This window comes from Homalodisca vitripennis, chromosome 1 (genome assembly GCF_021130785.1).
Source record: "Homalodisca vitripennis isolate AUS2020 chromosome 1, UT_GWSS_2.1, whole genome shotgun sequence".
NCBI lineage: Eukaryota > Metazoa > Arthropoda > Insecta > Hemiptera > Cicadellidae > Homalodisca > Homalodisca vitripennis.
In genome coordinates, this window is record NC_060207.1 from 188277056 (window position 1) to 188565413 (window position 288358).

Here is a 288358-nt window from a genome sequence, read left to right on the forward strand (position 1 = left end):
CTCAAAAATCTGGACCTGAACCGCCAATCTCGGAAATGAGAGAAAGCGTTCTGGGGACGTTATAAAGTAGCCAATTATATTCCAACCTGATTAACAGTCTCACCCGAAAATTCCCAGAATGGTTGCTAATAACAGTATCTTATTATAACTACAAGAGCATCTGTCCATAAGCAAGGAAATCAACTATACATATTTTAATGAAACAATAATATAAATACAAACTATCTAAAAGATATCTGTATCGTTTGTAAAATCAAATAAAGACTTTTGGTGGTTTTCGCTAAAGAGAATACTTATCAAAGAGGTTTAGTCGAATAATATTAATTTTCTAATTACAATAATATCAAATCACTAACTAAATGGAATGTACGAGTTCCAGGATAATTAATTGGTTACCTTTTCGATGCTGTAACTAGAGGTATTTAGCAATGAAGGCATATTAACAAGATTATGAGTGTTTGAGTCTGTTAGTCTGTAGGTTAATTATTATACCATCATTAAGTCTTCAAGATGGTGCAATATTGTTTGGGCTGGAATAATTGTCTGTAATTTATAAACAAAATTTTAGTTACAGACCTTTAAAACCTTTTACTGGAGCCAGAACAATTTACACTATACCAGGTGGAATTGTGGGTATTTGATGCATAATTTAGGGTCATCTTATGATCAGTCCCAAAGAAAAAATTTGAAGATAAGTATATGACATTCTAAGTATAAAAATAAAACATAATGAAGAAATAGCTTTAATGACATGCTTTTTATTTAACATAAAAATGTTTCCGTAATAAGTATTCTATTAAAAACACACTTTGTTTTAAATCATTAAAAAACATAGCATACCTTGAAGTTATTATTCATCTTCATAATTTTAAAATGCATATTTTTCTTGAGCTGTGTTTATATGAGCCTAGTTACACACTTGCATAAATGTCCTACTTTAAATTGGTATGATTCCACTTGAAGTGATTTTAAACACGTTTTCAACTGGTTCTGTCTTTAAGTAAGCTGTCTTTAAAGGTTATGTCTTAATCCCAACCACAAGCGAATTTAACCACCACTACAATCCGAGTGTTATTATACTATATTAAAGTGATTACTTTCGTTTATCCTACTTTTTCTAATACATATAAACAACGACGTAATACGCCACACCATGTGTCGCGTAACAGGCTTCGCTCTTCAAAATTTCAAATCTGTAGCTCATTTAATTCTTGACAGATATGAGAAAGAAATATTAACATCCTCCCGGTAGAGAAAATTGAAATTTTTGTTTAATTAAATTACACATATTTTATAGCAGTGTTCAAATAACAAAGGTTGAGTAAGCTAGGGAGGGCACAACAACGCAAGAGTGCGCTGGAATAAAGTTTTGTTTCAGACTATTATAATAACATTCCACTTTATTATTTTTCTTTTTACCTCTTTAAATAAAAATGTTACATGTTGAAACCTCATATGAATATATTACTCAATTTGTTTACAAATTTATTTACGCTGATATTTTCTCGTTGTCTTATTACCCATAAGGCAATGCAGACATTCGTTAATGCTTAGCTAAATCCCATGAAGTGACATGTTGCATCATCGAATTCAATGTTCGTCATATAAAAATGAAGCTTCGTGCAAGTCTGTAGATCAGTTTGTTTTCGTGATATTCAGACAGATAGTAGACAGACAGAAATAGAATTTCCCAGCCTCTTAAATGACCAATAATTAAACAACTAACAAAAAAAGTTTCCCAGAGTTTTTGAATCTGGCTGAATTCAACCTTCCATTACCATTCATGGTAACTATTGACTTCAAAGCGGCCCTAAAACCGTTCGCAACGAGACCAACAACAGACCGACCATTTCCTGACTGCCAGTTACGGCAAATTAGCAGAAAACGGTGACTTCAGAGGAAAAAGTCCCGCTCGTCACGTCACCGGCGCGGTACAGTGATGCCGAGATAAAGCGCAAATACGTCCAACGCACGGAGCGCGTTCCTCGACGGATTTATTCCTTTTAAATGGCGGCACAGCGCAGCCAATTAGCGGAACATCCGATCAGTTGTAAATGGCGAGTCGCGCTTTGAGATAATGGCCGCCATAATGAGGAGTGAGGCAGCGTGCGGCGCATACAACACAGCTGGAGCCGCGGGACAGAATGGGCATGTGGTCATCTGGGACAGGCAGCACCTGTTGGGTTCATCCGAGGCCTCACTGGACCCAGAGCCTCGCTATTGTCAACAGAAGAAGGGAGCATTAAAATTTAAGATATTTTTAAAATTCCTTTGAAAAAACGAGGAAGATGACAACGAGCAGCACGTACAGACTGTGCCGGCACGATATATTATCGGTACAGTAGCGTACCGAGGATTAAGGTTTGGGGGGACCCAAACACCGGCGGATGTACTGTGCAAAGGGGGAAGTCGACTAACGAACATTAGGTCAGCCAGCCGAGAGTAGGAGACAGCCGTCTTAGTAGGAGTCATTCTGTGACTGTAAATAAAAATGCAGCAACTAAATTGTCTTGAAGAGATTTCGTGGAGGGGAAGTTACGTCTGAACTCGTAGTCTGGGAATCGTTGCCACTCCTGCTTTGCTAGAATGTTAATGATGAAAACGCTGTGTCAGTGCGTTGGACCCTGCCTTTCAGTGTGTCCAGCACGTTGAAACGTACGATTTAGCGTTCAAGATTGTATCATATGGTACAAACTCGTGATGGACCAGTCCTTTTATATATAAAACATAATTAGCATCGTCCTGATCCTGGACTCCTCGGAACTCTTCGATAATAATCTGACGCCTTTGTCATCAACCTTTTCTCGGCTTTACAAAATGACCTTCTACCATTGGGAAACGTAAAGATATGGTCTTCTTTAAAAGTTATCTTGATTATTGGAACAGTTATCCTCACAGCCTTGCCAAGCTGAATACGATACTTGATCACCATATTCTGACCCACCGTGACCTACATAATGGCTTGCACAGGTTCACTAAATTGCCTCTATGAATCCTGAGTGGTCTATTCGTTAGTTGCCTCCTTCTACCACTCCTAACCGATCAGAGCGGGCTCGGACGTACAGTAGCTTAGAAATAGTATTGCAATTACTTACCGGGCAAACCTTGTACATCAAGATGACATCATCATCTACGACCATAAGTTCTGTGTCAAGCGCAACTCCCTTCGATACTTAGAACTGGCATGTCACTAAACATCTAGTTTTTCGTTTTCTGTTACAGGTTAGTTCATTAGAACAAAACGAACTGACTTGAATACCGAATGAGCATTCCAGCCAAAAACGGGTCCTGCCATGCTATTAAGACATTAACATGTTCTCATTCTCTGAGTCTAAAGAAGGATTAAGGTTTTCAAAGGAAATTATCTCATTATCCTCAGTAAAGTAACCGTGGTTAGAATGTCGTTGAGTTCAACACTTTTTACTTGGCCAATCTTACTTTCATCAATTTATTTCAACCCATTCTCCCATTGTTAAATGCAGAGTTTAAACGAAAAATTATTATCATCAAGGATTTTTAGTTTAATCAGTGGCAAAAAATTACTAACAAAATTAAAATTTTAATATTTCGGCCTTGCTATGACCAAAAGAAGCTTTCAATATAAAATAATCAGTCTGACATATTCATAAAAAGAATCTAGCTTGATAAATCAGTAATTTGCGATCATGTAGATAAGTTTTTATGTTTAAAGACACACCAGTAGTATTTATATTTTTGAGTCAACTTAGCGGTTTTGCCACATTAGCTCTCATCGGACTATTTTGATAAATGGACGCAGTTTGTTTACAAAGTTGTCTATTCTGTGGTTTTTGCGTATCCATCATGCTTATCGAGAAAACCACGTATAAATGTTAACATTTTTGGTTTTATCTTTTTCCTGTTGGTGCCAAAATTCCTTGAGTCAAAAGGGACATATGCACAAAAATTCAATTCTACTCCGGATAATCTGAGTGGCCATCAAGCGTAACAGACGTCACGATTGTAACATGGTCCTTAATACAGTATTAACATACACGTAGAAAAATACATTTATATATGTCCCAGAACAACATTTTCCACATCCAACAATTCTGTTTCCTATCGGCGAGCGAGCAGGCTGTGAGCGCTGCGCCTGTGGGCGGAAGTGAACTCATCACCCTCGCCAACCGGCCGGCCGGACCTCGTTAACCGCATAAATAAACAGAGAAGGAATTAGATTTCATTAAAAGCCGCTTGAGAGCTGTTCTCCGGCCATAAAGCGACCTGGCCACACACTCGAGTGGGAAGGAAATTAGATTCAATTTAAAGGCTCATTATAAATCAGGATAAGAGTGTGGCCGAGGGAGCGGCTAAAATATCAATAATAGATGCAGGCCAATTAAGCGGTGTAAGGGGCTTAATGAACGAATAAAACAGTAGCGGTGTTCGGCTGGGTGCGGCCGATATCTTAATAGCCCGGCTACCGGTGTTGGAGCGGCCACCCGCAGACCACTCTGTACCGGTCCGGGCGGATCCCCGTCCTCCACGGCCGGCCTGCCTGACTTGGCTTCGTGGAGTGTTAATAGTCTCTTGATTGCTAGCAAGTCGAAGGGAAACGATGGGTTGGAGAATACAACCAGGACGTCTGTAACATTAGTGTAAGGAGTTCGTTTAAGAGGAACTAAATAAAAATAAAAGTTGTCTTTTCACAGATGAAGACAGGACTGCAGAGTCCTCTTCACCACCCTACTACAAGGTAGGAGTACACTACATTTCGCGTTACGGAAAAATGCAAAATTTAAAGTCTATAGCCCATTTCATTTCTGACTAATGGATCTGAAAGATGAAAAAGAAGTGTATATCCTTCGGCAAATAACAGAGAAATTGCGTCAGGCTTGTATTTGTTGCATTGTTGTACTGTTGTAGAGATCCGCAGTTTCACAAAATCCCTTTACAATTGTTTTATCATTTCAACTGCACTTAATTGTCTAGTTTAATAATTAATTAATTATATTTATTATGGTAGATAGACAGGAGAATAATTTCTAAAATCACTTTAAACATACTTAATTAACTAGCAGTTCATTAATTTGGACTTAAAATAACAATCCTTTTACTTATTTAATAATTATATTTTAATTACCAAAAGCTTGCACTACTATTTTTGTTGTAAAAGTTTCTCAAGAAAGGTTTTCTTCTTTAAAATGAAATTTATTTGTATTTGTAAATGTAAATGTATTTATTTTGCTGTTTTCTTACTGCCATTAAGGTTACCCGTTAGACCTACTATGTAAAATTATTGGCAAATGCTCAGCCAAATCACATGGAGTGACGTTTGTTTATACATCGATGGCACCATCATTAGTGTTCCTTATATAGAAATGAAGCTTCATGCCCAATTTCTATTCTATGGATCAGTTCGTTTTCAAAATGTCGTGCGGACAGACCGACAGACAGAAATGAAATTTTTTATCCTCTCGAGTCCTTTGCTAACGCTCAGCCAAAAAAATAAGCTCAATACCAACGAATCCATATAGTATTTATTTACACATTCTATATCGTCTTTAGATATAGTTTGGGGTTTTTTTGGGCAGGGTCGTGGTGGCAAATCTTGTGTTGCCAAGGATGTCGAGATCAAAAAGATTACGTGGTCACTAGCGTTTGTGGTCACCAGCATTCCTGGAGCCAAGATTTGTGATCGCCCACTTTAAGAAAAGCATTTTTATATCGAAATTTATGGAGGAAGTTTGAGATATCAGAAGGGAAGTGTTCAGGAATAGGATTATGTTTTCTATATGAGGTTGTTTAGAGGTGTGCCAGCTATTTAGTCAGTATCAGACATCAGAGTGTTACACACATCATTATTATCAACCCTGAAAAGTTAGATCTAAGTTAACTAGTGTAAACACTCTCTGTACTTCGGTTTACCTTACAGCTATGTAAAAGAATTAAGATGATGTTACAGGAGTTTCCATGTAAATAAACTGATATAACGGAATACCGAAGAACATCGCGTAACGAGTCTTTAACGAATTGACTGTAAACGTTTCCCCCGGATTATTAAACTTTGCTGCCATTTTTTGAATTTTTAGCTGAATATCAATAATTCATCTTAGGACCAATGGAACCCATATGTACCAAGTTTCATGTCTCTAGGTCCTTTCTATCACGGGATATCGCACACTAAGACACGACAACGACACGGTTTTAATATGGATCAGTCGGTTCAATTATCAATCAGACATTCATGCATCTCACCAATATTGCATCCCTCAGGTAACCCCTTAATTTGCAAAGTCCTACAGCTCACTCTTGGAACGAAGCAGTTGTTATGAATCAAATGCCATAACGTATATGTAGGGCCATTGAGCAGTTTTACTAAACTCCAGTTTAACAAACTTCCATTTTTTAACTTCGAAGGTACATAGTATCTTAATGCCCTTTCGTTAATCAACCATAATTGAACAGATATAACAATTATACCTGAATATAACAACCACAATATCGCAACCATATTTTAAACAAGGTAGAAATACGCCACACAACGTGTCGCGTAACAGGATTCGCTAAGGTTGCATGAAGAATTTCAAGATTATGCGTATTTTATTTGTGAAATGTCCTGTTGTGATATAGATAATCGTGCAAAATATAAATCTTTACATTCCCCTGCAGACAATAAAGAAATTCTGTAAGAGCACTAAGTGATAAAAGGACATGCACAATCATAGAACTCATTCTTGTTTATGTAGGAATGAAGTTTGATGCAAAATTTGAAATTTACAGATGATCTTTATCATGATATCTGGCTACATGATACATTTACATTTTTGATCATTGAGTTCAGTTATAGCAGTGTTTAAATAATAAACATTAATTATTAGGGAGGGTAATGCAACGCAAGAGTATGTTGAAATCAGACCTACTTTTATTAATTGACTTTCACTCTATTATTTTCTTTTTACTGTTGTAATAATCTACATGTTTAAATATGTGTAATTTTAAATCTCAAATGGTTCAACTCAGCTTGTACACAAATGTATGTACTATCCCCTTTGCCATAGTGGTTACCCATAAGACCAATGCAAAAAATATTGACCATCGCTCAGCCAAATTCCATGGAGCTCAATTATGGAATTTAGTGTTGCTAATACGTAAGTGAAGCTTCGTGCAAAATTTAAGTATATAGGTCAGTCGTTTTTGAGATTTCGAGAGGATAGACAGAAAAGAAATCTTCCCGGTTCCACGCGGTACTGGCTACTAAAAAGCTGCTCTGTTCTCTGTTCTCGAAGTGGGCTATATAACTAATGGACGAGGGGCGTGCCCTGGACTCACACCTTTTCAAATGCAATCATCATTACAGAAGATGATCTAACAGTTCCGTCATCGTTTTTTGGTGGGGAATGATGAATCAAGCATACCGGAATGATTCCCTCTTTGGCAAAAGGAAAAACAACATAAAGTTACAGATAGATCGTCGTAGCGTAGTAAAGTGGGTACGAAGTTGTGGGAAATTGTTGGCTACTAATTGTATTAATCGTTTGCTACGAAATGTTACAGAATACCTCTGGGATTGTGCTGAAGAAATAATAAACCATGTTGAAAAAGAAATACAACTAAACTATTTTGTTTATATTATATTTAACTTCAATGCCAAATTATACGCCGTGTCCGTGTGTGAAGTTCTCTTATCTGTGTATAATCAAAATTAGGCTTGCTCGTAATTGCTGATGGATCCAAAGAGAATTTGCGGTAGACGTATACGGTGTAGCTGCTCTAAGACTGTCTGTAGGTATGGTTCTAAGACAGTATGAGTACATATGTTGGGAATAATCCACAACCAACTAACTGTCCATGCATAGGCGATTTTAAACATAAAAATCAGCTGATAAAACCCAACACGAAATAGATAAAAATTGTTGTTTTAGGTTAAAGTAGCCATAAAATCAATACAAACACAATCGGGACCTAATTATAATATGCCATTGGCCGAATTATTAACATTGATTATATTATGTGAGGTAGTAAAATTATTTGAAATCCATAGTTTCGACTACTGTGATATAAAAGATTGCAAACCGAGAGATCACACTATGTGCAAATATCCCCCTCACAAACCGGATTGTGACTTGGAGCATTCTGGTCTGTCCACCAAGCATCGGAAGAAAATCCTGAATTTGCACAACAAGTTGAGACAGAAGGTCGCTCGCGGGGAGGAGGATGGCCAGCCTCCTGCCGCGGATATGATGAAGCTGTCGTGGAACAACGAGGCGGAGGATATCGCCCAGAGGTGGTCCGAGAGGTGCCAGAAAGGCCATGACTCTTGCAGAATTATGATGGACGGTACGAGCGCAGGCCAGAACGTGGCAGCTCTAACTTCAAACACATCCGACAGGACACTAACTGTCACCCGTTGCTTCAACTCGTGGTACGAGGAGGTAAAGTACGTTACGAACAGTACGATCCATAAATTCAACTCCAGTTATGTTGATAACGGTACCGCCATCGGAGACTACACCGCCCTTGTCAACTCCAAAACCAAGCAGATAGGGTGTGGCTACGTGGAAAGGTGCGCTGAAAAAGAGGTATTCCACGATGTTATCCTAGTCTGCAATTACGTGCCGTCCGGGAACGTGTTGAATGAGGCGGTCTACAAGGAGGGGGACCACTCCACCGCCTGTCCTGAAGGATCTGTGCGCAGTATGAGATATCCTGGACTCTGTACTGACGAAAAAGACGAGTATGAAGATGTACCCAAGCGATCATGGGCAATACGTCTTCATCCACCCTTTAACCCTTTTGTTCTCCCCTTGATATGCTTACATATTGTTTTAAAACGTTCCTAGGAAAATTAACGTAGAAAAATTGATAATCTCTTGGATTGAATCTGAAGATCTTATCCATTAAATAAAACCAGGATCTGTGGTGAAGCGTTATTTAGAGTTAATTTTATATAATCCTCTTTATCCCATCCAAAATGATGTAAATGTCCAATCTTAGAGTATCAAAAGCCGGCTGTACTGGAAGTCTTTTTCATTCAAGCTTCATAAGAACAATATTACCTCTCATGCACTTTTACAATCTTATTTCTAGTCGCAGAATTATGGGAGGTCTCACTCATTTTTAACACATTATTAATTAATACTATTCCAGACTTTTTAGGTTAAAAAAACTACTCATACAAAACTTAAAAAATTTTACTCGATCGTTTTAAATATTAGTTATATCTGTAAAATGAGATAACCCCCTTAACGCTACGTCCAATAATAATTGGTAAAAGAGAATCAGGGATAACATTGTTCTTATGGATAAAACTTCAAGGTCAATTCAGAACAGCCCAAGTATCAATAATACTAAAGTGTAAATACTAAACAAAAGTTTTGGACTAGGTGTATAATAGTACCGACTTTTAGTAGGCTGTAGGAAAATAGAAATGTTACTAAAACATTTCTGGGACTTGAAAGTAAGACCATCTTTTTACTGGGCGATTGTAGCATACGAAATAAACAGACATAGACCTTGTAAACTTATAAAGTTTTTAGAGCGGTTCTCTGCTTCATGTAGGTAAATTAGACCTCAGGCACTCTGATAATCTACTTCACCACAACACGTTGGTTATCTACATTTAACTAAATATACACCATGGAAACTATAGATATAATTCGATTCTTACAATGTTTATGTAATATACAGTATCACATAAACAATATTAAATATTAAAATTATTAAATGTAAAACAAATTAGAAATTTAACTTCTTTGTATAGTGAGATATGACTTTTTCACATCCTCATAATTAGTTATTACTAATTCACATTCCGTAAAAAATATCTGCATGAATTAGTCAAAACACAACGTCTCCAACAATCTCTCATCCATTAACAAACTTCCGTTACTAAAGAGGTTTTAGTATTTAAACAGTTCATAATACATAGTATATGATTACTTAATATCACTTGCAATATTATAATAAAGTAATATTGCAAGTTGAATATTTGTAAATCTGCATCATGCATTATTCTAAATTATTACATAATATTAAAATCCTAATCCCAACCATAATAATATTATAAAATGCGAAAGTAACTTTGATTGTTTGTTTTGATTTCACGCGAAAAATATTCAACCTATTGTACTGAAATTTTCCATCCACATTCTTACATTCCATGGCATTAGTATAGACCTATTAATTCTTATTTCGAAAATCCATAGGGCTACACTCCACTGATCTCTAAATTAGCGAAAAAAAACCTATCTTGGTCTCTAAAGTTGAGAAATAATAATTGATAGAGCCTGTAAAATGTAATCAACTGTTCTGTTCAAGCACTATTATATGACAGAAAAGCATATGTTTAATTAATTTAACCATTATTTTCAATTTGTTTACATTTATAGTGTGAAGGCATAGAGTAAGCTAATAGTAACAAAACTTCTTATTTCATACCTTTCTCCAACCGCTGATGAGCACGGAGTAAGAAAATTAAAAGTTGTAATACAAGACATATTAATATCAGTACACTTGTAGCAAAATATTAAGACGTATTAGATATACATCTTAACATTTACAAAGTCACTATGCAACGTTTACTATAATTTTAAAGGCTGTTTTAAAACTCATCCTAGTTTAAAACTGTTTTAATTTGCTGTTCATATAAGTTGGGTTCTCAGATATGTGTGTGTGTGTGTGTGTGTATATATATATATATATATATATATATATATATATATATATATATATATATATATATATATATATAAATCGAAAAGGAAGGTAAAATTAACTATGGAACAAAAAATACTGAGACAATAGTAAATTATTATAGTTATATACACTTTTGACAGATTTTAATGATCGTGGCTTCAAGGCATACTCAACATTGGCGTCGGAAATATAATTCACCCGAACCAGAAGTGATCATACACGTGCAAAGCTACTATTGATAGCCACTATTAACTATCTCACAAATTGTAAATCCACGGCCATCTGGAGAGCCAATGATCTAAAACGCCAGGCTTTGGAAGTGAGTTAGAGATAGCTCAGGTTCAAATTTTTGTCTGGGACCTTTCAGTTTTTATCAGTACCATCGACCTTGTACTGTACCCACTCTCCCCTTTTTCTGTTTGGTAAGATCCTTGCACAGGCCAGTGGTCTATGAGGAAGGGAAGAATACGGCTGAAAAGGGATCGGCCTCTTCATTATCAAAAGAAAATAGTACCGTAGTCTTCACTGGGTGCGAGGAATCCCATATCATAAGTAACTACTCGTGGTTAAATTCTACTAGTTTTAAATTCTTTTAAAACTGCTGAATGTGCAAAAAGAAAAGACATATAAATATTCACTAAATAACTGTCAGTATTTTTATCAATTCCAAATTATAGCGTTCAGTGTAAGAATTACTTTTATAAAATGTGAGAGTATCGTTGTTAAAGAACCAACTATGTATGACTATTGTGTTTTGGAAGGGTTTACCCAGAAATTTTAATAATATGTTTGTAATATATTTATTAGATATTCAATCAATTTAAATAAAATGCCGGACTGCAATTGGAAGTTTGCAAAATTTACATAATAAAATAATATAGTAGCCCTGTCAGAGGAGAAGGGTGTTAAAATAGTTACAGCCTGTTTGTAGCTGTTATAGGGTAATACGAACATTTCTTACGGAATCCTTCTCACAATGTAATTTATTTTAGAAATCTGAAAACCATCTATTTACCATTATTTTAAAATGATAACCTCTTCCAGACTCGGTTGACAATTTCAGCAAGAGCGTTTCGTCGTCGTCTTTTTAAGCACAGGCCGATTGCCGTGAGAATGGCAAGACTTTGTTATATTGGACATCATTTGTGCCGCTGGAAAGAATTGATGGATCGACATCGCAAGAACAACGGCGATGAGTAATTCATAAGGCGGGACACCGCCGCGCGCCGCCGCATCCGCCTGACGAGGCTCGGAGAAACACGCGTCAGCTTTCGACATGTGGTACTCGGGTACAAGGATCTTGTTACTGTAATGAACACGCGAAATAAGTTTAACTTGGATTGAGGACCGTATTAAATTACTGGATGGCCTGTTATCACCCTGTAAAACAAACTATTCCGACTACTGTAGGGACCTAATGTCTGGTGTAGTAATTGGTAAGGTGGAGCGGGATAGATTCGAGTGAATTTCTCTAACTAACCATTCCAAAAATATGCAGTTATACTTTCCCCCAAGGACGTAGCCAGCGAGGGAGTCAAAGGGGTCCGGACCCCCCCAAATTTTCAATTTTTTTAATTACTTCTTTTTAGTAAACGATTATTATTATTTAAATAGTTCAGTATTACTGGCATGTACTGCTGAAAGATCGTTCTCAACAAAGAAACGGGTCAAGAACTTTTTAAGGAACACAATGGGGCCTTACCCTCTGTCAACTACTGAAAAATATCAGTTGTCTGGGCCCCCCACATTTTTTCTTACTTTCCCTCCCTCTACAGCAGTGCATGCCTACCCCAGTGTCACCTAGTTGTCCACACTGTGTTCATGTGCCTTGTTGATCTTAAGAGTAGTATTTCAGACGTTTATAGTGCATTATTTAATCAGTACTCGTAATTTAGGAATCATCTAAATTTATTGACAACTATCGTACGTTTAACATATGTGTAGTAAATGTTAAAATATACTTATTATTAAACTATTTTTTTTAAATAATGGGAACTGTGCGCAATAAAAAAAATTGAATTTATTATATCCCTTGAAGTAGTTGAAAGACTATTTTCTTACAGCCTTCCTCTTACTAAATATCTCGAGGCAGAAAGCATTGATATAAAAAGTTCTGTTAATTATGCTCAACATACTCTTGATCAAATGAAAGAAACAAGAGAAATAGCAGATGAATTAGCTTCATCGTTGTACAAAAAAGTTGCCAAAATTTGTGAATTCAATTATATTGATATTTCCACTCCACGCTTTATCACAAAGAGAGACGGGGCGAGAGAACATGCCCAACGAAGGATCAGAATCGTATTATAGAAGGGCTCTTTTCATTCCTTTCATTGAACATATTATTGTCCAGTAAAATGAAAGAATCTTAGTTCAAAAGTATATTTTATCGTATCTCCACGGCCTTCTTAGCTATGACGAAGACACTTCTGATGCAGCTGCAAACGTGTCATTTTATGAATGCTGCTCAGACCTAACGGTTTATACTTATAATCGACTCTTTGGAGAGATAAACATATGACAACGAAGACTAAAAGAAATTTATTTAGAACGACAAGAAAATATCAAGTTATCTAAAAAAAATTGCATTAGAAGCTCTACTAGCTTGCAGTAAGTATATTAATGTACCCATCTGTACACAACTCCTGCACATTTTGGCAACGATGCCCGTAACTTCATGCTTAGCAGAGCGATCCTTCTCAACACTAAAATATTTAAAAATCTTATCTGAGGAACACATCTGAAACTAGAATTAACTGCCTGGCTTTACTGTATATGCATACCAGTAAATAACAAAAAAGTTTTAAACAGACTTGCAAAAATTGACGCCTATACATCAGGATTTAGTTTTTAAACTTAATTATTTCGTTCAGTATTTTGTTCTTTAATGTTATGATTACATTTTGTTACATTTAAATACACTTTATATACTTTGTATGTATATGTTACATATTTTATGTACTCCTGTAACTAATAGCTCAGAAGTATAATAAAGTAAGGATTTTAGGAACTAATATTTAAAGATTACTCCATACCTCCCAGACATCCTGTTGTTTGGACACCCCACAGACAAAATTCCTTGGTATGACACCGCTCCGTAAATTAACGTTTTCTTACTTTTCGTTACATCCTGTCATGTCCTTCTATACACCGTTGTATAGGTTTATTTAATTATATTCTTCGAAATGTTCACAAAAGTACACATAGTTAAGAGGAATATTTAATGAATTAAAATAAGCCTTTGTATTCGAAACTTCATTACGGTACTAAATAAACTTGTTGTAAAGTGACGATCGTTTTACAAGTAACCTTAAAAGATGAAAAAAATCATCATTATGATAATAATTGTGAGTTGTGAATTTTTCAATGTTTTAAGAACATTTTGGCGGGAGATAGGGTGGGAAATGCCCGCTAGAAGGCCTACTACACAGGGCAGTGGTAGGGTTTGTTACCCCAAGCCATCACGCGTGTCAGCTCACACACACATACACGCAACTGATAGGAATATCCTTCTACGAATTGAATGTTACGCTTCGTTTTTAAACAACACCATCAGTTTGGCGCGAAAATTTAAAACTATGTGAAATATTTAGAAATATTTTTCAAAGCATACATATTTTGCACTTATCAAAGTAATAATTTCATGAAATGTTTCCTTCGTACGGAACTTTCGGGAAAAACACACCTAACTGTGCAGAGGAAGAGTTGTGTCGTTTTGATGACGACATATTTTTAGAAGTAAAATATTTTTTATGTGTTTTATTTTTTCAAACATGGATTGTTTTACTGTTAGCAAACTTTGTTCAATTAGTGACGTGTAAATTTCTTAAATATTGGTGTAATTAGTCAAAATATTTAATATCAACAGAGAGCAGGATGATATTATTCATGTTAAGGAATAATTGCCAAAGGAAACATATATTATCAACACTTATATGACAAAATGAAGCAACATTGCCCTGGGTAGTCAGGCGTTTAACGCCTGTGCGTTCAGCGAGCATGTACTGGTTGCAGAAGAGAAACTTCGGTAACTCCCAGAGAGATTAAGCTCCGTTAAAGCCCAGCCTTGTCTGCAAATAATGCATGTAAACTATCTTGAGGCATACATTTGAGGAAAAACGAACGCATAATAAAAAATCAATCAATCAACCTAAGAGAATAAAATTTGGTTGATTTCCTCGTTTTATATCCGTAAACCACAGAGTATACACAAATAATATGTTATATCAGGTCTAATGCAAAACTGTTTATATGCAATTGAATGAGCTATTGGTCGAGAAATTAATCAAATTATAAACGAATACGTGTTAGTAACTGTTTAGCCTACATATTATACATAAGTTCTTCGTTGTCCGTGGTTATTTTAAACATTCGGCTAAATTGTCAACTATTGATGAACTCCTTCCAGAAACGTGATTGTAAATCAGCTAAGATACTTTTAAGAACATGCCTGTATCATTCCAAAATCATGAACAAGATGAAACTCACGAACAATCTAGTCATCAAAAACTGCAAGTAAACATTTGCACGTCAGAATTCAGCTGATTAAACCTGACGTGTTAATAAAACAGTTCTTTAGGTTAAAAGTTAATTTGTTCGCTGGAGCTGTTCCGGATCAAATCATACTGTTACGAACCTATTTTTGACAATGACGTTCATAAAATTCTTATTAATTGTAGTTTTGTGTAGACTAAAAGAAATAAAGGGTTTTAACTACTGTAAGGTAAGTGGGTGTAAACCGAGAGACCACACTATGTGCAAGTATCCCGCGAATAAGCCCGACTGTAAGTTAGTGCATGCAGGCCTGGACGACGAACAGCGGAAGGCGATTCTGAAAAAGCACAATCGGTTAAGACAGAAAGTAGCCGTGGGAAACGAGACCAAACAACCGGCGGCCGCGAATATGATGAAGCTCTCATGGAACTACGAGGCGGAGGACATCGCTCAGAGGTGGACAGAGAGATGTCCAACTGTTCATGATTCGTGCAGAAGGATGAAGGATGGAACGGCCGTAGGACAGAACATAATGAGTCTACTCCGAAACACCGGTACGACCAACAGATCAGGGGTTGCAAATCATTGTATCCAACATTGGTACAACGAGGTGGAATCCTTGGATACAGACCAGATCGAAGGCTTTACTTCTATATATAGTTATGACGATCTGATTGTAGGCCACTACACCGCCATCGTCAGTTCTGATACTAAACAGTTGGGATGTGGATACGTAGAAAAGGGTTTAGTTCAAACTGACATGATGGCAATCATACTAACGTGCAACTATGTACCCACCGGAAACGTGAAAAACAGGCCGATCTACAAAGTAGGAGCAGCTTGCAGCGCTTGCCCCAAAGGATCCAAGTGCAGCGTGAGGTATCCTGGCCTTTGTACGGATGAGGAGGACGAGTATAACGACATTCCCAAACATAGAGACAAACACAAACCCAGACGAGCCCAGGCGATAAGCATCCATCCCTCTTTATCCTCTTTGGTTGTACTCTTCGTTCACGTATACTTTAGAAACGCCCTGGTATAAATAATCATCTAAGATCATATAAAATTGATAAAAACACTATATGTATGTTTTATCATTGAAAACTTATCTTAGTTAATAATTAAAGGGGAATCACAGTATACCAGCCTGTACTGTTTTGGTTAAGAATAGGATCGTATGATATAATAGGTTTATCTGACTGAACTGACTGACATTCTGGATGGTTCATTAACAAAATATCTAACCTTGCAGCAACTATTTGAAACGCACTCTTGGCGAATAATTAATATAAATGATAATTAGAGATTTGACCAAGCACTTTACTTTTTTTAACTCAAAACCGTCACGGAATCAGCTCGTTTTGTAGCAAAGAATAATATTTACTTATCTTTACAGTTACTTACTTCATATGCATCTGATACGACTTACCACACTGTAAATTTAAACTTTTTACCAAACAAATTGTCGAGTAAAAGTGAAATGGATCGAATAAAGAACATAGAACATATGGTAAAGTATGATTTAAATTTTTACAACATTTATATATTATTTCTACAATAAAAACCAATAATGAATATTATTATTTTAAGGATGAGCTATCAAAGAGAACACAGATAATTAAAACTCTATTATTGCGATACATTACTTATGTAAATTCGTAAACAACATTTTATAAAAAAATCCATTACTCCGGAGTAAAGACCCTGTTTATATCTTGGATAAAAAATATTTGTAGTTAATAAAAAGATTATAAAGTTTAAAATTTGTATAAAATGTTGAAGATTTAAAATTTTGAAAGTAAATCTTACTTAGCTTGAGTCTTTTACAAGTCTAAAATAGTGAAATTAGTGAGAGAAAAAGTCCTTCTTACCAAAGGTGTTCTCTTAGTTTCACTGATGTTTTTATGGTAGAAAAGGACTAATCAAACTAATGTGGCAACTGTATATTTATAGAAATTCAAGTTATGTGTTAAAATGCAAATATTAGAGAAAATTTATGAGATGATGCCCAGAAAAACAAGGCTTCCTTTGCTAATCTTTATGGAATGTAGGATGGAAACTAAGTTCTTTAGAAGTTAGTCATGATTTAATATTCTCAACATTGTAAAGGCACCAGCTAAAAACATAACTGGTTACTTCTGGCTTATTTTCAGTGTATTAAAATGGTGTTATTAGAGAAAACAACTTGAGTCTAGTAATATTTATAAAATTAAAATTTAATATAATAATAATGCGTATTGTCTATGACCGGTGAGGTGAGATGTGTATGAGTGATGGCGTATTAAAATTACATTTGGGATAGAATTTTTAAATTATTTGACTAAATTATTAATGGGATATTTAACTACATGTATTATAGCTAGAAAGTTGTTTTATATGTGGACTGCGGGAGACGCCCTAGTGTCCTTGCTATCATATAAACTACCTGTCATCACTTAATGGGTAGGACAGGAAAAACAGTATAATACATATATGTTAACGATAATTATTGTAGTAAATTATGGTAAGAAACTAATTAAACGTTTCAAATATTTCTATGGATCAATGTTTTGTGAATAGCTATTAAAATTAAACCTGTATACTAAAAATTTTATTCTAAGTTTTTTTTTTAACAGATTATAACAAAAAAACAAATACACACAACACCTTGCAATTTGATTTATTGCTTGGTTTCTTTTTTTCTTTCTTTTATATTCTTTGGTTATCCTTATTGCGTAGAAAACTAATAATAATAAATTGTTAAACGCTTATTTGTTAAACATCAAGAGGTGCCCGGATGAAATGAAATTATTAGAGGCGAACTTAGGACTATAAAGTCTTCTCTACCACTTAACCTCCGGATGGCTATAATCAAGACATGCACAACAATTTAGCCTCCGGAGATTGTTAGGGGTGTTTCACTGCACAACGAGAGGATTCAGCTGATAAAACTAAACATATAAATAAGTCCTTTAGGTTAAAAGTAAGTTTCTTGACTGACTCTTTCTGATGACCGAAGACAAGTTTGATTGTGATGGTTGCATTATGGCATTCACAAAATTTCAAGTGATTATTGCTTTGTGTGGAGTATTAAACGAGACAAGAGGTTTTAACTACTGTAAGGTAAACGGGTGCAAACCGAGGGAACACACTATGTGCAAATATCCCGCAAACAAGCCCGACTGTAGAGTGTTAAGGGTGGGACTAGACGATGATCAGCGCGAGGCAATTTTGGAAACTCACAATAAATTAAGGCAGAAAGTAGCCCAAGGGAGAGAAGAAGACCAACCGGCGGCAGCGAATATGATGAAGCTCTCGTGGAACTACGAAGCGGAGAACATCGCTCAGAGGTGGACAGAGAGGTGCCCAACTGATGGTCATGATTCCTGCAGAAGGATGAAGGATGGAACGCCCGTAGGACAGAATGTACGGATTTTATCCAGATTCTTTGTAGGACCGAACAGGACAGTAGTTGTAGCCGATATCGTAAAACAGTGGTACGATGAGGTGGATTACATGGATTCAAGGAGTGTATACGATTTTACTTCTGTGTACGGTTTAAGAAATATGATTGTAGGCGACTATACTGCTATCGTCAATTCTGACACTAAGCAGGTTGGATGTGGCTACGTAGAAAAGGATTATTTTAGATTTGATAAGTTGGGATCCATACTAACATGCAACTATGTACCCTCCGGGAACGTGAAACACAGGCCGATCTACAAAGTAGGAGCAGCTTGCAGCGCTTGTCCTAATGGATCCAAGTGCAGCGTGAGGTATCCTGGCCTTTGTACGGATGAGGAGGACGAATATAACGACGTTCCCAAACATAGAGACAAACACAAACCCAGACTAGCCCAGGCGATAAGCATTCATCCCTGTTTATCTACTTTCGCTGTACTCTTCGTTCACGTGTACTTTTATGAAAATGGCCTGTCATAAATAATCATACCATTATATAAAAGTGATGAAAATCTATATGTATGCTTTATAGTTAAAAACTCATCTTAGTTATTAAATAAGGGGAATCACAATATACATGCCTGTACTGTTTTTGTTAAGAATAGGATCGTTTGATATAATAGGTTAATCTATAACAATGAGTATTTTCCATGACAGGTGAGGTGAGATGTGTATGAGTGATGAAATATTAAAACTAAATTTGGGATGGGATTGTTAATTATTTGCCTATTTATTATTGGGATATTTAAGTACCTACATGTAATGTAGGGAGAAAATTATGTTACACATGGACTGTGGCAGATGCCCTAGTGCACTTGCTGTCTTATACGAGTAAACTACTTATAATCACTCAATGAGTAGGATACGTCATTGATGATTTTATAGTAAGTTATGATAAGAAACGAATAAAAAATTTCAAATATTTCCATTTATTAATGTTTTGAGAATAGCTATTAAAAGTAAACCTGAATTCTCGAAATACTATTGTAAGTTTTTAAAACAGATCGTAACAAAAAAGAAACAAATGATGATTTGTATATAGCAAATTCACCACCTTCACAATTGATTTATTGCTTAAGTTTTTTTTTTCAATTTTTTGGTTGTCCTTATTGCGTACAAAACTAATATTAATAAATTATTGAACGCTCATTTGTTACACATCAAGAGGTGCTCGGAAGGCTATAATCAAGAGACGCACAACAATTTAGCCTCCGGAGATTGTAGGGGTACGTTTCACTGCACAACGAGAGGATTCAGCTGATAAAACAAAACATATAAATAAGTCCTTTAGATTAACGGAAAGTTTGATGACTGACTCTTTCTGATGACCGAAGATACGTTTGATTGTGACGGTTGAATTATGGCTTTCACGAAATTTCAAGTGATTATTGCTCTGTGTGGAGTATTAAACGAGACAAGGGGTTTTAACTACTGTAAGGTAAACGGGTGCAGACCGAGGGAACACACTATGTGCAAATATCCCGCAAACAAGCCCGACTGTAAAGTGGTGAAGGTGGGACTAGACGATGATCAGCGCGAGACAATTTTGGAAACTCACAATAAATTAAGGCAGAAAGTAGCCCAAGGGAGAGAAGAAGACCAACCGGCGGCAGCGAATATGATGAAGCTCTCGTGGAACTACGAAGCGGAGAACATCGCTCAGAGGTGGACAGAAAGGTGCCCAATTGATAATGATTCGTGCAGAAGGATGAAGGATGGAACGGCCGTAGGACAGAATGTACACGTTTTACACCGCTACGTTGAAGCAACGAATAGGACAAAAATTGTAGACAAAATCATAAAACATTGGTACGAAGAGGTGAGTTTCGTGCATCCTACGAGTGTATTCGATTTTACTTCTGTGCATGGTGTAAGCAATGAGATGATAGGCCACTACACCGCCATCGTCAATTCTAACACTAAACAGTTAGGGTGTGGCTACGTAGAAATGGATCATTTTAGAAATGATAGGGTTGGATCCATACTAACATGCAACTATGTACCCTCCGGGAACGTGAAACACAGGCCGATCTACAAAATGGGACCAGGTTGCAGTGCTTGCCCTAAGGGATCCAAGTGCAGCGTGAGGTATCCTGGCCTTTGTACGGATGAGAAAGACGAATATAAGGACATTCCCAAACACAAACCTAGAGGAGCTCAGTCGATAAGAATAAACCCCTCATTATCTTCTTTAGTTGTCCTCTTCGTTCACGTTTACTGCTATGAAAACGGTCTATCATAAATAATCATATCAACAATTAAAAGTTATGAAAACTATATGTATGCTTTATAGTTAAAATCTTACCTTAGCTATTAATTAAGGTGGATCACAATATACGTAGTCACTGCAGTGTTTTGGTGAAGAATAAGATCGTATGGTATAATAGGTTCATATGACTGAACTCTCGTTCTGGATCGTTCATACACAAAAGAAAGATCAAACCTTGGAGTAACTCTTTAAAACGCACCATTGGCGGATGGTTAATATGCATGATCATTACAGGTTTGGCCAAGCACTTTATTGTTTTATTAAAACTCAAAGCCGTCACGGTGTAAGCTAGTTTTGTAGCAAGGAATAATATTAGCTTATTTTTACTTAAAAACTCACTTGGAAATGCACCTGATACGATTTACTAAATAGTTAGTTAAACTTTTTCTCAAGCAAATTGTCGAGTAGAAGTTAAATTAATCGAATAAAACACATACTCTTACTCTGGTAAAGTAGATTTAAATTGTTACGATATTTACATATTATTCCTACAATGAAACACAATAACGAATAGTATTATTTTAATGATAAGCCATTAAGGAGAACACAGACAATTAAAACTCTATTATTGAAAAATACTATTTCTGTAAATTTGTAAGAAAAATATTATAAAAACTTCATTAATCTGGAGTAAAACTCCTGTTTATAGAAAACATTTTTTAGTTAATAAACAGATTATAGTGTTTAAAACGTATATAAACTTTTGAAGATTTAAAATTTTGGAAGTAAACTGTTCTCAACATTAGTATTTTAAAGTCTAAAATGGCGAAATAAGAGAAGGAAATATACCTTCTTACCTAAGATGTTCCCTAGCTTAGTGATGTTGCGACGTTGGCAAAGGAATAATAAAACTAACTGTATATTTATAGAAATTCAAGTTATATGTTGAAATACAAATATTAGAGAACGTTTTTGAGATAATACCCAGAAAACAAGCTAACGAAGGTTTCTTTTCTACTTTTGATGGAAATTGATATGTATATTATTGGAAAGGGAATGCAGTTTACATAATATACTCATGATTTAATTTTCTCAACATTTTAAAGATACCAGCTGAATCATAACTGGTTATTTCTGGCCCCTTTCCATTGTATTATAAATCGTGTTATTGAACAAAATAATTTGAATTTAGTAATATTTCTAAAGTTGAAATTTAGTTGATGATAACGCATGTTTTCTATGACTGGTGAGGAGGGATGTGTACGAGTGATGAAATATTAAAATTAAATTTGGGATGGGATTGTTAATTATTTGCCTATTTAATATTGCAATATTTAACTCGTATTGTAACGAGAAAGTTATGTTACACATGAACTGCGGTAGAGGCCGTAGTGCCCTTGCTGTCTTCTAAACTACTTATAATCACTCAATGAGTAGGATACGTCAACGATGATTTTATAGTAAATTATGATAAGAAACGAATAAAACATTTAAAATATTTCCATTTATTAATGTTTTGAGAATAGCTATTAAAAATAAACCTGAATTCTCGAAGTACTATTGTAACTTTTTATAACAGTTCGTAACAAAAAAAGAAACAAATAATGATGATTTGTAAATAGCAAAATCACCACCTTCACAATTGATTTATTGCTTAAGTTTTTTTTTTTTTAATTTTCCATTTTTTGGTTGTCTTTATTGCGTACAAAACTAATATTACTAAATTATTGAACGCTCATTTGTTACACATCAAGAGGTGCCCGGAAGGCTATAATCAAGAGACGCACAACAATTTAGCCTCCGGAGATTGTAAGGGTACGTTTCACTGCACAACGAGAAGATTCAGCTGATAAAACAAAAACATATAAATAAGTCCTTTAGATTAACGGAAAGTTTGATGACTGACTCTTTCTGATGACCGAAGATACGTTTGATTGTGACGGTTGAATTATGGCTTTCACAAAATTTCAAGTGATTATTGCTTTGTGTGGAGTATTAAACGAGACAAGGGGTTTTAACTACTGTAAGGTAAACGGGTGCAGACCGAGGGAACACACTATGTGCAAATATCCCGCAAACAAGCCCGACTGTAAAGTGGTGTATGTGGGACTGGACGATGATCAGCGCGAGACAATTTTGGAAACTCACAATAAATTGAGGCAGAAAGTAGCCCTGGGAAACGAGACCAAACAACCGGCAGCCGCGAACATGATGAAACTCACGTGGAACTACGAAGCGGAGAACATCGCTCAGAGGTGGACAGAGAGGTGCCCAATAGATCATGATTCGTGTAGAAGGTTGAAGGATGGAACGGCCGTAGGACAGAATATAGAGTTTTTACACCGATACTTTAAAATAACGAATAGGACAGAAATTTTAGACCGTAGCGTACATCAATGGTACAAAGAGGTGACTTACTTGCAACCAACGAGTGTATACGGTTTTACCTCCTTGCATGGTATAAGCAATGAGATTATAGGCCACTACACCGCCATCGTCAATTCTAACACTAAACAGTTGGGGTGTGGCTACGTAGAAAAGGATTTTTTTAGAAATGATAAGGTTGGATCCATACTAACATGCAACTATGTACCCTCCGGAAACGTGAAAAACAAGCCGATCTACAAAGTAGGAGCAGCTTGCAGTGCTTGCCCTAATGGATCCAAGTGCAGCGTGAGGTATCCTGGCCTTTGTACGGATGAGAAGGACGAGTATAACGACATTCCCAAACATAGAGACAAACACAAACCCAGAGGAGCCCAGGCGATAAGCATCCGTCCCTCATTATCATCTTTGGTTGTACTCTTCGTTCACGTGTACTCGTTTGGAAACGCCCTGTAAAAGATAATCGTCTAAGTTATTATAAAAGTGATGAAAAAATGTTTGTTTGTAGTACTTTATAAATTATCTTAATTAGTAATTAGAATGCACTATCTATGGTAATTATTTTCGATTTGTCCTATTAATTTACAGTATTTATATTTAAACCCAGTCATTTAGGAAATAGCTTGTTTCGAAGCAAACGTTAATGTTTAGTGAAATTTAGGTTGCTGTTAAATCCTGCTTCGAATTGCACCTGATCTGATTAATACTTTTCCTCAATTTTACCCGTGTAAATCGACGCGCTGTTCCGATACATTACAAGTTTTTAAACAAGCTTTAATTTAAGTTTTTATTATTATGTTTACAATGAAACATATTAATAATAATATAGTTGTTATTTAAGGACGAAATATTACATAGAACACAAGTAATAAATATTATACTGTATTCATACTGAAATCTTTGAATCGCCTTTTGTACAAAATATATATCACGATTACTCTAGAGTATAAAGTCTGTTTATGTCCTTCATAGACAATTTTTGCTTCCTTATAAGCAGAACACAATAAACTTGCAATTTGCTAAAAAAATATTGCAATTTTTATAACATACATTCATACAATATTTTACATTATTAACTATATTTTAAGGTATTGAACTTTTATTATTTCATCTCGTTTCAATAAACTAGAGGAGCTATTCTACGTTTTGTGCGGAGAAGAATATTTAACCTTCAAAATGCCCTGGTCATCGGTATAAAGAAATAACTAGCACATGTGTTATAGCAATGTACTTTTTATCGCTCTATATGGCAATGGACTACTTTTAAATACAGCTAAGACCTTAGAAAGACATCATTTCCCTCGTAGCTAACTCAGCTGACTTTCTCTCTCTCAATCGTTAATTTTCCTATGTCGTTCCCTACATAAACAATTAAAATTCCCAGTTTGGTCAACTTAGGAGCACTAATATTTTTCAGATAAACATTTCTTGTGCAAGGCATTGCATCGAAAACATTGTATCACGATGAAAAAAGTTTAGTACCCGTCTTGAAAGGCCGATAGCATTTCCCAGAATGCATTCTAAATGCAATTTCATTCCCGTAATTAGTCACTTTGGGGTTTTGAATTTGAATTTGTTTAACTACAAACTATTTATTTTCACACTACCATGCTAAAATTTTATAAACACAGCCAAGATTGATATCTTTCTTGTTAAAGTTCAATGTGAACACCATACGCTGCTCTCAGGAGGTCCAAACAGTATTCAATCTCCCGACAGATGTTTGTGAATATTTCTGGCATTTCTCTCAACTGCAGCCTTACTTCGATGATGTACATCCCGTAAACTTGTACTTTTACCTGGTACACCAAACCTTTGATGAATAAACATCCAAAGAATTCTGGGGTGGTGAGGTCTAGAAATCTTACTGACCCATACCCATCGAACGACCCAGAAAATCCTAAATATCAATATGGTGATGTGCTGGAGCACCGTTTTCTGGAATATGATTTCGTCAGGCATTCGACGAATTAAAAAATTTTCCAAATAAATGTGGCCTGTGCGTATATTTAGTGCATTACCGAAATATGGAGATTCTGTAATCCCTAAATACGACAGTTATGTGTGTTTACTATTTCATAGAAACGGATTGAAAAGTCAAAAGTGGCTCTGTAATCACCCGTCTTCTCAGAAAACATCATCATTTGGCTGATATTCACGTTAATGTAGCTAAGTTGTTATGGGCAGGGATGACTAAGTTCGTTGCTTGGAAAGACTGTATAGTTCTTAATTGGTAGTTTTAAGACATTTGTGGAAATAGGCCCGTTAAAATTTAAAAGCACAATAGATTTTTTTAGTTTTTGTGTGTAACTTAAATCGCTAAAACATATATTAAATACTCCTTATGGCTTTTTTTCTTAATATCTCTAGCACATACACCAAACTCATGTTTAGTAAATTTACAAAATGTTACCTAAGGCGTAAAAAGACCAAAAGTTTTCTTACCGTATCATTATATTATCTACAGCTTCATGTTACATTACTTTCTGCGCTTATAAGCGTGTCTCAATGCACTATATTTCTCAGGTAACTATATCTTGAATTACAGATACTGGACGAAAGATTTACCCTAAAAGTCTAACCTAATTTGTTACGTTGACACATTGTACTAGGACTATGTCTTTCTTTATTAAAGGTCCATGGTGGTTTAAGGAAATCCAATCCTAGTACCTGCCTTTGCCCCAATCATTATAACATATAACAACACATGTATAATACGTTATTCACAACAACGTTTTTGCGAATATCGAATAGGCAAGTCCGATAGATGGACACGCATCATCATTGAACGCGGAAAATTATAACTCAATTATTTCTCTAGAAGACAGACAGACGAGAGATTTGGTTTTGCTCCTCTGGTGGAAAGGAATCGCTAACGCTTAGCTAAAATGTCACCTAGCTCACTTAACACAAATAATGAGTACTGGAAATTTCCAGCTTAACAAGCTATCCCATAAATTTACTCTACTTGATGTTCCAATAACACACCATGTTCCTAATGCACACCATAACATAGACCCAGGCCATGACGAGAATAACGGCTTATTTCTCAAAGATATTCCTCTCAAGTAATGCTAATTTGGAGAAACACCAATATGTGTTCCTAATACTGTCCAGATATTTGAGAACCTTGTTGCATATGAACTTCAAAAAAAAAAAAAAAAAAAAAAAAAAAAAAAAAAAAAAAAAAAAAAAAAAAAAAAAAAAAAAAAAAAAAAAAATGTTCGTAGTATTAATTATGTAAATTACAGGAATTAATTAAAGAAAGGCACATTTTCGCAGTCCATCGTCACTACATGACTTTCCTGAAACGCAGCGGTTGCAATTTTTCAAACGGGGTTCACTTAAAAGTTGGCAGGAATTTAAAAATATGACGTATCATCACTGAAATCAATTAAAACAAAAATTTTTACTTTTCCTGCCTCATTGATACAGAACAGATTCCACACAGATTTTCTGTAGGAAGCAAGGCTGTAACTACAAATACTTCTTGGCAGCGCCGTACCTGGCCACTTTGATCCCGAATATGTTCCAAAAGACTCCGAATCGAGCTTAGCCACAAACCCAAAATTATTATTGTGGTTTCAAAAGTTTCACTAACGAACTTCCTTAATCCTGTCATTTAGAAGCATTGTTTACACAACTTTCCGGTACATATATATTTTTTCTATATTACCGAATAATATAGTATTAAAGGCAGGTATGGTGTTATAAATATATTCAGAATTTTGTGCATATGTCGTGTTAAGAAAAAATACATTAGGCCTTAAAAAGGCTGATTGTTTCGAGTTCCTGCATCAATCACTTACAACACACAGTGTTTTCAACAAGGAGCTATGTTCAAATTCTTCCAAAATAATAATAGTTTTTAAAGTACAATTTAAAGTAGTTAATTTTTTTACGTGCATTACATAATAAATACAATTACAATACCTAATTGTACAGGGCACGTTCAATACAAATAAGTAACATACTGCATTTTGCAGGTTCTAAGAACCTCGCAATAATAAAGTCCCATATTCATATTAAGAAGTAGAGCCTTGTTTTATAGTTTTGTATGTTTTATATGTGAACACGCACACAGACTAGCATTTTCCACTTCAATCCACATGCTTTGTTAAACCTATCATAAAAAAACTAACTAATTTAAAAGACAAATTATTACATAGAACATAAATCAAAATAATTGGATCAAAAAACATATTAATGTTGTACTTTTGATATTAACGTTGTATTGTTGATGAATCTTCATGTCATACTTGAATGTTGCTTGCACATTTCATAAACCGTTTCTTATGAACTTAAAGCAGGGTTAGTGAAAAGACTTGATTCTTTGACTGGATCTGAATTGGTCAGAGTAGGATAAACCATCAAACAAAGTAGACTGTTAAAGGGTAAAGGTTTCTCCTCTACTTGCAAGGATGCAAGTTCGTCCTAAGCATAATCTGCGTCATGGCCACTCGAGTACCCTATTTGTGTTCTAGTAAAAATTGGTTTCTAAGCTTATGGTTTCAATATTTCTAAGTATTTAGCTCTCATTTGGTTTTAGCCTTTTTTTAAATATAATAACCTCCTGGCTTTTGGTAGCTCTCTGTTTTTGATATTTTCTAAGCTCTAGAAGCTCCTTGTCTCTGAAAGATCACGGCGTCTGGGAGTTCTCAAACATTGGTTGTTACCGGTCTCTGGATTCTACCGGCCTGTAGAACTCCCGAGAAGTGTCGAAGTGCTGCCTACCTGGGAGGGGGAGGGGGTTGTAAGATATCTGGGACGTTCCGACCCTGGGAGTTTCCAGCCCCTAACAGTTCCCACCATCGGAACACTGGTAGTTCTTGGCTACTGAGAGATCTTGGTATTTGGTATCTTCCTGCCTTTAGAATCCCCTTAACTGTGGTATCAGGAAAATTCCTACTCTAAAAAATTAAAAACAATGAGATCAAATCATTGCATTCATAAGTCTTGTAAGTTAGTATAGAAAACCCCGTTCATAGCACTGAACTCTCTTGGCTCGGGCGATAACACATCCTGGCTTTAATCATTTAATCATAAAAATTTAATAATTTTGCTTGCATTTTATCCAAACACAGGTCGTCTAGAGTAATTGTTTACCAAATGGTTTTGATGCTAAAGGTCTACTCCCTTGTCTTAAAGGGTGTTAAAAAACCATTCAGGATTATAATCACATAGAACATGCGTGCAAAGTTTGGATACAATCTATTCAGCCACAAAGGGGGATAGTGGTTGTGTGAACAATGAAATCAGATATTGGCCCTGGAACTCCACTACCTTATGTTTTATTGTCGCAAAAACTTTTTAGATGGTAATAATAAGTAGAGATCATTTTTCCTTTAAACAACATACCCAGTAATTTAAATAGCAATGTTGCAAAAAGTAGAAGTAAATTTAAAACATTCAAAAACACGAGATGCGGTTAGTTGTAACAGTTGATCCATCCAACAGCCTCTAGTCCTAGTAGCTAGTACTTTAGCCTCAGGAGTTCCGTCAAATTACAGATGGCCAAGTGAATGACTTTATAACAGCTCAGCCAAACGCCGCGAGGGCCGGGCTCTAATTGATGATCAGTTGATTGCCAGCCAGTCGGTGATTGCCGCGGAAATGACAACTTTCTCCCGCCATGCCGCACTGAGCGAAGCTGCGTGACGCGCGCCTACTGAAGCCGGTCTGCTAATTTATAATAAGCCCGATTCGTTCCAAGTACTCCCCGTTTTGCAAACATCGAGCCACTGCGATGTAATCGTGTTTTTATATTGTCTATTATAGATGAAAGTTACAACAACGGTTCCCATGGCTGTAAACCAGCGAATCCCACATTATATGGCCACCATGCTTGAATACAATACTAAAGCTGAACAATGTTAAACAATTTACAGATATTCGTTCTTTTCTTTTTTACGTTAATTTTTCAGCTATCCGCATTTGGTGTTCACAACGGTTTAAAATTGGCATACTCTGTTTTCAACACTCCATGGGGAAAGTGGAAAGGGGTGTGTGTGCTACTAAATCAATGTTAAAAATGAATAAACTTCATTATACATTTCAGTGCCCATCTCAAGTTCTAAAATTAAAATGCAAATGATCAAATACGCATTGAAAGCATATTTGGCGCTAATCCACACTGACAGAGATAAAAGATTAATATCACTCGAGATATTACCTATCTCGTAATAGAATAATAATAATATTCTAAAGGATCTGAACACAAATACCTGAAAGAGCTATAAAGTATTATAAAGTTTGAATAAATGTATTTCTATAGAACAAGTTGGTGTTCCAAGCACGACTAACCAGTCTTTAGTCCGTTATCTTTCCAGCGGATTAAGCTTTATCTCGGATGGTTTTACCGGTAAATCAGATAACCTTATTGAAGTAGTGATAACTATGTTGAATGAAGTAAAGAATTTTTTACCGTTGAAAAATATTTGAAGATTTAGGAACTAAATAAATTTGACTCAAAATCGTAACGTATTTTTTTCCAAAATGACATTTTTATTGTTGCGTTTTAAAGAAACTCAACCCTCTTGAAAACTAAAATACATAATAACGAAATAAATTTGGAAACTAAGATAAAACTGTAATTTTATCTAACACCCATTAAACAATGCAAACATAACTTAGTATATTTGCTCATTAATAAAGAAATATCTGACTTAAAGTAACTCATACAATTACTGAATGAGTCCTTTCACACTCGATTACTCAGAAGCGGCTGGCGGAGGGTGTGGCCAGACAGGGTTAGCGAAGTTATGTGTGGACGAGAACACGGTACACGGACTGTACACGGGACACGGCGTGTTGTGGCGACAGGTTTCGAGTCCTGTGTGGCCAGCACCATTAAGCGATAACCTCCCACGTATGTAAATTAGATCAACGTGTTAATGAGATTGGCTCCCGGCCAACCACCAATTAGACAAATACCTACAAGCTATCTGGGCTATTACAGCTGCTCTGCTGCGTTCCGCTCCGGTCCGCAGTTCGCCGTTCCTGTTCTTATAATGGTAATTGGTGGGCCCCACTCGGCCCGTCTGTTTTGTTCGGTTATGGATCAGTCTATTATCAATTAAAGACTATAAAATACGAATATATTTTATTAATGAACCAACAGTCTTCTTGAAATCGTTGTCTGTCCATATGTATGTCCATCTGTACTAAGTTCGTTTAGTAGTTTGTTTGTCTTATGATTTTCTCGTAGCCATAATGGTTAAGCAAATTTAAAATGTTATGATTTTATTTTTACCTTTAATTTTGACTTCAAATTCAGTAGAGTTCGTCTTTGGATTAGGAGGAACACATGTACAAATTTCTAAGCTCTTCCCATTACGTGCTCTTAAGCTTGTGATATAGCTCTTAATGGAAAGAGCTTAGAAATGTGTACATTCATTCATACAATTTGTCGTATTCATCAAGGAAAGATAACGACGCAGCAAGTCTTTGTTTTTGGTAATCTTCCGTAAGGATTTTGGAACCCACCTGGCACAAAGTTTGTGGTATCCAAGCTTCCCTACAACAATTTCATTAAGTATACTTGTGAAATTTGTGGGAAATGTTCCGAGAGTTTAGTCATTGTGAAAAAGAGATTTTCAGGAACTTTGTCATTTATTTTCAACATGAAATCTTCAGTCACTAGGCTAGCCCGACCGCTACGACTATCGTCATGAACATTGGTGCGGCTAATTCTTGATTCAATACACCACTGCCTTGCTCTGCTTTCACTCATTATTCCATTTCCATAAACTTCACACAGTTAGCGATAGATTTCAATTGGTTTATGGTTTTTGCAACAAAAACCATATCACTGAACGCACTTCACAAGTGGTGGGATTTTCAATTGTAGCACACATTTTAGTCTAATTAATCACAGTGAGAAAAGTAAAAGGGATACAAACCACGCGCTGCTACAGCTCGATGCGTACTGACCGTAGTGATGGGAGAGTTGATACAGAATCGAATAGTATTCTAATACAACCCGGGTATTCACATATTCGAATAACTCAAAATTATTGTTAATACTTTTAAAATTAATACAATTTCTCTGGAAGAATCGAATTCAGATCTGCAGTATTCATTCGTTTGGATTAATAGTATTCAAATAAAATATTCATGAGGTGTATTCATATCCATATAGGCTACATTTATTAATTGGAGGTTTATATATATATATATATATATATATATATATATATATATATATATATATATATATATATATATATATAATTGTTCAAACTTGACAAAATGAATAATTGTACAAATATCCAATTAATAAAAACATTTGTAAGTAAAAAAATGAACGATTATTTCATGTTGTTGTATGAAAACGAAATATGATTGGGGGTTTTGGCTTCAATCTATTTTTATGATCATTGGTAACAAAACTTGCAGTAGAAAATAATCTTTCAGACGAGACTGAAGTAGCAGGTAAACAAATATATTTTTTCTGAAGTTTATACATCATGGGTATGGCATGTTTACAGAAGGCACAAAAAAGCAAAGGATTTTCCCACCTTTTTTCAGGTTAATTCCTAATAACCAAGAAACAGTGGATTACGGGAAGTAATAAATCTAGACTTGTCTGTTAGAAATAGTCAACGCAGATATAGTATTCGAACACGTATTCTAATACAAGAATACTTTTTAATACACTGTATTCGATTATTTTAAGTGTTAGAGTCTCCAATCACTCACTGAACGCCAGTGTTTTGACACCAAGATGGCGACTGGAGCCCCGCCCACTGCCGCACCATTGGAAAAACGTCTGTTACTTTCTGGATAGCTCTCGTACTCGTAGTAAAAACTTTTTTATTTCTATCACTCCACGAAGCCAAATTTATAAGCATTTAAATTAAGAGCATTCGGATATGTTATAATCAGGCACAAGGGCATTAACTATGAAAAATGAGAACATAATTGATGATATTATGCTTTTGACATCGGAAAATCAAATATTTTTAAACAATTTTCAATCATTTTTGTGGCTATGGTTACAAAATATACCCACATATTACTTTAAATGGACCTAATTGCAATTTTTTTAACTTAAAAAGAGGATACTAAAAAAATTCAACAAAAAATAGATAATAAAGTATTATTAACCGGAAGTCGATTACATCAGCATAACAAGAGACCTGCCAACACAAGTTTCTGGTGATGGTAGTTCTTAGTTATGGACGTCATATTTCACTCTGAACAGTGTTCCATAGAGAATTTTGTGTTATAAGTTTTAAACTGTTACCTAAGTGCTAGCAGATAATACAGCTATGGTGGAAAGGAGGTTAAGTCCATTCGAGTGTTGAGTTTAGCCCATTACCACCTTTCGCTTAGTGCATAATCAGGATTTTAACACTGTTACAGACTTGACTCCTGGAATCTAAAGTCCACGTCTGTTTAAAAGATCCAAAAAAGTCAGTGGTGATGACGTTCAAAACCCAACTCCTTGCATCGTTTCGACATTAGTGACACCTACCCCAAAAGCCATACAGAGTAATCCACATGAAAAAGTGTTCTCATTGTCTAACTTGCATCAGCAATCGTAAAACATTGTTCTTCTAGCAAACTTTATAAAGTACCTCAGATGTGTTCTAAACGAGAATATTCAAAGGATAGCAAATACATTATATCAAAGGGTGACAAATACGGATGTAAGGCTTCCTGATTGTAAAATGTAAGTGCCTCGAACTTTTCTCCATATGAGTTTGTTTTTCACATATTCAATACGAAAACGTTTGAAATGCCTTTTTTACATTTCAAAAACAATGTTAATAATTTATTTTTCCAAGGTATCCTTGATAAAATATTGAGAACTAAACTGGTTCACCTCGATTACACTGGTTAGCTGCAGTTTAAACCAGGCAGAGAACTTGTGTAGTCTAGGCATAACGATGCAAAGAGTTCATTTTGGACGTCTTTGTCGACATTTTTGGACTTCTTCAGATTCCAGGAGTCAAGTCTGTGACAGTGTCATATTTTAGACTCTGCACCGAGCGGAAGGTGAAATTGAGCTAAACTCAACACTAGAATATTTACACGTTATCACAATTAGTAATTGATATGAATTCACTGGTGTTGAGTGCTAATTACCGTAGTTTCATACAAATTGTTAAAATATATCCTTTTATAATGAACGTTTCCTATCAAGGCTAGTGAAACAGATTGCCGTAGAGATTATCTACTTAAGTGCTGTCAGTTCTTGTAAAACCAATTATTTCCATCCGTGAGAACAAAAATCCTGTTCACCTTCAAACCTCAAAAGTAGAGCAATTTTATTGATAATACTAATACTTTTACATTTATTGAGATCTAACAATATTGAGATCTAAAAGTATGTCACAAAAAGTGGAATTTAAAAATATATGAGACGATCATATTTGATAGAGCTTAGTATGTTTGTATGAAGAACAGGACAACTAGAAGAGACCAAGATGGATGCAGGCTTATCGCTTGGGCTCGTTTGGGTCGTTTGGGTATATCTTCATATTCGTTTTTCTCGTTAGTACAAAGCCCTGGGTACCTTTCGCTGCACCTGGATCCACTGGGGCATTCGCTGCAAGCCGGCCCCTCTTTGTAGAGGGGCATGTATAACAAATTCCCTGTAGGCACGTAGTTGCAAACTAAGAAAATGTCCTGGAATTTATTGGAATAAATTTCTTTTTTTTGTACGAAGCCACAGCCCACTTGCGTGGTGTTGGAACTGACGAGAGCAGTGTAGTGCCCGATGTCCTTGCCATCTTTACCAGTAGTGCCTTGGAAGCTGGCGACAACGGCGGGATCCATAAACTCCACTTCACTGTAAAAACTTCCGATGCACTTCACTACAATCTTTGAAATGGTGTCTACTTCTGAGTTTATGGATGCTTTTGCTAAGTTCTGTCCTGCGCGCGTTCCATCCTTCATAGTTCTACACTTGTCATGGGCAAATGTGCACCGCTCAGCCCACCTCTGAGCGATGTCCTCCGCTTCGTTGTTCCAGCTCAGCTTCATCATATTAGCGGCCGGTGGCTGGCCTTCTTCCTTCCCTTGGGCCACTTTCTGCCTCAACTCATTGTGTACTTTCAGAAGCTCCTTCCGATGTTCGACGTCCAGCCCCAACCTCGCCACCTTGCAGTCGGGCTTATTAGCGGGATACTTGCACATAGTGTGTTCTCTCGGTTGGCAACCTTTCACCGTACAGTAGTCGTAACCCTCTGTTTCCTTAAGGATTCCACATAAAGTCATAATCACTAAGAATTTTGTGATTGTCATAATTCAAAAGAGGTTTTCAATCATGTGTGAGTTTAAGAAATTGTTAGTCGTTGTAAATTTACTTTTAACCTAAATAATTGTTTTATTTTTATTATAGTTGTTGTCAGATGAACGTTTGTTGTGGAAACGTTTGTTTGCTGACTCTGGTGGCTAGATTGTATATGTGTGATTAAATAATAGCTTTCCAGGTAGCCAATAACTTTGTGCATGTAACAATTGTCGCCGTTAAGTTGGTTCAGCAAATAGGTTTATATAAATAACAAATTTTATTCAAAAAAAAACAAATCCATTTTAAAAGTGCAAGTTTGGTATTGAAAAATAATAATTTGTTTCACAGTTACATTCATTTTCAACTCGTCAGCTTATATCAATGTTTTACCAAAACTGAATAGCCATCTCGAAAATCGCGTATTCCTAGAAACATTTTGTTACGACGTGGTTTGTTTCAATTTTAATTTTATGAAATATTTACCATAGCTTAAACAGTAGCACAACTAACAAAACATACAAAATTTCAGATGATATTAACTGTAAATCAAAGAATGCAATTTGTCAGTTGTCTTGCAAATTTTGCACCAAGATATATGATTTTTTTGTATATTGGTCTAACTATAGACCCCGTACATATTAGGATGAATAAACATCGGTCTTCATTCAATAGACATGACGAAAAACTGTTTCACAGCTTGTACTGGCTCACAACGAAACATTTAAATATTGCTACTCGTTAAAACGGGATCTGTACAGTAGGTCCAAAGTAGGTGTAAAGATTCTTCCAAAATTCAATTAGATAATTTAAAATCGGCGTATCAATTGGTCACTGTATCAAAATTATCTTTTGGTCTAAATAAGGGATAAGCTGTTCATAACTGTCTCAGTTACCAAAAACAAATTGTATAGTCTGTATACTTGGTCAAAATTTCAAGTATTTTTAGGGATTTGCAGAACATTGTTTTTAGTGTACCAAGGAGTATAGAATTACAGTTTAAAGTTTTGTTTAAATTGCCGTTAGGATAATTCAGCTGATAAAAAATATATGTTTACAATATTAAAGGGTTGTATAGAAGTCGTTCTGTTGCGTCCTTCGATACTACTCCCATATATTTATTGACTTTATTGATTTAATTACGGTTCGATAACTAAGTCACTTTGTTCCTGAATACATATTAAACTAAAAATTATGAGGATGTTATAAGATTTTGTTTATATATATATATATATATATATATATATATATATATATATATATATATTCTCTGCTATGTAATAGAATAAAGGGAAGATAAAACTTATTTTACATATTAAATCCCCCCGTATTCAAGAAATTTTAACTCAATAAATTAACCTATTGGAAAAAAAGAAAGAAAAACCACGTTATTACCGATTAATCTTATAAATTATCAATAATGACTGTTACGTATCCGGGGGTAGAGAGAGAAAGATATGGTCTAAAAAGATCGAACAGTGCTTGCTTACATTTATAGTTTGTTTTACAGCGTCGCGTCTCCTACTCCCGCCAATACAACAGCTGTGAAGTTTAGCATTGAGCGCTGTCTAGCGGAGTGAGTCAGTATTAAGCGTCAGAGGTGCCTCTAGCGGAATTAGCCAGCACTAACTTCAGTAAACAGATAGCGAAAATGAATAACATATAGAAAACAAATTTATAATTGTTAAATTTTAATTCTACTGCTCCTTTGTTATCAAGAAAACATTTTCTACTCATAGGAGCCTAAACAGATTCGGCGTGGAGGACCATTTTATGTTGGATGTAAAAAAATGGAAACGGTATGTATTACCTATGGTTACCGGTGGTCTATAAGAAGATATGTCAACCAACGTTAAAATTTGTTTCTACTTGAAAAATTTTATTGCGCTCTATAAAACAGCAGATAAGCGCATTAAACTTCTTATTATAACAATAGTAAAAAGATATACAAATGTTAAATATAACTCTTGTAAATGAGGTCATCACTTGAAGATCCAAATATAGAATACAATTCTACATCAAAGATATAGTGTTCTACACCATGGTAGTTCTATCTAAAAAAATATCACCGCACAACTAATTTTTAGCTCCCAAATTTCTGCCGCAAAATCCTCATTTATCGTATGATCTATTGTTTTTCAAAGTCACAGATCTAGCTTGCCATAGTAATTGTTTATTCCAGCGCACTAAGTATTGAACAATCCATCTCACTTCGTAATTCGTTAGCACTGGAAATTGGCTCAATTTAACATTTGTCGTTTCACAATTTAATTAGTGAGACATAGTCATTTTGTTGTATGTAATTTATCCAAAATTGACTTAAACGTTCCGTGGAACAAATTTTTACAGGGACGATTCTAGAGTTCTTGTGAAACCAACGAGCGGAGTCCTGCTACTCAATAATAATTTTCGACATGCTAGTCCTATAGATCTATTGATTTTAAACGAAAGTGCCATGACGTTCTGTAGGTTAATTAATTATTCTAGATTTTAGTCATTTAGTTATTAAGGCCAGTAAGCTCAAAGTCTTAATACTCTTCCCACAACTAAATTGCACTTCATTAAAGTTGCATTAGGCCTAATATTGACAATTAATAGCATAAAGTTGTATTTCTAAGATTTCAGCCTGGGATTAGTTCTATTATTCTTTTGGAGTAAAGGGAGTGCAGATATAGATATAGGGCTAAAATCAGCTGTCATACAACTACCACAGATTACTTATAAAACCATGGAATATTCAATCAAAATTGTATGGCGACTAAGATCGTTTATTCAGTTCTTTTCAGGCAAAAAATTTCCAGTGGATTGGTCACTTTTTGGCAAACACATAAGACACACAATAACATCCAGGCTTTATTAATTATTATACTGTGGAAGATATATTGAATAATATAAGAAATATTTAAATCACATTTCAGTCAACAGGCACAAAAACTGAATGCTTGTCATTTCTCCATTTGGATACCAAAAACTCTGCCCTACTCTGGAAAACTCTTGATATGGTAGGTAGGACTTTTGAAGCAAGATATGTACGCCGTATTTTATTAAATATCTTCCATATCCTATAAAACAATTGGAATGGTTATAGTATTAACCATACACGGGTATAGGTATAGTAAGTAGTATATACAACACATCTTTTTCTGATGATCCCGGCAGCTGAATGAGGTAAAACATAGAGGTATTAATTTAGAAAGAAATTTGACTTCCTAGTGCCGGCAGTTTTTTGGTCTTTAAATTTGGGAAACGTTCATTGGTAGGTAAATTAAGTTGGTTAATAAAATTAAATATCTCTTCTTGCCAAAAATAAGGGTAATTTTCACTTACCGAAATTTGTTTTACTTTGACGAAAAGCTTTTTTTCCCCCAAAAGGTTAGTACAAGTAGAAGGTCGTTCTAATACAAATAATTTAGATTCTGAAGTTAGATTTAAATTTCACAATAACTTGATCTCTTCCCCAAAGATTTTCTAATTAATTCATTGGAAATGCTCATTGGTATGTAAATTAACCAGATTAATAAAATTAAATCTCTCTTCTTGAATAAATTTAGGTAATTTTCACTAACCAAAGATTTTTTTACAATATTGGTAGCCAGTAAGACTTGTTACAGACGCATAATAGATATTTTTAAATAAAACATGTAGTTTAATTATTTTAGGACTATTTTACTTTAAGGTTGATATTAAATTTAGCTAAAATTAGCGAAGGTTTTCCGCAAATTATATCGAAAACGGTTTGTCGTAGAGAGGAATTTGAACTAAAGTTGTTCTACTGAATAGTAAATCACAGACGGAAATTGAAATTTTCATTTCACCCCTTGGAGCTTTTCGACCGAAATAGATGTCTAGACTATCAACGCGTGTATACATTTTCCTTATCGAGAATAAAGGCTAACTCAAATATAGTACCAGAAAGATAGTTCATTGAAACTAGAAGTGCTCATATAAGAGAAAACCTTTAAACAATTTGTAGAAATTGCCAGAAGCGAGTCGCCTAGCTTCGAAAAGTCTGTGGTACGAATGCTGAGCGTACTCCTAGTAATCATAAAGTAGATTGTCGATTTAAGTAATATAAATTGGCATAGATAAGTAGTAATAATTAATGATGTCAGCAAATGAGTAGACAATTATTTTAATTAGTCTGTACAAATATTTATACTAAATTTAATCAACGAACACTTTATGAAATGTCCCAATCTTTTAATGGAGACATTTCAGCGTCCACAGTGTTAGAGTTTATAATGCGCCATTGTCGATATCTTGACTGAAAGAAATATCCGTCCAGTAGTGCAATCGCTGTTATATTCAGTTAGGGTTTATTAATTTCCACATAATTTTCCTTGAGACGGTATTGATCCTTCCACAAGAATTTGTAAGCGTTTAATGTAGAGATTTTGGATAATTTTGTAATTAAACCCAAGGAAAAGCGGTTGAATAAATTAATGTGATTTTTAAATTATGTACACCAGTCAGAGAATAATGTGTTTTTTTATAAAATAGTTCTGAGGAGACATCTCTGTGTTATAATTTGAAATGAAAGTATGGAAGTGAAATGTTACAAGTTTATCCTTGGGTATGTGTTTAAGGGACAAAACCCAAGGTCGTTCTGGTACATCCTGATTTTAAGTGCCTAATACCTGAGGATAATTTGGAGAAAACTTCGGTACTTTCATTCGCCATGTATTTTAAAAACTAGTTCCTTCTCATGTATGGTTTATGTTTATTATGGTTTCATATCGCACTATTTTCCACGATGAAGATGTAACATATATTTGGAAGCAAACTTTAACTATTGGGTATCTGATAACTTCTACTACCGAAGTATTTACACCAAAATAAAACCAACGTAGGTTGCCTAACTCAATTATTGTTATCTAACTTTACGTTTCTGGTTGACAGAGCTGTCGCCACGATGCTACCCTACCTACCGGTGTTATTGGCAGTGTAACATAACAGTTGCACTCAGTGAGTATGAGTAGGCTAATGGCCAATATAACCGATCCATCGGTGCATGCTCTGTCTGGAATCGACATATCCCAATTAATCAAACCCCAATCCGATGTACCGGTGTGCGTGCGTGTGCGCGTGTGCGGGAGCAATGAGGCGAGGCGCTGAGGGTGTACACAACTGTCCCTCCTCACCCCGAACAATCACATTCAACCACTAATTAATGCTGCCAGATTATTGACTTCAACCCTAATGGGATTCAATATTTCAGCTCGTCCGTGATGCGTCAATACCGACTAGCGAATGTCACCAAAGTACGCCATTAACTGCACGGACTCCAGTTCGCGTATCCGGTCAATGTGGCGGTGGTGAAACCTCATTGGGTGTAATAAAATGCTTTTATACTAATATTGTACTGTATGTATTCGCATAAATAATTATACACATATGCGTATTGATTAGACTTATACAGATTTGAAAGTACAAAGATTATATGGATTTTAATCAAAATTAGATATAAACCCTCAAACCATATAAATAGATTAAGTTTACTGTAATTATTAGACCAGGAGGTACCGACGACAGAAGGTCGTAAAGGAAGAGAGCCTCCAGAGAACATCAGGATTCTCCAACATTTTGGAACATCCACAGATATGGAACCACTCATGAGCCGAAAATTGCCATAGGCTGCAAGTTTTAAAATGCCAGAATCTTGCAGAGACTAAGAAACCCTAGAGGTTATGAGCTTTACAGGCTGGGAGCTCTTCTTGAGCGGTTGCTTTAAGAGGCCAAGACCGCACGATAGTCTTAGAGATTCCATAAATCTAGAAATCTGGTAATTCCGGAGCCCAGAGAGTGAGAAAACCCCTTGAACATAAGCTGCTAGTGGTAAAAGTTGAAAGATCCGAAATTTTAAAAGATCGGGAGCTCCTAGAGACGAGCAAGTCTTATAAACCGAAACATATAAGCTTCTATAACCTGGGTTAGCTAAACATTGGGATTCTACGAACCGGAAGGTTTCATTGGTCTAAGTTCTCAAAAGCCTGAAAATCCGGAAGGCTACTAAATCTCCTAGATCGGATACTCTGTAGGATCGGAACCATAATACACCAAATATTTTTAGAAACTGAAACTCTTCAGATGGTGAGAGTTCCTTTAGGTCCATTGGCCGTAATTCTAAGGTTCGGGAGATAATTTATATTGAGATTTATGAAGTTCAGATTAGCTAGAGGTTCACTGTTTGAAATGGATATGAATTTCCATAATGTAGGAACTGTAACAGGTTGCCTCTTACAGGCGGCCTCAGGTGGCTCCTTGAGGCCATTAGCAGCTATAGTAAAGTGGCTTAGCTAAGCTGAAAGTTTCTATAGACTGGGAGGAACAGCAACCTTCATGTATCACTTTGAGGAATCTTGAGTTCCTATAGCTTCCGCAAACCAGATATCTTCAGAAAACAGGCTAAGAGCATCTAGTGGCTGGAAGTTTCCAGACCCTGAGAGCCTTCAGAGGCCGAAAGCTTCCATTGACTATGAAGGACTGATTATTTCATACACAATACCCTTTAAAGTGCAGGAATTTTTTAGAGCTCGTTTTATCCTAAATATAGCACTCGACATATAGTTTAACTAAGCAAGGTCTTCAGAAGTGAAATATACAAGAGTCCTATCATTTATGCTGCTGCGTTAAAGACCCCACTAGTTCTAAAGTGTTGAATAGATGCTCTGCTAAGTTGGACAGCCCGGGGCGGCGCGGCGAGGTTCCGCGGCTATATTAGGCAGACGGATCATTACAACAGACACCTCTAATGGTATAATAACAGATCGCACTACATAACATTACACGGGCGGCACGACGCGGCGGGGCGGCGAGTTAAAAACTCATCAGCGGCCATAACGAGCAGTGTAATGACGCTTATATATCGTCTGTCACGTCAGCTGACCGGAGCCTGCTGATCACTCACTCTGCAGTCGGGATGTCCCAGACATGTCCCGTCTTGCCAAATCAAGGTGGATCCGGAAGTTAATGAGGGAGTAGGACCGTTAAAGAAAATCTGGCAATATGAAATTACACCCACTCCAGCAAGATCTTCAGCCACTTGGCTTGCACACATTTAGAAATTATGGGACTAAAAGAGAGAAAAAAAATGGGAATCATTAATTTGACGGCAAATGAAGGTATATTTTTCCATTCCATAATATTCGCACAAGCAAATTTCCTTCTAATACTATGATATCAGAATTATTTATCAGCAGATCTTAATAGTTTATTGTCTCTACGTTCTTGAGACTTATCAAGTACTATAACTGTTGTCTATAACAACATGGAACAATTTTAACAGCTGCTTTATGACCCAGAGGTTGAACCCTTGCACTAGCATCTCTCCTCTCCCCTCTCTCTCTCTCTCTCTCTCTCTCTCTCCTCTCTCTCTCTCTCTCTCTCTCTCTCATATATCATATATATTTCATTAGTACGTCGTTTGAGAATAGTTACGTCTGTCATATATGGTCTTCTTGGTTGTAAGACAACATTTAATTGTATAGTATTACAATAACCATCACTGTTGATGCGTGCAATTCAGCTAGCTGACTGTCGGCGACATGCCGGATGCTTACGTTCAAGGAACACATTTCTGTCACGGCAGGGAAGGCGAGAGAATTGCCACATATGTGAGCTGTTTAATGAAAACCGATAGTCAACTTGAGCGAGCAACCGGCGCTTTCTCCTGTCTGCCCTTGCAACCGTACTAGTGCAAGATATAGGCGGGCACGTTACACGAAGCCTTGTCCCTAGCCTTTGACCTAGCCATATCCTAGGGATAAGGCTATGGCTCTCTAACCGAGAAATCACGATTTCAATTTTCTGAGAGTAACAAAATATTTTACTGATGGATTTGGACCGTTTGTCCTTACAAATATGTAGTGTAATTTAAAATTCCTAAAAGAATGCTCTCTGGACAGAAGTTAAACCTTTTAGCCAATCCAGTTCCGGTGGTTTACGGAGACTCGGAGCATGACGATCCTTATCGACGAAAATTTCCCATAACCTTTTCTCCTACATAAGGTAAATTAGAGCTTCGAGATAACCAAAGAGCAGCCCACACTGGACTACTTTGTCCGGAGAGGAATATCTGAGTAGAATCTCTGATTCAATGTCTCTTTGTATGTACATAATGTGCTGAAACCAAGATATGTTTTGCGGTATTGCGCTTCCCATGGTGATGGAATAAACAATATGAGTTGTCCTCTAGAGACTTTGTTAGAAGGCACCTTTTTAGATTAGCGGTGTTCAATGAGTATTTATTAGGTAACAGCCTCTCATGCATATCTATATTATTGTTATGTGAATAATCTGTGGATACAATTTTAATCCATACTAAGAGGGGTAGCGGTCTAATACGTTAGAGAGGCTTCCATAAGCTATTGATCTCATAGCCTTAACCGTATAGAGTTAGAAGCATTCAGAATTTTCGTAGCTATTAGAATGCACAAGTTTACAGTTGATTTAGAGACAGGAAGTTTCTAGAAACACATTGTGTCACAGACAATCTTACAGGTAAATGGTTAGCGTAGGTTAGGGAATCTTAACATGTACTTAAGGCTACAAGTTCCTTTCCCACATCGTTCTCATGCCCATGAGTAACTACAGGATATGTGCACACATACGATTGGTTTTTAGTTTGTGCCTAACCAGAAACTAGGAACTAAAACAAGGACATATGGTTTCCTGCCAGAGGATTCATGCATTCCGAGTTTGACCGTACTATGAATATCAGGTGAGACCTAAGTTCGAGAGGTATCAACAGTGGTTTATGTAAGATTTAAAAGTGTTGTTGAGCAGAGTTAGAGTTTGGAGCCATAGCATATAAGTGAATCATGCCATCAATATTGACACAAGTAAGAAAGAGTTAATTAACAAGTAAGTCAGATTTGAGTCTACAAAAAACATTTGTCTCCAAAATCTAGTAGTCCTGAAAAGACTAAAATGTTCCGTATTTGAGCTTAATGAATGTGATGCCTAAAAGCAAAGTGGTGACCAAGAGAAGACTTCTTTGGTTTTGAGATGCCATACATACAACCAGGCAAGTAGTGAGTGATATGCGTTCTATACGTAATTACGCACGTGTACGATCAAAGTGAAGAAGGATATGACACGGCATTCATGGCACAATAAACATAGTGCTTTATACTTTATGCTTTTGGATTGGCATTGCTTGAGGTCAATTTATCAAGACAATATATTCAACGTTGGCTTACTTTCCGTATTTGATAGTATTCTTGAGGAGAGTGACCAAATACACGTGGTTGAACATACCTTGGTCTAAATACCTTTTTGTTGACAAGCGGAGCAGAAGGGAATATTTGAGGATAAGCTTGTATGAACTAACGCAGAGAGTTAGGCCAAATGAAATTTTCGTGAGATATGACCTTTATTTATTTAACATACATAATCCTTATCCATAATCCCAGTAAGTTGAGTGCTATCAGTTGCTTGATAATTTTAGAATTTTTGAGTTGGTGATTTTAGGACCTAAAGTCCTAAAGTTTAGTAACTCTTAAGGAGGTCTAGTGCGATTATTATTGAGGACAAACGTTTGCAGAATTTGAGAGGCTTGGATAGCCAGAGACATATTTGTTTCTTGATTAAGAGCTCGCTATATTTGTACTAACTAAAGAAATAATCCTGTCTTAAGGGGTATTCACACCAAATTATTGTCAAGTACAATGATGACTAATCATTGAGGCTTGTTTTTGATACGTACAGTATTGGAACCGTTGTCTATACATCATGCACCAGCGAGGAATCAGAACGTAGGCTATGACTTTTAATACATTTGGGTCTACCGTCTCAGCTCCCAGGTTGACTCAAGTAGGACTCTCTGGGACAGCTACTCGTATACGAATTATGAACTAACTCTAAGTATTGGTAGAACATGATGCCATTTGACGAAGTTACGGGAACCGATCAAAATTTGGTAATCCGTGCATCAGCACCTTTCTAGTCTTTCCTTTTCTTTCATACTTCTTTTTCTATTTTCGATTGTTTTTTTCCCTGAGACAAAGAAGCTGAGGAAATCTCTACTGTTATGAAACGTAAAATTAAAACGTAAATCTTCAAGAGTAACAGATTATATGGTATGACCTGCATGAATATTAACTGAGCCATGCCACCCACCTTAAAAGAAGTGGTAGACTTGTTGGAGTCTAGCCTCTAACGTTAAAGCAGGTAGAGTAGGAGTATCCCTTGCTTGCTGAAGTCTTAACATCCGAGAACCCCACCCACTCCATTTATAATTGTCCGGTTAGACCTATCGATCAACTTAGTCATTTACTCCCAAATCTCATCATTTGTGGTTAGTTCATTGGTAACCATGGGGTTGCTTTCAAATTTTTATTGGTACATCCGATCAAACTTTTTGAATAATTTTGATATTCTATTAATCGGTGCTTACAAAGTTGCTTGTAATTCTTGGGCGTTTTACGAGTATACTTCGATACTGTATTGATCTTGGCTTTATCAGTATTGTTGTGCCCTTTCTAAGTTAGCACGATCTGGCTCTACCAGAGGTTGAATCTTGTTAGATCTATTTACCCTTCCAAAAGTATACAACCTCATCTTCTCAACAGTGACGAAGAAATTAAACAGTATGTGTTAAAACATATCCTATAAATTTAATGGTTTTACCTCCGATTTAAAGCGAGCTTTTATTAATCTGGTGGTTTTATTATCTTTTAATTTTGGATGACATTATCAAAATTCCACTCATACATACAGCAGGACATTGGCATTAGTACTCCTGCTTTCTCTTACACCGGGTGGTCAGGCAACAGTGCCTCCACACCGAACCAGCCGCCAGCGCTCTCAGTGGTTACACCGCGAACTACCGCCAATTAAGGCCTAATCGCGGACCTCTCATTACTTCGTCCGTGCTTGTTCACGTTTTATGGGTTTGGTTTATTTGAATAGCCTCCGCTTTGATTAGCCTTTCTGCTCCTGTTTGTTGGCCGCATTCGTTTGTTTTTACACTGTTCAGCTTCTTGAAGTGTAGGTATTCTTGACTAATTTAATGTAGTTCGTGCAGAATACATAAGGACGTTACGTTATTCGCTTACTTTATATGTCCAGTCAGTAAGTTCTGCCTTTAATTGTTTTGTGAAGTTCACTACGTCCTATAGTCACTGCCCTGTTTGTAGTTCTATACAAAGCCGCATTGTGTCAACTAGTGATGAAATTAGCAAATAAAACAAGTCAAAACAGGATGGTAGTCAAACGTTGTATTTCGTTTAATCTCATCAGATTGTGAAGGAAACATGATTTTCCGGACATTTGCCATCGTTTAGTGAAACAAAAAATCAGTAACACTACGTTTCAGGTCACCATATGTCTGCATTCGTCAATCAACCACCTACGACTGACCAAAGGCCAATAGGAAATGGCGATCGTCATGGCAGAAACAAGATTTTCGGCAATGAAAAGGAAGGGGGACAGGAATGGGCCCTTTTATTTTTATTATTGGTTCATGCTAGATGAACTTCTTAAAACCATACAGTGACTCCTAATTGATTGATAGAACAATGGTTGATGTATCTTTGAAGGCGAAGGGTCAACCTCCTAGCCAAACCCTTCTGTTTTTAAAACAAATATGGTACACACCCCTCTTCTAAGAATTTAATAGTACTTAGATGGAGTAGTACTAATAAAGATATTTTAGATAGCGAACTTCTGATTGAAGATTTCAGTCTAGATTAGGGTTAACAGCTAGGCTTAAATACCTAAAATATATATTAGCCTAAAATAATAATAAACACCACGACTTCAGAAATAACAAGATCAGATTTATTATTTACCAATTTATGCTTACAATATTCTTGACCTGTTTTCATATTTGTCAACAGGTTATGCTATAATATGTTTTTTCCAACAGTTCTTGGGATTTTTAATACTAGAGCTAGTACCCTATATTTATCACGAACAAGCTTCACCCAACTTATCTAAATTATGAACAAGGTTACCTACACAATTTAATTACGTTTATGAAGTTAGCATTCACTCTTCTGTTTTAATAATGGGGACTAATTTGCGAGAATGTTTTAAAACAAAGCACTCGCCGCATGCAATCACACTGTAGGGGTAGGTGGAGGAAGGGGAAAGGGTGGAGAGGGGTAGTATTGTGTTTAATACACAGGTCATCCTGTAATTGATTTATTGTACTGTAGTGTAGTCAGACTGTGTGAGGAGGAGGGAGGGGAAGGGTTATCCGCTATCAAACGGTAACAATTCGACGGTGCTGCTATCTAGTTAGGCGACAACGAATTAAATCAATCAATCCTATTGTTCCAACCATCACTCCTCCTCCCTCCTACCCTCTCGCATTCTCTCTCTCTCTCTTTCCTCTCTCAATGCCTTACTTTGTGTAATCCCTCTTTGTGTCCGGGAGCTCTGTTGTCAATTCCTAGTCGTTTACCATCAGTTTGGTTCTGTTGATTAAGACCAAAATTTAGATGGTTGGCAATGATCGAAAATTTGAAAAATATCTTTAGCCACTTTCATTAATTAATTATTATAAAAATTAATTTCAGCATCTACCTGGGTTTAAAGAAACGTGTGGTTGCTCACGGAGACGATAACGATTTTGTTATGATACTTGTTCTCTCGCTAGACACGTAATAAAATTGTCCCTGTGAAAAAAAACTGTTATGTTCATTTGAAAAATTAACATAAATAACAATGATTTGTTTATTATATAGTAAATTTTACGATAATCCATCAAGAGAGCTACGGTCTAGGTTGTATTAAAGTCCAAAAATTCTGTCTTTACCAACCCCTAAATGCCTTCAATAGTATCCAAGGCTTTTAGTTTGGTGGCAGAAATATTGATTCCAAACATTTAATAACAACCAATAACACATAATCACACTTAACCTATCATTGTTGTAGTTTCGATTCCACGAATCTATCGCTCATTTGGAAATTATATTCCAGATTGCTATTATCCCTCTTCAAAAGAACTTTCAACGTTACCCTACAGAAGAAGCCAGACAGACGTAAAGAACTTTTTAAAATTGGAAAGAAAGTTCGCCAGAATAAATAATTCCCGATCCAAATGGCGGCGAAATATTAATAGAGGGGGAAATTATTCAAGAAGGGGAATTAATCACGGAAAACAAAGTGCTGAGATATTCTGCCGTGTTTTGTGCGATTAACTGGACGATGTTTCCAGTCTGGCTGGTGCTTAAATATTTAGCGACAGAAAGAAATAATTTCCGCTCGAAGCGGAGAGCGCCGTGGGCAGGGGGAGGAAGATGAGCGGATGAATAATAGGGTTGGGGGAGAAACGATCAATTTTGCCGCCAAGCTGAAGAAATTACTGGCAGCCCCTCTTTCAGGTTGTGTATTTACTGCAGATTTGAATACTCTATGCTTCAACATCAAGAGCTCTTTGTTCGCTCTTGTTTGTCTTTGTTCAAAACAGACGGTTTGTTTTTTTCCTTTGCAGATACTTATCTGTTTGGTAACTTCTGTTGGGAGCATTGATATGGAAGTGTTTTATTATGTTTTATAACCCGATAAAATGTAACCATACATTTCCCGTGTCCTTAAATACAGCATAAGTATGTTACCGTAATATCGTAACAATTTTCAACTAATATCCGTTCGAATAAACCCTTTTTAACCCGATGTTCGTAATCGTTATTTACCTAACTCCCAGTTTCTGTGTTTTCTTGATGTCAGTTATAAAACTGTGTAGCGTCTGCCACTTTTACTCTGATAGCCGTACCCAGCATTCTTGCTGATCTTGGTTACTGATAATGTCATCTGCCAATCCAGGAAACTACCCTCGTTTCTGGATGTTCAGAATGTTATCTTCGCTTTATCATTAGTTTCGGTGTTTAGGAACCAACGTCGTCTATTTTTACGGGATAAGTTTCTCTTTTGGTTTCCAGACTTTTTAGAGTGAACTTGTGCAGCGCAATTTAGTGGGCAGAGTGACTGTCCCGCTCCCTCAACGTCCCAGCACGGTGTAGAGGTTCAGCCTCCATTAAGGTCCACGTACCTCTGAAATCAATCAATTAGTGCTCAGTAATCCTCCAGATTTGGTAAAACAACACTCAATTTTTCAACCTTGATATTTGAACAGAATAAGAACTCCATGTTGTCACACAGCTATATGAGTATCTACCTATCCATCTATATCTATATATATATATACTCTTGTATTAGGGTAGGTGAAACATACCCCGTAGGCTATACAAAAAAATTCGATTCATGTTTGATCTTGTTTGAACACGATGACTAAAGAACAAAATCACATAAATCTTGTATTTTGTGTGAATTTGTCTTTTAATACAATAAAGGTACTAATCCATTCCGATAACTGTCGCTCCAAATAAAGCTCACTGTTTACGCCCAAACATGAGTAAAATGGCAAGTCCTACATTCGAATGCATAGAATGTTCAGTTGAAAATAACAGTGAATATCACGTATGGAGTTAAAATAACAATACTATCTATTTATATCGGTTCATCAGTTTGTACTCAGACAATCAAAATTTTGGGAAAAATTTTCCGAAATAATGTATCCTAAACCTAAAAAGATAGACTTGCAGAAGTGTAACATTCTGAAAAACAGATATTACTCTAGAACAATCACGTAGAATGGTGCCGAAACAAGGTCAAAAGAACTTCACTTTTAAGAGTCTAGAATAACACTTCAATTAATCAATATTAGTTATATTTTATTGCGGATTTAACAAAATAAGAAAATTAACACTATCTAAACACATTATTAGAAAATTTGAAAATTTTTTGTAGAAGTACTGTGGTTATTAATCGTATTTACAGTTATTTTATATAACTGAAACCTTACAAAACAATGTAAAGATAAATAAGAGAAAAGAACATTGGTGTATTAATTTAAAATTCCTGCCAGTGAATATGTATTTATTTCAGGATCAAGTATGCCGAAGATGATCAGAAAAATATAACTCCCGGCACACAGCTAGATCAAACGCTCCAGAAGGACTTCCAGACTTTTTGGGACTTAACGACTTCCTGACCTTTACCTTGTTCAGAAATGGATTACAAAGGACATTCGTTCACGTTTTGGGTCTCACCAGATCTGCAGCACTGTTTTTGGTCCTTCCCCATTACAATTTAAAATTTTTGCATTGAAACCAACAATACAAAAGCTTAAGATCCAATCAAAAGATATGTTTATTATATAAAACTGGAATGCCCCACATGGACCTAATAAGTGTCCAAGAGGTAATAACCTTGGTTATAGACTTGCTACTACAAGTACAGGTAATAGAAACGATGGTCATCAGCGATGTGTCTATAAGCCATGAAAGCTGAGTACGCGACATTTATACGGCTGTTAAACTTTGTGAAACCGTCGAATAAAATGTTTACAATCCTTTCCAAGTCCATTCCATGACAATCTTATTGTATACTTTAGTGAGTCCAATGGCAATCACAGCCAGTAGGGGCAATCGACTGGCGGTGAAAATGGAACATTTCTAGCGTGCAAGCTGCAAATTACAGCTGTTCATATATACAGGTGCGGAAGATAGGACTCTCAGCCGATGGCTTCGTACCTGATTTACGTTTTCCGTGATCGGCCACTAGAGTCACTATCGGTTAGGTTAGAAGGGATATCCTTGGAGCTTTCTCACGTATTCGCCATAGTCCTGCACTCAGATGTACAATTCAGCACTGATTTCTTTGTCAGGCTGTTTCTGGAATCCAGATAGAATTACATAAACGCGACTGGAAACATTTTAGTACTAGATTTAACATATAAACAACGTTTATTCTCTGTACCACATATGCTTTGATATTCTCAGGACTGATTAGTACAACTAAGAAGACTAACAAGGTCTGGAAGTTGCAGAAAGCCTTACGTCTCTGGATGAAGTCAGTAATGCTAGGATTTTACCCGCAGCACTCGGAAAGAATTGGTTGTTTTACAGAGAACTCTCCTTTGGTGCACTACAGATACACCTATAGATTACTCCGATTTTGTAAAATAAATTGCCTTTTAAATATGAAGTCACCAACCACATAGTATGAAACTGGACAAAGATATGCCATAACACCTCCTTGGAAGTCTTTCAGGCGTTTTCCTCACGGTTTTAATATCACCCTAGAAAAGCTGCTATTCTCAAATGGCGTTTTTGAGAATTCAACAAACTCGCATATCTAAACCCTGGTTATAAAACATCCTTTTTAACAACATCCTATCGAATTGGCTTTGTAAAGAAACTTTAACATTTCTAAAAAATATCCTTATTTTCTAGCCCAGAAACCGTCAGAATCCTCGCTTAATGCCCACGAGCACCATCAAGTGTACATTATATATAGGTTGACCAGGAACTAATAATAAGCCGAATTTACATAATGCTACTGAACGAACTGGTTTTAAGTGTTGCAGTGACTATGTTGTAAAGTTAACACATTTTATTGTGCCTTTGATTATACTAGTTGTGCAATTAGTATAATCTAAGATTGTACGTTTTTATCACACAAAGCACAATTTACATCAGTCTCAATTGCCTTTCAAGGGTATTACAATACCTTAGTATAATCAAATTCTTTCAAAACTATCTTTCTATCTCTAAGCATGATGGCCAAATTTAATTTAAACCGTACTATTGGATTTTTACAAAATTCCGTGTAATTCTTCTTCATTAACTCCTATAATCAAGTAACCCCCATTTCAATTTGAATTAAGTATTGTTCAAATGTGGTAAATTAATAATGTGTTTTAGTGGGAGATAAAGAGCTGTTAGCGATGTGGTGTATGAGAAAAAACTCGGTGATATAGTCACTGACGAGCAATTTAGTAATTAATTATATAATTCTAGATTAAACAAATGCGTGCTAATTCCATTATTCTGGGAACAATATTCATTCTCAGTTGCATCGGAAATATTGTTAATTATTTATCGGAATTAGTGGCATAACTAACTACGGTTGGAAAAATAAATGTGTAAAATAGGGTATGAGTAAATAAACGATTTGCGGAGTAAACATATTTACAATATTGAATGTTAAAGCCCATTACATGACAAAGCGGCAGGTGAGGGTAGTCGTGTGGGCGGGGGGGTGGAGGGTGTAATTGAGTGGCGGTCGATGTTTTCAGCCCGGCGAGTACAGGTCGTAATTTAGCTCGAGCCATTATAGCCTATCAACAAGCATAGCATAGGATGATGATGTGTTACAGAGCTTCCTAGCGGCCATTTAGTGAAACACTGCGGGAAGCAATCACTTCTGTTCAGTGCCCGTCTGTCTGTCGCGGCGTGAACGTCGTGCGCGCGCACCGCAGAGCTAACCTCACTTCACGTTGTTGTTGTTTGTAGCGAAGTGGATGCGACCGCCTCCGACGCGAGTGCTGTGAAGTGCCAATGTTGGTGATGGACGCCCCTCCGCGGGAGGATGACTCGCTGTCCTCGGCCATGAACAACAACCACCACGCCAAGGAGGTTTACCAGTCGTGGCACCCCCATGTGTACGCGAACCCCCCCAAAACTCCGACCCCCCACATGATCTCGGACATTCTGGGGTGGTCAGGGACTCCCTCGGACCCCCCGGTGGACCGGGACGAACCTCTCAACCTCACTGTCAGGAGCAGATCCCCACAGCGGCCCTTCAGGGAGCCCGCCACTAACGGGGTAGACAAGGCTGTTAACGGCAGACTCGAATTTCACCCGAAGGCGGTAAGAAGGGCGGCATCCGGAGTTAACAAGGGTGAGTACAATCGATGTTTTAGTGCAATTACATTTTTAAATGCTCTTAAAGCTTTGTAGTTAATGGCAGTGTTAAATGCTCCTAACACACTCAAAAAGTATCGTAACCTGTAGTTGCACTATAGAAAAGTTAATTTTGAATGTTACAAAACACTTAAGTGATTAAATACCAATCAATCATAAATCTAATCCGAATGATAATGAAAAATAAAATTTCATTCGAAATAACAGAAGAGGCCCAATAAAATGATTTACTACATTAGCTCTCAACTCGGAGAATATAAAAAGTATGTTTGAAGAAAGGGAAGAGATCAGATGAAGAAAACAAAGCGATTTCACGCGATTAATATACAATGCTGTAAACATATCAATTATGTAAACTCAAGGAAAGTCAGCGACGTTGTAAAGTTAGTCTGACTTTGTTGGAGAGCTGAAACATTGAAAATACTGTTTTTCACTAATTTCAATCTAGTGGCACGGAGCGATGCTACTAAGAGAACGCGTGATCAGCTAACAATGACAACGCTCGATACCATGATTACCAAGGGAAGCCCTGTTAAAAAAATATTTTCTCTTCGATTTCCAAAGTCGTTTGCTCGGCTTTAATGACGCTTTAAACGATTATTGATACGCCTCGAACAAACATGTAACTCAAAGACACAGAGGTAGCTGAACGATTTCCGTTGTGGAAATTAACATTTCAAAGCGCTTCTACAACCCTGATGGAAGCGGTAGTAAGCGGTTGATGCACTCATTAACGGGTGATTGGCAAGCCGGCGTTTCCGTTTATGAGCTGCGCAATTATAGCCGGCGACGAGCGACAACGCCTATAATGGGTTTATGGCTTTTGGCGGCGTGAAGTGTGGTGGTAACCTTCATTTTAGACAGACGTGATAGATCTTCTGGGGTCTGACACGACTTTTGGGTTTCATAACGAGGCCCCTTATTAAGTTACCCGCTAATTAAATACCTGTAACAGACCTTTCCACTGGAATTTAAGAAGTCATCTCAAGGGATGAAAGGGATTCAATGTAGTTGCTAGAAACTATGATTGATGCAATTGGATTGTTTGATACGCCAAGTGCGTCAATCAGTGACGCGGAAGTAAAAATTTAATTTTAAAGAAAAAGTAGGGAAACAATTGACCATTGGTTAAAATGGGCTTAGTATGTTTCTCAGGAAGAAACCCCATTTCTATGAACACTCCCGTTATTGGCATGTTTCTGAAAAAGGATCAGAAGGAATAAGGTATAACTTACGTCATAAGGAGAAAACAAATATGGTAGCTCATCAATTGTTCATGGGGTAACAGGAAAATCAATTTTTCAAAAAGAATTTTGGATTTGTTTATTTAAATGTCTATTAAAGGACGTTCCGGTTCCTATCCCTTTGAATTGAACTGCTTCAACTACTGTATTTGTTTTACGTTCTTTAATATAGATTGCGTGTGTTTTTGATCACCCAAAATTCAGTCAACCATAAGGCAATTGGTTCATCAAGACTAACTGGGTGGTCATTATATTTTTAGTTCCGGCATTCTCGACCGCAGACTGTTGGGTGTGAACCTTAATATGGAGTGTGTTGACAGCCAAACACGAAACGGATGTTAATCACAGTTTGAGTGAAACCGGAAGTTGGGCTACGGTAATAATGGTACCGGTGTGACAGAACGTACTCAGAGAAAAACGACGGTCTGCACGCCAGACCTCTACGGCTGCCGGAACCCCAACCTAATGTAACAGTCCACTTCCGACGTCATTTCATTCCGAGTCTAAGGAGTAATGACATTTTAATGGTTCGCATTTCACCGACCGAGTCCACTAAAGCATATCGCTGCCCTCATCTGCGCCTGATTGGGCACTAATCCTTCCCTGCTCTCTCGCTCGCTCGCGCCGCGCCCTGTCGTTGAGAGAGCTGTTTACTTAACGATGGTTACAAATTCCCTCATTAGCAGCCAAGTCATCGTTTGTGGCTACTGTGGACCTGGATTATTATTTAGAGCAATAAAATGCACGTTTAAAAATTTAATTTTTAACTTCTATCCATTAAACCTGAATGTACAGTAGAGGAATATAGCTAATGCTATAGTAGATTAATGTATAATAATGTTTTATACTTATATTTTAACTTTTAATCAAGTAATCAAGTTTTAACAAAATCACAATCATTATTAAATGTTGACAGTTACAAGTGCATACAACTTACTTTCTTAGGACGTACATACGTCTTAAGTTGAAATATTTATTACTTATATTAAGGTTATCTCTAGCTTTATCACCCGTTCTTTCTTATGCTGGTAAAAAGTCAATAATATTATCATTTTATGTATAGCCTATATATATATATTTCTTTATTTCTCATGCTGGTAAAAAGTTTATAATATTATCATTATTAGATATATATTATTTATTTGTTTATTTATTGATTTATAACTTATATTTTTTTTGGTAACGCCGTTAGTTCAAATAATGGAATTCGACTCAAAACTACAAATTTTACCAGATCATATTACCAGAAAAGTATTTAAAACGAATAGTATACGAATTTAAATTACGCATTGAAATATGTGTGGGAGGGAATAAAGAGTGGAACTTAAAAATAATAGTGTTTACAATAATATTATATTTAGTTTTTTAATAGTTCTACTTTTTGAATATTTAAAATGAAGTCTTTCTTTTTTAATATGTAAATTTATGATGCAGTGGCAAACACATGTATTGCATTTATATACATAGTATATGTATATTATATTATATTACATATAAATTGTAATATGTATTACAATATTAATGTCACCAGGTTAAAAACTTTATATTTTCAAAAGACAGGATATAAAAATTTGCATGTACTACAAATTCCAAATTGATTGTGTTAGTTAAAGAATGGCGTGAGCGCAAAGTTTTCTTATCGTTAATTTGCTATTTTCGTATGTTCTGGCTCCGTATGAATTTTACGCGAAATTTGTGTCATTCACTTTTGTTCGTGGTTAACGGTGGGTGAAGTGTTATCTTAACGTCTCCTTTTATAATGCCAGCAATGAAATACTCCATAAACTGCAAAACAACAAGACTACTATATAAATGTTTACAGTAATGCTAGAATCACAATAGGTACTCTGCATAGGTTTTATTGCGTGTTTGTTCAGTAAATTTAAAACTTTTTAAATAGCTGTTTGGACATATTCCACTATAATTAAAACTTTACATAAAGTATATTTCTATTTAATTAAAATATAAATAAAATATATTACTATTTAATTAAAAATCCAACCTTTTAAATAGCTATTTGGACATATTATTCCACTGCAATTAAAATGTGAAAAAGTGTATTTATATTTAATTAAAACTTTAACTAGTAAAGCACTAGTTCCTTGAAGCACCAGTTGAAATAAAAATTGCCTTACTTATCTTACAACTTAAACTTTGTGCTATTTGTAAACTTTTAAAAATGTTTAGATATATTTCACGGGGATTTTCCGATTGTGCGGGGAAATATTTATGAAATAAGTCGACTGACATTAAGTTGGAAATGTACAAAATGGTGAAATAATATCTATTTATATTTAATGTATTTCTAAAAACTAAATTAATTTGAGCTGTTTTATTTCATTGAACTGTATTAAGATAGGCCTATTAAATAAATGTTACTATTTTATTCTACCTATAGTTAAAATAAATATTTTACACAATTCATTAATTCAGACCACCTTAAAATAATAATTCATTATAGTCTAGAGATTGGCAGCCAATTTGTATTGTATAGCCACAAAATATGGTTTTATTGAAATTTGTAAAGGAATTTTCTCTAAGAAAGAAATCGTTCGTTAGCCGCACTGGTTGTGGATATGAGAGGGTGCAGAAAGGGTTAAAACATAAACAATAATTTTTCTGAATTTATGTTTTTCCTAACTTAGTAAACTTAACAACATTGAGCGTCAGACATACAAATTACTTTTTCCCAGATCATATTTTTTTGGCTTGGTACACTAAAACCAACCGCTAGACTTGGTTTTCAAAAATCTAAAAAAATATCTTTCATAGTTGTAACCCTTTCGATGCGCTAAATTAACTCTTACGGTAAATATAAACTAAGAAAAAAATATCGTTTATAATTTTAACCTTTTCGATACGCATTCATATTGATCTCCACCAATAGTGATGATCAATTTCCTTTTTAAGAAGTATTCCTACTTCAAGAAAAATCAGGTCGTGTGCTTTTGCAATGGAAATGGGGTCTCTGCTCTTACACTATTTGTGTGCTCGTACATTCAAACTTTAAGAAGTATTCCTACTTCATGAAAAATCAGGTCGTGTGCTTTTGCAATGGAAATGGGGTCTCTGCTCTTACACTATTTGTGTACTCGTACATCCAAACTTTAAGAAGTATTCCTACTTCATGAAAAATCAGGTCGTGTGCTTTTGCAATGGAAATGGGGTCTCTGCTCTTACACTATTTGTGTGCTCGTACATCCAAACTTTAAGAAGTATTCCTACTTCAAGAAAATTCAGGTCGTGTGCTTTTGCAATGGAAATGGGGTCTCTGCTCTTACACTATTTGTGTGCTCGTACATTCAAACTTTAAGAAGTATTCCTACTTCAAGAAAATTCAGGTCGTGTGCTTTTGCAATGGAAATGGGGTCTCTGCTCTTACACTATTTGTGTGCTCGTACATCCAAACATCAATCGTAAAAATCAAATAAACAAAATTCGCAAATCGTGGAGTTAAGATTGAATTCGCTCATCACACATGCAATGTCGAGTACGACAAAGTTGGTCTGGTACTTGAATAATATGTTTAGTTAGAGAACATCTCGCCGCGGCTGTAGGGGTGGTCGGGAAGAAGGGTGGCGGAGGGAGGGGTAATGTTTGTGATGGCGAATACTAATTAGGATTAGCTGCATTGTTGAATTAATTTGGCCACTCACGCTCCCGGGGGTTACACCAGAGCGCTGGGACGAGATTGTTCAAACACAAATACTCTAGTCTCACGAGCGCAGTGCTCTCTATATGTGTATTACATCCGCTCGACCAATCTCTGACGTGTGGGCTTTAAACTGCGATTGGTTTCGATTTATACACAGCAGTCGGGCGCGTATTAAGGTCGTCAAATCATATTTTTGTGTTTACATTCATAGCGTTTTGAAACGGCTCCCTTGAAGACAGAAAAAGTAGAATGAACATGTTTGGCAATCAAGAGGAATTACAAGCTTTTAAAACTGTAAATTTAGGACATTTTGTAGTCAATCCCCTACCCTCCCCCCAAATAATAGGTTAAAATGAAAATATAAAATTGTCACAGTATTTACACGAGTTTATAGTTTTTGGTTGTTTTATTTTCATGTTTTCAAATTAATTTTTGACTTTTATACATTATTTCCTTAAATTAAATATAATTAAAAAATTACTTTTTTTAGTGATTTTTATTAAGGATATGAATTTATCAAAAACACGTCACTCCTTACAGACATCTCTTATGTACATATCGAAAAAAAAACACATCCTTATCTTCAAAAGTTTCCTATAGACCTGATTATAAGATATTACGAAATCTACTTCAGATTCGCCCAAACCGCGTCGAACAGTAAAAAATGTTTTTTTTTATTTTTCAGAAATGGGTGGTGATAAAATGTTTTTTCAAAAAGAATATGTTTCTACCGAAACCAACTCAAATCTTTTTGTGAAGAAAATAATACATTTGTTGGATCCATAAACTACAAAATAACAATGTCTTATGACTTTGACGTGGTTCAGTTCTTTCATCGTCATAATAATAAATGTAAACTGTGTTTTAAATTTTCTTGGTCTAAAATATGTCTAGAAAATACCAATGTCACATACAAGCCATCATAAATACAATTTAGAAATTCCACAACAAACTTGCATTGAATTTCTTCACTGAGATAATCTAATTTTAAAAATATTTATTAATAATGATAGTTTAAACCACTTGTATAAAATGAAATAAAAATGCTGGCAGTTCAAACGAAATTACAAACTACATTCGTTTTATGGTTGTGGATATGAGAGGGTGCAGAAAGGGTTAAAACATAAACAATAATTTTTCTGAATTTATGTTTTTCCTAACTTAGTAAACTTAACAACATTGAGCCCATATTCTCGTATTTATGTGCGAATCTAAAACGGATAACCTTTTATTGAGTGTAATTGTTCCCGTGGGGAATTTGCCCTTTTTACCTGTGTAATGTGTGTTTATAACTACCACGAAGAAATTATGTACAATACGTGACCTTCATTTGGGGCTTTTCTAGTTTGGCAACACACAGGGTTTGCTGTCGTGTTCTGTATAGGTAATAACAAAACGTTCCGTGGAAACTAACCTCTTCCTTCAAAACTGATTAAAATGTATGTACTATTTTGATTATTAAAGGGGGTGTCATAAATTTACAAAAAAGCAATAGCCTTGAAAATATTTATAAGCCATACGGTTAAAGTAAATTAAATACAAAAAAGAACTTAAAAATGGTACAGTTTATTATTTAAAAAAAATTATAACTAGGAGAGTAAGAAGAGCCATGTTATATACTTTTTTTATCTGAAATTTGTTGAGAAAAATTTAAATTTAATTCAGGATTTGAGTTTGTTACGTGGGATGCGGTTGACGATATTATTCTAAATTTAATCTCAGATAACGCAAGTACCGAAACCCCAGCAAGTAGGTCCCATAAAATCTCTCAATTTATGTATTTTTAAAGATATTGTTACACAGGTTGTATCACACAAAAGCAAAATTAAAATTTGCACGTTATAGTTATTTTTTCCATATTTATACTCAACACAGTTATACTGCCACGTTTACGTATCAAAACCAGTTATTATTTTTGCAGTATGATGAAAATTAGTTTATTTTAGAGCCAACTAAAACTGGGTAGGGTAATTTCTTAGGTTCAAAGCATGACCTACATACCTAACCGTCCATAGCTCATGATTAAATTAGCATCCCAACTTTTCATCGTAGGGACTCGGGTTCGAATCCTAGTTTGGTCATGATATTTTCACACGCCAATAAAAAATCATCTGGAACTAACCTGAAGCAATGTGATAAACAGTACCAGTATAAAGCTACAAATCACTCACAAACTAATATGATCTACATATGCAATACAGCAAAATATCCAGAGTGATAAGCTTGCATATGTTTATTTTTTTCTGCATAAGCATTTGTAATGTGTTACTTTAGTCCCACGACCATTTACATGTGCTAGTAAAGTTGTGAAGTACTTGTTAGGCTTCATTGATAAACGCAATTACCGCGTGTTTACGGCATTGTCTAAAAAACAATAAAACCCGTTGTCTTCCATTCTGATAAGAAATTAGCATTTTCAATCTTAAATGCAGTACTTTTACTAGTTTCATTATGTCTAACTGTAAATAAATATTAATTTCGAAAAAGTAAAAACGTAAATATTTTAACTGGAATTAACAATACAAATTACTTAATAAAGATAAAAAGTAGTTCATACAATATTGTTTTTTACAATTTTAATAATGTCTGGTACAGAATCGATAGATCACTAAACAATTATCAATAATATTTTATCAACAATCTATATTTCACTAAATTATAATGTTGTATCAGCTATAATTCACAAACACTTTTGTGAACAGAGTATTTTTGGTTTTTATATTTGAAAACAAAAATCTGAAAATGGAGTAAGATAGTAATAATTTTTATAAGCACATCCGTATAATTTTGGTGTTTTAAAAGATGCCAACTGACGAAAACCATCTATGCATCCCCAAGATTACATGAAAAAGCTTAGTAATCATACTAACAAAATAAACAAAAATTTATTTAAAGTTGGATTAACAGTATAGCCTAACATTATTTAAACTGAAATGATAAAATAATTGATTACATTCATTTATTCGACAATTTACAATACAATTGAAACTCATTAATATAAATGTTTCTATATATTCACGCAGAAAATGGAGTATGCCATACCACGGGACGCAAAACAATAGACGCGGAGGTTCAGTCTATTTATGTCAAGTCTATAACGCATTTCATTAGTGACGGGTAGAACGATAGACAATCATACTGCAAAGAATTTTTTACATTCCCGGAAAATAAATGAGAATTGACTCAGCCTACCGAATGATACGCTTCAACGACGTTCAGCCAAATTCCATTATTGGACATGCTAACGTCATAGAATTCATCTTGCCTATTTAGTAATTAGGTTTCATGCAAAATTTAAATTCTACATATAATATTTTTGTCATTAAATTGGGCTTCATATCAGTGTTTAAATAATAAAAGACTATAGACCAAATCACATGGTTACCCATAAGACTAATGTAAAAATATTCTTTAACGCTCAGCCAAACTCCATGGAGTGACATGCAACTTAATCTAACAAATATGTATAAAATAAGCTTCATGAACAATTTCAAGTCTGTAGGCCAGTTTGTTTTTGAGATATCGTGCGGACAGACGGACAGAGAGACAGAAATGAAATTCTTCCAGCCCTACTAGTGATAAGTATCACTAACGCTCAGCCAATCAAAGACAACTGTGAGCGTGTGTTAAAAATTAATCTGATAAAGAATCAATGTGGAACGAGCGATGTGTAAAGAATGTAAAAGAGCCAGATGAATGTAAAGGGGACAGATAAAAGAGTTCATTTTATAACTCAATCACCGTTCAATTTACTTTATTAAATCTCTTCATCTTTGAGAAACACGTTTTTGTTCCGACGATTGAATATCCGCTCATTTTGTTTGTTAACCTTTGCCCATTAGATATAAATAAAATACTTAGCGCTAATGTTTGTTAATTTCTGGAATCGTTAAAGGATCAATTAAAATTATCGGAAAGCGCATCATATTAGTGGTGCACTAATGGCATAGGTTATATGTGGTTTTAGGTGAACTGCATATACATCTTCCTATCCCAATCACCTTAACGATAGCATTTCCGGGAGATAATTTGCATTTCGCTAATTATGGCTCCCAGAACCCAACACATTCCAAATTTATGGATTTACGCAATATAACGCGTGCTCGTGGACACGATAACTGCCGTGTATCTTTAATACCTTCATACGTAATTTCGTACACAGTTGATACTTACACAAAGAACCGTAAGTCACTTCTATACTATTGTAAATGGTGGTTTATCAGTTTCAGGTTGAAATGTATTTAAAATCTTAAACCCAGTTTTAGCCACAGTCCTTTAATATATCCTTTTAGTGACATCAAACCTACAAACATTTTTACAATTCATTGAGAATTGTAGGCATTTGAAGGGGAATTTATCATATTATAATCAGATCTAACGAAAAATTGTTGAAGCAAGGACGAAGGCAGTGAGCCATAAATTATGTAAAAGAAATTAAATTCCGAAGCTATAACTAATAAAGGTACTCTAAAATACTCGTAGTCGGTTTTCTACGGATCTTGTTATAAAATGTCCCACATATAGTAATTTAAAGGCCTGTAATTTCCTCGCAAATTACCTGTCTTTTACTGTTTACTTTTTCAGGTAACAAGCCACGTGTCGTGTAGGCTTCGCTGAGGTTCAATGCAGAGTTTCAAGTCTACAGATGAAATTTTTCTCTAGATGTCTTACTTACATGAAACATTCACATATTAGTGTTTAAATAAAAGTCTACGCATCAATTCACCATTAAATGATGGATTTGATTTGGGATAATTAGGCTATATGTGTTATAGTCACATGTTAAAATCTCTTATGAGCTGTCTGAAGAAATTTATTTATTCTGTTTTTTTTTCTCTTTTCCATCTCGGTTACCCATAAGATAAATTGTAAACATATTCGTTAATGCCCAGCCAAAATCTATGGAGTTACATGCACCTCAGTGATCCTCCTATATACATTAAGCTTTATGTTTAATGAAGTCTATAGGCCAGTTTGTTTTTGAGAATTCGTGTGGACAAATAGACAGAAGAAGAAATGAAACCTTTCCAGACCCACGAGTGATAGATAGGCTTCGTTAACGTTCAGCCAATGAATATGTCAAACAGTTGCTCTTCTAAATTAAACAGTAAACAAAAAGCACTGAGAAAAATTTAATCCTGCTTGCCAATGGTTACAGATCTTGGACATTACATAATGCAGGTAAATGAGTACCGAGCATTAAATATGCCGAATCCAACCAGAATACACTTTGTTGAGTCAAATAAAAAACGTACTTGCTCTTGATAAATCTCCCCTAGCCCCTTAGTCGTACTTGAACAAATCTCTATATAAATGTAGGAAAAATAACAAGCACCACTATACACTAGATATTCTCCGAATCTCGTATGGATGTAGTTGGTAAGTTGACGTGCAAATTTGGGTTGTCTCAAAATACTCGATCAAATGACAAAATGACGGTGACAATGCTTGGATAAGAACGGTAGAACAATATCCGGCATTGATTGTGGACCAGGGCCCGGGGCCAAGCCAATAACACTGCAAAACAGGGCGGAGATTCATAGCTACCGATTGAGTTGATCTGTCAAAAAAAATGTTGTCATCTTATAAAAAAATTTTTGAACAATTCAGCAATTGGAAATAGACTTGTAAATTACATTTTATATTAATAATCTAGCAATCCAACATTTCCAACTGTTGTTAGGAATAATTATTGGGTGAAAAATCATGGAAAGCGCCAACCACTTTGTTTTATCAGTTTTCATGATCTTACCAACAAACACGTTTTAAGTGATGTAATTAGTAGAGGTTTATTAGACTGCATACCGGATCGTCAACCATCACATTAGTAGTGATTTAACTGAAAAATGAACGTTTAGTTAATGGATTTTTAAAGATCTTGCAGCATCATGGGGAGGATGTCTCTTCCAACTATGGCCCAGCCATCATTTCCTCCACAGCTGATGTAGCTCATCACCCGACTAACCTAACCTCTCCACTCCATCTGTCTTTGTGAGGCCCGCGCCCAGCCGCTTACCGCTGCCTTGCCGCCCCGCGCAGCGTCAATTACCCAGCACCCCTCTAATTAGCAGCCCTCGCCCTTTATTAGGCTACCCATCATGGCTTCCCAACCCCTCTCATTTCTATAGTCAGCAAAATCATTGAGTCGCCGAAAGTCGTTTCTGGAGTTTTAATGAAATACGGTGGACCCTTCTCGGAAGCCTTAGGAGAACCTATATTTCTATAGTGGTTTGCAGGATAGAGCATGCATAAAGACAATGAAAAGATTTTGTGGTGAGGTAAATTGTATTACGGGATGATCTATATACAAAAGTTTCTCGATAGAGAGCCGGTTGAAGAGATATGACCTGTGTTTTACCCCCTAAGAACAATGTTGAACCTCAAGCACTATTTGGTCGTACAAGAATGGGACATGTCTAATTTTAAAAATATAATGGCTTTTTAAGTATATACTTTTTATAGTTAACGATTCATTACAAAAAGTTAGTTTTTTCTGCGTAACTAATAAAAGTTATTGAAAACACTGAATGCAATTTGGATGGTTATTAGTGTATCTTTAAAATAAGACATCTTGGCCAATTCTACGATAAAATATGATGGCGTAAAATTGTTTTCAGTTTATAAAGATGGTTCTGAAATGGGTAGAAAGAAAATATCCGCCATCACAACCGAGTCTTCACAATAAATTGGTATAATAGTCTTTATGATGTGTTATAATGTGGAAATATTAAATTATATTTCGGGCATATTTAGGTTACATAACGTCATGCGTCAAGGTAAGTTACTTTTAGGTAAGATTTCTACTTATTGACTTCTCAAAAATTCCATTTATTGTCTGCATAACGGAACGAATCATTTGGTGTATAGTCAATCTTTTTATTTATTATGTCATGCATAAAATCGTTGCTTACCAATATAGAAAGAACGTTTATTAAGTAAACACTGCCTCCCTTCGCCTTCTAGCCAGCTGAGTTAGGTCGAGTTTAAGCTGTTTCCCCACAAAGTTGGGCAGGAGTGTACAACATCGCAGATACCACTGACAAGTAAACTTTATTTGTGGGAGTTTTAAGTTAATCACTGAGTACGTAAAAGTTATTCAGTTACAGAGTTGTATATGTAAGATACTATATCTTTGACACTTTTTTTACAACTTACAGTTTACAGTCAGAAAAATCATTTAAATACATATTATCCATCTTGAGTTGAACATTATTGGGGGACACAGGTGCTCGATTAATCTGATAAAACCGCCTCTATCGCTATTTGTAATGTGGGCTTCGATCTCGGGATATGGAACAAATATATTTCTATACTTATTTATATAATGAATTACTCTATAGCAAACCGCATATCGAATGCCGTGTACTGTAAGGCAGTTTTTAAAATGTTCTGAGCGGATATAAGGACACTGATATTAAAAATGGCTCAAATTAAAAATGGAAATGTCAAATTAAGTGTTACCCTTTATTTAAACTTAAGCTACACTCGAATATTATATTTTTAGTCTTATAAATAGTTAATCTGGAAGTTCCGTAAAATTGGAAATGATAAGTTAGGCCTAAATTTTTTGTTGAAAAATTAAACTAATAGAAGCAATTTCCATCCTTAATAATTCCCTTATAATGTACTTGAACATTTTATGAAATAAGCAGCAAAATGGATGAGTAGATTACTTTATTTTACAAAGTACTGTAATGCAATACATTTAACATTTATTCTAATCTATGACACGGCTTAAAATTTTAAGTTCAGCGGCGCTTTTACTCCCTCAATATGTGAAAATGTTCTTAAACATCCAGTTTTACAATAAAGGAAAATTACAATTTCTTTATTTTGAATTATAATGTATTAATTGATTTAAAAACAAACTCTCCAATAATAATTAAATTTTATTTTCAGTTATGTGGATCTGACAAATATGTCTTTGAAAACTAGAGGGCTCACGCAAATAAAATTTAGTTATTTTTGGAGTGTTTTAATTACGTATTAACATAAAATAAGAATGAAGTTTCTACAATGTATATTATAATACATTGTATAGAAACATTAGGAAAACATGAATTGTCATTGTACGTTAGTACTATGCAGGAAAAGTACGAATTTGTTATAATAAATACTTTACACAACTAACACACTTCATGTTTAAAGAAAGATTTGAAATTATTTGAAGAAACAAATTCTAAAGGGAGCTGCCTTTATTAAGAATAAGAACCTGGCAGACGTTCTAAAAATCTTATCATAGTCCATCTAACTGTACATTAAAATATAACATATTTAGAGACTTGAGATATGGTACATGTTGGTCTAAGGAAGAACTGCATTGATTTTACGGATAAAATAATTCTCCGTCGTATTTCTGTCTGTATGTGGGAATAGAAATATGCTAGGAACTATTTTTGTTTATTTATTTATGTTTATTTTCTCCTTTTTCACAATGAAGACACATGTATACAACACATAGGGTTATGTCCTTAAAGTGTAGCACTACCCTCCCCCACAAAAACAAAATTTTATAAGAAAAAATAAAGCTGAACTTATTTAACTCCCTTTAGGATAAGAGATTTATTTGTAAAAAAGTGAATACACGTTGACACGTAATAAGAAGAAAACAAAATAGGGTCCGTAAGGGGGTTCCACTATAATGAAATATATTATAGAAAATACTTGGCGGAGCTTTGCTAAAACAATCTTACTTTCCCGCAAAAATTAAACTGGAAATGATAGAGAAGTGTGCCTGCTTGTACTTTTGTACAGCCTTATTATCATTACTAAAACAAATTTTATTTTGGTAATAAAAAAATGTCTTTAATATTTTAATAATTAAGTAGCCAGAACTTTTTTAAAAGTATATATTTAATTTATATTTCCGTTATTGTTACTGGAAGCCTGATGAATAATTTCGGGCCTTTAAAGTTAGGACTTTAAGGTTAGTACACAGATTCTTGGTCCAAGGAAAATTGATTTTTAATTTTTAATTCTTTGGTATTCCGCCGTATAGTTTAATTATAAATCTTGGTTAATTCAAGAGACGTAATTAAATAATTTGAATAGCTCCAAATAATTGCTAATACAGATAAGAATCGTGTTTGTCCATCGTGCTTGGTCACATTTTTGGCCGAGGAAAGGTTTTTGGCCGCAGTAAAACGCAAACGAGGTCTAGCTACTTGACAATTATCTCGGGTCATCATCTCGGGAGTTCGGCCACAACGAACGGCGCGGGCGTCTCATATCTCACGGGGTTAAGTAGTGGACATGGACCAGACCTAAACTGCGGCCACAAATTATAAACTCGTCTGTCATTCTAATCCTTATCCGCCGGCCACAAGTGCGATCTGGAACTGACAGAAGCAGTTGCATCCAGTTCGTTTTGCGCGACACACAGAAACCACAACAAGGTTAAAACATGCGTATTCATTTTGTTTCACTGTCTGGGCTTTGTTTTTCAGTCAGTGGTGTCATATATTACATTCACGGCATTAGAAGTGAGCTACGGTATCATCTAAGAATAAATTTTGAACTATTGGGAACTGGAAACAGGACATTTTCAGTGCTGACACAACAAAGTTACTATATTAATTGATTAATTGTAAATAACTAAAAAATAATTTTTATATTTTGTACTAAATATAACAGTCTTATGAGATAAATTAGATCCCTCCCGTAACTGAAGGAGCGTTAAAAATTATATGCTGTTAAAATGAGTGTTTAAATTAAAATGATTTAGTGTGAAAGAAAAGACGAAAGCCTGGAAAAATTGTTACATTATAAAAGGAAATGGTGGAGATATACAAACATTGTGTTTTAGAATAGTTTAAAATTATATGAATTTTAAAACAGATTTAAAACACCATAAATACCACTTGAATCCCATTATAGGACATTTTTCTTGCATCAAGCCTATCTTGTATTTAAATTTTATTTTTCAAAATTAAGTTTATTTATCAGTTTTTTCGGGAAATTTAATGACTATAATACATTGAAATAACAAGCACAACTCAAAGAAAGATATAAGTAATTAATATTTCTTAAGTATAATTATTATAAAGAAAGCGAGCCTATCCTATATGACATGGACAAACAGCCTTTGAGGTTACTATAAGCACAGACAAAGGATTACATATATAGTTTCTCTGTTCTGTAAATAAAACGATGTTATTGTAAATAATAACACAATAAAATTACCCTTTTTATTAGTAATACAAATTAATCATACAATAGTAATATTATACATCCAAAGGTTCATTAACATTGTTATTAATCAATTATGATTATCACATACACTAACCAAGATTGATTAGTTAATTTATATTGATAATCTGTTCCAGTAGTCCTCAAAATTGCTGAACCTTAGTAACGTTAGTAACCTTAGTAATGGCACACGTCATGAGGTCCATGACTCAAAATTATTGAGCCATAGTTACACTAATGGTACACGCCATGAGTTCCATGATTTACGATTAACATACGTAAGTTGCGACATTGATTCCCTGAAATGGATTGTTTTGTACCTAAAAGTTTAGTACTTGTCAGAAATATAAATTACATCAAGTGATTTTTGCAGGAATTTTGTCTTTAAGTCCCATCTTCGACTCTGTTACGTTTACAAGATAATCCAGGTCTATTAGCATAGATAATGTAAACGTTATCCCTATTAGGGTAGTAAACCCAATGTTTCCCATTGAAAAATCTAGTGGAGAGATTTTTAGAACAAGCAAAATGGTTGTCCTTAGGAAGATGTTCGGTCACTTGTACCAGTGAGAGTTCTGGCTGTAACAACAGTGATGGGGCGTGACAAGGAGACGACTTATCAACATCCACATTGCGCTTGGAAGCAGTGCCAACGCTAATCGAGGACAATGTTTCCGCCAGAGTCACTTGTACCAGTGAGACTTCTGGCTGTAACCACAGTGATAGGGCGTGACAAGGAGACGACTTATCAACATCCACATTGCGCTTGGAAGCAGAGCCAACGCTAATCGAGGACAATGTTTCCGCCAGAGTCACTTGTACCAGTGAGACTTCTGGCTGTAACCACAGTGATGGGGCGCGACAAGGAGACGACTTATCAACATCCACATTGCGCTTGGAAGCAATCGAGGACAGTGTTCTCGCCAGAATCACTTTTACCAGTGAGACTTCTGGCGTGACCACAGTGATGACGACTTATCAACATCCACATTGCGCTTGGTAGAAGAGCCAACGCTAAACGAGGACAATGTTCCCGCCAGAATCAATTGGCGGACGCTAAGCCTTGATGACATCACAGTGACCCCGACAATTAGACAGCCGTTGACCAATCAGCCGATAGCAAGTGTTCCATTTCGCACACTTGTCACTGGCAGTTTAACCCAGCTCGCCACTTGTTACAGACAATGGGCGCTATTAATAGCACTGGTTCAATTGTCTCCATTCTGCTTCGCTGTGCTCGGCCAGCGTTGTCAATTGCCATTGTGATTAATGCAGACTATTCACAGTTTCTGATGGCAGTTTCAGATTGAGAGAGGTAGAATTACGTGATCTGGTCCTTGTGACCTAATCTGAGGGATAGCTTTACCAACCACTCAAATTTGATGTGACATATTTCACTGTCCTTCCGTGGTTGAAATTGCTTCAATATTGTAGTTGTAATCACATACGGATCTGGTTTGTTAAGGGATTGTTTGTCATCTGTTTACTGTAGTACTTAATAAAACTTGTGCAAATCTGTTTTAACCATAAAAAGGTGTAATTTTGCAATCTTTATTATTTAATATGCTACGGGTACTGCATAAATTAACTCTTTCAATAACTTTTTATGTGAACCTACGATCATAACCAACCACCTGAAAAATTTTCTTACAGTTTTAACGTTAAAGTGGAAATTTGATGCAATATAGTAAATCGTGTGTTTTTTGGAATTTATAATTTTATTAATAACAAACTTCAGATCCCGAACCATTGGATTAAAACAATCGTGCAAGAATCTTGCTACATACTGTTTTACACTCGTAGTATTTTCATGATATCCCATGTGCAGTGAGTGAGTGGGGTAAATAAACGGGAAATGCGTTAAAGGAAAGGTATTATAGAGTGGGAAGTGGTTCCTTTCTGGCGGTTCCCTGCCAGAGAACTACTATTTAGCACATTAAAAGATGAAAGAAAAAGGAACGTTTATAGCCTGCCCTTACCCCTTGTGAGTGACCTATATTTCAGTACACATATTTGATGATTACTGTTGTTTGTTTCTTCCAGTTGTGTGAAGTCCAGCATTAAGGCCTGTAACTGCTTTACTACAGGTTGAAGGACTTAACGAATATGTTTTCAGAGTAGCTAATACAAACTCAACTAACAAAAAACAGGTATCGGCAGCGGAACGTTATTGGTTCGTCTGCGCATGCTCATTACCTGTTTTATACTTTTACATCTCTAAGCCGCCGCGCCGGTTTATTTACTGAACTCACGTTATCTGATGCACACGAAACGACTAAACGTATCTTCTTATACCAACTGGACCAATTTGACCTTTTGTTCAATATTCGTTGAAATCCGAGGAAAATCTATCTAAAGAGAAACATTTGAAAAGTTGTCTGAAATATATTATAATTCGGAAAAAATCTTAATATTATGTTTCATAATAAAAATTTAACTCACATTAAACAGCTGTGGACACTTTCTGTTGAAATTCGAAAAAGATACTGAAACATTTGATTACATTTAAATGATAAAACTGTCCTTGATCAATAGTGATGCAAATAGCAGAAAAAAGTAATACACTTTACTCCAGATTGAGCCAATGATGAATATGAAAAATCCAATACATTGTAATTATTACAAATTTAACATTTTTATTAACCTTAATAAATAAAATTTTGAACACACTACACGCGAAGCTGGTGGACATCCTCCACATTGTGATTTTGCATTGTTGGCCTCAATATGAAATAGTCCCGTGGAAATCCTTGACGAATGTGCAAGCCCGAGTAAATGTGTTATAAGCTGTGCACAGATATGTGAGAGAATACAACTGCAAAGCTGTGGTATTTTTATTGCAATATTCGTTAATTACTTGTGAAAAAGTACAGATTACTAAATATAACTCACATTGACAAATGTATCTGATTGCGTGATCTATATTACCTAGTGACACCTTTAAACGTGAAATAAATAATTCTAAGATGTTCACCTAAACGACTAAAAATATTGAGTTACAACTATATGAAAACTGGAGAAATCAAGCTAGTTTCATTGAATAACTGTTCAACTTATTCTGTTTTCAAGTCGTTCAGTCAAATCAATCATGACACCGCCCGAACCAAATCTTTATCCTAACAAACATATTTCCTGTGAGCAGTCTATTAGCTATAAAACGAGCCGTGAAGAGTTCAAGTACAAAGTGATGCCGCGAGAGGGAGTGTTACGGAAATAAATTCGCCGGGAGGAAGAGGGTGCGAAGGAGGCTATTAATCAGACTGTTAGCCCTCGCCGTGAGGGGAGGTTGAGGCTTAACTCGGTCAGAGACATTTCCTTGATGCTTCTAGAGTCAGTAAAGGCAAACGAGCAGCTTCTTTAGTATCTTATATCTGTGTGTTATTGTTAATGTTTGTGATTCAGTCCCGCATTATGTCCTTTTCATTTCTGGTGTTGTTGGTAATTCTTTATAATTACTTTAACACTTTTAGTTGATTCCACAACAATCTACCTACTGTAATTACGGAATTTCCGGGATATTATTGTTGATCATTATGTGTATGCATGGGCTTATGCAATATAAAGCGCGCTTTTGACCACAATAATTAACGTAATTTTAATAATATCCAACCTTTACTTGGTACAAATACAATACTTGCACATAGTTTGTATGAGTTCGTTAGTCAGGCTTAAATAATAAAGAATTTTGAGATGGCGGCCACCTACATTTGAGCAAAGGTTTTAACTCAATTAATTCTCAGCTTTCTCAACCAAAAACGAGACTTAAAAAGGATTTAAGAAATATATTAAATAATCATAAACAACTTTTATTCTTCCTTCAGAATTCTCAGATCATTTCCATTAATGTTTGTTCTTTGAAAATCTCTGATGAGTTAGAACGTAGAAAAGCTGCTTGCGACATTTAAGGAGAATATTAGTTCATGTTAGAGGTCAGATTGTCAATGTGACCACTCGTTTTTTGCTCTTCCAGAGCTGTAACTGAGCACTTAAAATAAGGGTGCTATACATAGTCTTTCCAAAGGTGTTGAGAATCCTCTAGAATTCATGAAACAGTTGGGGATCCATCTTCTCATCCAAATTCGCATCTGTGAATAAGCTCGTGGTCTTCACTAGAACCATTGCAGGCCAAAGCTGTTAACCTAATGTGCGAATCCCTATAGTATATATGTCCTTAAACATCCCTGAAGCCAATAGAACACGTTTTACCATAATAATTTTAAAAGAAGCCAAAACGCCTGAACAGAAGTTTTTAGAATGTTTAGAATTATTTATCCTATGGTCCTCCGACGTCAATGGTGATATTGGGAGGGATGCTCCTCATTATTAGAAGAAGTTTAGTTTATACATGTGTCTAGGTTCATTGTTCATTGTATCCCCCGTATAGTGGACTAAAACCTTGAGTTTTCTAACAGAGAGGCAATCGGAAACTGTTGCCAGATGCCATGATACTCCAAGCGTACTTGTGATCGTGGAGAGAAATCACCTTCCTCGAACACTTTTCCTTCTAGTCCTTTTACTTTGTGGTGTCAATTAGGGTTCCGTTCGGAATCCTTACTGGGATGCGAGACGTCCCGAAGCAATCCAAAGGTCAGCTATGGTCTGTCATTAGGAGGAATCCGCTCTTCACTTTCTCGCTACTCAGGCCTGGAAGCTATTGCAAGAAGAGCGTGTCTCCCGTTATCAAATATTTTCAACCCGCTCTGAGATGAGTGAATCTTATTGTAAAAAATTTCTTAATCTCTTTTTTGAACAACAACTTGTCCAAAACCCTTTTCTTTCAAGTTTGTTATTGCCGATGGAAGGTTTGAAAGGATAGTAAAACTTCAGACATTTGCCAGCGTCATATGCAACAAATTTATAACACAACGAGAATTGAAATCCATCCTCTTCGTCGGGTAAGAAGATAATTAGTACATAAAAGAACGTGAGGCAATAAACTGCAACTAATAAAAGAAAAGATATAAAAAACCCTTAATCTCTTTTATTTTTGTTTTTTAGTGGCAGTTAATTACAGCAATTTTAATGTTTACGTACTAATTATCTTCTCACCTGACGAAGAGGATAGATTTCAATCCTCTAAACGATTTAGTAAATAATAACGATAGCAAATGTTCGAAATCGTATTATCCTTTCGAAAACCCTATTAAAAAAGTACGGTTTTACAATCTTTACAAGTATAAAAGTTTACAATTTTTGTAAAATTCTGTCTAATAATCATTCTGTCTCCATGGACAATATGTCGTCATAATAATTCAACATCGTTACAATATTGTATAAGTAAAGCACATCATTTTTAAGTTTTTTGAAGTAACAGACCAATAAAATACATATAAACGTACCCTCTTAACAGTATTAGTTTTAGGTATGTGATATTTAGAACTTTGAAGTTTGAATTAATGAGCGAGCCTTTGAAAATGTGTGTATGTGTCTCTGAGTGTGTAAAACTGAATCGGGATATCTTTCAATGAGCGATCAGTTTTTAGTGCCTGAATTTCAAATTGACAGTTGACTGTGGGCAGTTTAGAAGTGTAATTCAAGCGTTAATTTGAGTGTAAAGACGAACAAACACATTGGAATTGGAGGTGCCATATAATATGTTGAAAGGTACCTCTGATGAAGGTATACCTAATATTTTATAACTCGAAAGTTCAAACCTTTCTTGCCGACAGTGGGCTAATTGGTGCATGGAACAAGCGCAGTCGATAAGCGGATGTGTTCCTCGCCAAAGCCGAGCTCCAGCAGCGGTGTTTGTACTGAGATAATTGGGTCGTCAAAGCTGAGCGCAAAGCCATTCAAGTATTACGTATGGAATGCCGTAACTGTTCTGGACTCCTTCCCATCTTAGTTGGAAAACGTAACATTTTATACCTCATTTCCTAGCTAAACGTTGCCAGATTTTAAACATTTCGGTAATATTATAAACACAAATTTGCGTACAAAAAGTAGTCGTGCGGGATTGGCGGAGTTTGAACCTTAATATCCCACTTATCCGGCGAGAGTGCCAGCAGGTTACCTTCCACTTTTTGTGCATCGGTTACATCATATTTGGCAGTGTCTGTTATGCTCGTATAATACGTACCCGCCAAATAGGTTCGCATCCAGCTAAACGCTAAGTTAACTTTAAATCTGTGTTAACAGTCTACGTATTAAAATTTAATTTAATTTAAATCATTGATACAACTCTCTCTCTCTCATAGACGGACGGACTAATCTTTGACGCTAAAATCATTACAGTTCTTCCTTTGACGAAGAGATACCAACGTACCAATTTCAAGGCACTAGAACTTTACTACTAATAGCTGATGTAATGATGGACAGACAGGCAGACAGACGTTCTGCCCTTTGACTTTTTAACCCCAAAATCAATATGGTCCTTCCTAGGACCTTTCTATGAAGTGATATCGCACAGACTGACGGAAGGACAGACAGACTAATCTTTGAACTTTTGACAAAAAATATGAATGCTACTTTTCCTTGGAGCAAGATGAATCTATGTACCAAGTTGCAAGTCCCTATGACCTTTCTATCAAGAGTTATCGCACATAAGGTCAGCCGGGCGGTCAACGAAATGATTTTAAAAAGGTCTTGTTGGGTCATTAATAAATATTTTTACCGAAGAAATCACACTTGGTCCGGCGTGACTGGAACAAAGAAACAGAACATTTTTTGAACTTGGATTCAAGGTTTCGTCCGATTTTGGATAACTTTTAAAATAATTTAAAACACACTCAACTTAACTTACCTCCCAGCTGTTAAACTTAAAACTGAAATTTCGCTTTTTAAAAAATTATTAATTATTGAGTTTACCTAAAAAGGAACGAGCTAATTGGCATTTCGCCGCTTCTGGAGAGGAGTGGGAGGGAGGGAATGAGAGAAAGAGAGCAGCACGGAACCGTCATTTACGGAAGAAAATGCAAGGATGAAGGATGCCCCTTGGGGCCGCCAGATGTTCAAAGGGCAGATGATGAGATTAGCGACAGCGGTCAGCGTGGCGAGGGCTTCGGATAAGAGGCAATCGGAGATACCCGGCCTGCTCGTGTCTTTGAAGTTAATTGTGGATTGTCGGACAGAAAAAGAACTGTAAAATGTTTCCAAACAAACCGTAGTCAACGGCCGGCTTTGTTCCTCCATTACGCCGTTACTTAAAAGCCTTTGTATTGTATGGTCTGCAATTCGAGCATAGTTTAGTACGCTTAGTTAATTAGAAAAAAATTTAAATAGTGTGTTTCGTAAGTAGTTTTAATTACGTATAGTTCTTTACGACACATATCTCAATTCTTGAGGTAATTTAACCAAGTCATTAGAAATAAACGAAAGTGGATAGGTTACAGAGCGAAATCTTTTTATTTAAATACATTGTAAAGTAAGCGGTGAATGTTCATTGTTACAATTATGGGGTCGGGACCACTACAGTGGCACGTTTCCAATTTTTGTAAGCTGGTGATAAAAAGGTCTTTTTACAATGGGAGATTTGCTGCCAGATCTTACACAACCTAAGCGTACTACCAAAGTTTTGAGGCCAAGTATATTGCTTAAGAAGAGCTCACGTTTGTATGTTTTGTAAGTAAAATGTAAAATATGGTTAATCTATTGTGTTACCAAAATTACTGATTCAGGTTTTAATATTAGGTTAATCTTTGTTTTATTAAGTAACTTAAAATAGATTTATTTTAGGGGAGGGAGAGGGGATGGAAGAAGCTAATATTTGTCGTAATAATAACTTTGATTCTAGGAAGGAATTAAGAGCCGGGGAATTATAGACGGCCATCTTGATTCTAGCGCGATAAGAACCTCGTGCATTTTAGATATAGTTAATACTTTAACAAACAAAGTGTTCTATATTTTTATAGATTATTCAGAAGAAAATAAATCTAAAATTGTTGTATACTTTATCATTTAATAATTCAGAAAGTAGGCCTATACATCTTACAGTAATAATTAGATAAAACAAGTTTGGAAGGGTACTAATCATGTCTTTAAAATGACTTATCTTCCATAACGCTACGAATAAAAATAAGGACGTAAAATATTATGAACTTTAGTTTTTCTTATGGAGACAAATTCAAGGTTTCTTCACTATAGGCGCCTCGTAAATTATGCATAACAATGATCGTTAAAGACTAGAATCGCGATCATTCCTTTATTACCACTAACGTTCGCTCGCGTGGTGTTGAGACATTGTCATAACGTACGCTAAAGTAATTAAGCGTATATCACTGTCACGCCCAGCAGACAAGAGTGTAATCTAAACGAGTTAATTTGTGTTAGCAGATGATGCACTTAGTTTAGTAGTTCATTTGTTAAACTACCGTGCTTAAATTAACGAACAAATGATTTAATTTCAGCTTAATTATCATACAACGGTGAGACGTTCAAGGCAATTGTTTTACTGAATGGAAGTAATCCCAATAACTAACTAATCTAGGTAAACGTTAAAATGTGGAGAAGTCTAGAAAGGAGAACAGGTGGAACAAACGAGGAGAACGGTTGTTGAACGGAAATTACATTCTTGCTGCCACAATATTGCAGAGGAAACAAAGCAGAACGGAGGTAACTTTGCTACAACCAGCATGATCTGTTATATGCACTGTATATGGATGTCAACCTTTCTTTTTAACATAAAATACTGTATTTCGTTACGCGGATTTAATCTAGAGAGTATTATTGTAGACTATGTATTATTTGTATAGTTTAACCTACTTTAACTATTATTGAAACCTTAATGTAATAGAAAATTACTGTAGAGCAAATTTCCACGTATTCTATAACGGGTTTTCTTTCATAAAACGATAAACAATTTTACTCCTTAAGCTATTTATTCTTTTAAACAACATTGGCACTCCCATATTGAAATATTATATATGTTCTCTAAGAACATAAATAAATTACAAATATTTTAAGTTTGTTATGAAGTGAGACTTATGAATGCATTACCTAAACATGTAGAACTATCTGTAGCCTTCTTTATCATATTTATTTATGAATTTGCTCTTAATAACTAAATTAAATAATTATAAATTAAAATAGTTTGTATTAATTTAAAAAATTTCTATTGTACCTTATAAAATTAAAAATAAACTTTACTAATGCTTGTCTATTACAATATGTGTATTCACAGTAAAATTACAATACATTTTGTAAGAACACGTGTCTTATTTTTTGGTTGTACAATGTTTTTATATTGCACATGGCGCTTTTTTGTTATTTTTTTCAGGTTGTATTAAAATTCATGTTCGCAACATGTCTTTCGATTTTTAAATGTACAATGAACAGTTTGAGAAGAATTAAAAAAATTATGTTCAATTTGAAACTGTCGAGTATTAAATTTGCATTCACATTAAGCAACAGCTGTTGATGATATTGCAGTAGTTGGAAAGATTGTATGCTTGAATGACGAGGCAGTAATGTTTAGGCCAACATAAAAACTCAAAACGACAGATAAAAGTTAGGTGTGTGTGACAAAAACATTGGACATTTTATAAGGCGACGGTCACGATCCACGAGCTGCCGGCGATATTGTCTCACAATTCAGACCTAAGATGGCGCTTCCTTTATTCTTTAACCTTGTTTCCCTACAAAAGCCTACTTTGTTTCTCTGCGAGCAGAGATGAATGTTTCTTACACATACTGGCCGGGTTTCAGCATATAAATAAAAGGATTCCACAAACATATATTGTTCACTGTTTGCATCTTTTGTTAAATTTGTGGTTGATACTTGACAAGAAATTTGGTAAAAAGATTTTAACAAAACCCATTGTTTGATTAAAATTACTATAGTAACGAAGGGAGAAAAATTATGTAATAATAAAAGATAATTATCTAAAATTTGAAAGTTGTCAATTTACCGTGCATTTTTAATCATGCTCAAAGAACAGAATGTAGGTTCATAATAAGTAATTATAGACCAATTGCAATAATCCCCTCAGTTGCAAAATTATTAAAAAAAATTATGTAACACATCTATTTCTCATCTTTTTGTCCAACCTCTCAATATGTTTTTGAAAGGGGAACTCCGCATTTTATGATCCTATTAATTACGCTCTTAGTTACGCTATAAGTCAGGTGTCCAGTAATTTTTCCTGGGCGTTCGATTTGTTTACCATCCAGCCCTTCTATCAAAACTTTAATACTATGGAGTTAGAGGATTGCGTGCCGAATAAATTGCACAGATACAACACCACTTTTCCAATTTATTAGCTGTTATACATCTTGTAACTAACAGCATCATTATTTATACTCGGTCACTTTTTATTGAAGTGATTACAATTTGTTACTAACCTTTCCTTATACAAACACTTATTAGATTTAATTTTTTATATAACGTTTCTGAACGAGAGGTTCAGATATTACGGAATTATTAGTGTATAATTTGTGAGACAACAAACAAAACACTGATATGCGAATAATATCGGCAACACGGCAGCGTCTGTTATGATATAGTACCTCAAGTCTATTTCAGTCAGCAATATCGGAAAGACAAAAGCTGGAAGGCGAACATTTCAGCATCTCTCGGTTCAGGACAACAAAGCATCGCTTTCCTCTCCGACTCAACTCTATTGTTGTATCTCTCTTTCCTTGTAACGATCCTCTCTGTAACGCGGATTTTATATAAATATCCTTCATATTATATGTTACCTTTGTTATGTGCAGCAGTTGTTATTTATAATTATTGTTAAAATTACAATTTACATCCAACCCTTAAGTAATATTATTTACGGTCCATTATTTGGTTTATAATTCAAACTATTCTATTAAATAAATCAGAATAATTACAAAAATTTTTTATTAAGTATGTAGTATGAAAGATTAAAAATCTCAGTTAGCAATATAGTATTATAGAGCTCATAAACAAGACATACAATGCAAAATATATTGTAGTCGAAGTAATTTTTTTGGAATAAAAGCATCATCTTGAAATTTGTTGTATGTACTGTATTTCAAAATTTGTTTTAGTTAAATATTGTTGGAGCGTTTGTTTACAGTTCTTACTGTACCGTATTGCAGGTTCAATTTTGTGTTCCATCGAAAATTTAAACAATCATAGGCCATTAGCATTTATTGCAAAGAAGAAAAATTCACGACCATCTAGAGTTGTTATTGGCTGAGCGTTAGCGAAGCCTATAACTTGTGGAGCTGGAACAACTTCATTTTTGTAAGTCTGTCTGTCTAGCTGTTTCTTTGTCCGCACGATATCTTAAAAACGAACCGACATTTAGACTAGGAATAATTGTGCGTGAAGCTTAATTGTTGTAGGATAATCACTTAGTTCGATTATGGTGCATGTCACTCCATGGGATTTGGCTGAGTGTTAGCAAATATTTTAAATAGTTTTAGGGGTAACGATGATAGTAACAATAAAATAACAATAAAAATTAACAAGTAACATATTAATCCATATAGCCTATACAAAACTTATGTCTTTGATGTCAAAATGATGTAAGGAGTTCATTTTGACCATCTTCGACGTTGATAGGTTTGGAACTCTTCAGACCAAAATGATTCCAGTTTCCAGAAGTCTCTGAAAGCGCCAGATTCACACGTGTAGCCTAATTATACCAACACATTCGTGTTGACACTATTTATGGTGACTTGACTTGTACCTGTAGAGGTTTATTATTCCTAAACACTTTCCAAATGCACTGCGAATATGTTCAGATATACATTTTTTCTTATAGAACACATCTTGATGGGTTTTGATCGATTTTCCAAATGCACTGCGAATTTTCTTAGATAAATTGTGACTAATTGTAACACTTATGTTATTAATTCGTTGGATTATAGTTTCTTATGAAGTTTTGTTGTTCTTCAATACTGGAGTGTAAGTGTTATAAATTATTAAGTTCACAGTAGGTCCTCAATTAATTAATCACGTACAAATAATTAAGATCGTGTCATTGCAAGTCAGTCTGTGTGATAAATATTGATAGAAATGTCGTAAAACTTAAAACTTACATATGTCCAAGAAGTGGTTCTGAGGTCGACAGGTTACATCAAAGTTACAGAGAAAAACGTTACATTTAGTTAAGTGGAGCATTTCGTTGTAGAGCCTTCGATACTCTCTGTTGTAGCAGATTATTTTTCCATTATCATAATTATTGGAAGCACTGGTAGTTTGGTTCTCGCCTGGTAAAACAACATCAGAGTTTTTGAGATTGTAAAAGGTGAAAGACTTGGTCAGAAAGAAAGGACCGCAGGAACTATTTCTCAATTTACTGACGGCCGGAAGAGTTTCCAGAACCCGACCTACCCTGATAACATCAGAGCTGTTCCACAAGACCGCGCAACTGTGTCAACGAGCTCCTTGGTTCCCGAACTGACAGCTATTGACGAAAGTCAGGTATTTGTAGAGTATTAACGAGACTTATCCAGGAAATCGATATTCACTGTGTTGTGTAAATTTGTGACTTCTAAATTTAGAAACCACTTTCAGTTCCCTAGCGTGAATTCATCTCATCATAGCTAATTATCAGATCTGTCCTTAATTAGCACATAATTTAATACCAAATTAACGTGAAACTTGTTACTGGTGTGCTTAATTTGTAGTTTTATTCTATTTACTTATGCCTTTTAATTGTTATAGTTCTAGACGTAAGATATTGTTTTACATAACACGTACACGTCAATAGGTTCAGGTCAAATGACAGTAAAGATGAGGAATTAAGACATGGAACTGTAACGTAGAAATTATAATAGAACCCTGGGTTTTATACTAGCTTGTACAGACATCATGATAAATTCCAGAATTTCAACGAAAACATGAAATATTTTCTTGGTTTTTTACGCTCACTTCACTTTCATACCTGGGTGATTGCCCGGGTAGTTTAGTAGACCTACGTCAATTACTTGACTAACTTCGCCCTTGATCGCTTTACACATCTGTCATCTTCAGTATATATAGCCTATTAATACTCCACGGTCTGAAGTTGCATGTTGCATAGTATTCGAGACTGAATGTCAAGGCACAGAGAACCAAAGTTGGCACAAAAAAGTGACATACGATCTCTGCTGATTAAGAGAATAGCTCGGTGTTCTCTCAGGCAGCCATATGCGAGTTGTAAGATGAAACAAGGGATCGTGTATACCGTCCTCCCACCTCAAGTGCGGGGGCTGGGTAAATTATAAGGGTCAGTATTATAGCTGCAGGCGCTCTCTCTATCTCTATTTTCTTCTCCTGTTATCATCTCCTTTCCCATACGGTTCCAGTTTTTTGCCACTTATGTTGCTACTTTAAAAGATATCAATCGTAAATTTTATTATTATTATTCCATTTCAAATTCTTGGTACTAAGGTACTCACAGAAAGGCGCTCCATTTATAAAAATTATCATCCAAATAATATGAAAAACAGCTTAAAGACTTGTAAAACGTCGGTTTGTCTCATTGACTTTTTACTTGGCAAGGGCGTTCTGAGCGTGCCAGCAAACTCGGACTGGACAGAGGGTGGCTGTGCTATCAGCATGTATGTGTGAGTGTCTCTATATAATACAGGGTCACTTCAAACCAAATTTATAACTTTTGGGTATCAATAAAGGTAAATAAGAACTTATTTTATCTTTAATTTATAGACAAAGATGCTTGGAAGATAAGACCGAACGGTACAATTGAATGGCGGTTGAATGCATCGCGTACTCTGTTGCATTGATGCTATTGCATACAACGGTTAGATTTTTTTTTTTTTTTTTTTAACACATTTATAAATATTATTACCTCCACTATCCCGGAAATAATGCTCATTACTCTACTAGTATAACTCAATTACCTCGTGGAAATATTCAAAGTTTGAATAGAAGACTTAAAATTCTAAACTCTTCTCTTTGAAGAAGCAACGCGATAAATAGGACATGGTACAAATCTACAATTTTGAAAAAAAATGTCCACATAGAACTTATCTGTAGTTGTGATAGGATCTGAATCGGGTATTTACCTAGTATGAGTAACAGTATTTCAAAATATGCACAGTTAACAGTTTTGATAAGGTTGAGAAACATGAGCGCTTGTTCATCAACAGTTTCTACATACTGGATTTGCAAACTGTGTATATATTTGTCAATCCAAACTGATATGGGTTCTAGCCTAATGTTGAAAATGTTTTGGTAAAAACAGGATAAATGAAATAGGGCGAAAGTTACTAAGACAGAAAAAATTGTCTTGTAAATTTTTGATCTTTCTGGAACGCAGGAGGAGAGAAATTCAGGTTTTTAATACAAGAAAGGCAATTTAGTGGGTATCGTCAATGTGACTGAAGATTTTCTTTTAGGAGATAAACTAATATTCCATTTATCCCAAATTTTTTTCTGTTTCAGATTTTGTGTGAAGTAATTAAAGCGCAAGAAATTAAACGTAATAAAAGGCTGTAACTTATGTTACAGAGAAACAGCTGTTTAATGATAAATCGAGCTTTATTTTAGCGAGAAGTAATTTGACCGATTATTAAATTGTCACTTTTAACTTGATTTATAGCACACTCAAAATTTTATTTGCCCAAATATGAAACTCATCGTTTGAGTGGCAATTCCACAATAGTGCTTATTTTCTCATAAACATGTTGCAACTCCGATGTTTATGATATCCATAATAATCCAACCACTCTCCGTATCAGTATTGCCAACGTAATGATCCTTGGTGAATACGGTTTATAGGTAATAATATCTCACTTAATTTACCACCCCATAAATCAACTATTTAATCCAATCGCCGGAGCAACAGTTGTAAAACGAGACTCACATTGATTTGCGGCAAACATCCACAGATAGTGTGCGGGCAGGCTGGCAGATAACACGGCAAACAGACGAGTAATCCAGTGGATCGATGCGGTACAATGCCGGATTACAGCTGACTATGAACAAGCTGTCACAGATCATACCGCTTATATCACAGGTTATACTGGTAGATTATACAGAGCAAGCACCGCCCCGCGTCAATTGATCCGCGGTCGTTAAATCGTTTACAATCGCATTGTATCGACTCCTTATCAGGGCGTTAATGGCACTCGAGCGGGTCTCGTAAAAGAAGCGTAAAGATCAAATGAGCTCCGGAGAATTTAATTGGTGCCTATTGAGGCGAGAGATCGTTTAATCCTGTTGTAAAATTGTCTCTCGCTTTGTGGACGCGGAAGATGGAGAGCTTTATCCTGTTTGTGGAGATTAAGAGATCTTTCAATTTTCAACGCGGCGCCAGCTTTCAAGTTTTGTTTTATTTCTTCAATTTTGATTGAATGCCTACAGTGTAACTTACGAAATAATGAAAGAAAATACGCTACTTATAATATTTACCTTAAGACCTTCTTCTTTTAGAAACCCACCTGCAGTAAATAGGGTTTCTTGCAATAGATATTTGGTTTATTTATAACTTTATTAATTAATGCACGTTGATGCCTCGGAACTCATTGACGGTAATTTAATTTTCAATTAGTCGTTTCGTTATTAATACCTAACTGTTCTTTTGTTACTAATCGGTATTTTGGTAAAGTCATGAAGAGATCTAAGGAGTAAACATATAGGAGCCATAGTTGCCAAAGCTAATAAATAATTAGACAGGATTATGATATGACTGGGTACGTTTCGTTCAGTAGACACCAACGTCGAATATCTATAATCGTAGAATGTTTAATCGATAAAATTATGAATTAAAAAACATGTCGTGAAATTTTCTTAACATTTCTTTTATCACACTGTCGTGCGGTATCGGCTGCGGACCAACCACTATCTCTCGCCCACGTCTTCCTTACCATGTTTGACCGACGCTGGACTGTAGTGGGACGTTCTTCACTACATCTTATTGGACAGTCACATATAACAGTGACTCTCGGCGGCGATCTTAGGTAATCTTAAGATATGAGATATTTCGACCAATTGTAATCATTTTAGAGTCAGGTGCGATGATTTTGAGTGAACAATCAATCCAACTGTGAGTGAGGCGTATTATTAAGGTTCGTATTGACTGAGATATTAACTTGAACTTGAAATTAATTCTCACAATCACCCTTAAAAAGAGGTTTACTGCCAAAATGTTCTACATAGCTTATACGTTGCAAAAGATACACGGAATGTCTTAATCGTGTTGAAACAGCTGAACCTTGATCTCTTCACGTTTGCAGGCAAATAAGAAGAAGTTGGAGAATAAAAAAATGTAAAGATTGATCGAATTGCATATCAAATTGAGGATTTAAATTGGAGAATATCAAAATTAAAATAATACAAGGATTGGCTGCCATTTTGTTTTTAAAATTTATTTATTAATAACCAGCATTAAAAGTTCAGTGTTTGTAGTTCATGCAGTTCACAAAACACGCAACTAAAATGTAATTTACTTACATAGGAATGGGTAAAATATCACGTGTTGCATAGACCCTTTCTCCCTAAGACGCGTAGAAATACTTTTCTTGATACCTTCATTTGTGACATTAAATTACTTTGGTTTCGCTATTCTAAATTTAGTTTAGTCTGTGAATTATTTTGGTAAAGAAATAAAATTTGAAGAATTTGAATTTGGTTGGGTTGTGCAGATTAGAATATTTAATTTTAGTGTTGCCTGATGGTTTCCTCGAGAAGTAGAAGTGGAACGGGAAATACTTATATACGGGTTTGTATATCAAGTAAATAAAGCTAAATACCATTCAGATGGTGGAGTGCTTTTTGGCTACATGAACATGATTCAAGGTACGAAAAGCAAAAAAATACGTTTTTACTACACCCATTGCCTTATTGAATTGCTTAAAGGGTATTTCCATGCAAGACTGGAAACTAAAATAATTACTCCCTTAAAATCTGAATTGTTACTACTCATTTTTTATGTTGACGAATACTTTAATTGATCTGCTGCCATTGATCCCGGATTCAAACAACCCTGCGTTCGTTCCTATAACCAATTTAAGTCCCTGATTAGTGTCTTAACTCAAAACTCCAAAAATTTATTAATATTTATACGGTTTTATTTTTTAAAAGGTAAAAAAGACACAACTAAATATAACTGTTTATTGATGAGACAAATGAGACATCTTCCATAAATCTTGGACAGATTGAAGTGAGAAAGAAAATTTGAAATTTTGTTGTTATGGGGTAAACTCAGAGGAGAGGATATGGGGTTCTTAGTCGGCTTAGAGAGGAGGAATTTCGAATATAACATTTGATGGTGCACAATAAAAATTATAATTAAGTTCAGTTTGTACATGTTGACGAAAATTGTATTCACTTTGTGTTTGGAAAAAATCGACTGTAAATACCATAACAATTTGTAGAAGATTATTGAAGTTTTGCTTGATTGGAGAGTTCACTATAAAACAAACACTTATTCTAGAATATTTTGATTTGAAAACAGTATTGTGCCCACAATAAATTGAGTCCGATGTTGTAGTTGGACAGAAAACAAGCTGACAAAACAATATTGATTCCGGAAACAATGGCTGTTAACTCTGATTTTATTGATATTGTTCTACTAGATTTTGCAGTTGCTATTACACCTACATGTTATTTGTGGATGTTTGTGGAACACGGCATTGTTAGCGCTTGTCACAGCGGGTACCAATCAATTACTCATATGCATTGTTTCCGCGTTGATAACTAAATCGTCATCATCATCATCAGGTCATAGGTTGCATTGTTATTCTACCGGATTAGTTTGCGTGTAGTCATCTCTACAATTAAATTACATTAAAAACATAAAACCAATATTTAATACATTTAATACAAACAACAAATACACACTACGCCACACAGGACAAAATTAATTTTAAATCACATATGTTAACTATTATTAATAATCAAATTTACTTTTGTATTTATTTTGTGATGTGTCTGAAGAAGATATCTTGGATATCGAAAGGCCTCACAAAACAATAAAATGTATTAAATATTGGTTTTATGTTTTTAATGTAATTTAACAGTGACCAATATAAGCTCCATCTACAGCATCTCTACAATATCTTTATTTTCATGTTCTACTTCCAGAACTTTTTTCCACATATCTTACCTCCTTGAAACACACACACACACACACACACACACACACACACACACACACACACACACACACACACACACACACACACACACACACACACACACACACACACACACACCGTCACTCCATAGCGTATCCTGATCTCCATAGTTAATACTAACGCTGTAACTTCAGCATCTTCAGAAAATTCTGTTCTCATCATATAGTATAACACAAAAACACTTATGAATCTCGATATGCCCTATACTTATCCATCCTTTGTCCTGCATGACTGCATCGTCGATGCACGTCAAAATTCTCAAGTAATAATTTCTGACATCTACATATGATAGTTTTATATAATTCTTGATGTAATGAATGAATCTACTTCTATTATTGAAGACACGTTCAGTTGAAACTGAGTCCAAATTGTCTTTCAAGTGTTTTGTGGTTTCTGCTGGATGGACTAACAGCCATTCCGAGGTTAATTGTCGGAAAACTAAAGCAACTTAAAACTGAATTCCTTCTAATGCCATTCAATGGATGTACGAAATTTAGATGACTCATGAACATGTTTTATGTATCGTAACCTCAAAACTTATACAGTACATTCCAACGGTTTTATAAATCGGAAGTGTGAAATAAAAAGCCATATCAGTTTATTATAATACTAGATACCCGAGAATAATAAAGAAATCTTCAAATTCTACACAAGTGAAGTTTTATTTCCATAAAACGACTGCTTGGGAATATTATCTTTGGAAGACATTGGAACAGTCATTTTGGTCACTCAGACGTTCCAAAGTACTTTCTAACTAAGGACTTCTAATTAAGACACAGTTTCACTTGAAACGTAAAAGCATCTTTTTGCAATTAAAAAGTAATTGCATATTCTATTTATGAATAAAAAAACTCAATAAATGAAAAACAAACGATAATGGCCAGAGCGTACAAATAATTGCACTAGTTACACACTAGAATAAACAGTTAATGTACAGACTTTTGTAAACGGTATTAATACGATTTGGTTGTAAATATGTTACTATAAAGAATACGAATAATAATTATATTCAACTGAGTGGAAAAAATGCAATGGAACTAAATTGCCTACCTAGCCCGAGGCCCAGCTGCCTTTGTGCTGCGCATCATGTGTTTTATTGGCTGGGTCTGCTTTGTTAAGTATTATTAGCTAATTATTGGATTAAATAGATAACGAATTCTCCCTGCAGACTAATTGAAACGAATCGTGTCAATGTGAGATTGTGCGGAGTACGTTTAGTGCAATTATATTGTTTGTTCATCTGCTACTTTATAATATATTCTTTTAACAAAACCAATATTGAATATATTTTTTAATAAATAAATATTATATAAAATAAGCATTTCATTAAACTATTAACTAGGTGGCTGATTATTAACTTGTTTATTTTTAAAAATTTGTTTAAAAACGTACTTTGTACCAAAAAATGTGAATGTTGAGGTTAGCTTCACTTTACGTTCCGCTCAGTGAAATCTGTCACTGTCATAAACTTAACTCCTGGAATCTGAAGAGATCCAAAAATTTCGACGACGAAGACGTTCAAAACTAACTATTTGCATCCTTATGACATCAGAGACACTTGTACTACAGGGGAGCTCTGCCTGGTTGAACCTGCTGCTATCCAGTGTAGATTAGATCAAGAGGTGTTCTCATTGTCTCATCAGAGACACTTATACTACAGGGGAGCTCTGCCTGGTTGAACCTGCAGCTACCCAGTGTAGATTAGATGAAGAGGTGTTCTCATTGTCTCATCAGAGACACTTGTACTACAGGGGAGCTCTGCCTGGTTGAACCTGCAGCTACCCAGTGTAGATTAGATGAAGAGGTGTTCTCATTGTCTCATCAGAGACACTTATACTACAGGGGAGCTCTGCCTGGTTGAACCTGCAGCTACCCAGTGTAGATTAGATGAAGAGGTGTTCTCATTGTCTCATCAGAGACACTTGTACTGGAGGGGCGCTCTGCCTGGTTGAACCTGCTGCTACCCAGTGTAGATTAGATGAAGAGATGTTCTCATTGTCTCATCAGAGACACTTGTACAGGAGGGGAGCTCTGCCTGGTTGAACCTGCAGCTACCCAGTGTAGATTAGATGAAGAGGTGTTCTCATTGTCTCATCAGAGACACTTGTACTGGAGGGGAGCTCTGCCTGGTTGAACCTGCAGCTACCCAGTGTAGATTAGATGAAGAGGTGTTCTTATTGTCTCATCAGAGACACTTGTACTGCAGGGGAGCTCTGCCTGGTTGAACCTGCTGCTACCCAGTGTAGATTAGATGAAGAGATGTTCTCATTGTCTCATCAGAGACACTTGTACTGGAGGGGCGCTCTGCCTGGTTGAACCTGCAGCTACCCAGTGTAGATTAGATGAAGAGGTGTTCTCATTGTCTCATCAGAGACACTTGTACTGCAGGGGAGCTCTGCCTGGTTGAACCTGCAGCTACCCAGTGTAGATTAGATGAAGAGGTGTTCTCATTGTCTCATCAGAGACACTTGTACTACAGGGGAGCTCTGCCTGGTTGAACCTGCAGCTACCCAGTGTAGATTAGATGAAGAGGTGTTCTCATTGTCTCATCAGAGACACTTGTACTGCAGGGGAGCTCTGCCTGGTTGAACCTGCAGTTACCCAGTGTAGATTAGATGAAGAGGTGTTCTCATTGTCTCATCAGAGACACTTGTACTACAGGGGAGCTCTGCCTGGTTGAACCTGCAGCTACCCAGTGTAGATTAGATGAAGAGGTGTTCTCATTGTCTCATCAGAGACACTTGTACTGGAGGGGCGCTCTGCCTGGTTGAACCTGCTGCTACCCAGTGTAGATTAGATGAAGAGGATGTTCTTATTGTCTCATCAGAGACACTTGTACTGCAGGGGAGCTCTGCCTGGTTGAACCTGCAGCTACCCAGTGTAGATTAGATGAAGAGGTGTTCTCATTGTCTCATCAGAGACACTTGTACTGGAGGGGAGCTCTGCCTGGTTGAACCTGCAGCTACCCAGTGTAGATTAGATGAAGAGGTGTTCTCATTGTCTCATCAGAGACACTTGTACTGCAGGGGAGCTCTGCCTGGTTGAACCTGCAGCTACCCAGTGTAGATTAGATGAAGAGGTGTTCTCATTGTCTCATCAGAGACACTTGTACTGGAGGGGAGCTCTGCCTGGTTGAACCTGCAGCTACCCAGTGTAGATTAGATGAAGAGGTGTTCTCATTGTCTCATCAGAGACACTTATACTACAGGGGAGCTCTGCCTGGTTGAACCTGCAGCTACCCAGTGTAGATTAGATGAAGAGGTGTTCTCATTGTCTCATCAGAGACACTTGTACTACAGGGGAGCTCTGCCTGGTTGAACCTGCAGCTACCCAGTGTAGATTAGATGAAGAGGTGTTCTCATTGTCTCATCAGAGACACTTGTACTGGAGGGGAGCTCTGCCTGGTTGAACCTGCAGCTACCCAGTGTAGATTAGATGAAGAGGTGTTCTCATTGTCTCATCAGAGACACCTTGGATAAATACACTGTTAACATTGTTTTAAAATGTAAATAGGTGGAAATTCACAAGTTTCCGTTTGGGAAAAAATTAAAACGCTTAAATTGTACCTACAGGAAGTTTTACTTAACAGATCTGGGGTACTTTATAAAGTTTACTAGAAAATAATGCTCTACTATTGCTGATGCAGAGCATAATTCAAGGTGTGAAATCTCAAATCCGAATGGTGCTGATATCTTTTGTTTTCAAAATCGAACATATTTGACCTTTTTGTGAAATATAATAAATTACATACTTTTTTTAGAGTGAATTGATTTAATGACAAATATGATACCCAATGAAATGTCTTATCTTATAAAGTTGCATGACATATACAGTCATCAAATCCTTTGGAAAAGGTCATTAAAAGGCAGTATCCAGGGGAACTAATTGCCCTTCAGTTTTCAGAGGGATCGGAACCACTTAGGTATTGAATTTGTTATAAGGGATAATTGACAATGCCCACTCTCAAATCCCACGCTTGCAGAGCCCCAGGATTGACTGTGGCCCTGCACAGGTTCGAATCCTCAACTCCCAGTATATCCTAGATAGTTTCAGGAATAACTAGCATAACTTAAACATTTTTTTTTTTAACGGAAAGTGGAATGCGACAGAACATAACTGCTGAAAGCCGAACTGCGTTGTTCGAAAGGAATATTTGTTGTTTTGTTTGGAATGATAAATTCCTCATAACTACTTGTCTATGTTTTATATGTCACACGTAGTGAGAATGTGTAGCCCTTTAAAGGCCTGACTGTAAAAGCAGGTGTGAGGTGATCTGGCATTTCCTGTAATAAAGGGTAGCTCCTTTTAACTTAGCTACCGGACACAATGCTCAGCTTACATAAAGTAAACAAAGTAAGCAGAAGTAATCTTGAAGATTTACTACACATAAACAAAATTTTTAAAATTATATTTCAGTAGTCACAGCTACGTTTATGAGATGCCCCCTTTCCGCCAATAAAAACATCTTTTCGCTCCGGCAGGGGCATTGAACTTACGGGGTCAATTCTAAGCAACACCCACATAAAAGATGACAGAACAACTGCATTCGAGCAATTGCCTTCACTAATTGACGTCTCTGCCGTGACAACTTATCAATAAACTCCCTGAAGGTGCAAAATATTTGTATAATTTAACACAGTTTAAACCTTAGTTTATGCTTTATCACGTGTTTGTTTAAGCTTCGTGCTTCCAATATCATACCATAATTTCATCCATCGTTCATGGCAACTCTCCAAAATGGTTAACATTTTAAATTTTGATATTTGTAATTGTTTTTATTTAATACTTATTGTTTTTAACTGGAGTACACATTAATTATTATTGGCTAAGCTTTAGCGAAGTTTATTTCACAAGGGGCTCGAAACCTTTTATCTCTCTATCTATCCGCAAGATATCTTGAGAACAAACTGATCCTTAGACTTAAAATTGTGCACAAAGCCTCATTTATATATAGTCAACGTCAACTTCGATGATAGTGCATGTCAGTCCATGGATTTTGACAAGCGGTAGTGTACTTTTTACGTTGAAGGTTAAAGAGAAAATCGCAGAAAATAACTAAACAAACTGAGAACAATCATAAGGCATTTGAACACATGACATAGTAACACATGTAGGATAATACATATTTTAAAATTCTTCAACTTCAGCGAACCCTGTTAGACGACACGTAGTGTAGCGTAGCCTACTTCTTTGTATTTGTAATTGATGAAATTTAACTGTTGCTGTTATTATTCAATAATACCCATCCACCAATCCTTCCTTTTTACCATTTTTCTATATACAAAAATACTTTACAGTATTATATAAGTAATCTGAAACTTTGACTTTCGTTGATGCTCTATTTATAAACTAGGACAGTTGGCTGTCGTCAGATATTGATACCCGACAAAGTAACAGAAGGGTCAGACTTTATCACATTAAGATTTATGTTGAAAGCTTACTAACAAATTTGTTGCTGGTTGAGGTCTGCGAGCTGAAGACGTTGGAAAGATAGTTCAGATTTCAGTGCAGGTGGCAGGCAGACTTCTGTGTAACAGATGATGGTGCAGCGACTGAGCTGCGAGCGTGAGCCAGTCAGAAGTGGTTGTCACGGGAGATTGACTGCCGCTGCCTCCGTCCCCTTGAGCCGACTCCACTATCTGCTCCGCTCGCCGCTTACAATCGATCACCACTTAGTGTCCTCTACAAAACTCCGCTGCTCTACTAACCATTCTGTAAACATCGTATAGGAACTTAGGCTTCTTCTTGAGATTACTTAACTATCTGCTCTGCTCGCCTCTTACAATCGATCACCACTTAGTGTCCTTTACAAAACTACGCTGCTCTACTAACCGTTCTGTAAACATCGCACACGAACTTAGGGTTCTTCTTGAGATGACTCCACTATCTGCCCTGCTCGCCGCTTACAATCGATCACCACTTAGTGTCCTCTACAGAACTCTGCTGCCCTACTAAACTTTCTGTAAACATTGTATATGAACTTAGACTTATTCTTTAGTTTACTCCACTATCTGCTCTGCTCGCCGCTTACAATCGATCACCACTTAGTGTCCTCTACAGAACTCTGCTGCCCTACTAAACTTTCTGTAAACATTGTATATGAACTTAGACTTATTCTTTAGTTTACTCCACTATCTGCTCTGCTCGCCTCTTACAATCGATCACCACTTAGTGTCCTTTACAAAACTACGCTGCTCTACTAACCGTTCTGTAAACATCGCACACGAACTTAGGGTTCTTCTTGAGATGACTCCACTATCTGCTCTGCTCGCCGCTTACAATCGATCACCACTTAGTGTCCTCTACAAAACTCCGCTGCTCTACTAACCGTTCTGTAAACATCGCACACGAACTTAGGCTTCTTCTTCAGATGACACCACTATTTGCCCTACTCGCCGCTTACAATCGATCACCACTTAGCGTCCTCTGCAAAACTCCGCTGCTCTACTAACTGTTCTGTAAACATTATATATGAACTTAGGTTTATTCTTTAGTTTACTCCACTATCTGCTCTGCTCGTCGCTTACAATCGATCACCACTTAGTGTCATCTACAAAACTTCGCTGCTACACGAATTTAGGCTTCTTCTTGAGCTGAATCCACTATCTGCTCTGCTCACCGCTTACAATCGATCACCACTTCGTGTTCTCAAAATCAAATGCCAAATTAAATGTAATGCCTGGGGTTGGCGGCAAGCGGCGGATCAGCGTCACCGTGTGGTGCCGCCCTGCCGACACGTCAGTGGTGGCCGGTGTCTAGCGTTCTCCGTATGTACATATTACATTAAACTTTGCGTCACCACTCAGCCGCTCTAACGCTCACCGCCCACTGCTAACCGCACTTATCGTGACCGAGGCTTTAGCCTTCTTCTTAAGCTGGCTCCACGGTCTTCTCTACTCGCCACTTACACTCGATTACTACTTCTCTACAGTTTCGCTGCTATATTAACTGTTTTGTAAACATGGCACTGAGACTTATGCCACTTTTTGAGCACTATCTACTCTGCTTGCCGCTTACAATCGGTCATCACTGAGTGTATTGTACAAAACTCCACGACGATCTACTAACCGTTCTGTAAACATGGTAGACTACAGGTATTTTGCCAGCTTATCGAGCAATAAATACTCTGCTTGCTCTAGAAATCGATCGCCAACAATAAAATTAGTATTCTTTAAAAATGTGCACTAGTCTACTAACCGTTGTGAAAACGTTGATCAGGGACGTAGCCTATTTCCTGCACACAATCTGCTCTGCTCTCTCTAGTTTTCGGATCCCTTATTAGTTATGCGTAGTGTAAAATTGTTTTATATTAATATTATCACATGAGTACCAATGAATTAAGCAGTTGCAATTGTTTTATTTTAAAATACCGTACATTTGTGTATGTGTAAATGACAAATTGTAGTATATTGGAATGCATATCGTACTTAGGCCGTGAAAATTCTGTTAACATGATCCAACTCAAGAAATAATAATAAGGCAATTCATACTTCGACAAACTGAACTCACGGGCTTTACAAAGTAGTAAGTTGACCCAAAACTATGTTTAAAGTTTGTTATTGGCGATGGGAGGTTTGAAAGGATAATAGGATTTTGGACATTTGCAATCGCTATATGTTACAAAATGTATAACAACGTTTCGGGGAATGAGATCTATCCTCTTCATCAGGTGGGAAGGTAATTATATGTAACAAACTCAATTTCTGTTTTTATATATTGAATTACCTGCCAATTGATAAATAGGTTAGATTTCAATCCTGGAAACGCTGAATTATATATTCTGTGACATATAACGATGGCAAATGACCGAAATTCTATTATTCTTCAACCCACAAGCAACTGATCCAATGAGGGAATATAATAAGAACACTTATTCAGAAAGAAATCACTTAGCAATGCCCCTAGATCAATAAACTGACTGTAATTGTTAACGTATTATAATTACAACTCTCAGAGAATTTAGGGATACAAATAATATTTGAATGTAATAATTACAATAATTTTTATTTATTATATTTATATTTTATTTTATATTATTTATATATTATATTTTATATTTTATATTATTATATTTTATTTATTTTTTATATTATTATGCGGATCAGCTCAGCTTATTACATCACTTTATTTACTTGATGTAGTTCATTGTTGTTACACGTAACAGAGAATTCACCATGGTAAAGGTTGTTCATTATTTTTGTAATTTCCATTACTGTTTCAGAACTGTTTGTTCGAGGCACTTCAAATCAGAGATAATTAAAATCAGCACTACAACACGTGAAGTCTGCTATTTTACGTTGTACACAACTCTTATCAATATATCGCAAATATTTATGGTGGCCTTAATATCCAATGAACGATTAATTAATTTATAATGGAATTAATAAATGCCAAATATTGTTCCAATAAATATTTCGTTTGGCTACTTTATCAAATTAGCCATTAGGGAGGTCTCTGATTGTGTATTTAATCTATTAATTAGTTAACTGTACTTTACATACAGGCTGGATTACATTTATAGTTCGACAACATAACGTTTAAATTAGTCAGTACGGGATAGAGAATATAAATAAATATAAATAATACTACAATACTGTCCTCTTAAAATTACTGTTAGGGATTGTTTTTTGAGAATGTAATGTTTTTAATTTCCCCTTTATTAAAGGGTAATGAAAAGGAAAAGTCCTTACCTTGTCGAACGATGTCTTTAAATTTTCTCTGTGAAAACTCAAGAAAAATATTCCATGCGCAATTTTATTTTCAACTTGAAGTACGGTAGTGTGAAGGCAAATTTTTATTAATAATTTTACTATAGTTGTCTTTAATGGCTAGTATAATTTTATGTTATTATATTATTTTCAAAAGTTGCTTGCCTTAATATGTTTAAATCTTTAAGTTATTAAAATAAATATTGAAAGGGGAATAAACACTTTTTATCGTGATATTTGTGTACAAATTGTGTATTTATCCAATTACCCATGACTTTAGATAATTTGAGTCAATAGAAAATTTTGAAATAACAGAGAAAAGCTTTTTCACAAATTAATATTATAGGCTACGATACTGAAACGTTTAATAATTGAATGGTTACTGTTTAAAACCTTTAAATACTTTTAAATTCTATCTTGTCAGGTTTGGTTGTAATAATTTAGAAATTAGGGTAGATTCCGATCTTTATATTCAATCATATTATCATACAATTCGTAATTTCGTATGAATGCAGTATTATATATAAGTAATATTAAAAACGCAAGATGAAGGATCGAAAATTTCATGTTTAAGAACAAACGTTGTTGTTAAATGACCTCAGAATTTTAAACCACCTTAAATTTGACGTGTATGTAGTCTAATACATCCAGATAATATTAAAAATTTTGAAAATAATAAATTTTAGAGGTTATTATTTGTAAATCAATAATTTCTTGTAAACTGGCTCTAAAACGTTTTATTAAATACATATCCCACTAGACAATAATTATTATCCCTGATATTTGTTCGAAACTTTAAATTAAACTAATTTAAATTTGTATAGTAATTCTGTTGAAACCATGATTGTGACAATGCTGATGCTCGTTATTTTAATAAAATTAATATATTTTTTGAGTAAGAATTTTTAAATTCAGTGTATTATATTTGACAAAACAAAATTTTTTTTAAAGAATCTCTTACACTGCTTCGATTCAATTTGAATATATACTGCCTATAAAGTTAAAAATTTAATTGATATGATACAAAATTGATTTTTAAGCTCATTATTTATAAAAAGAGAAAAACATTGCGAATTTTACTAGGTTACATTTAACTAATAATAATTTATTTTGAACGTTTAATTATATCCAACAAATACTATACTATTCATTAAAAAATAACAGACATCCAGATAAGTGATCTATATGCGTAGCAATATAAATACACCAATAAATTAATTAATAATGTGAATTAGGTTGTAATTGACTCAACGAAATGAGAGCTCTAATTGGTTATTAACATTCTGGCAACGGTTGTTGATATGTTTATGAGGTTCTGTTAAGTATCGGCAAGCCAAATAATATATCCTTATATTTTTATATATTGTTAATTGGAATACGTTTTCGTCACACAAATGAGATCTAATGAAAATAACAATAGTTTATTAATGAGACCAGTTTTATTCAAAAAGAGTAGAACTCTCATGAACAGTATTGTGCTGTGAGGTACTATCGATTAATGTTTTTAAAAATATCAAGGAAACGACATCACTTATAAATATATTAGTATTCAAACATGATTGATTACGAATAAAATAACTGATGTTTTTTTAAAGATAGTCTAAGTGAGAAAGTTTAAGCAATCTGACATTTGGAAAGACAGTACGATTTTTTTTAAACGGTTAGTATAAAAGAGTACGGATGGTGATCACAATGTTGATAAAAAGCCCGATCGTTTTTAAACCGTTGCGTTGGTGTGAGTAAGACTAAGGGGTTGCCATAATGGTAATCAAATGTTCTGTGCTAGAGTGGTTTCAATGTTGGTAATAAAAGTTCTGATGTTTCTTAACAGGTTAGTAAAGTAAAAAGTAATGTGATCTCAATGTTCGGAATAAAAGACATAATGTTTGTTAAACGGTTAATACACTCAAAGCATCAACTTGTGAAGTTGCAGTTACAACTGAGATGCCGTACAGCAATAAACAACACGATATACACTCGTCGCGGCTGCCTTTGTTACACAGAAGTGCCTGGTGTTGTTACGTGGGAGGCTTCCGCCAGCGGCACGGGTGTCATCCTGCTTTTCTCACTCAGTTCAACCTGGCCTATATAAGTTGTTGCTTAGCTTACTAGTAATTGGTACTTGCTTAACTACAATGACATTCTGCAAGTGTGCTATTTTATATTTAGGTTTCGAACGTACAAAATAGTAAGAATAATGAACATTCAGGTTACTTCTAATCCCATAAATGTTTTTGGACATTTGGATTCTCTCTCGTGCAATAGCCGTTTAATATAACCGACGTTTGGAGGTATTGCCGACTCAATATTCCGAAAATATAAGTATTCCAGATCTTTTCGGGCTTCGCAAAGGTAGTTTTATATCAAAGTGTTCGTACAGTTTTGAAAAATCAATATAAGTGCATTCTTTAACCATAAAAATATATTTCACTTATGAAACGGTTTGTGCAACTTTAGACTAAGAGCCAAACTACTCTAATTACATTACGTAATCAGTATGATTCATATGCTGCGGATTCTATTTTTGAGTTCCTATTCTGCAGTGTTACTCGATTCTTAGAGCGGTATAAAGCACGATGTAAATTTTTCAAAACTATTTTATGAAAGAAGATTCTAAACGGAATTTAAATTTCAAAATTTACTTCCTTTTATCAGATTCAACATTTATATGTTTTTTTAACGCACATAGTTATGGCCGCCCAAATCTGAGTGCGCAGTTCATAGCCAATTGATTACGTAAGCTAAACTATTGGACTTTTCCATTAAATGTGCGCGAGAAACTTTGCTTACGATCAGCGAATCACCCATAACATTGAAAATAAGTAAAACTAGAGCCTTAATATCACGTAATTCTTCATAGCTCGTGAGAGAGCATGAGGTAAAGCTGCTAATTTCATCGCACATGTAATGCCGGAAGAATGCCAAACGACAAAATTAGATTCATGTGACAAGTAAGTGTGCTTGGGCTGGGCGATATGAGTTATACCCTGTTGTTTTTGCTTGTTAGCGAACTTGTCCAGGAAATGACTATAGACATTAACTGCAGGTATAAAAGTCTAAATAGAAGCGGATGCAATTTTTTATTGCATACGTAGGAACATTGTTCATATTATATCATTTATAAAGCATATGTACTCTACTTAATATATATTCTCGGCTAAACTAGATTTTGCTTTATAACGAAGTAGAAGCAGTGTTTAAAACACCATTAAACAGAACCAACTTACAAAAGAAAACAAAAAAAAAAAAACAAAAACAAAAAAAACTATTGGAAACTAAAGCTAAACAAAACAGACATATACTCTCGTAAAGTGCTTTTTATCGCTACCTTGTAAATAATTAAAATGAAAAATGTGCTATATAAAATGAAATGAAATTGCTTATTAAATAACAGTATGAACAATTCCTTACCTTATTTACTGCATCCATACTGTACATTTATGTTGTTTTAGTTTCACAACATTTTTATCGCTGATTTAAAAAAGTAGGATACAAAATTATTAGTAATTTGTGGGACTACCTCTGTGGAATAAAAGATTCCTGAGAGCTGCCACAGGGCATTATAAGATTCCCTTGAGTGCAACTGGATAGTGTAGAACTCTCTTGACTGCAACTGGGTAATGTAAGATTCCCTTGACTGCATCAGGGCATTGTAAGACTCTCTTGACTGCAACTGGGTAGTGTAGGACTCTCTTGACTGCAACTGGGTAATGTAAGATTTCCTTGACTGCATCTGGGCAGTGTAAGACTCTGTTGGCTGCAACTGGGTAGTGTAGAACTCTCTTGACTGCAACTGGGAATTGTAAGATTCTCTTGACTGCATCTAGGCAGTGTAAGACTCTGTTGACTGCAACTGGGTAGTGTAGGACTCTCTTGCCTGCAACTGGGAATTGCAAGAGTCTCTTGACTGCAACTAGGCAGTGTCAGATTCTCTTCAGTGCAAACTGGGCAGTGCAAAATTCTCTTTTTTGCAACTGGGCAATGTAGGATTGATTCGATTCACTGCTGCTGGACAATGTACCAATTTATTAACACTCTTCGACTTAAAATACGTATTGTGTTGCCATTATCTCATTAAAGCAGCCAATAAAAATGTGTATGTACACATTTGAAATGTATGTACAGTTTGTGTGTACCTACAGTACGTTTGCCCTTACTTTTCACTTAGGGTATGTACAGTTTGTCAACGCAACGGGGTCGCTATCTCGATTCGCCCAACTCATGTACCCTAGTGTGTGTTAGTACATACAACACATTTAAAAAAAATACCGTATGCATGTTTAGATTGAATTTGGAGGTGTGACAATTGTGTTTTCACAATGATAAATATTACAAACTGTATTAAATCAAAAAGCTGTAATCTTCATGCATAATGTAGTCAAAGGTGAAATGTATTGTTAATAATTGTATTATGTTAATATTTTTGTTACCTATACATTTACTTAAAAACTGATTAATATGTAACAAAATTTACACCTCATGAAGGTGTAAAAAAGGTTTTTTCACAATAAATATTCCAAAATACGTACATCACAAATGCAATAATCTTCACACATAATATAGTTAAAGTTAACCTATTTCACGTACCCGTCTGGTTGTATCTCTCTAGTGTGTGTTAGTTATGAGTTTAATAGTTTAATATTTTTTATGCGAATTATTATCAAGGCCAAGCCAGTTGCTTCCTGATGATAAATATTACAATTTTGAAATTCAGTAATTCCAAAGGTTCTATTCGGGATGGCACCTGAAATCCCGTGATATAGACTAACATATATATAGACTAACAGACGCTCTTGAAGTTTTCCGACCCGATGTGCCAGATGAAAAGGATACATCTACTGTATTGCTAGATACCGTAGAGCTGTATTGCAGAACATCATTTTATAAAAACTGACGCTTGTAAATTTGATGAGCATGTTTGTGGATTGTGTCGAGGCATGATTTATTCACACAATCTGGGGTAGTTTTGGCTAGTAGAGCCTACCGACCTCCACAGAAGCCAGATGTGAATATTCCACGGGTGGACATCGCGACCGCTGGTCAACTATTGATTCCACCACAGCCAAACGTGCTCCACAGTCACCGCTGCACCAGGCTTGAATGAGTAAAGAATCGGGGCCAATGAGGCCTACTCTTAGGAATAATTTAGCAGTGACATTTTTGACTGACAGTTGAAAAATAACTGTTTACTTTTGTGTGAAACAACTATTCTACTTGCGGGACCATACGTATTTTTGATGCAGATATCACCTCTGGTGTGTATCTATAGAATATACTCTTTGAGTTTGAAACTATAATCCATTACTTCGGAGCTGAAAAATTACGTACTTCAGAGTAGTCTCCATCAGAACCTTTCAAAAATTACTTAAGCAGGTTGACTGCTGCATGTACCAATTTATAAAGGCCACTGAATTGCCAGCTACAATCTTCTGTTTATCTTCACTATTCAATCGTTTTGTCTGTTTATCAACTCTTCAGCTGTGTAAGTGGTGGGTATGGCGGTTCGAGTCAGCTTGGATGATGAGATTGGCCGCTGAGCGATCCTTGCAAACAGCCCGCATACTCAGCCATTGGTTGTGGTTCGGAAGTCACCTTCCACTGGTCCCCAAGTTAAGTATTAGAGAGAAGACCTAATTCTGCTTGATAAAAGAATACTACCTGAACATTTCTTAGTTGTAAAGTAAAAACTATTTTCGTGTAGAACACAGCGAAAGGTAGAACATAATTTAAAGCTCCGAATTGTAAGTTCTCGATGTTATCCTTCCATACGTAAGGATCTATATCGGAGCCCCGAAGAACAGAAAGGAAGGAGAGCCATGTGGAGGCACTTAGAGATATTTCCGTGTCATCACAACAAGGAGCCGGGAAGGGTAAACATGATTTAGATGAGCCAAATGGGAGGACTGGCCGGGTTAATGACGGGCAGTAAAGAGATGATCTGGAGATCTCACACTGGCGGTCTCCGGCTTGTGGTGGTTGGCTGGCGGCCACGTCCGACCGTGCTTTATGTTTCGGGGCACATGGGGAAACACTACAAGTTCACATTGTGTTATTGTGACAAGCACTCTCTCTAAAGGTGCACATGTGTTTGCCAACGGAGAATATTCAATTTGTTAGAAAACTATTATCTTGAATCATAACTAGAATAAGCCTTCACACACAAAATAAATCATATTATTTTCATAAAATAATTTATATGCATTTTTTTAAATATATTAAAGACATGAACTTTTGAATTTAATCTATGTAATAACTCATACCTTATTACAATTTAGGTCCCTACTCTTCATGAACCAGGAATGTTTTCAAATCAATTGCATAGTTTTAGGTATTTGTTTACATGATGCTCCGCAAACTTTTTTACTGCTTTAGTTACAATATTTTCTGTTGAGTATCCTCCGGCCCTCAATAAAACCATAACTGGTAAAGTTTAGTTAAATTGTTCACTGTTTTAGAAGGAAGTGGTTTACCAATTTATTTTGTTAAACCAAATGGATTTTTGCGAACCCTTTTTATTGGAGAGTCTTTGTAAAGGCACCAATTCATTACCTTGGACTAACGAGTTTATCTATTTTCCCAAAGTTGTAAATGTGTCATGAAGTTGTTTAAAGCATGTCAATTACATTAACGACCAGGGTGCTATCTTTATTAGAATTATCTGATGTGCATGCAGTTATTTTTATGTGTCACTTATTTGTTTTTGCAGCACACTATTACGTTTTTGTTATATGACCAGGCATGTTTTTCAAGTAATAAAATTTTAATAGTTGGATATTTAATTTTAGTGAATTTTAATTGAAATATGTAGATATTTGAAAATGATAAATCTTTAATCAATATGGTTATTTAACTCATTAAAATTAATAAATCCCACTGTCTTAGGACAAAACGATTGACATACATTTTTGCAAATTTTTTAAAACAGATATTTTTATTCCAGAAACAGGTATGATTTAAAATATCTGTTCTTAAAGGTTCTACATTGTAGCCTGTTGATTTAAGGAACATTATTTATTTTACCATGTATGCATTTTCTAACCATAAAAAAATTGTTACATGAATAGGTAATAACAGAAACTTCATCCAAGTTTTTTTTTTTAATTTAAGGTTATAGCGTGTCATTTGACTAAATAAAGTTTTAATAAAATTACGGTTATTAACAAGAGTAGTTAATATTTATTTGAAAGGTGGTGTTAGTTGTTAAGTACGAAGTCGATTTCGTTTTTGTTAGGATAAGAAAAATGTGTTTTGTTTGTCAGTATGATGAAGTGCTCTTTATTGCCAGCTGTTTAGTTGTGGCACGTATGTGGTAAACTAGTTGACCAGCAAACTCCGCATCCTCCAATCACAGATTATTTACTAACAGCTTTGTGTAGACCGAGGTAAATCACGGCTCACTGGACGAATTCATTACGGTTCATTGCATCAATGAACCACGATGTAACCTCGGCCCTATACGATAGCGACGTGTTCAGCAGACACTGCTACACCATCAGGATCCTGTCCTTACTCCTTACACAGTTATCCTTACACATATTATTTACTAACAGCTTTGTGTAGACCGAGGTAAATCACGGCTCACTGGACGAATTCATTACGGTTCATTGCATCAATGAACCACGATGTAACCTCGGCCCTATACGATAGCGAAGTGTTCAGCCGACACTGCTTCACCATCAGGATCCTGTCCTTACTCCTTACACAGTTATCCTTACACAGATTATTTACTAACAGCTTTGTGTAGACCGAGGTAAATCACAGCTCACTGGACGAATTCATTACGGTTCATTGCATCGATGAACCACGATGTAACCTCGGCCCTATACGATAGCGACGTGTTCACCCTACACTGCTACACCATCAGGATCATGTCCTTACTCCTTACACAGTTATCCGTACACAGATTATTTACTAACAGCTTTGTGTAGACGGAGGTAAATCACGGCTCACTGGACGAATTCATTACGGTTCATTGCATCAATGAACCACGATGTAACCTCGGCCCTATACGATAGCGACGTGTTCAGCCGATACTACTACACCATCAGGATCCTGTCCTTACACAGATTATTTACTAACAGCTTTGTGTAGACGGAGGTAAATCACGGCTCACTGGACGAATTCATTACGGTTCATTGCATCAATGAACCACGATGTAACCTCGGCCCTATACGCTATCGACGTGCTCCGCCGGTATTACTACACCATCAGGATCCTGTCCTTACTCCTTACACAGTTATCCTTACACAGATTATTTACTAACAGCTTTGTGTAGACCGATGTAAAGCACGGCTCACTGGATGAATGCATTACGGTTCATTGCATCAATAAAGCACGATGTAACCTCGACCCTATACGATAGCGACGTGCTCCGCCGTCACTGCTACACCATCAGGATCCTGTCCTTACTCCTTACACAGTTATCCTTACACAGATTATTTACTAACAGCTTTGTGTAGACCGTGGTAAATCACGGCTCACTGGACGAATTCATTACGGTTCATTGCATCAATGAACCACGCTCACTCTTTACACAGTTATCCATACACAGATCTTGCCATATTTGACCACACTTGTTTTGTAAATCACGTAAATAATATGGGTCGTGATAAAACTGCGCTTAAGCTGTTTTTTTTTAAATATTTTTTAATTTATATTAATCATTGTTATTTTAGGTATTATTTCGATTATATTTTTGTCATATTTGTGGCCATCTAAATAAATGGTTTCTATTTCATATTTTTAGTTTCAGTGAATAGTTTTTTTTCTAGTAGGTGACTAGTACTAGGATCAATAATTTTCCTTTAGGAAAATGATTAAACATAATGATCTCTGTAAGATTATCATTAGCCTTGTCTGTCGTAGGGGTAATTTACATTTCCGAGAATATTATAAATATTTATTTCTCTTTTGGGGAATTAAGATTTTTGTTTATTTACATTTACTCTATATAAAGATAAAAACCAACAGAAGATATTTTGTTTGGCCATGTTATATGATTGTAACACGCTAATTTCATTTCAATTATAAAATATGTGTTTAAATGGAATTAAGTTATTATTTTTACACTATTAATGGAATTTTATTATTGACTTTACTTTGAAGTAGATTCTCGCCGGGTCTTCACCCCCCTCACTATGAACATTTTAGAAGTTAAGTAGCATATGATTTTTAGTTACATTATGCATTAGTATTTTATTTGTTTGAAGTGTTGAAAAATCTGTTTGAAAAACTAAACAATAATAAAAAAACTTTAAATAAATAAGAAAATAAGCAATATTAAAAACATATCTAGCGATGTCTTATTGCGTAACTAATGAAATATTGGAGTGAACTCTTTATTAATCATTTTTTAAGTGAAAGCCCTTGAAGATTGGTAGGCCTTACGAAAATCCCTAGTTCATTTCTTTGTATAATATAAATTGTTTTTAAATAGTATGGTGAAATCATAAAACAAATAATATAAAATAGCTGTTAGTGACAATAAAACTAACATCGCCTGTGGAACCGCGAGTTGTTAAAATTATCTAATACACGTGCAATTACTTTCTATTGTTCACTCGTGCGTCTAGTGTTGTTGTGGAGCACGATTTCCCAAAAATACCCAGACATTTTTATACTAAACTGAACAACAATTTCTTACTAATATTTACAAAAATACTGTATTGAATATTTTATCGAAACCAATTTATTACGAAATTGAACACTATTATAGAGTGTTAATATTTTTAACACAGTTAGATGATAGGCCTACTACATAGCGGATAATTATTTTATTCAAGTGTTATTTAATAATATATTACAAAAGCTATAGGCATAGAAATACAAAAAACAAAACCACAAAAAATAAAATTTGAAATACAATACTGGTTACCTACTTACTTTGATTTTGTAAGAAAATGTTAATAATTTCTACACTTTAAGACCTACAAGTATTTCCGAATCCAACCACTTAAAAAGTTCACCGACCTGGTTAACCATATGTAACTATTTCAATTTAAGTAGCTATCAACGTCACCATGGTTACTCAATTTGTTCTGCTACTTGTTGCTGACGTCCGTTTCTAAATGAGAGACAGATGTATACATATTGTTTTCTTTCTATCTCAAGTCTTAGGTACATAATGTACATAAAAGGTAGTTTTATAAAAAACAAAGTTTAAGGATTCAGGTTAGAATTTTGATTTTGAGCATTATGTTGATTGTCTTAAATTACGATGCTAACAGTTATTCTGTGTTTTACTCTGAAGATTTACATTATTTCCTTACAAAAAATTGAATCACAGACGATAAATTTCTAAAATATATTTATTTAAAGTAATTAACATGCAATATTTCACTTGGTAGTATACTTTAGATAAGAATTCAAAGAACGTGATAGATATTCTGGTATATCTAGGAAATACAGTGACCTGAGTAGGAATTTCTTTCTCGTGATGTTTGTCCTGGTAATTGTTAATTTTAGTACTTAAACGATCATTCTTTCCTTTCTTGTTTGGAAATTCCAACTCTAATCTCATCTAACATTTTTTTCCATTAATGTATTTTAAAAAAACATTAACAAACATTTTTTATATCACATGAAGAGGATTGTTACAATTTTTCACAGTTATTGAAATAATTAACATGTACACGTTTTGTCCAAATACAAATTATATTCTTGGTGCACAATAGTGTCTCAACGCTCTTTTAAAATTAAAAACTTAGGTTACAACAATAAACTGAAAGTTGTCCGTAATGTTACGTAAATTGAAATCGATGCATCAGTTAAAATTTCAAAGAAAATAACATTTTTGAACTACTTTTCAACACAACGAATAGATAAATAGATCCAAATATCGGTTCCAAGTAACAGAAAACGATTAAAAATTTCGAAATTTTAATACTAGTTAAATTTTATTACGGCTTTCATAGGCTGTTACTCCAAAATAAGATAAAGTTCTGGACAAGTTGACTAAGAATAGTATCTGAAAAGTCTTAGAGTGCATCACGAAGCAAATATTAATTTAACTCTCCATTCAACTGAGAGAAAGACTTGGGAAGGCACTTCTGTTTATATATTAGACTATTCCACAAGTGTAACTGTTCGAACATTGCGAACATCCGAACCTAGCCTCTAACGCCCATTCTGTACAAGTTGGGTAATACTGCCACATTTCCTGGCTTAATAGTTGTATTTTCAAACGATTTATATTTAATAAACGTTTCAACATTACAAGTAAAACAAAGACCTCAAAATTTCTTGTTTCGTAAACAATTCGAACAAAGGAGAGTGAGGAGTTATTATGGTGATCAATGGAACAAACGGAAGGTGGAGGAAGACGGAGAAGAAGGTTGCAGCCATATCTCGCTCCAACTCCTGCTTCACACGAGCAGCCGCTTGTCATTTGTAACACAGAAGTGTTGGGCTAATAGGTGCTTCCGTTTCTGACTGCCAGCCGCATATCTCATCTAGGCGTGGAGTTTAAGCTGTCACATTCCTTTTTGCGCATTACAAAATCGTGCAGATAAATTATCTGAGTATATCAACTATTTAACATGCTAGAACTAGATTTGTTGTTATGTCACGTCAGGATACGTAACATTAATTATTATTAACGCAAAGTACGCTGAAGACTGCATTCAAATAAATATTGCTGCAGGAACGGTTGTACTGGCATCCAACTTTTATATCAATTTTAGCCTCTTTAGAACAATTTGTAACTGTAAACACTTTTTTCGTTCAGTTATTAGAGATATGTTATTTTTTCAATATTTAAAAAATTATACACTTTATAAGAAAAACTGAAAACTGTTTAGGTGTATGTTAATCATATGTTTAAATTCAGACAGTTTAAACATTATTGTAATATTCAGTTGTGCCAACGAAGTGGAAAATAACGAAGGTAAAAATAATAGGTGCCAAGGTGTCAAGCAAAACTGATATCATACAGGTTAAATTAAAACAATAAGTAAACAATTAATAATTACATTTGTTGATGCTACAATTGATTTAAAAGCCATTCTTTATCAATATATCAAAATCTTATCACAATAATTACAAGTTATTGATATCGAAACTTTCTCTCCGCAGCATTGGAAGCAAAACTAAAGGCTGATAATCAATTTTCAATTAAAGACGTTTTGACCATCTGTCCTCATATCGAGGGACTGCTAAGAGCTGTCTATAGAAATGGTATGCAAAATGCTGTCATGCTGCATAATTCAACAGTTCTTATTCTTAAAGAGCCACAGTACTTAAGCGAGAGACTCTTACACCAGGTGGTCTCTGAATGCAACACCCGACAGAACAGTAATCTCCATGCTCCCAAAGTAAAGTTTGAGATCGGGATGAAGGACTTTTCAAACTTAGACCCATAATTGTTCAATGACCTCCCCTGCAAGTCAAAATGTAGTTTCTTGTGAAAACTTTAAACGTAAGTTGAGGGATTCACTTGCAATAAATTACACGCCTTAAGTAAGAAACATTTATTTGTAATTAGTTTTTTCACTAACCACAATTAATTAATTGTTATACCACAACAATTTCTTTATCCTTTATGTTAAGTTTGGTTTGATTTATGTGCATTTATTTGTAATTTACTGGACAACAGTTGATTTTAAATGCAATTGTTAGTTGGCTAAATAAAGGCATTTTCATTTATTTATGATCTACCAAGGAATGTAACTGAGGAATGAAGTAAGGCGATGGTAACTGATACCAGAACAGATCGTGTGTACAGCCAATATCTAGTATATCTAGACGTCATTTATAAGTGTACATGTCATTAATAGTAATAATATTTGCAGATGTAATCCACAATGATAAATTACTTATATCCTATCACCAGTAATTTATGATCGTGTGCATGTCCTTCCGTCACGCAAATACTTGTAGAGCACTATCGTAGTTTATAGCTAGAAACGATTTATAAAAATAAGGTTTTTGTCATGCTGCTCAAATAACAGCTGTTTTTGATTCTTAATTTAAATTATGTACACACACACACACACCACACACACACACACCACACACCACACACACACACACACACACACACACACACACACACACGACACACACACACAACACACACACACACACACCACACACACACACACACACACACACACACACACACACACACACACACACACACACACACACACACACACACACACACACAACCACACACACACACACACACACACACACACACACACACACACACACACACACACCACACACACACACACACACACACACACACACACACACACACACACACACACACACACACACACACACACACACTACACACACACACACACACACACAGACACATATATATATATATAATTGTTTTTCGTTACCTTATAACTGAGATCTGAAGAATTGGCTGTTGCACACTTCAAGATTTTTTCAGTACGCTAAACTCAAACTTGGTTAATGTTTCAATAGTAAATGCAAATAACACAGTTGTTTGTGATATGTAAACTTGACAGTATTACTATGTTAATTTATTATGTAATAATAGTTAAATTAAACGTGCAAGTTTCAATTTTGTTTCCCGTTTGATAAAATCAGTTGTTCACCACAATGAACAAACAGTGTCTTTAGGCGTTTAACCATGTTTGCGACCTCAGCGTCGCCTAATTCGTAAAACACGATTGCTCACCAAAAGAAGCACTTTTGTTCCTAGTTCTTTCTTTCTTTTTACCCCTATGTTTAGGTAAGGTATTTATATTTTTAACACTTAATTATAGACATTTTCCAATTGAAACTCAGGTTAGGGAATCATCGGCTGAATCATTAGCGGAATCATTAACTTATTTGAAATGAAATGAAAAATGTCTTTATTAGAGGCGAAGTTAGGACTATAAGGTCCTCTCTACCACTTAACCTCATAACAATTAAACTAACATATGTATGTATACATTTATAACTAAAGATTAGTCTCTTTATTTACATTACATATTAAATAAATTTTAACATAAAAACAATCATCAATAATTAATGTAATTTTATACAAATTTACAATAATATCGCAAGACACACATTCGCATTCATTCAACTTGCATGCAATTGCCCTAAGTACCGCACTCCAAAGCCGCCAACCGCTATACCCCCTGAGCCCCCAGCATCAAGGCCCTGACCTCCGCACCAAAGCGAGCGCGCTTATCGATGGCTCTGATGTTCACAGGTAAAGCATTCCACAATCGACAGGCAGAAACTGTAAACCATTTGCTAAAGGTAGTTGTTCGATGAATTGGTATAGATAATAAGGATGTACTCCTCCTTGTACTTCGTTCACTTATTTCAGACGTAAATCGAAAGTTGTTTGAAAGAACTGGGACAATCTGTATTTAAAAGAGCGTGCAACAGAATGAGTGAGTGATAGTCTCGAAGGTCTTGTAATTTTAAGATGGATAATTGTTTGAAGTAGGGTGTTACGTGATCATCACGTCTGAGATTGAAAATGAACCTAATGCAAAAGTTCTGAGGACGCTGAAGTCTATTTGAAAGCTCCACAGTCATGTCATTAATGACTATGTCACAGTAGTTGAAGTGAGGCAGTACAGGATGCAGTATTTGGAGGTTCTATTTACATTAGTTTGGGCTACTACAGCCCAATAACGTCGATAGTAGGTGGTAAATATTCCATCAGTACACAGATCCAACATCCTCTTGTTTAGCAAGTTTTATCCAACAAAGTAAACAAAGCGCATAGAAGCTGGCTTTGAATATTCTGCCAAAGAACATTACAAATAGCCTGTAATATTCAATCAATCAGTGATAGCAGTTGTACGAGTATACAAACAGGTAAAAAAAGCACACAGAAGCTGGCTTTGAATTTTCTAGCAGTGAAAAGTACAATATAATATCGTCTAATATTCAATCAATCATTGATAAAACGAGATAAACTAAGCGCTCATAAACTGGTTTTGAATATTATACCAGTGAACAGTACAAATACCCTCTAATATTCAATCAGTCATTGATAATAGTTATATACAACGAGGTAAACAAAGCGCACATAAACTGGCTTTGAATATTCTAACAGTGAACAGTACAACTATCCTCTAATATTCAACCATCAGCTCTAGCAGTTTATCCAACTAGGTAAACAAAGTGCACAGAAGCTGGCTTTGAATATTCTACCAGTGAACAGTACAAATATCCTCTAAGATTCAATCAATCATTAATAGTTTTATTCAACGAGGTAAACAAAGCACTCAGAAGCTGGCTTTGGATATTCTACCAGTGAACAGTACAAATATCGTCTAATATTCAGTTAGTCAGTGATGGCAGTTTTTCCCCACGATGTAAACAAAGCACACAGGAGTTGGCTTTGAATATTCTACCAGTGGACACCTCGGCTACTAGGTCTGCAATTGATAGTATTGGCTAATATTACTGACTAGTATTCTTTCCATCAGTTATAGACCATAGGAAACCATTAAAACCATCATAACAAAATATTCAATATAGGTTCAATAGTATGATGGCTGTTCTACCATTTAACACATCGTAGCTTAACAAAATCCAGTAGTAATACTACTATATGTAGCTTTAGTTAGTTATGTCTACCAAAATCTGCCAAATACAGTTGAAAATATCCCTTCAGCAGATATTTCGACTGCTGGTCTACAATTGTTCCTGCCACTGGTAAAAGCCTGCTTCAGGGAATTCAGTCATATAGTATGCAAACAATACTTGCAACAACTGACAGAAAATTGCGGTCCAGTAAATACGTCCCCACAGCCAAGCATGATCCAGTATGCAATTAATTTTGGTTAATGGAGTCTACCAAAGTATAAAGTATTTAGTTTGGAATATCCTCTCAGTGACATCATTAACGCTAGTCTACCATAGATCTCGCCACACACGAGATGGTTTCAGTATTACCCAGGGTAGATTTGGCTAATGGAGATAAATCAAATTTTACCGCAGTTAGCTGATACTATCCCACCAATGATTTAGTGACTGCCAATCTGACGTTGATTTTACTACAGCTATGTTAGTTTTGGCTAACGGGGTTTACTCAATTCCACCGAAGTTAGCTGATAGTATCCCACCAATGATATAGTGACTGACAGTCTGATGTTAATTTCACTATAGATATGTTAGTTTTGGCTAACGGGGTTTACTCAATTCCACCGAAGTTAGCTGATAGTATCCCACCAATGATATAGTGACTGCCAGTCTGATGTTAATTTCACTATAGATATGTTAGTTTTGGCTAACGAAGTTTACTCAATTCCACCGAAGTTAGCTGATAGTATCCCACCAATGATATAGTGACTGCCAGTCTGATGTTAATTTCACTATAGATATGTTACTTTTGGATAACGGGGTTTACTCAATTCCACCGGTTAGCTAATACTATCCCACCAATGATATAGTGACTGTCAATCTGACGTTGATTTCACTATAGATATGTTAGTTTTAGCTAACGGGGTTTACTCAATTCCACCGGTTAGCTAATACCATCCCACAAATGATATAGTGACTGTCAATCCGACGTTGATTTCACTATAGATATGTTAGTTTTGGCTAACGGGGTTTACTCAATTCCACCGAAGTTAGCTAATACTATCCCACCAATGATATAGTGACTGTCAATCTGACGTTGATTTCACTATAGATATGTTAGTTTTGGCTAACGGGGTTTACTCAATTCCACCGGTTAGCTAATACTATCCCACCAATGATATAGTGACTGTCAATCTGACGTTGATTTCACTATAGATATGTTAGTTTTGGCTAACGGGGTTTCCTCAATTCCACCGGTTAGCTAATACTATCCCACCAATGATATAGTGACTGCCAGTCTGATGTTGATTTCACTATACGTAGATATATTAGTTTTGGCTAACGGGGTTTCCTCAATTCCACCGGTTAGCTAATACTATCCCACCAATGATATAGTGACTGTCAATCTGACGTTGATTTCACTATAGATATGTTAGTTTTGGCTAACGGGGTTTACTCAATTCACCGGTTAGCTAATACTATCCCACCAATGATATAGTGACTGTCAATCTGACGTTAATTTCACTATAGATATGTTAGTTTTGGCTAACGGGGTTTACTCAATTTCACCGGTTAGCTAATACTATCCCACCAATGATATAGTGACTGTCAATCTGACGTTGATTTCACTATACATATGTTAGTTTTGGCTAACGGGGTTTACTCAATTCCACCGAAGTTAGCTAATACTATCCCACCAATGATATAGTGACTGTCAATCTGACGTTGATATCACTATAGATATGTTAGTTTTGGCTAACGGGGTTTACTCAATTCCACCGGTTAGCTAATACTATCCCACCAATGATATAGTGACTGTCAATCTGACGTTGATATCACTATAGATATGTTAGTTTTGGCTAACGGGGTTTACTCAATTTCACCGGTTAGCTAATACTATCCCACCAATGATATAGTGACTGTCAATCTGACGTTGATTTCACTATAGATATGTTAGTTTTGGCTAACGGGGTTTACTCAATTCCACCGAAGTTAGCTAATACTATCCCACCAATGATGTAGTGACTGTCAATCTGATGTTGATTTCACCACAGCTATGGTAGTTTTGGCTAATAGAGGTTACTAAATTTCTTGGAGCCAAGACGCCAAAAATGTAAAATACTAGCCTATGTTAAAAAGTACACCATTTAAAATCCTATTAAAGACAAGCATTTTTATATTTAGCACCGTTTAATAATTGCTCTTAAAAAAATTATTTTACTATGTTAGTTATTGAGAATTTTGTTCCACCAAATAACATGCCTTAAAAATGTAAAACTAATAGTTACAAAAGGAATAACACGCTGGAGAATATCTTAGTTAAAGATGTTCAAAGTGACCACTGTTATGCTGCTCGGTTTTTTGGCTGCTATAGATACTGCACAGGTGGTCTGAAGCACCCAGTATAATATTTTTGTTGCAGGGGCTTTTGGTAGTTTTTCATTGATTAAACCACGTGTGTTCTGTGAAATTCAATTTTCTTTTAAAACATCACACAAGATGTGTAAACGTGTTGGAATAGAGGAACATATAACAAGTCCTCTGAAGGCGTTATATTAAACAAAAAAGTGATTTACTTTCTTAGTTGTTCGTAGTAAATTTTTTACGTCCAGTAAATGTACACATGTACCCACTTTGTGACTTTTTTTCAATCTCAAGGTGCAATCAAGAGTTGACATATAAGGAACCATAGGGAACCCAGATTCCGTGCCTCGTGTACTCCAACCACTCCCTAGCACGTGGTGTTGACGTGACCCGTGTACTTCCACCGTGCTCAAGTACATGGTGTGGACGTGGCCTGTGTATTCCCTCTGTGCAACGGACGTATGTGTAGACGTGACCCGTGTTCTGCCTCCGTGGCCGGCACATGGTGTAGGCGTGACCCGTGTACTTCCACCGTGCTCAAGTACATGGTGTGGACGTGGCCTGTGGCCTGTGTATTCCCTCTGTGCAACGGACGTATGTGTAGACGTGTGACCCGTGTTCTGCCTCCGTGGCCGGCACATGGTGTAGGCGTGACCCGTGTACTGCCTCCGTGCAAAGAACACATGGTGTAGACGCGACTCGTGTTCTGCCTCCGTGGCCGGCACATGATTTAGACGTGACCCGTGTACTCTCACCGTGGCCGGCACATGGCGTGGACGTGACCCGTGTACTGCCTCCGTGCAAAGAACACATGGTGTAGACGCGACTCGTGTTCTGCCTCCGTGGCCGGCACATGGTGGAGGCGTGACCCGTGTACTGCCTCCGTGCAAAGAACACATGGTGTAGACGCGACTCGTGTTCCGCCTCCGTGGCCGGCACATGGTTTAGACGTGACCCGTGTACTCTCACCGTGGCCGGCACATGGCGTGGACGTGACCCGTGTACTCCCTCCATGCAAAGCACACATGGTGTTGGCGTGACCCGTGTGCCCCGCCGTGGCCGGAACATGGTGTAGGCTTGACTCGTGTATTCTCTCCGTGCAAGGGACACATGGTGTGAACTTAACCCTTGATTCTCACAGAATGCCAGTGTCGGGTCTAGATGGCTGAGAGTGAGTACTTGTATTTATGGCTCATAAGTCGTTCGTTTTAATTTACGACCGCTGTTACCGACCGCCTTGCGCAACGCACTTCTCGAATCTGCACGTCTAAAGCAGTTAATTCCCCAAACCTACATTAAAATACGGGATTGTACTGATTATACTAAATGTATTTCAATTTGTTTTTACTGTAACTATATTTTTTATTTTCCGTGCGTTAAATAGTAATACTCTTACTCTAAATTTTTAAGATTAACATTAAAACCTCTTAATATTCATGTATATACACTAAAACCATTAACCAATTGAATCTAAATTGTTATGTTGCATTGCAGTAACAATAAAAGATATGTTATAAATACTGTTAAAACCAACTGATATGATATTGAAGTGAGTAAACTAGAGGATTATGAAATTTTAGGTACCGTATAGAAGTTTTCATTCTAGATTGTACAGTTTTCTCATTTACAAAAATTATTCTGGCTGCATAATATTGTGTTTTACGCAGTAATAAAATTGCCTGATATAAAATTGTGGATCGTATTTTTGTTTACGAAGTAATAAAATTGGCTTGGTATGAGATGTTACTTCAGTTTTTGTAGATTTCTTTGATTTCTGAGTCACAGCCCATTTAGTTAGCATTGCTATGGACAGGTAAATGTTTATTAGTAAGTAATTGTGAACAATGTAACTAGGATCTAGAAAAAAGAACAGAAAACAAAGAGTATGAATTTGTCAGTCTGAAGGCTATACGAATTAATATTAAAGCAACATTATTTTAATGTGACTGAAATGTAATGATGTTTTATCTATATGTAACATTTTCCAATCTCTTCAGTCATCTTTCATTTATATCCCGTAAAAGTCATACCCTAAACACTACATATGATTAAAAACCAATTGTTCTACATTGAATTCTTTTAAAAGCCTAATATTCTTCACTTTTACAATTGCGTCTCTAGTGGAATTGAAAATCATCATAAAGATAAAACACTGAACATTTGATTGACAAAGATTCCATAGTTCATGTAGATGTAAGAAGATGAATTGAGGCCATGTGGACGTCGCTAAGTGTTATTTCCGTGTCATCAAAACGAGGAGCCAGGAAGGGAAAACATGATTTAGATGAGTGGGACTGACCGGGTTAATGATGGACAGTAAAGAGATAATCTGAAGATCTCTATAGCGGTCTCGGCTCAGAAAGCAGTGTTGTTTGGCGGCCGGCCAAGCCCGAGCAAGTAGTTGCGTCTCTGAGGTGAAAAACTATAACCGGAAATAACTTATTACATTATTTTTTTGTGTTTTTATGCAAAACATTATCTAGAAACAAATTATTTGCACATGTATAGAGTTTGAAAGTTTAGTGCTTCTTTTTAGGAATTTTATTTAAATCGGTAATAAAGAAATAGGTCTGTAGTTTTGCTAAACTTTTTTATGCTTTGAATTTACAACCACATTTGCGTTGGCGCCTCTTTTACACGTCTTGACAGCAAAAGCAACACATAACGGGTTTTGGGCACGCACCAAGTAATTTTTCGGCCAAAGTGGACAGCTGGGAAGGGAAGGGCGTGTTGACTGCGGGGTAACAATAGGTCGTAGGCCGGGTCTGTAGGCGCGGGCGCGTGGCATGTAATTGCTCGCATCCTTACAATGCCGGCTAACAATGTTGACTCACAATTCCGTAGCGTCGTCATTCCATCAATTATTTCATTGTTTCATGGACGATTCATTAAATTACTCCTAATTGAGAGGTCGCGTAGACCGATTAGTCCTGTGACTCTCGAAATCAAGGACCTTCTAATGGTAATAGGATTGACCACGACGGTGTCATTGTTGTTGTCGGATTGATAATCAGGCGATGACGGACGTTTTTCGGGGCGCTACAATAGCCGCCAATGGTATAAGCATTTGGCACTAACGTCATGTTTTATTATTAGAACAAAGCCAAGCGCGGTGCATATAAATCACAGTAAATTATGGAGGTACTATAACCCTGAATACAGCATAACAAGGTTAATATTTTCAAGTAAATTCCTTTTCATTTATGGACTATTATTATTATTATTTACTCAGTAATACGTATAACTGTGTACTATAGTTCGGATGGCAGGGAATTGTAAAAATCGGTGAGTTTCGTGATTGGCTAGCCCAAAAAATTGCTTAACCACTAAAAAAATACACCTTCAATCTTAAAGTATCTTCTTAAAATGATGTCGTTTCCTGTCTGTCTGTTCGTTTGTGGCTTTACTCTAGATATAAACTGCTCCTGGTAGTTTCAAAGAAAAACTCTTGATTTTGAGGTAAAAGTTACAGTTAATTTATGTTTCAGAAGTTATGTTAGTCAGGACATGTAATCGCTACAGCCAGTCAGTCGCATACAATTTTGTACCGCAAAGCAAGAAGCTTTCCACAACATTTCGGACTCGATCATTAATTTTCACTAATGCTGGTAAAGTTACAGTCAGTTCAGTGAAGACTTTCTTTGCGTTCCGTCTGATCCTTTGACACTCCGTTGTATCAGGTAATTACTAAAAATTACAACAAAAATAATTTAAAAGCTACAACATTAAATTTTACATCACCTATTGCATTTGCTACTACATTACAATCGTTTAAACAGCAGATAGCACCGTACGAGTCTATTACTGGACGGCTTTACCTATAAACTGCGCTGCTGGTGTGGAAAGAGCCATGCTAATAAAGCACATGCAAACAAAGCAATCAACTAAAAGCATCAGCTAAATGGGCCAAATGACAGGGGCAGGCATGTGTTTGAAGTGGGATGGAGCGAGAGAGAGGGCGAGAACGAGGAGAGAGACAAAGGAGATGAAATCACCGTAGCTGACGTGAGTGACGTGATGTCATATGTGATCCCCTCCCCTCCCCGCCCTCCGGCTCTCTGAGCGTCTCCCGCTGAGCTTTTGCACATGGCCTTCTAATGGACCACTTGTCATAAATAAATAAAACCGAGTGTGCCTGCCTTCTGTTGGCAATTAGAGTAATGTGTGTCTGCCCACTTCTGATGGTCTTACGGTTCGGAATCGTCCGGAAAACTACAAGTGGCCAAGCTCTTTTACTAGGTGAGAACTAACTTTCTCATTTGCAATAATGATGAACATGCTAGAGTTGACTTTGCGATAGCTTTTTGAAGAGGAGGTAATTTATGAAATTAATAACCTTTGGAGGTAGAGAGGCTTTAGATAGTAATTATATACGTACACCTTGTAACATTCACATTCATCCTCCGTAATATCAATTATATATTATGGATAAGTTTGATAAGATCAAAAATATGTAAAAATATGAAACTAATTTTGATACTCGTAATTTCCAAAATCTCTCACACAACATTGAAACGAGGGATGCCGAGGCTTCTCAAGTCACTAAAGTGGTAATAAAAATAACTGATAAATTATAGTTTTACTGATATCGTAATGATATCAACCAGGTAACTTCTTGTAACTCAGTATTGTAGTAATTATTTGCGTTTTGAATCGCCAACTGAAGTCAAAAGCTCGCTTCCTTGCAACCAGAAAGCAACGGAGGAAAATCAAAAGGTCCCGACACTTAAGACGGCTAAACAAAAAATAACTGCCTCTGGCCATAAAAGCCCGCACGCCATTCGCCGCCACATTTACAGCCAGATCCCGAGCTCTTGGGTTAATAGAGGGTCTAATAGTCCCTAGGGCTGCTAAACTGGGCCGTTAAGAAATTTCCTCCATTTATTTCTGTCAAGAGTTTGGCCCGAGCGGTTAAACATGGGGAGAATTTCTGGTTTATCCGTTTCCAAGCCAGTGAAACGTTTCAACATTTATTTAGAACTTGAAAATGCTCAGAATTATCGAGAGTATTCTGTTTTCTATTTTTCAAATGTCAACTAATCCCATTAGTTAATAATGACTTGTGGAGTAGAGAAAACAGGAGCCATTTAAGAAATCGGTTCGAAAAATGTAAGCATCGGTCTGAAAGTGTTGACATTGATGTTTTTGAAATTCATATACTGTAGCATACCAATGTATGCTTTTCAAATTGTGTTCATCCACCTCGAAATCTACAATCGGATTGATAGACAGCAGAGAATATGGCTTATCGCAGGGAATCCTCCAAAAACTTGGACTTAGAACTACTAAGTACAATCTAGAGAAAATAGTATATTAACAAGTAACTATAGAAAGGAGCGTTGTTTAATTTCTTAGCTCCCGCCGAATAGGTTTCTCTTGATTGCCAAGATAGCGCTAAAGTGCTATTATATTGGTTGCGCTGGATTTCTCAAGTAGCTTTCTGCACGTTGCTAGAGTTCAGTCGTCAAATTGGATGACGCTAAATAGCATTGCTGTTTACATTATATGTATCTCCACTGTTGTAAAAGGTAATACGCCAAGAATCCCACTAGTTCAGTAAATCATCATTTGTGTATGTATCAAAAGATAAAAAGTCACTTAGTCACCAAGAAGTTGATTGCACGAGGCTGGATCGATGCCGCCATTCCTCTCGATTGTCACAAAATTCTTCTCCTGCGTCTTAAACATATTTAATTTCCCATTTACCTAAAATGTTATAGTGTTTAATAAAAAGCTGCTTCACTGTAAGAAATGATAATCTTTTACCATACGATTAGCAGGAGATGCATAATATGTTAGCAATGAATTTACGTTTACAAAGTAATCTTGCTACGTAGTAAAGTTACCATTTGAATTCTTATTTAAAAGTTGCTGTTTTGTATAGCGTGTTGGAGGAAAGGCAATGAAACCTAAAATTACAAAACTAAACGCCCTCAATAAGAAATTAGAATCTGGTAATAAAAATGTTAACGCCGTGCTGTAATTCAGATGTAATGAAGGAATGGATTCAATGGGTTTTGTCGAGAAAGAACAAAGCCCTGCACAGAAATAGGAGAGTAGTACATTTTTAACCGAAGCACAAGACGAGAATGATTGATCGCGTTCCAACAGACGGATTACCCGGGCCATAGAGAAGGCGCACGAATAATTAGACGCGGCGCTGTGCGAGAGAGGCGAGGCGAGGACGGGACCAGAGCGCAATAAGCGGCGACAGAGCCGCGATATATCAACATGGGGCGGAGAGCAGTGGGAGTGTCCGGAGCCAGCGCACGCTACCGATACACTCGCATGTGTGTCACTGCTACAATATTTCATCACGAGTTTAATGTTATTCAAACAACACGGAAGACCGTGGTGATAGCGATTGTTCTACGTAGTGTTTGAAAACATATCTGCAACTTGGAAAAGGCATCGGCATAATTCCACGAAAGCGTAGTACAACAAACATGCCAGACAATACGATACTTTGAAAATAGGTTTGCAAAATAAGGATTATTTGGAGGTAGATAGTACGCATTCAAGAATTTCATAATTTCGAATAAGGCAGTTAAGAATTACAAACTACCATATTTTGTATAAATTAGTTTGTTAGTATGCCACAACGTAATCTATTAATTTATAATTATATGAATGGAGTTGTTTGGGAGAATTCTAAGTGATGTATAAGATTTGATACTTCGTTCTGGATCATCTTTTACATATATATAGATTTTAAAATTAATACCAGTCCCATTTGTTTCGTTATGTCTTTGGGTAGAGTGTTAGTATGAAATCTATACCTCGATAAAGACCTATTTAAAATGACGTAACACAAATACAAAAGTAGGGTGTAAAAGGTTTTATTCGGAATAGGAAAGTTGAATTAGAACAATGATTTGTAAGTTCAAGGAAAGAAAACTTTTAAATTTACTCTTATTGAGAAATTGTGACAAATTTACTAGCCGAGGAGGAATATGTGAAAGGAAATTTTCTGAATCTGATAAGGAGAGGAGTGGAAGAATGACAATGAGGTTTCGGTCGAAATGAATGAAGTTTGGAAGAACAGAGGAGGAAAAAATAATTTAGAATTTAGAAGGTATTCATGGTTAAGTTAAAAATAGAAAAGTAAAGTTAAGCCGGATCATGGTAATTTCACAAAGAAGCGCGTTTCATTAAAATGACGTCGTGTAGCTTGTTGCGTGGCACCCGTGGAAGTGGAAGTGACAGAACAGTGTACGGTGACGAAGTGGGCAGTGCCGCGGCAAACGACTGCGGCAGTATGACTCAAACTGTTCTGTTCCCGCTAATGGACTGGGTTTCACTATCATGAGCAATCTCTGAGTGGATCTAGAAAGTCCGCTTGCAAACAGGTCAGGGCCTCAGGAATGAGAATTCCCTCAGGTCTCATCGCTGAATTAGACTACAGAAAAGTTAGTGGGATAGGCTTCAATCCTCAGAGAAGTGTTTAAAATCCAAATAGTCGTCCGTGGATTTGTTGATAATTATTTTTGGTCAGTGATGGTAATGGAGAACAAACGCCTTTCCGTAAACTATTGGAACATAACACGATAAATAAAACAGATTTTCAATTACTTACCCTTTGCAATTTCGAAAGTGAGTCATCTTGATTTAATAAAAATTAACATTACTCACAACGACTAACTTAGATAGGAATATCTGTCGAAGTTTAATACCGATACTAAGCAGATAATGTTTTACACGTGTTATAATTTAAAGAACCGTGAACTAAATTGAGATCTTTATTCAATTCGGATATCCATTTCTAAAGAGTTAGAGTTAGTAAATGTTACTCTGAATGTATTAGTTCTAAATTTATAAATTCTCATCTTAAGCGAGTTTTCCCCTGTCTGGACAGCCTGACATAAGTATCCACCAAACTCCCCAAATATAGCTTTAAAATATATAAACTACTTAGCAATACTCGCTTCTTACTGCTTTAACCGTTCCATACATACCACTTTCCATTACTGTCATCAGATCACATTCTAATTACGTATTAGATGATCGTAACTAATGAATCAATTAGCTAATCCGCTCGATCATAACCATGAGGCGAGCCATTTCCCTACCATCAATCCAAGACGTTAGTGGCCAGCGTGTCAAGTTAGTGGCCATACTAGCGTCATGTATCACGGTCTCACTCATTAACCTCGGTGCCTGGCATAAACAAAGGATCGTATATCGTGTCGGTACCGGGAACCTCGGCTCAGCATTATCGCCTCACCTTGCTGCCTGGCGCGCGCACCGCCACCGCCACCACAGCTCATATCGCCTTACATTACAGTAGCTGCGGCTCATGGCTCAACACTATTAATGACCTGCTCGTCTGTCCACAAATCTTATAACCTTTCTCAGTCTTCGTTAGCAGATTAATCCTTTTCCGGAACCTATTGCTATTACTCAATAAAGCACTAGAACCTTTTTATAATACGTATTGAAAAAATCCTTCTTCTGAAGACAAACGCAAATCGTCAAGAGCCCAACGATTGAAATTTTACCGTACTAAAGTTGATTAATAGTTTTTACGTTTTCTGCTTTTGCCATTTCATTTTTATAAATTCTTTTCTATAATTGTTGTGTTCCTTAGCCCTTCTTCACTTCACTCCTTCTCAGTAAGATATTTATTTCATCGTTTTACTTTATTACTGGCGTATCCACTTCTCTTCTGTAATTGGATCCCAGTGTTTTCATGCAATTCTTTAGAGATTTCGTATCCATAATTTACAAAACCATCTATTAGATCTTCTCGTTTGTATTCTTCACGTTTAAAAGTCATTTATACCACAATATACATTCAGACATACAGTTTTTGCATTCATTCAGTTCCATTTATACGTCAATTCTACCAACTTCCAACTTTGGTGTCAGTTATGTTAATGATCGGTTTCCCAGTTGTGTGCAATAAATTCCCAGACTTTATAAAATGCCTTTAATTCTAAAAGGAATTTGAAGCAAATTTTAACGCATTAGGCATTGAGACACTTTTGATGGAATCTGGCAATGTGTTGCTTAAATGATCACCAGCCTGTGAAGGCAATTACTCATAAGCTACCGTTCTGTGTCTCCCACTTCTGTAGCTGTCTCTGCCTCTGATCTCATACTCATGTACAGGTATGTCCCGGCCTCTTGTCATGGCACATTTCGACTTAGAGAACAGGCTTTTCCACACATCTGTACGGGACGAGACGGTAGCCAGTACTCCTTAACATCTTTCACACAACTCCTTCATCCCCCCACGCATGATTCACTGTTGCAGATGTCCTCGTGAAATTGTTTCTTATAATGTCGTTATCGTCCATTCACATCATTTAGTTTCAAATCCCTTCACATACTATGAGAAGCTGTGCACTTGAACAAAACAAGAAAAACAAATACACACAATGGGAAAGAAAATAAGACAAAATAATGGATTCATTGTTTAAATAGTACACCTCATGCTATTAAAGTTAAGCAAAGAAACGTTGAAGGTAAATTTAATCATAAAACAGCCGCAGCGAGCAAGCAGCTGTTGCATGCAGAGTTATTTTAGTCGGTATTTTAATATACGATGAAAGGAAAGCCGACAATTCTGTCGTGACGCTAAATCATCCCCAACACTCGCGATCGCACGAGGGGAGACTTGTAAAATACACCCCACCCAACCCCCTCTCCTCCCGCTCCATCACTTAACTTTTATTGCTCTTGGATTCAACCGTTTACACCCCGGTAATGCTCTTCCGCCCTCTAACCCTCGCATGTTTGTCGTGGTTTGTGAACTAACTGGCGCCTATTCACGGCGCCTATTACTCTTCATTTGATCAGGTAAATCTCTAAACACTGGTAATGATGTAAAGTTGTGTTTGCTTTACAAGTTTCATTCAATTGCAGAACACGTTAAATGTTTTGAAGTATACAACGTTCGGTAATATAAAAATAGCGGTAATTACCACGTTTACGTTAGAGGATTTCTATTTTAAAACTGGCATCACAGGCAAATCATTTTAAATACGAGAACTCTTCTTCATTGGAAGTCAGTTTTTGCGATTCCTGATTCCTGATTAACGTTTTCTCATTGCACAAAGTTCAAATGCCGAAACAGAATTAATTAAAACGTGATGTTTCTAATCCCAATTTAAATCAATAGAAGTCCAAATCTAAATCCAAAGATACTTGTATGTCCTTTGATATCCAATAAAGTGTATTGTAGGAAGTCACAAAGGAGGTTCCTGTGCTTTCATTCCGTAACAGTAGAAGCTGTTTTCTAAGATATCATATTCAGCGTAACTATAGAAACTGTCTCATTTTCCAGATGGAAGTCCGGCAAAGAAGAAGAGCAAGAAGGAGCCAGTGATTGGGAAGGCGAGTCCTCCAGTGCTGCCTCCCGTACCCACGACTCCGCTGGCCAGCCCGGGCCTGGGTGGTGCAGAGAGTGACGGTCATTCCTCGGACGGGGACCGCAAGCGCAAGAAGGCTCGCACCACCTTCACCGGCCGTCAGATCTTCGAGTTGGAGCGACAGTTCGAACTCAAGAAGTACCTGTCCTCCTCGGAGCGAGCCGACATGGCCAAACTGCTGGGTGTGACGGAAACTCAGGTCGGTATTACCCATTCGTTTATATCTTTTACATTTTCAGTTGGAATCCTCCAAAAATCCGAATAAGAAAAATATAATGCAGTGTTGCAATAATATTCATCACAGCACAAAACCAGTTTGGAAGCTATTTGACAATAGAATGGTGTCAACGTTATAAGACGTTGGACTTAGGTCTGAGCTACATAGTGCAGGTTCAAATCCTGTCTGTGACCTTAACACTTGTTTTAGTACTCTCGACCTTATCGACTCCTCCTATTATTCTGTTTGATACGATTCTCGCTCAGGCCAATGGTCTATGGTGACGAGTAAATAAGGCTTAAAAGGGGATCTGTCTCTCCTAAAATAAAAAAAATACTTGTATGTTTTATCTAGCTAAATGAATGTTTTAACCATTCCGCCTGTCTTTGAAACTGAAATTATAGCTAATTGTTATTCCATCGTAAATGATTTTCTCTGTTGGATATTAAAGAACTTTTAGTTATTGTTATGTGTACATAACTTTCAACAGTTTTAATTTTTTATCACCCGTAATGATCTACAATAAAGTTTTGAAAGTGGTATAATGGACTTACAAACTCACATCTTCGTAGAAAGTGATATTGCCTGCATTCTTCATGAATGGAGCTTGATGACGTAATCTGCGAACTTTAAGTGACCCGTGTCTAGAAATAGTGGATGAGACGAGAATGACTGAGCAGTGATCATGGAGTGACGGCGAGGAGGAGAGCCTGCCTGTTTGTGGCAGAAGGGTTGATCTGTGAGGGGATGATATATCGATTGTAACCGAGTATTGTGCAGCCTGTCTGTCGGAGCGATGGAGAGGGCTGTATCTGTATCATCATCCCTTCACCCTCGCCCTCACCCGCTCTGCCTCCCTTTGTCGGCCCATCATTCGATAGCGGCAGGTGGCTCACGATCGCTCCAAGAATTGAACAATTCGTCGGAGATAATTTCTCTATGGCCTGTCTCTTTCTTGCATCAGGAGTCGAGGGTGAATTTGATTGATCTGTCTTTAAGAATTCCCGAATGATCCATTTTTTTGTGGTTTACCCCTAATACAATACACTGTAAATTATTGGAGCATGTTATCATTTAACAAACACTAAATTCCAGGTGTACTCAGTACAGTTTAATAAATCATAAACATTGCGTCATATATTAAAATGGTAGCTGAAGTTTACAAAACTATGCAACATATGGATAATTTCACTGTCATAATTAAGCTGTCCTTGAGAAATTGTTTTCTAGTAACAGTTATTGTATAACTGAACGTGTTAAACCGTGTAATTGAACCGCTTGTAGCTAAAATAGTTTTGTTTCCGTCACGTTCAGTGTCTGCTTATCTTTTGTGTTAAATTCAAAGTAGTAACAAGGTTATCATTTGTACTGTAAGATACTTTTGAAACACTCCGTAGTCTGTTATAGGTAACAAAATATTGTTAACAGATCATTACATTAAACGATATACAGCCATGATCGTAATAATGTTGTTGTAACAAAGAGAAATAAATAATAAACTTTATGCATAAATACGAGCAAAATAACCTAATGTTGAAGTGATTATTATTACTTTTCAGTTTAATATAATTATTGTGTAGCAAAAAAATATAGTAAATTGGTAATGCTAATATATTTTCAGTTAGGGATTCAAATATTTTAGCAGTGAAGAGATTGATACAAAATTATAGATTACTGTCTCGTAGCGAGCTAGGAAGTAATAATATAACTGATCACTACAATGCACAAATCACCTGGCTATCATTACTCTCAACGAGCAGTGAGGAGATTGGTAAGAAACTATAGCTCAGTGTTTCACAGGGAGTAAGGAAGTAACAACGTAACTCGACACTATACTACACAAATCATCTGATTATCATTACTCAGAAGGAGCAGTGAAGAGATTGGTAAGAAACTATAGCTCACTGTTTCACAGGGAGCAAGGAAGTAACAACGTAACTCGACACTATACTGCACAAATCATCTGATTATCATTACTCACAACGAGCAGTGAAGAGATTGGTAAGAAACTATAGCTCACTGTTTCACAGGGAGCAAGGAAGTAAAACGTAACTCGACACTATAATGCACAAATAATCTGGTTATCATTACTCACAAGGAGCAGTGAAGAGATTGGTAAGAAACCTATAGCTCACTGTTTCACAGGGAGCGAGGAAGTAACAACGTAGCTCGACACTATACTGCACAAATCATCTGATTATCATTACTCACAACGAGCAGTGAAGAGATTGGTAAGAAACCTATAGCTCACTGTTTCACAGGGAGTAAGGAAGTAACGTAAAACTATAATGCACTAATCTGTATCATTACTCACAAATCAGCATCATCTGATTATCATTGCTCATAAGGAGCAGTGAAGAGATTGGTACGAAACTATAGCTCACTGTTTCACAGTGAGCAAGGAAGTAACAACGTAACTCGACACTATACTGCACAAATCATCTGATTATCATTACTCATAAGGAGCAGTGAAGAGATTGGTACGAAACTATAGCTCACTGTTTCACAGGGATCAAGGAAGTAACAACGTAACTCGACACTAAACTGCAAAAACCACCTGACTATCAATACTCCTAACGAGCAGTGAGAAGATTGGTAAGATTGGCAGCGAGCAAGGAAGTAACAATGTAACTCGACACTACACTGCGCGTCTACTCGTCTCAGGGAGTACAATCCTCCGGGAATATTTACTTAAGTTGCTTTCGGTTACTTTTATTACTTGCTTTGTTCTGTACGATCGTTGCATGTATTTGCTAGTTCATATATTTTTATTACTAAATATACGTAAACACGAAATGAGATGAAAATACATTATTTTAAAGGAATCTTGGGGTTTCGTTATGTTCTATGTTATCTCATATAGTTACTTTCTTTGTTACCCAATATGATTGGGAAAGTTGACAACTGGCAAAGTTAGGACCAAATGATTTTCTTAAATTTAACCTGCGTTTAAATCAAAATAAACAAAGTAAGTATTAAAATTTCTTTACTTAGCATTATATAAATATAAAAGCACAGTAGCTTATGCAACAACCTAGGAGTACGCCAAACCACTTGTGTAACTGGCTTTCCTTTGGTTGCTTGCCAATTTTCCAGTCTATCGTCCAGACAGACAATCATATAGGAAGGACATTTTAACATCCCTCAGTCAGACAAAAGAGCAATTGTTCTAGCCTACTGAGTGACGCCTATGGATGGACTTGTAGCATCATATAAATCATTGTCAGTTATGTAGAAATTGAAGTTTAATGAAAAGTTTAATATTAAGTTAGAGATAATATTTTCCTCGATACAACTTTCGTATAGGTACTACGTCACATGTTAAAATGTCGTATGATTGTACTCAGATTGCTTACAAATTTATTTACTCTGCGATTTTCTCGTAGCGACCATGGTAAACCGTAAGACCAATGTAAACATTTCAAGTCGAGAGTTAAGTTCTTTCTCGAAACAGCCAGACAGAAAAGAACTTTTTCCAGCCCCTTCGCTAACGCTCACCTAATTACTCACACATGTCAACAACATTCGGCAATGTCCTGGACGCCAGGACGAGCCGGCTGGCCCCGGTTATCTGCGCAATGTACGATTTCCCCAATATATTTATAAAACGGGAAAAGTTTTCAATAGATATGACGAATAGAGGCATACTAATTCTATGTGCTGTATGCCTACACATCTATGCCTACACTTAGAAACATTGTTGCAAGTTACGTATAGTAATTCTATGCTTATTTCTACAAAAGTACGATGCTGTTCACTCTAAGTGTGTGTACACGCCCTGTTGTTTGGTTTCAGCGTATTTTTATAGCCACCGGTGTACAAGAATCCACTGAGTCAAGTGTTATTTGTCCCACAGTGAATGTGAACGGAGGGGCTGTATGGGGGCGGATGTGTAGCACTACACAAGGCGCGAGGGTGAACCAGAATCGCAATAAAAGCTGTTTAGTCGAGGCCGAAGCGAGTCAGTTGTAGCGACTGCGGTTGCTATGGAGGAGGGTGGGCGGGGGATGTATTAAACTGAACTTATCCTGTTTCACCCCTGTCCCAGCCCCGACTGATTGTAAGAGTGATATTGTACAATTTGTCTGGCAGTTTTCCTTCCAGAATGTTATTCTTTCCAAGCGCGACAGTAATATTAACAGTGGAGTGCAGAGTCTGCGTGACACGTACCCAAGACTAGAATGTCAAAAAGATTTATTCTTTACTTCAATAGGTAATGTTCGTATAAAATAAATCGACAGTTTTTGGAAATATAGTTAGTTTACCAGTAGTCAGTGGCGTACCTAGAACTTGCCTTTGGAGGGAATGAATGCATTAAAAAGCACACCACACCGGTGGGTGTGGAATGAATGTAAATAAGTATAAATTGAAATAAATGAGATAGACCTAATTCAAATTCAAACATTTAACTGGTGTATTTAAAACAAATTGTTGTTAAACTAATATATTACAGATATTTAGAGAAATTGAGAGGGGGTGTTTTATCACCCTTACCCCCTTCCTTAATATTCAACTATGGAAATTGTACTTTTGTAAAAGTCATAAAAGTAGAGATGTAGTCTTTAACAATGACAGTAAAGGTCAGTCAGTGATTGGCGTGATTATAGGGAGAATATGTTTGCGGCAGGTCCATCTAACTGTATGCTATTATGTCGAGTTAGATGATTAATTGATAGTTAATATACTGTATAGAAGATGACTATGCGGCGGCTTGCCACATTCAAACGTCCGCGTCCGCTCAAACATTAGCGTTTTCCGTTAACGTTCAACTTAATGAAAATATCTTGAAGTGAAAAACAATCAAATGTCAAATAATGAATAGTCTCAAAAAATATTATACTTCTGAAGACGTGGCCTAGAGGAAGGTTAATGAATAACCAAGACAACCTGTATAGACATCCACCGAATAACAGTTTTGGAGAACTAGTTTTGTTGGTTTTGATATTGTGAATCGAACAAAATTATTTTACATGCGATCATATATTTTCACGAACTTTCCTTAAAACTTTCCATAAAACCTACCTCAAATTTCAAATATTCGTCAGTACATTGATGAAGTCAAATCCAATTAAATTTTAAATTATAAATAATAATTGAATGGCTTTGCCACTTTCGATGATGTGGACTGCGAGTTGATAATTAAAAATAGGAATTTCTTATTTGTTCCAAAAATAATTTTTTTTTTTTTATTTGCGTAATACAATGTAATTATGTCTGTATGTATGGTGACGAAGAGAAAATATTAAGAAAGCAGATCTTAATTCTTTGACAACAAATATTTTCCTCATTGAAAATTAATTGGAAATTTTAATTTTTGTATAATTGTAAAAACGTTAGTGTTACCGTATTAGATTGTAAAGTCTTTTTTTGCAAACTATATAACAAAATAAAGAGCAGTCGTGTGATATTACTTTACACCTCCATGCATTTAAGGATTGACTATTGATAAGAAAGTTCAACCTTAAAAGAATGACTAAAGAGAATTTAATCTGACTATTGAAACAGTGATAAAAACTAATAAATTAAGTTTATACAACACCGTATAATTGGTATAGATTTTCGTCCAACTCAATAATCTCTCAGACGTTCTTTGAAAAGTATTCATTGTAATTGATTTATAGGAGAGAGAGTGTTTACCACCAGCGTTGTATTGCTTCTTGGAACCTTTTCCCTTCCTTCTATTCATCGAATTCTCAATTTAGTAAAGGTATGACCATCAGTTCTTTATCAACCCTGTTAATAGATACTTTATTTTTTAAATTGATTCGGGTGAATGACAGTTTCCTTTTTACTGAGTAAACAATAATACAAACACTTTTGTAGATTTTATCGGAACAATGTACATTTCCGGATTCGAAGAATCCATCATCAGGTTTCTTTTTACTGTTTGTTAAAGACCATGGTTTACCCATGTCGGATATGTTACTGAATACATTTTTTCGTCCATACAACTACATCCCTCACGAGAAGAATAAATAATCCTTATAATTTCACACAGTAGTTTCAGCTTTAATTCCTTAAGAAGTAGTAATTTATGGTTAAAATACCCAGACTACAACAAGGTTTATGCAAAGATTATATAATGTAACTAGGATTTTGGAAAATTCATACGTGTTTTTAGGAATAATAAAACTTTTGCAGTAAAACAGTGGGGTTAAATAGGTAATAACAACATTTTGCTAAAAAAAGCCTTTAACATTTTTGAATGAATGTAATTTTCTTGTTAGGAGCAACCTATATGAAAGAAATTATTAATTTAAACGGTAAAATAAAATAAAATAAAAAATTGAACAGTCCCATAAAAATTGCTTATATTATACTTTTAACAGGTTAACGTTTCATTTAACTTTCTATGCTTTCTCTTAAGTATTGATTTTAATAAAATGTTACATTGTTTCTTCGTGACTTTTTTTTGTTTGGATATCTTGAAACGAACATTACTCCAGGCTCCAGGAGTCAAGTCTGTGATACCGTCAGATTCCATACGCTGTACTAAAAGGAAGGCGAACTGAAGCTAAACTCAACATTCACTTTGATTCAACCCTTCTCGCCACTGCTACGATAAGGCGAGTTTACACTATGTAGCGAAACCGGCTAAATGTTACATCTAGCACAAATTACTAATAGCAGAACGTGCTACAAGTAACATTTAGCAAATAGTTATATACCATTTACTACAAATAGAATATCTTAGTGCCACATATAACATGCTAAATCTAGCAGATTCTGTTACATTTAGCACAACTTCTGCTATCCATTCAGAGTCGGCAAAGATCAAAAGAGACCCGTGCTACATCTAACTTTTGCTAGATGTAGGAATTTTTACGCAGTATTTTCGTCTAGCATTTGCAACATGTACATTTTGTGTCAGTTAATCTTAAGCCAGGCTAGCGCAAACAACGTCCTTGGTTTGTGGACTGTTTTTTGTCTTGTTTTGGATTGTTTAGAAAAAAAGGTTGTGACGTTGTATGCGACAGGGACAGAATTATTAATTTCATTAACCTTTTTCGTAGGAATCCCCACTTGCTAAAAACCTTAAAGTCACGACTAACTTCTTGCGTACAGGAATGGTATCTCTGAATTTAGTGTCTTTTTTCCTACACATATGGAATTTGAGATCTCAATGAAGGTTCATTTCCATCATCATCAGCACCGATATCTTTCAGCAAGTCAGTCCCACTATACCCCACTTTTGCGGGAAGCGATGGTCTAATCCAAAACCTAGGTTCCCTCTTCTGATTGGCCAGTATCACAGTTATCACAGCCGCGAGCGCTTTTTCTCCGAGACATTTCCGATATTGGAAGCAGAGTTGTTATATCTAACACGTACCTTTCACAAAAATGCTATACATAGCAAATGTTACATAGCACGTTTTGCTACTAAGGTGCGTTTATGTGTACTAATAAACAGTTAAAAACAAGAGACCGACGGTACGGAATCCAGTACCTGTCGTGGTGGATTATGTAATGGCAACTTTACAGCTAATCAACGATCACTTGGCCCAGATGTTGCGGGTAGACAAAGGCCTGGTGCCGATTACCCGCATGTTACGGATACCCGTACAAGTACTGTACGTCACCCGCCACTGTTACTGCTGCCGGCTGTGCCGGTGCCGGCTTCAGTCGATATGCAGGTTACTGTGATTGCTCAACTAAATTTGTTCCATTCCAGCACTCCTTTGTCTAGAATTAACAAGGATGTCACAGAGTTACTAAATATCTATGGGAAAGTCAGTGTTTTTATGTTTCATTGCATAACACTGGGGCACCAGTAGGTTTAGTATTCACTTATTATTCTATTACATATATTATTATTTTTATTTTTTTGGCTATTGGAAGTTCTTCATGACTCTATGATATTGATACAAGGAAAATGATAGATGTACAGGTTTGAAGTTGTTGCACCTTAATTAGCAATCCTTCATACAAGTAACATTCGTATTGTATAAAAACACACATAATAATATTTGAAATAACTAATTAAATTCATGAAAATTGTATTATCAGCTAATTAGGTATTTCTTCGTATACGTAATACGTTTAAATTCCTAGTAGCTGGAGGTAAGAACAATCATTGTATTATTCACAATTACAACAATTTTTTTGCCTTACTACGCAAAACAATTTCTAGTATACCTGTATGTATTCTAAAATTATATATGTGCACTAAAAAAGTGCTACTAACCAAAAAAAGAAAAAAAAAACAGTTTTGAGGATATAGTTTTACATTGAATTTAAAAATAGGAACCGTTTTTTAAAGAAACACAACATGTTGCCTGCTGTTCCAAATCTAAATGTGACTTAATGTCAAAAGGCATAGGAGTTATTTCTATTTACAATATCAAGTATTATTATAAAACTAGTAAAAATACCTACATATCTACTCAATATGCTTGATTTCCATATTAGATATTTAAATTACAGTTGTTCCTAAACCAATTACTCGATTTAATTCTAAGTAAGTATGGTAGTTGTTAGGTACATTATTGTAGCGTTAATGTAATTCTAAGGTACTCTAGAGGCAACACAATTTCAGATTCCAAGAAAAATTCATCAACGTTTTATATGAAGTTTATTGTAGATTGAACATTATTTTTTATTTTGAATATTTATTTCAAAATGTTATAATTAAAATACTGATAAAGAAGTCGCCTTACACCGTGCATGAGAATTACGCTCACCAAGCCAGCATACAGGTTTTCTAGAGATAATACTTTGATCTTGGATATTCTAGTTGTTATCACTGTTGAGGTTTTAACCTCAAAGTAAATTTATTCGTTTCCGTCCATTTTAACTTTTAAATAACTATTGTATATCATTCTTTGCATCTCAGTATATTCGAAGAAAATTCAATATGTGTCAAACTTAGTATAAAAACTAGAATTTTTACTTTTTTAGATAAAACTTTGTGAAGCAAAGAAAATCAATTAATTATGAAGAACGAGTGACTCTCTTGAAGGCATTGAGTCGGCGACGATCTTTCTTGGTAATTTTCGTGTAGGAGAATGCAATCTTCAAAATTATTCGCTACTTCAAAATGTAGGCCTAGTCGTTCGTCAAGTTTAGATTTTCTATTTTAACCGTTTTTAAGTTATGATAGGGGTTTTGATCACCTTCCATTTATGCAGGACAAAGTGAGTAAGTAATCTTCTAAATTCTACTATCCCAGGTTTGTAAACAAGTTAGCATAAACATATAAATCCTGGCCTATTCCCACGATTCATTACGTTGTTATGCTCGCGGCTGTTTCTACTAATGCATTTCAATTTCTCACCTAGATCAATATCACCGTGTTGTCCGCCTGTCAGACGATCATAGACAATTACTTCCCAGCCTCCTCGAAGCCGGATTCATAGTTGTGTAATAAATGTTTACGTAACGACACGCTGTACAAGTTAAAAGTAGCACGGGTTGGGTACGATAAGCGGGTCTGGTTTTTTATATCGATATTGACAAACTGTATTACTTAATTATACCCTTCGATATAACTAACCGATACTAATTTTTGAACAATAACTAATTTGTATAAACTATAAACACTTTCATATAATACATGTATTTTATTTTATAGATAATAACAGACAGTCGAAAGCTCGTGGAGGATCATGAAACAGAAGTTACACAGCGGCATATCAGCTGATTTTATAAAGAATATGCTTTAATAACTTCTTGAAAACGGTTAATCATTGCTATACACGAGAAAACACATCAATAATTACGCATATTTCGTATATTTCCTGTTATACATTTTTTATGTTGTTATCGAGGCATTATTATTTATGAGTTTTTCCTATTTCCAGTTCTAATCGTTATTTTGTCGTTTTAGCTCATTTATCACTATGTGCATTATATTAGCTATTTTAATTTATTTAAAACATGATTGTGATTATGTCTATAGATTTGTTGATATGAATTATACACTCATATTCGATAAAGGAATTTTAAGTATCGATGATTGTACTAATCGATATAAAAAACCGGGTCCGCTTATCGTACTCTGCCCAGTAGCACAATGAGGTGTAGTTAATGAAAAGAAAGATCCTCACATTAATATGGGAGTTTGTACACTTGCTACACCTCTTTTTATGTATCCGGAGAGAGCGGTGATAACTACAGCTCAAGTCCACAGTAGTTAGTTGCTGAGCAAATTAAATTTCCGCAAACTCAGAGATGAAATGGCGCGTTTTATTACTTGTTAGAGCTTCGTTAATGCTCGCTCACTGAACAGACTCGCCAGTACGTGGGGCAGCTTGTAAAGTGCTGGCCTTTCTAATGGAATCTCAATTTTATCGGTTTTGTAATTTACAGAGGTGTTAGTTCTCTGTCCAGTGTATGGTAATACATCTATATTACTCGCACGTATCAAACATATTCTCGAGGTGGCGTGTGCGTGACCAAGGTCGCTGACCGCGCATTCAGACGGGAAAGAACACTATTTGAAGCATTTAGAGTTTTTGTGTCGGTTCCGGACCCGATGGATGCCGGAGGCCCGTGCCTTGGACAGGAATCCGGTTGGATTGTTTGACCGGGAAACGGTGGAACGCAGCCCCAAGATAATTACTCGGTTAATTGTTGCCTAAAATGTGGAACTCACAGAAAAGTGTGTGTTTGAAATAAAAATTGTTCATTTCAGTTCAGACGGTAATCGCATTTTGAAATCATAAATTAATAACTATTACTTTTACTATGACATTGTACTAATCCTACAGATGTACCAACTTAAGCAGAACGATAGACATTTAATTTTGTTTGTGCTTATCATATGAACAATTCAGTAAAATAAATACTAAGATCGGACTACAACTTGTTTTATATGATCACCATAACTTCATTTTAGCGACCAAGTAGTAATGGACTTAGATAAGCAGAACAGTTTTTTACATAGACGTATTTTTGATCAAAGATTCAACCAGTTTTCAAAAACGTATTTAAATATATTTACTAATCACAAATAAACTATTACATAAAAAACCCTTTAGGTATCTAGAATGTTTTTATTTCGTACAGCGGTTTTAGGTATTAAAACATTATTTTATGTACATATTTAATTAACTGAAAGTTCTTACGGTCTAGATATGCTTTTTTGGTATTTTAGTCCCATTCAAATAAGTTTATGTTGATACTCGTAGACTTCTACAGCAAGTGTTGCCTGTTACAAGTGTTAATTAGCACTACAAGTCTACCGAAACATGATTCAAACCCATGGAATACCTGATAATGGTTCTAGTTTATCTCACAAGAAATGTAGATTGTTTCCTAGAAGCAATAGTGAACTTCATAATTCCAGTTTTACTGTTATGCACCGTCACCCAAAAAAGGGGAAAGAGTGACTCAAACAATAATGAACTGTTATAAATTGTCCACTGATATTAACTCAGTTTTTGATTTCACTCAAATTTATGGGCTAATACATGACCAAGTGAGATAGTTTGTAGTCGTCGAATAAGAACAGTCCCAGATTTGTTGACTGATTACTCCACTTGGAATTAAGAAGAAGGTAAAGGTTCACAAAATATCATAACAATATAGAAATGACCATTACAACGGTTTGAAGAAAATGACTGTTTGCAACTAACAGAGATGAGCAGGATGCATTCTTACAAAGGCCAACTAGTTCTACCTAACATATAATTACCAGAAAGGTGATTGAATTTAATTTTAAACTCTCTTAACCACCGATACGTCTTATTGTTTTAAGGTCGTATCAATCTCTATAGATCAATACAAATACTGTTAAATTTGGAAGGAAAAAATCATTCCTTACCAGTACTCTGACAACTAACACAAAGAACTTCGTTGGGGAAATCAGAGGTAATGTTCTCCAAATCCTTCTTATTTATCTGAAGAAGTACCTGCAATACTGGACTATACATATCAACTGAATGATAATAATGACTCAACCTCGATTAAAAAGTGTTATGAGAAGTACTCGAACTGTTCGAGCATATCTTCCTCATACATTGTTCCGAATGGGCGAAGCACACGGAGGTCTCTTAAGATTTGAAGAGCTACAGGAGATCTATGACGTCGTGGTAATAAATGCTCAATATTGCAAAGTTTATCCCTGCAATGTAATTTTGGCCAATAAAACTTACAAGACCTTCTATTTTTTTAATTTTTATTTCAAGAGTTGAAATACAAATTTAAATTTGCTGCCAAATGAGTAATAATGTTCCAAAATGATATCTGGGAGTGGGCCTAGTGGTTCTAATGTGTTTTGAAATATGGCTTACGGAACTTAATAATCATTTAATGAAACTTAATAATTGACTTCACTCATTCTAGGCGTCGATTCACACGATACAGGTCAGCATTCTTGTTGGTTCAGCTCGACATCGTAAATGTAGTCGCAAAAAGGAAGAAAGAATGAATTCAAAGTATAAACCAAATCACGAGATTATCCATTTATCGAGACAACGTATTATTAAGACAGTGTGGTCTCGAAAGAAGGACATAACGTCAACTTGTATCCATCTAAATCTGACAAATAAATCACCATCAAAGGTAATTTACTTCACTATTTACAAATTTACTGTATAATGCATTTAAAATAGATGTATTGGACTTAAAGGCTAATTCATAATACGAAAAAATGTTAATTCTACGTACGCGCGAAATCCGACACGTAAACGGTTTGAACTTTGTATCAAGAGAGAAAATGTTACTGCGTAACAATTAGGTTATTATTTCGCTAAGTATTCAGTTCTAAGAACACCTGAGAAAAATAATACTAACCCGTAACGTGTAACTTAACTTTCTATACTACTTTCAATGAGCTGCAAGAGGAGAATTGTTATGTGCCGGTAATATACTGGGTTATACAGCCATAATTGTCACTTCAGTTTTTTATTGGAATATGTTTATGTTTTTGTTTTGAAAAATCTTGTACGTTTTGTTTTGTTATTATGTTGTTACTACTGGTAAATATTAACATCATACATTTATCACGAATAATTCAGGATCTGCATTTCCTTTCTTATGTTTCTACCTCCAACTGTGACATTCACCAAAGATAGATGAAGGTCGGTGGAATTATCTCCTGTCGCGAACTGGCAAGGAGAAATGGATGTGGAAGTTAACGCGGGTAGAGAGGGAGTCAGTAATTACGTGTATCGCAGCTCAAGATGTTTGCTTCAAGTGGCGGGGTTCATTTAGGCTTTGCACCCATCCCCAACCCCATCCACCACCCCCATCCCCTCAGACTCTAATTAAGTGCAAATTTAATAACGTCTCGCCTTGTCTGAGCTCTGCCTTCAGTTACAAGCGCAGCTGGCATCGCTTTGCTCTGGATTATTGCGGTCCTTGTTCTACCATCTGTTCAGAAAACATTTGTGAATTAATGGCACTTTACATTATACAGAACGAACGTTGTCAATGACGGAATTGTATTAGTAATCATTCTATAGCATGTTCAGTTTTGTTTTGTAACCAGGCTTACTGCAAGCAAAGGTTTGTCAGTCGACGTGTGTTTGTTCACTTGCGTATGTGTGCATCCCAGAATTATAGATAGCAGCCAAACAGACTGCGATTAAACTTTAAATTTTGTGCGATTGCCGCTCTTTAAACAAAGACACTCGCCGATTTTCAATGTCAAAATTGGATAAAACACTTCTTCTCATTGTTAAGAGTAATAACACTAATTTATCAATAAGCCTACGTTTCATAGTTGGAACTGTCTACAAGTAAGTTGCTATAAATGGCATGATATTAGGAAAACTATCTTTCGATTAAAAAAATAAGATTTGCAAAACACATAAAGTTGTATACATCAACCACGAAGTTTATGAAGTATCCATGTGTTCTTATTTGTTAAATTCAGTGTGGATGAATAAAAAATATTATTATAATCGCAAATCTTATTTTAAACTATGTTTTCGTATATTTATAACTGTTACCTATACTTTTTTAGTTAACAGATTCTATGATTTTTCGATGAATGATTTGAAAGGATGGTAGGATGTCGGACGTTTGTCATTGTTATATGTTACAAAAATTATAACACTACTATTTGCCCTCCTCTACAGTCGTTAAAAACCGTAATACATGACAAATATACTTCAACTAATGGATTGCCACTCAAAACCTCTTGCAGGTAAACCAACAGGCGAGAGCAATAAACTGAAGAGATGTTCCTATACAGAAGAAAGATCACAAATAGCATGTCGCACGCATCATCAAAAGTGGAAGACTTTCTCTTATAATACCTGGCAGGTAAACCAACAGGCGAGAGGAATAAACCGAAGAGATGTTCCTATACAGTTTAAGATCACAAACAGCATGTCGCACGCATCATCAAAAGTGGAAGACTTTCTCTTATAATACCTGGCAGGTAAACCAACAGGCGAGAGGAATAAACCGAAGAGATGTTCCTATACAGAAGAAAGATCACAAACAGCATGTCGCATGCATCATCAAAAGTGGAAGACTTTCTCTTATAATACCTGGCAGGTAAACCAACAGGCGAGAGGAATAAACCGAAGAGATGTTCCTATACAGAAGAAAGATCACAAACAGCATGTCGCACGCATCATCAAAAGTGGAAGACTTTCTCTTATAATACCTGGCAGGTAAACCAACAGGCGAGAGGAATAAACCGAAGAGATGTTCCTATACAGAAGAAAGATCACAAACAGCATGTCGCACGCATCATCAAAAGTGGAAGACTTTCTCTTATAATACCTGGCAGGTAAACCAACAGGCGAGAGGAATAAACCGAAGAGATGTTCCTATACAGAAGAAAGATCACAAACAGCATGTCGCATGCATCATCAAAAGTGGAAGACTGACGAGAAAATCAATGTCGGCACTTCTTGTGATATCGCAAAGCGTCATCTAAAACAAAAAGAACACAAAGCCGATGCAGGAAGAATCTGTTATCAATATGTTTCATTGCTTTGACACTAGCAGTATACTTACCTATTAGTAATAATCCTGAAAACGTTTTTGTAATATTAAACTACGGAGGACATCTAAAGGGTTCGTCCAAGATTTGAGAATATGACGTTATTAAAACCGTGGATAGGCTAAACTAGAGGTACTATTTCAAAGGATATCGGCACATTGTAGTTATTCTCCTTTTGAATTGTTGATTAACTCAGAAATTACACTAGATATAGTATTTGATTGTTGATAAAATGTACTATGACAGTGAGTTACGCTTGAGCTTCTACGACAACATCCATGTGTAGCCTACGAGTTGATTCTTTTATTCTTTCCGAATGACCTAACTTCGAATATTGAGGCTTTGGAAAAGATTAGAGACTCACTTGGATTGCTGTTGATTTTAGCAAAACATAAAATAATGTTTGCTTGAGCGGTTCCACCATTAACGTTGATTAACGACACTCTTGTTTATGATTTGCTTAAAGAGCCACCACTTTTCTAGCAGTGACTCTTTCCCTTTGGTGTAATCCATTAACTTCCTAGGGAAGGCGTACTTTTTCTCAAGGATTATGAGAAATTAATGTAGGCTTGCATTAAATAATGCAGGTCTTCACTTTGTTTAATAACAAAATAGGGTAAATCACATTACCCATGTTGATATTTATCTACCATTTCATAACGGCTGAAGTAGATTCCCAGTTCGTCCATTAAAATTTCTTATTGAGATCCATTACACGCATTTCTCTACGAAACTCTACCACGATAAGTTGGACAGCACAGTAATCACAGCATGATTCGCTAGGATAAGCTTAGCCAAGTGATGATTGCTACACACAACCTCAGCTCGTGGTGGTGTGGGCACTGTGTGAATGTGAACCGCCTCGCCTCTGAGGACCGAACACGAAGTCAACTGCGCAACACTCGCTCCGCACTCTCTCGCTATTCATATCGCGAATTGCATCTGATTCACTCTGACTGACATCTGCTTTTACTCCTCTGATCACATTTAGAGCACTCTAAGTGGTCTCGAGTGGTTAAAGAGCTATGCAACTCGCCAATTTAGACGCCTTTGAAGTTCACTGACCTTTAAGTACAAAGACTGCTTCTTTATGCCATTATAGTTGAGCTGTAAATCATATAACGTAACTGTTAGATTGTAATCACTTCTGTAATCACTATATATACACATTTTACCCGAGGGATATAATTTATTGTTTCTTTAATCGCTTTAAGTTAAGCGAAATAGTAAAACGAGCGTACGGATTTTCAAATTGTATGAAACTATTTAGCAACATCTATCCTACAGCTAACTATTAAAAAAGAACCCTTTTACTTTTTACAAAATAAACGGCAATTATAAGCCATTTTTTATGCCATTATCGTCGTGCTGTAAATTATATAACGTAACTTTTAGATTGTTATCACTTTTGTAATCACTATAAGTTATATACACATTTTACCCGAGGGATGTAATTTATTGTTTCTATAATCGCTTTAAGTTAAGTGAAATAGCAAAACGATCGGACGGATTTTCAAATCGTAGGAAATTTTTAGCAACATCAATCCTACAGTTGAATATTTAAAAAAATAACCCTTTCACCTTTGATGAAATGAATAGAAATTATAAGGTTCATTAAATATTTTCACTATTCAAAAACTGTATTTAGAATGGAAGAATATAAAAATAGAATTGTTATTATGTAATTATATGTTAAATAATAACTTCCTATTAAGAGACACATAATTGTAGTCTTACACTAACTCCTACATTTTTAATATTGGCATTTTTGTTTACACTAGAAAGCAAATAGTAAACTATTGATTGTTATGAAGTAAAAAACATGCAATTTTCAGTGTGTTATCTCAACTATTCTAGCAAGATAACAGGAAGTAAGTAAACAAAAACGAAAAAAAAACATTTTATGAGTATTGAACTGTAACAACTAAAGTAATACTCCCTCCTTAAAATCTAAGGTACTCGGACGATACTCTGATCCAGGTGGAACAGATCCTGTTTGTCCGTAATCGTGTACACAATAATACTCTCACGCCGCTTACTTTTCGTGGTACAGCATTACATAATTCTCTCTTTCCACTCGACCTCCATTAATTTATATAAACTAAATCCATAAACACGTGAAACATGTATTCTAAGTATATTAGTAAAAATACATAGGAGTAAAATATACAACCCAAATAAATTTAAAAAAATGAGGATATCACCTGACGACAAGAATTAGAGTTACATGTTGTCTCAATGATGGAACTATGGGTACATAAGAGAAGGAGCTGTGATTGACTTGATAGCAATAATATTTTCACCAACTTCGATTAATTTTACGAATGAAAATAATAATTTAGTTTGAGAAGTATATTTTAAGAAAAAATTAAGTTTTGAATTGCATTATACTATCACCTAACTACAGGTTTAGAGCTGGTGTACAAAAAGGTGTAGATTTTTGAAATTGTTCAATGATGGAGTGCACGAAAAATGCATGTCTCCTTTTTGTGGGAAGAGGGATGTATGCAAAAAAGTAGACTACGCCACAATAACTTACACTCGTATTTTACTAGAATTAAAAATTATATGGTTTGATATAGATTTAATAAGATGCTGAACTGAACTGCAGATGTGGGGTATGGGAATTAATCCATCTGTATTACGTGGGTGTTAAGAGGCATTGCTATTGGTTCAATGTCATTCTTGGCGTACTTTTCTTAATGCAACCCTCTTTTCCGCCTAATTCCATTTATTTAAGGTGTACAAACTAACTAATCAACAGTAATAGAGGTAAATTAATTAACGAAAGCTCGAAATCGGTTACTTATTTGCTACTCTATTATTCTTTGTTACTCAAATCCTAACCATTTAATGATAACTGAAGTATATTTCATAGGGGAAATATAAACTTCATTGCTTTCAATAGTAGTGCGAAATGATAATCCTGCTAGTTGTCCGTGACCATTATTCGTATTTCAGAAAATATAGCAAACTATGTACATACTTGAAAATTTCACTTTTAAAAATAGTATAAGTATTGTTAAAAAAAGCTATAAACGCTGCGTACTTTGGTAAAGTTTGTTATTTATTCTCAAAAGAAGTACCAGAAATAGCTGCCAGTTGTGTTGGCATGAATATCACAACCAAAGTGAGTGTAGGGGTACAATACAGTATAGGCGGCAACGCCGATGGCAAGAGCGTCAACCGGCAGGAAATTATCAATATTGCTCACCAACATCTTCCTTGCGCTCAGCTACTACCAGTTCCAAAAGCATACTATTCGGAACTTAAAATGTTCAGTGTTCCATGTGTTACTTTGTACGTGGATCAACTTTTCTGGGTTCACCTCCAGTAAATTTGCAGTTTTGACTGTACAGAATTTTTTTAGATGAAACTTACAATGTCAGCTTACCGTTATGACTGGTAAAGTCAAAAATTAAAAACTTGTCAAAAGTCTAGCCAATATTCCGTTGAAAAACTAAAATTCCTATTTGCATTAATTTCTATTCAGTAATAAAAAAAACATTACAAATATATTTTTTACTTTAACACATCAGAGTACATCCCTTAAATGAATTAGAAAACCGCATTAAATTCTTTTGGCAGTAATATATTTTAAATACAGTAACTTTAATGTTAAACGAAACTCTACTTTTCCTTATCCGGCTGAACATTAAAATGTAAATGTATGTATTTAGGTACATTACGTCTGAACTACCACATCTCGTAAATACCACGATATACGATATGACAAGATAGAAATACGTCACACCATGTATTGTTTAACAGGCTTCGCTGAAGTTCAAGTCTATAAGTCGGTTAGTTGTCAAGATAGACATAGAGATTACAATTAAATGTCCAGGGGGGGGCTTCGCTGACGCTCTTCCAATTAGGATATAGGCCTATGATTACTCAAAATTGCAAATGGAACGATAAGCCTGACAGGTTTTTTGGCTATATTTTTACGTCATTGGCTTTGTGGATTTATGTTTTTTGAACTCTTGTCGTGTGGAAACCAATGATTAGGTTTTTGGCATTAATAATTAAGAATGAAGTACCTTTGATTGTACTAGTTACATAGGAGATAATGGAATTGGTGGGATGAGGTTCGGAGGATTATTTTCAGTTAGTTTAGAGGTCCGACGCTAGGGTTGCAACATGTAGCTTCGATTCTTACTACGAGAGGTGTGGAAAGGCCTTTAGAACATGTATGAGCTGAGGTTGTACTAAATTGGCCATGGCTGTCAAGTTCAAAAGAAGCCTTACAACCCATATATAAACTAAGATTTGTTTTTGGTTTAAATGACCTACTTGGGATTCGTACTACCCAAAAACATCCATAAAGTATTTACGGAAATGAAATTGTATTCAGAAATAAACACCTGTTCTCTGTGGCGCTACAAATGCTGCAGGAAAGTTGAACACTCCAGTTTGACAACGGTGGTAGAATAGTGTTTGTAGCAGCCACTTAAGTGTAAATTACGCGAGATGAAGTGTTATCTCTGTAACCGGTAACCGGTTGGTAGCGAGACGACTACCGGTTTCAGCACGGCAGTAACGCCCGGCGCGCAGCGAGGTGCTCGTACATCAATATGGATGAGGGAACGACTCGTTTATGAACGACTCTAAATGATAAAATCAATCGCAGACTCGGACACACCTCTTGCCTGTCGTCGGGGCTCGCCCCACACTTCCCTAGTTAATATTCAATTATGGCTAATGGTGGTGGCGCCCGGGGGTATTTGTTATTGACGTATGTTCACTCTATCCCACAGTAATACTAACTTCACTCAGTAAAACTCTTGCCTCGAAGAACATTTACTTCATATTGAAGAGACGTATGATTTATACTACCTTGCTGTGTCCAACGGATTGAAGTACTATTAAAAAATACTTACAAATGTTGAGTTCAGCTTTAATTCATCTTCTCTTCCGGAAATCTGACGCTATCACAGACTTGACTCCTGGAATCTGAAGTCAACGTCCGTCTGAAGAGATTCAACAAGTCAGCGATGAAGAAGCTAGAAACGAACTTTTGGTATCGTTTCGACATCAAAGACACCCTGACTACAAAATCGAGTGTCATCTACTAGATGAATAGGTATTCTCATTGTTTCATTAGCTGCACAATTGAGGTACTGCGATATTTTTGACACGTTCCCAAAGCCAGTGGAGCAACCGAGTTTCTCTACACATAACGGTGGGGAGGGTTGATTGAATTAGAATGATGAGTTCAATTGTACTGAACTCATCATTCGCATTGAATCAACCCTTCCCACCATAGCTACGTTATGCGTAAAAATACTTATTTTACAATAAACTAAAAAGATGTTAGGTTCGGCACATATACCTCCCACATTTTCTTTGATAAAATAAACTTTGACTTGCGTAGTGGAAAGACAATATCAAGTTTATAAATCTATCAGATTTTACTACCGATTTGTCAACCCTCAATACTGACTTTGAAATAAACCTGAACTATTAGATTACTACCGTTAGTAGTTTCTTTTAAGATTATAAAAGTCTCCGCTATCCCTAGATATGGATCATAATCCCTAAGCAAAGACAACAATTCTTTTAAGGAGGTCCTCTTTTGACCCTTATTCTGTTTGTCCTAATGGGCTCCTTACTTGTGCCAGGATATGATCAAACAGAATAGGCAGAGGGTCAGTACAGTATAAGATCGACGATATTTATAAAAAGTGCTATGGTTTTCGACAGGATTTAACAGAACTACCAAAAACCCAGATTCAATGTCCGACGTCTTAAATAAATCGCTCTGCCATTAGCTCTCCAAAATTAATAGCTCCCTAAAAATCATGTTACTTTTCCTCAGATACATTCCAACGCTTTACATCAATAAAGCATGTGCTTTATAAATACAATGTATCAATCATATTTATTATCATGGCAGAAGTGATTTATATTTAAACAATATTTGACCAAAACTATGCCAAATGCACATATGTTTGTTGAGTTAAACGTGATCTTATGAGAATATGACTTTTCTTACACTAAAATTAAAACGGTTCGTCAAACTATGAAAAGTGAATTGAAATTCCATGAATTGCTTGGATTCCATGATTCATTTGCTTGGAGACTTTCTGCTTGTAGAACGGAAAAATCACGAGCGCGTATTCTATTCAATAATGCCAACGATGGACTGACTCTTTGCAAGCCGCACCCATGACATCATCTGCTAACTCAGTGTAACCGTTTTCACTTTGTCCAATAACATCACGTATTTTATTGCGTGAAATATTCTAAGAGCAAAAGAGTTTCATTCAAAACTTGTCCGTTTGAAAGAATTACTATTCCACGACCAATTGAGCTTAATAAATAGTGCAGAAGCCCATAAAGGTATCTATTAAAATGTAAAGAATCTACTTTTCTGATGTTTGTAAATTCCCTTTTTGAGAGATAAGTTTTATGTAAGTAATTACTATAATAAGTTTTTATTACGTTTTCTTTTTAGTTAATATGAGTGTTTAATATAAGTTAATATCTAAAAATGTCTGGCTTTTAAACATTGCAGGCTATTATGTGTATAATAATAATCTTCTGTTCACAAAAGGATTTACTTTTGTCAGACACCGCCATAAGATGTCAATATGATCTGCGTATTTAAGGTGTATATGAATAATCAATGTTAATTGAAGTTTAATAAGCGAGAAATGTACATCCTGTTCGCTAGAAAATATATAGAGAAAACATTTCTAAGAAAATCGTTTTAATAGATTGCAAAGTAACCAATGGAAACTAATCTTTCTATTTTGTGATTTAGAATTATGAAACCAACCACATTTTTATCTTTGCTGGGATCTTTTTAAAGTTCTAACAATGACGAACTTGGGATTTGTTGCGAACGCCATCTGGCCACTTGTAGATCACTTTGAATAAATCTAACACTAAAAAATCCTCAAAATCATCAATCAATAATGCCTGTGTTTCATCACCATAGAACCAAATCTCTTTAATCAACATAAGTACCGTTAATTTAAATGTAATAATCTGTCCGCAATGGCACTTGGTCTTGGGCTACGTTCTTGTATAAACGTTACCGCAAACTGGTTCCACGTCCATTTCAGTGCGCCCGTGTGGTGGGCACTGGAATTATCCTTTCTCCTATCTGGAACCACTTTGCCTTGTCGCCATCTAAGGCAACAGCCGCGATAATCGAGCAAGTGGCTGCGGTAATGAATTGGGCCTTCGGACATGCTCGCTTGTTGCTTCTCCGGGACAAGCTACGCGGAACAACTGGTCCCGTGCGGCGTGTTTACTTTGCTCATGATGACCGTTAGTCACGAACTGGTGCAATGTTTGTATATGTGGCCCAGACTGGGTTCAGGTATCAGGAGCTCATGGCATGTGTCGCTCCGCTCTGTATTGACATCTTAGCAGACGTAATCAGGGTAGGCCTTAGGTACCAGGAGCACAGCACTGCTGACAGCCTTATGAAAGTAGAGGATAAAAAAAATCTATCACTACATCAAGTTCACCACGGTTGCGTCTTAGGTTTATAGATTGAGTTATAATATTCCTGGTTATGCGTGACAATAAGAGCATTTAGGCTGTAAGAGATGAGCAGGGACATTACTTTTAGATAATTATATAACTAATGGTGCAATGATATAGTGGGGGATGGAGTATGTATTGAGAGAAGACGGAACATTAATTTGTATATTTTGTCTTTTATATTTAATGTAATTGAAAAGTTGTTATTTTTGCAAGTCGCGATTACCCAGTGAACCTCAAATAGCCGCCAGGGAACGCGTCGAAATAAAATTCACCCGACCCGACCGAGCCGTCAGCAAAGCTTAAAACAACAGCATTGCTGCCAGTTGGAGCGGAAACAGAAAAAATAAAACAACGGAAATATTGTTGAGCGGAGAGTAAATTAATGGAAGTTTAAAGCGGCTTAGCAGGGACAAAAGGGCGGAGGTAAATGTGTTTGGGTAATTGAGTAGTGCAGCGAAGCCAAATTGATTGCTTTTGGAGGTAAGTGCGTTAAGGCCCCCTCCGCGCTGGCCCGCCAGCTCGTTCCAATTAAAAACCTATTAAAAAAGCATTAAAGTTATCCGGGCTATTAGTATGAGTCCGACCGACCGCCTTGAACACTATTAGCAGGATCCGGTAATGGATTACTGTATGGATTATTCAAATCGCCGCCTTCGAGGGCCTAATTAGAGAATTGAACACGTAAGCCCGCTTTCTCGACCATTCAACGCCTTTCAAAGATATAACGAGCTGTATTAAGAAATTCATGAGGTTTTTTGTGTCTGATGGCGCACCCGAGGACGGTTGTCATTTTGTCTGAGGTTTTAATTAGCGCTTGAAGAACTTGAACAAGCAGTTACTGAGGCAGTTATTTTGTGCTTACAATTTTTTACATTCGTATTGGAAGATAAATAGTTGTCTCAGCTTTGCCGATCAATGTTCTGTCTTGGATTTTTGTCTATCTTTCTATTACTAAGTTAGATTAGGTTTATGAATATTAGAATGCTATAATTACCAGCCGGTAAGTAGAACTTCTGGTGGAATGACTTGTCACAATGCCGTTTCCAAAATTTCAGTATTTTGCTGGAGCGCGAATAAAGTTAATCTATTTAGTACTTTCTCTCCTAGTAATTTCTAATTTACTTTCAATTATATCTGCGTTTATTCAAGAGATTACTATTATTATCCTTTTCTATATCATTATTAAACTTTTTAATAAAAATTGTTTGGGTCTTTTCGTTTAAGGCCCAGCACAAAAGACCCTAGCTTGCCTATTCAAAACTCAGATCACGCGATGCTTGCCCGCTGCGCAGCGCTTTACGCTGCTTGCTCTTTTAGAAAAAAAATTAACTCGAGCTTGCAGTCCAAGCCTAGATCAACTCACCACAACTCAAAACTCAGACAGAACTAACGCAGGTTTCATTACAGGCAAAAGATAAGCGGCGCGCGTTTATCACTGATAAGATAAGACGAGTTTATACTAGAAGTAGTACCTGGACTACTGCCCTACGAACTAATAACACACAAAAAAAAACGATTAAATGCACTGTCAGTCAGGTATAGTATGTTTGTATGGTGCTGGCCCGTAAACGAAAAAGACCCAATTGTTTATATTTTACGATTTTTATATAATGATACTGTTTTAAATAATCTTACCTTTACACCTGCCATATAAAGAAATTAGGTAAATTTCTATAGTTGTGACAACATAATTATTTTAGAGTAGGTGAGCTCCAAATCAACTGCGAAAAACAATACAATTCTCTTACAAGGATACTATTCTATTAATAACTCTCCAGTAATACTTTTTAACGAGAGGCCGATTCCCTTTTATGCCTTATTCTGCCCATCCTCATGGGCCACTGAACTCAAGATCCTATCAAGTAGAATGGGGAGAGAGTCGATACTGTATAAGATCTATGGTACTGATAAAAAGAACCTGCTTATCTCTTAAGTCAAATCCCAAGTCCAACGTCTTAGACTGCTTGGAAATCGGCACCAAATAAAAGTATTTAAATGTAATGGGTTGTTATACGGTATGGAGATGTATACTTTTATATATTTTTTTATTAATTTTATTCTTGTAAAAATCAATAACGAAATAAAACAAATAAATAAATATACAGATATAATTTTGTAACCATTGAAGGCTGGGACAAAGTCATTGCTTTGTATGATAAACTCTATATAATTTTAATATATTAATAATTTATACGATATGTATTTCATAACCTCTAGCATTACCATTACCACGTTCACCCATACGCGCGGAGAAAGCTGTAGGACGGACAGTGTATTTACACCCAAGGTGGAGCTGTTTGCCTATGTAATAAAAGCTTTGACTACAATTTTGACAATTTAGCAAAAAATTTTCCTAACATAGCAAAACTGTTCTTTAACAAAAATGAACTAATCGCCTGGCGCGCGATATCCATCCTTCCTTATCTCTATACAAATAACGTACAAACTATCCAACGAAGCAGTTGGTTTCCTGGTCAGCTAAGCTAGTAAGTAGGTTTGGAACTTTACAACCTTCTCTGAAATATTCCGGTCACCCAATTTCTTTGTTTCTTTGAAGGCATGCAGAATTGTATATGCAAATTTATTAAAACGTCCAATATATTTATAGCACATATTTACTTTTGGACCATTAGAAAAAGATTTTATGCTTCCGATAAAATAGTAACCTCGATCTTTTATACTGCAGGTAAGATCATATCACAATTCAAGTGTGTGTTTTTATAATAATACATCACCCGAGACAGTAAAAGTTTATCAAATAAAAAGGTTATCTCACCCTGATCATCAATTATTTCCAGTGCTACAAAACAAATATCAATTATAAATATTGGTCTCGATTATAAACTAAAAAACAATTGTTTTAATCATTATGATGGTTCTAAAGTTCAATTAACATCATGGAACCGGTAAAAATGTATTTTACAATTAGTTTCTAGCTCAGAATCACTGCCTTCATGGGGTTTATTTCTCAGTATACAAGCTAGTTTTGGACTGATCAGCTATTCAAATCGAATGCAACTATGTGCCATCTTTAAAGCAACAGTTTTTGTCCCATATTGTAGACCAATGCTCACAAGTCTCATATCATGTAACGCATAACTCTTAATAATAATTTTAATAGTCAATATCAGTGTAGTTTAAAACTGTTTCAATTACTATTAGTTTACGTATAAATCCTTCATTGCATATGTATGAATATCCTTTTAGCGGGAAAGGGATCTATTTCGATCTACTTCCCATAACTCATGCCCTAAAAGGTGGAACACCGGCGACCTAATTTATAATTTAAAGTAGCACTCGTAGTTAGTCTGTTAAGTTTGTAAGTACACAATATTCTCTGAAAGGAAATACATTAATGTGTACATGGAGGAGCACTCTTGTTTTATTGAAGTAAATAAATAAGAAGGAATTTAATACTATTATGGTTGACATACCTGCTGCGATCGTCTTTCGATTCTGAAGAACATGCAACCTCCTATTCGATATTATACACTCTTAAGTACCTATCTTCCAATAAATATATCACTTTATTTTAATTTATAGAGAGTTGGCGTCCCCTATAAAATATAATATTACAAGTATCTGGTCAGTCCTATTGATAGAAGATTTATTCATAGAAATTCTATAATGCCATAAAAATGTATACTGAGAGATTCGAAACAAATACGACGTTAGCTTCAGACGTTGGTTGTTATTAGGTGAAGTGTGTTATTACTCAGATCTATAGCCAGTTATAGTTATAGCCTACTTCGTACAGTTATAATCACACCACAATATAATGGTAATTAAAACTGAAATGACTCTTATAATAAGTCATCCAACTCTTGTTTACACAGCAGGATGATAACTTTTAAAATTGAACTATCACTTTACTCACTTTACTCTAGGCCTGCTAGTAGCATTTGATCGTAAACCTGACTATACAATCAGGCTACAACGTGGTAATTAATTAAATAAAATGTCAGGGAACTGGTTCTCCAGATTTATTAGCCCGCAACCGGTTCCGTGACATCGGAGCTTCCTGGATAACTGGTGAGAACTAATCTCTCGGATGACTGGTTGAGTTATCACTGGAAGACAGCTCGGAAAATGCTCTACCGGTTTTTTAACATTAGCATTTAAAGGGGAATTGCGTAAATCCTCTTCATGGATTATGGTTTTGGATTTTGGAGAAATCAGGTTCAACAAAGGATTAAGGATGTCATTTATAGAGGATATAGTGCACCTAAGACGTAGACGAACATTAGCATTTAAAGGGGAATGGCGTAAATCATCTTCATAGATTATGATTTTGTATTTCGGAGAAAAGTAGGTTCAACAAAAGGTTAAGGATGTCTTTTGTAGAGGATACAATGCATTAAGAAGTAGATGAGTCAATCCGTAGAGTGATATTTCCAAAAGGATGAACAATATGATGAGAAAGATCGAATATATGCTGGCTTAACATCAATGCAATCAGGTCGAATCAATGCAGTACCGTACCGATTGATAAAACTGGCACGTATGCCATTCTTGTCAAAAACTCCTCCTCCCGATGTCCTCAGATAACATTGTACCACATAATTAATTACATCAAACGAATTTATAAGAACCTCCATTATTCATACTGAAATCGTTGAAGATTAGTCAAAGGAGTGGATGGTATTCTGTGGAAAAAATAAAAAAACTGGTGTAACAATATCTTCTTGTACAGTAAACTATTTTCGTCTAGATAGGCAAAAGTAATGAACCCTCTAGGTAGTTTAGGATTTGCTATTTCTGAAGCGAATATGTAAGTTATTAAACTGCTTACCGAAACATATGAAACCAATTAATGGCCTAAAACAATTTATGTCACAATAGAAAAGTTATCTAATTAAAAATGCACAATACTCCTTGGATGAATTCTTAGACCATAACAAAATCCTAAAGAAGCTGGAAGGAGTTCGCATGTAATAACATTAGTTTTTACCAAGTCTTGACACCAATATTGTAAACGTATTAAAGTAATAACTGGACAAACACATAATTTATATTTTTGTAAAATATAGAACAGCTATTAGTTTTAGTGACGCATGTCGTACATGTTTAATTGTCAACGACAATAAAGATTATTTGTTTTGGTTTGGAAGTATTATGCAGTTTTCTTATGTCTTATGTAGTACCTATTTAACAAAGATACAGAACGTACTAAGACTAGTAACTATGATTATTCAACACAATTTCAGTTCTATTAATGATATTACTAAGCCTGACCGTCGGATCGCGCTGAGAACAGTTGTTTAAGTTAGAACCAGCATTTTTCTAAGTAGAATTCAGTTCAGAAAAATAGTAAAAAAGAAACTGGTAGGATTGGAAATATATAAGAGTAGGCTACATTAGAAGGGAATACACTTAATATTGATGCATTCCACTTTAAATGTTTCTAAAAGTAAGAAAAATAGACGTACTATTTGACCCAGGTGTTGCAGCTTGTGTTGTAGTGTTGGCCCACTTGTGTTGGTTCCACTAAAAAAAATCGAGTCCTAAAGCGAGAGCGCGGTCACATTCTGCATCATGTGATCGTGTATGACGTAAGAGCCACGTCACTGACTGGATGTTCTTGGTAATTATTGGCGCGACCGTACTGAATTATTGGCAAAACGCCATTATTTGAAGCAAGCGGAGAGTTTCCTGGTAAAAGGATAGTCATACGAAAAGCCACAATAATTTTTGATCAATATTCTTTGTTTAAGTAGCCTAATACTGTTATTACATAAACGTTATTATGTCTTACTCACGTAACGAACAACACGTTACTCTGCGCCACAACACGTTCGCTCTCGTTATTTGTGTCACTTACACTGTTAAAATTGTTAATAATATTCTCTAAAAATATATTTACTGTCTATATAAGCTTGTAGTTTAAGATATTCCCATAGTTGAGCACGTAGCCGTCTTATTTTAATATTATAAATCTGTTGAAATTACGTACGTAGTATTCATGTTAATATTCTATAAAATTACATGGCAATACATTCACTTTATCCATTATAGTGTTACTGTTTTACATTAGTTAATAGTTGTGTTTTATGAAATTGTTTGACCTAGCCTAAGGTATGTTAGGTTAGGTTATGTCAGGCTAGGTCTTATTACAGTAGGTCAGTACAGAAATGTATTATTATTGTTGAAAACAATCTGCTTACAAGGGATTGTTATTTTGTTAAGTTCCTGGGATTATATTATTACTGACATCGCAGTAGATGTGTTCGCTGCATGTGCGTTTCCTGATTTTAATTCTCATTTGTGTCTGGTCTTTAATATTGTTTGAGTAGTTTTGATGATTTAGTGGATGTATAAACACCATCGTTTTCGTTGTTAGTGGAATCCGCAAACATCTGATACTCGTAATTGAACAGTCCATAAATCTTTTAGATTATAGTTTGGTATAAAATTTCTTTCACAATGGGAATGAGCTAATAAAACAATGCTAATAATGATAGCTGGTAAAAAAATGTTGCCGTATGAAATCACGTTTACTATATTAAGACAAGTTGGTTATAAAGTGTAACTAGGGAACAACCCTGTTTGTTTTCTATGACAATCCAGGCGCTCCCTTTCTCTTGTTTTTCCAACTTAGGCTTTTAAAAGTTCGAATTAGAGGCTAGTTGGTAAACTTTAGTTTTTAGTGTCGTAAACCTTGTAAATAATGAATGTAAACCTAAGAAATAAGGCGATAATTTACGATTAAACCCCAAGGATTTGCCATTGATAGGTTGACAGAATAAATAATGTTAATGAATATAACGTTACAGTTTCATACTAGTATACCAGATTTGTTATATAATGGAAAAAATAAGCAACTTTTGTGCTATCTTGTGAACGATCGCAATAGTATATTGTCCAAGTGAAGTTTATGTTTATTAACTACTCAAAGTTGATTCATTTGGCATCTTATTTAATAATACTTATTCTACATTAATAATACTTATGAATAGGTGTAGCAGATGTGTAGACTATTTACTAATATACTCGGTTAGACAGTACGGCAGTTCATTAGTCCAACTGAACTGTACAGTAGTAGACAGGTACGGATAGAACAATTGTACATGCACTAGAAGGAACGAGTTGTTCCAGATAACTGTGACACAATGACATTGCTATTGTTACATAGTACGTATTCGGATTGTTTGTATGACTGAATAGCTGAATAATGGATTAAGGACGGGAAATTACAGTAGTGATATATTAAGCTCATTGGTTTTGGTCCTGAAATATTGTATGCAAACTCAGGTTTTGTAACAATTTGAAAAAGGTTGATTTGGGAAACTCAAGTAACTTTAAAATATCCTTATAAAAAGAAATATCGTTAACTCGTACATCGTAAAAAGACGTACCGCTCACTGAAGTTCTATTCTAACTCGTGTTGACAAAGAACCTTTTTGCAAAGATCCTTGTTGTTTGTTAGCTTTAAACTCTGTTAAAACAATGACACTGTCATAAAACTTGTGTGAACAACGTATTTGAATCTGAATGTACATACAGAAAAAAATTAAATCTTTGTTTTCAGCCATATTTATTTAGGACTGATAATAAATTTGTCCATTCTCCAACTTAAATTTTCCGTGATTCTGCGTGAAGTTATAAACATTTCCTTTAGAATTTATCTATGTTAAAAGACTGTGACTATGGAATAAAAAAAATATTCCAATCAAAAACCGATCGTATCACTGATCAGCCTTGTCCACTTGTTATTAAAGCTGCAGGCCTAGGGATTCTTTCACGTTCTCTCTTGAACTGCAAATAGGCAGGCCTTTGCTCCCTTACTGTTCATACTGTAATCCTCCCAGTGTTTTCACATTCTTTCACAAACTGTAGGTTGTCGTGAGTATGATAACAATCGCTATGGTTTCCTTAGAACAGTCAATGACAGTATAAATTAGTTTGTAATAAAAGTTGTTGAAGTCGTACCTACAAGGTATAAATTATTTAATAAATGAAGGATATCTGTTTTATTTAAATACAGTGCCAAGAGAATAAAATTAAGTTGAATGATACTGTTAGTTGTTAACAAAACTAACAAAAATTAAGGTATATTAGAAATTAGATGTCATATTGATTGCTATTCATCGATACGTTGCTCACACATAAGTTGGTAATCTACTAAACACGTTTCGTTAATGGGAAATGAATACTTGATTATTAAAATGTTTGAAGTTACTCAACTCTAGGTAGGGATACCCCCGCCCACAGTGGCATGCCACCACCAGCTCGAGTATTTATGGATACGTTGCTCACACATTAGTAAGTTAATACGTTTCGTTAATGGGAAATGAATAGTTGATTATTCATATGTTTGAAGTTACTCAACTCCAGGTAGGGATACCCCCGCCCATAGTGGCATGCCACCACCAGCTCGAGTATTCATGGATACGTTGCTCACACATTAGTTAGTTAATACGTTTCGTTAATGGGAAATGAATAGTTGATTATTCATATGTTTGAAGTTACTCAACTCCAGGTAGGGATACCCCCGCCCATAGTGGCATGCCACCACCAGCTCGGGTATTCATGGATACGTTGCTCACACATAGGTTGGTAATGTACTAAACATGTAAGTAGGAAATGAATAGTTGATTATTCAAATGTTTGAAGTTACTCAACTCCAGGTAGGGATACCCCCGCCCATAGTGGCATGCCACCACCAGCTCGAGTGGCGTAGTTAGCAAATAATTAACACCGCCTGTGCACGCCACCCGATTCACACGGAACCACCGCGGTCGGGCATGGGCGCAGTATTGCCTCACTGCATTAATTAATGTTTGATGAATAACGCGTTAATAAGGCGCGTACCCGGTCCCAGAGCCGGTCGCGATTCCTCCACGACCACGACCACGGCGCGAGCACGACCCGCTCCGGGGCCGTTCTCCGACCCGAATAAAACAAAGGGTTATTACAGAGCTATTTACAAATTTGCTGTTTACCCCGGAGATTAACAACACTGATATCCTTACTACGGTTATTATAGCTTCCTTTGGCTCGCCTGATTGTTTGCTCACGCTTTGAGGAGGCTCGCTGAATGGAGGCTCCTATGATTTATTACAAACAAACTTATTTCTGTTCCCGATTGCCGGTCTGGACCAGTGTGAAATGAGCGATTGCGTGTTGGTCGGCCCGTTAATCGACTCGGTTATCTTTGTACCTTTATGATCGGACGTTGTTTGTTTACTCTGCGTTTACGGCGAAGATTTACACTGCATTAAACGGCAGCGTTGTTATTCCCTCATATTAGGTTGTAATACTTTGATTATACGGCTTAGTAAAGTTTTTACGCCTGCTTTGTGATGTCTCTATCTTTGAACTGGTAAGTGATTAAACAATGTGATGTTCTTTGATATTGTGTTCAACATTGAAACATTCTAGACATATATTATACAGATATTTCTTGAATACTATAGAAAAATGGAAAATATGTGATATAAGTTTTTGGAGCATTTAATAACAGTGAAACCTATTCTACACCTTAACATATAATTATATACTCACCTGACGAAGAGGGTAGATTTAAATCCTCGAAACTTTGTGTTGTTCATTTCGTAACATTTAACGATTTCAAATTTCCGTAATCCTGATACTCTTTCAAACTTCCATCGTCATTAAAAAATTTTAAACAAAAAACATCTAAATGACGTAATTTTTTTTCAGTTCCCAATTATTATTTGAATGTATTGTATTAAATGTTTTGTTTATTGGTACTATACACATGTCTGCTTTACGTTTCTATTCTAGTATAGGTTTCATGTGTTACAATAATTTTTTCAAACCTATTGAGACTTAATATTTCGTTTAAATTATCACGCAATCTTATATACATTGAATCAAATTGCCATAAATACAATATGTAATGAATTACCTCATATTAGAAATAGAAAACTTGTGTAATAGAAAGAGACAACGACAACAAACAAAAGTGCCAACAAACCGCGAGAACATAAAGGTGACTGTAGACTAAACAGTCTGACTGAGTCTATGTTTGTGAAACAGACTATAGCTCCGCGTCGCGACGCTTCGTAGCGTTCAGTGTCTTGGCTGTCGTGTTGAGTAGTGGCAACACTGCGGCAAATTGCCGTTTAACATGAGTTGATTCCCTTTGCCAGAACTGGCGTATCGCTGCTTCACTAAATTAAATCATCACCCTTATTGAAGAAACTAAAGTTGGATTGGTATAAGATATAGATTATGGTATAGTATAATTAGAAACAGAATAGAATGAAAAATAGTTTTGATTTCCGTCGTGGAATTGTACTGTAAATAAGAGGTAAAAATAAAAGTCGTTAATTATTTAGGTTATATGATTTTCTAAACATAATGTCAATGACGAGGGGAGTTAAATACTGCAGAATCGTTTATGCAATTTAAAAATAGAAATTTAAATTGTCAAAGTACAAAAAGGTAAAGCAATAAATTAAAAAAAAAGTAAATTTATTGGATTTTAAACGTTTTAATACGCATAGTATGTTTGAAGTTTACTTAAACTTCAAGAATAAATAAAGAAACAATAGTTATCAAAGGACTTAGTCTCGCTGTATAATCTATTATTTTGTATATTCTGTTGAATGTCGATGTTTTACATTAATCAATTGCTACCGATTATTGAACACGAGGTGTATTGTAATAGTAGGTTATTAAACTTATTTACGTGATATATTGAATCGATTCCCAAAGTTCAGTCACTCTATCTTTACTGTTAATTTTAAGAACTGACATGATGGAGAAGTTGTGAAAAGTGTATTTCTCGTTTAAATTATGTTTCCTTGGAATACAACGGAAGATATGTTTTACTAAGTATAACGCACCATCTGTAGTTAAATTTCATTAAGTTTAGCCACTGAGTGTATGACAGGAAGTGGTGGTGGAGGGATGGGTGGGGGAAGTAGGGACTTGGCATTACTGAGCTGCCAAACGGCTTGGGGCAATAAAACTGACGGTAAGTACTTTAACGAGGTGCTACGGTAACTTCTAAGGGGGGAGCGGTGTGCAGGGGGAGGTAAACCACCCACTTTCAAAGATGAACGGTCTACTTGTACCTACTGTAATTATTCTATCTTACTACTGGGTCTATTTAAAATGTTATTTCTGTTATGTATCGGGTTATAAAACAAACAGAACAATCTGTGTGCAACGTGATGGAAATATCTCCAGTTAAAAATTTATAGACTATGAAATGTGTTTGTTTTCTAAAGTTAAAAAAAAATTGTTTACTGTATGTTTATTTGTCTTAAAATTGCTTTCTGCTAATGTCCAGGATTAAGTTATGCGTTATAGTTTGGTATAATTATCCAAATGTCTGATTCGAACGTAATGTACTGCAACAGAATTATCCCTACAGTTTTTGAACCACTGGTTATAAACAGCGAAAAAATGGCAGAATGTCAGGAAATTACACTAATTTACAACAAATAAATTGAGTTTTTAATTTATAAGGGTACCTACGAACAAAGGTAACGAAAATAAGAAAATACATACTAGAATAGGGCTAACTAAATGTGGTAAAAATAAATGTCCATTCAAATGGCCTAAAAAGAGGATCAACATTTTTCGTCTGGTTTTTGAGTAAAAGTTATTTAACGTTTTTTAATTAGTAAAAATTTAGTTTGTGTGCTGTAATTCGTAATGACCTCTATCAGAGAACTGAATGTCATCACTCTTGACCTCCACCGTAACTTAGGGGTAATCCTGCGGCTCTCCTCCAAAGAGTTCTCGGGTTCTATTTTCGGGGAGGCCAATAAAAATTTGCAAATCAGTTTCCCTTATAAACGTTTAGCACTAATGACTAAAATACATTACTATAGGACCATATAAAATAAAAAATACAGCAATTCGCTTGTTAAAAAAGGTTTAACTTAGACACGCATTCAAATAACAGTTTTTATTCCATGAAATTAATTAAAAAAATAAATAAAAGAGACATTAAAAAGCTTGTGATAATTTAGATATGCTGTATTGTGTTGAACTTTGTTGTAATAATATGTAGAATTAAATCAGTCTGCAAACAAAAATCCCATCAGAGATACTTTCCTATTGACATTGTATCCACAGCAAAATAGCCGGTGTTCACCGTATACTGTACACTGTACACAGGTCGTACACAGAGATGTGGTACCAGATTACACCACCATCCGCCTGCTGTTGACGTTTCCTGGTGATGTGTTTGCCGGCAGATATACTCCATCACAGGTTCCTTTATCGAGTTTATATCTTGTTATATCTGTTTCTCTTTCCTCTCTCGTATTATCCCTGGAGTGGTGCAATATCACGTGAACAATTCCATTTACGATAATTATGCGTTTTTATAATTCATGTACGCTATTCTCTTTTCAGAATACATATATTAGAATAATTCTACTAATAAATAATATATTAGTTGAACAAGTAATTTGACACTTACCGTTATGTTAGTTTTTTACCTAAAAGTGATGTACTGAAATTGCTTATTATAGTTAATTTATGTTCGCGGTTTTATTTTTTATTTTTAATTAATTTACATTTACCCAAACAACAATTAAACTTGGAATGTGCATGTTTTAGTTGCAAAAGTTATTGTCATAAATACCTCGATTTAAAAATATTTTCTTCTAATATATTTATGCCATTAAAAATATTGTTACCAATATTTAAGTATTTATCAAGTTTTGCATTTCAAACTACAGGGACATAATCTTGATTAAGAAGTCGGGTCTCAAGGGCGTACTCGGTGGTCTCACCCCCAAATTCTGATTTATCTTTTGTATATTTTGTCCGAGTATACATTTAAAACGATTCAAAACTGTATAAAAATTAACACCCGCATATAAACATATTTTTAATATGTTTCACTCTCTTTTGTTTCTAATCATTTGTTAAAAAACAAGTCAGTTTAAAAGTCAGTTTAAAAAATTAAGTTTAAAAAAAATTTCGGAATATGCCACCCTCCGTATTGAATTCATGAGTACGCTCCCGCAGGTTTACTGCGTATAACGTAAAGAGATGTCCCTGAACGCCAGTTAGTTGAATTTGACGATCTATGTCTTGAAGTTTACTTTTTTTTAAATAAACTTACTTAAATTTTTCTCACTACATCCATCAAAAGGCACCAATTAACTAATATAATAGCCATAGTGTATACTACTCTAAATCATTTACTAACTTTCATTTGTACTCATTCATGGTTTTTTTACAGGTAAAAACGATACAACTCATTTCACACGTGTAGGTAAGTCAATGTATATAATATGCAAATGCATAAAGTGGTAGAATTAATGTCTAACGTCAAAGTTAAAGTATGAACAACTTCAGAATAACGTTCTGTAGAATTGAAAGTTATACCTTATCACCATCTTAAAGTATTTTAGTATGCCTACACGAACTGCCTTTATATTCACTTGGAACTAATGTTTCAAATAGGTATGAACACAAATTTATTGTTAGGTGGAAATATTACATTTGCAAGCAAAAGCGTTTCAATTGCATCACGGATAGGGAAATTCCTATTCAATAAGAGTCCTTACACTTATTTAGTAACCCCATAATAATACCACACTAGTTTATAATTTTTGTAAATTATTCATTTTGGACTTTTTTATTTCTTAGACATTTTTCTAGTATTTTAGTCTCTACTAACCGCAATTATTAAATAAATATAAATTTTCGATCCCATCTCATATAATTACTGTCCTCAATAGACTGATTAATTCATTCAATGTTAATTAAATCCTTGAGTGCCAGCGCTTTTGTCGTGGCTGCCAGTTCAGACACAGGCAGACTGGCTCTCTAATGGTTGATTAATGGGTGACTCATAGCGACCATTGATGAGGTGGCAAAGACGCCAGCATAGAGGTTGGCAGTGAAGACAAAGAGGTGTACACCAGTAATGGCTAAAAGCAAAGACTTGCAGAGCTCCTACCGCTAACTCGGCTACTTCCGCCCGGTACCGGAACAAGATTAACATCAGCTGTTCCACATTAGGTGCACTGGAGAAACTCGTTACTGTACACAGATGTGATTTAAACGGATTTGCGGATTTATTGGCCGCCAGCCGCACCAGCCGGTGATGGCTTTCCACTTTCACGGCTGTCCTGCAATCACATCAAGACATGGTTGGGCCGGAGGGCGTAGGCCCAACCAATTATTTGTTGGGTTGATTTATTGGAGCAACGTGTTGCATCACAACAAACGGTATATCACTGATGCCCTCAATGATTGGCGCTAATTGTGTCTGCAAATTTTTGGATAGTTGCATTATTCATGAGGACAATATAGTTAGTATTAGCCTGTGCTTAGAATTACTTCGATTGCTTTGGCAGATCAGTAAATTTGAGGATTCAGCGTTGTTGTCACAGTTATTGGTCAATCTTTGTAAAAGGGTGGTACCTTCCTCATGTTGGAATTGTACATTGGAAGATCAGAAATATTAGAGACTGATATTAATATTCTCTACAGTATCGACCTACTTTTTGCCCATATGTAATTTAATATTCAATCTGCAGCACTTTTTTCCATAATGTAACATAATTTATAATAGTTAAAACTAATAAATTGGTATATACAAAGTGGTAGTACCCATTCTACGTCTCGCGTAATGGACATTGCTGAGGTTGTATGCAAAAATACTAGTCTATAACTACATGTCACATGTTAAAATATCATCTTCTATTATCATGATTGTGATGACTCAGTTTGATTTCAAAATTATTTATTTTTTGTATTCTCGGTGCAATTATGGTTACCTATTAGATCTCTGTAACAATGTTCACTAACGCTCAGCAAAGTCCCATGGAGTGACTGGCACCATCATCGAACTCGATGATGTCTATATAGAGAGAAAGCTTGATACACAGTTTCTAGCCTAAAAGTCAGCTTGTTCGAGATACGTGCGGACAGACAGACAGACAGAATCGAAGTTATCCCGCCTCTCGAGAAGTAGGCTTCGTTAACATTAAGCCAATAATTATAATGTACTTATCTTAGCTATCATACAATTAAAAAATGCAAATGGACTAATAACATGCATAATATATTCATACAGAGTTAAATTTAGACAAGAAAACAAATGCGCCGTGTGCAAACCCAGATAGACTATAGAGGTCCAGAATGTAACATCATTTACATATTCTGTTTGTAATCACCGTGTGTAATACATTATATTTATTTGTGATGTAAACTAAACTGCTAATTAGGTTTACATATACAAAAACAATAATTCTATCAAAAGATTGGTCCATATAAAACAAATTTCATAATAAGATAAAACTTATGCGTAGTAACACAAGTTATACTGATCACGTTTTCAAATTTCGTGATCACCAATCTCCCGAGGGCTTGCTGGGCGGATTTGGTTAACAGATCTCTGCGGCATTAGTGAAAATACTACAAATTCCCGGTAATGTATATTTATATGTATATAAATACAGTACATTCATAATAGAAGGCTAAGTAGTTAGATTCCTCGCTCATTAACGGATTTTGATAGGTTATTTCGCCTGGCATGCTCTCAAGCAGTTGTATTTTTCTAAAATGAAATTATTGTCATTTTGCTGTTTATGTGGCACAAAACATGTCTTTACACGTTGAAAGAATTTGTTACAATAAAAATGTTATATTTATATAGTAGTGATAGTAGCCTAGGAGGGGAGTCTGATTGGTGAGACGGGAGATTGGTGTAACATTGAGGGAGTACTAGCTTCATGAGAGATCGCTGCGGGTTTGTATCAGTGATTACAGCTGTTATAGTAAGTAGCCTAGGAGGGGAGTCTGATAGGTGAGACGGGAGATCGGTGTAACATTGAGGGAGTAGCCTACTAGATTCATGAGAGGATCGCTGCGTCAGTGATTACAGCTGTTATAGTAGCCTATAGTAGTCTGATAGGTGAGACGGGAGATCGGTGTAACATTGAGGGAGTACTAGCTTCATGAGAGATCGCTGCGGGTTTGTATCAGTGATTACAGCTGTTATAGTAGCCTAGGAGGGGAGTCTGATAGGTGAGACGGGAGATCGGTGTAACATTGAGGGAGTACTAGCTTCATGAGAGATCGCTGCGGGTTTGTATCAGTGATTACAGCTGTTATAGTAGCCTAGGAGGGGAGTCTGATAGGTGAGACGGGAGATCGGTGTAACATTGAGGGAGTACTAGCTTCATGAGATATCGCTGCGGGTTTGTATCAGTGATTACAGCTGTTATAGTAAGTAGCCTAGGAGGGGAGTCTGATAGGTGAGACGGGAGATCGGTGTAACATTGAGGGAGTACTAGCTTCATGAGAGATCGCTGCGGGTTTGTATCAGTGATTACAGCTGTTATAGTAGCCTAGGAGGGGAGTCTGATAGGTGAGACGGGAGATCGGTGTAACATTGAGGGAGTACTAGCTTCATGAGAGATCGCTGCGGGTTTGTATCAGTGATTACAGCTGTTATAGTAGCCTAGGAGGGGAGTCTGATAGGTGAGACGGGAGATCGGTGTAACATTGAGGGAGTACTAGTTTCATGAGAGATCGCTGCGGGTTTGTATCAGTGATTACAGCTGTTATAGTAGCCTAGGAGGGGAGTCTGATAGGTGAGACGGGAGATCGGTGTAACATTGAGGGAGTACTAGATTCATATGAGGATCGCTGCGGGTCTGTACAGCTGTTATAGTAGCCTAGGAGGGGAGTCTGATTGGTGAGACGGGAGATCGGTGTAACATTGAGGGAGTTCTATGTTCATATACAGTGAGAAATACTACAATCAGCTACTTCCTAGTATGTAGTTACATTTTGTCACGCAGTTTATCAGAAATCAATCAAAAAAAGCCTACATTGTTTATAAAATAATTAGTTTACCCATTTTGTTTATTTAAATTGAACAGTAGAAAAAACAAGTTCCTAAGGAGTAAGGTCAATCATATACATTTCAAATCAAAATAATGTGTATGCAAGATGCCACATTGAATAAACTGTCCTGACTTATTTAAACCATAAAACTCTACATTTTGTGATATAATTTGATTTTTGACGGGGGTATAATGTGTGTATAAAAGATAAAGACGAGGATGTGAATCGTCGTGGAAAAGAGTCGTGGATCACTTTGTAGCGGGTGAATCACTCGTTTCCCGCCGAACCAAGCCGTCGTGCCGCCCGCGCCATGCTGTCGCAGCTCGTTAAAATACTTCCTGTCTGTTTATTGGTCTTTGAGTAGTTTGTTCAGCTGTTCTCCACTACTCTTTGAGATATCATCGGTACAGCAAGCAGTTTAGTTTTTTTTCTAATTACACCGATCTACTTCTGAAGCAACGAGTTTATTGTATATAACTGTTTGCGATGAATTATAAATACTAATAGTGAACGGATATGCTTTGCGAGTGACATGTTCGAACGACGTCCTTATAATATTTGTTTACATTTTTGTATAGACTTGTATATCACCTAATGACGATTGACAATTTATTATTATTATTCTCTAAACGTTGAGGTTTTCTATTTTTAATTCCCTGTACCTTATTTTTCTAGCTGTATAAAAACATATTAAAGTGTAAGAACATAGTTTTTGCATGTTTTCAAATTTTCTCTTTTGGACATCCTTAATTATAATTTAGGGTTCGAATAACCTACTGCCAATATTATATATTTCTTTTAAGTCTTTATTCATGTTTCAGTTTCAAATGTTTACACCTTCTTTATAATAGCAACTATAATAATAGAATATGCTAAAAAATATCCCTTATTGTACAGACTATAGTAAGTTGAGGTTGTTACTGTCCTAAACAACATCAACAACCTGGTTGTTGTTCGTGTCGCTGCTTCGTGCTTTAACAACGAAAAGCCACTACAGCTACCAATGAATCAAATGAACATGATTTAATAGCCCGTAAATATATAATTCCCAAAAAATAGCCATGTCATCCTAAGTAAAAAATTAATTTTGCACGGCAATGTTGGCAAAAGTGAAGCAGCTAGACGATTTGCCGCAGTGTTGCCACAACTCAACACGGTAGCCAAGACGCTTAGCATCGGCATGACGCGACGCCTCTACAGTCCTTCTTACAAACATCGGCTAAGTCAACCAACCTGTCTTGTTTAGTCTGCAGTACACCTTTAATGTTTCTGCGGGTTGTCGGTGCTCTTTATTGCTTCCATTTGACTATTTATACTTCGTTCTACTATTATAAATAGTGATATATGCATACAAAAAAGTGGCAATAAAATATATAGTTTTATTTGCTGCCTCTTGTAATAAAAAAAATGTAATAAAAAAAATTAATACATTAAGTTAACTGTAATCAGTAAAATAAAATATAGGAAACATATTGACAGAATATTATATGTAGTATTTTTTTTTGTTTAAATTTGAAGTCAGGTAGAAATGTAGTATCTAACCGTTGTGTGTCGCTCCTTCATAATTTACTATAAGATTCGTTTTCCATTAAAATGACTGTTATATTTGTTTTTTTGTTCCATCTTTATAGTAATCGCCTAGCTGGTGTTTAATGTGAAATCTTCGTATAAAACTTACATTATAAGAGAATAGCTCCAAATGACGATAGAGTATGGAAACAAGTTTGTGCAGTTCTTTCCGGTGGTCATTTGTAGATAGTGCTAACATATTAAATCTTGTGTTTACAAATGTGATCCATTTAAATCTTCTAGTACATACCTCATTTTGAAACATTAAATTTTAAATGTTAGCCTTTTTTATTACTGTCCTTTTTTGTTAGAGTTGATTCCATATAACATCTTTAATTCGTTTTTATAATACATTTCTTATCACTATTTATTGAGTCTTTCAAGTTGCAATAGATTCAAGAGTTGGATTAAGTCAGTATCCTCTCATTTGCCCTTACGCTTTAACCCAAACTGTTCCGAATGAGGATTAATTATTTGTTTTTAGATTTTTACTGATCTAATTAGCAGTTAAGAATTAAACTAGTTAAGTTAATTGTTAGTCATTCCCACGTAACAATTAAACAGATTGGTTTCCAATGCAGACAATCGTGATCGGATAGATTAATTTTGACGCGAAAGTCGGCCGGCTAAGAACAATAGCATCTCACAACCAATAAAGACTACAGAGGCGGCTGAGCCGGCGGAAGTGGAGGAGAAGAGCCGCGTGTTGTAGTTGACCCCACTTCCGGTTGGGCGTGCTCGCTTCCACCGTTATCAACGCTTTATACAACAGTGTCACGCGCCTTTATGCAAACAAATCCGCTTAGCTTTGTATAACAATATATTTCATTTTGGTGTTATAGATTATCATGAACGCTGTAGTAACGCATTAATGTCTATAGAGTATGGTTTAGACGGTATTTTCTGCTAGACACAAATAAAAATGTTTATTTATTGACTGATAGTAATATCTTGTAATTGAATGTTACAATTAATAGTATGCTTATCAAGCATTGTATCATACAATGATACTTTAATACAATGACAACTTGTATCACATACTAGAAAATTGTTGGCTATTTTGGACCTCCCTAGATTCAAAGCCTAAATTTTGTTTAGCAAGCAAACTCGAAAGGCATAAATGTAACTTTACTTGTATAGTATGCATTTTATCAGTCGTTTTTAAAATACAAAAGTACAGTTTTGTTAAAAATCTCTTTTCCATAAAGTGCCACGTAAAAAAGTTAAAATAAAACTGCCAAACAATAGTGAGCTTTCCACAAACGAATTCCCCGCTTATGGGACTAAGCCTGGATTATAACATTTTGGGTAATTTCGAAAAGTAACTTTCTCAACGTAAAAAACTTTATCTGTCCAACACTATTCCTTAACTACACATAGGCTATTATGGCAAGACAGTTATTGTTCAGTAGTGTAACTACATGCATAGCTACACAGTTCTTGCACAGTAGATTCAGATTGAGAGCAATCAACGCAGTATAGAACAGTAGTGAAGGTGTTAAATTGAAGTATCTTAAATTTTTATTGAATGTTGTTCTGTTGGGAAGTAAAATAAAACATCCTTGTTTTCTCATAGTCGAAATTGGAACTGAGCCTGAAGAATAACAAAATATGCCAATTACTGGAAATGCGCATTGTGCGTTTTTTAATTCATAGTAATGGATTACATGATTACAACATTAGCAGATGGATTTCTGGGACTATTTTGTGTAAATTAAAGGAACAGCCATGAATCAATTGGTTATATATAACAAATCACTGACTCAACATAATTTTTCTAAATCTTCAACTGTGGGAAATTATCGAACAAAGTACCTAGTGAGGCCGGAGTGATAGTCAGCAAAGAATAAAGAGTCCATCAAACAAATGAACGATCATTTCCCTCCTGCCCTCGCCCAAGCCTGCGGCTCGGCGTCTCGGCGCCTTTTTGTCGACAACTGCTGATGAGGGCGTCCCCCGTCTTTCCCTGTCTTTCTCAGGATGTGGGATCAATGCTGCCAATTGCGCATCTGAAAGGGAATTTTATACGGTATCGTATCTTAGAATTCGAAAAAAGATCTATTTAATACATGAAGTATTTAAAATACCCATGAGTGAACATTAAAAATAAACGAATGTAACTGTTTATTTTGACCAGAATCTGATTTTTGAAAAGCCGTGAGTTAATTTGTATTGTATAAGCATACAATTTAGTTCTTCAGAAATTTGATAGAGGAATTCCCCCTACGAAAGAGATCTATTGGGAGCCGAGCTAATGTTAGGGGAGGGGATTAAAATAGGAGATTATTGAAAGGGTTTATCTATACAACTTTGGTACATAACTGTTAAGCTTTGGCAATTCCATAATAACAATAACAAAAATAAGATTTCAGAACATCTACTACACAATTTTTTATATTATTGTTTATCTAAACTGCTTGAAACTAAACTGCCTGTGTGGTTATTGGTGTTATTAAGCGGAAACATTTTTATATGGATCGTATTAATTAGCTTAACACTCTTTAAACCAACTATTAAACACTTAAACGTCTATCAACGAGCCAAAAACCAACTACTATGTTGAAAATGGCGATGAGTCTCTTCGCCCTATTAGCTAACGTTAATTTAACTATTATGAAATGTTTGATGGTCGGATATAAATGCGTAATTGACCACTAAAACCAGAGACTTTAATAGCCATTATAGCGCATCCTCCTAAACAGATTCTTGTTGTTGCAGCCCGCTAAGTGGTCGAGATACCATCAAAGTATATTTAATGAGAATATTTAGGTTTCAAGCATAAATGCGTTGCTTAACTCCTTATTAGTTATGCTTTTTAAAAACTTATAGTCAAAAAATCACACAACTGTACTTGTATTTTAATTTGCTGGAATAATTTTATTGGTACGTTATTTATGTACATTTATTCTCCCCGCCTCCGTAAGAGTATGGCTTACTATTCCAACACTTAATGCTTAATTTAAAGTTTAATTTTTAACTGACAGAGTTCAATAAAACTGGCAGTTAATTTTATATGATTTAATAGTGATACCAAACAAACACATTTAAATCATAAATAAGCGTCTTATTAATACCACGTTATAAATAACTACTTGTTTTCCATTGGAACGAATCTTTAAAAAAATCACAATTTGTCACGTGGTATTGCTAGTTTTAATGTTCACTGGTTAATTTTTCGATTATATGGAACATAATAATTTGTTATTTAGTACAGCTGGTTTAAATGGTCACTGGTTAATATCTCGATCATATGGAACATATTATTTCAATAACTATAATTTTACGTTTAAACCTGAACGATTCAATCAATGGCAATGCCGTTCTTTAACTAATGGCCTGTGATTCATTGCTTATAAAACATACTTAAATTGTGGTCATTCAAACCTTATTAGTAGAGAGGGTTGCAGTTTGTAGCCTACCATAAGCCTTCAACAACACATGCCAAAATATTAGTTGTGCATTGCAGGTCAGAGTTTGCTCCATCTTTTAATCGCACAACGTATAAAGAAAGCGTTTCAGACCTTCACAACCCCATGTACAAAGGTGTGAAATGTTGTTAGTATTTTTCTAAGGTATCTTTTCCTCTTCTGAGACGGATTAGTGTACAATAACCTCTGTAATGAGTAGTATGGTGAGTCTAGTGATTGTCAAATGATGATAATCATGTTAGGCAATTATGAGCGTAGCTGATTGTCTAATGATGATTGACAGTCACCAACGGTCGAATCAAACCGTCTTATTCGTTTTATAAACTATAATTCATTTCGATGCTGCGTTTCCATCCAGAAACTGTTAGTTAACATGTTTTATATTAAATTTTTTACTATTATTCTAATGTAATTTATTTATAAGTAACACTATGAAATCTTCAATGTAGTAAGAAATTTCTCTTCATAGTGTTTTCGCCTTATACGAAACATATCACATTGATACGCGTTTGTACAATAACTTTTGTATGAAGCTTTTATTTTTACTTAAATTCAAGAATTATTTCATGAAATGCGACTGAAAATGCGTTTTATCTTTCATTTTCAATTTTTATTTCAATATTATACTACCATTGACGGCCTAGTGTAATATTAGTGAATTCTATTAACTGGATCTAGTCACTAACCTAAGTGATACCTCTAGGATTAGATTGTTTTGCTCTTTGTCAGTAAAAACACATGATAAAGTTATGATACCGTATATCATCATCGATTAACGAGTGCGACTGGGCCCAGGTAGTTTAACACCCACACAAAGGAGAGTGATAGGGAATTGGGACCGTTCTTGTTTCTTCCTGGTCGAACACATATCACACTTCCCATTGATATTCATATTTTTATTTTCCTAAGTGAAGAGTATACAGACTGATAACATCATGATAAGAAAGATTTTACCAACCAACGTATATACACTACAATTGCTACCTATGGATAAAAGAAACACAACTTTCAAATGCCCAACGTAGTGAAACAAAATCGGTATGCACCAGTATCAATAATCTACGCTCGTGAGTGTGGGGGTGCGTGTGAATGAGTTGACTTGACGTAGCTTCTGTCGATCTCCCATTCGGTACTGACATATGTGTATCGGAGAGCAGCTTTAGCATATTCCATATTCCCTAATATAAATACGTGAAAATAAAATAACAAAAACTGATTGCCGTACAAAACAATTTTATAATTTGTATTTCTATAACTGATATGATTTTTGTAACTTTGTTTCACCTAATCACGGTAGTAGTGCACGGGTGGATCTAGTACTAATTTGGAGGGGGGAGAGGAGGGTGCACCTGATTTTATTTTACCATTATCTTTACTATAACAGGTGATTTTGCATTTTGATGAAAAAATATTTAACGATTATTTCGTTAAGTTAAGTGTAGTTAATTTTTGATAATTACAGTACGAGTGTGGACAAATATAATTTTCATATACACGCCTTTTTCCAAAATCTTGAAGGGAGACATGTCCTTCCTGGTTTTTCATTTTCGTCCGCCACTATAACATACTTTTAACACAGTGTGTTACAAATAAAATTAATTATTCTCACCGATGTCGGAGATTTTGAAACATTTCTTATCTACACCCACAATATGACGGGAATATAGGAGCGTCTCACAGTCGTTAATTAATAATTTCGTTCCAGCGTTTATACACACAGGCCTCGTTGTGGGAACACGCTCAAGCCGCGGGTGTTTTATTTGTCGAACACGCTGAGAATTTCCCACCAGTTTCCCAGTAGTGACCATTAGCAGTCAATTTACCTCGCGCCGAGTTATCCCGTCTATGGTGACGTCATAATCAGGTACTTCCTATACCTCCCACATTGCCTGGCCACGGCCTGCTTCGACTAATAGTGGAGTCACGCACGCGAAATCGATGTGGCATATCGATCGATCGATCCTTCAAACGATCCCAGATACCTACTATTCTAAGGAAAATACAATGAAATGGCCGTAAATAAGCTATCGCACTGCGTGCATTAAAGGTTGTTTGTGATAGTTATCCATATAAAAATAGTTTAAAATATTGTTTACGATATGTTTTTGTTATTTTTTAACAGTGGTTATAATCTTAATTTTAACAAATCTTAAGTTAAAGTATTTGTCAATGATGAGTAGTTAGTTTTTGATAAAAGAAAATCAGTTATATGTCTTTTTACCAGCTTTGGTAACAGTAGTATTCTTAGGTTTGGCACTAATAAGTTTTACAATTTTATTTATTTACTTCCCAGAAAACAACACTATCTATAATTATCTATAAAAATAAAACAAATGCGAATGTGACTTTGTTTGTTTGCTTCTCTTTCACGCGTAAACCATTCAACCTATTGTACTGAAATTAATTGCACATTCTTAGAGACCCTGGTATGAATATAGAGACCTATTCTTATTTCGACAATCCCTCCGGAATACGCCCGACTGGTCTCTAAAGTAACGAAACCCCCATTTAGGTCCCTAAAAATATGGAATATTGAAATATTCTGTTAAATGTAATAAACTGTTTCGTGTAAACATTGTTTTATGTCAGCCCAACTATATTTTTAACTAATTTAACCACTATTTTCTATTGGTTTATATTATAATGTGAACGCATAGAGTAAGCTTGATAGTAAAACATTTTTTATTTTAACTTTTATGCAATCGCTGTTTAACACTGAATAAGAAGATTAAAAGAATTACTAAAAATATACTTTGTAAGTTTTAGCAAACATTAAGCATGCGGTGCTTGTTCAGTACTGTATTGATGCAGAAAAGACAAAGTAACTATCTTACTTTTACTATAAATTTAAGGTCTGTTGTAAAACCAATCTTAATCGTTTTTTGACGGAAGTAGCTTCTTATACCTGTGTACGTATAGACATTTTCTTGATCGGGAGACAAGGTTTAATCAAATATGCACACAAAAAACTAGGGCTGGAGTAAATTGCAAATGCCATACATAAGTATAGGCTAAGTTTTTGACAGTTTTTTTTCGTGGCAACAAGGCAAGCTCAACATTGACGTCGGATATATAAGTCACTTGAACCAAAATTACCATCACGCGCGAAAAGTCTATGAAGTTACACGCAAAGGCGTGGGTAGCTGCAGGATGAATCACAAAGCAATACACCAGATACCAAATGGAGTTTTTTATGACATAAAATCGTCGAAGGACATCGAGTTTACTTTTCACTCTATCGTATTATATAATAAATATTAAAAGAAAAAAAGCTGAGATCTTAGAATTTGGAGTTTATTCGGATTGTTTTAAAATAACTCCAGCATTATTGAAATCGTCGTAACTTTTCAATAAAATACACGGAGTGTTAGATCAAATTCAATGCAGAGAAATTACGGGTGAAGCCTTGGGCAAGAGCTAGTTTTTACATACATGAGAAATATTAAAACGTAGATCATAAACGAGAAAACATAGCAATAGCTCGTAAAGAATATGGTAATCCAGAAAGGTGGCGAGTCACGATAACATATGCATAAAACGACGTTACTAGCAATACATAGCAATAAAAGTAATACATACAAATTCATAAATACGAGTTCTCTCTTATTAACGATTAATAACTTCTTTTTTCTCTTTACTCATTCCAAGTAATGGTGACACAAAATTATTGTGTCACCAATAAAATTTGCTTTTATAGTTGGTGATTATGTTTATAATAATTTTGTGAATATTAAATATTTTTATAAATTGCTTTTATTTAGATTGATTTTAAAAACTGATTTATTGAAAGATCTTGTTAAGGAGATTCCGATCTCTTTTAAGGTCTACTGGCCTGTCCGAAGATTGTATCAAAAAGAATAAGAGGGAGAGTCGATACAGTATAAGCTCTATGGTACTGATAAAAAGTGCAACGGTCACAGACAGTATTTCTGCGCTATCTCTTAACTCAGATCTAAAGTCCAATGCCTTACCGCTCGGCCATCGGTCCTACCTGTTGTCAATTTTAACATAGTAAGATATTTTAACTTATATCTTTACTATGTACTTTATAAATGATAATACTATTTCTAATTTTATAAATAAAGTAATTGCTCAAAGTAAAGAGGAAATGGTATAAACTAAAATATCTCTCTTTTTAACTCTACTTTTAAACTGATTCGGACCATTTATTAAACCCTGTTTATATCGACAGCACGCTATCACAATCGAAGGTAGTACCCAAAAATTGTCACGTGGTTTGCTGTAAGCGTCTGTTGAACAGTCACCGTCTATTTCAGTCCGCTAAGCTGGTCGAGCATGCCCACCTGTGGCCGAGAGACCGCGACGAATTGTAAAATACTGTCGCTCTCTCCGGAATAATGAAACATAACCATATCGGACTCGTCATTGTTCTAGCGACCGAACATGTGTCATCTTGCGCCAGACAGAGCGAGCACGCTGTTGACGTTGCGGGGGCCCGGTATCGGTATCCGAGCTCAGACCTCCGGTCACAATAACCCGGTCGGTACACGGATGAGAGTGACTGTGGGCACAACTGTCAGCTGAGATCAAACAAGATGGCGGATGAGAGGAGGTGACAACCGCGGCCGGAGATCCTCTGCTCGCCGGCCCACCGCGCACCCACCCGCTCATTGTCTCGGTGACGACATGAGACAGTCCCCGGCTGATTAGAGTAACCGGGAGACAAAGGTGAGTGGGCGGGCATTGTCATTCGGCGAGAAAGCGAGCTTGGAAAAGTCGGAGGTGGACTTTTCAGCCAACGAGGATGTAGTTCATTCGACACTAACAGCCTTTGCAGATCATTGTTTCGTTTTATGCTTTAAGTCATAATGCACTAGAATCCATCTAGAAAGAAATTAAAAATAAATTAAATATGAACTGAAAGTGTATTGAACTAAAGACATTAGTTCTTTGTTTGAAGTGTGAAGGAAACAAGATTTTCCGATCATTTGCCATAGTTCAGTGGTAAAAATCAGTAAAACTGCGTTTCGAGATCTTCAATCTGAACTCTTCATCAGGTAAAACCTACCCTAACACATAATTATACACCTAAAGACATTACGTTTATACACGGTGTACACAAAATTTCCAATCTGCAACTTAGGTAAAAACTTCAGCAACAGCGGCAAATAACTTAAAATTCATTACAAGTTCTGTTTGCTTTATTTTTCGTCCTATTTTATCTATTAAGCGATTGTGGCGTTTAATAATACTTATTTAGGACGAACCATTTATGTTAAGGTGTAGGCTATTTACAAATGTGTCTTTACGTGCAGTTTCTGTCTGTTTGCCTGATCATAGAATGAGTAAATTTCTCCCTGTGACCCAAAGATATTGAGGGCAGTTGGAATAGGTGTTAATGTTAGCTTGGCGCCAGCACTAATGCTTTTGTTAACGTGTTTGAAAGTTGATGGGAACATTTAAAAGCCAGCAGTCAAATAAAGATTTATTTAACCAAAACCGTAAGGGGCTGGAAAATGTTATTTCTGTTTGTCTGTCTCACGATATCTGGAGAACGAACTGACCTATAGACTTGAAATTTTGCAAGAGGCCTCATTTCTATGTTGGCAACACTGAGTTCGATGATGGTACATGTCACTAAATGGAATTTGGCTGAACGTCAGCGATCACTCTACATTGGTCTTATGGGTAACCATGGTAGCAACGAGAAGATCACAGAATAATTCATTTGTAATCATGATAATGTATAATCATACGACAATTTAACATGTAACAGTCATATTGGATCTTCGGTATGATGATGTTACAATTTGGTAACTGTATTCTGGTAGCTTGGTAACAGCGTTATCATGAAGACGTATTAATTTAAAAAGTGTCGTTAATATAAATATACCTTATTTTCAATTAACTTTATAGTTAGAGCATGCTATTACTGGGTTGGCTTTTGAATTTACTAACTTCCCACAAATAATAAAAACTTTAATTTATACAACTAGTATTTTCTTGAAAATCATGAGTTTCATATGCTGTGAAGTCGTTGCTTGGTAATATTTGATAGAATAAATTTAATTTTGTTTACAAATGAAGTAGCTACTAAAACAGTACTAGCTGAGTTGTATGGGAGCAGTATCATCATGAGATATAAATCGAATGTAATCAATACAAGAATTGTCTGAGTTTGCCAATTACACCCCTTAAAATAATTGAAAAAAAACAGCTTCTCTTTTCTTATTTAGAGCTTTCCGATATCAAAATCTAAAAAGTTTAGTAGTGTTTAAATAGGGCTAATTAATGTAATTTTCTATGTCAACGTTTTTATAATTCCACGGCTGGTAGGTTTAAAATTATACATATTGTTAAAACTGTTATTACGGAGAAATGAATGTTGTGAAAGATAAATTTTTTCATGTTAAAAAATTATTAAGGGCTCGTCCTTAAAATCGTATGTTGTCTTGTCCGTACTTGCGATTACCCTTAGTAGAAAGATCCTAAACATTTTAAACTAGTATATTAATCTAAACAAACTCTCCAATAATATAAAGTTTTTATTTTTGTGAAGCCATTCGTAATCAATGAGTACATTCAGTTGTGTGAGTCCGAAGATGTACTCATTGAGTACGAAAGGCCTCACAAAAATAAAAACTTTATATTATTGGAGAGTTTGTTTAAATTAATATATAATTTCCAATAAGACAAGAGCTTCAAGAATGTATTTTAAACCAGGTATAAATGTTTTTCTTGATTCAAGGCGGGTCTAATGATATTGGTTTAAATGTCAAAATTAAAGGTAGAAATAATATTTTAACAGCTCTAGATACGTGTTATGGGTAACCACGATACCACCAAGAAATCATTAAAATAGGTTACAAACTGAGTACAATCAAGACATGTTTTCGTATGAAGCAACACATGTGATGAAGTTACTTTGTAGCATTTCGATAGGAAACTATAAATATTATAATAAAAACTAATCTGGAGGTTTCCGATTGAAAGTGTCAAACTTGAGATGTCTCTTGCGTTTGTTTTGCCTATAGATAAGAAATTGTAATCCTTTATCAGGGATACGAGATAGTATTTCACCTTAAAGTACCGACCGTAAATAAAGTGTAAGTACAGAAGATCTATTCACGAGATTATGTGAGTGAGACTTGGCCAGCAGACGGTGTTGTTCCCGCGGCTCAAGCCCAGATGCGAGGACACGCTCCCGCTGATATACAGTTATAGCCGATATTTATACAGCCACAGTCGGCTAATGGGGCTATTCATTCCAGTTACTCGTCACTTCCCTCGTTTGTTTCCACGGATTGTCTTAATTGCTCTAGTTACAACTCCGTTGCAGATATTTCGTGTGCGTGTTGTTTATATTTAGAGTGGTTTCTTTCGCATGCAGACATTTCAGCTTGTGTAGCTCTATTAAAAGGGGACGATAAATCTCAGACCACATCGAGGAAGTGGAGAAAACCTGTAATCCAGAGCGCTATCATATTGGGTCGTTCTAATTTTTGGAACTCTATAAAATTAATAAATTGTGTTTCAGTATAACAATTAGTATAACTGGGAAAAGCAGAAAACAATTTTTATGTTTGTGAAGCTTGGATTTTAGAGGTAAAATCACAAATTGATTGAGATCAACCAACCAATCAATCGAGCCTTAAAATCCCCAAAAATCCCCTCCTCAAGAATCCCCAATTCCCTCAAATCTCCTTCAATTTTATTGAGGTATTTAACTGACCTGGTGGAAGAACTTTTATGTTCCAAAGAACTGTAATCATTACTACACCTAGACTTAATCTTAGACTGACAGAAAGGTCTTTACATACTTATATTTCATTTTTATAGAATTATAAAATTTCTTCTAGTGGCTATTTCACTTATAAGTGGATCTCCGAATAGTCCGACTTAGCTGAGAGCTATGAAGCGAACGTTGACGATGTAGACAGCATATCTTTTCCCCGTTTGCCAGTTACTTCCTTTGCCAGATGAAGCGTTGCCAACTTTGCTTTTGATGCGTTGATGTCCACGAGTGACGGCGGGAATGCTGTTACACCACTCCCTCATAATCAATTAGTCGTGTCCGCTTGTTGGGCACGGTTTGTTATTTTCTTGCTCGGTTTACAACTGCGGAGTCTCGACAACAACTGTTCTAGTACTTGACAACTGTTGTCGTAATTGATCGATCGGTGAGTGTCTTATGACCCGGATATTTTCCACCCGGAGATTAAGATATCGCGCCATCACACCACTAACATTCTCCGGGAGATCCTTTCACCCCTCGGGCCCGGTTTGTGGATCCAAGTTCACGGGCGATGTGACTCTCGAAATATCCCACAACTTGCTTCACACCTGCTTTTACTTTAATGGATTCACACTGGTCTTTCCGACAGCGATAACGGTCGAGGCCTTGACTTTGATGTTACCAAACACTATTAAGTGCTAAGTGGTCTGTGGCTATGTGACAACAACAAATCAATTTGTAGTGTACTTACATAATTCGCTTCGCGCGATAACTTCGGTTTACTGCGCTCATGTTTTCCAGATTTTCTGCTGAAATCGGACTTAAATGGCATTTTCAGAAGTTCAGTTATTACTAGATTTGGACTAAACTGTCAATTAAAACTCCTGATCCATTTGATTTTTGAGAAACAGTCTATTTCTTTAATAACATGATATCGTGTAGTCTATAGAGGCTTTACGTTGAATTAAATGAGTAGTTACTTCGTTAAGGTGCAGTGAAAATTAAAACTAGGCCATATAAATTTACTTGTGGTGGCGTTAAACGTATACCAAAAAGTAACGATTAATTATTGTTTGCACATAAAAGTGTGATTAAACTAAAACACATACCGTTAGTTAAGATCGTTAAGATAGTTAAGACATAATCTAGTAGAATAAATAAAACACCCAGATAAAAATAATTTTGTCACGGAGAGTGGTAATATGAAGAAAAGGGTTTTACTTCGAACATTTAATGTATCAGATTAAAATTTTGTAAGAACGACTGGAATCCTTTATCAGAGACAGAATACTCTGTGGTACTATAGGTAAGTCAGATTGATCAGACTTTGATACAGATTGCCGAACTGCAGATCCGCCAGAGCTGAGACTATAGTATATAGTACTATCAAATAGTGACTGGGGCTGGGCTCAGGTAGTTTTACATCAACACACACATACGCACAATAGCAGCGTATTATGACCGACCACATTTCCCTCCTAGCACCTCTCCAGTCAAAGCCAACTTTTTTATTCGTAATTTTATCCATAATTGATTAGTATATAGATTGTAAACATCATAACAAGAAAAATTGACACCAAATAACGTATAATACACTAACATTGACACACAGTATGGCTCAGTCTTAAATCTAAAATGTCATTGAATAACCAGTGACGGAAAACGGCTAGTGTGCTAGGGTGTCCCTAACCCTCTGTGCTTGTGAGTGCGAGGTGACTACCTTGCCGTTCAACAGCAACCTTAAATTGCTGATAATGTAGTTAGCAAGCTGTAGATCCACCAGAGTCAAAGACAAAAGTTACCCATTTGTAAATAAGTCTTGAGGTCTGTGAGAGTTTGAGTCTGGTTTACAAGCTATCTCTAACTCCCAAAAATATTATTTTCGAGCATTATAACTAGATTGCCAAGAGTTCAGGCGGAACTAAATATCTCAAAATGTGCACAGCTGCGCACAGAATTCACAACTGGCTTTTCTCGTACTCTTGTCTATCGTTTTGCACGGTGCACATCGTTAATATAACGGTAAATTTACTGCCCTGATGATCATCCGTGACGGTTTGATACAACTCACTCCAGTGCACTGGGGATAATTAAAGTAGAATTATTAGCCTATAGAACTGTGTGATCATAATTTCTCGAACGTGATCATACCTTGCGGCTAAGCGTTAGCGTAGCCTATCACTCAGGAGAGCTTGTCAAAATGTCTCTTTTGCCAGTCGGTCTGTCCGCACGATGTCTAGAAAACGAACTGACCTATAGTATCGAAATATTGTATTAATCTTTGTTTCTGCATAGACACATCTGCTTGAAGGTGCATGGTTACTCCATTAGCAAATATTTTTACTGTTGTCGTATAGATAACCAAGACGACAAGAAGACAATTGGCAGAACAAACATAGTAGGCCTAGATGGAATTTTAACATGTGACATAATTATGTTATATAAAGACGTTAACTTGTTGGATTGGTAAGAATTTCGTTACGGTCTATCGATACTTTGTTGCATTGGTTTATTTTTTTAAAAACAATATAGAGTTCGATGATGTCTATAACTCAGAGTAATAAATTATATAAGCTATAAATTTGAATTTTTGTACATTTTACTAAAATGTACTATAGCTAAGGATTCTGGAAAAATTTCTTTTTGTTTATCTCCTTACATGTCTGTTTTGATCGAATTGAGCTGTCGACTTGAAATTTTGCATAATCTGGTTGAGCGCCATTTAGTAGTTTGATCAAATTCCTTTTCTGTCTGTTGATATTTCTGCCCGTCTGTCAGCAGATCATCACGAGAATTTACATAGCTATAGACATGAAGTGTTGCATGCACTTTGTATATAAAATTATTAAACATACTTGTAAGCGAATGTTAGGAAAATGAACATTAACCGTGTGCTATACAGTTACAGATTTATATTACAAACATTAAGTTTTGAACATTGAAATTCCGGTTTTAGCTGCCCCGTTTATTAAATGTGATTACATTTTAAAAATAGATTCTCTATGATTTAGAAGAGTTATATCTTGTTACAGCTCCCGATTTACGTTTAGAGCATCCTATCTGATTCCTTTTGTATAAAGATTATTATATATGAATACTGAGCCATAACACTGAAATATTACACGGATCATATTCTAACTTAGAGAATAATATAATTGTACGTTATCTCTGGATATTTAGGTGTGTGTGGACACTTGACACTGTAAATGACTGTTCGGAGGTTGGTAAGTGGCAAGAGCCTATTGAAGTGACCAGTCAGCATCAATAGGTAAGTCACGCCGGTATGTCCGCTGTACCTGGTCAGTCACGCCAGTCCGGCTGTTATGTCCGCTAGTTAGTGTTGGTCTTTGTAACTTGGCATCGGTAATCTCTAATTTACATGTCAACTGCACTTTAGTGGAGAGTTATGGAGTTTTACACTCAGTGTAGACGTGTAATGTTTGAAACATTTGTGGGCAGCGGAGCCATAGAGACAGTTAGCCACGACTTCACGCTAGGGTACCGTCACGCCAGCCAGGGATGTTGAGGACTGTAATCAGTGTGGAAACACAAGCAGGAGGACAGTTTATCCACCGTAAAATACTGGTCTGTCTTCGAGTAAATAATGGCATCAAGTTGTGGAGAGAAGTGGTGACTAAGAGAGTGATGATGACTGCGTATACAAAAATTACGCTGGAGGTGGTACAAGCGTAATCAGTTTTATTACATAAAGTTTTCAAGATTAGCTGGGGATATAGGGATCACAGGATGAGAGATAGTATGTGGAGGGGGGCGAGGAAAAGAGCGTGATACAGTAGAGAATCATCGTGGCACTCTCGTCGATTGGCGAGGTAGTGAATAAAAACCTTTTAAATTTGGGCTGGAAGTGAGGGGAAACTGGGGTTGACTGTCTGATAAAATCGCTTTACGGTTCAGTATTTGACAGCAATGCTAAATTAAGTTCAATGTTAGCGGGATTTGGTTTGAGATAGGAAGTGGATATGTGTAATGCAGAGAGGAAGAGAGCCCAGGGAATGTTTTGGTGATACGTAAGAAGTGCCGCAACTTCAACTACGCCTCTGACAAGATAACAGTTGGCAATGTTACATTTTCAGAATAGCCATCGCCGATTAGACTCCTCAAGGCGTTGAGCCAAGGTCTTATGGAGATGGATTTTCACCGAAGAGACGCTAATGGCGTGCAAATCGCCTGGCAGGAACAGAATCGAAGTTTTTAGTGGTTGGATAGGTCCTATTAACCAAAAGATTGTTAGATAAGCCACAGATTCGAGGTTAAGGTTAAGGGTCTCAAATGGTGAATCTGCACTTCATTGTCTATGGGTAACGCCACCAAGGTCAGTTGTAAACAGATGAATCTTAAAGGAGAGTACTTCTTCAGTGATTACTGGGTTCCGGAGGAAGAGCAAGACATTCCTTCGAAGCACAAGCTTGCTGAAACTGGGTGCGATTGTTGTCGAGCAAATCTTTGATTTATTTTTGAATTTGGACTGTTCGCATTCAGTCCAAGTTGTGATCGAGCCATTATCGATGTATTTATCAACAATAGACGATAAGACAAGGTGTGGGCAATAAATAGTACAAACCGTCGTACGCGGAGTGTTGGGCAAACCTGCTGCATCCAATCTGTCCCCTCCGACAGACGGTTATTGAAGAAATCTTACCTTTTGATTGTATACAGTAACGAAGAGTGTTGTAAACTGTGTCATACCTAATACAATCAAGGGGTAGGTATAACTATGAGTATAGGTTGTCCTCAAATAACATTAGTTTGGCGATTATGGAATGTGTGTCAGTTGTAATCAATGTGGAAAAAGCCAGGCAGACACTAGCCGTGATTTCACTTAGTCCTCACTAAATAGTCCATAGTCCTCACATAGTTCAAAAAATGTCATAAATTTCAATAACGTTTCATAAATAATTTTAAGTCCGCAGATTTATCTTGAGATATTTTTCCGAATGTTGCTTTCACATTTTTGTTTATTAAATTGGATTTCATAGGTGTATTTAAAAAATAAAAGTTATAACGAGTTAAGGAGGGTACTACAAAGTAAGACTGCTCTGAAATCTTTTTTGAACATTGACTTGAACTTGAACAGTGTATTTTTGTTTTGTTTTTGCCCTTTGAATATAAATGTTACAAATACAACATATTTTTATAATAAATTAAATCTTAAATGGTATTGTTTTGCATAGTTTAATTCTTAATAAGGGATACAAATCACGTGGATGGAAACCAATTTATTAAAAATAGTAAACTGGTCGATAGCGAATTCTTTATCAAATGCACAAAAGAGGCCTTACGTATATTGCTTTCATTAGTTATTTTAAGACATTTCGCAGCAGTTCGAAATTAATTGATTTCAAAATGTATTATTATGCTGTTAAGTGCAACGCTACAGTGCGAAATTATCAGCGAGTTTATTGGCGATAAAGTTATTATCTCTAAAAATAGACCGCGACTGAATTACATAAAAGGTTCCATTTGCTGCTCGATAACGCCCAGAATGCATTTTTTTCGTATAATGGAATAGATATTAATATGCCTATGTTTTTTAAATACATATAAATTATAATAGAACAATAAATAAATTGAAGGAGCCAGTGATATGCTTTTCAAAAACTCTTCCAAGGATTAATCCCTTAGGTCTTTCCACGATATATTTTTACTAACTTAGTTTTTTAGTAATAATTGGGTGAAGAAATTGCTATAAAGATCTTTGAACTCCGACTTTATAGCCTCGTGACTATTTATTAACTTTATCAAGGTTGATAAATCGATAGAGTTATTTAAACTTTAAAAAAAGTTAGACGGTATTATTTGTAGGGCTAGACCTGAAAGAGATGTGTATAATATTTGGCGATGTTAGAAAGTAGTAATAAAATAGGCAACAATGATTTTCCTATATTAAAAATAGGACCACTACAAGATTCAGTAACCTTAACATCATTGTTCATGATTTCTTGTTCCTCAATCACTTTCTTTAACGATTTATTCATTCTTTGTATGGGTCAGGGAAGTAAAAACGAATCCATGCATATGAACATTCAGAATTTTCTTTCAAAATATCAAACGAATTTCATATCACCACTAAAGGTGCAATGTGTTGCCATTTGTCTCGCTAACAATAAATTCTATAATCAAAATACTTCTGAGTCTGTATTTAAAAGTATTCCAACCAAATTAATTCTCGGAAAAAACTGTATACTTCGGTGGGGTTAGAGAAATGGAGGAAGGACTTGTATAGTCGAAAATTATACAAATAGTTTGTCTTGCCCTCCCTCCACCTCTTCATTCTGATTACCAAATTATGTAAAGTGTACCAGGACCTATGTGCCAAACATCAATTATGTTCTCCTTTTTGTACTATAAAAGTTTATAAAACCGCACCCTTCAGGGCTAGGTTATAAAAGGTTTCTACATTATTTAGGCTGCTACATTATTTAGGTGTATTTAAAAATAATTATTTTTAAATACACCTATTAATCTAGCTTATTAATTTTTCAGCAATAAACGGATTTAAATGCATAACTCTTATGAAAACAGAGTTATTGGCTTTCAAAAACATAAATTCAGTGAATAGAAAAATAAAACATTAGTTCTCACCTTAGTGAAAATTTGAAGATGTGTACAACAAAAAGGTTACAATATAAAAGAAGTACGTATACTATTTGAAAAATAACACATATCTTTCAATCATTGATAAAATAAATATTATTGAAGGAAGTTTATCATCTATAACGCATTATAGTAAAACATATTTATTACTGAAATATTTAGAAAGTATACAAGTTTTAGAGTGTACGAAAATAGAAAGTCGAAACTTATTGTGATTATAAAATAATTAACTTTTTTTACAGAATTTTAGATATGTAATTGAGGTTCCCAGTAGTCTCATCCCTTCTGTATAGTATGACGTTATGTGGTTAATATATTTACAACAGTTTCAAAAGTATTTGCAAAATTCAAAATCCACTTTAATACATTTTTTTATCCATCCATAAAAATGCGTTACTCCAGAAGTGTACGTATTACAGGTAAGATAGGTTCAAATCGGTTACTTTGCTTACAAAACTATTTGCCTTTAGAACATTCTTTCAACCTGCATGATTTGTTAATAGGCTTCATCAAGCTACGATTTCTTTTCGCTTTCAATGCACTGATATTTTTTTACTTATGTGTAGTCCTAAAAGGACAAGGATCTTTGCCCTGCTTCTGGAATGACACAATATTCAGGAGTTGGGGCCTCCTCCATTCGAGTTCCCATGCTATAAATACCATGAAGAGGGATAGCGGGCATTATACCTCAGTCATGGCACCTTCTAGCTCTATTCCAGCCTCTTCCAGTCCAACCAGGCCACGGTACTCCCTCATGGTTAGGGTTGCTAAAGTCGTGAAGACTAAGGGAGCCCCACCATTCCGACAGTTATCCTCCGCAGTAAATTAGACCTATCAATCAACCCTTTATCGGACATTTTCTTTCAGTGATGTGCCGCTCCCGGACACCCATTTTTATCGAAAAATGTGACACAACGGTTTTTGCTGTGCCCGGACTAGCTTGAATCGAAGGGTACTAGAAACCAGTCCTTTTGTGGGAGCATTCGCTTTTTCCAAGTTGATTTTCGCCTTAGAAAGAATAATTAAAATAGTATATCAGATTATATTGATCATTTTAGCACCAAACAAATATAAGTTTTCAAAACTATATGTACTTTAGTTCTGAAAAAAGTAAATCTAATGTGTCATTTCCAGTACATCCAGAAGTAAGCCGGTGGGTTCAAATGCATCCTCTATAGGCAAGTAATAATAGTAGATAACGCAATTCCGTACCCACATCTACACATCCACACATCCAACCTCAGCCTCGACCGGAAAGAATCAATACCGACCGTTGGAGGAAAATCAATAGCTGCGTAGTTGGCTGCAGGTGGGAACCCGTAATCAGGGGACAAGGAGTCTAATTGTGAACACCTGTTCGCAACAGCTGACAGTTAATTGCTACTGATAACATACAAGTGTGCAGCGATACGCTTGTCAAAGCTGCAACTCATATGAGTTCATTAGTTGATGATGAGTGGGTGGTTTGTGCTTGAAACAAAAAGTCTTGCTCACAAATACATTTTATCAATCGTTATAATATTATGCTATAAATTTATCCGACAACTCGATAAAATGTCATCGGATCCCAATAGCACTGATATACATTAAGTTATATGAGATGAATTCCGGAGGTGTAATACAATAAACGATATGTGAACATTACCAAATATTTCCTCTTACACCTTTGTGTATTTTTATGTATACTTTGATCGGGTAAAGTGTAAACAGGTAATATTAGAGCATACATGTTTTGCCTACTCCATTAAATGGCAGGTTCTTTATTTCTGTATGTAGATCTATCAGTTAAATACGTTATAGGAAAGTGACAGTGATAACAAGAACCAAAATATAAATACACTTTCCTCATTCATGTACTAAAGAGTGTGTATCATATCAAGGCATTCTGGGATACAGCTGGCGGCGTATTTCTGTTCTAATACATTTAATTGCATTTTTATAACACAAGGTACAAATTTTTGTTAAAAAAAGAGTTGATTTAATGATGTTTTTTGTGTCATTTCGCTTTTGTATAATGGATAGCAGTAAAATATGTGTATGTATACACACACACACACACACACACACACACACACACACACACATATATGTATATATATATATATATATATATATATATATATATATATATATATATATATATATAGTCAATTAGGATAATCTGAAAATGTGTACTATTTCAACAGAATCGTCTAAAAGTTTGTTAGATCATACAATAATCTTTGTATCAAAAAGATCTCTCGAATTATGCGTACCCTAACTTATAATATCAATTTTATTATTTTATAATTAGTAGATGCCTCTGAGAGGTTGAGAGTTTTTGTTATTATTCAAGGTCATATTACATTTTATGTTATAACTTTCACTTTAATTGTTTACCAAATATTTTCTGGAGCTTTTGTATAAAAAAACGCAATTTTTGTCTGTTTTTTTTACCAGTCCTTTATAACGGTATCATAAAAAGCTGTACCTTACACATTCTTAAATGGTAAAAGAATTCAGTTTTCAGTAAGAATAGGTAAACAGTGAAAAAGTATGGAATTAATCCCTAGCATGGGTACTTTAAAATAACCACACTTAGTACTATTCAGCTCATACACATACAATAATGTTTTTATGAGTAAAAAATACACTTTTAAGTGAAGTGAGCAAACATGTGTACAAGTTTGATTAAGTTTTCACAAAAATTTACGTTATTTCATTTGGAATTAAAGATAAGGCAAACAAATATATGAATTTAGAGAGCTTTTTTCTAGGAATTAATTGTTAAACAGAAGAAAGTATGGTATAAGTGAGTTTACTCACAAGTTCATAATGTTAGAAGTCCAAAAGTTATGCAGATATAATATTAGAAGCGCTGTGAGGGAGTCAATTTCTGCACTGGAGACGCTGGGAAAGTCTAGAGGCAGGGAAATTGCTTTTGTACCTGCCCAGCAGGTTTTCGCATCCTTCTAAGACGCGGTTTGTCCTTCTGAGATCCGGAAATCTGTGAGGAGATTCAAAAATTGTTATCGATATTGTTTTACCACTTAGCTAATCTTGTTTGGATGGCCAAGCACCGAGGTGTTGATTTTGGAATTCAGAACTAGTGGAGAAACTGTTTCGTTTTAGCTGACAATCTTCTAGTTTTCTGAATTGAACTGAAAGTTTCTGACATCTTTCAATAGGGTGGGGCAACAGGTATCAGCGCACAAGCTTAATTTCACTCCGGCCAAGTGGAGTTTTTGTCTCAAATGTCTCGGCTTGCAAAGGTCACAAGTCCAAAATATTTCAAATTCCCACATTCTCAGAAAACAGGTGCGTTTATTTAATATATTTAATATAAAATAAAATAATATATTTAAATATATTATTTAAATGTATATATATATATATATATATATATATATATATATATATATATATATATATATATAGGTGCGTATATTTAATAGGTGGTTATATATATTTGATTGCGTAAAAGCGTGTTAACTTGTTGTGCGGTTTAGATCAGGACAGTGAAAATTGGTTGGAGACAATTACTCATATCTTTATAGAATAATTGATGATAATAAAAAATCCCCAGTAGGAAGTGAACATTTTGTGCACACTTTCCAATTCCTTGCTAGATTTTAAGAGACCTTAATAAATTTGAAATCGCCTAATGTCCTTGTATGGTACTTGTTCATTCTGCTTTGTCTGTTAGAGAATTATTAAGAAAGTACTTCCTGGTAATATGGTAGGCTATAGAATTCATCAGAAGGATTTGGATTTAAGAAGTATCCTAATATATCTCTATCTCAACTACACGGGTGACTGCTCTGCGTATGATTCCAGTTTCGGATTAAGTTCCGGTTGTTCACATTAGAAAGCACGAATGATGAAGGCAACATTTGGATGTACAGTGCCGAGCCTCTTGCAATTTGCAGCAGACTGCAGCTCACATGAAACAGATATGATAACAAACTCATGGTGGTCGACCAAATGTCATGGTGACGTATATCATACGATATCGTTGATTATCTGTTTGTCCGATACTGGTTGGTCTGCAACTTGTCTATAAAGATGGCAGGTCAATAAGGGTGATTCTGTCTCAAAAATAATTTGTTAAGGCCAGTACAAAATCTTTTCATCGTGCACGATAATTTAGCGCGAGATTTGGTGGACTCAGACTCGAACTTCTTGGTGATATTGAGTTTATTAACTTCGATGCCTCGGAGAATCTAGACCATCGGTAGTAATATCGTCCAAAAATGACCAACTGGCTAGTAACTGAGCAGGGGTGTGGGATTTCTGCAATCACTTCGATCTCTATCGCGGTAGCATAAATCATGACTTTGTGTTGTAGTTTCTAGTGTCCTTGCTACCATTCCTTTGCATTACTATTTATATTCCTACTCACCTTTGTGTGCGGTTGTGTTAGAGATGTAAAAAGTAGAGATAATCCGCTCCGCAACTGTAACCAGAGCAATTAAGACAATCCGTGGAAACAAACGAGGGAAGTGACGAGTAACTGGAATGAATAGCCCCATTAGCCGACTGTGGCTGTATAAATATCGGCTATAACTGTATATCAGCGGGAGCGTGTCCTCGCATCTGGGCTTGAGCCGCGGGAACAATCCGTGCTATCGGAGCGCTCTCTTACACAGCAATTACTTTTTACCGATTTATCACAGGCAATTTTAATTAAAACAGTTTTATTGATTGTAGGAGGAATTAGTAGGTACTTGTTTTTTATAATCTTTACGTTATTTGAACTTTATAAAGTTAAAGTATTTAGATAAAGCCGAAATACGTCATCAATTTTTTTTATCATAACAATAGAAAATATTTAATTCTCATAATACAGGCTAATACCATACTGCACTAGGAATGAAAGGGGACGTCACTAGACAAGATTTGGCGGACTTGGCGTGTTCATTGGTGACAGATTACTGCCAGCATAATATTTATGAGATTATTTAAGTGAATAAATTCCTTTGAGACCTTAGAGATCCAGGTCATCCAAGAGCATAATTCTTGTAAACTAAGGTAGTCTGTTTGTTGTTACTGTGACAGTGTTCTACTCTGTTCATAACTCTTAAAATGTGAGTGATGGCGTAATGGAATGTATATTTTCAACAATCAAGACTGGAATATCCATGTTTCTGGCTTCGTATGAAACTGAATTACTCTAATGGTAGTTACTAGTTATTTTTGTAATAAAATATAAACTTCATCATTCACATTCATCTAAACATAAGGGTGGATCTGAAGGTGATAATAATGTGTAGCGGTATTTGAACTTATAACTGTGTCACCATCACAATTAATTGTTGCCCATAAACTGAAATTAGTTGGTCCAGTGAAGCTCTGCTGAAGTGCCAAGAATGTTTTTCTCTGTGACATCCAAAACTCTTGGGATGCCAAAGAAAATACGAAGCAAATGCCGAGTTAACGACCACGCCACGCGGCTCGTCCACGGCGTGACACGGCCGGCACGGCGGCAGAGCGGACTATTAGATCTGCCGCAGGGTCGCCTTCTTATGGAAGCAACAGAACCAGAACTAATGGATCATCGATCAGAGCCGCTGCTCCGAGAGAGATGGTGGTGCGATAGCGGAAGTCGGCAAAAAGCCTCGGAGCAATTAAAGTGGAACAATAGTCGACCAAACAAATCGGGCCCGACAAGACGCCGCTAATAAGCGACGATGCGGCAAAAAGCGGCCCGGAATAGCCAATGTCCGCGACGCGGCCGCCGCGGGTAGATTGTGTAATGTGTATCAATTAGCGGTGACAGCTGCCGGCGGCCATCTTGCACAAAGCGCCGTGTAGCGGCTAATTGCCGAGGTAATTACCGGAGTCGTCCCATGCCGCGCATGCGCGCCTTGATGAATTAATCATAGTTACTTGCGCCGAGCTGTAGAGCGAACGTCACGTGAGTGGGCAATTAAGGGTTGCCCTATGTCGCAGGGGCATACTAACTAGGTAAATATAACAGGTGGAAGGGCGACACAGACTCGGAGTTTTGATCCGGGAAGGGACTAGCTGTAAGGTGTGTTATAGTGGGCTGTAAAGGTGACACTAAGTGCCGCACGTATAACATTAATGATCGCTGGAGAGAACGCAATTGAATTCTACATGAGGACGAAAATCGCAAACTGCAATAAAAAAGGCAAATGCTCAAGATTAAAAATCGATATAAGGTTTTCGTATTCTTCGCGATACTCAACCGTATTGTGTATTCTTTAATAAACTGAAACAGATACTTTTGTCCTAATATCCATACCTGTTCTTCAATGTATTAAAGATTGTCTAATGCTTATGCAAATGAACTAAAACAAAAAGGCTATTCCTGTGAACTGTTTTTGAAGATTTAATAAAAAGAAACCATAGGATCCTTACTTGTTCTTAATTTAATATTTATTACTTATGAGCTCTGTCAGAAGCTAGAAATCAAACTCAGCTAAAAATAAAAGTGTATTTATAGCCCAATTTCCCTGTTGGTGTCAACAAGTGCTTTACGTAAATAGGCTGCTTTTCAATCGAGAGGGAAAGTAAACACACAAAACTTTGCATTGCTGAGTAAGAAAATGTAAACTCTATCTTTTTTTTTTAATCAAGAAGTGGTGCCGACTAGAATACCTCAGAATTAATAAATTAAATAATTTTTAATGGATTGCTTAAAAAGCATCATATTTTACTTAATTTCAATGTGGAAACATGTAAACATTGGACTGAAAATTGTCCATTGCTAATACGGCTTTTGCAGAAAACAACATATTTCAGCAGTTGGAATAATCTCCTATTGTATATATTTTTAAGATAAATTTAATTGCTTAGGAAAATTGTAGTTTGGATTCTTCAAAAACGTTTTTACGAATATTGTAAATTTCATTTCAAATAGGTACTTGTAAATCATTTTGTTTCTAAGCATTGTCCTAAATGTACAGTGCTCCTTGTTATATCACGGAAATTGTTTATATTTATATAATGTATATCAATAGTTTGTTTCCCAAAAGTAAACATAATTTGAAATTTATTGTTTTGTTATGGTTGAGTTCACCAGATTCCAAACGAAACCTAATTGTTATTTAATGATTTGTTTATCAATTAGTTATAAATGGATAAGCCGTGTTTTCTAATTTACCTTATCAACAGTTTTGCTTCGAAATCAATATTTTTGGTAGATTCTTTATTTTCCCAAACAGACCTTATCTATGTGTAGATATTTTGTAAATTATTATTTGTCCCGTACCTACGCCTATGTAAATGCTCCTACGTCACCTGAAGTGTGAAAGTAACACTTCCAAATACGAACGACCGGCTCAGTGACAACAGATGGAACATAAGGGATCGATAGAAAGTAGTGGGGGTGGTTCGCAGCTCGCTAGGAATGCTCATTCATTACAGGTGATTATGGCAAACTGAAATAGAACCAGAACTGACAGTGGCATAACGGCAGTGGCATAGCGGCATTGGTATGCCCCCACCATTCGTTAATTAGCTGCAGCTCTAATAGCCAATTTATGCCCCCGGATCTGCCGGAAATACGCAGTAGCTGTTACTGGAGTAATAAACCCATTTACCGGTTGCAGTGAGACTACTCCAATCTGGTCTGCCAATAAATAAGTAATCATCGGTTTAACTGTTCGGTGTTTATGAGCGAAGCGAGTATGCTAGGAACAGGATTACACTCCAGTGTTTGTAACTTGTTTGCAGTTAAGTTTATATTTAATAGAGCGATTTGTGTAATGTGTGAACCGTTATATTGCAAGCTAATAACTAACTGATGTGGGTAAGCGGCTTATTAGGAGGGGTTATCGGTTTCTGAGATTCGTAAAATGCATTGATTTGGATGACGGAATAATTAAAATTGAAGACTTATGAAGACATTTACCTCCACTACTCCACACTACGCTAAAAACTGTAGTTACTACTTTTTGATTGCTAAAAATCAGTCGATATATCAACAATATATTTTGCTATTAGTTATTAGCACACATCTTAATTTCACTTCATTTAAATATTGTTTTCCTGAACAGTTGCCGTAACTAGTAATAAAGTAAAAGTATGTGGCTAATATGTCATTTATTCAATATAATTAAAAATAATTGTCTCAGTAATAAGATTGTACGCCGCGCCGTTTCTTCATTGCTCACAAAAACACGCTTCACTAACAAGGCTGTACGTAATTTTTCCGTTAACAATCGCAAAAAAGAATTTGTCTCACGAATAAGATCGCACACCATTCTTTCATTGTTCACAATTAATGTCCCATTAATAAGGCTGTACTTAGTTTCTCCATTAACAATCGCACAAAAGAATCTGTCTCACAAATATGATTGTACACCATTCCCCATTGTTCACAATAGAGCGTCTCACTAATAAGGCTGTAGATAATTTCTTCGTTAACATTGGCACAAAATCATCTGTCTCACTAATAAGATTGTTTGCATTTCTTCCATTGTCTACAGAAAAGTATCTCACTCATAAGGCTGTGCGTAATTTCTCCCTTAACAATCAATCGCACAAAAGAATACGTCTCACTGGTACGATTGTACGCCATTTCTCCATTGTTAACAAAAAAATGTTTCACGAATAAGGCTGTACATAGTTTTTCCTTTAACAATTATAAAAGAATCTATCTCACTAGTATGGTTTTTCGCCGTTCTTTCATTGTTTGGATGCCACTCTTCACTTACCCATACTAACAGACTCGGTCTTACCAAATAGTTGGTACACGATTCACCTATCACTGAGCATGAGATTACTTGGTCTTAGCTAATTACACTGCTTAACCTTTCCTCCAGTACACTTATAACTGTACTGATCACTTCTTCTTGTCTAATTCACACTTTATCTTACTCTCCTTGCTTTTGTCGGTTTTCTTTTAAGTTGATATGTCATTTATTAAATAGTGTAGCGTTCCAAAATAGAAATTATATTCATATATAAAAATAACATATCGGTTTAAAAACAAACACTTATAAATGTAGTGTACGTTTAATAATGGTTCAAGATTTTTCTAATTCCTTACTCAGTACAAAACTGATTTGATGGCTGTCGGAAATAAACATCTCCGGATTTGAGACTATTTTCACGCGTTCGTCTATTTCTAATGAACTTGGCCTAGAATGGAGGACAGCGTGAGAGTTGCGTGAAATGTCACCAAGTTAATAAACATTTCATAACACGAAATATAGGCACACGCCACATAAATTACTCTGGACGTCTCCTCGTTTTAAATATTATCCCGGAACGGATCTGTTTTCTTTGTAATTAAGTCCTATGAAGGATTGGGAGGGGGAGCAGATATTTTGGTCCCTCACCCTAGCGCAGAGACTGGAACGTATTAAGTTTGTTTACCATTACCGTCTTATTTCAAGAGTACCTGGATAATTTTAATTGCATTTTGGCATTTTAAAGCTAGAAATAAATCGCATACTATAGTATAACAGTAATTTTTTCGAAATGTAATAACTATTGGTATTCCATGTTGACAAATTTTATATCTTTAGAATACAAAAAACATATAGACGTACATTCCGCAGGTTGCAAGGCAGGCAAATCTAATCAGCAATGTCATACTTGGTTGTAATTGGTTTTTACCTTAAATGAACTGCGTTAGCTCACTTGTCAAAGCATTTTAATCCAAATTCCAAGCGATTCATCCAGCGATGTTGGAATTCAATTCATGATTGATAAAATGTTGCCAATAACAGCACTTGGATATTTTGGAAAAATTTTTAGTCCTTTTGGACTGTTTGTATTTTGTGAACGTATTGGTAGTACTGCATTTTTATGGTTTGATGCAACCAACTAAGAAGCCATTCAAGCCTGTAAAAATCTTTAGAGATATTTTAATTGGTATTAAGAGGTTAAGATATTAAGTGTGTTTCTCAACCTATTATTTGCCTGCGTTTACCATGTTAAAACTGCTTTACAAAAGTTAAATTTTATAGCGTCAGACGTATACTATTATAGTTGCTTAGCTCATTCATGAGCCATAAAACACAAATTTCAAATACATTCTTTGAACTGATTCACCAAACATTTGGAGTCCCTCAGGGATGAACACTCAGTCCTATTCTTTTTCTAATCTATGTCAATGACATATGGTCATCATTACTGCAGGGAGGAATTGTACATCAACAAATAAAACACAATCCTGTAACATAAATCTTTTTTTATATTCAAATTTTGTGTCTAACATTTTAATACCCTCAATCTTACAGTAAACTATTCAAAATCAAATTTCCTGACTTTCACATTGCGATCAGGAGATTCCAATTACGAGTCAGCCTTCTTATTGGATGATACTCATCTCATGATAGATGAAGTGGATTGTTCCTAATTCTATGCAATGTTCCTAGATTGGCGATTGACTTGGAACGCTCATATAGACCATGTTTGCTCCAGACTGTCCTCGGGCATTTATGTTTTGAGGTCTTTGGCCAAATACTGCCCTATTCAGGTTCTGAAGACGGCGTATTATGGCTTGATATACCCACATTTTACCTACTTGCCAGTTAAACTTGTTTCGCCTCTTGTTATTTAGCGGGACAGGGTCTCGAGTTCTGATTTAAAACCTTGGATCCCAAGAACACGGAATTAGAGATAAGCCACTTGGCGCGGCGTGGCGCGCTGGACAGGCTGTACTAGACCGGTTTAGGTGGTAGTCCAATGCGCACGTCATCCATAACGGCATTAGCGTAACACGGAGCCATAGTCAGGTAGGATATCGCTTCAAGACGGGTAGCCGAGTATAAATACCGCTATAAATCGAGGGACTAATTGGCTGGCCGACCGCGACTCCGGCTCGTGGTGCAGGAGAGATTCGGAGGAGTAAATCAGCTGTTAGTAAATCAGCTGTTGTTGACAGAGAACCGGCACCGCTTAATTGCTAAGCGGCCAGATTTACGCGTCACCGGACAAACGAGCGGCTATTTGTGTTTAGTGGGAGGGTGAATCACGCCTTGAGTTCTGAGTAGGACTTATGTCAGCCGTATTCTCTGGATGATATCAAAGGTTTGTAGGAGAATTACGTTTTATACTCCGATCTCATATTTAACCCATTTCGAGTCTTCTGCAGTATCATCTCGTACTGTATTAAAGTTGAGTGATATTGTATATTGACTATTTACGTTAAGATTATAACCTGTGTATTTTATATCGGTGTGAATCAACACATACTTGAACTATAGACCAGTGTGTGCATTCCTATGTAAACTGTAAAAAGTAGAGATGCAACGAAATCTTAATTTCGTACCATCTGGGGATTGGCCATGAGGTGTGTGCTCAATGATATTACTGGGAGTTTATTTTTGTTGAGAATCCTTAAAAAATAAAAAAAATATTTTTAGTTTGGAATTTTTTTCTGGCAAACTTTTGCATATTATCATGACATGTGATAAATTAGGTTATTAGAGTGGATATAATAAATAGGACAGTACTACAAGTGACGAGTTGCACAATGTCCGGTGTAGGGGACCTAGATATTGTGCTGCAGGTCAGCAAGACCCTTGCATTGTTCTGTCACCGCGCCATTGCTGGGCAGCTTTGGCAATCCTCTAGCGGTCATCAACACTCTAGTTTTCATCATTAGGGCGTTTAAAACCTGAAGAACACCAATTATTTCCGGTGGAATAGGTGAGCAGTGTAACAAGCTAGGATAGGATATTTTATGAATGACGTACAACCTTATTAGTAAAACAGATTTTTTATAAGGACTTACGAACTTATTGCTGATAAAACATTTTTTGTTTTAAAGAGTATTAAAGAAACGGCATGCGACCTAATTCGTACGAAAGATTCTTTCGTTGTGAAAAATTGAGGAATGGCATACAGCCTAGTTAGTAAGACTGATTCTTTCTTTCTGAGATTTGGTGGAATACATACAAACTTATTAGTGAGACATGTTCTTTTTTGATGAGCAATGGAAAACAGGATATAACTTATTTAGTAAGACGGATTCTTGCATTATGAAGAATGGAGGAATGCGTACAGGTTTATTAGTGAGACAGTTTCTCTTTTGGTGTTAGTTCAACTTTGTTAGTAATACATATTATTTGGTTTTGTATAATGCAGAATTGACAGGAGACACTATACGTAAATAATTTTAAATCATTTTTTAATTTTACGTTAGTGATAAAATCGTCATTTCACAGTACAAAATATATTCTGATCAAAATCTCTTATTTGTATGAATTGGTATAAAAGACCTGATTTTCTGTCGTTTATATCAGTTTTAGTGTAATATCATTGACTGTAATGTAGTTATATAACTAATCTTCATCAATATAATAACAACTATTGGATAAAAATGATAAACCACGTTACCAAAAAAATTGGATAGTGGGTTAACAAAATGGTACTATTGAATTTTGAGTTTAGCTCCAGCTAACCTTCCTATTATAGCAGCGTCTGGTATCTGACGGACGATGTCTCAGACTTGACTTCTGGAATCTGGAGTCACGTTCGTCTGAAGAGATCCAAAGAGAGTCGACGACGAAAAAAATCGAAACGAAACATTTATGTCGAATTGACTGACACCGCCCAGCATTTGTGGATATGGTGAAGAGTTAGTTGTCGCCCCCACTTCGTTTATCCTCAAATAGCGATACAATCATCGACTAAATAATAGGTTGGTACCGTCAATCCAATCCCATTTCACGTAGTCTTATGGTAACATGTTTCGAAGGTTAACCTTAATCGTCCGACCTTAGTTTCCATAACCTGAAAAGCCATAAAACCTACGATTACAATACAATACGATTACCTGCTATGATACGATAAAATCGATCCTGGTCTAATCACAATGAATTATAAGAAACAATCATGACTGTATCCTTGTTTATTTGTTGTGGCTTAAATTTACGAAGGACTTGGCACTTTGAGATAGCTCAGTTTTATGCCAGATTATTAGTACAAGATGAGAAACTTGAATGATTGGCATTAATTAAACATGAACGTTTTGTAATTATAATCAATATCTCTATTCTTATGAAGAACAAACATTCGATTAATTTTCAAAATGCCTGGATTATCTTTACTAGAACAATTTGTTTTCATTTCAGGACCCATCCAACTGAGGATCCTTAATGAGAAAAATTTAACGTTTCCTCACTATCAATCAAAATATTGTATCCTTTAGAAATATACCCGTATACTGACTTGATAATTAATCGATTATCGAACAGTGATGTAATTTTTTCATGTCTCTCAGCAGGTTAAATATAAAAGACGCAAAATTGTTACATTTTGCGTGAAACCCTTCTCGCTCAATGTCTTAAACAGACAATTTTGAAAGAATTTAATTAGTTTTTAAAGCACTGAAAGCGTACGCTACTGTATTGTTATTTATACTAATATGGACCCAACATGCCATTATTATATAACGCCATTATTTTGGGCTTGAAAGACTCACTTAAATGATTTCATTAAATCGGCAACTTTGTACTGCTCGTAATTTTTATAGGTCAGGTAATATCAATATACTACTCTGAAATAATTTTCAAATCATGCATTTTTATAAGTTATGAAAATAGCAGACATTTACCAGTTGATAATCTTTGAACAACTAGCTAGACATTGTTATAACGTTGTGATTGACACTGGTTTGAGGTTATACTGATTAGTAGTTACACTGGTTAAAATGTGTTTACATTCATGATTACACTGGTTTGAAGTTATACTGATTAGTAGTTACGCTAGTCCAAATTTACACGCATTAATGGTTAGGAGTAGACTGGTTGGAGGCTGTCACTGTTTGGGGTTATACTGGTTAGTAGCTGTACTAGTTAAGATTTACATACATTAGTAGATCAATTGTTTAGTATTTATACTAGTAAGGGTTACAGTGAGTAGTGATAACACTTATTACTGGTTTATACAGCTCAGTGGTTCTTATAGTTATTACTATTTATACAGATTAGTGGAATTAGATTGAATTTATAGAAATGCAACAAAATATGGAATGCAAGTTTTAAGTATATTCTTTGGTGAAAGATTATTGGTCTCCCACACTATCTTGTTAGGTCTCTGCGGTAAGATCCACACTTCGACTGGTGTCAGATTTTATAAATGAGTAAAAAAGCATATGTGTTCCAGAACCACACATCTATTAATATAGTAAAATTTCTGAATTCAGCAACAGTCAAAGTCCGAATTCCGAAAGTTCCGAATTTCATTTAAAAACTTTTAAACAATGTCTGCAGTAAAAACTATTTTAGGGCTTCCATATTTAATCAACGTACGTGTATATTTTGCATTTTTTAGAAATACCTAATAACTTTTATCTTGACTATATGTTATCAGTGTTACTATAATTTGGAGTAAGATTTTTATGTTTAGTTCTCGATTAAGTCCAGTTTATTGGGTCGCAAATCTTTCCTTATCCTTAAATGATATCTTGTATGCACGACTGGTTTTACAAGATGGAAAGTGTCCGAGTAAAATCTATGCATTTTTCCCTCAACATTTCTTAGGTTTAAGAGGATTACCTTGACGTTATTCAGATTAAGTATGAGCTCATCACATGTTTACTGTTGGGATAGATGTTGATACACGTGCATATTTTACTTCTGCAACTATAATTATTACTACTTATAATTATTATATCACCTAGAAGCCGTCTATAAAGAAGCGGACTGACGACAATATATCTCAGTGAAGTGTTGGGAGGCCTCAATAATCGCTCCAGTTATTGTAGGCGAAAAACTATACCATTAAAGAAGGGAAGCCAATTTCTCATACCGACGATGAAAAAACTGATGCTCAATGGGTCTTGCGGGGGATTCCAGGAAAGCGGGGCAGGCGGTCAAGCTGTAATGAAGTGGTGGTGGTCGTGATTGGCACGAGGAGGGCCGGAAGCGCCTAAATGCACGCACAGACCGACTCTGCGACGCGGTTCCGGGAATGCACGCCAGTGTCCAGACTTCTGAGAACCGGTCGATCATTGATCAGCAAAACAGTGATGATCACCGATCAGCTCCCACACGGCAGCTCGGACCTGGCCGGTCGTACACCCGAGACGGCTACGGGAACCGGGGCGTGACGGAGTAATTGTCCGACCGTGATCTCATCAGCTGATTTCAGGCGGAAGCTTCTAAAACTTACATAACTGGAACATGGACACGGTTACGTTCTCAAATAATATGAGGTTCCATACTTTTCCTTTTAGTTGTACATTCGAAGGTAATGGCTCAATATAGCTCGCGAAGAAATCTAATAAGGCGTAGAAGTTGAATAAGGGAGTCGAAGCCATTTTTGTTGGGAGTTTCCCCTATGAATGAAACACGCTAGTTTTAGAAGACGGAATGGGAGACTATCAAAAGAGAAAAAAAGTTAAACTTTTCATACACTTTATTAGCTTTACAAAATAAAAACCAAACCTCTGGTATCTAAGCAATATTTATATCAGTATCATCTGACGATTACAGACCAAAAATCGTTATTATCAGCCAAATAGTCGGATCTTTATCTTTCGGCTGACGCTGATTAACTTTTATTTACGTGTCACAGTGACTTGTCACTAAATGTGTCGATTGATATTTGAAATCCTTTCGATATCCTGAGGAAAAGCTAGCTTTCGTCCGTTTATAAAATGAAAATTAGCTCAACCGTATTTGTCCACATAAGTGCCATTTCAGAATCTTTGCTTCCTGAGTTGAACCTGATATAACTATTATTTGCGTTTCTGGCGGTTTTTCTTAAATATATCAAGTTTAATAATATGATATACTAAAAATAATATCACTTGGAACTCTTTGTAACTCTTTCCCGCTCTTCCGTTTTGTCCCTTGCGGCTGATCATCTCGTCCTTTCTTAGGAGAAATTATTTTATCGTGTTCTCTAAAACTATTTGGTGTCGTTTATACTGAATATTATTCTTCCCGGTCTAGGACTGAATGTATAAAATCCAGGTACCAGACTACCTGTTAGAAAGCCAGGGTTTTCGGTTTGTTCAACTCTAAGGATGATCAACATAGATTCGATATCGTGTAATATGCACAATTAATGTAAAGCTGTAACTACTGTTCTTTATTGTCCTATAACTCGTCTAATATTTGTAATACAAAGATTAATATACCTCTGATGACGCTGCATGTATTTTTGTCCTTTAGGTGTTAGAAATAATCAGAAATTTTCAATTATACAGTCATGTGTTCCAAGTCTTATAAATGGGATATCAGTAATTAGTTTCGTTTAGATAATTGAATTGAAACTTATTGAAACTTTCATTTAATGAATAGTTAGAGTTCATTAGTGTTTGTGAGCGGATAGGTTTCTTAACAGTAAATGACAGCATAGAAAAAGTAAGTTATACTGGACAATCCAAGAATAGTTAAATGGCTGAAAGTAGTTATTCTTAATATTCGAAATGCAGTTAAAAATGTAATATTTGAGTAACTTTAAAATACTGGCCCTTTTAACTTGCAAATAAACATTCTTGTTTTCGTTAATTAGCCCAATCGCAGCTTTTGGGCAAGGGTTCACAATAACAACAAAACTTTCAGAATTGTAGTTCACGGAATCCCAATATTAAACGGGTCTTCTTTGATGTTAACTGTTCGTGAAATTCATAATACTGGGGATATTAATGTTGTTTTTTTTTTAATGAAATGATTACCTTTGGCCATGGTTTGAAGCTAATTATTCCGGAACTGCACAAAATCCATCCTGATTTCCGACGCAGAAAATACGCTAAAACCGGATCGAATCTTTAACCAATTAGCTTATATTAAGTTGGTTAGTGTTTGAGAATCAACACGAGCAACACGTGTGTTTAAGTAAACGGCTGTTTTAAACTAAAAACGTTGAGAAAATTTGGAAGCCCGTGGGGCAGAGACATATTTTAGAGTGTATTTCAAATCCATAAAAAGCACACGTAGAGTTTAAGATTGATATCAAATATTTATATAAAATAATAGTATTAGACACCTATAATTGCCTTACAAAATCCAAGAAATCATTTTAATAACGTACGTAAAGTATATGATTTTTGTTATATTTTATACCAGGAAACTATTAATTATCTAATCTATTTAATTAGATTAAAAGGGTGATACTAAGACTTATTTTTGTAGTTTTATGCTTTTATTAATCCTTTTTTTCCAAGAGTTAGAAAATTTCTCCACGGCCCTGTATATTCTGTGAGATTAAATGAAATCAAAACTTTTACTACGGACTAAATTGGCATGGATTACCAGTTGAACTATTCTCGTTATTATTTAATTTGTATACCACACGTACAACACAGTAAATAGATAACGTGGCCAGTGAAAATAATTACTCCTTTATTATTCACTCAATTCGAGTTCGGGCAAAGTTTACAATAACACGGTTAGCTAAACACGAGCAGGCCTATTAACGTGGCTGGCGGCGACTTGGAGCTCGGCAGAATTTACGCGAGTTGCCGGCCTTATACATATGAATGACGACGTATAAATATTAATATGTCGTGCACACTGGCTTAATTTGAACGCTTAATTAATGGCTCCGTATTTGTACGGTAAATGGCTTAATTAATTAATTTGCGCAGCGTTTGTGAACAGACCACGGTCAGTTGCGTGTTGCCGCTGTTCCAGCGAAGGCTGTAGGATAATTATTACTGTGGTGGGCCACAGCCCGCGTGGAGGAAGTTATGGACCATTTACCACCTTCAGATGCTTCTATTTACCTACCTTACTTGTATCATCTGTTATCACACCTACAGATTTAATTTATACTAGTGTAACTGTGAATAATGTAGGATCATTATATTTGTAAAATATGTTTATAGTAACGTTTCCATTAAGGATCCGGTAGAGATCGTTGTTTCGTTGTTTCTCCGTTAGTCTGTTTCTTCTTGACAACTCTTGCTATAAAGGTCCTTAAGAGTTGAGAGTCGGTATGTAGCTTCCTCTTGGTCCAAGGAGAAACTCTATTGATTTTGGGGTCATAAGCAGCTCTGATTCCTCGAAGACAGAAAAATGCCATATTAACATAGCCATCATTATGACTTAGTTTTGTGTAAAATTTGAATTTAACATTTCTAATTTAATTTTAATGAAATTGCAGCACCTAGTACCAATGGTCATGGTATATGATTGATTTCAGAGTTACGCACACAGAGTCACTGCACATAAATCTCATAAAATACTGAAATAAAACCCATGTCATTTTGTACAGATACTTATATACCTCAGATATACCTACTAAGAATCGGCTGTGATCTGCGACTTCAGGAGACTTCAGGTCCTGGGAGAAACATACCATAAAGGAGGCAAGCATATCATTGACAAGTAGTGGAAAGGGTATATGGATATACGCAAATAGCTTTTTACCGTAGCACATACTCAGGACGTTATCTGCAAGAAAGACATCTATTTTTCTTATTAATAACTGAATAAGTAAGTAAAAAAGTATAGCAAATTATTGGAGGAAAGAAGAACTAAGACAAAACTTCTTTGAAATCTGCAATAATTGGAACAGGTCCAATTGTGCTGTATAAAAATTAATATTTGTTCACGAAATTCAGTATTTCTCAAATTTTTGTTGGGGTTTTTAGTAAATATTTACAAATCCGTGAAGGTTTTGTTTTGTTTCATAAATCCGTCCAAAACGTCACTGAAAATGAATATTGCTATTTCGTTTTTTTATTATCTTTATCTTATTTCTGTAAAACATTAATCCTTCTTTTCGTTTGCCATGTTTTAGAGGAGGACCCCACCCCAAACTTTTCCAGATGGATGTATGATCTTGTTGAGCTTTTTCCATCATCATCTCAAATGTTTCAGTAGATACCATTGAAATATAGAAGTTGCAGAATGATATGCCATTGAATTTTCCTCCTACATCCATGTTACCTCATATGTGCTCAGGAAGTGACTGTTTCTTTCCTCGACTTTAGAGCTCCACCCCACTGGTTGTTATTTAATGTTGCTAAATGATTCCGTACGCTGAAAAAATATTCATCTCAGGAATCCTGTATTTGAACTGATAGCCTTTGTCTTTTGCACTCTTAGGTCGCAAATCACATTTAATAAACATTTTTCATTAAACCAAAAACTGGGTTTGCTTATTGTTACATGTGAAAGAGAGAACTTTACAGTTCTTACTTCGCCTCGGAGTCCTTTTTTAATTTGAAATGCAGAATGCAAATCACTGCGGAAACATCGGGGGTTCATCCCTATCCCGTAATGGATCTAGACTTGCAGGATTAATTAGGTATAGTAATTTCGTATTGATAACGAAAAGGAAAGTTATGCCATTTAAGAAGGATGACAGTTTTTAAGTGTAATTTTTTTACCAATCGAGTTTCTTCAACACTCCAAACAACGGTTCACTTGCAATACCCGATTAATCACTTCCCACTGCCAGTGTGTGGGAGCTTTATGGAGATCTTTTCACTATGCAATAATCTGCAATGTGTAGCGATGTATATTTCAGCCCTGGTAGAGGAATTCACACAGCTAACGACACATATGTGAATAGCACGCAGGTGAAAGTTCTGATGATTTGATTTTCACCGAGGTAATCTGCATGTCGGGGAAAGGTCCTCATTTCTCTTCTAGAGAATCGTTGCGTACGTTTATTTCACATTATTCTTTTATTGGCTGAGCGGTAACGAAGCATAGCACTGCTAGCGCTGTCTGTCTCTTCGCACAATACCTTGAAAACGAACTAACCTATAGACTTGAGATTTTGCATGGAGATGCATTTTAACATTAGGAACACTTAGTTAGATTGTGGTGTATGTCACTCCATGGGATTTGGCTGAGCGTATGTGAATATTTTTACATTATTCAACGAAAAAATAGCAGAATAAATAAATTTATAAACAAAGTGAATAAACGCACATGAGATTTTAGCATTTGATATTTTTATTAGTGAATGTCACTCCATGGGATTTGGTTTGAGCGTATGTGAATATTTTTAAATTATTCAACGAAAAAATAGCAGAATAAATAACTTTGTAAACAAAGTGAATAAACGCACATGAGATTTTAGCATTTGATATTTTTATTAATAGATTAAGGTGTAAACATATTAGAGTTGAAAGTCAAAGCCGGTGAAAGGATTCAATTTCAGAGCATTCTTACGTTAATTTGGACATTTATCAATCATAACTACGTGGCTAATTTAACTTTTATTATTTTGGCATTGCTATGGAAACCTACCATACTGAACAAAAATGTGAATATTGGATATTTAGAGTACTTTAGTTTTGCATGAAACCTCATTCTACATGGACAAGAATGAGCTCTATGATGGTGCATGTCCAGCCATAGAATTTGGCGGAACGTCATTGAAGGCTGACACGATTTCTTCTTTATCTACCGGAGGATCTAAAGATATACGGTACTTTTTGTACGATTGTCTGTTTGTTTTTTTCTAAACTATTTCATAAAATATGGTTTTATCCGTTTTACAGGACCAGTTTTAATATATTCGCTTTTCGTTACCTTTAGGTTCAAAAATTAATTGCCTAACTTTAAAAATTCTGTATACTGTAATTGATGAACAAAAGTGTTAACCTCCTTTATACCTAATTGATTTTAACCAAACGTTTAGTAAGAATAACAATAAATCTATGCCTTTGATAGTAAGTTAGACAACCTTTGGACAGTTTTAATATAAATAGTTGCCATAAAAATTTTAACATTGTTTTCATCGGATGTTATAAAATATATTCCGTTGATGAACATTAATTTAAACATTTTATGTTTACTAAAAATACAGTTCCTTACACACTATGAAAACAGTAATACGGGTTAACGTAATAACTCTTTATTACAGTTCTTTACAATATATACGGAAACTTGTACATGTTTCTTAAGGCATTAAAATGGTATTCGTGCGATATATAAGTCTCATTATGAAACTCATAAAAACGTCTAGGAATAATTTAAAACTACTTTGTTCATTTGTCCAATTCCTATTCACTACTTAAAATTCATCTAAAATCCTTACATAATAAAAATTTATATAGCTCAAAGTTCACAATGCAAAAACAAAATGTTTATGCCATAATTCCTAAACGTACTATAAAAATCTTCTTTCTTTTGAAAAAATCCCAAATTATTCCCTTAAATTAAACATAAGATAAGACTGAACGTAATGATAATGTACCTGCCCAAGCCTGCCTCCTGAAAAAAGTAATTTGAAAGCTTTATAGATCATTTAACTTGCTTGTTGTTTCATGCATAAATATGATTAACCTGATTGAGACATTCGTGTAAGAGTAACCGGTGAAATGTACAGACCCGCAGATTTACTACTCGGTATCACGCGAATGGTAGTCATAATTGGAGTTCTTACTTGGACTGGTAGTTGAATTGCTATAAATGTTGAGCTCATTGTGTGTATTAGACGCATGCACGATTTTACCATATGACCACCGCACAGGCGTTGGTCAGGTACGCTTTTAAAAAGAAATATATACGCATATTAGCAGTAACCTGTGGCTTCACACGCAATTTAATTAAAAAATAAAAAAAAATAAAAAAAAACAGAGATACTATGAGTTTATTATTTTTAAATAGAATTCCAAACAATCCTGAGATAAGTAGTAGTTACAAAACATTTTATAACCTCCTGATCCACTTAATAATTAAATGTAAAGAGCGGTTTTTTAGAACTGGTCCGTGTAACAGTATTTAAAAATACCTGTAAAATAAATCGAATTTCTCTAAAATATTTTATGAATTTTTATTATATAGCTCCAACAGTTTTAGTAACAATTGAACTATTTTAGCTTAATATGGAGAAACCCAAGGTCAAGTTCGTTTTTTTAATTTCACACACTTGTGATGTAAATAAATAATAGGACTCTACGTAATTTTGACAAAACAGTAGGCATATTTTTTATTTTTTTTTTTATTTAAGAGCTTAAAATGTTAAACAAAATTTCCAATGATTATTAATTTAGATTTTGCGCGTGTATGGACAGTTCTGGTTTGAGTATTAATTACATTTTAAGGTTACTCTATGCTTTCAAACTATAAAGGTAAAGAAATTTAAAATGGTATCTAAATAATTAAACATTTTATTGTGTTGTCACATTATAGTGTTTACAAAGAACAGTTAATGAGAAAAAATATTAATTATCTGCTGATTAACTCCAAAAAGTGGAGTGTTCATATTCGAGCGGAAAACTATTTACTATCATATTTTACGCCAATAAAAATTTGACAAAAGAAATTAATATTTTTTTAACTTGTTCAGTAAAAATACCATTAATAAAAAATATTATATTTATATTTTGTGAAAACATGTTTAAGCTGAACAGACTGCACTCCTTCTAAGAACCCAATAAATACTCTCTAAAACGTAATAATAAGGTCGGATTATCATCAAGGTAGTGCTGTCAGTTTTTGGAGTGAAGAAAACATAACACACTGCCTTTAAAGAGTTCTAAAAAAAAGTTCCAAAGACGGGAAAATTAGATAAGAACATTTTCATTACTCCATTGTGAATTTTTAAAACCATGTTAGTAATTTTGTAACCATGAATATTCTACTAAGAATAAATATTGGTTCAAGTCGTTCAAGCAGGCCCAGGACATTAGCGGACAGGACGGTAGGTCTGACAGGTAGCTCATTGCTCACTGTGACAAGGAGGGGGTGGCGTGTCTTTGTATAAATAGTGAACTCGCCTTCGGCTCGCTGGGGGCTACGCCCCCAGGCCCCTAAGTAGAGTGTTCCTCAAATTCGAGGATAAGCGTATTTCGGGAACAGGTTAAGTCCAGAGCATTCGATGAGGTATCTGGGCGAGCTTTTAAAAGAAATATTAATCCTGCAGGCATTTTTTCCTTAATTATTTTATACGATTATGTCATAGTTATCTTGGAGTAAATAATGTGCAAAAATTTCATTTACACAGGTCAATCAGTTCTCGAGATATCGTGCGGGCACTTAGTTTCTAGGGTTAACACCGATTAAGGCAATAAAGAGGCAAGATTTTGCTCTGTTTTGTTGTAGTTTTATGAATAAAGAAAATTAGTTTGATCTGAAGAAAAAACTCACCAAAAGAATTGTAAATCAAGAAACTAAGGTTAAGTGTCATTTACACAGCAAGGGTTAACTTGACCAGATGTTTATTAATGGTATCTAAATTGAGGCAAAAGATATATCGCAGATTCATTAACGTGTATTAGAAAATATATTTGCCATAGGTCAATTAATATAAGAGAAATTGTCTTGTAAGGCTATTGCAGTTTCAAAAAACTAAGTAAGTATGATTATATATAGTTCGACATTGTATACGCACGTTTATTGAGTTTTTCCTAGATAGACGCATATATCTAATTATTGAATAACATGTTCGTGGTTGTAATAAGGTTCATCCTTAATAACTGTAGGTGAGAAAACTTAATCGTACGTTGGTTAGCGGATGATGTATTTAATAATACACGAGGTTGGCAGCTTATTAGGAATTTGTGATTTAAATTATTCTATTTGAGGGTTGGTAAAAACACGTCTTTATTTAGTATCCTCTATTTGTTATCGTCACATATAAGCAGGCAAATATAGAATAATATAATAAGTAAATTAGAAGTAAGGCAATGCCGAGAAATGCCTTTGCGTTTGGCAATGCCTTTTGCGTTGTTTAGTTCATTTTTTCATTTGTATACGTATTATAACTTTGTACTATCTACAATTTCATAAGCCTTTTTAGATAGTAATATCCAGTAAATATGCATAAATATTCAGAAGCGAAGAAAGAGGAGGGAACAGGAAAATAAAAGAAAAAGATGAAGAAAAAACAAGATAAATTGTGAAGAATCAGAAAAAGTATCAGAAGCAGTCTTTCCCCAAATACCCCCTCTAGTTGGAGATTACATGGAAGTTTCGGTTGTAATTTATTTCATCTATACGAGTAGTCACACAACTGAAGCTCACTTGATGAAGGAGTTTCATTTCCGGCCTTATATAGTTCCATGCCTTCTAAGCTCAAAATCAATGGAAAGCAGGTCGTAACCTTTTGCAAATTGCAAGGACAATTACGAGTACGCCCACAGCCGGAATTAACATAAGATTAAGATAAACATAACAAAACACGAATAATTTATGTTTTTTATTCATCAAAACTTATTCTGTATGATTACTGATATCGCTAAAAGAATACGATGATATTATTATAAATAGCGGTCGCCCGCAGCTCCGCCGGCGTGGATGTCGGTTACAGTAGCAATAAACCTACCCAGGAAAGACATGGTCAGCAAAATGATTCCCAGGTCAATTCACAGACACCAAAACTAACATCGATGACGCAGTCATTATCCGCAGGCTGCATATATTGTCTTTCTGTAGATGTTAAAGTTGTTAATGATGAAAATATTTAAATGTAATTAATACTAAGTTTTCACTTCTGTCGGCAGTCCCGGAGTGCAACCCGTTGTTTTAGGATAGATTATTGTAGAGCTTCTCTATATACAACATTTGACGTTAAATTATTTTCAGGTAGCAAAATATACTAATGGTCGGGAGCCCCCGACCCGTGATAGGGCCAACGTAAAGTTTCCCATGCGTAAAACATTCTTTTCGTAAATCAATTCCAACTAATTTGAATGATTGGCCCTGGGATTTGTTTATCGTTAGTGCTAAAGAAATTCTTACTGGAAAATTGGAGCCTTTTGAAGGATATAGGCCGATACTCAGTTGTCATTGCTTAATGCCAATTGTGCGTGTCTTTGTATAAATAGTGAAGTAACGTTCAAGCAGGCCCAGGACATTAGCGGACAGGACGGTAGGTCTGACAGGTAGCTTATTGCTCACTATGACAAGGAGGGGGTGGCGTGTCTTTGTATAAATAGTGAAGTAACGTTCAAGCAGGCCCAGGACATTAGCGGACAGGACGGTAGGTCTGACAGGTAGCTCATTGCTCACTATGACAAGGAGGGGGTGGCATGTCTTTGTATAAATAGTGAAGTAACGTTCAAGCAGGCCCAGGACATTAGCGGACAGGACGGTAGGTCTGACAGGAAGCTCATTAAGGACAGTTCTGTCTTCGCCTCCTCGCCCGCACCACCCGGTCGACATGTAATTACGAGATGCTAGACCGGGTCTGCCACCAGAAGGCGTGAAGTAGAGAGCTAGCTCGGCACTCATGTGCTGTATATACGAATTTCGAAGAAGACGAGCTTTAAACTTTGTGTATGTTTTTTTTAACTCTGCTATTCCTAGCATTTGAGGTTATTAATAAGCTCTCCCTGAAAATCTTAATAGTAAATTCTAATCTATAGTATTTATTCTCTCGGCCTTATTGGCTGAGCGTTATCGAAGCCTATTACTCGAGGGTCTTCAAAATATGCTTCTTTTTGTCTATCTATCTGCCTGTTTGCACGATTTTTCGAAAACAATCTAACCTACTTGAACATTTGCGTGAAGCTTCATTTTTATGTAAGCAATACTGAGTTCGATTGTGTTGCAAGTTACTTGATGACATTTGGCTGAGTGATAGTGAATATATTTTTACATTATTCATGATAGCAACGAGAAATCTAATAAATAAAAATTAAGCGCAACATTTCTTACTAAGCGCTAATTTCGAGAACGGCTGGACCAATTCGGTTAATCCTTTATTAATACTCATTGAAATCCGAGGAAAGGCTTATACGAAAAAGGTTGGAAAGGTTACCTGGAATATTCTGGAATTCGGAAAAAACGGTAATATTTATGTTATGTGATCCACATTTAACTGATACTAAACAGCTGTTGACAATTTCAACTGAATTTTGACAAAGTAACTCAAATATATTATTACATTTAAATTTTATTAAATAATATACAATGTTTGATCAGTAGTGTAATGAAGAAAGCAACAGAAAAATTAATATCTGATTTTTACTCCAGATTGGGCCAGTGACGAATTTAAAACATGTAACATTTTAAACATTACTTAAACACTGTTATAAAACCAACCTTAACGAACAAAGCTGTGAATATTTTCATACAACGTGTTCCAAACTGGTTGGGCTTCCTTGTCATTAGTGATATGGCGTTATAACTGTAGCGTAAGGGAAACGGTGAAATGAACATTAACATGCCCAGCGATACATTCTTCCCAGACTGTAGTCTGAAAAACAAGACTTCACTACGCAAAACGTTCCAAACGATCATTTTCAACTTAATAATGATTTCACGCTTATACAGGAAATATATAGGATTGGGTAGGATTTCCCTCTAGACCGTAATGGACTCTGTCCTACGTAAGTATGCATATTTTCTTCATCAGGGTAACAAGGCAAACTCAGCTACGGCGCTGGAAATATTTTATACCGAAAGTAGATTACAAGATCTAGTAGTAGACTCTTTTTGACCGAAGTAGATTTTCAAAAGTTACGTACGTACGTAGTTTTTGATCAGGACAATAAAGCACCAACCAAAACAACTGTGGCAGCGTAACTGAATTTAAACGGCCAGAAGTAGACACCTTTTACCCGAAGTGGGCTTCTCATTCTTAAATATCTATTTATTTATCTTCGTCAAGACAATAAGACACACTCTACTATGTCACTGAAAATATCTTTAGACCGCAAGTATATGACAAGAGCTAGAAGTAAACGCTTTTTGACCGAAGCAGGCTTCCGATAAGTATATTTTCTTAGTCGGGCAATAAGGCAGACTCAGCTCACGGAAGTACAATGAATTCGAACCAGAAATTCTGTTACGCGTGCAAACTCTGATCCTTCTAACCATATTTATTAAAATAACATGTACCTTATGTATAACACACTTTATATGACTCCATTATATTACATCATAAGCTATTTTACTAAGTAGTATAAGTAATTTTTAGTATATTTTAAAAATTAGTCGCGAAGCCGCAGGTACTAGCTAGTAGCAGAATAAATATATTCTCAAACAAACTGAGTACAATCATATGAGATTTTAACATGGGACAATAAACACATCTTGCCTAACTATGCAAGAGAATGAGTTCTATGTTACATGTGCAACTAAGGAATTTGTGGTAAGTTGACACAGTGTCAAATTTGTCTTCCAGAGAGATTTAAAATGTTCTTTAAAATATATTTAAAATTATATTCCACCAACTTCCGCACCGGGTGCCACCCGATGTAGCTACGCCACTGTAGAACACATATTATGAAATGTGTTGTTACGTGGTAACCTTTTTTGCGTGCAAATTCCAGGTAGTATACTACGATTTTGGAGCAGGAGTAAATAAAATTTCCACACGATTCAGGAACAATAGAAAGATACGCGATAAACAGCGCAGCGAATACTGTACACCGCAGGGTATGCTAGTAGACCTGTTCCCCACACCCAACCTCCACTCCCACTGCATATCTTCCCTAAAGTCCGGGACCACCACTTGCCCCCAGCACTATGGCAGTTCGCTATTTACATGTTGTGTGCGGATTTTTGCACCTCTGTTCGCTTTGTAAGCGTTGATATCTCGCTCGACTTGTCAAACACAGGTTTGCACGAATCGTCCCTAGATAATAATGTCGTTTTGGCTTTAAATAGAGCTTCAAACAAATAGCAAGTCTGTTTTTGACATCTATGTATTCCTCAAAAGGATATCAAAGTATCTGTTTTTATTGACGTGTGCTATAAATTCTGTTAGGAAAAGCATAGTATTTGTATTTTCTTAAAAAAAAAAAAAAAAACTTTATGTTCTATTTTTTAACACATATTTATTAAATTTAACAATATATAAACTGTGAATGGTATTCTCAATCTGGAATTACTATCTTGTAATGCACATTTCTTAATTTCTGGTTCGCCCAACCCCTTCACTTAGTTGAAGGATTTATGGAGACAGTACTGTAATGTCATTGCCTACGACACAATGCAGGCGCTAGTGTTACTATTCCATTATATGTTGATGGAATAAATAATAAAGTATAGCCTGTTGGAGAAGTAACCATATTTACGGTTCCGTAAATCGTTCTTCAACTTATGAAATGATTCCGAGTAGATTGTATTGTCAGATTCAATTGATAAGTGTTTAGAAATTATTAAAAATATTCACGATAGTAAAAAAAAATGGAATTATTCCCTTGAACAGTTTTATTTTGGATTTTAACTGTATACGATGTGTAAAATGTATAAATCAACTAAAATACATAGTGTGTTTTTTATGTTTTCTTAGTTGTTTTGTACCACAGTAATGAAATGTCAACTTTAGAAACTGTTAAACTGTTAAAAATTCACATTGTGTTACATACGTACTTCGAGGTATCATGCGGACAGACAGACAGCAGGAATTAAATTTGTCCAACCTCTGAAGTGATATTCTTCGCTAACACTCAGCCAATCATAATAATGTTTGAATATAGTAAACGTTTTTCAAATCCGGTAGGTCTAAGCTGTAGTCATCGGCTTTTAGACTCAAATTAATAAACCTTGCGAGTTTCTTAGAAGCGATGTAATATACCTATCTTCCTACAGCAAGTATTTGAGTGTAATTAATAAATTCTCCGTGTATACATTGCTATAGACATTTCTACGAATATATATTTTACAAGATGTCGGTTTAAGTGTTAAGTGTGTATAATTAGTTACGTTCCTCCCGCTTCATTAATTAGCCACATTGCTTTTTCGTTGAACTCCAACACAGAGGTTTAACGGTGTTGTTAAATAATGATTAAATCTGTAATGCAAAATATCATTTTGTTATAATTCCTTGAAAATGTCATCCACTATAAAACGAAAACGACAAACGATTGCTCTGTTTGTCGTCCAACAATAAAAGCTACTCAGAACTGGCCGTGTTAATTCTCCTAAATCAGTTAAAGTGATAAAACATTGCAACAAAAAAACAACAAACGCTTTGCCGAATTAATTAACTTATTATTCGCTTAAAGCGATGTAATTACAGATATCACTGCAATAAACCGAAATATTGCGATATTATTAAAACATCAAAGGAATGCACAATGGGTAATTATATTGTACAGGGTGACAAAGAGCGTGGTTTGTGGTAGAAAATAAAGCAGCATTTCGGCACTGGGCACACATGACGCCCTAGGCCCTCCCTCTCTTCTTGCTTCGCTCTTGTTTAATTATTTTTTGTCCATCCCTCCCCCTCTCTTCACCCAATACGCCCCGGCTTGTTATTAATATTGAACGAAATCGGCGATGGGAAGATAGGAATGGGAGACCAAATTATATCACACGCCATTCGCATGATAGACCTCCATATGCTAATATTTCTTGATATGAACTATTGATGTGAGATATAATGTGATATAATTTAATTTTTTTACTAATTAAGTAAAAAAATTTAGTTTCTCCCCGTAAGAACAATGTTAGCTTACACTTTTAAGATCGTAAGTTTTGTAATATAATTTTATAAAATGTTTCATTTTAAAGAGACTGTGATCTATGCAGAACCAAACGCATTTGGGTCTTTCTTGTAAAAAGCTTACTTTTTTATTATTGAAAAGGGCAAGCATAATAAAGTTTTGAATTTTGTTTCCGAATAAACAATACAAATCAAAAATTGAAAAGAGTAACATAATATACTAATCGTACTCTTAGTTTATATGTATCATCATAAATTTATTTTTTCATCATGTTCTTTCATCTTTTTAAACAAAATGTATCTAACACGGTAACAGTCTAACGGTGAATAAATAAACAGTGTTCTGTCATTTAAGATCGTTAAAATTACTAAGCGTTTCAAAAACCGTTACCTGCTGACTGTTCGCGTTTTGTAATTTCGCCTTTTTTCATTTGTTAGTTCTCGTGCATCTTTTAGGTTTTCATAACAGAAGAAGACGGCAAATACCAACTCCCAAAACTTTTTGTACTTAATTATATGTAATGTTTCAAATCTATAGGCACTATAAATACCTATTGTTAGTGATAAAATAAGAACGAAACACTTGGGCATATGTGTTGATCAATGTATTTTAATTCATTCCTTTTAATTGGCCGGAAAAAGATATATTTATTGTATAAAACCCAGTCTTCTTAGCGGTTTTAAATTCTTTCCATTAGTCCAAATAAAAATAATTAAGTTCAGGTATGTTTCTAGTTTACTGATGGAACGAAGCAAACTAACATAATACGCAGTAAAGTAATTATAAGAGGCTTAAATGAGTAAGATGGGTTGAAAGTGCACCAAACATAATCAGTAGTGTAGTAATTAGAAGAGAGAAAGAAAGTAAATGAGTAAGAGATATTGAAAGTTACACTAAACATAATCAGTAGTATAGTAATTAGAAGAGAGGAAGAAAGCTTAAATGAGTAAGAGATATTGAAAGTTACACTAAACATAATCAGTAGTATAGTAATTAGAAGAGAGAGAAAGAAAGGTTAAATGAGTAGGAGATATTGAAAGTTACACTAAACATAATCAATAGTATAGTAATTAGAAGAGAGGAAGAAAGGTTAAATGAGTAAGAGATATTTAACGTTACACTAAACATAATCAGTAGTATAGTAATGAGAAGAGAGGAAGAAAGGATAAATGAGTAAGAGATATTGAACGTTGCACTAAACATAATCAATAGTATAGTAATTAGAAGAGATAAAGAAAGGTTAAATGAGTAAGAGATGTTGAACGTTGCACGCGACCGCTTCAAACGCTAACAGAGCTGTGTAACATTATTGTTCAAGACTCCCCCCTCAAACAAGTCCTAACAGGCGTTTTTCAAAAAGAATCCAACCCCGCGCTTCGCACTGGATCATCGTTAAGCCTGATTTATTTATTCATTAACGTGAATGATGGAGAGATTTAAAAAACATTCATAATTCGCGAATATTCCGAGATGAATTGCGAGGTGGAAGCTCCGCTCCGAGTTCAACACTGTACCTTGCGATTGGAACAGAACTAATTAATTCCACCCCCGGCCCGCTTGTCTCGGAGGGTCGGTGAATCAGATCACTTGAGGAAGGCAAACTGTGTCCCCCCTTCCCATCACTCCTCACTGCTGATTGGACAACTCTTGTGATCTGCACGAGGCTAACACTTGCACAGACAAACTATCTTTCATTAACTTTCCACTTTCCACAGACTCCATGTCTCTATTTTGAGACTCCGTTAAATTCTATTTTGTACTCCCAATTTGTAAACGTGTTGAATAAAAACATCTGTATATTCTTTAAACAATGTGCTCAATTAGCAGCGAACGTGTTATTGACCTTAACAATTGTTCTATAAGATCAGATCGCGTGGATGCCCTAATTCAAGCATAGAGTATGGAGTGAAGAGACTCCCAAGATTGGTTTCATTGGTACTTTAATAGTTCGTTTCCATGATCTTTCCTCATGGTCGGCTCGGATGAGGCCACAACAAACCAGTTATACTTTACTACTTTTCAAAAAAATACATTTTGAAATAATTGGAGTACTAGAATGACTAAATATGACCTCAGATTGTTAAGCCTTGCACAATTAAGGCTATCCATTCCTACCGTTACATACAACTTGAATGCAAAATCATGGTTTTGTACGATAAGTTTAATTAAGGATAAACTCTTTAAATGTTTTTATATATGTTCACTTTATGTATGTTTATATATGAAAAATATGTTTTGTTTCCAATACGATACGTGGTATAACAATCAAACATTAATTCAATGATTTTAGGCTTCATTTCATTCTCGAAATGTCTTGCGGAAAAATAGAGAAACAGACAATCGTACAGAAAAAGAATTCGTAAATTCCATCGGCAGACAAAATATAGGCCTATATTGTTTACCTACTAAGCGATTGACTTCGATGACGCTCAACCAGATTCTATGGTTGGCCATGCACCATCATAGAATTCTTTTTTGCCAATATAGAAATGAAGAGTCGCTTTCATATCAGTCTTTAAGTACAAATAGTATGTTCACCAAATTATGTCATATGTTAATATCTCATATGATTTTACTTAGTTTAAACTTTTTTTCCTGCTATTTCCTCGTTGCCACCTTGGTTATCCATGAAACCAATTTTAAAATATTCGCTAACGCTCAGCCAAATCCCGTGGTGTGAATGCGCCACCATTGAACTCAATGTTGCCCATATAGACATGAAGCTTCATGAACAATTTCAAGTCTGAAGGTCAGTTGTTTTTTAGATATCGTGTGGATGGACAGGCGTGAATAAATCTTTTCCAGCCCCTCGAGTGATAAGCTTCGCTACCAGCCAAAGCTCAGCCAAAAATATGATTCCGACAAAAAAGGTTCTCTCTGTATTACATTGCTGTAATAATCAATGTCTATTTTACTATCACAGTAAACATGGTTTTTGGTCATGCTTTACTGTATTTTCAATAATGTAAAATGGGGTTTTAGTGATTTAATTACCTTGATAATTTTAAATGAACAAACAAGGATAATGGTACTAGTTTCCTTATATAACAGCGCACAAGCCTGTCAATCGCACGATCATTTTGACACGTTAAAACACCACTGGAAGTTGTTAATGTAGGCAAATTACGTTGCACTAGCCGAACATAAAACATTTGGATTTATTTTGATTTTATTTTAAAATCATTAATTATGTCCCTGGTGTTGGTTTTAATTGATCTAAGAAAAACATGAACTTAGATAAAACATAGTTTGATTTAGTTTTTGATTTTTTCTAATTTCAATCCCCACCAAAATTGACGAAGCTGACGATCAATTTCTGTTTCAAAAGACTTTTAGTTTCTCCGTCGATTATACAAAAAGACAACATTGGTTGTTTGATATTACAGTGGAAATCGGCTCGGCTAAAACTAAATTAAATAAAGAATAGGTTGTGCATGTAATGCTATGATGGGTTGTTGGAATGTATACAATAACATCAGCGACTGAAGAAGTGCAGTGTATTCTGAATACTGTGACAAAGGACAAAACGTCAAGAGACTGCAGTGCAGTAACAAACAGAACTTAATGCTCGCTACTGCTAGTTTGTTGTGTTGAATTCTCCTCTGTAACATGGTATAGACTCTATGAGTGTTATAGCTGAGAGTCTTCTATTAAATGTAGAGAATATTATTTATACACTAGTATTTCTGTGAATAGTACAATTCCTCGCATGTTGTATGAGTATAACGTACGTGTAATAGACCTGTCAAAGAGATTGCTATGATGCACATGCTTTTTGTATATGGATATTTACTCATATTCTGTTTTTTCCCAGTAAAATTTAATTTTTAAATGTCTTTATCTTGTAGTGGAATTTGGGAAGTGTTAGCATTTTCTTCTATTCAACCCCAAGGTATGCAACAGATAGTGTAATGCAGAATTTAGCTCCAGTTCGTCTTCCTCTTACGGGCATCATCGAAATCGGATGCTGTTGCAGACGAATCAGATTGCAGAGAAATCTGCTTTCGAAACGATGCGGTGGTTTTGTTTTGAGCGCCTTCATTCTTGTCACCGACTACGTTTGGATCCTTCAGACGAACAGAACTCTAGATTTCAGGAGTCAAGACTGTAACAGCATCATATTTCAGATGCTGCATGTAAGAGGAAGGTGAACTGGAGCTAAATTCAACATTCACATCGAATCAGCCCTTCCCACTAGAGCTGCTTTATGTGGAGATTTTGTAACAAACTAAAAAGTACTAAGAGTAGGTAAACGGTACTTGATATGTCGCGTAACAGGATTCGCTGAGTTGCGTATACAATTTAAAATTAATGCAATTCTTATAGCTTACATGTGTTACTGTATCAGTCATGGAGTGCCATGCACCATATTCGAACACGATATCACTTATATCAAAATTAAACTGCGCGCAAATTTCAAGTTTACAGATTTGTTCCTCTCACGATATTGTGTGGTCAGCCAGAGAGAAATAAACATTTTCTTGCGCTAACGTCCAGTCAATATTAGTAAAATACTATAATTTCTCTAAATCATCAACTATTTAACACCATGTGATTATCTAAAGGTGCACCCTGAACATTTTCTCATTTTTTATTCTGAGGTTTTCATGACCTGGTGACAAAACTCCCTAACTTTACTGTTTTAAAAGCCTGCAATACATTGTTGAGTGATAAAAATACAATTATTTGAATTTCAATTTTTTTAAAGTTATAAACGGATATAACCGTAAAATTAAAAATATCCATTCCACAAACCGATTACAGAACATTGATATTGGTACAGCTATTACTCCGTAAGTAGTCCTTCAAATGAAAAACTGAAAAAATCGATGTAGTCCTTCACAAGAGGGATCATTTCTCGGATGAAAGAATTACACCTGGCTGTATAACGAGTTATCTAATTGTCTCGTTACCTAGGACTCCATAACATCCTACTACAGTGTTTTCTATGGGTCAATAAATATAATTGATATCTAATCTACATAGCCAACTAGATACAATATTAATTAATGCGATATGGATGATACTTAGTGCTCAGGATACTTCTCGTTTTGGTGAATCTCCACATTGTTATTAGAATGAAAACGGATGATGGTTGATGATACTTTATCAAATTTAATTAAACCATGACTGTTACGGCTGTTTGTCCTTTAATATTTGACAACACCGAGTTATTAGTGTCACCGACGTATCAGTGACCGCTAAAATGCCCGAGGGCGTTAAATTTCAATAAACCTCAGTATTTTCATAACATGTGACGTGTTTATTTAATTAACTCGCAATAACTCCATCAGATGACATTTGACATTCCGCATCAGGAATGTGACATTCTGTTGTAAGGAATGTAATTAGCCATGGTGTTGATATATTGCGTTTGTATTACCCTCCCTCCAACCACCCCTTAATATCCTCTGTGGTGCCATTGATATAGAGTTAGTTTTAACCTGGTCCGAATCCGGATCGTATGAAAAATATTGTATTTATATAAACGTACGAAGAGGTAATTCATTAAGAAAGCAAAATAAACGATATAAGTATATTGTAGTGTTTACAAGATGCCCCTCTAATAGCTAATTCTTTGCGTAGTAAAACTTACACTAAAAAATGCTTGGTTCTCTATATTTTTACTCATTCAGAAGTAATAAGCTATGACTAAATTTTCCATTGCCGTTTTTATGTCGATCTAAATTTTAAAGTAAAGTGGAATTCCAATATATATTTTTTAATGGTTCAAAATCGAAGTAATTTCTTTTATATTGAAATGGCCTCATTTAGAGAAACTGTTTAAAATATGTTGATCACTGTTCGTACACAGTTAGGTTTTAAAATATAGCATAAACTGTTTGTGAACCGAGGCAGAATTTATAAACAACTACAGAATCATGTATTATAGCAGCGCAATTTACATAAATGCAATGTTCTATTCCATGGTTCTACATAAATCCATGTTCGATTGAAATTTGTAAACGTTGTGGATATATAAATTATTCCTATATTATTGATTTACTCACTTCTGAAAAGGATTCTTTCGTTGTAAATGTTACACGATTATTTTAGTTAAAAAATAAGAACCAAATACTGTTATACCGATTGAATAAAACAAATTCAGAATTAGTCCTACGTAATCTTCAAATTCTGCAGCCAGTATCAAACATTTTGTAATGATCTAAATATTGTATAAAAATCGAAATTCCCGTGTTTTAAATCCAAAAAACAGACACAGTGCATCATATTGTAATTTTTACGTTCAAATCCTACAAAACGGTTTCCTGTAGAATAGCTCCTTATAAAATAGCTTTGTGATAGATGTAGAAGATATTCTGAATAACTGTTGCTATAATCGTATTAGATTTAACTAATACCATCAAAGTTATTAGTTACTGTTGTTTGACTTCTTTTGGCACAGTGCTGGTGTAATGTTCAGATCTGGCTTGAATAAATTTTACCTTTTCCACTGATGCTTTCACATCGTCTTCCGGAAGTATTAAGCTTTAAGCTTAAAAGCTCGAGATGTAGCTTGTCCCTTGCTTCTTGTTTCTTAATCACTTCCTATCAATTCACCTTCCTCCTGCAAATCTTAATCTAAATAGACAATAGACAACTCTTTATTAACAATATCTTTGAGATATGTTACAGAGTAAAAAAAGGATTTGGAAGTGGCTCATGGCTCCTAGACTAAATATTACTCTCATTATTTGCTTTGTGTTGCTAGACTAAAACACATTTTTTATTCTTATTTTTTCCTTTTTATAAACCGTTCATTTAACCTAATTTCCACGCTTTTAGTTCGTCATTAAGTTGTTTGGATCTTCATAGTCAGATAAGGTCTGCCAATGACATTCGACGACAGAAAGAATACTTCGTAACAGATATAAATTAAAATATTATCATCACTCCCAATTAAATTACCGCCCTTTATTTACTTATCAATATTGAACCAATTATGCAGAACAATTGGAGCTGTAATAAATCCGTAATTAATACATAGCGGTCTGCTAATTGAAATGAACACCGCTGTAAAAGTGCGGCAAATGTGTTTGTTGAGCAATTAGCAACCAACATTAACACTAGCGTTGTAAGAGGTGTGCGCGCGCATCTACAGATGGATCAATAAACAAGAGTAGTCACATCACAGATAATGTGAAGCTATCGGGTTTGAACAACAACGCTGGGTCGCGCGGCGTCCACGCCGCACCGCGTCTAACTGATTAGCTGTTTGTCCTTCTCATCCCTTCATCATTTACGATCCCTACAAAATCAAATAATTCATTCCAAACAACAACTTAATTTGCTGTACTTAATCTAGACTTAAACTCAGATTTTTGTTTCGAACTTTTTCTATTGAATTGTTTACTATTTTGTTCTTTATTTTGTTCTTGACAAATATTTGCCATATGAAAAAAATTGCAACATAACCGAAATACAGAATAGCTTAATTACAAAAATGAATTTTCCATATGTAGTGGTTATCGTGCTCGCCCGGCTTGTAAGACCCCAGTTCAAATCCCGTCAGAGCAGATGCCTTTTACATACGAAATTCGATTAAAATCGTATATATTATTGGGTGTAGGTAAATGTCTATGTATAATGTTTGCTTTTGAAGATGAAAAATGTTTAAGGAAACATGGAATTACTACATTTTCCTTATTTGGTTTTATGTAACAAAACTTTAATAACTTTTTTAACTTTCTAAGATTGAAATCTGCCTTCTTCCTCTGGTGTCAACGAACACACTAAACTGAATTTGTGTTTGTGACACCTGATGAAGGAGGTAGAACATGTACCGATGACAAACGTCCAAAAAAACTATTTCCTTATTTTTGTATTAAAATGCGAGTTTTATTGAGGTTCGGAGTCAAAGAAATCGGCATGTGGGACACAAAAGCTTTATTTTAAAATTTGTTAAGTTTTCTTTTTCTGATTTTACAATTTTTATATTTTTGAGTTAGCTCGTATTAGAACAAAAAACTTTGTAATCTGCATACTGTTCTATTATACATATGAAAATTAAAATTTGTGAGACTCCTAAGCTATTCCTTTACCCCAAAATACTATTATTTAGTAAAAATGGTTATTTGAGTATTGAAAAATAATATTTTTGATTACTTAGTTTCTAATAGAAACAAAAAATCTGTTACCCGCCTGTCTAAAAGATTTTTTTTAGATAATTAGATAATTGATCTAATTAGATAATTAGATAAATTAAAATAGTTTCCGAGCATAACAAATCAGTTCCGTACTAAACAAATAGAAATAGAAATATGTTAGGACCTATCTTTTGGACAAATTGATATCTGCCTGACTGTGAAGGAAAACGGACATTAGTTCAACTGACTACACTCATTCAATAAACTCGGAAGAACAAAAAAATCTCTGCGTTAAAGTAAGGGACTGTGGAGAAAATAAAGAGGATTGGGTAAGGAAAGAAATGTGATAAAAACCGCCCTCATGACACACGGCTTTCAACCGCCTTTGATTCATCGCAATCCAGTCGACTCATTATTTGTGGTGAATGATGAATACACTTCCCATTCCACAAATGCACTTTCGGGTTTTTTCGTGGCGTTTCACTTCCCACTACCAAACTTCGCGTATCTCGTAATGGCTCAAGGATCTGTGTGGTGGCGCCTGATGGAGGTGCCAGTCGACTCATTATTTGTGGTGAATGATGAATACACTTCCCATTCCACAAATGCACTTTCGGGTTTTTCGTGGCGTTTCACTTCCCACTACCAAACTTCGCGTATCTCATAATGGCTCAAGGATCTGTGTGGTGGCGCCTGATGGAGGTGTGAACTTCTTCGATTTAAATCTCAGCTTCTTTTGTCTTTTCAGCTTTAGTTTATGTTTTATTTTAATTCAACTACAAGATGATATAACCTCCATATTCCTTTATAGTACCATTCAACCTTAAACGAATTTTACTTTAGTAGAAATCAGTCAACTAACCAGTTTTATGAATGTCGCAAACTTACGTGGTATCATAACTAAGTAGGGAATTTCTTGTTCCAGGTGAAGATCTGGTTCCAAAACCGAAGGACGAAATGGAAAAAGCACGACAATATCAGTAATGCGGAAGCAGCAGAGCATAAGCCCCCAGGGACGACGAAACCAGAAACTACAGCGACGCCCGGAGGCAAGAAGTCCGGAGGTAGTAGTGGTGGAGACGGGGAGGGGGAGGAACAGTCATCTATGGACGGTTCGGAGAGTTGCTACAGTGTGGACTCTAAACCCCCCTTGCCACCGTCACCCCCCTCGCCGAGCCCCCCTAGCTCAGCTCCCCCACTCCCACTGGTGCCCCCTTCGGTACCACCGGCTCCTCCTAATTCCTCTACTACGGACCCTCCTCAGGCGACGACCCCAAGCTAACCTACCAGCCCTGTGCAATCCTCTCTTCTTCCTCTAGGGGTTCTAGCCCATCTTTTGTAACTAGTGTTGAAGTGAATTAAACTACAGTAAGCCGAACTTTTAATATTCTAACTATGTGCTGGCAACGGTGTGGATGCGCTGGATTTAAATACGTTTATCGTTTATATTTTTGGAAAATTATAATATATACTTTTTTTTCGAAAAATAACGATAATGTAATTTTGTTATACACTGTTTAGATACAAACAAAAAGTTTTCATTAAATATATGAAAAGTAAAAACCATGGTATGTACTATACGATTTTATGTTAAAATAAATTCATCATCAAATTAGCACTTTTTATTACGAAATGATTACTGTCATATAATAAGTGTGTGTAGTACTGAACAAATTAATTATTTACTTGCTTAGTTCTACTAAGTTCTACATTATTTTAATTTTGTCACTTGTTTTTAGTTATTGTAAGAAAACCATATGTTTATATTTTACTCTACAATTAGTAAATAACATAAATTTACAGAAGTTTTATAATTTCAATCTTGGGAAGTACATATTTTGTATTTTATAATGTTGTTCAAGATAGTTGTCTTGTTAATAGGACAAGAAAGTGTTTTTTTTTTTTTTTTTTTTTTTTTTTTTTTTCCAAATTTTACATAATATTAAGTTTGTGGCTTCAAAACTTTGTTTTTTGTAGTGCTTATAAGTACAAACTGACAATGGTTTTCAAATAGATATAAATTGTAGTATTTTCCTATGATATGAATTAGCAAAAAGCAAATATTGTTGTATTCAAACTTATTCAATAAACTGGGTTTATTGGATAGTCAATATTATAGATGTGCTCTAAGTGTAATGTTTCTGCAATAATAATGTTTTGACCTTCACCGTAGCCTAGGGTTAAGGCTGCGGATCTCTAACCGATAGGCCAGGATCCGATTCCCGGAGAGCCCAATACAAATTTACAAATAGGTTTGTACTGTTTTCACTTAAAACAGTTTGGTGTAATTTATTAAAAAATAGCGTAGGAACAAAAAGCAAACAGAATACATATTTCATAATACATAATAACCATATTTTCCCAAATATGAGTTCCTAGCGCATCCTACCGGCACCAAGCACAACTACTTAATGCCTTGCCTCACTCTCCTTAGTGATGTTTGTGATAACGAATTTAATTCTTGCTATTAATTAGGCTTAATTAGTATCTATACTGTACTAATGCTACTTACGAGTATTTTGTTCCGTTGTGTTGGTATCACTACCGTTCCCTACTATAAATTATGGTTTCATCTGATACTTCCGATTTCTTTGAACAATATTTTGTATACAAATTTCCTTTCCATTTTCAGTTGTTTTGATTATTCAACGCAGTATATTGTACTATTTATTAGCATTTATTTTATATTCTGTATACCTTACAACTCTTACATTCTGTGTAAATGAAACGACTACAGGAATCCATGTGACTAGTGTACAGTTAGGTTAGGAACATGTAACATATTATGTACAATGCTCTATATTTTTATTACATAACGTTTTATTCGTGTTTAGTAAATAGATCTCAAATTGTATGTCCCAAGGTTTTGCTTATTATGTGTCATAACCATGTGGTCTGGAGTTTAGCGGACTTTGGTATTAGTTATCGTTTTGTGAATTTCGTCTCTTCAAGGTAAATTGATTTGATTAAGGAAATATGTCAGCCTTTGTCATCAAATATCATATTTTTATAGTAAAAAACACAAACATATTCCATATTTTATGTGATAGAAACAAAACGTTTTCGTTTTTTAGCATTCGAGCATGCAACTGGTTGCAATATGTTTTGTACAATAATTTATACGTTTCACAGTAAGATAAGTATGCAATTAAAAAACATATGTCTTAGCAATGGGCAACTAATATGCTTTTTGTTACTATTTTGTAGTAAATAATAAAATATAATTATTTTGACTAGATTATCGAAAAACGAAACAATTTTTTTCATTATAGGTCTAACGTGTTGAAATAGGTATGTCTGTTTGCAATGGATCATACATGAATTAATAATATGTTTTACACATGTTTGCATAAATATTTTACCAAGTTGTTACTTACTCTCAGGCTGACCTATTTTTTGAATTTTTACATCTTTAAAACAGTATTCAAAATATAAGTTATTCAGGTAATAATAGTTATGTTACTATTGAATAAATAAATAAGATACGTACCAAAAGTAGAAAACTTGCCTTTCATCGGAATAGTACAGTGCTAGTATCTTGAACTGCTAGAGTTCTGTGTGTTGTTTTTTGGTTGTTAGTCAATAAAACATCTCTATAACTCTGCATGACATAGAGTTGAAATCTAAGGTTTAATTAAGCTTTTGCATACTGTAATTATAACAATGAAAATGTTCATTATTATTATGTACTTCAAACAGGTGTACAAACAACCTCTCGACGATTATGAGACACTGCCCTTGGCGGTTTGACAGTTTGCGTAATCAAAAGAGCAGGCGGCGGCCGCGTCAATTAACGAAACCTGCTCAATCGGTGTTAAAAAAATTAAACGTTTTATAAAATTACACGCCCAAGGTTAAGAGCTCCATAAAGTGACCAATGCCATATTTATTTAACCGCCTGGTCTCGAATAATAACTAAGTGAGCTTGATTTTAATAACATCTTTTTTCATATAATCCAAAAATAAAACTCTTAAAGACACATTCATACTTATCTTGTATAGATATTTTTATCTTAAACGGAGTACAAGTTTACGATTAATGAATATACACAGTTACAATTTGGTAGAAAAGCACCAAAAACTGTTACCTTTTTTTGTTGTTATCGACATGAGAAATAATGGAAGTTATGGTTTGTTAATAATTTGCTTTACATGTATGAACGCATAAATAAAAAAGATAAATTTTAATCTAACTCTCGTTATTGTAACTTTACTCATTAGTTTTTGCAGAAATAGTTTGCAAGGAACCTTTACTCCTTTAATTCTCTCAGTTCAACAGGACCTATGTTAATCAGGGTATCAATTAAGGCCCGGGACGGCTTACTATTATTTTATTATTTTAGGTTGCGTTCAAGATATTGAAGCCGGGTTTGTGGCATTTTGTAGTTCCAAAAGCTCCCCATAAAAATCATTTTCCTTTGACTCCATCCCCCTGGAAGCGTAACAATTCATTGAATACGCGTTTAAAATAGTTTTCACTACTGCAATAACAATATGTAAAGTTTTATAATTATATTTGTAATATTTAAAACAATATTAGGCCGTGCCAATATTTAATTGAATGGTATCACGAAATCCTGAAATTAATGTAATGAATAAAATTACGTTCCGTAACATTTTTGGATATTGAATGTAACGCAATTTAGCAGCTGAAAAAATACATTTACTTAAATAATAATTGTTTTATCACTAATTTCAGTATATGGTTAGTTTATTTGAATTCTAATTGTTATTATTTTTGACGAGGTTCTAAAACTCAACTCATCTCATCATCTTAAATTTCGGAAATATGACAGGTTATTAAAAAACTTTGATTAATAATCACTTAACTTGAATTAAAAACGTAGAATGCCAGGAGTAATGTTATAATCACGATTTTTTTAATTGAGTGATGAAAATAGTAATAAAGTAAATAATTGTGTTAATTAAAATGAGTAAAACTAGTTATTATATTATTTTCCTATTAACTTAGAAACGAATTATTTAATGCTTATTGTATAATAAACTCCTTTAAAATGCATTACTTTGTAGTATTCATTTTTATAGCAATTAAATTTGATTCAACGCCTCAGTTCATTTTCTATTCTCAAACAGGTTGTACTTGAGAACCAATGACTCGAGATAATGCTCCTCATTTCACACATATCTGGTTTTATTATTGACATCAAACTATTTGGATTATATATTTTCTTAAAACTATTATTTGGCCATAGTGGCCATAATGTGATTGGAATTCAGTGGTCATAGAGGAATTACAGTTTGTACAAATAATTATCTCATTGGCCTCCTTAATGAGTACAAACATTTTAATAGAATAAATATGAAAATGAAAATAAAACAAATACCCAGGAATTTTGTTGAATTCTGTTTCTAGCTTGTAACGCAAAATGTTAAAACCAACATTAAGTACCTGAAAATTAAACATTAGCGAATATAAAATTATTATTGCTGTATTTGCATTCAACAAAGCCTTGTTGTTATAAACACAATCGCTCGTCGTGTCCTGTTTTTTCGTTCTTTGCACTATTTTTCTTTCCATGAAAAATTACCGCAACGAAACAATGCACAAAACTGTTTGCTTTTTATTTAAACAGAAAAGCCACGCGTTCAGGTACACCTTGTTTTTGTTTACTTTGCGCCACTGTCGTATCAGTTTACTTTGCTCTTTACTAAAAATAAGCAAATAGTTTATTGTAATTTTCTCTTATCCCTCCTGTAAATTACATTAAACACACAGAGCTCTAGCAGTATCCCTATATCTAAACTTTAAAATACTTACGAAAGTAATTTATGTGCTCTGTTGAGGCATCTATCACCTGTCTACCATTCCGATTCCATCAGTGTTTGTATTAAATTTTTACTTTATGTTTATATGTTAGCTGACATTAAACTACACATGTGCAATTTAATATGGTTTTATTTTTCACATCCTATCCAACCATCAGACCTTATTGTAATAATAATTTAGATGTTTATTAGGAAAAAATGGGAAATCATTCCACTGTCTCAATTTGTTCCATTACAGGAGAATGTTGTTTTTAAATATTAGCCAAACACAAGATACAATAGACAATAACTGATTTTACAGTATAAAATTAGGCGCAGTCTGAAATGTTTTAACTTAAATAAATAAGAATAAATTTAGATGTTTGTTTTGATGAGACTTCTTTAAACAGTCGTATTCTAGTTCTTTCCTCAGAAAAACGAGAACTCTCTCAACTAAAACATTCTTTGCTCATAATTAATTAACTTGACCTACTATCAGGTTTTGTTGCATTCAGGTGGCAACTGGGATGACTTTTATTGTTAACATGACTTGTAACAAAGTCAACGCAAAAATATGTTTAAACTAGATTACTCCTGTATGAATTAGCCGTTAACGTATTAGCACGAACAAATTCTAGACTGTCAAATATAGCCCACATTTGAGGTTAATTCAAAACATCAAATGATCTTCAAAGAACCTTTTGAAATCATATTCATGTGTACAACCGTTAATTCTAGAAATGTACCTCATCTTCACACAGAAAACTTCAGGAGATGCAGTACATTGTTTTGTGATTCTTAGTGACATGATTTTTAGACCTTGTAAATTATTGTAGCGTAATTCAACAATGCATAAAAATTAAAATTATTACCGTAATATAAAAATTAAATATATAAAAATATTAATATAAAAATATAAATAACAACACCGAAAGGGAAACATTTCTTTTAGAAACACATTTTTATGGAAACAAAGCTAAAATGCACTCTATAAAGTGCTTTTTAAATTAGTGATGTTTATATTATTTTCCATTAAATTTATTGAGGTAATAAATATATTGTACAGGTTATGTCCTTGTCAACTGGTCTGTTCATATATTAGCTGTTATTCTGATTCTCGGCATGGATTTTTGTACTATTATTATTATATATTTATAACGTCACTTTTATATTTGTATATAAGTAATATACTAATATAAGTAACCAATTTGGACCATCAGGATTTACGATAAGACTCTTGGGGATTGTCTTGTACTAGAAAAACACATTTTCATGGCAAAATCGGAGTGCTAGCAGGGACAATTATTCAGAATAATTATATTTTCCTCCTCCTGGTATGAGCTTGAAGAATGTAGAACTAGAACGAGAGATCGAAAACGTACAAGATAATTTTAAAGCAACTTTTTCTCTTAACCGAGAAGAAAATATGTTTACACTGCAGAAAAATAAAGTATTGTAAAGCAATAACAGGATATATATATATATATATATATATATATATATATATATATATATATATATATATATCACATAATATGGGGACAAGGATAATGAGCTAAAAGTTTTAATAATTAATTATAATTTATAATTGCATGGTTTATAATGTTTTTTGTTTACAAAATTAATTTCTGATAACAAAAAACCTACACGTTTCTTTAAGCTTTAACTTATATACATACTGAAAATGTCACACATTTATCTTCAGACGTTTTATTTGGGCTTTACATAAATTATTTTCGAAACTTTACACTTAAATATCACGTTTACAAGTTTACACTTAAATGTGATGTATACAACTAACTGCTACTGGCGTAGTGTAGCGGATACAGCAGTTATCACAAGATAACTGAGTCAAGCAACGTCGAGCGTGGCTACTGTTTGGATGGGTGACCGCTGAGCAATCCTGTCCTTGCAAGCAGCTCGCCTACCCGGCCGTTAGTTGTGGTTCGGAAGTCTCCTTTAACCATTAACCGTTGGTCCTCAGGTTGTGTTAAGAGAGAGCTTCTTAGCCCTAACTTTGTCTGGTAAAATAAGAAATATTTTACTTTACTTTCAGTTTTTACAACTTGACGCTTGAAGTAGATTAAAATAGTTCTCAAGTAGTTCAGCTTGGCCGATTCAGCTCGTAAATTGTTTTATACAATGCGAATGAACACAATCACAACTGTAATTTTTCAAAATTCGGAATAAAAGTCTACACGAAACGTCATCAAAAGATGAGATATGTATTGGAATAGGAAAACTGTATGTGTTAATGTGTCACATGGTTATACTCAGTTGGTTTAAAAATGTATTTATCGCTGCTATTTTCTCATTACCATCACAGTTCCCATAAGACAATTGTAAAAATATTCGCTAATGCTCAGAAATACCATGAAGTGATATGCATTATCATCGAACTCAATTTCACCTATATAGAAATAAAACTTTATGTCGTCCATTTTCAAGATATAGTGTGGACATGCAGACAGACAGAAATAATTTTTTCTAGCCCTCCGAGGGATAAGCTTCGCTAACGCTCAGCCAATGAAAAAATTGCCTATGTTTTTATTAATTAATTTATCTAAGTACGAGTATAACTACAATTTTAGTTATGGACTCACATAAAGCAAAATTGTTCAAAACAAGCATTTTCAGAAGTTATATATTGTGAAGTTTCAAGGTGGCACTCAAACCAATACAAAAACACCTGTTACTCAGAGGGCTGGAAAAATTGTTTTCTGTATGTCTGTATTTCATCAGTATATTTTGAGATAAAATTGAACTGCAGACGTCAAATGTCGTGTAAAAATTCACTTTAAAAAAATTGAGTTTGATTATTTTATTACTGCCCATTCTTCCCGATGGAATGTTTTCTTTATCCTTACTGAAGTGTGTTAAGCAACATAGGTCATGCGTATCTACTACTTGCTTATCAAGACAAGACAATTCGTATAAAATGGAAGTAATGTAACTAGAGGGACCCCCTACTATGCTTATAGCAGATATTTATGGAACTCGTGGCACTAACAAAAACACTCTGTTTTGTATGACTTGCATTCTCAAACATATAAAATCCCACTGGGCTTGCAATCAGGATTTGTACCCGACATCGACCCGGATAACCCTAGACAACACTGAAATACCCATTAAAAACAAATGAAGTAATATTAGTAATTTATTCATTGAGTCTCGTTACACAAATCGATCGTGATGGAAATATAATCTGGAGTTTAAAACGCGACAATGATAGCCATGTTTAATATTGAATGAACAGGAGCGGCAGGCGGGCGGCGCGGCGCGACCGAGTCAATCGGATACAACGATTTAGCGGCAATTACCAATTAATGATTAACTAATCCCTGCCGGTTGCCATGGAGACGATTGGCGGGTCGAGTTGAGCGATCTGACGTACGCAGTAAACACGAAACTGGTTGAGCGCAACGAATCCAATGTCCACGTGACGTAGTGTGGACAAGCTTATGCAATTCCGTACAAACCGTCGAGTGTCTGTCCATTGATAGGTAATAATTAATTTGAATAGGCCGTGAAATAAAGGAATATCACTATCTGTAGTCCTTCTCTTCCGGAAAACAGGAACTTCAATAACTACTTCTCGAAGAACGTACGTCTTAACAAAAGTTCTCATTACTTACGTCATCTTCAAAGTGTTGATTTTGCAATATTCGTAATTCACTTCTGATTCCTTAGACATTTTCTGACGTGTAAAAATGCCTTTTTGGCATTATATTTACAAAATACTTCAATTTAATATATTTATTTTTATGAAAACCTTTTTGCAAGTGGTTTAATGATTCTATACGATAAAATCAACTAACTGCTGTACATTTCCTTATTTCAATTTCAGGGTAAATCGAGTAAGGTATTCTTGATTAAGTAGTATTCCAAGCATTTTAGTAATATTCACCTGATATATCAGATTGGAATTTCTAACTATATATGTCCCACTTCTAATAAATAGTGAAGTAATAATTTTGCCTATGAGTAACAATTTCTAATTTTATTTTAAATTAGTTGCAATTTATTTAAACCAGAACTAATTAATTCTTTCTTGCCACAATTTTTCTACTAGTAAATCAAAATTTATGTAATGAGTTCTTTACAGGCCCCCTCATTAATCAATGACATTAAAAAAGTAGAGATCTCAAAAAAGTAACGTGAATAATAAAGCCCTGAGATCTAAGCATCGTCTTTAAAGGAAGAAGTTGGTGAGAATCAGTCACAATCATAGTTCAAATGTCATTTTCACGTTTAATAAAAACTAACCAATGTCATTATGAACAAATATAAATTAACATTATTGTTAGCAATACACTTAAATGTCGATATCATGCGGTATGGACTCCAAAATAGAACTTGGATATGGACAAGCATTTAAAAAGTTAACATATCTATGACAATACAGGAGAAAGAACAGGAAGTCGATGTTCCTTCTGAATTTTTAAGACCACCCATGACAGGCTTTTCTTTGGACAGCCTTAATTGAAACACCTGTAACATTGGTCTCTATTCATGACAAAATTGATTTCTTAAGATTGTTTGGGTCTCAAGATCTGTTATGGCATCAGCCAAGAACCCTGGTTGTTGTAAAATCGGACGGTACATATAACCGTTAATAGTAGTAATTTTCTCCCTGCGTTCAAAACAACACTACTTAAGCCTTCAAATAAGGTCGATTTGGTATCAAAGGCCAACCTAGATTTTGTGCGTTGTACTTTGTCTTCAGCTGTTGCCAGAACCAGAATCTCATTGCATAACTAAATAACCTGTCTCACCGGAAATTAGTAGAAATATCTTGTAACACAACTTAATACCACAGTTCGCTGTTTTTATTGTTATGTTTCAATTACATATCATGTACGTAATTGAAAAATAATCATAACAACAGCGAAAAGTTAAAAGTTCCACACTTTCTGGAACTGTGAACAAACATCCCAGAAAATCGTTTAATGGATATCCTTTTTAAGATTTGATGTAGGGCATAAGAACAGAATTAAATCTAAATTCTGAAGTTTTCTCGTAACGAGGTATTTATACAGCGTGTCAAACGCATTTTGAAATTCAAGGTAGATAGTGTTAACTGATCTTGAAAATAAGATGGACAGCTCTTTTACATAGAAGGCTTCGCCCTCCAGCGATAATAATCTGTAACGTTTTGACTGAATCTTTGAAGATTTGACAATCAGAAAGAACAGCTGAGAGAGTAAGACACTGTTCCAGCTCACCAAACAAGTTTTAAAATCTTTGTTATCTTTAACGATATCCTAAAGTTCTTTATAAATGTAGTCACTTTATTATTATATTCACATTATGGTGCTCACGTACCTTCGTTATTATTTATCTCCTGAATGGTGGAAAAATTTCAGATACAAGCATCTGCCAGCGTAATTTAGCAATATCGTTAGAATCCACAGGCAGGACACAAGGTTTCTGAGCAGTACTAAAAATTGATTAACGTTCCTGTGTCTAAAGTAAAAAGGATTAAAGTATTCGTCAAAATAACACTAAAACATCGTTTTCGTTGTTTTAATACTGTTTTCATTTACTGCGGTGTTGGCCTGGAACGGGTAGCATGGTGTTATAATTCGGTTACTTAGAGTTTAGATCTTAATTTTTATTTGAGGATTGTGTGTATTTAACTTAATCTCCTTGAACGATAAAAACGCAGGTTGGCATTGTAAAACTCGGGAACGTAAACAACCTAACAATATATCCAAGCTTAGAATCTCCATGGTTCAGAATCAATATGAAATTAAAAGTGTTGCATTACACTACTTTTAATTTAATTCACATGAATAAGATAGTGAAATAATAAAGAGCACTTCTCAGTCCTATTGTTCTTTAAGGAGCCTTCTTTCCATAATTCACTTAAAGTGCATACTATTTCGGTATTTCAGTCGACAATCGGTTATACTCCAATTCGTTGTTATTCATATCCATTTACAATACATCGGGGTGGCTGTAAAGTCTATACTAAGTTTATTAATTCAGGATCGAAGATAAACAGTGGATGTTGGAGATGAAACGAAGCAATTGATGAAATCATGAATCAACAACAGACGGCAACAGAGAGAGCGTTTAACACACCATCGTAACCATGGCAACGCTCCCTCCCCTTCACCCCTCTTGCTCTAATTGCCTCGTACCGGTCGAGAGTCGAGCGTCGAATTGTCGGTAATTAACTATTTAACCATTATTGATTACTGTTATCGAATTACCTTCACAACTGCCGGTACATTACTGCTCTGCGGACTCAGACAGCATTGTGGCTTCGGTTTCCCGAACAGATCTCTTTGTTCAAACGTGTATTCACATAAATTGGAAATGGTTTTAGCTTGAATTCGATAAAGTATAACGGAAAGGATTATGTCGACAAATAAATGGCGGGGTTTCGAACAATCGATTGTTAATAAATGTTTGATTTAATGCTCGGTACGATCAAAATCTAAATATATATATATATATATATATATATATATATATATATATATATATATATATAAATTATATATAAGGCTATATATATACAAATATATATATATATATATATATATAATTTCAATAAACATTGAATCACAAAAAGTACTTGCTCCGCCGGGACTCGAACCCGGATCTCTCACTTGCCGGGTGAATTTGCTACCATTATACCACAGAGCCCTGACTTTTTACGATTCAATTATTTTGTATTTGGCCGTTTCTTTCACATATATGTGTTTACATAACCAAACTAACATATGATCGGAAGACCAAATACCTGTCAAATGACTTCTATTTACATTAATAAATTAAATTTGTATAAGTGGCAATAGCCTTATAGATCCGGGTTCGAGTCCCGGCGGAGCAAGTACTTTTTGCGATTCAATGTTTATTGAAATTAAATTAGGCTATTGCCACTTATATAAATTTAATTTAATATATATATATATATATTATACATAATAAAATATATACTATTATACAGGGCGATTCATGAAGTTCTCCCCCCACTTCTACAGCACATTGTACTAGTAAAAATAATGAAAAAATGTTATATAAACATAGGTCCGAAAACGCTTCGTTAGCGAGTTACAGCTAGCGAAAGATTTCGCCTGAATTCCTGGGTAAAGAGTAAAATAAAGCCATACTGAACTTTTCGAAAAGGTTAATTAAGTAAGAAATATCGTGGATTCTTATGTATTTTTACCTGATAAAGCTAATAAAATAGGTTTCAGAACTGTACCTGTAGTAGTTTTTGAGGGATTCAGGGTTAAATGCAAAAAATTGGGGCACCAAACAATGTTTTTTTTTAAGTTTGATGTACAATAAACTTTGTTAAATTGGTAATAAATACATAAAATCAACGAACATTAATTGTTAGAGAATTTAATTCTGAGAAAATTGATATAATCAAAGTCTAAAATAAAACAGAAATAAGTACCAAAAAATCGATTTTATTCAGTATAATACATTTACTAGTTTTTTAAGCAAAATTAATCAGGTTGGGTCAACCGTACGCACCTTTTTATAATAGATGTTCGAAAATGAGGCCAATCATTATCCATACATTTTGCAGCACGGGTTTGTGTATTGCTTTTTGTTGCGTTTCTTCTTAATTTTTCAGGACTTCCCTGTATCTGCACAGCCGAATCCATAATACGGGCAATTAATTCATCACGAGAATTCACTTTTGTTTTGTATACAATGTCTTTCATCCATCCCCAGATGCAATAATCCAATGGAGATAGATCTGGTGATATTGGTGGCCAAGGGTGAGGCCCTCCACGACCAATCCAGTGTCCAGGAAATTGATGATTTAAGTAAGCAGAAACGGCACGTGAAAAATGGGGAGGTGCTCCGTCATGCTGGAAGTACAAATTTTTGTCTGAGATGTAAAGGAACTTTCTCTAACAGCTGCGGTTAACTCTTCTGGAAGGAAATGCAAATAGAACTCAGCATTTTAGGCGTCCAGGTAATATGAAAATCCAATCAGCCGATTGTGCAAAAGGCCACACCAGACATTGACGCTAAATCGGTGTTGAAAGTTCTGTTCCACTACCTCATGTGGATTTTCTTCTGCCCATGAGTGTTCATTGTGCAAGTTATTGACACCATCCCCGAGTGAATTGTGCCTCATCCGTAAACAAAATACGCTTGTAGAGTTGATTATTAATATTCAAAAAGTTGCAAAACTCCAAGCGAAGCGGACCATCCCCTAGCTGTAGATGTTGAACCTTTTGTTTATGAAACGGATAAAAATTTGTTTCGATTAAGTGACCTCCACACCGTTTGACTGCGAAACTCCTATCCGCCTAGAAATACGTCGTGTACTTACACCTGGACTGCGATGAACAGCATTAATATCAATATCATCATCAAGTTGGACAGCTCATTCATAATTGGTTCTAGTACTTGGTAGTGATCCTGTTTCCCGAAGAGTACGAAAAGTTCCTGAAATTGTTTTTGGTATCTGGAATCCTCCTATTAGGGAAACGTAGTTCATATTCTTCTACAGCAGCTCTAGCATTACCATTACAGTAACCCAAAATAAAAACCATAAATCAGCGTATTCCTCTGATGTAAATAAGTTAAAGGCATTTTTTCGCTGAATAAACAATCGAATTATAACTCACAGAAAAATTGCATTTAATAACACGATTCACAGAACCCCGATCTCCTGCTGTAGCTTGAAAAAAACACCACTAATACACAGTTCTAACGTAACAGTACAGAATACCATTGTTGATCAGCTGTTATTCGTGCGTTACCAACTTAGAAATTAATAAAACAAAAAAACTGCATTTCGATGATTAGTAAACAATAATGGGAAAATGTTTGCTTCATTTATTTTCGAACATTTGATGTAAATTTTTTATTTAAACAAAATTCAACGTAATAAAACATGATATTTTTATTTACAAACAAATTTATTAAACAGTTAATCTTGTTTTCTCAATTTATCTCATCATTAAGGAACAAACATTTTGTTTTTGTTTTATTTTAACTAAATACCGTACGGTAATTTCTTTACAGCTAGTAATGTTATTATACTGAATAAAATCGATTTTTTTGGTACTTATTTCTGTTTTATTTTAGACTCTGATTATATCAATTTTCTCAGAATTAAATTCTCTACAATTAATGTTTGTTGATTTTATGTATTTATTACCAATTTAACAAAGTTATTGTACATCAAACTTAAAAAAACATTGTTTGGTGCCCCAATTTTTTTTTGCATTTAACCCTGAATCCCTCAAAAACTACTACAGGTACAGTTCTGAAAACCTATTTTATTAGCTTTATCAGGTAAAAAAATACATAAGAATCCACGATATTTCTTACTTAATTTAACCTTTCGAAAAGTTCAATATGGCTTTTTTTACTCTTTACCCAGGAATTCAGGCGAAATCTTTCGCTAGCTGTAACTCGCTAACGAAGCGTTTTTCGGTCCTATGTTTATATAACATTTTTTTTCATTATTTTTACTAATACAATGTGCTGTAGAAGTGGGGGGAGAACTTCATGAATCACCCTGTATATAATAAATATATAATATTATATATAATAAATATATTATAATATTTTATGTGTGTGTGTTCAAGGAAAAAGTAGTTTAAAGAAGGATATATACTTCATCAGAAGAATCTAGAATCCAATAAATAATTTTGTTTTTCAAACTCACAAAATATTAAGCGGGTGTATTTTAGATTTGATTGTATTAGTTACACACGAGATGATACATTGAGGCACAGAATGAGGGAGCGCTTGGACAGCCATCTGTGTAGTGAGATGCTGAAGTAGGTAATATTCAAACGATAAAAATCAAAGTTACGTGCCACAGCCCTAGCGTCAGACCTCAGAACTAACTTAAATAACCCCCGTACCTCAGCTTACATCATCAGTATGAATGATTCCTGTGTATCTAATGCACACAAATATTTATGTAATTAAAAATGAACGCTTAAACGCTCTACACTAAAATAGTTGTGGAGGATATTAAATGAGTTTTAGAGCAAGCAAGTTAATATACAAAAAAGTAAGCCAAACAATATTAATGAAAACCATTTGAAACGGTGAAATACTACAATATAAGTACACAATTACATTGGTGCTGTTTATTCTCGTGCTGCTGCTTTCGAAAAACAACTAAAATCTGTATGCTAAGGATTTGGCATTTATTGCAATACTTTTCGTAAAACAATTCTCTTCTGCTATCTGTATAATTACTCTGAAAAAATACCATAGCTTTTCTGCTTTGCAAGCAGATACATTAATCGGCTACGAGATACATGAGTCAAACATGGAGCCATTCCCTCACTTAACTCCTTTCCCCGTAGGAAAGAGGTAAAATATAAATCAGGCTGAGTAAAAAAGTGTAAATATATTTGTTTGTTCTCTTGGAACAAGAAGTTTAGAAAATTGCACCTAGTCCTATAAGGACCTTTGCACTGCTTCTGGAGTGACAGGATATTTTGGGTGGGTAAGGTTGCGTGTAGGGCCGCCTGCTGTCAAGAGTTAATAAATAATAAATATTTTCTGGATTAGCATTTGGCGTATCTGGAGATAAAAAAGTATATTATATTACTTCATTATACTTAGTTATATTTCAACAATGATGCAATAGTACATATTATATTCGTATATATATATATATATATATATACATATTATATTCGTATATATATATATATATATATACATATTATATTCGTATATATATATATGTTACGAAATATAATATCATCATTTCATCATTCATTTCATTTCATTTATATATATATATATATATATATATATATATATATATATATATACCAAATATATATAAACCAATTTGTATTTTTAAATACGTATTTCAAAAATTAAAAATTAGATCTCGAAGCGGAGTATATGTTTAAGATTATCATTTATCTATTCTTTGAAAGAAAATTACATCTTTATACTCTTTATTCTTTATTTATTATTTATAACGGCATCTGCCCATTCAATACAACAATAATATAATGTGAAATAAGTTACAAAGAAGACAAAACATATCAAACAATAATAATAGTATTCATGCATTACAAAATACAAGGTAAGCATTAAATATTATATTGGCATTAAATACATATTGAAATTAAATGTGTTATAGCTTTGAATGTGAATACTATGCTAATCGATAATAATTGCGGAGGAAAACTAGAAATTCAATTATAAAGCTAGTTGCTTTAGTTTATGTATATTCTGGGAACAAATGAGTTGGTGAGTGGTTACCGAGTGCATTGATTGTTATTGCGGTATTACGGAAAAGAGATACTGCGATTGCAGGAAAAAGAGTTGCCCGAATGTGTTATCGTTGTTGGTTCCTGCAATGTTCACAGATTTGGCGTTTGAACTGAGTATCTGTTGGCAGAAATGGCAATATCCCGTTTACACGCACGGTAAATGGAAGCAACGTTTGTGACGTCGTGGTACTGCATATTTCAGCTCACGATTCAATGACATTGATCAACATTGTTTAGTGTACACATTTTTGCTATTGAAGGGTGAAAATAAAATAATTAATCCGTTACGTTTTTCATAACCATAATGTTAACGACCATTTTATTAGGTATCTCGTCACTTTATTTCAGTAAATTATCGAAAATAAAAAATTATGAACCAACATTAAAATGAAAAGTTAAACAAACATTATTACTTATGAATCCAATTTAAAGCTACCAAAGTCTTAATATTGGCTTTTTTAGGTACTGTAAACGTTGTCTGAGATGAAATCTTCCACACGTTACAACAAATTACGTAATGTCACTAAAACTATATACTTAAATTGTAATCTTAAAAATGAAAACTGTACGAGATGAAATCAGTTTAACAAGTTTTTTTAATCGAGTTTTGAAAAAAATTCAATAGTTTTTAGAAAATGTATGAATCTGTTGTTCTTAGCGGAATATACAAATAAAAAGTTTGTTTGTGGGCTATAAAAGAATTCCAGAGTATAACGAGACATCCTTGATTGTTATTGTGGTGTATGGCTGTACATAGGCAAAACAGTACCAACAATAGTCAATTTGGAACGAAAAAATGTGTTAAGAAATTCCGAAACAGTATTGAAATATTTGCTTTAGGTTTTTAGTTTAGAAAAACGTTTTTATTTAACACTAAAATTAAATCTTTGATCGTGTAAAGTCAAAATGTCACTAAACTTTACTAGCAAGTTCCTTATATGTGAACTAAGTAGGCTAATGCGTAAAATTAAAAAATCAAGCACTCACAGTTTTTATTTATTTCTTTATTTGCATTGTACTGATATTATAGCAGTGAGTTCTCATTATTTTCCTATAATGCGTATAATACAGAAGTTACAGAAATGTGTAGATATAAATTTCTTTAAATTAAACGAACCAGTATATTTTTCTACATTTTCAAGAAAATAAATGGAAGGAAGAAAGGAAGGAAAGAGTGGATAGAAGGCGTTGGTTGATAGCTTGAAAAGACCCAACCCACTTCACTTTCCACCTTGCCCTTGTCTATTTCATATGATTCAATGTTATTGATTCTATTCTGCAGTCGGTAACTGATGTATCCTCTTTGTAGAAAGTTTTGAGGCTGAAAATAAAGATAAAACAGAGCTAATTGGTTTAAGGGAAGAAAAGTAGATTTTATTAAAAATGTAGAATCATAACAATATAACTATTTTATAGATTTCGTTTGCACAGAAAAAAACTGTTACTAGATTTGTATAAACCATCTAATATTTCTGTTACGCTTTAACTGCAATTGCTAATTGAACACGTAAAATTTGCAATGTGCAGACTCTCGTTGATTCATTGTGGCACCTTATTACAGAGTGATGAATAGTATTAATTGGCCTCTCACATAAAACAATGTTCTTTAATGAATAAATATCATAAATTTTAACTAGACAAAGGCCTGTCAATTAGAATTTTTAATTGCATTTTGTACATTCATCGCTGTTGAATTTTCGAAACGATTCTATTACAAATGGTGTTTTATTTGATTTGAGACAGATTACTGTACGAGTAATTAGAATCATACTTGTAAGGGAACAATGGATTTCTATATTGGGCCATTCACTAAGTAAAATAGAGAGATCAGTACTGGAAACAGCAACAAACGCGCAGATTATCCAGTAATTGCGATGTAATCGTGAGTGGGAGGAGAATGTTGTCGGAAGCTCTTCAACCCCACCCTACCACCCCTCCTACCAGACAATAGCAATTACTGCACACTCACATTCCCATCACGTACAAACAGCCAAGTAGGAACTGAGAATTGTGCGTATCGACCGTTAACAGCCATTTATAGGTTCCTTCTCACGGTGTTGACATCCAATCTGCGATTCCTGTAAAGTACTTGTAGGATCATTTGGAATCAACATCTACAGTTGCTTGTATGATTGTTGTGAATGATTCTTTGTTTAAATTTTAATATTGGTCAAAGTCAAGGTCAAAGAATGTATTATTTTACCAGGCGAAGATAGAACTTAAAGAAGCCCTCTCTAACACAACCTGGGGACCAACGGAGACTTCCGAACCACCACCAATGGCCGGGCAAGCGGACTGTCTGCAAGGACAGGATTGCTCAGCGGTCACCCATCCAAACAGCAGCCATGTTCGACGTTGCTTGATTTGGTTATCTTGCGGTAACCACCGTACCCACTACACGGCGCCGTTGGCGTTGGCGATGAGTAATTTGAAAGGATAACAGGATTTCGGAAAATAGCTATGTTTACAAACAAACAATTATTATACAAAGGAGAACATACACAAATAAATAAAACACAAATCAATGTAATTACGTTGAACTCCATACTAAACGTTGATAAAAAGTTATGCATCAATTATCTATCGTATATATAAAAGTCGAAAGTGGACAGAAGAAACAAAAACCATATCAATGCACTGAGCACACATGCTGCACAGACCAGAGATGGTGAGAGACTTGGTAGAAACAACTTGTTCTGTTCAGAAGTTTGATTTTGGCTTTTTAATTGCTGAAATTTTGTTCACTTCTTCGTGTATATCCAACTATAGATCTTATATCTTTGAACACTGAGAATAGGATAGACTGCAATCCTAAAAAGTAGCATTTTATTTTGTAACTTGTTTATAATTATGCCTATAAAAAGTCTCATATATCGAGATACAACCAAATTGTTTTTGTTTTTCAGCATCATAATATTATTGTATCTATTTATGTATGATTGTTTGGCATAACGTGATAGGTTTTCGTTTACGTTGCAGCAATATCAAAATAGTTGAATAGGGAATCGAAACATTCAGAATCAATAACTAAATGAGCAAAATAAAAGATTATGATAAATAGATCATTTCAAATAGCACTTGTCAATTGTGCCTCCTTCAATAGTAACTGTTGAACGTGACGTAGCTGTTAGTCATTAGTTGTGTTACTAATACCTGTCTGAAGTAATACGCTTATTAATACAAAGTAAACGTACGGCAGTGCGTTTATTATCTTCTTTTATTAAAAAGATTGCAATAAAAGAAGAACAATATTAAAATATTTCAATCTAATAAGTTTTAAATAATGTTTATAACTGAGATTAAATAAAATTTCGTACTCGTACTTTTATACTCTTCTTCGTGGAAGTGAAAAGATTAATTCTCTTGGTATTATTCCAAACATTGCATACTTTAAATGGAAAATGACAACAATTTGCAATAAGAACTAACCAAAACTAAATAATAAAATAATAATGACAGTTTTATTTTAAAACTACTTTAAATTTCATCCAGTTTTTCTAAAAGGATCCTTTGGTTTACAGGATACTATTTTCTTTAAATTAATGTAGTGCTATCAAGAATTCGTCGGTTAAAAACGAATAACTACATAATGTAATATTTGGTTTTGAGATCAGTGCATACTATAAGTATTCGTTATAAAAATAATACTCAATACAAATAATTTAAAATAATACAGAAAATAAACAATTGACCCTTTTTATGAATCGTTAATTAGTTTTACAACACGTGTTTTAATTTATCTTTTGTAATGAAATACTTTGTATTTCAGAACAGGGACGGAGTTGAAACATTATTTACTTTCGTTTATTGTTATTCTTTACATGATATAAAATTGGAAACAATAATACAAACATTAAAAGGGCAAATCGTTTTGCGTACATTCAAACAGATTTATAATCCCATTCATATTGGGCTTACAAAAAAGCGTAATAGATTTATTTATTAGTATGAAAAGTTGATACCTATAAGATTTAGAACAAACATGTGGAGTGATTAATTAGTCGTTGCTTAAATAATCAAGCCCCACACATTTACAAAAATGAAAAATAATGTAATTAAATTATTACTAAGTCACATGCAACAAAACAAATATTGAAACAATCATAATGATGAAAGCTGCATATTGTGTTGTTGGGATTATGCAATTACCATTTCTGGTTGTTTTGTTTTGTTCGTATGTAGAAAGAAAGAGATATAATTAAAATGAGTTATCCACATGTTTTTTTTTATATAGTAGTACGCCATGAGTCGTGCAAGAGGCTTCGCTAAGGCTAAATGCAATATTTAGAACTCCTGCAGACAGACGTGACAATAAGAAACTTTTACATCCCAAAGCACCAGCACGGGCACTATATGATAGCTTACTATGGGATAGGCTTCAATGATGTCCAGTCAAATTTCATGGCTTAACATGCATGATCATAAAACTCATTCTTGTACGTAAAAATGAAGTTTCACGGAAAATCTAAAGGCTATAGATAGACCTTCTAGTAATCTTTCTCGACATATATGTCCACATGATACATTCACATGTTTACCCCCAAGACACCAAGTGATGATGTTGTAAGTGTCGGACTACCCCAATCTACGTAGACTACTTGTGGTATTATGTCTCTTGTTAAATGTCATATGACTCATTTTGTACACAAATATATTTATTCTGCGATTAGTTGCCATCATGGTTACCCATAAGACCAATGCAAAAATATTCTTTAACACTCAGCCAAACCCTAGGGGTGACATAAACTATCTCAGTATTGGTCGTATAAAAAAGCTTCATGCAACTTTCAAGTCTATAGGTCAATTAGTTATCGAGATATCGTACGGACAGACAGACACGCAGACAGATTAATAGACCGTCAGACTGGTAGAATGGTAGAGGAGACTTTTACCAGACCTTCGAATGGTAGCCAAAAATGTGATGATGAAAACTTTCTGTTTGTATTGCATTGCTGTAATAATCAATGTCTATTTTACTATCGCAGTAAACATAGTGTTTGCTCATGCTTTACTGTATTTTCAAAAATAATGTTAAATGGGTTTTTAAAGTAATTTAATTACCTTGATACTTTTAAATGGACAAACAAGGATAATGGTTCTAGTTTCCTTATACAACAGCACATAAAGCCTGTCGTTTACACGATTATTTTGACACGTTAAAACACGAGCATGCGCCCACGAGAAGTTGTTGCTGTAGGCAAATTACATAGCACTAACCGAACATAACCGTTGTAAAAACTTTGCATTTGTTGTATATTTGAGCACTTTTAAATAAATAAAAATGTTTATTGAAATGTGTATTTGCAAGATACAGACAATAAAGAAATATTTGATAACTTAAAGTCGTGGTACCATGGGGAATATTATGATTGAAATTTTACCAGTTTCATGTCTGCTGTTTGTTTTGTCCAAAATCGGTCACAACTGTGCCTGTTTGCCGGAAATGTTTATTTACAGGTTGAAACACGCCCGGAACAATTACACGTGAATTTAGAGAGTTGTTCCACCATTTTGAAATAATTGACATAATTTCATGAGCTATTTAATATCATTACTAATTTACCATCACGTCCATAATTTAAGTACGAGTAATAACTATTTATGTTTATCCTTGTTAGTGTTTTGGATAACAACAAAAACACAGGTTTAGCCACAGGGAGGTGACTTTGTCTTGCGTCAACCATAACTAATCTGCCAACATTACCACACAATTGTGGCTAGTTAAGCCAAGATGGTGACAGACGACAGTTCTTGTTTCAACAGTAAAAACTTGCTGATGGGTGTAGCAGGATGTCGTCAGTAGGTGTAAACATATATTCCTTTCGTTACAATATGCATTGTTTACACTAAAACAATTATGTTCACCTGTCACGAAAATAATAAGTAATTATTTTGCAACAGAAATATCATTAACTAATTCTAATGGAATCTACAGTTACGCAATACATCAAGACCTGTTCGAGAGAGAAAAACATATAAAGTTATATTTAAAAAAAGTTTAGGAAATCTTATAAGCATTCCAGAACACTTTTTGCTTTTTATGTAGGCCTACAAATTAGAAGTTTATTTACGGCGGAAATGTTTATTTACAGGTTGAAACACGCCCGGAACAATTACACGTGAATTAGAGAGTTGTTCCACCATTTTGTAATAATTGACATAATTTCATGAGCTATTTAATATCACTACTAATTTACCAAATAAAGTAACCATGGTTGAAAGGTTAATGAAGGAATTACTAATATAATGTATACTAATATCGTACTTCAAGAATGAAGCATCCTGAGAGAGCAACAATAAGCTTCAAATGTTAGTAAAACATTTAAAACTAGAATTAACTTTCCACACGTTCCCAGATATTTACTAAGTATAATACACCAAGATTTAACTTTAGAATTTAAACTGCTATAAGATATTTCTGAAAATACCCTAATCATATCATAAATGCAAAAGTGCTTTCTTTGTTTTTTGTTTTGCTTTCACCCGTAATCTATTCAACCGATTGTACTGAAATTTTACATATATATTCTTTGTGTCCCTAAGATGAATATAGGCCTATTCTCATTTCAGAAATCACTCTTGGGCACGCCCCACTGGTCACTAAAGTAGTGAAATATCCCATCTTGGTCTGTAAAATGGCAAACTATTAATTGAAAGAGCCTGTTAAATGTAATCAATTGTTTTGTGTAAACATTGTTTTACGACAGCACAACCATATGCTTTTATTAATTTGACAACATTTTCCCATTTGTTTACAGTGTGAAAGCATAGAGTAAGCATTTCAAACCTTTTCGGCAATCGCTGTTGAGGAAAGATTAGGAAAATATTCTGATAAGAAAATTAAAAGTTTTAGAAACAATATATTATTTTTAACTGTACATTTTAGCAAGTATTAAGTATGCAGTGCTTGGTCAGTAGATATAAAATGCAAAGTTACTATCTAACCTTTACTATAAATTTAGACTGTTTATAAAGCACATTTTAGTTATCGTTTGACATAAGTAGGCTTCTGAAACTAATACATACACGCACACACATATATGCATGGGCATATATGTCATTGCATGTACATATATTTTCGTGATCGGGAAGCAAGGCAAAGTCAACTATGGAAGGAAAAAATACTAAGACTAGAATAAATTACAATGGCCATAATTATACACACTTTTTAATATATTTTCCTGATAATGGTAAAAAGGCAAACCCAATATTGACTTCAGAAATATAATTCACTCAAAGTGCTCGTACACGCGCAAAGCTTACGAAATTGCATATAATTACGAAGCAGTGCCCCAGACATTAAACGCAGTTTCAATCCATCGTATTATGTCATAAATATTTTCACTAAGAACTTCAACTTTGGGGTTCCTTCACATTAATCTAAAAGTTCTAGTGTTACTTAAATAGTTGGTGTTATTCAATAACGTACATGGAATGTTAGATTCAATGCAATACAGAGGATTTGCGGGAGATCCGCGTGTAAACGAGTGTTATTATAAAATCTTCCATGTATATCTAGAACCAATGTAAACTTCTGTAAGAGTTAAACGTAAGAGATTACGTAACGTGTACGATGCATAGTGAATAATATAGGATTTATAATAGTGGTAAACACAAATCTGCAGAAATATCTTAATTTATGTATACCGCTTCATACATATTCTTCAGCGATGTGTTTAAAGGAATCAGATTTATAACAAATCACTTGTGATGTAAACATTTCCAACTGTACAATACAAACATCTACGGCTGGTGCATCACGTCCATAATTTAAGTACGAGTAATAACTATATGTTTAGCCTTGTTAGTGTTTTGGATAACAACACAAACACGGGTTTAGCCACAGTGAGGTGACTTTGTCTTGCGTCAACCATAACTAATCTGCCAACATTACCACACAATTGTGGCCAGTTAAGCCAAGATGGTGACAGACGACAGTTCTTGTTTCAACAGTAAAACTTGCTGATGGGTGTAGCAGGATGTCGTCAGTAGGTGTTAACATATATTCCTTTCGTTACAATATGCATTGTTTACACTAAAACAATTATGTTCACCTGTCACGAAAATAATAAGTAATTTTGTGGTAACTGACATATCATTAACTAATTCTAATGGAATCTATATTTACTCAATATCTCAAGACCTGTTCGAGATAGAAAACCGTTTTAAGTTATATTTCAAAATTTCAAAAAGCTTAGGAAATTTCGTAAGCATTCCAGAAACCTTTTTGCTTCTATATACGTCTATAAATAAATATTTCTAGTGTGCGTAAGTTTAAAAGTTTGAATGTATGCCGTATTGAAATGAAATGGAATACCAGGCTGGCCGACGCATTTTGATGAGATAGTTTTAAGATCAATTATTGTACTAAGTTTGAGCTTGTTACAACATTCCTATAAAAAATTGTTGGGAATTCTTATGGGACTTACATGTAATAGATATCTCATAAACCGTTCGTGACAGAAGCAATTATTTATAAAAAATAGTTTTGGAAGCGCCCCCCCCCCACACACACACACACACACACACACACACACACACAACACATATTTAACGAGGGTGATTTTGTCTAATCTCTGAACATGTTCACTTGTATTTCTAATTACAGGAGAGAGTACACAACACATTAGTCATTAAAAATTAAAAAAATAATACAAATTTTTATAATAAAATAAACCGTCTTTAGTAATTAAAGTAAAATTAAGGAAAAAAAGTAAACCATTAGAAGGCAAAATAAAACTTACCACACAGTTTTTAAGGGCAGCGCAATAGGTTATATATACTATAAAGAAATTATATGATACAAAGATGTAATTGGAAGATAATTCGTGATTATATCAGTGTTTTATTAGAACATGGCTTCATACATTTTATGGTATTATTGAATTACTTTGCTGACAAAGCAAATTAAATACCTGTACTTATGTAGAGAGTACAGCCTCTTATATCCTTAAATACGTAATATAATGCACATTCTAACCGTGTAAACCACAATTAACGTACGTAATTAACTTGATCATTCACAAAACGTACAATCCAGTCTAACTATCGATATTAAACCATCCAATGTATCTTAGCCTCGTAATGAAATAATACGTATTGTACATCCATTGAACGTAACGGCTAATGCAGTGTATCTTTTAATATTTAACTATCGGATGTATCCAATATTGTGTGTACTAAAGTTTTAAATCTGAAAGTTTCTTTTGTTGCTCATGAATCTTTACACATTATATTTAGAGGAACTGTAGTAAAGGATATTATAATGTATAACTTTAGAATTGATTGTCTTATCTATCACTTAAAAGTTACCGCCACTTTCAAAATTTGTATGGTATTGATTTTGAGTAGCTTTCATTATGGCAAATTAATATTAGTTTTTACTTTTTTGTTTCTTGATTTTAGTTTTGGTATTGAAGCGGGGGTTATTTGAGTTGTTTCATCGTTATATTTCTCACAAATCAAAAGAAATCCAGTATTAATATTATCAGTTTTAGAAGGAACTAGGATTTATTACATTTTAATAAAAAATCTATGGAGTTTGAATTTTAAATTAACACCATTTCAAAATAAGTGGTTGTATATTTTTTATTTCAGCATAAAAGAAAAAAATTGAAAAGAATTACTGAAGAACTTGAAAAGAATTTGAAGAATACAATTGGCGTTTAAAATTCAATGCACCAACTTTAAACCTTTTACAAATAACTAATTACTATTTATAACGCAATACGAGATCCAAAGAATGATAATTCAACATAATGGTTTTATAAAATGACAAATCAAATTATGTAAGAGATTTTTACCAACTATTTTTTAAAGTTAATATAATGCATGAAATGCACACAAAAATCACAATTTTTCATGTAACCGGAATGTAATCACCCACTGAGTAAGGAAAAACTGCGTTTTACATGGTGCAGGCGAATTAAGGAAAAAGTCCAATTTGTTTCAAACAGGAAGGTTATCGTAAAAATATTTGTTTTATTTACTTCATCTAAGTAGTTAAAAATAACAGTACATAAAAAATTATAACATTAAAAATCTAATAATGTCGGGTACAATAAAATGCGTAAGAAAATACAATAAGTAAATAGAGTCTATAAGAGAGTGAATAAGCTGAACAATAAATTGGCTGATAAAATAACGAACACAGTTTACATAAAACAGATCTGAGCAGAGATAGCGTCGTTGTAGCATCAACTTCCCTTCCTCATCCTCCTTATGATACTATAATTAGTACTTAACGTCACTCGCAAGTTGTGCTGTGAACTTCAGCCATCCTTATTAGCTGAAGCTTGAGATAATTCAATGATATATTTAGAGGATGTTCTATTTGAGATTGTAACGGTGATCAGTAAATTATTTTTAATCTTAATATAAGGATTCATTCACATACCTGTTAAGCTTCCAATAAATGTCTCTTTATTTAAAAAATTTGTATTAAACTGATCTCTCTAAAAATTCACATTCAGCAATAAAACAACTATTATAAAGATTTTCACGTTTAAACCATGAAAGATTGTTCACACGATTAAAATCTTGAAATTTTGGTGTCTTCATGAAGAGCCAATTCAAGTTAATTGTCAGAAGCAGTGATGCACATCCGCATGTGAGTGATAAAGGCAGAGAGCTTTATCGTGTTTGGCCAACCTTAGAAATACTATGAAGGAAAACAACCTCAAAAAAGAAGATAGCATCAAATTATCGAAAACTTGGCAGCCTGTAATTAATAAGGAAGCCATATCAATTGCTGATGGATCAGACTGGTGATTAGTTAACCTAGAGCAAATCACGGCAACATTCCTCACACCTTATTCAACTGCGTATATACATTACTGGTCGATCCTGCCAAGTTTTCTTTGATGTTTATCGAGTGAAGCAATTTAAAGCTTCAGTTCTTGGCAATGCTGGATAGTCTGGGACACATGGCTGTTCCTGTCTTATTTTACCCAATGATCTATTAGTTAGATCGCAGTAACTTTATCCACTGGTCTGCGGAGTAGAACGACAGAAGTACTGCTCACTGTGTAACAAGGTCGAAAAGCAATATTTCAAGGTGTTGAATTTGTTGGTAATTTGTCTACATGATGTGAACGGAAGACCTAGATTATGGCCATTATACTGAACGCGTGAACGTGTGAATTAAAAGTTTAAAACATTACTTTATAATAAAGTATAATTAAAAATATGATGTAGACTAAACCAAACCTATATTTGGATTAATCTTGAATCTTAGAGTAGATCTTATCCATGTTTAGTACAGATCATAAATAAACATGTTATGAGAATATTCATTTTTATAATGGTTTAATACCTATAATGTTATTTTATATTATTTTATAAAAGAAAACTCACAACTATCCAATAGTTTTTATATTTTACACGAGGTCTTTCGACATCAAAGATGCCATCGTCAGGTGTGAATCAACAATTTGAAACAGTATTAATATTTTACAATTTAAAACAATTATCAGCTGAGTAAAACGTAATACAAGATTTGTATAGTGAAAAGTAAAATAAAATAAATATTACAATATCTATAAAAGTTTAGTTTGCATCGTTGGTTCACACCTGATGATGACATCTTTGATGTCGAAAGGCCACGTGTGAAATATTAAAATTATTGGATAATTGTGAGTTTTCTTTTATAAAATAATAGAAAATAGTTTTTTCCAGTAAGAAGAGCTCCTACTTCATTGAAATGTCGACCTATAATGGTAGTTTTACAAAAGATATTTATTTGTTTAATCTAAAACGAAGGTTTTTTAAGAGTGTCCAGTAATTTTGGTCTAAGTGTTGTAATAGATATAATAATCAATTTAATACAATTTTTAAAATAAAAATATACTGACTTCAAACATCAATAAACTAAAAAGAAGTTCTTTTTTGAGAAAACGAAAGTTAATGAGAGCCGATTTTACACAGTATTAAGGTAAGGCTAGATTTTAAGAAACATGGTGTTCCAAAATTATAAATTATAAAGACATTTGCCCCTTCTTGCAGTCCTTCTCAATGTCACGTGTAAGTTTTGCATAACAATCACAAGGGTACTAGCACGCGGTTTGATACCTTACTTCATAGCAATAACGAATCGATATTTCAACATCGGTACACTGCATTAGCAGTTATGTAAGTATGTATCATAAATAAAGATATTTAATCTTACTTGTCATCTAAGTCATTTAATGACAGCCTTTAATTCATAACATCATGTTCTAAGAAAACTATATTCTTTTAAACTTGTTCTACATAACTACGCGCTATCGTTTTTTCTTTTTTAGTTTTAGTACCTAATGTTGTGCATGATCTCATGTATATATGGCTGAAGATATACACGGACAACGTTTGATGGCTCGATTTAGCATATATGCTATTTTGTAGGATAATGTGTCAACTCTTATTAGGCATACATGTCATCCAGGTAATGAACCACGATTTATGTTTCGTACTGTTGTGCCAAGTTATGTGAGAGTCTTTAAGGTGAAAAACATCCCATACCATGTCTGAGGTTTGCTGTAATTTAGAGAAATCTTAATAACTGCACTCCACATTACTCCTCTACTCCATATATTTTACTAGTATCCCAACTGAGGTGCTATACTTAAATACTAAGAAACTCAAATTCTTAAACTCAAATTCTCAAACTCATTACTGTATTCAAACAAAGTTCATGAAATGAAGTTCAATTAAACTCTCAGACAGCACACTAATCTGATCACAACTGGGGTATGAACGTCAAAATATTTCCTAGCAACGTTAAATGATGCCAATTTATTTAATTAATCACAATAAATGTACTTTATCCTTCCTTCTTAATCTAGCCAGACTGGATTCCAATTTGTCTCAAACTCAAACAACACAACACGTGATCCCATTATACTACTCAATGTGAAATATCTTTTAGCGCCCTAGGGACAACATGTTTCATCTTTTTTCTTGGCATGTTTTAAAGACCTCGTAGAGGAAAAATCTTAAAAGTAGAAATATCGTCCAAGTGCCTATGAAGTAAACAATATTAGTTAAAAACGTTATCAATCGACCTTAACAAATCCAAGGAAATTATCAGGTAAAATAACCTATCAAAACGAATATTGAAGGATTGGAAATATAGTAAAGACAGTCTGTATCGAACTGACTGTAACTCTTTTCTGGCTATTACGAGTTATAGACTAATATAGATTAACAACGCCTTCTATCTGGTTTCCGCAACACCGTCTACTCGTTGAACTACATGTATGGCATACAAACTAGGCGCATATATTCCACTGCCTTTTTATATCAAAACGTTTGTTTTTTTACCTTTTGTCCGGAAATTTGTAAATTTATTCCTAAGAACATAGGTAACATCAAGTTAACCGTCTCTAAGACACTTTTTGTCAATAGTTATAGGACGATGGACGGACAATAAGAAAACAAAACGGTTTTAAGGTGGGCTTTCGGGTCCCTAATATACACAAAGCAAATGTATGATCTATGTTTGAGTCTTATTATATATTAATAGGTGGAATAAGTAAAATAATACATGTCGTAGTTCTTAATATCACTTTTATCATACGGATTCCCTCATTCTTTACAATCCTCAATCTTTACAATCCTTTCATGTTGCGACTAATTGTGGTTTTAAAAACTAATGTGTACACAAACAAGAAATAATACATGAATCTATCATTTTTAATATCAGCTGAATTCAAATACAAACCGCAATTTGTATAAACTTTGGTATATTATATCAAATTCTGGGAAGTGGTCTTAATTATTAAAATTACAAATTATTAATACGAGGCCATGCAATAAGTTACGGGACAAATCACTATTGCTCAAAAACAGTTTATTCAATAGCAAAAAAATATTTGGTTACCTATGAACATAGTTCCTAGCAATGTTTATATATTTGTACCAATATTTCTGCTTTGTAAATGTCCTTGGCATAAAATTATTTGGGTTGACCTCGAATCTATTTTTGCACTTGAATATGATCTCTTCATTTGATTAAAAAACTTTTTCTTCGTAGACCCTTCTTAAAGGGCTCCAAAAAGATCAGATGGAAGTCTGACGGGGCGAAATCAGAACTGTAGGGGGGATGTGGAAATATACACCACCCTAATTTCTGAAGTTTTCCTTTCATCAGCTGCGTTGTATGTTGACGGACGTTGTCATGAAGAAGCATCACGCCATTAATCAAGAGCCTGATTCTTGACTAATGAAAGAGCCCGATTCTTGCGACGTTTCGTTCGAACGACAGATATTATCTTTTTTCCATTATATAATTGAAGTAATGGCTGTTGATTGTTCTTGGGCCTTCAAGAAAATCACTATAAATTGGCTCCTGAAACTGTAAGCGTAACCTTACTCGGAGATGGATCATTAATTTTTGCGAGTGGGAGAAGTTGTTTGCTTCCGCTCAATGCTATGTCGTTTGACTCTAGCTCATATTGGTGGATCTATGTTTCATTAAAACGTTATAATTCTTTTCAAGAAACATTCTCCTTCAGTCGAATATAGGGTTTTCACCTATTGACTGATTTGAAGCCGGGTTTCTTTGTGAGCGTCCGTGAGTTGTCTGGACAACATGCTTGAACAGGGTTTATTGTACTGCAGCTTGCTTTGAATAATACTATGCAAAGTTCCAATACTCACGTTTAATCTTACACTTATACATTTCAACAGTAATATGCACGTGAATCCGAGATTCTAGAGAGGAAGTTCTAACTTCAAACGATCGTCCACTGCGTTATTCACCATAAATTTGTGTACGACCATTGGAATATTTCTACCCATTTTTAAACATTCGATTAAATTCAAATAACTGTCTCCGTACAATTTGAACATCCTTTTGTTGATTTACAACCTTTTCCACCTTCCGCGATTAAAAAGCCGATCTCTTCCACGGTGGAATTCTAAAGCGGATTCACCACTGTTAACTGAGTAAATTTGACGCTATGTTTACATAATATTATTGAACAATCTTCTAAAATGTTCAGTTAAAGGTATATTTTTACTCAAACTTATAATTTTTGTATTTTTTTATATATAATAGAAAATAGTTGTTATAAAACGTACGGTTATGCTGTCGTAAAATAATGCTCATCGCATTTAACAGGTTCTTTCAACTGATAATATTTGTTTGCTGTAATGTAACTTTATCAAAACGAGGTGGTATTTTTCGCAACTGTAGAGATCGGTGGGATGTTGTCCGGATTTTTTTTAAAACAATAATTGGCCTATATGTTACCTAGAGACCCTAATAATGTCTATTTAAAATTTCAGTACAATCCGTTGAGTAGTTTACGTATGGGAGCGTTACAAACATTAAACTCAATTCCGCATTTTTTATATTATATATTTTCAAACTACTTCAAATCCAAGCAAACATAAATATTTATATGCTGGATCATGTATCGAATTACAAAAAATATACAAAATAAAAATAGATTGTGATTTTCAAAATAATGATTTCATATTTATTTTTTAAATAAATTTGAATAATTGTAATACAAATTATTATCTAAAGAATAATGAGTGTTTCAATAGTAAAACAAGAAGATTTAAAGGTAAATTGAATGGTGGAAGAATTTTGTGGTTTGAGATTAAAAATGTATCAATACAAATTAAAAATTCAAATACAGTTTGTTACATCTAAAAATACTTGAAATACATTTTTTTATAACACGATAAATATAAGAAAAGATGTTTATTCAAAGATAAAACAGGATTTTGGTGAGATGAGTTGCATTAGAAGCTATAATGATCAATTATATTCAGTGAGCGAGTAATTCGAGTTTTCGAATTAAAGCATGCATATTTCGAAATACTCCTTTTTGAATATATATATATATATATATATATATATATATATATATGTGTGTGTGTGTGTGTGTGTGTGTGTGTGTGTGTGTGTGTGTGTGTGTGTGTGTTCAATCAAAAAAGTTTGTCATGTTTGAGAATTTACATTAAATAGTAAGGGAAGTTATTATGAGTTGGAAGAAACTAAGAAATATAGAATTTAAAGAAAATTAATGGCAGATTCCATTTGACAATTATTTTAGAGTTTGAAAATTTTAAGATTTAAGAATCGAATACTTTTGTGAATGTTTTAGATGATAGAATGATTAGAGAAATAAAAACATTATTTATGTTTCCTGATTTTTTGTAAAAGACTACGAAAGAAAAACGTTCTGTTATGATTAAATTTGTTGAATAAATTCCAACAGTGCTGACACTGATTCTATATAGAAAAAAACTCTGTTCTTTATTCTGCAAAAATACAATGAATATGATTCTGGAAACCTTTTATTCTATCTAACATAACAAGCAATACCATTTTAATTTTTTTAATTCTTCGGTTTGATTAACCTGTCTCTAGATGATTGATGGTAGGAATATTGTTTTGTAAAGAGAATAAAAATACATGAACGGTTGATGAAACATTTCAAATTGTTGTGTTTTTAATTTGTTTTTAGAAATATTTCATAGATTATGAACTTATTTTTCATATTTTTTATGAATAATTTTATTATATAGATTTTATGAACTTATATATATATATATATATATATATATATAAGTATATATATATATATATATATATATATATATATATATATATATATATATTACATATATAATATTATTGCACTAATTTATATATCAATTTATTTTGGCAGATATACATTTTTCTGCTAAATATAATTAGACATATTGTAATAAAAGATTTTTATTAATAAAAATTTAAATAGTTTTGCCTGTTTTGTTAGTCTACAGTATCTAATCATCACATTTAGGGGTTTTAAGCGTAAAAAACTGATGAGATTTTTTTGCATGTTCATTTTCACGATTTATTTATACACTTGACCACTTAGTAATATTATTATATTTTATTAAAAAAATTATTTTTCGTAACATTTTTATACATCTTTAAAAATGATAAGCACTCTGAAAGAAATTTGTTTAAATAGCATGATTTTCAATTAATTTAAAAAAACTGACTTTCTAAAACTTTTATTATTATTGAGGGATATTTTTACTTTTTAGTTTAGTAGACTTTCGAATTTTCTGTAACTTTAATTATATCAATTTTCCATTAATTGTTTATGGCTTTGAAAGTCGTATGAACATTTTGAATTTTGAATAGCTCCAAAATTATTGAAAGAACATCATTTTCTAATTTACTGATCATATAGCAGGACACAACTGCAATATAACTATCAGACCAAACAACAAAACGTTGGCGGTAATCTCTTCTCATCTCCACCGCAAATTTCCAAATACCAATTACTGTTCACCAACATTTCCGCCATGTACAAACTTTCAGTGCTGAAATACCGTTGTGATTTAACACCTATGTGAAACCCAATATTTGATATTAACCCCGACAAATAAACAAAGTCAATGTACTAGTAATATAATATCTCCAAATATAAATGTTTATTAATTTCACATTAACAAAACATTATTTTACAGTACATGTGTTATTATATAAGACACACTGTATAATGTACATAAAAAATAAACCAGTATTGCCAATATAGTTTACGATTTTGCATTCTTTATATACGTGACATTTTAAATCCTGAACGATAGCAAAAGAAACTTTAAACCTGGTTTACAACATTCTATAAAACAATAATAATTCCAGTAGAGTTTAACAGTTTAATAAAAGTGTTTTATTCAAACATAATAAAATAAAATACAATTAAAGGTGTTTTTACAACGTATTATGTGTTTAACCAATGAATTGGTCTATGAATTGTAAAACATAAACTAAATAGTTTGAAAACCTATTGTTGAAAACCTGTTGTTTGATGTGTATTGAAGAATGGTAATTTTTTCCCATTTAGAATTCAATATATAAGTATATATATATATATATATATATATATATATATATATATATATATATATTTATATAGTTTATATACATATATATATATATAAATTATTGAAATTTAATAACATATTTTAAGAGTGTAATGGACACTTCGTTCCATATAACTAGTAACGAAGTACACTATTTCCCAGAGTGGTTTTATTTGTTTACGGAACACTTCATAACCAATGATTTTACCATTACTATTTATATTTAATATTTAGACATTTATAATGAAAGGGAATATTGGTGATCTAGGCTTGAATTTGGTATTTAATCAAAATCAAACTGTACTTATGGCTTTATTTAAAATATGATTTATTCAATATTAAATATATTCTGTCATCAATTATAGAGATTCAGTTCCAGCATATTTATTAATCAAGTACCGCATTTTACATATTTTTAAACCCACTTTTTAACTTGTGGAGTTGGGTTGATACAAATTTGTCTGGAAATGTGTTGTTAAACACTAATATTGAGAACGGCTAGTACAATTTGGCTGATTCCTTCAGTCCAAGGAAAGTTTTTACATAGCTGAAATTTGGGATAAATTTGACAAAAGTTTTAGAATTTTGAAAAACAATGATAATATTTACAATACAAATTTAACTGGCAATAAACAGCTGTTGACACCCACCTTAAGTTCGCCAAAGAGGCAGAATCATTTGTTAATATTTTAAATTTAGAAACTATTAAACATACAGTTTTTGCTCAGTAGTGTAATACAGATTTCAAAGACGATGGTACCCTCTTTTTAATCAGATTGCACAAGTGAAGAATTCAAACCATTAATGAATTGAAGATTTATTAAAACGTTGTTATAAAATCTACAGTTCATTAAGAAAGAAATGAATATTTGCCAATAAGATTCTTGAAATCGATTGGCTTCCTTAACATTGTGTATGACACTTATCGTGGAAAATCGGGAAATGGACACAAACCATACCTCAAATAGCCATTATGAAAACTAACGTCTAAAAAACAAGATATCTATCCTGAAAGATTTATTATAATTTTGAAATGTCGAATAAACTTAGTTTCAAAGATTTTCCACTCTTCACCGGAATCTGAACACGGAAATAAATTATCTTTACCGAAGTGGCGTTTTTAAATGTACGTAGGCTTCTTGTCTATTGACTTGATAGGAGTAAATGCTTTATAATGTAAGTTGGTTTACGAGACCCACATATTTATTGTATTTTCTTGATGTATTTCTGGTGTCATCGTTATTAAATTAGAACGAAAGTGAATTTAGACACGGTGGGAAATAGACACTCTTAGACTTTAGTAGCTTCTTAGTCCTACATCTGTACATAATATATACGAGTACTTTTCTTTATTGGGATAACAAGCCACGATCATCTTATGACACTGGGTGTATCTTAGACCGGAAGTAGATTACGAGTATGGGAAGTAGATGCTTTTTATCGATTTAGTTTTTGCTTCTATATATTTTCTTGATCAAGACAAAAAGGCAAACATGGCAATGGAAATACTTTATTTGGGAAGTGAAATTAAACGGAAGTTTAATCTTTTTGATGAAAGTATTCCTGGAGTAACCAGCCTACTTTTGTTCGGAAAATTTCATATGGCTCCAAAATCTTATTTCATAAATGCTTTCAATAAAAAGGCTATGACATCAATTTTGAATATCGCTAGCAAAGCAAAGAGTAACTGCTAATATCATATGAAATTAAGCAGACAACAAATCAATAAATATCTAAACATAATTTATTTTGACCACATCGATTTTCATTTGTAATGCTGTAAATCCAAAGTGAAAAGCTATGTTGAGTTTGTATATAATTTTTATCACTAATGTAAGTGTGCGAATATTCATATACAAATAATAATTTACTTGGAATTTTCGGAAAACTAAAGCAGAGAAAAGTAATGTGAGGGTGGTATATAGTGTTGATGCTAATCTATTCCCTACCCAAAATCGTGTGAATATAAATTTATTAGAATTCACTAACATTTTAAAGTGGTACAGTTGCAGTGCTGGAAATACCGTTGGGTAGTATAGAATAATTCTATAACTAGCTTATTGAGATAATAGTAGCCTGCATATTTTGAATGAGTAGTGACTCATTTAAATGACAGTTTTATAATTCCATTGGACGTTAAATGGTTAATAAAATGCCTCTAATCTGGCCTGTTTTATAGTTACAAAGACTTCAATTTAATTTGTGGCAAAACTGATGGATAAAGAGTAAACTGATGGATATAAATAAGGAATAAATTATACATCCCTATCAGAATTTATGAGTATCTTCAGGCATCGTTTTAATAATGATAAAAAGTTTTATACATCATATCAAAATATTAAAAGATCATATCAGTTTAGTATAAAAAGCACATTCGATTTGCCCAATGTTTTGACCTAAGATTTTTATTCAAAATCAAAATCTGCATATGAAAAAGAGAATACTATCGCACTGTTTCATAAGCGATCAATAGAGCTTTTTTAAAATCCTCCATACATCTGTCCACGTGTGCGATAGGTGCATGGGTTCCTCGTGGTTAAAGGAATACACTATGTATTTTGGGTTAAAATGTCAAATGGCATTCTGTTCCTGTTTGTATGTCCATCTGTGAGATAGCGTTTGATAAGAAAGATACTAGAGACCTGAAACTTGGTGTTTAAGTTCCTATTGAATCATGTAAGAACTCTATTGATATTGGAGTAAAAAGGTAAAAGGGCTTTCCATCGGGTCCCTTTCTTTAATTATATCTTAGCGTCACGTACGTATAGTTGAAAAAAACGTATCTTACATTACAGCTCATGTAATAATCGATATTAATAGTGTTAAAAACATGGCATAGTCGAGTTATTGGAATAACTTTTAACATAACGACGTTTTCCATCCAAAGTTTCTTGAGAAACCGTACATAAAAATCAAGAAGATAAATTTTTTCCGACATAATAATACAAGATGTCGCGTAACAGGCTTCGCTAAGGTACAATGAGCAATTTCAAGACTATAATTCATTTCATTGACGATAAATTCGACGAATAAGAAAATATTTGCTTCACCCGGCAAACAAAAGAGAAATTGTGTCTGTCTCCTGTTATAAACTTCAATGATGCTGAACCAAACCCTATAGTAGGAAATTATAAATCATAGAACCCATATATCTTTCCCCATGATTGATTAATATTGTTATCACTAAATTGGGTTTCTTATCATTTAAAATTATAAAAGTCTAAACAATAATTCACCATAAAATTACGTTGTATGTGTTGCCATAGTTAGTTTATATGTCTTAATTGTCACATGTTAAAATCTCTCATTGGTGTAACTAAGATTGTTTAAGACTTATTTGTTACTTGTATTATTGTTTGAAAAAAAAAAAAAACTTCTCGCTGACATCAGGGTTACACATAAGACCAATGTAAATTCAAATCGCCATAGAGTGCCTTGCATTATCATCGAACTCAGTATTCCTCAAATATAAATCAAGCTCCATGCACAATTGCAAGTCTATGGGTCAGTTCGTTTCCGAAATATTGTGCAAATAGACAGATAGACTGACAGAAATAACAATTTTCCAGCCTCACAAATATATGCCTCGCTAACGCTCAGCCAACAAACTTAACAAATATTGTGACATGACTAGGGCTTATGACCTATGTTAAGTAGTACTATAATAATCCTCGCAGTTCAGATACATTAAATGTTACGCTCTTACTAAACAAATTGTCCAAAAATAACTGTTATGCAATCATCAGCGCAGAGTACAAAGTTAACGGTAATCTGCTCTCATCCCCCTCCCCCGCCAATTTCACAAATACGAGTTAGTAGAGCTCACCAACATTCTCATCACGAACAAACCTTCAATGCTGGAAAAGACGTTTTGAATGAATGCCTATGGTAAAACACAATATTTTCCACTCCTTTCAGCAAATAAAAAAAAACTAAATTATAAAAACGGGAAAACATGTTTTTAAAACACACATTCATTAATGAAATATGTCTAGTAGCAAAATGATTTTCCTTTTTTAAGACAAATCAAATAATGTTAATTAATTTGTCCTAAAATAAATGGTTTCTGTTTGCGGTAAGAAGCACTACCAGAGGGATGTAAACGCCTAAGTTGAGAGGTAGCGTCCTTCGTTTGGATCTCTGTAGTTTCAACACAGTAAAACATCATTTTTGTTATCACTCCTAAATTAATGGAGGACTATCATTTCTTCCTTGCAATTTAGGTTTTTAATATGCATTGTATGATATAAAAACATATTTTGGGATAAGACAATAGAATATATAACTGTTTTATTTTTAAATATTTGGATACTAATAAGCTATAGTATTTGTGTCACACATCAACGAATGTGTGAAGTCAAAATGATGTGTGTAATTGGATATAAATGTTAATGCTAAAACGTTAACCAATTATATTGCTTTATATTTTATCTAATTATTAATTAGTTAATAATTAACTAATTACACATGATATTTTCGATAAAAAAAACGGTTTTCAATTTAGCATGAGAGCGTGAATGAGTTATCACTCTCATAAAAAACCGAAAAATCGATTAGGAGTATATATTCTCCACTCTCTATTGGTGGCACTTGTCCAAAAATCGAGTAAACGTGAATTTTGTAAAAATTCTGTTTCTTTAATTTGTATAAGTTGTTATAAATTTGCGTAGCTTAAAATATATAAACTGAAAAAGTTCGTATGTAAAAACTACCGACTTTTTCCAATGTTCCCAACCTTTTGTGAAGTGTAAAAAGGAAAATTATGATTCAGCACTATCCATAAATCCCTAAAACAACATAGAAACTACGAGAAACTTTCTATAAATTAATTTTTTAACTGTACTAATGACAGTGTTTTAAAGTTAAGAATGCTTTATACGTTATAAGCTCTATCTATAGGAAAATATAAATCACAACCATTTCAATCGTTCATTTTCTTATCAGTTTAAAAAACCAATCCCCACTCGTAGTAAGCTTCTCTCTTGAACTTTTATGTTTATCATATTTATCAGCAATTCATACTTCACACTACTACTACAATCAGTAGAAAATGAAAACAACAAGGTTTAATCATTGTTGCACAATTTATAGTAATGGGAATATTGAAGGAAGGGCAATAAAGTTTAAATAATAGGTTGCTTTAAATTAGTTTACTTAGAAATTTTAATGTATCTTTTTAATAATTTTGTTTCCTTTATTTTAAAATTCAAACTATTCAAAATTATTGAATTGTATACTGTACATAAAACAATTAAAAATTGCTAAAGTTGATATAAATGTAAATATTTTTCTCATTAAAATGTATGTAAAACAAAATTTACAATACTGTTTTAAATTGTTAGAAACATTTTTCAAAAATAATAAACCAAATAAAATCATAATTGGTTTGTCTCAAATTAAATAAATAAATATAAGTATGAGATAATTTGGCAATTCGTAATTAATTTCCTATATTTTTCGTGGATTTTATTATTAAAAGTACAGTATATCCTGTTTGTTGAGTTTTTACAACAATCCCTAAGCTTTTGATATTTTAAAAGTAAATGGTTACTGATCATTCCAAAATCTACAAATTAGCTTTAGGTTGTTTATAAAGCGTACAGTCTAACTAACCAACTATTGAATAAAATGTTTGTTTCACAATACTGTAAAATTCATCAATGTCACTATTAATTTTGCAAAAACTACCCAAGTAGTTGATAAAATTTATCCCTTTTATAGTCAAAATTTCATTTAGAACTTAAAGACAAATTTTGGACTTCATAAACTTATTTTTTTAACTATAATATATCTTAAATAGCTTACGTGATTTAAAAATAGATTGACTTTTAATAAAAAAGATGTCAAAACCTTATGAGAAATTTAAATTAAACTTCTGATATTCAACAAACCAGGATAACTTGTTATAGATCTGGGGTATGTTTGGAAACGATTTGTGTCTAATATATGATACTGTTGGTCTAAAATATCTGAGCAACCTGGCCTCAAGTGTTTGGAGTAGTCCCTAAGTGTTTTTTGAGAAAATTTAAAAACCTAAAGATGTGATATATATATGGTTTAGGTATTGTGGTGCTATACAGAGTGAGTTTTATGTCCTGGCACACCTGGATATAATTTAAACGGCCCATTTTTAAAATTTTTCAAGTTGTTCAAAATTTCCCCCCCCCTTTTCTTAAGGGGGGTAAAGGGGGGCAACTAAACATTTTCAAATACAAACCCCTATCTTGTGACACCTCATTTTAAAGGGAATAAAACAAGAAATCCAATAATGCAAACTAGAGGTATCTACGTTTATTTTAACAGATTTTATGGCAAGTTTATAATATGTAACATAATATGTCATATATATATGTTATAATATGTAGGGTCAAGGTTTCACATAGATATCTCGGGCCGTTTAAATTATATCCAGGTGTGCCAGGACATAAAACTCACTCTGTATATAGTTTTGGAGTAATGGACAAACGTTTGGGTATGCCCTTTTTGATACAGTTTGTATAGCGGATACTGTAATGCAGTAATTTCTTTTTTGAACCCTAATATTTATTTTCATGTTCAAAATATAGGTTATAAAAAACATACAAATATAGGTTTTTTAGATTTTATTAATATATGAATTAATATAAGAGTTTTTTTGTGGAGGTCTGTAGAAAATGTATGCATGTTTAAGTCTGCGATAAGGGAGGTTGTGTTGTGTATGCTTGGAAACATTCTGTATTGATTTGTTCCTCTAACGAAAGTTCCACCTTTTAAATAAAAATTAAAATATTTTTTACAAATAATGACTTTTTATGTCCATAGGAAGCATCCGATTCCCTGCGATGTAAAGCTATTCCCACAGCTACTCGTCAATTCAACAAAAAATGGTGCAAAAAGTAAATCTTTCAAAATTTTACAATTAGTAACATTCTTTGTACTTTAGTTATATTATATCATGCTGTTATAAAAATTCAAACTTGTAAACACCCTTTGTGGATAAAAAAATTTAAATTTAATAAACAACGTTTTATTCAAAATAGGCTATATTTTTATTAAGGAAAAGGCTTGAAAGTAATTTTAAATGTTTTAGTAAATTATGGTAGATCTTACTTAAAGAATACTAACACTCTACAAAAATCCATCTTTGCGATAAAAGAAGGAAGTTGTGTTAAGTTGAACAATTTTTTGTTATAATAAACGCACGAAAAGATTGGTTTGTTATAGAGCCATTCAATTTCTGAAACTTAAAAGCAAGATTCATTGAATCATTGATTGATTAGTTGATTTTTGGATCATTAATTTTAAATTGATGTAATATTTAATGTAGGATTTACTGTTGTATTGCCTTGCTTAAAGAGAATGTCTGGCGAAATTCATATCACCTTGATGTGAAATGAAAAGCGATTTTATATCCTCTGTTATAAGAGCTATGTCTGTAGAAAGTAACTGGTGAGTATCAAAAGATTTATTGTGTGTTTATTTATGTAGGGTGGAATAAAATTACAATATCTAGATGACAATTTTAGTAGAAGAAAATTTTGTGACAATAATAGGTCGATTACGAAATTTTCTGATGATTTGTGAAGTACACAAATGTTGATTTATTGTGTTCGTCAGTGGTAAGAGATTTAATAAAAGGTTTTACCAATTTAACTATTGATCTCTTGCATAAATACAGATGTTTAATATATTTATGCTTAATACATACTGTCAAATTCAAAATGAAATCATTACAATACCGATTTAGAACCGTCTAGTGATTATTTAAATAACCCATGTGATAGTGAAATCAAATTTAAATAATCTTTGAAAGAAGGAAACTTGTATTTTGGGGTTCGAAATATAAAATGTTCTCTTTAATAATGAAGAAAAATCATTTTGTTTAATACAACGGGAATGATTTAATAAATCGGTGTAATAATTGATTAATCTTTAGAAATATAAGAGTACTATGTAATATTTCTATCTAAGATTAATAATTAAAATTAATTAGTTTTTAATTATTTTAAAGTAAACCAGTATAGTGTGGAATATTATATATAGAAATTTTGTTTTTATCTTTCGTAATTTGCTCGACTACAACAAACTAAAGTGGTGGAAACACGAGCGTGGACTTGTTTCAAGAAAAAGTGTAAATTAAATAATTAGAGATAACAATTTTAAGAAGAAATTGCTGCACTGCTGCAGAGTGAAGCTGAGGTAATTAATTCTTGACAGGTGGCACATTGTTATCCTTTTCTCACTCGTTCCATCCCTTGAATAAACAAGATAATCTCTATTACTACATGACTTTAGAGAAATTAAAACTACTAAAATGTTAAAAGCTATTAAAATATACGTGTACATTGTAAAATAATGTTATTCATTGTTTTCAATTGTAATAGTTTTTATAAAAATATTTGATTTATTATAAAAATATCTTTACATATTCACAGTGTTACATATAATTAGAGCTGTAAAAATAAAGTCACAAAAAACAAGTATTTATATTCCGTACACCCCCACCGGCATTAATACTCCCTCGTTGAGTTTAATATAAAGTTGAATAATAAATATAATAGTGTTTTTAATATGTAATAAGGGTTTTTCTGTGGAGGCTTACAAAGATGAATATAAACTGAAGAATCTCTTTAGTAATTTACTGAATACACATGTAAAATAAAAGTCGTGCTAAGTTTAAGACATTAGTTTTATCGCATACAATGTTAAAATTAGGTTTACTAAAATAAATAAATGTTGTGATCAATGCATCTAAATTCATAAATTAATAGTAAAACACGTAATCTCCAGAAAAATAATTGAAAATGTGTATTATTAATAAAAATATAGGATTTTGCCATATTTCGAAAAGAAAGTTGCTTACATTTTCATGAAAGGCACAATTCTTTAAAAACTACTTTTATTGTAACTTTCTGAATTGCAAAGTAATCGAAAGGGTTAATTGAATAAGAATTTTGAGCTTCTACTTGGTGCAGTATCTGAGGTCTAAGGCTGTGACAGACCCCTAGAATCGGGAATAACATCCTTCTGAAGAGATCCAAAAACAGTTGGTGCGCGGCGACGAAGAAAATCAATATGAACTCTTGTAATAAACAAATGTAATCCACAGGAACTAGTCTTCTCATTGCCTCATATAGAACAATGTGCTACGTATAATAAACTACGTAAAATATGAACAGGTTACGCTTAATATATATATATACATAAAAGCCAACTGATGAACTTGACTACTTAGTAATATTATTATATTTTATTAAAAAAATTCTTTTTCGTAACATTTTTATACATCTTTAAAAAATGATAAGCACTCTGAAAGAATTTTGTTTAAATAGCATGATTTTTCAATTAATTAAAAAAAACTGACTTTCTAAAACTTTTATTATTATTGAGGGATATTTTTACTTTTTAGTTTAGTAGGCTTTCGAATTTTCTGTAACTTTAATTATATCAATTTTCCATTAATTGTTTATAGCTTTGAAAGTCGTATGAACATTTTGAATTTTGAATAGCTCCAAAATTATTGAAAGAACATCATTTTCTAATTTACTGATCATATGGCAGGACACAACTGCAATATAACTATCAGGCCAAACAACAAAACGTTGGCGGTAATCTCTTCTCATCTCCACCGCAAATTTCCAAATACCAATTACTGTTCACCAACATTTCCGCCATGTACAAACTTTCAGTACTGAAATACCGTTGTGATTTAACACCTATGTGAAACCCAATATTTGCTATTAACCCCGACAAATAAACAAAGTCAATGTACTAGTAATGTAATATCTCCAAATATATATTTTTATTAATTTCACATTAAAAAACATTATTTTACAGTACATGTGTTATTACATAAGACACATTGTATAATGTATATAAAAAATAAACCAGTATTGCCATTATAGTTTACGATTTTGCATTCTTTATATACGTGACATTTTAAATCCTGAACGATAGCAAAAGAAACTTTAAACCTGGTTTACAACACTCTATAAAACAATAATAATTCCAGTAGAGTTTAACAGTTTAATAAAAGTGTTTTATTCAAACATAATAAAATAAAATGCAATTAAAGGTGTTTTTACGACGTATCATGACATTACACACAAGAAATCTTTAATTTTCATAAAATTGGAAATTGGGGCTTAAAATTTTGATTAAAAATGAAAAATCATAGCCTACAATGATGTATGTAATGGTGCTTAAAATATCCATATTCGAACCCTTCAGATAACTGGTACAGTGGGAACAGTTAGGGTGTGTAAACCTAATGACGGTCACAGACTTTTATGAGAACAGGTTTCAACGTAAAGGTTCCTGCAACCTATCGTTGGATTCACTACGGGCCTATAAATATTCGTCTAAACACTTTATTTGAAGGGTGTCTAATGATACATCTTGTTTACTTTCTCCCCAATAAGATAAAAGAAGATCTCTCATTTCTCAAGTAGCTTATTGAAACATCTTATAAATACCAGTCGTTGTTACGAACTCACTGGTTACCCGGTAGGTTGGACAGCAACATGTTGACTAACAAGGACATTCTACCTTCGGCATTACTCGCCATATTTACTGCAGTGATCATAGCAGGTAGGTCTTTCTTATAGTATACTAGCATTTACCTCCGCCTTTGCACGCAATTTTGAGTTCAAAAACAGAGACACCATGGACGACGATCTATGGCCATCGTAATTAGTTTTTAATCCGGTCTTAGTTCTTTTTTGTGTCATAGCTGGCTTTTCTTGTTTCCTTGATCAAGAAAATATATATACATACACAGGTCTGAGAAGCCTACTTCAGTCAAAAGCCAGCCAAGATGGATTTATAGTTAACGTTAGATAGTAACTTTGTCTTAGGTATTTGCCCTACTGTATTGATCAAGTTCTGTATACTTATTTGGTAAAACGTTCAGTTCAAGATATATTTTTATTTGAATTTTGTATGTTGATATTATTTTACTCTGTGCTAAACATGGGTTGCAAAGAAGGTTGAAATAAAAAGTTTCGTTACTATCATGCTTACTGCATGCTTAAAAAAATATAAATATAACGGTAATTATAAAATTAATGTAAAACAATTACAAATAGTGGTTAAATTAATTAAACACATGGTTGTGGTGTCATGAAACAATATTTACACAAAACAGTTGATTACATGTAATAGGCTCTTACAATTAATGACATTTGTTTGATATAATGTAATTTAGAGACCATGATGGGATTTTTCGAAACATAAAGACCAGTGGAGCGCAACCCGGAGGGATATAAAAATAAATAGGCTTATATGTTAACCGGGGATCCTAAGAATGTCCACTTAAAGTTTCATGATGATCGGTTGAACGTTTAAGCATGAAAGTTTAAAAAACAAACTCACGTTTCATTTATAATATTAGGATTAATTTATATAAGAATTATTTTGATGGAATATTTTACTTATTAGTCAACTCATTTCCTGTTCTCTGTTCAATGGACGGTACTGTGGAGAAGATGCGATTAGCGTTGAAAATTCACAGCGCGTTAAACAATGTTTGGTAATATTTCCATAAATATTGTCTTGCAAACGTGGAATAATTGATCATGATTTACTAGTGTATGCGCTTGATTAAAGAGCTAATATGATAATGAATAAAAATAATTGTAATAACATTTAAGTGGCCAGAAGAAATAAATTTCAACTATTCAAATGTTCAATGATAATGTACATTCAAAGTTTCAGAACTAAACCTTGAGTTGGTACATAATTTAAATGTAGAGTATGGTTTAATAAATAATTATAAAATTGTTTATTTCATTGGTGCTTATAAAAAATGTTTCCCTATCCAACTTTATAAACACGAAACATTGTCATTCATACCTGATTTAATCTCAATAAAGATTTAATAACAAAAAGTGCTTGTTCCGCTAAGACTCGAACCTGGACCTCTCACGTACCGGGTACCGGGCGAGAATGCTACCACCACACCAGAGAGCCCTTACTTTTTACGATTCTACGATTTTTTATTTGACCGTTTCTTCCACATATGTGTTTAAATAACCAAACTAACATTTGATCGGAAGACCAAATATCTGTCAAATATTCCTGGTGGAACACGTACTTTTTGTGATTCAATCTTTATTGAAATTAAATCAGCTTATAACAGTCTCTACGAATTTAATGATTGTAAAACTACGTTTAACAGTTGCGCGCACACACACACACACACACACACACACACACACACACACACACACACACACACACACACACACACACACACACACACACACACACAAAATACATTATATGTTTAATATTGTAACATAATAAATAATAAAATACTGGTGTTATAAAATGTACTCTACGTGGAGAGGGAATGACAAACTGCATAAGACTGGTATATCACCTCCGACTTTATATCAGTAAACGTAGGCTTATAATATTAATGTGGCTTAGTGTATTCCGATAAGAAAGGATTGACATTGATAATAATGAACTCGGATCATTTCAGCTGATAACAGTGAGTAACAGTAACGTTACGAGTTAGTTCAGTGTGTGACAGTGACATTAGTGGTGCTAACTTTTTGTACGTCATTCCGTGTAGACGTTGTGTGGATAGTTTTGTGAGTAATATTGTAGCTCCCCGTGCTGATATATGTGTACAAACGTGTGTTACGGTCTAATAGTGAAATAAATATAAATAATAAGATGACTTTAGATATTATTACAAGCTAGGAGTACGTTCCCAGAGACATTCCAAAACTGCTTAAGAAGACGGTTAAGAGCCCGAGATGACGTGACAGCAGATAACAACAACAGGGTATGGGTGAAGAGATGTCAGAGACAACAGTACCAACTCCAACTGTGATTTATGACTGAATTTATTCAATACTGTAAGTTCTGTTTTAGAATAATCCGTCTCGCCATTTAAGGGTATATTTACAAGATATTTGTATAAACTAATATCTGTGGAACATCTAAAACAGTAAATTACATTTTCTTTGTTTTCATAGTCCAGTTAGTATAATGTATGTTTGATCAAATATAGACGAAATGTATAAGTTACTGGATGGATTTTGTTTTCCTTGATTCTTCCATCCAGACACACATTTCTATGTGTGATTATAATTATTATATGTTTGCTTCAAAGAAACACATGTTAATTAAAAAAAAAAATACATTTTGTTTCTCTTTGGTGGATTTACTTTCATACATAGAATTAGAGTTTGTATAATTTAGACATGCAAAATATCTATAACAGAAAGCACTCATTAATATACTGTCTGTAAAAAATTTTCGTTAAAGTTCTTGAACAAGTTGTGAAACATTAGAAGCTTTTCATGAATGATAATATCTTGTTGTTTTTGGTGGTAATGTCAGCCACAAAGACGTGGCTGTGCTTGAATACGCCAAACAGAATGGAATTATTATGGTGCGCTTTCCTTCACATTGTACACACCGCATGCAGCCACTGGGTGTAATATTCTTTGGACCGCTGAAAACATATTGTGATAAGGAAATACATAAGTGGTTGCGGAATACCCTGGTAGAGTCGTTAATACATAGCAGCTATGCTTGATATTTTCTATAGCTTATCGCAAAGCTGCCACAGTAGTAAACATCGAGTAAGGTTTCTTGCACGCAGGACCTGTACTTATTATATGCAGATATTTTCTTCCACAGTAAACTTTTTCCCCTGTTGAAACCACTTGAAGAATTTCAGAGGAAAAAGAGGACAAAGTGACATGTTTACAATGGCGATGGTATAACACAAATTCAAGAAAATGAAAATCCTATTAAAAACTCCCCTGGACCTTTTAGAAGCACAGAATAAGTAAGCCTAACAGTTGCTGAAGTTCCGTCAGGACTTGAAGCTCCGACTCCAATAAAAAGGCATAAAATGGAACATGAAGCAATTTTGACCGGTCAAATCTTTATCGAAGAACTGAAAGATACAAAATATCTTCAAGTGGCAAAAGAATAAAAAAGAGCCCAGGAAATGGAATAAACGCTTGGAATTTAATTTTGCTGATACATTCGAAGAGAAACTTTTAGATACGAATAACGAAGAAGATAATTAGCTTACATATATTGTAATGAATTATACTCGAGGTCCAAAGCTAGAACTTTAGTTTCAATGTATGAGATGCAAACTTTGGAATCATTTGAAATGTACAGAATTGACGAGAAGAGCAAAAATATTTATCTGTATACTTTACTAATAGTTATTTTAAATACATCCATATAATAAGGTGTTTTTTGTATCAAATAGTTAACTGTTTACACATAATGTATGTATTTATAAAGGTAAAATATGAAGTTATAATGTCAAAAATAATGGCACGTCATTTTACCCTTGAGTGTGTCTAATAAGAGATTGCAAAACCTTTATAGAACGTGATTAAAAACAATGTATCAAATATTTTTTAAATGAAACTGTAACATGCAGAAAAGTGACTAAATTATTTACTACTTTTAAAAAACTTTATAAATGTTCTAAAATAATAAACTGTAAAATTTCAATTACAAATGGAATGTAGTTTTATAGTGATTTCCCTTAAACGCAAATATTTGTTCCCTGTCTAGTAGCTTTGAGACCGTTGATTGGAGTTTCCTGTACGACTTTGATGACCATGATGCCGCTGATGAACTGATATATGTATATATATGAAAATGCAACAAGCATTAATGTACATTTGTTCACCTAGAAAGAAATCGTTGAGCTATGAAATAAAATAAAATAATCAAGTTTGGTTCAGGTACCGTACACTTTCCTAAAGATAATGGGGCCTTTGCACTGAGGAAAAATTATTTCGTCTGTTTTAGTCCGGGAGGGAATATGTCCGATACTGAGAGCGAGTAATCTTTTTTAATCAAACTAAAACTTACGTAGCTCAAATTGAAAGTCCAATCTGTGTTTTGCCCTCCAAAAGGCCATGGGTCTGAAAATTCGACTTCATTTTATACCAAAACTGCAGCTTAATATTTCATAAACTTAAATATCTTTTATTTTTACGATATACATAATTGTTTCAAAGTTACTTTTCTTTGGAACGTTGTACTGTTTCTATACATTTTCTATACATACATATATAAACAACAGTTTGAAAATGTATTCTTTATTTGCTTAGTATGTATTTGATTTAAAATGCATATCTAGTTAAATAAGGAATTCTACGGGGCTATCAAATAAATCCTAACTTTTCTTTGATATAACAATATTATACTGCATTATATTATTGCACGTACCATACATTCATATAACGCCTGTTAAGATTTTAAGACAGTAACTTAGTAGGGAATAAGCGGGTCTTGTAGGCTCTTGATGGACTCTAGCTTTGGAATTTTGATTGATATCACTGTAACGTAGGCTACTAAATAATTCTTTTTTTAGCGTAAATATAGGCTTCATACTCACCGCTTCGAGAGCAAGCCTTCAGGCCGTCCGGTGAAAATTGCTTTTCTAGTTGTGTGGTTGGATTTTAGATGTACATTACATTACCATGTCCGTATCCGAGTAAAGGAATCACTTTAACGTTTTGTTTATCGATAAAGACGTGTACTTTTAATTGTTTTTAAACAATAGGAAGTTTTAAGTTGCTTTCTTATTCTTGGTAAAGGCCGGACTAGTCCAGTAAGCTATCGGATTCCTTCTAAAATCTTTAACACAAGTAACTATTTACTTGCAAGTAACTTGAATGGTGGGAATTTTTAAAATAGTGTTGTGGTTTCATTTTACAGTCGTGTTAGAACCAAGGAGAAGTAAAAGGGTAATAGGATTTCGGACATTTGTCATTATTATAATATGTTAAATATTTTATAAAACTCCGCTTTGAGGATTAAAATCTATCCTCTTCGTTAGGTCAGAAGAGAATTAGTACATATACATGTATCTAAAACATGTGCCAGTGACAGCCACTAAAAAAGGAAGCCAAACAGGTGAAAATGAACCTAGGCGTTGTCACTGGACAGAATGCAAGTCAACGAGCACATGAATAGCCTACAAGAGCACAAACACACGACTTACCAGCAAAAAATAAAGTTTGAAATTGTCAAGAAAATCGATGTTGGCATTTCCTGTCGTATCGCGGCGTGTCATTTGAAAGAGTAAGACGACGGTCGAGAGGGAGAGAGGTAAAGCAATTAGCAGACCAACCGGTAAGTGAACCCTTGCATATTACTTGGTTTGCCAACTTTGCATATTACTAATAAAATAGGACTAACAAGTAAATCTGCAACAATTTTAACAATAAAAAATACCTCAACCAAAAAAATTCGACAACACCATGACATTAAGGTCTAGGACCAAAACATAATCCCGGAGGCGGCCGCCTTTATCTTTACCCCTCCCGACCACTGCCTTCCTGTCTCGTGTTTCAGAGGACATGCCGCGATACCACAGTGAATGCAGACGTGTATTTGTGCTCTTTGACTTCTCGTGCTCGTGTTTCATATTCTCCTCTCTGGACTTCAATTAGTTTTCGGGTGTTTTTATATGTATAATTTCTTTTCTTCTTCCTATATTTTAGTGCCAGTCCATTGCCACACGTTGTAACTTTTAAGTAAATGTATACACCTGGTTCATACTAATTTATTTATTTATCAACGGACAACCATTTTTTATAAGAATAATACAAGTTAGTTAATTCAAGACAGACATCATAATCGAACAAAAAAATCTTAAACACTGTCAATTGTCTTCTTATCAGACGAAGAGGATAGATTTCAATCCTTGAAACGTATATTTATACGTTTTTTTAGTATATAACGATGGAAAATGTCCTATTATACTTTCAAATTTATATTGTAATTATATTTATATTGTAAATAACAAACTTTAAACAAAAAACAAGAAGAAGTATTTTGTTTTCCACCTATAACATTCAGTTGCATCCATGACCGAAAATCGCCACTCTCCTATATTGACGAAACTCTTAGACTACCTCTGTCGAGAAACAGTGTTGAAGTTAATAAGGACGGGGTTGACAGAAAAGAGATGGCTGATGCCATTAGTGTCAGCCAGAAGATTATTGGGAACGTTATGCAACATTGACATCATATGGTAGTACTGAGTTCAAGCTAGTGCACTCGCAAAGCTAGCGTATTGCTAATGTCGGCGGAAATGGGAAACGACCTGATTTAATTTTCAAGGATTTCAATTTTATGATATCGTCTAAAGAATTGGAGTTTGTCATTTGTTTTTGATATAATTATTTTGTTTGTTTATATAATTAAAGACTTGAAGTACTTGTACAACGTTAAATATCACATTTTTACGAGTAGTAACAGACTGTACAATTTTTAACATCTAGGATCTGATATTCCTTGCTCACCACGATTCGGAGACAGCGGGTTCGTGTGCGTCTGTAACGCCACCTACTGTGACACCTTCACCTACCCTTCTCGTTCCACTGAGAACTTCACCCACATCTTCACCAGCAACCACACGCCGGGCTACAACTTTCTCTGGGGCACTGTAAAGAACGCGTCCACACTTCCCATCAACTTGGCTGGTATTGTCTGCATATCGTTTGTTTTGTAAAGTAATATTATGTATGTAACTTATTTTTTAACTAACTATGATTATAATTATTCTCAAGCTGTTATATGAGGGTGATAGTTAAAATGGCAACCAATGATCTATGTACCATTGATAAAAATCCTTTAACCAATTTGACCACTTTTAAAAGACATTCTGAGACCATTATCCCATGGACCAAAAGATTATCTAATTTTAGAAGGTTGAAGATAATAGTAAACCTTTGGATACAATTGTTATTATAAAACAACCAGAGAATTTTAAATCCGTGGAGTAGATCAAGCATAGAAAGCTAAAACTCTGTAACACCAAAACTACAAGATTAAGGTTGAAAGGATTAAAAAAATTATACCTAGAAGCTCGAAATAATAAGACCTGCAAACACAAAATATAAGAGATTGTAAGGCCAAGAAAGTAAGAGGTTCCTGAAGATGTTTGCTAAAGAGATCCATAAAGACCACGTAAATCAAGATGCATTGATACTAAAAGGCATCAGGTAAGGACATAAGTCTTACATGTCTGAAACCACAGCAAATGCACTTCAGAGCTTTCGGAAAACAAGTAAAAATAACAAACAAACAGAATTTAAAGTGCACTTTTTCTCAAATTTTTTTCTAATACTTTCTATTTTTACAGATCAGTCCATAACAGTGAATGTAAACATAAGTAACAAGTCTCATAGACTCAAAGGCATTGGTGGATCATTTACGGACTCTTTCTGTATCAATGTCAAAAGTCTCAGTGAAGAAGCAGGAAATAATCTTTTAAGGTTGGTACTGTTGAAAAAACAACACTTCTGATAATATTATTATAATATCTGTTAGAGATTAGCTCATTATTGGAGTACATATAAACTTTTTATATGTGTTGCTGATTGTTTTTAATTATTCAGTTAGCAAAGTATTAATACATCTTTAGTACAAATTCAGCTTTATCTTATTTTGTATAGGTCTTACTTCTCACGAAGCGGAAACGAGTACAAGATGGCAAGAGTGCCGATTGCCAGTTCGGACTTTTGTACAAGGACTTACACTTACGATGACACGCCAGGTGATGTCAATCTGGAATATTTTAAACTTGCACCAGAAGATTACACTTACAAGGTAACTCATGAGTCAGATATATTCTTGTATAAACTGTGTATGTGTAACTCATTGTAATTTTAATTTTTAGCCAAAATATTGTAAATAACATAAAACCTATATATTTTATATCATTAGTTAACTATATGAAGTTTTATAATTATAATTTTATGATTGATATTATATGTATCTATTACTAAAAATGAAGGGCATGGGCACGAACTACGGTGTTCAGTTTACAGAGTCTGCGTATTGTTTGCTATGCGAGTTGTACACTTTATTTTTAATAAAATTTTATGTTGTATATATACTATTTTTATGAAAAAAACCATTGTATATATGTATATATATTTTCTACTTATTTAGTAATCACTTCAATATTTAATTTTTAAATATATATTTTACATGTTAGTTTTGTTTGTTTTCACACTTGTTACAGTGGTATACAATAAAATAAAACAATAACATCTGTATGATTTTATAATTGTCTATTAAATTTTGATTCTTAAAATAATTGTTTGAAAACATGAACATATAGGGTTTGGCATTTACTGTTTGTAATACGTATCATGGTTGTCCGTTCTTCTTAGTCCTTGAGAAATCAAGTCTAAAATTAATGAAAATACAGATTTCGAAAAATTCCACTTAAGGTTTTATTTTCTAATAGCTCGTATAGTCATTATTTATGTTTTATGTACATTTTTGTTAATAATAGAGCAATTAAATATCGATATAATATTATTTTGTTAATAATAGAGCAATTAAGTATACTTAATATGGCACTTAAGTAAGCACAGTTCTGATATAATCACATATAGAAATTAAAAATTAACATTTAAAACAACTGTTGGTGTAAACAAATTTCTTAAATAAAAAATGTATCCTAATAATTATATTATATAATAATGCTGTTGCAATAAGTACATGGACATAAGCAGTACGTTTATTATAAAAATAGTATTTCTATAAAAGTTAATATTTGTAAGGCGTTGAAGATTTAATTTCATACTTCTTTATTTAGCCATAAAAGTCAAATATTTTTCCCCATATTGATGGGGGAAAATATTTTACTGATACTATTGAGTATCACACAATTTGTATAGTGAAATAAATATTTCTACAGAGGTAATAATAATTTAAGAAAAATCCTGAATAAAAACAAGAGTAATTCATCTTTTTAAACTACTCCATTAATCTACGTAATTTCTATGTTTTAGTTTTCAGTTATATTCGTTTAATATACAGTTTATTTGTGTTTCTTTTACTCTTTGGTAAGGATCAGAGTTGTTACAATAACTCTATTATATTTTCTTTCTTTAATAACCGCAGAATATGAAAGTAAAAAATAAATCTTTGAGGTATACCACAGCTTTTATATTTAAACTTTATCTCACGAGTACTTCACAAAAGATTTTTGCAATGAGTAAATTGATTGAGTACTACGTTTAATAAAAACATTTTATTCAAATTGGTATTTTTTAAGGACGTTGAAACGTTTTCCACATAAGTAACATTTTAGTTCGAGTAGTATGTGTGAAGTATTAAAGTTATTAGCATGGAAACAATTCTTCATTAATATATACACTAATTCCACTTGTATGGTACAGATTCCAGTTATCAGCGCTGCTAGGCAGATGAGTCCACACAACCTATATCTGTTTGGGTCTCCATGGACAAGTCCTAATTGGACTAAAAATGACAATTCCTACACCCGTGGATACATGAAGGAGGAATATTTTGGGTACTGGGCCAAATATTTGCTGCGGTAAGAATACATATTTAAAATTTCTAATATCTCAGTATGTAAAAAGTAAGGAAAAGTATTATGAAGGAAACATGAATATTTCGGACATTTGGCATCGTTTAGTGGTACAGAATCATATAATACACTGAATTATACGTTTCAAAACGTTCTAGTATGATATGATTTGTTTATTCTAGCATGGAATATTGTTATGTATTTGGTTACTCATTGATCTGAGAAAGAGATCAGATTGCAGATCTCAAAATGTAGAGTTACTGATTTTTGTATCACTGGGCAAATGTCCGGAAAATGCTGATTCCTCCACAATCCTTTCACTGTCAAAAACATTTTACTAGTGTTCTATACGTTAACTGTAAGTGCGGTTCTCATCAAAGCTATAAAAATAAAACATAGGTAGTCCCGAAAATTGCCAAAAAAAACACGAGTCTAGCCTCAAAATATTCGTGAAACCTACCTGACCGACTTGTGCAAGACACGGTATTCATTTGGTGAATTTCCAATATTAAATTTGTATAGATACCACAACTTAATTCGATATTATTCTTGTACTTACACTAGGGCGCAACTAAGATCAACCTTATACATATAGTTGAATTTTGATCACTGTAGCAAACCCTCCTGTAATAATTTTTAAGTAGAAGTATTTCAACACAATATACAGTGTGAGTTAAAAGTATGGATGCAATCTGTTCAGTTTTTTATGGATAAAGATGGAGGGATGGAACTCGAGACACCTTTCTAGGCTACCGTTAAAACTTTGTCCTCCAAAATGGGATTTTAGGAGACGGCCCATCATTTTTAAATGTAAAGACCTATTAAGTGAGCTGTCATTTTGTACTGAGTTGAGATAGAAAACTCTAGTTTCCACTGTTCTTCTTATATTAAGACATATCAAATGAAATGGTTTTGAGGAAATAGGCAAATTTGCAACAGTGAATAGAAAGTTCAAGAGTGTACCCATACCTTTAACTCACAATGTACCTATGTATACTTATATATAAATTTGAATAAACGTTTAATCACAAAAAGTACTTGCTCCGCCGGGACTCGAACCCGGATCTCTCACTTGCCGGGTGAATGTGCTACCATTACACCACAGAGCCTTTATTTTTTTAAATTAAATTATTTATATATATATATATATATATATATATATATATATATTTGGCGCCTCAACGTCATATATATATTTAACAATTTAATTTAAGTATACAAACTTTAAAAATAAAGTATAAAACTTTGTTTTCTAGCGTTTCTTCCTCTCTTATAATGGGGAAGAATAATAAATAATTATTATATAAATAATAAAAAATATTTTAGTAAATATAGAGTACTTTTTTGTGAGTGTTTAAGGGTACAACCGATTTTCATTAATACTCATCATAATTCTATTACATTAAGGACGATTTATTATTGGATTTTCAGCAAATTTAGGTATAATCTACCAGAAATAAGATTCTCTGTAAATATACATTGTGGGAAGAAGCAATTGAAAATATTTCAACTAACATTGATATTTGAACATTTAAACTAAAATTTTTGTCATGTACAGCTTGTGGAACTGAGAAAGAGAACGTAGACAAAGACCTCACTGTGATTAGCCTTATTAACATTTTTTTTAATTACTAACTTTAACCAAGTTAAAGTGTAACCAAACGTAAAGTTATTCTGTTTCTATAGGTTTCTGGAGGAATACAGGAAGGAAGGTATCGAGTTTTGGGGATTTTCACCATTCAACGAGCCTATCAACGCTCTGTACCTCAAGCAATACCTTATAAACAGCATGCAATGGTTACCCATGGCTCACAGGGTGTTCATAAGAGATCACCTGGGGCCACTCCTGCGCGCTTCTCCTTTCAACGCCACCAAGCTACTTACCTTCGAGGACGGACGTTGGTTCTTAGAGTACTGGCTGGACAGGGTAGGATTTCACAAATTACTTTACCATTCGGAACTACAATTATTATTTCAGCTCTCTTATAGCTAAAACTATTATTGGCTAAGCGTTAGTGAAGTTTGTAACTCGTGAAGCAGGACTGTCTGTCAGCACAGTACCTCGAAAACGGGCTGAAATAATGCAAGAAGCTTTATTTATATATGAGGAACACTGGATTTGATTATAGTCTATCTACAATATCAGTTTTCGCTGAACGTTAGTGAACATGGATTTTATGTGTAACCATGATGGCAACAAAAAAATCAGAATAAATACATTTGCGCACACAATCTCACAATAATCATAAGAGATTTTTAGGTGTGACATAATACACATTTAGCCTAATTATCCCAACACATCCGATATCATTTTATGGTGATTTTGGTGTGTTGCCTTCTACTATTCAAACACTAATATGAAACTGATATGAATTCAATGGACCTAAAGGTGAATGTATCTTGTAGAAGACATCTCTAAAATGATTTCATCTTTAGACAAATTGTGCAAAATTCATTTCTACATAGCTATAGAAGAATGAGTTTTATGATGTTTCATGACACAACCACGGAATTTCACTGAGCATCGTTTAAAACCTATCATTCCGTAGGCTCACACAATTTCTCTATTGTTTGTAAGGTGTTGTAAACATTTCTTTGCCGTATGTCTGTCATTCTATCTGTCTGTAATGAAATAAGCTAAAGCGTTTAAATTTTGCATTGAAATTCAGCAAACTATGTGCGCGAAATGCGTAGTGTACTCGTTCTACCTTGTATTTAAATAAACTCCGATATCAGTTTGTAGTTTACGTTTTCTGCAATATCCTTTTTAAGTTCTTGCTTACTTTGTAGTTATAAACCACTTTTGATGCAGGTAATGGTGGATAAGGCTGTAGCAGACTACATAGACGGAGTGTCATTACACTGGTACAGGGACACCCAGTCGCCGCCAGATCTGCTTGACAAAATGTTCAAGAAATACAACAAATTTTTACTCTACACTGAAGCTTGTATAATTCATCGGTTGGATCGTACGTAAAATAACTACTCCTTTATAACCATTAGATGTATTCTTTTATTATTTTCAGATAAAACACTTTTAAACAGTTAAGTCAAATCCACTATTATAAATGATAGGTAAAAATTAAAAAAGGTATCTAGTATTTCATAAGAGATGTCAAATTGTACTGTTAATTCCAGTAGCCAAGGATGAAATAAATTAAGGACCATACAGTTTGTCATGTGATTCAGATCACTTATTACTTGTCTAAGTGTAACTTATTATTTTGACTGACAATTATAGTAGACCATCTTTATTTAAGTGGAAGATCTGAAGGTTGGAACTGGAAATGTTTAATAATACATTACTTCAGGATTGACTGACATAATTTTTAGTATTTGAAAACGATTTATCAAAACCGTAATTCAAACCTGGGTTCTTGGGTGAGTCACTAACCACTCAGCTACGAGGGGTGGCTATCACTAGACCACTATTTTCTTCCACATACGAAAATAAAATTCCACATTTCATAATCATCTTTCCAAATGTTTGAAAAACCTGACCTCGCTATAACTGGAAGTCACCTCCAGGAGTATCGGCAAATTCTTACAATGCTCATAATTATTCCTGTTTCTTTATTTTACTATTGAAAAGTTATTCTTCCTTCAAAAGAACACCCACTAAGAGTTAACAACAACACTATTTAAGATAATTGTGCACGAAATTTGGAAATACTTATTATTAACTAATAAAGAATTGTACTGAACTGTTGTCAACTGTTATATTATGTGTTTGCTTATAATACGGACACATCTTTCCGTTAGTATGGGCTTTGATGATATATTTTGGTGACAAATTAATGTTTCACAGAATCACGCAAAACTTTGATGTATTTTAAGCTAAAAGTAACTTCTGTGCATTAGTAAGTGACATGTGATAAGGAATTCACTTGAAGTGTAATACAAGTACAAGCACAAGACAATGTGAATGTTGAGTTTGGCTCCAGTTCACCTTCCTCTTAGTTCAGCGTCTTGAATCTAAACTGTGAACTGGAGCTAAACTCAACATTTACATTGAATCAACCCTTCCCATCATAGCCACATTATGTGGATAACACAATAGTATATAACGATTAATTTAATTAAGATTTTAATGTAGGATTAAGGCATTATCTTTTTAGAGATAAATTAATTCATTAAAAGACTCATAAAATATGTATGAGTCTAAACACTATGAAACAAAGTGTTCATTCACTTGGATTCATTCATAGTGGATTTTCTCCTAAACTTGTTTATTTTTCAATTTATCACAGATATTTTTTAATTCAGAAGATATTTAATAAAAACTAAATATAACATGAATAAGTTCAAAGTATGTATTTTAAATTAGTACCCATTCACAACGGCAAACATGTTTTGGCTTCTAAAGAAAAAAAATTTCGAAACCTTAGTGATCTATTTTACTTTACAGAATTAAATTACTAAAATAAATTTTAAATGCAAGATTGAAATGTTTTAAATGTAAATATGGACTTTACAGTGTCTAGAAAATAAACCGTAAGCCCGGAGAAGTTTCTGGAGATTCTCTGTTGGAGAATTTACAAAATCTTAAGTTAGATGAAATAAGGTAATAATTGAAACCCTTTTAGCTGAGTTTACCAATCGAAAATTATGTTAATGTTTATAATACTGTACCATCATCCAAAAATGCGGAATATCATAGTACTTATGTTTAGGCATTCTCATATGCTTTGTTTATGTTGTTTTTTTTAATATTTGTAAAAAATGATAAATATTCCCAAGCCTGTATTTAAAAAATGATATTTCCATAAGATTCGCACTGTTCCACAGCCCAATTATTGTACATTCCGAATATATTCTGAAGATTGTCTTCCAATGTGGAATTACTGACCTTATTGGCTGAGCGTTAGCGGCTCGAGGGGCAGGATAAATTTCATTTATGTCTGTCTGTCTGTCTGCTAAGCCGCTCCATATTATGAGAACGTTCTGAACTATAGACTTGAAATTTTGCATTAAATTTCATTTCCAGATAAGCAACGTTCAGTACGTTGATAGTACATGTCACTGCATGTGATTTGGCCGAGCGGTAGCGAAATTTGTACTTATGGGTAACCATTATGGCAACGAGGAAATCAGAGAAGAAATAAATTTTTAAACAAACCGAGTTCAATCACATCACATTTTACCATGTAAAGTAGCCACACATGTAGCCTAATGAAATAAGCTACATAATTGAAATTTCGCATACAACCTTAGCGGTACGAGACACATGCTGTGGCGTACTCCTATATTGTGAGATAAAACATTAGTGTACGTTCACTCGTACAATTGTTCCCAGCGCGATCTGACGGTTAGACCCACCGCTACGATTCTGGAACTAGCACCACAGTAATGACATTTTTCACTGTTCTTACTTGATCACGGAAAATGTTTTCTTTCAACATGACCCAGACGTAGGCGTCCGGTGTTGTAAGATCGGGAGAGTGGGCTGGGTAAGGAAAGTTTGTTCTAAGGGAGATGAGACGGTTGCCAAAGGTTTGTTGGAGGAAAGCAATGTTGTTAATGACAGTGTGACTGATTGCGCCATCTTGCTAGAACTACTGTGAATTTAACTGGCGGTTTCGTGCAGGACAAAATCTCCTGAGGACTCAAGAATGGCCCTATATCGTTACTGATTTACAGTAAGAGTCTCTCCATTATTGCCTTCAAAAAAGTGTGTTCCCACTATACCCCTCCCAGATAGAGCGTACCAAATGGTTACACGCTTACTATGCTGTAGCCTCTCTACAACAATGTCAGGACAATCCAAGGAAACGTCTTGTCTGATTGTTTATGAAACCATTAAGGTGCACATGACATTCATCTGTAAACCGTACATTCCTCAGAAACTCAGGTTCTTCATAACATATTGCTATAACATTGAAGCAAAGTACTGAACTCTGACTAGTTTGTTTCTACAGTTCAAAGGTTGTCCAGTTTGTATCCTGTAGGGAAGACCACCAATGTTTTTGAACATTCTTCGCATTGACGTATTTTGCTAATATTCAGTTTAAGAGAAGCTCACTTTAGGCTTCTTTTCGGTGACTGTAACGCTTGATGCAACACTCTTCCGTAGTTTTCATTTGTACAGACAAGACACATGTACAAAAGCCCTTTCGTTGTGGCAAAACACGGCAAAACACTAACCTTTTCTTCAAAATTTGTCATCAACACTAAGAACCACAGCATTACTAGGCGGGTTTTTGTGGAAATGTTCCTAAAAAGGTAATGCAGTGTGTGATAAGCTTGGCCCACCCGTACGTCCAATTCCGTATGAGCGAAAATAATGCTCTACGGTAAAATCTTTTCTCTACCGTTGTTAGCACCATGTTATCAAAAACTAACCTCAAAAATAAGAAAGAAGTAATGGACAAGATGCCGTAGCAACAATCGACAATTGAATCAGCTGATCGAGAAGGCAACTACAGCTGATTCAGTTTCAGTACTGTTTATTATGGCTAATACTGTAAAAAGCTGGACCACTCATAACTACTGCCTTACTGCCTCACATTCCACTTGTTTTAAGCCACTCTTACTGTGCTTTAGGTCTTATAGTTGATTAGTACTCTAAACTCTTCAATAATCGCAGTTATAGAATAAGTGCGACATGTAGTACTATTCGAATCAAATATTTTTATGAACACATATCAAACCACTTTTAAACACGGCTTAAGCCATTGAGAAGACTAGTGGTGGATTAAGAAGGCTTTTCATAGCTCTTCTCTCAAAGAAGGGATCCATCTTTAAAAATTTTCATTTTCAGTTTGTAATTTTAAATGTTAATTTTAGTGACTGCATTTTAAAATCGATACGCATTATTGATTATAGTAAAAATTTAAATATACTTACTTTTTCAGCTAACTCAACTCTGACCGTTGATTTGGGATCCTGGATACGAGGAGCAGCATATGCCACAGACATTATTGAGGTAAGAAAAGATTTTGTAACACACGTTTAGTTATTCTTGCAGTAAATTGGACACGGGGCAATGTCTTTTACGACTAGCCCTTATGACTTTAGAGTAATTAGTGAACACAATAGGGGCGTGTTAGTCATGATTTTCATTTTAACACACTCCTATTACAAATGTATTATGCAATCACAAATTTATATATTTTTGTCATGTAAATTCTACTTATGCAAAGTAACGAAACAGCATGGGACGAATCCAAGGCCTCTATTAAACATTATAAGTTTGTGTTATGAATAAAACTATCTGCCTATCACCAACATATTTGTGTCTATCTACTACTTCGATTACCGACTTATGCTGCGACGCACCGACTTCTAGTTAATCTGCGCAGTTGGATTCTACCGGTGCTTCTGCCGTGTGTAATAATCGCGTAGAATGATTTGGCTTGTGTCTTGTATTTATTTAACTCGGTGTTTATATGTTTAAATTTTTATATTTCCAGAGAATATATACTTTGTACGTAGATATATTTTGTAATAATTAAAAAAGAGACAGTTGATAAAAAATTAATAACATGTAGAGATTTCTCAAACATTAATGTTAGCAGAAAGATAGAGTATAATAGTTAACTGATATAATATTTCTTTTTACGCTTAATATTATAGCTAACAAAATAAACATTTTTTTATACAATATTTTTCTTGACTCAGTGAAAAAACATTTGTTCTCATTTCGTAATTTCAACTTGCCTGCAATTTTGAAAATCAGTATTGTTCACCATTTGCCTGAGGTGTCGACCTCTTCAAGTGCCAAATATCTGAGAACTTCTAGTTATCCCAAAAGATAATAGTTCTTGATTGGCTGAGCGTTAGTGAATTTTTTCACTCATTGGGCTTTTTTCCAGGTGTCATTTCTTTCAATCTGTCTGTCTGCAGGATAAATCGCGATAAGCTGTTTTAATCTATGTATCGTTGTCTGAACGACCCTATTTATATATTTATAATTGTAGTAATGGGTCTTCTAGACTACCAATCTTTGACTCAACGATTTTGTTTAAAACATTGCAAATAACAGGGGGTCTTTTAACTCTACGACGCTTTGTGACAACAACCCGACTTAGTAAGAAAACTAAACTTTATTATTATTGACTTAAATTATTGAACTTGCAAACGGAAAGTCTTAAACTCACGTACAGTATATATGATATATGAAATTTCTATTTTATGGCATAAACTTAGACAATTTGTGTTATTATTATTTTTCTTGTTTTCTTATTGCCATTATATCATTTATATATTGTAAATCGAAGTATATATTTATTGTATTATATTTAATAATTAAATATTGGAAATATGATTGCCATTCATATTTACGTGTCTATCGGAGACAGGTTGAGGGCTTTAACTATTCATATCTCTCTGTCGGCACGATATCTCAAGAACGTACTGACCTTTAGGTAAGAATTAGTGAACATTTTTTACATTGATAATTAACCTTCATAATATACCCTGTTTATTTACAGCTTTGTTTATTCTGAGGTTTTCCCGTTGACATTATGGTTATATGTAAAACCTAAGTAATCGTGATCACCTCTTTCACGGCATCCTATGAGACGCCCAATTATTACCATTGATTATTACGATGTATGATTATTACCATTTTTATAACGATGTATAGGCCTAATCTAGTCAGACGGGGTCCTGTTGTAAGCAAGTAAAATTTGTTATGCTTCCAAATCTTGAAATATTTTTATAGACAGTGAACTATCTAAATATGTAATAAATAGTATATCGAAATCTCTATTACATATCGATATTTACTATCTTGTAAGTCGTTCATTTCCACTAATTATGTGGTTAGAGCTCTGACAGTTGAAGAATAATTATTTCTTTCTTTTATACTAACACATATACTAACACATCCAGCCCAGTTGGCATATCGAACCTATGAACAGAATCATTGTAAAAGTGGATCATTGCATCAACGACCGTATTATCATATTTTATTCATTTTGTTAAATATTGGTTGCTGTCGCTAGATCCTTTTTCGTACTGTTTATACATAGCTACGTTTAGGATCGTTGACACAAAAATAATGGTTTAGTAAAACACCTAGTTCTTTCAATATAAACAAAACAATGTAATTTTGGGGTCGTTAAGACAGCGAGCCATCTCTTGAATTATAGGCTAAAAGTAAAGTTGTCACTACGATCACTGTTGAATAATTGCCCCTTTTCATTCAAAGATGATTGTGAATGATTTTTACTTTGATTTTACAGGTAACCATGATGATAATGTGAAAATAAATGTAGCCTAATTATTCTAACACATTCATCATTTCTTTTTTGTGACTTTATTATGAGTATACTTTTATTAAACCACTGATAACATAATAATAAATATGTTACCATCAGGTTCGATGAAGAGATTAAGCCGTCACTTTCACATAATGTATATGGTAGATTTCTTACCTTGCCTTACTTTTGGTTTTCTTTGTTTCAAGTTAATAAAATAATCTAGAAAATATTTATTTCTTATTATTAACCTCTTTTGACACCCTCCCATTTCATCCTCCAAACAAAAAAACGTTCAATTTCTCTCCTTGGGAATATTGATATGTCTGTTTCAAGAAAAACCAGGTTACGTGTTTCTAAAATGCAAATTGGCTCTAGCCTCAAAAAAGAACTTTTATTTAAAACTTCTTTATACAATATGTTTCAAAAATACCTTTACAACACTTTGAATCAAGATAATTAAAAAAGGAAGGCTTGTTTCCGTTGATTGTTGTAGACTTAACGATGTCGCGTCGTAAGTCCCCAACATTCCATGTGTCATTTCTTACTTTATAAATGAAGTTAAAGAAAATGTTGAATCTAGGTGATCAACCATTTTTCTATCGGATTCATCGACTGGAACATGGCCCTGAACACGGATGGAGGCCCGGTGTTTCCCACCTCAGGTCCCGTGGACGCCCCCGTCATCGTGAACGCCTCCGCGGACGAGTTCTACAAGAACCCAATGTTCTACGTTCTCGGCCACTTCTCCAAGTTCATCGGTGAAGGATCGTACCGTGTGGACTCCACTTCTGAACCCTCGTCCAGCATCAGTCACCTAGCCACCTTAAACCCTGACGGCAGCATCTCCACTTTTATGTACAACCCGTAAGTATTATATCAACGTGGCGAAATATTTTAACATAAAATTGATTACGGTTCACTTGCCTTGAAAATCGAAATACTCGGCGCAAGGTAACTGGTCAGACGGACAATCAGACGGATTCCGCTTTAACCCAAAAATTGATGAATTCTTCCTTGGATCAACAGAAATCTATGTACTAAACTTCAAGTCTGAAGGATCTATGGAGAGTTATCGGACAGACGGACAGACAGGCAGACGAAGTGGCATTTGAAGTTTTAGACCCATAATCTATAAAGTTGTTCCTTTGATCAAAAGGAATCTATGGACCAAGTTTCAACTTTCTAGGACCTGTCTATTTAGAGTTATCGCAGAGACGGACAGCCAAATGGACGGAATTCGATTCAACTCCAAAAATGATAGAATTCTTTATTGGCCTAAAGGGATCTGTGAACCTAGTTTCACGTCTTTCCAACTTTTCAATATAGATGGTCGGACAACGACTAAATTTAACACCCTGTTGGGTCCTCAATAAATAGATTAGATTAAAGAAAATATAAAGTTAATGATTACGGGATAAGTTTTAATCAGAGTCGTGGTTATCTTAAGTATCTGAGTTTCGCATTCTATATAATCAATTTTTTACTTTGAACATAGAATATCTAAAGCTTTCCCTCCAAATAAAAACATTGTTGATTAACCGTGAAAAGTTTTGGATTCAAATGAGCTCAAAAGCCAAGTTTGTCTGTCCTACTTTTGTTGATTTTAATTCCAATAAAATATTGCAAAATAAATTTGAACTAGAATAACCTATATCCTAGGTTAATTTACCACAGTAGGGGCTTTTAGCTGCTAAGGAGTAACCCCTACTACTTAGGGTTTATAGTTGGCATATATCAAATTACCATTCCTTCAAAATTTCTTCACTGCAGCAATGACAAAGAGGTGTTAAAGTTATTAAAATAAGTATTAAAGTATTATTAAAACTTATAGACTCCGATATAGAATTGATGTCTAAGAGTTTCCAGCCTTAATCTACGATCTTTCATAAATATGGGTTTAACCATTTATATTGATAATTATTCTGAATGCAACTGAACAATAACATTAGTAAGAAATAACGAACACTTATGAATGTTAAAAAATACTTTTAACAGTCTGTGTTTTAAAGACACGAAGGTGTCGCATGTATTTTGGCTGTACAATGTATTTTGCAATACCTATAAATTATAAGCGTGGTAATCTTTGTAGGTGAAATGTCCATTTTGATCAATATTTTGAATTCTGTTGAATCATATTTTTACTTTGTAACATTATTTATTTGACGGGTAATCATTGAAATATTTGAGAATACATTACAACAATAATAATCCTTCATTAGGTTGTTAAAACAATTTAATAATGTCACATGTTGAAAGCAAGGATACAGAAAGTCACTACTTTAATTTTTAATTAATGAATTTGATTCTTACTAAATAATGAAAACTACCAAACTATTGCTTTAAAGAAATGATTTAGTTTATTATGTTGATTTATTACTGGCCAAGTGTAAAATAGAGTTTAAAACGTGGTTATTGTTAGGTATTAAGTTTTGTCTATACCTCTTCCTTGAATTTTTACTGAAAGTTTAGCTCATTATTTCATACTTATGTATTTGTTTGCCTTAGAACTGAAAGTGATATCACTGTCATCTTGCATGACGTCATCAATAAGAAAATAATGAACATCAGCATGAAAGCGGAATCTCTCAACACCGTTGTCTGGTGGTGAATACATCATTAATCTGTTAGTGTATAGTTACATTCTTTGTTAACAGAATTGTTGTCATAAAAACTTAGCTTGTTTTAGCTAAGAATAACCTTCATCAAATAATTATTCTAACCTTATCTCTCATAATCTTAAAGAAGTTACATTAAGGCCAAGGTTCAAACTGGGCAAAAAACAACATTGCTAGTCCATATAATTTTGTAAATATGAATTAATCTTTATGAAAAAAATAAATTTCTCTTACTGCTCATTTGTGTTTTATTATCATTGAAGTACCAAATAATTATAATACTTTGAGTGATTATTACAGTGTTCTATTAAGAAGCCTGAGGCCTAAACTTCAGGCATCACTGCGGTTTTTACGCGACAACTCTTCACAATTTTACAACGAACTATATTTTTTCTAATACGTTAATGTATGAAAAATATAGCTAATAATATTCATGTCAGAGTTTGTAATTGGCTGATCGTTAATGAATCCATCACTAAATAGTCTGAAACAGTTTAATATCTTTATTTGTCTGTTTATCCATCTGTCTGTCTGCAAGATTTTTCGAAAAAAAATTGACCTATAGACTTTAAAATGTTCATGAAGTTTCATTTTACATATAGACACCACTGATTTCGATGACGGCACATTGTTCTTATGGGTAGCAACGATTTCAATGAGAACATTACGGAATGAATAAATGTGTAAACATATGACGTTTTAACATGTGACATTTTCAAAAATTCCTTGCTCACCGGAATTTGTACTGCTATGAAACCTAACTTAATAAAAAAATTGGAATTTATCATGTGCCATACATACAATACTACATATCGAGAAAGATTTCATCTGTAAACTTTTCATAACATTTCATGTATACATAGAAAAGAATGAGTTCTATGATGGTGCATGTCAAAACGTGGTGAATTTGGCTGAGCGTCATCGAAATCAGGACTATGGGACCTTCAGTGCCCCTTTATTGACTGCCTATTGGCTGACATAATTTCTCTTCTTTCTGCGGGGGAAATATAAAACGTTGTTTCTGTATGTTTGACTATCTATCCTCAGGACAATTGGATAATGAAATGAGCTCTAGATTTGTAACTGTATGTAACCTCAGTGCTATGGGACAAGTGTACTCATGAACGGGAATGTGTAATTATGAGTATCTATACTACTATGGTCCTAGCACAAAACTTTAATTACAATATGATATTTTTTTTATTCTCTACCCTTTACACATGTATTTCCAAATGTACATCTCCGACGTTTTTCAGTCTCAACAAATGTTCCCAAATAACAAACATTACAAAATTAAGTACTTAGTGTTCTTTTAACTATATCATAGTAGCCTCTATGTGAAATGAAATTAAATGAAAAATGTCTTTATTTACAGAGGCGATTATGTGATTGGAATGGTGGATGATAAAAACGAAAGTTCAGAACACCGTAGTTAAATGATCAAATCTTTAAATCACTTCCAGTTCATTACCAAAATTTTAAAATACGCGTCTCAAAAATCCGTACCCCCAAATTTTGTCCACGGTATTGGACTTGCAGCTACTTGTAATATTTCAGTATATATTTTCTTAAAATGGTCGATCTGGAGGGTTAAGTTTTTGATTACAAATAAAGAACATTACAATATAAATCCCTGATATGTGCTTTAACAACATCTGGTGAGTTGATTTGTAGCAAAAAAACTTAATATTAAATCTTAAACAATAATAATTATTGTGTTAAATGATCGGAAGTGGGTATAATTAATTCAAATTAAGACCAGACGTGCACTGCTTTCACATCCTCTTGTGGTTTATCAACAGCCGGATAACGCCCCGTATACCAAATCAACAGGCGTGATTGGTATGTGTGCAATGTGTAGAACTAAACCACTGGAGCACCGTATCGTAGGTTACCGATCTATAGAGACCTGTGGTTCGTGTTTGAAGCCTGATTGACGTTTGATCAGAACTGTGCTTAGAGCTATTAATGTCAAACCTAGTTACATCATGCCGCAATTATGCTTTTAACCTCTTGCGGTTTATAAAACCAAGAATATCATCGTGTATATCAAATCAACAGGCTTTATTGATATGTGTAAAATGTGTACGACTAAGCCACTGAGAGCACCGTATCGTAAGTTTCAGATCTATAGAGAACTGTGGTTCGTGTTTGAAATCTGATTGACGTTTGATCAGAACTGTGCTTAAATCTATTAATTTCAAACCTAGTTACATCATGCCCACAATAATTATGCTTTCAACCTCTAGCGGTTTATAAAACCAAGAATATCATCATGTATATCAAATCAACAGGCTTTATTGATATGTGTAAAATGTGTACGACTAAGCCACTGAGAGCACCGTATCGTAAGTTTCAGATCTATAGAGAACTGTGGTTCGTGTTTGAAATCTGATTGACGTTTGATCAGAACTGTGCTTAAATCTATTAATGGTCAAACCTAGTTACATCATGCCGCAATTAATTATGCTTTCAACCTCTAGCGGTTTATAAAACCAAGAATATCATCATGTATATCAAATCAACAGGCTTTATTGATATGTGTAAAATGTGTACGACTAAGCCACTGAGAGCACCGTATCGTAAGTTTCAGATCTATAGAGACAACTGTGGTTCGTGTTTGAAATCTGATTGACGTTTGATCAGAACTGTGCTTAAAGCTATTAATGTCAAACCTAGTTACATCATGCCGCAATTATGCTTTCAACCTCTTGCGGTTTATAAAACCAAGAATATCATCATGTATATCAAATCAACAGGCTTTATTGATATGTGTAAAATGTGTACGACTAAGCCACTGAGAGCACCGTATCGTAAGTTTCAGATCTATAGAGAACTGTGGTTCGTGTTTGAAATCTGATTGACGTTTGATCAGAACTGTGCTTAGAATCTATTAATGTCAAACCTAGTTACATCACCCACAATTATGCTTTCAACCTCTAGTGGTTTATAAAACCAAGAATATCATCATGTATATCAAATCAACAAGCTATTGATATGTGTAAAATGTGTACGACTAAGCCACTGAGAGCACCGTATCGTAAGTTTCAGATCTATAGAGAACTGTGGTTCGTGTTTGAAATCTGATTGACGTTTGATCAGAACTGTGCTTAAAT

At 34.6% G+C, this 288358-nt stretch overlaps 8 protein-coding genes across 8 annotated transcripts; 7 read left to right on the forward strand and 1 right to left on the reverse strand.

The window, feature by feature from the left end:
• The first annotated feature begins 7847 nt into the window (after nucleotides 1–7847).
• On the forward strand, nucleotides 7848–8891 carry LOC124355873 (venom allergen 5.01-like). The gene has a single exon (XM_046807031.1). It carries the CDS (start codon nucleotides 7935–7937, stop codon nucleotides 8799–8801), a length of 867 nt encoding a protein of 288 aa, XP_046662987.1. The 5' UTR covers nucleotides 7848–7934; the 3' UTR covers nucleotides 8802–8891.
• A 6335-nt stretch (nucleotides 8892–15226) lies between these two features.
• LOC124355883 (venom allergen 3-like) lies at nucleotides 15227–16199 on the forward strand. Its single transcript, XM_046807039.1, has one exon. It carries the CDS (start codon nucleotides 15305–15307, stop codon nucleotides 16190–16192), a length of 888 nt encoding a protein of 295 aa, XP_046662995.1. The 5' UTR covers nucleotides 15227–15304; the 3' UTR covers nucleotides 16193–16199.
• A 1900-nt stretch (nucleotides 16200–18099) lies between these two features.
• LOC124355893 (venom allergen 3-like) lies at nucleotides 18100–19327 on the forward strand. Its single transcript, XM_046807048.1, has one exon. It carries the CDS (start codon nucleotides 18139–18141, stop codon nucleotides 19069–19071), a length of 933 nt encoding a protein of 310 aa, XP_046663004.1. The 5' UTR covers nucleotides 18100–18138; the 3' UTR covers nucleotides 19072–19327.
• A 549-nt stretch (nucleotides 19328–19876) lies between these two features.
• Nucleotides 19877–20870, forward strand: LOC124355900 (scoloptoxin SSD976-like). The gene has a single exon (XM_046807057.1). It carries the CDS (start codon nucleotides 19952–19954, stop codon nucleotides 20831–20833), a length of 882 nt encoding a protein of 293 aa, XP_046663013.1. The 5' UTR covers nucleotides 19877–19951; the 3' UTR covers nucleotides 20834–20870.
• Nucleotides 20871–22681: 1811 nt separating this feature from the next.
• Nucleotides 22682–23977, forward strand: LOC124355909 (scoloptoxin SSD976-like). The gene has a single exon (XM_046807065.1). It carries the CDS (start codon nucleotides 22751–22753, stop codon nucleotides 23639–23641), a length of 891 nt encoding a protein of 296 aa, XP_046663021.1. The 5' UTR covers nucleotides 22682–22750; the 3' UTR covers nucleotides 23642–23977.
• A 9451-nt stretch (nucleotides 23978–33428) lies between these two features.
• On the reverse strand, nucleotides 33429–34561 carry LOC124355920 (scoloptoxin SSD976-like). Its single transcript, XM_046807074.1, has one exon. The coding sequence runs from the start codon at nucleotides 34436–34438 to the stop codon at nucleotides 33575–33577; it is 864 nt and encodes a 287-aa protein (XP_046663030.1). The 5' UTR covers nucleotides 34439–34561; the 3' UTR covers nucleotides 33429–33574.
• A 17098-nt stretch (nucleotides 34562–51659) lies between these two features.
• Nucleotides 51660–219871, forward strand: LOC124352932 (homeobox protein BarH-like 2). The gene is made up of 3 exons (XM_046802666.1): nucleotides 51660–52118; nucleotides 122102–122385; nucleotides 219147–219871. Exons 1-3 carry the CDS (start codon nucleotides 51776–51778, stop codon nucleotides 219501–219503), a joined length of 984 nt encoding a protein of 327 aa, XP_046658622.1. The 5' UTR covers nucleotides 51660–51775; the 3' UTR covers nucleotides 219504–219871.
• A 43663-nt stretch (nucleotides 219872–263534) lies between these two features.
• On the forward strand, nucleotides 263535–285482 carry LOC124352933 (lysosomal acid glucosylceramidase-like). The gene is made up of 10 exons (XM_046802667.1): nucleotides 263535–263655; nucleotides 270354–270554; nucleotides 271217–271349; nucleotides 271530–271683; nucleotides 273270–273427; nucleotides 275108–275348; nucleotides 276234–276390; nucleotides 280276–280346; nucleotides 283208–283491; nucleotides 285133–285482. Exons 1-10 carry the CDS (start codon nucleotides 263589–263591, stop codon nucleotides 285233–285235), a joined length of 1569 nt encoding a protein of 522 aa, XP_046658623.1. The 5' UTR covers nucleotides 263535–263588; the 3' UTR covers nucleotides 285236–285482.
• The last annotated feature ends 2876 nt before the right edge of the window (nucleotides 285483–288358 follow it).

What these genes read in the sequence shown, in the direction of transcription:
- LOC124355873 (XM_046807031.1), top strand. Translation starts at nt 7,935, where the DNA reads ATGCCATTGGCCGAATTATTAACATTGATTATATTATGTGAGGTAGTA.
- LOC124355883 (XM_046807039.1), top strand. Translation starts at nt 15,305, where the DNA reads ATGACGTTCATAAAATTCTTATTAATTGTAGTTTTGTGTAGACTAAAA.
- LOC124355893 (XM_046807048.1), top strand. Translation starts at nt 18,139, where the DNA reads ATGACCGAAGACAAGTTTGATTGTGATGGTTGCATTATGGCATTCACA.
- LOC124355900 (XM_046807057.1), top strand. Translation starts at nt 19,952, where the DNA reads ATGGCTTTCACGAAATTTCAAGTGATTATTGCTCTGTGTGGAGTATTA.
- LOC124355909 (XM_046807065.1), top strand. Translation starts at nt 22,751, where the DNA reads ATGGCTTTCACAAAATTTCAAGTGATTATTGCTTTGTGTGGAGTATTA.
- LOC124355920 (XM_046807074.1), bottom strand. Translation starts at nt 34,438, where the DNA reads ATGACAATCACAAAATTCTTAGTGATTATGACTTTATGTGGAATCCTT.
- LOC124352932 (XM_046802666.1), top strand. Translation starts at nt 51,776, where the DNA reads ATGTTGGTGATGGACGCCCCTCCGCGGGAGGATGACTCGCTGTCCTCG. An exon ending in GGCATCCGGAGTTAACAAGG is followed by an intron (nt 52,119 to 122,101) that starts GTGAGTACAATC and finishes CTCATTTTCCAG; the next exon opens with ATGGAAGTCCGGCAAAGAAG. An exon ending in TGGGTGTGACGGAAACTCAG is followed by an intron (nt 122,386 to 219,146) that starts GTCGGTATTACC and finishes TTCTTGTTCCAG; the next exon opens with GTGAAGATCTGGTTCCAAAA.
- LOC124352933 (XM_046802667.1), top strand. Translation starts at nt 263,589, where the DNA reads ATGTTGACTAACAAGGACATTCTACCTTCGGCATTACTCGCCATATTT. An exon ending in TAGAGTACTGGCTGGACAGG is followed by an intron (nt 275,349 to 276,233) that starts GTAGGATTTCAC and finishes CTTTTGATGCAG; the next exon opens with GTAATGGTGGATAAGGCTGT. An exon ending in ATGCCACAGACATTATTGAG is followed by an intron (nt 280,347 to 283,207) that starts GTAAGAAAAGAT and finishes TGTTGAATCTAG; the next exon opens with GTGATCAACCATTTTTCTAT.